General features: G+C 43.7%; 1 protein-coding gene across 3 annotated transcripts; it reads left to right on the forward strand.

Annotated features, from left to right (window-relative positions):
• Window positions 1–3,341: 3,341 nt before the first annotated feature.
• TAGAP (T cell activation RhoGTPase activating protein) lies at window positions 3,342–198,614 on the forward strand. 3 transcript variants are annotated; one of them, XM_077486722.1, is made up of 14 exons: window positions 3,342–3,486; window positions 79,274–79,363; window positions 123,225–123,395; window positions 161,128–161,295; window positions 186,120–186,161; window positions 188,448–188,532; window positions 188,711–188,764; window positions 189,132–189,198; window positions 189,775–189,935; window positions 190,033–190,194; window positions 192,126–192,235; window positions 193,997–194,192; window positions 195,386–195,500; window positions 196,602–198,614. In XM_077486722.1, the coding sequence occupies exons 1-14, from the start codon at window positions 3,458–3,460 to the stop codon at window positions 197,831–197,833; spliced, it is 2,682 nt and encodes an 893-aa protein (XP_077342848.1). In that variant the 5' UTR covers window positions 3,342–3,457; the 3' UTR covers window positions 197,834–198,614. The 3 variants fall into 3 exon arrangements, with proteins under 3 accessions (XP_077342848.1, XP_077342847.1, XP_077342849.1); XM_077486721.1 differs by having other exon boundaries at window positions 79,274–79,359; XM_077486723.1 differs by having other exon boundaries at window positions 79,274–79,359; window positions 123,225–123,350.
• Window positions 198,615–235,259: the final 36,645 nt, after the last annotated feature.

Raw genomic sequence — 235,259 nt, forward strand, 5'->3', positions numbered from 1 at the left:
CAAGACGATCCCTTAAACATGGAGCTTTCTTATAAATAAATTGTGGGCAAGCAGGTAACACAGGTCCCAAAATTTTATCCTACTTTAAAATGGACCAATGTTTTGACACTATTTTTTCAAATTCTTTGTGCGGAGCATTATATTCTAATATCATCCTGAAATTGTGGTCATCATTTTTGGTTTCTCTGGTATGGCTAGAAATGAGAGTGTGTCAGGTCACCTTGAGGCGAGGTGACAGGTGCACACCGAAGGATCAGGAGTGCACCGCAAGATTGTGGACCCTACGGCTGACTGCTGCAGACGGGGGACAGATCCCACTGAGGTTAGAGCATAGGATTCCCTGGGGCCCGGAGTCTAAGAGCCAGCAGGTGTTCACCAGAGCCTCGAGTGGTGAGGATGGACTTGGCTGCAACTGGCTCCAGGTCGCGACCCCCAGGGTCCCCCAGCTCACACCCACAGTAGGCAACAGGAGGATAGGGATGGTGAGGGACAAAGCCAAGGTCGGGGCCACAAGCAGACAAGAATAGTCAGGTACACGCCAAAAGGTCAGGATCACAGGCAAACAAGGATAGTCAAGACACGCCAAAGTCGGTAACGGAAAACAGTAGCAGAGCACACGGCAGGAAACAGGAAGCTAACACACAAAGGAATACACAATGGTTGATCAGCCCTGATGGCCTGCAGTGCACAGGTTAATATAGGTCTCCCTGATAGGGCCTGGGGTGGAGCCATGCTTAGAGGAGAGGTTATAAAAACCACCAGGTGGAAGTGGCTGGCTTCTTAGTCTGAAGACATGGGGGAGGTAAGCAAACACAGGAAGATCACTGCATAACCATGACAGAGTGGTTCTATCAATCTGTTTGACTTTCCAATTCTACATCCAAAATGGACCTATCGTATCCTTTTTGTTTGAATCTGGAAACCAAGATCTCAGATTGAGCAAAAAAATCTTCTTCCATCTTACAGTTGTGATGCAACCCTAATAAATTGTCCTCTGGGGATGTTGCTACTCCCCAGGGGGATGTAGGCATTGCGATCAGTAGGTTTGAAATGGTTGCACAACTTAAAGTGATCCACGTCTTTATTGATCTCCAGATCATGATTAATATTCCATGTGAGAGAAATATTTTTATCATTGGTATCCAACGATTGAATAAAACTCTCAAGTGACGATCTTTCACCATTCCAAATCATAATAAGATCGTCTATAAATCTAAGATAGCAAACTAATTCAGGGGGGCGATGTTTAAAAACAGCCTCTTCCTCCCAGTGGGCCATAAACAAATTGGCCACACTGGGAGCAAAATGGGCTCCTATCGGTACCCCTCTGGTCTGTAAATAAAATTCCCTGCCATACCAAAAATAATTTCAACTAAGGCAGAAATTGAGGCTAGTCAACAGAAATTCTTGATGTCTACCCGACAAAGACGATGCAGATAGAGCCGATTCGACTGAGATCATGGCGTCATTATGGCTACTGGCCTGTTTATAGTCCCGTTGTACGTGTTCTATATCACCGCGTTCAGAGCGATCGGATTTTCCAACAATTTTGTGCGGCCATGTGTATGCTAGACAAGTTTGGGCCAAAATCCAACCGTGTGTACAGGACATTAAACTCACTGGCCTGTAGTTGCCAGCTTCAGCCACACTACCATTCTTGCAGATAGGTACAATACTAGCAATCTACAAGTCATATATAACTTCAGTAAGAAGATGACTAATTATAAAAGTCAGTTACTGGTCCAACAACTATACCTCAATGTTCTCTTAGAACTCCGGAATGAATACCATTAGGACTCATTGCTTTAAGCTTTAAGCAAGCCCATTCTTCTGCCTCCAGAAACGTAGACCTAAGACTGAAGGCTTTACAAAGCAAAAAAACAACTTGGTGGTATTGGTTCTAGTAGTAAAGGTTCATTTTCAAGTTTTCATTTTTAATCATTATTAATTAATTGATGGGTTGAATGTGTAAAGCTCCTCACATCTTTAGCAGTCTTGGTGTACATTAAGGGCCCAATCAGCTTTCTATGTTACAGTTACTTGTTTTACTAGGCAAACCATAGTACAGTGCATTGATGTGCTACTCATTGTGAATGACACCCCAATGCACAATACAGTAGCAGGAAATACACATGGCATACATTGCAGGGCTCTGTGTTAAAGGAAAGGTGCATGTGTTATTTTCATAGGTTAAGGTGCGCTGCCTGCTTATTCAAAATAAATGGGCTGCCCTGTACTGTACAAATAAGGCAATGCATAATTTGAAAGGGGGGCCTAAGAGTTTTAGGATTCAATATACAAAAATATGCTGGATGAATGCAATCATCCTAAACTTGATAGTACACATTTATTGGGACATGAACAATTGCTGATCCTTAATGACAGAATGAAGGATTAAAATATATTTTATTTCAACACAATTAATTCTGCTGTGAATGTAAAACCATTTATTACATTTTGATAAGTCTAATGCCCCATACACATGGTCGGACATTCTGACCACAAAATCCGTCTGATTTTTTACGACAGATTTTGGCCCAAGCTTGTCTTCCATACACACGGTCGCACAAAGTTGTCCGAATTTCTGATCTTTCTGAACGAGATGACGTCAAACACGTACGTCAGGACTATAAACGGGCCAGTAGCCAATAGCTTTCCTCTCTTAGTTTATTCTGAGCATGTGTGGCACTTTGTCCGTCGGAATTGTCTACACACGATCGAAATTTATGTGATCGGATTTTGTTGTTGGAAAATTTTAGATCCTGCTCTCAAACTTTGTGTGTCGGAAAATCCGACTGAAAAAGTCCAATGGAGTCCACACATGGTCAGATTTTCCGACATGATCTGATCATACATTTTCCGGTGGAAAATCTGACCGTGTGTATGGGGCATTAGATGATCTGAATGTTATATAAAAGCATTCAACAGAACCAGAAGAAATCAAAAACATAGACATTGATTGACCAATGCTTTGTAAGGTAACATTTGGACAGATGCTGCTTTTATTTTTACAGTTTTTTTGGCTGTTTTACAGGCTTTAATCATTTTTAGATAATTAAATAATATGTTATACAATTTCATACATTTGGTTTATCATACGTTGTGCTAAAGTATTTAGATCTTGTTAGATTTTATTTTATAATAACTTAAACATAATATGCTATATATGATATCCATTTTTTTATTAGTAATACATTTTAATATTGCTTTTAAAATCATAAAAAAAGTTCATGCAAAAAATTTTGTGCATCACACTTCTCTCAGCTGCATAGTTGCACTGGCTGTCAATCCAGAGGAGAGCTCCTCCTTTCTGTGTATATATGAATGGTTAGTCCAGAGCTCAGCTGTTCAGAGTCTGCTTAGGCATGCGTTTGTAAAGCAAGCTCTTTTTTCCTAACTTGGATCATTTCTGCCATGTCTTCTCCATACCCAAGGAACAAAGCACGCCGAGGCAGCTATGATGGAATTTTACCCAACAAAAACACAGTGAGTTCAGTTAGTTTCTGTTATTTCTATGTAGCACACAACTATTGTGTTACAGAGAATACATAATTTGCTCTGCTTTTTCAGCTGCTTTTCCCTCTCAGCCTTGCGTCTGCTGAGATATCAGGTGATTCTTCATATGCTTAAAGTGAATTCTGTGCCTGATATGTTGCACCAGCAACTGGCAAATGTATCACTGTAGCCAACTTTGGTATTTTTATCAATGTCAGTCACTTTAATCTGGCACTGCACTGTGTTTTCCATGTCCTCAGGCAGTCACTGCTCCACATTTGTACAATAAGTGCTTTGATATAAGACATATTGCTTGGATGTTAGATTTAATATTGCTTTCATATTAGCTGTGATTAATAAAAAAGGTTTACATAATTTAGAATTTGCAATCATATGAATACATTTTTCGTTTGTCTTTGCAGTGCTGAGGAAATAAGAAATAAGAAAGTCTTAAGAACAAAAAAAAACATTACAATTGAATTTTATTTTTATTATGCACTTCCTGAAAAATTCTTAAAAAGCTTCCAGCTGTATACAATGAATGCATGGGGGGGGGGGGGGGAGGGGGTCGTGGTATGGTATTGCTTATCAATTTAATTTCTCAGTCTATATATTGTGGTTGATTTACGTAAATCAAATAGGCTATTCACTTTGCAAGAGAAGTTGCACTTTGCAAGGGAATTTCCCCCAGAGTTTAGTGGATGTGGTTTTTTTAGAGGCTTCTACTTAGGTCATGTTATTATTTGTACTGCGGTATGAGCTCTGAGGCCATTTATAAGCGGATGTAAGACACTGGGCAAAAGAATAAACAAAAAATGTACCCTTCATGTCACAAAGTGCAACCTTTTTTTTCAATACATGGATAAGACTTATCCTATTAGTAAATTGTGGTTGATTTAATTAAATCAGATAGGCTATTCACTTTGAAAGAAAAGTTGCACTTTGCAAGGGAATTTCCCCCAGAGTTTAGTGGATGCAGTGAAGTTTCACTGCAAAGAATACCCAATCATGGGGAAGGAAAATAAAAAGGAAAGCATTTTTGCTTGCATATAATTGGATTATGAAAGTCAGCAAAGCTTCCGATCATTCACTAAGCTCTGTGGCAAATTCCCTTGCTAAGTGCAACTTCCCTTGCAAAGTGAACAGCCTATTTGTGTTTAGTAAATCAACCCCATTACTTTCCATATACATCCATCAGGCATTCAGGACTAGCTTCCACCAGTAATTTGTTTTTTTAGAGGCTTCTACTTAGGTCATGTTATTATTTGTACTGCTGTATGAGCTCTGAGGCCGTTTATAAGCAGATGTAAGACACTGGACAAAAAAATAAACAAAAAATGTACCCTTCATGTCACAAAGTGCAACCTTTTTTTTTTCAATACATGGATAAGACTTTTCCTATTAGTAAATTGCCTACTAAATATGCGTGTCTTACTAGAATTATACTAGTTGGGGTTGATTTACTAAAGCAAAATAGGTTGTTAATTTGACATGAGAACTTGCACTTTGCAAGGGAATTTTCCTTTAGTTTAGTTAGTGTGGTGTAAATTCATTTTAGAAAAAAAAATACCCAATCACGTGCAAACAGTAATTTGCTTGCACCTAAAAGGAGGATGGAAGTCAGCAGAGCATATTTAAGGCCAGTATATGTTTGTACAGGCATACCCCACTTTTAAGTACACAATGGGGTTTATTTACTAAAGCTGGAAAGTGCAAAATCAGGCTCACTTCTGCATAGAAACCAATGAGCTTTTAACCTCCCTGGCAGTATGATTATTTCGTATTTTAGGTGCTAAAAGCGGTACAATTATTTTGCATGAAAATTTGGCGTTTTATATTGTAGTCCTGTAATTCTTAGGAGTAACTCACTTAAATCTGTCCAAACCAGAGTCTAGCAGACATCCCGGGTATGATAAAGTTTGAAAAATGAAATCATAAATTATAATATAATAAATAACTATAAATAATTATACCAAATAATAATATAACAATAATAAAAATTATTCAATAATGTAATCAAATCAAAAACACTGAAATTTGCTCAGTTGCAGAATTGTCACTGTCATTACTTTTCAATATTTGATGACGGATCTCCGCACAAATCGCTATCCCTCAATTCTGCGAGTAATTCTAATTTATTATCGCTGTTTTCTAGCTGGTCTAAAACCATTTTTGATGTAAAGGGACAGTTTTGGTTGCTATGGACAATCTCCAGTTTGCAGGCATAAAGAACAGTTTTTATAATATAAAACTGCATGCAGGACACTGGACAGACCAATAGGGACAAAGGGGATGTGAAATTATTACATACAGCAATGCAATCTGTAAGATTACATTATACTGTATGTATACTGTGTGTTTTTACTTTTTGAATTTGGCGCCGATCTCCGTCCCCATGCGTCGCAGGGAACGGAGATCGGCTCCGTGATGAATCGAGCGGAGGATGAGCCGCTCGTACAGCGGGGGGATATCGCTGGATCCGAGGGAGAAGGTAAGTAACCTCCTCCTGCATACAGCGATGCGGCCCCGAGTCTGGCTCGGGGTTACCGCTTTTGGTGTAAAACATCCACCCCGAGGAATACCACCAGGGGGGTTAACCCCAGTTTGTTCAATTAAGCTTTGATAATAAAACTTGGAAGTGCGTTGGTTTCTATGCAGAAGTGAGCCTGATTTTGCACTTTCTAGCTTTAGTAAATAAACCCCATTGTGTACTTAAAAGTGGGGTATGTCTGTACTGGCTATTGATATGTTTCTACCTTGTCATATGGTCTTTATTTGTTTTTCCTGTTCCAATGCTATCAATACATTATTATTTAATAGAGAGTATATTGACGGTTGGCAGTACTGCCCTCTACTCCATGACACAGTTTGATCCCATTTGGGGTGTCTGGAAGTGGAGGATGATACCCCTGCCACATCACCGGAATTGATCCTATATCCACTGATTGAAGGCTTGTGTGACTCATGCTTTACCACTGTACTGATGATATATGACCCTCCGTTTTAGGTTATATGTTTCAATGTACAACAGACTGTACCAATGATTCTTATTTCTTTTTGAAAAATTCAATAAAAAAGAACTATTGAAAGAAAGTCAGCATAGCTTCCACACATTCAATAGACTAAGGCCGCGTACACACGGGCGGACTGTTCGCCCAACTTTGTTCGTCAAACAATCCGACAAACAGTCCGCTCAAAATTTGCATGAACGGACTTGACCACACACGATGAACGAACAGTCCGCTGAAAGCGTGCGCGATGACGTGAACGGCACGTACGACGGGACGAAAAATACGACGTCCAATACACTGCAATGCAACCTTCGCCGTGTAAATCCTTTCTGAGCATGCACGAAACTTCGTTTTTTCGAACAAGCCTACACACGAGCGGATTGTCCGCTCAAACCAAGTTTCAGCGGACTGTCTTACGGGAATTCCGAAAAACTTCGTTCGTCAGACTGTCCGCTGAAACTGTCCGCTGAAGCCCACACACGAGCGGACTGTCCGCTGAAACACTGTTCAGCGGACAAAGTTGGGCGAACAGTCCGCCCGTGTGTACGCGGCCTCAGGAAACATCTCTTGCCAAATACAAATTCTCTTACAGAATGAACAACCTTTTTACCTTTGGCAAATCGACCCCCTTATGTGTCTTGGTATAGTAAAATTGCACTTCCATTAGCAAAAGTTATAGAGTGACGTTGTGGTTTGTATCATCATATAAGAAACCTTGTTTTCTTCTAAAATACATTAATCTGCTAGATATTATACACAAGTGCATTTTTCTAAATTTAGCAACAGTAACAATAATAGTTTTACAAGGTATTAGGGTTCAGTGCATCACAAAACTAATACTTTGGTTATGCTGGTAAACTATTGCATCTCTTGGAGATTCCAGTGCAAATATTTCAACATTGGAGTGTCCTGCTTTGCATTCCCTGCCCCCTCTTTATTCTGCAGTAGGAGGCGTCCTACTGAAATCCCCTACAGATGTAATAGACTGGGTACAGACCATTAGGTCCTATAAAGGACATGTATACAACCTGTGGCTTGTTATGCAAGGCTGGTGGAGCATCCCTAGTCTTTTATTTCCTTGATGTACGCAGAGCCACAGGTTCTTTTATAATGTTATTCTAATGATAAAGATATGTTTTTATTCTTCCTAGGCAACCCCTTTTTTGTTCTGTGCTTTCTTTCTCTAGTGCTTGATGGCAATATATATCCAGTAATTTGTGACAGACATAATGTCCCTAAAGGCTGTATGGATACTAAAGGGCTCTTTCTTGGCTCATATTAAAATACAACAGTTACTTGTGCAACAGCATATGCATTTATACAAGTCATAGCTTCCCAAAAGAGCTGTTTCCCTTTGTGCATATCCAACATGGAATGTCTTGTTTTTTTTAAATTTTAATAATAATCATAGTAATACTGTGAAATAGTAAATGCATGAAAGGGTGATTACTTGGTAGTGGATTTTCAAACAAACACATTGTTATTTTATAGTAAAAAAGTTTTCAACACTTTTTAGAAGGCAAGAAAATGCAGGTTTAGTAATGGGGATATATTATGATGCACAATTTGTAGGGGATACTGTTACACGTGTGGTTTATATCAGGACGTTTTGGTCATTTTTTTTAGTATCATTAGAGTTTATGTTGACTAAACCTCTGATCTTAGTAAACCAGACCCCATAATATTCCTTAGTCACATTAACTTTCTAAATTAAATTATACTTAAGCAAGCTTGTCAAGTTTACAAAAAAAACTTGCAATAGACAAGTATTTCACTTACCTCTCTAGTAGGCCATGTCTCATACCCTCCCTCTGTTCCCACTGCATATATCCCCTGCCGATTGCTGTGGTTCCTTCGTCCCTTATGTCCCTACAGGACACAAAGGGGTTTATTTACTAAAGGCAAATCCACTTTGCACTGCAAGTGCACTTAGAAGTGCAGTTGCTGTAGATCTGAGGGGAAGATCTGAAATGAGGGGAAGCTCTGCTGATTTTATCATCCAATCATGTGCAAGCAAATTTTTGCAGTGCAAAGTGGATTTGCCTTTAGTAAATAAACCCTGTAGTGATGTAGGATTAGGGATACAGATTCAAAATTTAGAATGTAAAGAGATTGATGGAGACTGCAGAGCTAAAACAGAGGGGAGGTAGGAGAAGCTGGCCACCAGGGAGGTGAGTATAATGCTTTTTCTAATACAGAGGACTAACTTTAAAAAACTTGACTTCATTTTAAAGTGATGCTGTCAGCAAGAATTTATTTTTTTTCTAAAAAAAAAAAAAAAAAGACCCCTTAAGACGGTGGGTAGTGACTCAAATGATCACTTTGCTGAAGAGCTACAGCCTCTAGGAGAGTCTTCACATCCAACACTTCTTGGAGTGTCGGATACCTGCTTCACCGGCTATAGGCTGATAGGTAAAATTTAAAATGGCAGTATGTACTATTCTATAGATAATTACCCTGGTTTCTGATGTGTCTCCAGTTACCTAAATGGCAACAATCAGATACTGAACAGCCGAGAAAAACATATTTTCTCATTTGATTTGGATTTAGAAGTGCCAAACAGCCAGGTCTTTCAAGATTATATATAGCCAAATCTAAGGAAGATCTTACTGAATAACGATAAAGAAACAAAAACATTAAATAATATATGTTTGGTCATTAATTGGTTTGAATGATGGAATCTGCCGATTTATTGTTTGTAAATGAGTTGTGCATTTTTGTGGCATAAATTATATCAACATTAAAAGTACAATAGGACAATGGCTAAAACATTTTCTTTTCAGAGGTAAATAGTTTAGTATGGATAATAGAAGCAATGAAGTAGAAAATATGAGGTATTATTGTAATGCAGTTTCAAGGAAAAAACATTTAAATGGTGCATCCTCATAACAAATAAGCAAAAGAAACAGGTTAGATGAACATTCCACTTTACAAATATTGTGGCATTGTCAAACATTCATTTGCAGACTGTATATACTGTTTCAGTGCTAGTGAGGCCCATTGTAACTGCATCACCTAGGGCTGTTGCTCCCCTTTCTTTATCATGTCATGAGGATGCATTAAAACCAAAAGAGCAACTCCTTTTCAGTTCTTTACCAGAACAGTCATTGATCTAGTTAATTAATATGAACTCCATTTTAGGATCTAGCAAGGATTTATATGCCACAAATGCTCATCTAAATTTAGTCAAGCACTTTATGAAGATACTATGCTGAATAAAAAATTTACACATTTGGGTATTTGGGTAACACCATCACTATCACAATTCATTTTTAGCTTTATTTAGAAAAAAAAGTAAAAAAAATTCCACTTTCAGCTATATACTGTAAGTTTTTTTTTTTATAAATGTTATTTCAGATTCCTTCTTCTACCTATATCAGTTGTACAAATATTAAAAAAGGCAGTAGGTGGAAACTATGGAACCTATGGGTTAACAAACACTAACACTAACTCTACTCCCTCCCATATATAAACAAATATATACAAACAAATATATACAATTGTTCCGTGCCTGGAAAACCTATTTATGATACTGACAACCCAACCCAATGTCTATTTTGTCCTATCTTATTTTATTTTATGTTATTTTATTTTACTTTATTCTATTTTATTTTATTTTACCTTATTTTATTCACTCTGTTAATCCCACAAAGTTCTCTGTTCACCCAACCGTTCTTTACTGTTTTCTTTCAATATCTTGATTGACATACTACCTGATGGAGACATGTCTGGTCTGTTTTGTGTCCTGGTTATTACACAACGTTTGATGTTGCATGTTTACATGCAGGTTTTATGTATAATGTATTGTATATGTTGGACACCCAAATACCACGACTTTGTCTATTTGTCCTCCCCTTGCTGGACTTTTCACAGACTATCTCCCTTCAGGTCCCAATCATTCAATCATTTGTTATCCTTTTGATGTATGTTGTTAAAATATATTTCTTCAATAAAAATTAATGAAAAAAAAAGGCAGGTCATGGCAGTGTAACTCCTATATTTTTGCAAAATTATAGGCAAAGGGGGAAACATATCATGACCCCCTGCTAGATTTCAACATATTTCACTGGGAACCTTTGTAAACCTGCTAATGAGCTCAGCATTCCAAATCTGATATAACAGATATCTTTATGTAATAGGACCTCCAACTTACATATTCACAAAAGGTATGCCAAGGATGCCATAACTCACACAATGAGCTGAATTCAATTTGATCTTCAGATTTGTGCATAGTTCTGTGAGAGAGGAAGTGAACCAGTTACAGGTGCAGGGGGGATGAAGACTATGGGAAATCTGCAATGAGAGCTAAAGTTGGTTGCAGTGGGCAGAGAAAATAAAATTGAATCTTCTTTTGTAGTTATAGATAGATAAACATGGGAGCAAACTGGAAAGGAAAGGCATTTTTTAGTAAATGGGGAAAATGACTGTATGTGACATTTATGGAGAAAGGTCATTTTAATAAATCTGTTGTTGCGCATGTTGATTTCATTTATGCATGTAAAATCTGAGACGAGACAGTAAAGCTGTAGAAAAAGTTTTTTTTGCACATACTGAATAGCATGTAACTTGCCAACATGCAGTCAAATGCATTTGGTAGCAGGCACACCACACAAAAAGATGCTGCAAAAAGGGGCTTATCTTCACATACCAAATCCCCATTGCAAGATATAAGCCAGGGCACTTGAGATTCAGTTCTGGAGTCACTGCTTAATATCCTCAACCCTATAAGCCCACCTTACTATTTCCTGTACTTTCAACTATTTTAAACATTAAAAACTTTCAAAGTCATTTTTTTAATTATCAAAAGTACAAGAAGTGGTCATGTCACCTAGCTTCTTCTTGGAGACATTCTTAGAGATTACTTTGACCATCAACATATATTGTAAATTCATTCTTCATTAGCTGAAGAAAGCACTTTTTTTTATTTGTCAGCAGATAAAGTTAGACATGTATTATAATATTAATGTGGACTCTAAAGATTATTTTTCTTAATCAAGAGTCTGTAAGCAGAACTGTTGTAATATTATTTAATAGCGAGCTGTATCCCCGCAGGTGGCTGTAGACATTTCATTGCCTATTCAGCCATGAAGACAGGTCAAGCGTCAGTGCTCGCTGCAGAATTTTTCTTGACTCCTATGTAGTAGTCAGATAGTCATTATTTTTTGCAATGAAATGCCTAGACAAACACCTTCTTGCACTGTACCATTAACACCAGTGCTACTTATTAAATATAAGCTACATGTAAAAACAAAAAAACAAAAAACATACTATTTATATAACATTAATATAATTATAATTTAATTGATAAAAGTAATTCATCCACAAAGTAATTCATTCTTATATAATATTAGTTTTATTAAGATTATTATTATTATTTATTGTTGATCATTTGTGACATAAAAGTATAATTGAAGCAAACTTACTAAGTAGGTTTGACAAATTTAAAGTTATACTAAATGTGACCATTTTGAGTAATTATGGGTTCTAGGCTGCATGCTAGGAATTTTCCGCAGTCCCATTTCTCATGATAACCTGTGAATTCATAGCCTCGTGAATATTTAGAAATCCAATTTGTTTAACCACTTGCTGACCAGCCGCTGTCATTATACTGTGGCAGGTTGGCTCGTTCCCGCGAATTGCTCGTAGATGTACGTCGGTCCTTTTAATAGCTATACTAGGAGAGCACGCCCACTGCACAGTGGGGGAGCTGATCCGCCGCCAATCTGTGATCGCTCCAAAGAGAGCCAGAATGGGGATCTGTCAATGTAAACAAACAGATCCCCGTTCTGACAGGGAAGTACTAGTGATTAGGAACAGTGATCTCTCTGTACTCCCAGTCAGTCCCCTCACCCCACAGTTAGAAACACCTCCCAGGGAACACATTTAACCCCTTGATCAACCCTAGTGTTAACCGTTTCCCTGCCAGTGTCATTTACACAGTAATCAGTGCATTTTTATAGCACTGATCACTGTATAAATGTCACTGGTGTCTGATTGGCCTGCTGCAATGTTGCAGTCCTGCTAAAAATCACTGATCACCGACATTACTAGTAAAAAAAAAAAAAAAAAAGAGAATAATAAAAATGCCATAACTCTATCCCCTATTTTGTAGATGCTATAACTTATTGTTATAACTTAATGCTTATTGTGTGTGTTTTTTTTTTTTAACAAAAATATGTAGAAGAATACATATTGGCCTAAACTGATGAGGAATTATTGTTTTTTTATATTTATTATAGCAAAAACTAAAAAAAATTATATTTTTTCAAAATTGTCTGCCTGTTTTTGTTTTATAGCGCAAAAAATAAAAAATGCAGAGGTGATCAATTAACACCAAAAGAAAGCTCTATTTATGGGGAAAAAATGTACATCAGCTTTGTTTGGGTACAGTGTCGCACGTTCGCGATATTTTCAGTTAAAGTTACGCAGTGCTGAATCACAAAAAATGGCTGTCATTAAGGGGGTAAATCCTTCCAGTCCTTAAGTGGTTAATGTGAGAACTTTAAAAACAGGGGAAGGGTAAATATGGAAGAAACAATACACGTATAGCTCCCTAAACATTTGATATTTTTATGATATAGGTCAAGCTAAAACAGAAGTTTTGGATAGGATGAGGAAGGCTTAGAACCCCTGTCTTGTTTTTTACAGCTATCTGGGTTTCCTTTTCTTAAAGTCAGAAGCGGTCTGTTGTATATTATACTATAAAAAAATGTAAAAAAGCTGTATACAGAGAGAAAGCGCACACACAATGGTGATTGGAAGCTTATTGTAAGATCATAAAGACTCTTGCTCCAGTGGCGGCCCATCCATAAGAGGCGCACAGGCATTGCCCCTGCTATCCATGCGTCCAGCCCCTAATCTACATGCAGGGAGGTAGATGCATGGATTCCAATGGGGGACTTTTTTTGAGCATGTGATGAGAGCCAGAGACTCTAATAGGCTTCAAAATAGGGTGGGCTCGGGACGCAGAGCACTGCTCCGAGCCCACCCAGTTGTGTGACATTAGCGAATGAATATTCCCTATTGTAACACTAACTCTCCTCCCAGAGACCCATCTGAGACCCGTTTCCCGATTGGCCGAAAGGAGATGCTAAGCTGGCCACAGGGAGGAGGAGGGAGGAGATGCAAGGAAAGGAGAAGCAGGGGACACTATAAGACATAAGAGTAGATTACATGTCAGTTGCCTGAAACCATACAGTTCTATGCCTAACAAGGTCATAGCTGCGTTTGCACTTAAAAATAATGTTTTTCTCATGAGAACGCAACTGAAGAAAATAAAACTTTCAGGGAGAACCCTACATGTATACCAAATATATAAACGGATGCTCTAAAGCAGTGATGGCGAACCTTGACACCCCAGATGTTTTGGAACTACATTTCCCATGATGCTCACACACTCTGTAGTGTAGTTGAGCATCATGGGAAATATAGTTCCAAAACATCTGGGGTGCCAAGGTTCGCCATCACTGCTCTAAAGCATAACTCTGGGCGAGGTCAACTTGCTCCCTTTAGAGAGATCTTCCTCACTTTCTGTATCAGTGACAATAGTTTCACTGAACAGGAAGTGAGGGAAAATCTGTAACGGGGACCGCTTCCCCTTATTCTACTAAAAATAAAGCCTTTTTATTTCTGTCTTTTCTGTCTGTGTTGTTGCTGCAGATTTTCTTGTCTAGGTAAAATGTTTAACATGTCAGAAGGTCAGAGGAACTCTCTCTAACAGGCCCCCATATAGCAGTAAAAGCACAACAGTGGATCTAATCTTTTCACAATCTGGATATACTGGGGTTGATTTTCTAAAAAGACAAATAGGCTGTTCACTTTGTAAAGGAAGTTTTACTTTGTGTGGGAATTTTCCCCAGAACTTAGTAAATGAGGTGAAGCTCTGTTATCTCTTTGTTTTACTGGAAAGTGATTGGGTATTCTTTGCAAAGTGCAATATCACCACAATCTAGTGAAAGTTATCTTGCAGAGTGAGCAGTGTATTTGCCTTAAGTAAATCAACCTCACAGCTTATTTCGACACAGGAACATAATGCTCTATTGGGTTGATACAGTGTCGGGTCTTTAAAGTAAATACTAACCCATTGTTATCATTATGGAAATTTGGACACAGTTATGATAAGCAGCCATCCATTACCACTGATAATATGGAAAGGGGAATATTACAAGATGGAACTTATGCTTCTGTATCTAGTACATTATCTTCAACTGAACCTGTACAAGAGCAATGAAGCAAAGTTAAGCAGCTATTTGCAAGCATTTAGGTTGGCTTCACCCTAATGCTTTGAGCACAGTTTTGTGCAGTGCATCATGGGGCCAGTCATTTAGAGTGAAAACCCAATGTACAAATGCATTAGGGGGGAATTGCCAGAAATGAAGTGCACCCAAGTACAGTAAAGTGTAACACACCTATGCTGCAATGCATCCCAACACACGTGCTTGTGCATTAAAAAGTAGCAGGTCAATTTTTTCTTTCTTTCTTTACTGTGCTTCAGTAGTCCATTCTGGATGAATGGGCTGCTTTAACATAACCGTAACTAAAAAAAGACCCCACCTACCTTATAGGTACCAGCGCTACCTATGCTTCATACACATAAACAACGTGTGTAATCATAAATCATGTGCAATCATAAACCATAAAGCATATTATGTGCAAACATAATTTTGATAAAAGTAAATGTCCAAATATAATCACATTTGCTGTAAAACAATGTAATCAATATGTGATTGAAGTGACAGTCATGCTCCTTTGCTGAAGTGCTCCAAACACCAAAACAAAAACACAAACAGCGTTCCACTGTGCGCTCTCTCCAGAGGGCCAAGACACAGACACACACCAAACTCACCAAAGAGTGTTGACTCCTTGCGTTAACAAGAGAGTCAAACCCAGCATGCATAATATACTGTATCCAAGGTGCTCCAAACAGCTCTCCCCTCTGTTCCAAATTAAACAATGTATCTGACTTATACCAGGGAAGGATTCTCTGTATACCACATCAGGAAGAAAAAATGTAGCCCAAATAGTGAATAGTAATGTTTGTTTATTTAAAAAGATAAAAGAAATACACTTACAGAGTCAGCAATTGTATTTGCCTTAAAAAGCATAAAATCCCAATACTAAAAGATGGCCACCATGCATTTTCAGTGCCAGAAGTGATGTCAAACTGGAAGTACCCACCAACGCATTTCTTAATAGGAAATCACATCATCAAGAGCTAGTAACTTCCAGCCATCATTGTTGCTTATATATTAACCAGCAAAGACTGCCCAGTACACCCAGATTGGCCATCTTGGAACTCCCTAGCCTCCCACAGTTGCTATAAGCCATAAAGTCTGCCCAGTATGCCCAAGTTAGCCATATTGTAACTCACCTATCTCCCAGACAATTATTGTAAAGCTAAGTATGAATAAAACCCCTGTTTATGTCAGCAATCATTGATGTTTGTTATGGTACGGACATTATTACCATAACATGTAACCCATATGGCTAAAAATAACTGAATAGGTAAGGTGTTATAATATAGTGAAGTAAATTAAAATAAAATGTAATAACCTGTAGTGGTCATGGCTCAAACTGTAAATATTAATCTGCTTATTACAAAACCATAAAAATAAATTTATATAATTAAAAATCCAGGTACAGCGGGAACAATAATTAGATTTGTAACAGTTCAGGTGTATATCTATGTTTAACCTTTTCGGGTCCAGGGAGTCTAATTCATAGATTAATTTAATTTTATTTTTGAAACTGCAATATTCATGTCTGTCCCCTACCAGTGTTGATCCCCCTCGATCACCATCAAAATTAAAAAATTTGGGGTCACAGTTATGGTGCACTCTGAAATTATTCGAAACACCGTTAGCAGAAACTTGTGCTCCCCTATACGTGTACTTCTTTTCTGGTTGTCCTGCAAAATATTGGCTGCCACAGGGACATTCCAACATGTATGTGACATACATACTGTCACATGAAATTTATTGAGATGTTTGCCACACTGGGAGTGAATTTAGCTCCCATGGCCAAGCCTCTTTTTTGTCTGTAATATTTGCCGTTATGCAGAAATGAGGACATTCCATAGCAAGTTCTAATACCTCCATTGCACAGCAGTCCCTCAGATTTATGTTTGTATATGTCCGCTGTGACATAATCATTTCATCCTCTATGGGTAATTACCTATCATTTGTATTAGATGCTTGCTATCCATCAGATAGGAGGGTTTAGCTTGATCAAGGGGCTTTCTCTTAACACAACACATGTTAACACATGTTAATATGTAGAATTAACAGTTGTGTCATGCATTAACATGCATTGCATTAATTATACAGCCCCTTTCATTTGACTGGGCTGCCAACACTCAAGAATGGACAAACACGACGGCCAAGTGGCATTTTCTCTAAAGCAGGGTCTCCAAAGTTTCTAAGCAAAGGGCCAGTTTTCTGTCCTTCAGCCTTTAGGGGGGCTGGACTCCAGTGGGAGTTGAAAATGGCTCAGCATTAGTGCCCCATTATTAGTTTTAATGGGAGGAATAGTGCCCCATTGTTTATTTCAATGAGAAGAATAGTGCCCCATTGATGGTGTCAGTTGGTGGAATAGTGCCCCAAGGGCCAAATAAAGGCAAGCAAAGGGTCACATCTAGCCCCCAGGCCACAGTTTGGAGACCACTGCTCTAAAGCATCTCGCTGCAGCACACCACAATGTATGTGCATTGCCATAGTGCATTGGAGTGCCATTCAAAATGAATGACAAAACAACATGCTAATTTTGATGATGCTGGTTCTGGATTACATTTATATGCAGTTCTTCATACAAATTCAAGCTCATTTTTAACATATTTGCTTTGTTATTGAACTAATTAGCTGTTTTAGTAAACTTGAACTCATGCTGATCTGCTTGCAGGTGCCTAATTACATAAAGAGTCAAAACTCAAAGGCCAAAAAAACTGTTGTTGCGTGAATACTTATCCGAAGGGTTATGTTTGTAAAGATAACATTTGACACAAAAGAAAAGTAAGGTAGTTCCTTCCTGTAAGCTGGGCCAAGATCCACCAATTGATTACAGTCTTAGAAATTCAATTTAACCACACTAAACTAGAGATTGCAGCTAATGTAAATTAATCCTTAGGGGGACATTTGTGCTGCAACACATTTTATGATGGGTTCATTGACAAATCTGTTAATTAAATTACATTCTGCATAAACGTTAAGTATTTTCATAACAACAATATTAAATCCAAAAGAAAATGTTTTATATGTTGCAGTTTACCAATCATTTAATGTGGTAGCTGCATTTGTTTTTTTAGAGGCTTTTATTGCTTTTTTCTAACCTGGTGATGCTGCCAGGAATACACTTGGCGTCGCCACTCTGGATGGAATTGGATAAAGGTTTTACATAAATGAATAAAAGCTAACCATCATAAGCACCCCTTTCAGTGTTAAATGGGTTGTCTCAACCCTCTAACTGTCACTTTGCTGGACAGCTTGCTCTGCTAAAGAGGTTGAAAAATAACAGGCATATTGGCTGGACCACTAGGTGAATATAACGGAAGAAACCTAAAAAACATCTAATGCCTTGTACACACGGTCGGACAATCCGACCACAAAATCCGTCGTATTTTTTCCAACGGATTTTGTCCAAAACTGGTGTTGCATACACATGGTCAGACGAAGTTGTCGGCAAATCTGATTGTTCGGAACGTGGTGATGTTCATTGCGTACGACGGGACTACGTAGAGGCTAGTAGCCAATAGCTTCTGGTTTTGATTTGATTTTTTTGTCGGAAAACTTTAGATCATGCTCTCAAATTTTTTCCATTGGAATTTCTTACAGAAAAAGTCCGATAGAGCCCACACACGATCGATTTTTCTGACAATATAATCCGATCTGACCTTTTCCGTGTACAGGGCATTAGAATCGTTAAGCTGCAATATAATACATTTTTGGTTTTGGCTTTAATACTGCTTGAAATCAAATATAAATAGGTAACTGTACCCATTCTTGGTTATTTATAAGAGGTATATGCAATACTCTGAATGCCCTTATGTCATAGAGTACTTTAGATTAGGTGACCTACTCTTTGGTGTGGCTTTTATAACATGATACATACATTTAGGCCTCAGTTACACATGTGGTTGAGGGACAGTAAGAACGAGCCGCTCCCCTTTAAGCTGCAAAGGTCCATGCAGACCTAACATAATCCATTCAACTACATAGAAGCACCCCCAACCACCCACAATGTACACAGTTGCAGCACGCTGGTCTGGGGTTATAAGGGGTTAAAACAGGAAGCGAGACAGCAATATAACTCTTCACTGCCTGTCAAAGGCTTTCTGTAGAGCTATCCGGAGGGCAACCAAAAAGGTAAACAAGGCCTTCTAAAGCTGGAAAGAGTCAATCTACCTTACTTTCGGGAACCGATTTTAACCATTAAAACCCATTCTCATGTTTGCATTGCACTTAAAGCACGTGGAGAATTCTTTCCACTTGTCAGTACTCATTACTGTGCTGTCATGTTGTTTGCTTTAAAAAAAAAAAACCTTTGTGGTGCAGATCAGCTGCAGTTTCCTGCTGGAACAGAAGTGATTTTTTTTAGGTACTTTCTTGGTGTTGGAAACATGTGATCATGCCCCTTGATTCTCCTTCTGTGTCTTATTTTGACTTAAGTCTGTTATTTTTCAGAAGTCTCATGACAGGTCAGTTTGCACTCATCCACAGCTTCACCCAAGTAGAAGTAATTCAGTCAGGTGGTTCAAAATTCCTCCGGCTTAATAGAATCTTCAACCTTGTTCATGTGTTAACCCAAAATAGCTCAGAGGCTTGGACTTTTATTTTCATGTTATCTCTGCACACTTTTCATGCATACATTTTATTCATTTATATATTTTAAAAACGGTAATTCAAAATCCTAAAATTCATGACATTTACTCTATGCGACAGCTGTAATAGGGTCAAATTCAGATATATTTTAAGAAGGATACAAGTATTTGGACAGAACATTAAGCGTAGAGCAATTAAATATTGATTATATTTTATAGTTAAATATTGTTTATAGCATGGCTCTTTCTTTGATTTATACGGTTTATTATAAGCCTTGAGGTGTTTGCTAGATTAGCAATTTTCTTTTGTTTGTATTACAGCATAGCTTGGCCCAACCTTCTCCCTTCTCACTGAATTTGAATTTCACAGAAGCAGGAGCCAATGCCTCCCGCTGCTGCCTCAATGTCCAATGAGGAGAGAGAGCAGTGGCGCTGTATCGAGGGGGGGGGGGGGCTGATCACAGAAGGTTTTTTTAACCTTATTGCAGAAGAAAAACCTAAGGTAATCAAACCTTTTTTTAAACACTCACATTTAGGGGAGAAGCTACGCCCAGGTGAGGTACAGATCATTCTAAAAAAAAAAAAAAATGCAAGCCACTCATGAAGGCAGTTTGATTGGTGTTTTTCATTTATACATGTTGAATGGGCAGAAATGTTCAATTTTATTGCCAATAGCCATGGAGGTGACTTTTTCTTTGGATACAACCGTTTTACTGCTCAAAAATACTTTTAGCATGTTCAGCAGAAAAGACAGGTTAAAGGAAACCTGTCATGAGTATAACATAGAACTTTCCATTGCTGACCACACCTTCTCAAGATGCTAATGTCCTAACTAATCATCTTGTTTTAAAACATCCCAATCTCCTTATCTTTTACAGCCAAGGAAGCTGTCATCTTAGTCTTTGTTTGATCTGAAGTTGCCATGGTGATGCACATGTAGGCAGCTTGAACTGTAATTAGTTATAGTAAGTCTGAGGTATAGGGTGAAATGTTGCAAGCTCTGTTCTCAGGCTTTTGGTCCTAGCCAGCCCACTGGTGCTATAAAAAAGGGGGGTGGCTGAGGTCCAGGGCTCCAGTGGGTTCCAGTATTAACTGTCAGTGGAATCATTTGGAGCTGCTGAAGGCATCAGGGTTTTCAGAAGACTTCCAGCCATGGAAAATGCCTTAAAGGACTCTCTCCTCACCGAGTTATGCTTGGGCCACTACACTACTATAGTTAGGATTAGAGGAAAGACATTGTCCATATTGAAATGTTCTGCCACGTGTCTTCAGTAAAAGTTATAATAACTGTTATAAGCCTGGTCTGAAGTTACTCAAAGGGGTGCATGTGGGTCCTAGCGTTTTAAAATAACTTGGGTCTGCAAAGCACAGAGGGGTATGAAATAACACAACTACAAAGGGTTAACGGCATCATTTTCATTAAATCAATAAAATCCACCATTAGGGCCCATATACACCAGCAGCCTTGTTTTAGAACATTGCCATTGGTGGGCACTGTGAATAAAACAGTACAGATGTTTACTTTGCATAACTCTTTTGGAGTGTCAAAATTATATTTCATTCACTTTTATGCACTGCAGCATTGTGATGTGGTGTAATGCATTACATTGTTTTTGTTCATTATATTCAATTGAGCATATCTCAGTGCTCTACTGAGAAAAACTGCAATGTCCCAGTTTTATTATTTATTTATTAGATAAGCCTTAGGCTTAGTTTACATTTGCGGTTGGGGGGTGATAAAAATTTGAAGTCTAGCCCAACTGATCCTGCTAAGCTCCAAAGGCAGCTGTACAGGGGTAAGCACAGCCACAATGTTGGCATCTTGGCAAAAATCTGTTTTGATCAGCAGGTAGTTAATGGCGCTGCTTCACAACCGTGCGCAGGATTGAAACAGGTGGTGGGGAGACAAATTATTATTATAATTAGAATAATTGCATTTGTGTTATTTTAAGTGTTTTAGCCCCAAACTTCCCAGCCCTATTATCAAGTAGTGATTGAGTTTCCTTCTCTTTAACTTTTTTTAACATTGGGCAAGCAACAAGATTGTGAGTTCAAGTAAAAGGTGGGTTAGTTCAACTGATAATGTGGTCTTGTGCCTTATTTTGAGCTTCAACAATATTCATTTTAGCCAAAGGTTGGTCAAGCTTTTGAGACCACTGCCTTTTATCCCCCACATGCATATTGTGTAGGTGGTCCATAAAGTAAATGGATCAAATACATATAGCTGTAGTCTTTGTGTAGAACCATCTTCAGGGGAATTCATGCAGGTTGTTGCTCCACAGAGAAGTAGGATTAAGCCTTGTACACATGATCAGATTTTCCACAGACAAAGCATCAGACTTTTGTACGAAGTGCGTGTGCCATGAACTTGTCTTGCATACAAACGGTACACAATTGTCGGCCAACAAAAATGAACATAGTGACATACTACAAGGAATTTCAGCTCTTGAGCACCACCCTTTGGGCACCTCCTGCTAGTGTTGTATTTCTAATCCTGCCATCCAACATTAGTCGGCAGAAGTCTGACAACAATTGTCTGATGGATCGTACAAACAGTCGGATTTTCAGCCAACAGTCTTTCATCACACAATTCCCGGTGGAAAATCTGATTGTGTATATGAGGCTTTAGACTATTATTGCCTTGTGAAAGAAATAGAAATGGAGGCTTTATCCAACCAGGAAATGATACTGATTTTGAAGTCAATAAATTTCTGTAAAATCCATTTGGCATTAACGAAAAAGTCTATTCTGGAGTAGGAGTTATGTGTGTTAGAGAGAAAAAAAGTAAAGTCCTTTACAGTGTTAGCAATGCCAGACTTCAAACAGATCCTTCCATTTATAAGGGTTTGCAAAGTTGCTGAAACTCTGTTATGGGAAATAGAGGTGTTCAACTGGTTATCAGGGATATTAAAACCTAAAGATGTCCAATTGCTTATAAAGGACAAGCTTGTAGCCCAGGCAAAGGATAATGCCCTGTACACACAGTTGGACATTCCGACAACAAAATCCATCAGATTTTTTCAGGCGGATTTTGTGCCAAACTTGTCTTGCATACACACGGTCAGACAAAGTTATCGGAAAATCAGATGGTTCTTAATGAGGTGATGTAAAACACATACATCGGGACTATAAACAGGCCAGTAGTCAATAGCTGTGGTCTCTTAATTTATTCTGAGCATGCGTGGCACTTTGTCCATCGGAATTGTCTACACACGATCAGAATTTAAATGATCGGATTCTGTTGTCGGAAAACTTTAGATCATGCTCTCAAATTTTGTTTGTCGGAAATTCAGACGGAAAAAGTCAGATGGAACCCACATACGATTGGATTTTCTGACAACACGATCCGATCGCACATCCCTCGGAAATTCCAACCATGTGTACAGGGCATAAGGGAGCCTTGGCATACTTTAGTCATGGAATGTGGAATCACAATATAAATATGTGGGTAAGTCCTTGTGTATGCACTTGGTGTGATTTCTGTGGAAATGCTAATTCTGTTTAGGGAGACAATGAATTTTACCAATAGTCATTTCAGAGGAATAAATGTCAGGAAGGCAAGATTTAACAAGATCTTGCACATATTACTGTTATCCAGTTCAGATCACCCTCTCTATCATTATATTAGACAAACAGGTTGTTAAAAGTTGAATTAAATTCTCCTTTTCTTTGTTCAATGTGCTCGAACCTGTCCCCTATCTCCTGCATAAAATATATACATTTCTGAGTAGAGAAATCATGTATGTGTGAAGATAGCTCCTTAAAGACAACAGCATGTCTTTTAAAGTGGTATCTACAACAGATTGGTAGTGTATAGGGAAGGCATTATGTGAACCAGTAAGTTTCCATGTATTCTCAACGGGGAGGTTATGGGGACTCCCCTCAGGACTTCCCTCTAATGGTCTGCCATGTGGAGTCTTGTTTTACCATGACTTCCTGAAAAATGAGTGAAGGAGAGGCTGGAGGGGCTATGACTGCCTGATCTCTTAGAGTGGTGCTGATCCTCTGTAGAGGGGTTTGTGGGCAGGGGAATGTGCTTCACTACCATTTTGACCATGCCACTGGCCTGACAGAACAAACAAACTCTGTAAACACTTAGGGTGTTTTATTCTTCCTCTGGTGGGACAGGTCACTAGAGCTAGCAGAGGTAACATGCAGCAATTGGATTTGTATCACCCAGGAGCACTGTTGTGGAGATCCAGTGCCATTAATGTAGATGAGCTTTGCAACCATTCAGCTGATACTGTAGTCACAGCCCCATGAGGTATTATTTTTAAAGACTCATAAGCCATCTGAGTTAAGTGATGAGTGATATGTTCCACTGATGTTATGATTAAAGTTGTAGGTAGTTCTATCTTGCTTAACTGTTTTGACTCCTGGGTTTGAATACAAGTGTTTACGAGTTTACTCCTGGTACCAATTACCTCCCATGACCCAAAATATACTAGTAGGTTATGAGTGAACAAGGAACATTAGACTTTGTCTTTGCCCTTGAAGTAGTTCAATCATGAATGACTATCTGTAAAAGTATGTGTACTATGTTAGTGCTGTATAAATGCTGAAAATATAAAGATTTAGTGATAATCAGGATTAACAATGAAAGGAACGTGTGGCGTTATGGTGCATGAGTGATAATGGATAAGTGCTAGTGGACAAGCAATAGATCATACAATAGTGCATTATCAGGCTACATGACTTTCCAGTTGTATCACACTTTAGATATGTACTGTATGTGTAAACAATTAGAGAACGAATGCAAAGATCCAGTAATTCCTGTATAAATTTGAGATTTCGCAAGTTCCACTAATCGGAGCTGGATTAGGACCAAATGAACCAATGCTTCACATATGGGGTTCAATACAATTGTGCATGTTTATCGGGTATTTGTTTTACAAAAAATGTACAAATTTTATGGACTACTAAATGGCAAAAAAATTTTTTTTATGCTTGCCTAGTGTAATGCTTTTTTATTGCATTTAAACTAAAGCGTGCAAGTGAGAAGTTAATATAGTTTTGCCAAATCACAAAAGAAGTCTTTCTTCATATATTTTTTCCTTGTCCAGGCCAAACATTGTTGGGGATGATTTCTCAATTATGTTTTGGGACTATCTTAGGTTTCTCTAGACTAAAGATTTGTTAGGTCTATAAGCTAACAAAAAGGCTAGTTTACAAGGAAGGTCATATACTTCTAAAATCCAGTCACCTGTAACTCCTACATCAATTCCAGGGCTGCAGTTCCCATCAGTTTCTGGGAGTGTTGGATGCCCCCCCCCCCTCCCCCAGCGCTGTTACTATTATTCAAACCTCTTCATCAATGCCTCAGAAAGTGATGGGAGCTATAGCACTACAATGAAGAGGTGGTAAGCTTGTTCAATTAAGTAAAACCTGGAAGCTGATTGGTTTCTATGTAGAGCTGCACCAGATTTTGCATTCTCCAGTTTTAGTAAATCAATCAACCTCTATCTGTGGGAAATACAAACTGTAAAAAAAGCCACACTAACTGCTTTATAGCAGATTTACACACAACTTATAAAATGTAATTTGAGCCTAAAAATCTGAATGTAATTTAAAACTTTAATCTTTTTTGAATGTGCAGCTTTTATCACTTTTTTTCTGGGGAGATTAAACGTTAAAAATTACTTTAATGCCTCCAACATTCCAGCATTCGTACAAGAAATCTTTAATCCGCCATCTCCTTGATGCCGCCAAAAACTTGTATTCCCCTTCATTGGAAGAGTCCACAGTCACCGATCATTGGTCTTTGGCTTAAAAAAGTTAAATAAATAAATAAGATGGAGGACCTCATTCTCTCATCCAAGCATCAAAATGAATGATATTCCAAAACATGGTCCTTATGGAACATGTTTGTCCTTTCTGCAGAGGGACAAGCACTGCTTAAGTATGATACTATAGATTAAACCCACTCCTGACCCCTCTCCCCTCCCTTTTCCTCCACTACTCTGCCCCTCTTCTTCCCTTTCTCTTCCACCTCTTCCCATTTACATCTTCTTTTCCTCTTTCTTTCTCTAGACCAATGCTTTGAAAAGGAAAAATGGATCTAGACAGTTCCGGGTATTTTTTCATATCTTATGTTGTGCTGCATTCTCTATGGATACCGAGACTAATTGTTGTCTTATTATCTCATTTTACAATGACTCAATCCAAGTATCTAGGATTTAGACTACATCCTTGGTCTTAGCCCTTGTACACACGGTCGGACATTCCGACAACCAAATCCGTCGGATTTTGTCCGGCGGATTTTGTCCGAAACTGTTGCATACACACAGTCGAACAAAGTTGTCAGAAAATCCGACCGTACTTAACGCAATTATGTTATTTCATTAGGACGGGACTAATAGCCAATAGCTTTGGTCTAGGAATTTGATCTGAGCATGCGTGGCACTTTGTCCGATCGGAATTTTAAACTTCCTAAATTCCCAAGTGTATTTCTAGAAATTTTTAACAACATTCAATATACTCTGCCTTATCTTTTTTTTAGGAAATTGTTCCAACCTTTAACATAAAGCGAAGCTCCACCCAAAACGGGAAACTCTGCTTATCTGTCTCCCCCCCTCTGCTGCCACATTTGCCACCTTTTGGGGGGAGGGGGGGACTGGTACCTGTTTTGACAGGTACTTGTTCCCATTTCCAACTTAGTTCGCTGCTGCAAACTGAGACAGAAGTTTAGCCCCCCTCCTTCCCGCACAGCTTTCTGGAACCTGTGAAGTGTCTAGACTACAGCTCATTCACAGCGTTCTTTGCATATGCGCAGTAGGAAAAGGGCAGTGAAGCTGCAAGGCTTCACTGCTGGTTTCCCTTAGTTAGCATGGCGGTGCCAGCACCTGATAGCTGATTGAAGAATCAGCTCGGGTGAGGACACCGCTGGATGCCTGGACAGGTAAGTGCCCTAGTATTAAAAGTCAGCACCTAAAGTATTTGTAGCTGCTGACTTTTTTATTTATTTTTTGGGGCGGGGGGGAGACGGGAGTGCCTTCAACCAGAAACTCTGTATTGCTATGCAGATGACACACAGCTCTACCAGTCCCTCAAACCTGACACTTGTGACCCTGTGACCAAGATTAACAGGTGTCCTATTGACATACAAGAGTGGGTGCAATGTAACTGGCTGAAACTGAACCCAGAAAAGAGAGAAGTGCTTGTAAATTGGAGGCCAGAGGCTAACATGGTGGCAGCAAACACTTTTAGCTGGTTTACACCTTGTGAATACAAGGGGTATGAATCTGGACACTGGCCTATTGATTAGGTAACAGCTATCAGCTGCTATCAGGTCCTCACATCCATCTCAGGAATATTAGAAAAAGCAAACATTTGATTTCTGCAGAAGAAATGCTACAATTAATCCATGTTTTTTTTCATGCATATTGGATTTTTGCAGCTCCCTCTACTACAGACTCCCTGAAAAAGTACAGTTTGAAGCTGGTACAGAACATGCCAGCCATGTTGCTCACCCACCAACCCTTCTCTGCTACATCACTCCAATTCTTTGCTACACTGGCTTTCAATCAAATGGACGATATCATTTAAAATTGACCTACTTACTATAAAGCACTAAATAACTTTGGTTTCATAAAACTTGTTCTCATGACTGTAGATGACGTTATGTTGTCCTTACCCACAAGGCTCCAATTGTCTGTGATACTTAATAAAGGACAGCAATTTCCATTTATCATCAGCCACTAGACTGTTTTCTGGTCTATAGGAGGAGTCACTTATTTTTCTTGCAGAAACTGAGTCACTCACCATAAGGTCTGGCTTTCCTTCTAATTAGTTTTTTTTTTTTTTTCAATTTTACTAACCTAATTATTATCAGTCTGTTTCTAAATATGTTTGAAAAGGTGACCAATGTGATTCATCAATTAAATCAATTAACAGCCTTGAGTCATATGTTTTTCTCTACCCTGATTAGGAAAAGGTTCAAAATTTAGACAGTTATTCAAATGTGACAACCTCAGTAAGAGTGAATACTAGTGAAACTTCCTAGTAAGAGAGCAATAAATAAATAATACATTTAAATTAAATTCAAAATTGCAATTCAAAATTGAGCTAGAGATACATTTTCTATAATTTTTCCACAAGCATTGCAGTATTCCAAGAGGGAAAATAATACAAGTATTGAAGGTTTTAATTTCACATTTAGTATTGTGTTTTCACATTATGCTTTATTTGATCTAAGATGTAGATCTGTGCATATCAAGCTGTGATGATTCTGTATGCCAGAGATGGAAACAGAATGAAACATATGTATTACAGAACAAATGCTTCTATACAGAGGCTTGATTTACTGAGTACCGCATCATGCTGCTTTTATGGTTATTAACTTTCACAGAGTAATTACTGAAAATCTCTAAAGTTGTGTGAAATGAGAGCAGAAGCTTTATTAGGTCCCGCACTCCTATTGTTTCTAACCAGGCAATGAATGGCTCTGTTGTTGTCAAACTTCATTTGTGACAAGGCAGAGGTTGTAAGATGAGAAAAGCATCATGCTCCAGCGGGCACATCAGGGGAAGGAAATTAACTTGTTGCCCCCAAATAAAAAGCTCTTTTTAAGCATGTGTTAGCCAAATCCTCTTAAAATTAGCTGTTGCCAATGCTTTTTCCCTATGTTTCAAAACTGAATTAGAGACCTCAAAGAGATGTTAAGACATTTAAACCTAGGGTTTATCTTCTTCTTAAAGCAGTCAGATTTGTTTCCTGATCCAACAGTCATGCAATGGCTTTAGTTTGTCATGCAGAGTTACAGAATATTGCATTTATTTAAAGTGCTTTCAAAGCTTTACTTTTTAATACATTTCACCTGCTAAGGTGAAGACTTGCCTTACAGGCTACCCCGTGTCCTTCAAAATGGACTGTTTCAGTGCTGTGTTTCAGGGTAGCTCCTTTCCCTTGAAGGTTCTTATGGAGTTATCCTTGCTTGTGCACTCCTACCCACGACCAGGGCTAAATGGACATGTGCAAGCCACTTCCCTGCTCCCCTGATTGGCTAGTGACTCCCTGTTTGTTCCCTGTCACATGACTGCACACTCTCACCCAAAAGGAATTTTGGGGGAACCTGCACTGAGGCATTTCTAACCAGTGATGGTGAATAAGTACTATGGTGAGTGTTTGTGTCACATACCATGCATATTAAAGTGGACCTTCAGTAATTTTTTCAACTTTCCATCGATTAAACCTGCCCTTGTTATTTTAACTTTGGATAGTAAAACATATTTTTTTTTCTGCCAGTAAATACCGTAGACAGCCCACCTCCTGTTTCTTATCTGGTCATTAGCCTAGGCTTATGACATCATGATGCACAGCTCTCTCACTCTCGTGAGAATTTGTCAGGAAGGGAGGGGGGAATGAGTCATAAGAGGGCCAATGAAATCTGCAGAGCAGGAGGTGTGCCTCTGTGTTTCTGTGTAAATCCAGGAAGTGAACAGGCAGCAGGCTCTGCTACCCACAATTAAAATGGTTGCAGCCAGACTTAGTGAAGGGAGATTTCTGCAGCATATTTGAAAAGTACACAATCACAGTATATATAAAATAATATGCAAAAGGGGTTGGAGGGAAGCTTCAGAATGGCAAAGATGTTTTTATTACAAATTATGTGAGCAGACTGCAGTTACTCTTTAAGCAGTGGGGAATGTTTACTACACTGCATGGATGGATTAAAAGAAAGTAACTTTTAATGCCATTTTAATAAGCCAAAGATTAAAACTACTATAATCAGAGTTGTAACTATAGTTCATAGAGCTTACTGCAAAATTATAATGCTGAGATTACCACCAACAATATTTTTTAATTTTTTTGTTAGCAGTTAACCAATTAACAATTGCTTTTTCAACTACTAACTCTTCGTGTGTGCCTGCCAAATGGGTTTTAGTTGAAGCTCTGCAATATTTATTGACTGCACACACCTGCACTTGTATATTCTTTTAGTTTAGTAGCATGGGGGCTGATTTACTAAAGACAAAAAGACTGTTCACTTTGCAGGGACATTTTGCCTAGGGCTTAGTGAATGAGATTAAACTTGCAGACTCCCATTATCCAATCATGTGAAAGCAACAATACTTTATTTTTATTTTTTTTCCTTGCATGTGATTAGGTACTCTTTGCAAAGTTTAATTTCACCACATTCACTACACCCTGGGGAAAATTCCCTTGCAAGGTAAAGGGTCTATTTGCCTTGAGTAAATCAACCCCAAGGTCTTTGAAATCTTATTATGTGCATATTTTCATATACTGAATATAGGGTATATTCTGACATAAACTTAACACAAGCTTTACACCAAAGCCAGTTCTTAGATGTGGTGGTTGCATTATTTTTTCCCTTTGATTATACCTGTTGGTTCAGCTAGTAAGTCTGTTTCTTTTCACACTTATTTAACAGAACAAGCGATTCAGCAAATGTGGCAGTTACAGGGTTGGGATAAATCACTTAAGACTAACAGAGGTGCTGGTGGTCAACTTTTATTTGTTTATGTAAAAACTTTATCCCAAAAGGAAATTTTTTTTTGCTATAACTGATTAAAAGTGTTAGCAGGAGTTCGGTTAGTCAAGTCCATTTCAGCTATGTTTACACTTGCATTAGGGTAGGTGGTAAAAACACATGGTTAAGCCATATAAATACAAGGTTGAGGGATCATCATCAGCATTCAAAGTTTATAAAGAATGCAGCAAGAAATGTAAGGGTGCAATAAGGGCAGCTAAGCTAGAACACAAAAGACGCAAACAAATCCCAAGAAATTCTTTAAGTATGCAAACAGTAAAAAAGGGAGGACAGACCATATTGGCCCCATAAAGAATGAAGAAGGACATCTGGTAAAAAAGGATGGGGAGATAGCAAAGATATTGAATTTATTCTTTCTCCTCAGTCTTCACGAAGGAATCGGGGGGCTTCAGTAACCAAAACTGCAGTGTTTATCCTCGTGACACATCACAGGAAGCATGGCTAATAGAGGACAGAATTAGAATTAGACTTGGGAAACTTAACATTAATAAACCACCGTGACCGGATGGCTTGCACCCGAGGGTGCTTAGGGAACTCAGTCAAGTAATTGTCTGACCATTGTTCCTAATTTTTACAGACAGTCTACTGACTGGAATGGTACCAGAGGATTGAAGAAAAGCCAATGTAGCACCAATATTTAAAAAGGGCCCAAAATGCATCCCTGGGAATTAGACCAGTCAGCCTAACATCAATATTATGCAAGCTCTTGGAGGGGATCAGAACGGACTATATACAAGATTTTAGCAATGAAAATGGTACCATTAGCAGTAATCAGCATGGATTCATGAAGAATCATTCTTGCCAAACCAATCTATTAACCTTCTATGAGGAGGTGAGTTGCCATCTAGATAAAGGAAGGCATGTAGACATGGTGTATCTGGATTTTGCAAAAGCATTTGACACAGTTCCCCATAAACGTTTACTGTCCAAAATAAGGTCCATTGGCATGGACCATAGGGTGAGTACATGGATTGAACACTGGCTACAAGGGTGAGTTCGGAGGGTGATAAATGGGGAATACTTGGAATGGTAAGGGGTGGGTAGTGGGGTCCCACAGGGTTCTGTGCTGGGACCAATCCTATTTAATTTGTTCATAAATGACCAGGAGGATGGGGTAAACAGTTCAACCTCTGTATTTGTGGATGATACTAAGCTAAGCAGGGCAATAACTTCTCTGCAGGATGTAGAAACCTTGCAGGAAGATCTGAACTAATGAATGGGGTGGGCAAATACATGGCAAATGAGGTTTAACGTAGAAAATTTTTAAATAATGCATTTGGGTGGCAAAAATATGAATGCAATCTATACACTGGGGGGAGAAACTCTGTGGAAATCTAGGATGGAAAAGGACCTGGAGGTCCTAGTAGATGATAGGCTCAGCAATGGCATGCAATGCCAAGCTGCTGCTAACAAAGCAAACATAATATTGGTATGCATTAAAAAAAGGTATTAACTCCAGGGATAAATCGATAATTCTCCCACTCTACAAGACTCTGGTCCGGCCGCACCTAGAGTATGCTGTCCAGTTCTGGGCGCCAGTCCCCAGGAAGGATGTACTGGAAATGGAGCAAGTACAAAGAAGGGCAACAAAGATAATAAAGGGTCTGTAATACATTAGTTATGAAAAAAGTTTGCAAGCACTGAACTTATTGTCTCTGGATAGTATAGGGGGGTATAGTGGTAGGTCTGGGTAGTATAGGGAGATATAGTGGTAGGTATGGATAGTAAAGGGAGGTATAGCGGTAGGTCTGGGTAGTATAGGGAGATATAGTGGTAGGTATGAATAGTATAAGAATGTATATTTGTAGGTCTGGGTAGTATAGGGAGGTATAGTGGTGGGTCTGGATAGTATAGGGTGAAATAATGGAAGGTTTGTGCAGTATGCAGTGACATGTGCTCAGTCACTTATAGCATTGCTGGATGCAAAGACTCCTGGGCTGCTGTGCAGCTTGTGTGAATGAGTCTTTGGGAGGAGTGGAGGAGGCAGCCACACCCCTGGCTCTGCCCACGAACTCTGGCTGCCTCTGGAGATATGGAAGATCTCAGAGGAACAGCCTAAATTTATTAAATGAGAGTACAGTGTTACAGGCAGCCTCCCCCACACCGCTGATGCTCCTGCTGACCCAATTGACTTGACAAAGCAGTACTTTTTACAAACTAAGTTGCAAAGGGACAGGGGAAGTGCAGGGGCCCCCCATGCAGCTGGGGCCCCTGGGCAGTGTCCAGGTGTGCCCACTCATTAAGATGGCCCAGGACGGCCCCCCCCCCCCGCCAGAACACTCCAATCAGCACTCTCTGCCATTGGCTGAAAGCACTGACCGGGAGACGGTCAGCGGCACACTTAAGTAAACCTTACAAGTCAACTGTCAGCTGTATAGCCACTGGATCACTTCCATGGACCACCATGGTGCATCTACCCTGCCATGTTTCCTAGGTTTTGCTGTCCCACCTGTGGAATCCAGGACCCCCATGGTGGGGGACACTGGGTAGAGAGAGGGGAGACCAGCAAACATCCATTTAATGATCACCCTTAGGTAGACTGAACATGGAAACAATGTGTCACTTCCAGGTTTGGCATGTTCTGCATTCCATGACATCCTTCCAGAACTGTGCCTCCGGTACACCCCCCTGGGGCAGGCATTGGGCATGCTCTGTGACCGCTGTGTCTTTTGGACACAGTTGATCAGAGATCTCGGTAAAGAGCCAATCACAGAGGTCCTTTACCATATGATCTGATGTGTCTAATCACAGCTGGTCACCTGCAAATAGGCATTCCTTTCCTCACACCCTGCCTCTGTGTGAAAAAGGAGTGACCATAACCGACAAGCTTGACAGTACATTGTTTACACTGATAATCAGTACTCTAATTATCAGTGCATGTCCAACAGTGTAGATCAGTGCAGGTTATCAGTGCCTACCAGTGCAGCTCTTCATTGCCTATCAGTGCCACCTATCAGTGCAGCCTCATCAGTGCCTCATTAGTGCCCACCAGTGCAGCGTAATAGTGCTCATCAGTGCAGCCTCATTAGTGCACATCAGTGCAGCCTTGTCAGTGTAAATCAGTACAGATCAGTGCAGCCTCATCAGTGCCCATTAGTGCCACCTTATCAGTTCCGCCACATCAGTGCTGCCACATCAGTGCCCATCAGTGCAGCCTCATTAGTGCACATCAGTGCAGCCTCATCAGTGCAGATCAGTGCAGCCTCACCAGTGCCCATCAATGCCACCTATTGGTGCATGCATCGGGCATGCTCTGTGACCGCTGTGTCTTTTGGACACAGCTGATCAGAGATCTCGGTAAAAATCCAATCACAGTGGACCTTTATCATGTGATCCGATATGTCTAATCACAGCTGATCACATGCAAACAGACTTGCCGGTTATTGGCATTCCTTTCCTCACACCCTGCCTCTGTGTGAATAAAGGAGTGACAATAACTGACAAGCTTGACAGTACATCATTTACACTGATAATCAGTGCTCTAATTATCAGTGCATGTCCGAGAGTGTAAATCAGTGCAGCTTATCAGAGCCTACCAGTGCAGCTCTTCAGTGCCTATCAGTGCCACCTATCAGTGCAGCCTCATCAGTGCCTCATTAGTGCCCACCAGTGCAGCTTAATAGTGCCCATCAGTGCCATCCCATCAGCTCCCATCAGTGCAGCCTCATTAGTGCACATCAGTGCAGCCTCGTCAGTGTAAATCAGTACAGATCAGTGCAACCTCATCAGTACTGCCACATCAGTGCCCATCAGTGCCGCCTCATCAGGGTGGCTACATCAGTGTCCATCAGTGCAGCCTCATTAGTGCACATCAGTGCAGCCTCATCAGTGCAGATGAGTGCAGCCTCACCAGTGCCCATCAATGCCGCCTATTGGTGTCCATCAGTGCAGTCTCATTAGCACACAACAGTGAAGAAGTAAAATTACTTATTTGCAACATTTTATAACAGAAACTAAGAAAAACATTTTGCTTTTTTTTTTTTTTTTTTAAAAAATTTGCATTGTTTTGCAGCTTTTTTAGTTTGTTAAGCAACAAATAAAAAAAACCCAGTGGTGATTAAATACCACCAAAAGAAGGCTCTATCTGTCTCAAATAATGATAAAAATGTCATATGGGTACAGTGTTGCATGACCACTCAATTGTCATTAAAAATGCGATAGCACTGAAAGATGAAAATTGGCTACAAAAATTGAAAATGAAAAAAAAAATGTGTTAAATTAACTAACCCTGGAAACCCTCCATACCTCATTCCCAGCCCCTGCTGCACTTAGCTGCCCCATGGCAACCTTATGCTGCCCCATCAGTGGTCATATTGACCCGCATACAGAAAATCTGCATGGACAATGGCAAGTGAGTAGGTCATGGTCAACACAGTCACGTGACCGAACTGACTAATGAAAATCTCTGTTTTTTTTAGCTTTTTCTTACAGGACCTGGTTCCTAAAGAAAAGAAGAAATTCTCATTAGTCAGATTGGTAACGTGACCATGTTCATGAGTGGCCACATTGACTATTCACCGCTTGCCATTGCACGCGTTATGATGCTACACAGCCGCCGGGTCTGTGTAGTGATAATTTTGAATGGTCAGCACATTATAGTGAATAGAGAGGGAATAGCAGGTGAGTGGCATAGGACAAGCTAAGTGCAAAGGGTTCTAGATGGGTGAGGAAGGTTTTTGGGTTAAGTTCACCTTTGTATTATCTATGGTGAGCTTGTATGCAATACTATGGAACAGTGTGATTCTCACAGATAGCATTATATTCTTACATATTTTGCGTGTGTAATTGATTTTTAAATTCAAGCCCCATACACACTATCAGATTTTCTGATGAGTTTTGTCTTCAGATTTACCAAAACCATGTAGTACAAGGGCCTGCCTGATTGCATACACATTGAAACTCCTAAGGTTTGACCTTATGGTTGACCTCATATTATATGGTTTTGGTAAATCTGAAGGAAAAAATCTGCAGAAAATCTGATAGTGTGTATGGGGCTTTAGCCTGACCTGAAGTCCATTTTTCTGGATGTGTTTAATGTTGCACGCATATTTATGGTGTAACCTCAAACATAGTTACAGTCTTCAGACTGTTCCCACACTGTTCCCCACCCCTGTGAATCTGGGGGATATTCTACCTGCAGGATCCTGTCATTATTGGAACTTAGTGGGGATGTGCATTTCTCAGCATCTATGAATAAAAAAATACAAGTACAAAAAAACAACAGCAGCTGGGAAAACACCTGACCAGGCAAGGATGCTGCTGGAGATGAAAGGGTTAGAAGATTTGCAGTGATGTTTAAGACTGCGCTTGGCCTTACTCCACTTGATGTGCCATAAGGTAAGCTAAGGAGGTCAGACTTCCATCCTTATAGCAGGTGTCACTGCAGATGGAGTCTCTTGTAGAGTGGAGGAAAAAGGTGCAAAGGAAGGAGTGAGTAAAAGGAGGAGTGTACACCTTTTGATGTCAACCAGTATTACTCTTGTCAATAAAAAATGAATAAATTAGGATGCAAATACCTCCTATATGAAGACCTAATATATGCTCAAATAGCTGCTCATATGCTCAGATAAGTTCAATAAGCCCATAGACAATAAATAAAATAATACACTTCACTCCAGTGGGTGGCGTGGCTTTCAGAATATGTTACCCCAACATTTCATATTCCTGATATGTGTCTGTTGTACCATGTACTTCATGTCCTTCAATGGCCAAGTCTTGTGCTGACACAACTCCCTGCACAGCCATTTACTAGGAAAATCATTGTACTGCTCTTTTTTCACCCCTACTGCTCAAAGCAGTGTTCACTTAAAAAAATTGAAAAAAATGAGTTGTATTTAAAAAAAATTAAATTTATACTGTGTATACACAAATGTTTTACCTTTCATTTCTATTTTAAACATAATGGGTTGACATACACTTTAATGAATAAATGACAAATCCCATGCACAACACTGGGCTTTAAAGCAGGGATTAAAAACAGTACAAAGCACAGATGTAGTACAAAGCAATGATGCTTTTATTGGAGAATAGCGATGGACGAACTTCCGACGGGACGTTTCACGAATGCGGCCGATAGTTCGCGAACCGGAACGTTCGCGGCGGGCCCCATCGGCTTCAATGGGAGGCGAACTTTGCAAACCTACAGGTCAAATTTGCAGCCACAAAATAATTAATAGCTGTGCAAACATAGTCCCACCACATGGCCAATGACATAACACATTTATTAGGTGAATCTGGGATCGACAACTACAAGCATTCTTTTTTTATATGGGAAATTGTTGTGACAATTCAGGACTGTGGAGCGCATAAAGGCAATGAATGAGAGGGAAGGTCAGGGACCAGGGTAGGCAAAGAAGAGGGTGCAGGAGATGATCACCAGCAGTGTGACATACAGCAATGACACCTGCACCGTGATAGAGTCATCTGACACCAGCACCGTGATAGAGAGCACTGACATCAGTAGCGTGACATAAAGCACTAACACCAGCACTGTGATATACAGCACTGACAGCAGCACCGTGATAGAGAGCACTGACATCAGCAGCGTGACATAAAGCACTAACACCAGCACCGTGATATACAGCACTGACAGCAGCACCGTGATAGAGAGCACTGACATCAGCAGCGTGACATACAGCAATGACACCTGCACCGTGATAGAGTGATCTGACACCAGCACCGTGATAGAGAGCACTGACATCAGCAGCGTGACATAAAGCACTAACACCAGCACCGTGATATACAGCACTGACAGCAGCACCGTGATAGAGAGTACTGACATCAGCACCGTGATATACAGCACTGACACCTGCACCGTAAGCAGCCCCAGGAGGAAGTCAGCATAGCACAGGGATGGTGGGAGCCCCTCATAATGAGCATATCACAGGGATGGTGGGAGCCCCTCATAATGAGCATAGCACAGTGATGGTGGGAGCCCCTCATAATGAGCATAGCACAGGGATGGTGGGAGCCCCTCATAATATGCACAGCAGAGGTACAGCCCCAGGAGGAAGTCAGCACAGCACAGGGATGGTGGGAGCCCCTCATAATAAGCAGCCCCAGGAGGATGTCAGCATAGCACAGGGATGGTGAGAGCCCCTCATAATAAGCAGCCCCAGGAGGATGTTAGCATAGCACAGGGATGGTGGGAGCCCCTCATAATAAGCAGCCCCAGGAGGAAGTCAGCACAGCACAGGGATGGTGGGAGCCCCTCATAATAAGCAGCCCCAGGAGGATGTTAGCGTAGCACAGGGATGTGGGAGCCCCTCATACTAAGCAGCCCCAGGAGGAAGTCAGCGCAGCACAGGGATGATGGGAGCCCCTCATAATAAGCAGCCCCAGGAGGAAGTCAGCACAGCACAGGGATGGTGGGAGCCCCTCATAATAAGCATAGCACAGGGATGGTGGGAGCCCCTCATAATAAGCAGCCCCAGGAGGATGTTAGCATAGCACAGGGATGGTGGGAGCCCCTCATAATAAGCAGCCCCAGGAGGAAGTCAGCACAGCACAGGGATGGTGGGAGACCCTCATAATAGGCAGCCCCAGGAGGGAGTCAGCACAGCACAGGGATGGTGGGAGCCCCTCATAATAAGCATAGCACAGGGATGGTGGGAGCCCCTCATAATAAGCAGCCCCAGGAGGAAGTCAGCACAGCACAGGGATGGTGGGAGCCCCTCATAATAAGCAGCCCCAGGAGGAAGTCAGCACAGCACAGGGATGGTGGGAGCCCCTTATAATAAGCAGCCCCAGTAGAAATATGACACCGTTCAACCTCTTCAAAGAGGAGGGTACGGGCATATAGTACGGTGTGCTTTTTTTGGACAAGGAAGTGAGCCAAATGAAGAAAGAAGGTCTGTGTGCTCGATTAAAAAAATTGTTTATAGACATATACATGGTCTACTGGTCACATGTGTTGAATTGCTCCGAGATCCATGCCTCATTCATTTTTAGAAATGTGAGGTAGTTAACACTGTCGTGAGCTAGGCGAGTACGCTTATCGGTCACGATCCCCCCTGCTGCGCTGAACGTCCTTTCGGACAGGACACTGGACAAGGGGCAAGCCAACAGTTCGATTGCAAATTGGGCAAGCTCTGGCCAGAGGTCAAGCCTGCCCACCCAGTAGTCCAGGGGTTCATCACTCCTCAGAGCTTCCACATCGGCCGTTAACCTAATGTAGTCGGACACCTGATGGTCTAGGCGTTCCCTGATGCTGGATCCGGATGACACCTGTCGATGGGTCGGCTGAAAGAAGGACCTCATATCTGAAGTCACCAACACATCTTCAAACCGGCCTCTTCTTGCAGGCGCTGTTGGATTGGTACCCGCAACTCCTTCTCTGGGAGTGGGAATTGCTCCTCTGCCAGCGCACGCAAAAGCAGAATGCAGCATTTCTTGAAGCAAGGCCTGGAAGTGCTGCATTCTGACAGCCCTCTGTGACGGCGGTAGCATTTCCGCCATTTTGTGTTTGTACAGGGGGTCTAAGTACGTTGCCACCCAGTACTGGTCCTTGACCCTTATGCTTTTTATACGGGGGTCCCTATTAAAACACTGGAGCATGAAGGCCCCCATTTGCACTAAACTGGAAGCGGTGTGGTGGCCTGGCTCCTGCTCATCATCCAGGATAATGTCGTCCTCTTCATTCTTCTCTCCCCATCCACGCACAACAACAGGGGTCCCAGAAAGGTTTAAAGCATGCTCTTCTTGCTCCTCCTCATCTGCCCCGGCACCATCCTCCTCTGACTCCTCTTCAGACTCCCGTTGTTGACTTGTCTCAGATAGAGTAGCCCCCCCCTGGGAATTCATCCAGCATTGCGACTTCCTCATCTTCCTGCTCCTGCTCCTCCACAGCTTGATCAATGACACGACGCAATGCACACTCCATAAAGAAGGCATAAGGTACCATGTCACTGATGGCGCCATGGCTACGACTGACCAGTTTGGTGATCTCCTCAAATGCGCGCAGAAGTCTGCATGCGTCGCGCATGAGCAACCACTGGCGCGGTGGAAAAAAACCCAGCTCCCCAGAACCTGTTCTGCCGCAGAGTTCATACAGGTAGACGTTAACTGCACGTTTCTGCTGGAGCAGCCTATCAAGCATATAGAAGGTTGAGTTCCATCACGTCGGGCAATCGCAAATAAGACGACTGACCGGCAGATTGTGTCGCCGCTGAATGTCAGCAAGGCGAGCCATGGCCGTGTAAGATCTTCTGAAATGGGCCGAGATTTTCCTTGCCTGCCGCAAGATGTCCTGGACCCCAGGGTACAGGGGAGGGCTGGCAGCCTTAGGCCTGGGGGGCAAGTCCAGTCAAGTGGCCCATTGAACCACTGAATCAGCTCACCACCCATCTACACCACATTCCCCGTACAGAGAGAGAGGGAGACTGCTCCACATTGCCCCAAAGAGAGAGAGAGACTGCTTGACACTGCCTGCACAGAGAGAGACTGCTTCACACTGCCTGCACAGAGAGAGACCCTGCTTCACACTGCCTCCACAGAGAGAGACCACTTCACACTGCCTGCACAGAGAGAGACCCCGCTTCACACTGCCTCCACAGAGAGAGACCTCGCTTCACATTGCCTGCACAGACCCCGCTGTACACTGCCTGCACAGAGAGAGCAGTCACTTTCTGTGCAGGCACTGTGAAGCAGTTAGTCTCTGTACAGGCAGTGTGAAGTGGAGCAGTCTCTCAGAGAATGGAGCAGTCTCTCAGAAAGAGACTGCACGATTGCCCCCAGAGAGACTGAGAAAAAGAGCTTGCCCCTTCCCCACACCCAGTACACAGACCAATGAGACTGCAGGAAGATGAAGACTAAAGACTGTGCTGTCACTGCCACCACACTAAGCACTACCTGTGGAGTCCGGAGCTTCTCTGGTGAGTGAGAACCACACCACTGGGCAAGCCAAGCAAGCAGAGTAGCTGAGAGTCACAGTGAGCGCAGCAGGCTAAACACGCAAGTCCTGCTGTCTCCATGGCATGAACACCAGATTCACCAGGGTGCAGGTTCCTCCTGTCTCAATTGCGGATAGTAAGAAATGCACATGCAGGCACATGCCGGAGCACCAGCCAGATTAAGGGCATTGTGGGCCTGGTGCTGCAGCGGAGCAGGTTTAGAAGTGGCAGGGATATGAGGTAAGTAATGTCATATCCCAGCTCTTGCCCAGACTTGGTCACAGCCCCACAGGGCTGTAATGTTAGGGAAGCCCAGAACTTGAATTACCAAGCTTCCGTAAGAGCCGTGTGTCGGTGTGTGCTCTGAGGTGAAAGTTTCCAAGCCATCAGAATACAGTGATCACTGCTGGCAGCTATAGCAGCCAGCACTGATCGCTAAAAAACATAAAGACACGCTGGTTGTACTGTCAGTTGATGGAGTCAAATTCTGTACAACCAGTCTGCACAGAGATAGATTGAAATGTCTGCTGAACCGGCAGAATTTCAATCTGTCTATTGTGGCCTAAGTCCACCAGTCTCTGGGTTTAATAATATCCTCAAATCTTCTGAAAGGGGGGCTCCACTTAGGTGTAGAAATTCACTTTGAACGCCACCTTATTTCCAGAACTCTCTTTAGGGTCCTTTAACACTGAAGGCGCTGTACAGGCGTTTTAGTGCTAAAAAATAGCACCTGTAAAGCACTTCTTATGCCACCCCAGGTTTCCCACTGGGGCGGTGCGCTTGAAGGACATTCTGAAAAGTCCAGCAAGCAGCATTATTGGGGCGGTTTGGGAGAGGTGCCCAGCCCATTGAAATGAATGCAACACGGCCGTTTTTAACACTTTCTTTGGCCACTAGTGGGGGTTAAAAGTGCCCCACTAACGCCACTAAAACAATGATAAAGCGCCACTAAAACGAGCAGCGCTGTACCACTACCGCCCACATTGCCCCAGTGTGAAAGTACCCTTTGGTATTAGATGTGCAAACAAAAAGGTGAGACCACATCTAATACCTACAGAGAGTAATGGAAATAAGGTGGAGTTCAGAGTGAACTGTGTCATTACCTGCAGGGATTTTAGGGGGGTTAAAGCAGGCAGGGATGAAATGTGATATCAACTATTCACTGCCTGTCAAATGCCTCTGAAAAGTGACCTGAGCATGGATCACTTTTCAGAGGAGTGGCAGTGGCTGCTGCAAGTGAATACAAGCATTTAGGCTCACACTGGTGTGCTGCGGTTTGGCTGCAGTGCGGGTGTACTGGCGGGTGTCACACCCCCTCAGACTTCTTTTAGGTTACTCATTGTTGCTGCATGTTCTGAAAGTGCACCAAACATGCAGCATGCAGGACGTTTTGTGCACTTTCAGCACATACAGTAAAAATGTGCATCCTCTATGTCCCAGGGGCAACATGCAGGATGACTGCCAGTACACCAGCACTGCAGCCAAACTGCAGCATGTCAGTGAGAGCCCACATCATACCACCTAGCCCTAGGAGGGCAAGGTACTGGCACAGGCTGCTAGAAAAAAACTCTTTGGCTGCAGAGAGGAGGAGAGAGGAGGAGCTCACTTACTTGGATGGTCCCAGGCTCCCAGGAGCCTCACTGGATTCCAGCCAACTGCTCAGATTGAGCAGAGAGCAGGTCCAGCCTCTGCCAGCCAATGGTGTGGAGTAGGAAGGGGCTGGGCGGGGGCTGTGCTGTGTAACACAGACTGTCAGCCCTGACATGAAGACATCGCTGGCTCACAGTACTGGACTCAGCCAGCTCAAGAACTGTGCATATTGCGGTTTTGAGCTGACGACACAGCAGCCTTTGCCAACGCATATCAGAGCAGCCCAGGGGGCAATTGCATCCCTGCCCCCTGGCCCAGCCCTCCCCTGCCAGGGTATTTGACAACGAATCGCTGCACGACCAAGTTTAAGACGTGTGCCATGCATGGCACGTGCGTGATTTTGCCCTGTTTCAATGCGCTAAGCAGATTGGCACCGTTGTCACACACCACTTTACAAACTGTCAAATTGAGCGGTGTTAGCCACTGATCTGCCTGTGAACGCAAAGCTGAAAGGAGTGCCGGGCCAGTGTGGCTCTTGGCTTCCAGGCACAACAGACGCAGCACGGCATAGCAACGTCTCACCTGGCATGTCGAATAGGTTCTGGGGAGCTTGGGTGGCGCAGCGGAAGAGACGCTAGAAGCGGAAAAGGAGGAGTCAGCCAAGGAGGAGAGGGAGGAGGATGGAGTAGGAGGAGGAGGAGGAGAAGAAGAGCCAGTCCTACATGCAATCCGTGGCGGTAAAACCAAATCTACACGGGTGCCACGGGTTACATGCTTGACGGCCGTCAGAAGGTTCACCCAGTGGGCAGTAAAAGTGATATACCTTCCCTGCCCGTGTTTGCTAGACCACGTGTCTGTGGTCAGATGTATCTTGGCACCGACACTGTGTGCCAGAGATACATTCACTTGCCGCTGAACATGGCCATATAGCTCTGGGATGCCCTTCTCTGAGAAATACTTCCTTCCTGGGACCTTCCATTGTGGTGTTCCAATGGCCACAAATTTACGAAAGGCCTCCGAGTCCACAAGTTTATATGGCAGTAGTTGGCGGGCTATCAGTTCTGACAAGCCAGCCGTCAACCGTTGGGCAAGAGGGTTATCCGGCGTCAACATTTTTTTACGCTCGAACATTACGCCCACAGAAGCCTGCCTTTTTGCAAAACGTGAGCTTGGCGTGATGGAAGGTGGAGTGGAGGACAATTGTGAGGAGAGAGGAGAAGGAGAAGTAGAAGACGAGGCTGGATGGTGAGAGCCTGGAGTGTGGCTTTGTGTGTTCCGTTGCTCCCACTGGGCTCGGTGATGGCTGCTCATGGGCCTTCTTAAGGCGGTCGTCCCTAGGTGAGTGTTGGGCTTACCGCGACTAATGCGTTGACTGCAAAGATTGCAGATGGCAACGCTATTGTCAGCAGCGGACACGTTAAAAAAAGCCCACACTGCGGAGCCATGTGCCGGCATCCTGAGAGCGCCAGATGTGACCGTACATGGTTGATGCCTTGCTCCTGATACATTAGCAGTCTGCTTTGTCCCTCCTGTGCAATCTATGTTCCGCCTGCTTCTCCTCCCTATCTGCTGGTCCATATCTCCCTCTGAACTCCCCTCCTCTTCCTCTCTTGTGGGCACCCACGTGACATCACTAGACACGTCATCATCGATGTCACCTTCCCCACCGCTATAAGTAGAGATCTCGGAGTAGGCAGCAACTCCGGGGACCAACCTCCTCCTTGGGCTGATCTGGGTACTGTCGTCAGACTGCTGAGTAGCGGTTGTTGCTACCTCCTCTTCCTGATCCAATACCAAGAGTGGCTGCGCATCAGAAATGTCTTGATATGGATCGGAAAATAATTCCTGTGACTCAAGCGGAAGGTATGGGGTGGTGGTGGTGTTGGTGGTAGTGTCTTTGGGGGTGCACATAGCAGAGAGTGAAGAAGAGGGTGCAGATCGAGAGGATGAGGAGGGTGCAGAAGAGTAAGGCTGAGTGAGCCACTCAACCAAGTCTGGTGCGTCCTTTAAAGTAATTGAACGCACCTTCTGCAACTTCCCACTTTGGCTCAAGCCTGTTGCTCCTGCCCTATCCCTACCACCCCTGCGGAAGGGCCTGCCTCTTCCTCTGCCTGTCATTTTTTAAATGACCATGTGACAAAACTCTCAGTCCCTATACTGATGAAGGACTGCTGCAGTATAGGGCAGCGGTCAGCAGTAGTGCACCTCAACCCTATGTATTGTGGACCTATACCAGTCCTTATAGAATAGCAGACTGTACCTCACTCAACCCTATGTACTATAGTACCCTATACCTTACCAGTCCTTATAAGGACCTTTGTGGAACAAGTAGGTTGTGAATGATTAGCAGACTGTACGTCAGTCCCTATACTGATAAAGGACTGCTGCAGTATAGGGCAGCGGTCAGCAGTAGTGCACCTCAACCCTATGTATTGTGGACCTATAGCAGTCCTTATAGAATAGCAGACTGTACCTCACTCAACCCTATGTACTGTAGCACGCTACACCAGGTTACCAGTCCTTATAAGGACCTTTGTGGAACAAGTAGGTTGTGTGTGACTGATTAGCAGACTGTACATCAGTCCCTATACTGATGAAGGACTGCTGCAGTATAGGGCAGCGGTCAGCAGTAGTGCACCTCAACCCTATGTATTGTGGACCTATACCAGTCCTTATAGAATAGCAGACTGTACCTCACTCAACCCTATGTACTGTAGCACCCTAGACCTTACCAGTCCTTATAAGGACCTTTGTGGAACAAGTAGGTTGTGACTGATTAGCAGACTGCAGCAGAAGGGCAGCAGTCAAGTATAATATTCTTTCTATATTTGGGAGAAAGAATATACGTGTACAAGCCTATTACCATACCACTGATACCAGTCCTGAAAAGAACCTTTGTGGTCCTAATATAGTAACAGCTACTGATTAAACTGACCCTCACTGCCTCACACACTGCTTCCTGTCTGTCCCTATATAAACTGACAAAACAGAGGCTGCTGGAAAAATAACTGGTTACTGGAATAGCACTTTTGTGGACCTGATAGTAACAGCTAATGATTAAACTGACCCTCACTGCCTCACACACTGCTTCCTGCCTGTCCCTATATAAACTGACAAAACAGAGGCTGCTGGAACAATAACTGGTTACTGGAATAGCACTTTTGTGGACCTGATAGTAACAGCTAATGATTAAACTGACTCTCCCTGCAGCACACACCGTCCTGTCCCTTTCTCTAAACTGACAAAAGACACTCAGGCTGCTGCAACAATCAGTAGCACAGCAAACCTATATACACCTAACACCTATACCAGTCCTGAAAAGAACTTTTGTGTACCAAATAGCTAGCGATTTGGGTCACTGCAATCTCTCCCTGCTCCACACAGCAACCTCTCCCTATAGTGACAGAAGAAAGAATGTAAAATGGCTGCCGGATCGGGTCTATTTATAAGTTAGGGGGAATGTCCAAGTGTCCATGTGCTGTAACGTCTCAATTGGCTGTCCTGTAACCCATGATGGATGTGTCATCATAGGTCAAAGTTCTTTTTCCCAGAAAACACGGAAGTCCGCCGGGCAAACGGCGGCAATAGTCCGCCGATCGGGCGAATCGCGAACAGCCGAAATTCACCGCGAAACGACCGCCGGGCGAACCGTTCGCCCATCACTATTGGAGAACAATATCCACTTACATAAAAACATAGGGAATAGCATAGAAAGCTAGCCCAGATGATAGAAAAGCTGTAAAAATGTTAAATATATTAAAATTGGTGCAAATTCTTTTTTTTACATTTTGTAGAGTAACCTATAAACACTGCTGCATTTTTTTTCTAATAATTACTTTTTACTTTATACATCAGATTTTTACATGAATTAGAAAAGGTATCCGAATTGTTATAACACATTGGAGGTTATTTACTAAAGGAAAACCAACTTTGCACTGCAAGTGCACTTGGACGTAAAGTCGCTGTAGATCTGAAGGGGACATGCAAGGAAAATATAAACAGCAAATATAAACAGCATTTTAGCTTGCACATGATGATTTTAGCTTGCACATGCTGATAAAACCAGCAGAGCTTCCACTCATTTCAGATATACCCCTTAGATTTAGAGCTACTGCACTTCCAAGTGCACTTTCAGTGCAAAGTGGAGTTCCCTTTCGTAAATAACCCCCATTGTATACATCTAGTTCCTCGTTAAGATCATTGGGTACCAGCGTATTTAGCTTATAGATCTAGTAAATTCCTTGGTTACACAGTTAACAAAGTAGAAGATTAGAAGGAATAGGCACTATAGCCAAAGTATTTGCTATAGGGCTTATTCCTGCTAATCTTTTTGGGCCTGTCATTTATTTATTTAGCTACTGGTCAGCCATTGGAGTGAAACATTTTACTATATGTAAAAAGAAATATCTGCGCAGGTAAGAAAATAAAATATGCAAAAAAAATAAAAAATTGCTAGCAATAACACAACAGAACAAATTGTGTAACAATGTATAAAACCTGGATTGCTGTGCTAGTTGAGCAAAAAAAATAGTGAAACAAATAAAATATCAAACAACAGTCCATGATGTGTTGTCATGTGAGAATGAACAGTAAATGCAATGTATGGAAATAAAGTCTTTAAGAACGTGTCCAAGAAGAATGATCTTTCACCGAGTGCACCTTCACCGTAATTGATAAAATTGTGCGCTTACCAGAACTCTAGACTCCACAGTAAAAGAGTCTAGATAAGCATGGGCTTGTTTGATCTCTGTACCAGTGGATCATTGCCAAGAAATCTTTACATTCACTGCTTAATTTTTACTGGATCTGTGTAAGTTTTTTTCAATGCTTATTTTTAACAAACCATCATACAGTTTTACACTATGTGTATACTCTTATTATCTTTATGGGACATCCATGAGAGTAATTAGTAACCAGCATTGTCTCCACTTCTTTCAAATGGATGGATTTGCCATGATTTGTGATCCCATACTTATCTAGACTTATAATGCGGAGTTTAGAGTTCTGGTAAGAGCACATTTTTATCAAGTACGGTGAAAGTGTACTCAGTTAAAGATCATTCATTTATTCTCGGATATGTTCTTACAGGCTTTATTTCCATACATTGCATTAATGCCGCGTACACATGACCGGACTTATCCGGCAGACTAGGTCTGACGGAATCAGTCCGTCGTACAATCCGTTTGTGTGTGGGCTAATCCGATCATTTTTCACATAAAAAATCAGATGAACCTATCGGGAAACCATTCGTCTGTATGCTGGTCCGACGGACCAAATACGACGCAAGGGAAGCTATTGGCTACTGGCTATTGAACTTCCTTTTTTAGTCCCGTCTTACGTCATCACGTTCAAAACTAACAGACTTTCAAACAGACGTAGTCCGTTCGAGTGTGGCCAAGTCGTGGCCAAGTCGTAGTCCGTTGAAGGTCCATCGGAACTCCACCAAAAGTCCATCGGTAAAACTGTCAGACCTAGTCTGCCGGAAAATGCAGTTGTGTGTACACGGCATTACTGTTCATTACCACATGACAACACGTCATGGACTGTTGTTTGATATTTTATTTGTTTTTCACCTTTGTTTTGCTCAACTTGCGTGGCAATCCAGGTGTTATATGCATATTACTATGCCTATGTTCTATGGAGTCATTAAACTTGAACTCCCAGAACTCTTTTCATGCTATCTGAGCATATGCTAGGCCCTCATACAGGAGGAATTTTTTATACATTCTTTCTTTGGTTTCCTCTGGGGGATCTGAAATGCAATAACTCTGGACTGATTCATTCAATTATTTGTATTCTTAGGATGTATTATTTTTATCTTTTATTCATGTGGTGCTCCCATTAAGTTTTGCAGGGAACAAAACCATGTCTCCTCATTTATGTTGTACTCAAATAACTGGTACATTTACCATGTTCTGTTGGCTGCAGTTATGCTAAAAACAAAAAGGCCAGAGTTCTGAGTTCTGTAGAGAGGCCTGGGGGATAGCAGTGGCCTGCACACGCGGAGCTGTGTTATTTGGTGGAATGATACAGCTGTGCCTTCCCCTGGACGAAGTCCTGCCCCACTAATGCTGTTCCTCTTATATTCCTCCTCTACAATATTAACCCTGTCATACCCACCCTTCTTATTGCTGGTGTCCACCTGGCAAAAGGTTGCAGGAACATCAATGTCTATTGTTGCTGTCTGTAGTTAACTCTTTAGGGTGTGTATATATCTCTTTATTTTTTATTTTTTCTCTTGATTCAGTACTAAAAATGATTACACCCCCCGATATACAATCGGTGAGTACTACTATTGAATAATTTATAAAAAAAAAAAAAAAAAACTGGGCATAAAGTTTAGAACAACTAAGAAGGAAACTCGAAAAAGAGAATTTCCTAACAGTTCAGTGGGAACAGGGACTATTGCGGTATCATATGTTAGTCAAAGAGATCAATAAAATTCAATCATATTTTATTATAAATTAATCCACATAGAAAAATAACAAACAAACATTTACATAACAAAACCAAGATATATTCAATCCAATAAAAGGACGGAATAGGTTCAAAAATAATTTTAACATTTTTATTTTTTTACGGGAGTGCAGAGTTGACGTATAAATCCGACCGGTTTCGCGGCACTAGAAACGCTGCTTCCTCAGGGAACGTCACTTTACAAATCTAATATATGCAAAGAAATATAATTTTTAATAAATACAATAGATAAAGGATTTTGTAGCCATAAACACAAAAAAACCAAACAGTACAATAAAGAAACAAAATTGATAATCATAATCCAGGCATAATAGTTCATTAATAAAAACAATGAGAGATCATGACTCACCCCTGGAGCTCCCAACCCCTCAACAACCAAGCGACCAACTTCGAGACACCCTCAAATCAGGGTGCCCCCCCTGGGGGCGGACACGGGGGGTATGTAATAGGTAGAGAGACTCTAGACAGCAAATAAGGGGACTAGAAAAAAATGGATAAAATAGTCCATTTAAAAAATATACAATATGTGAAAAATATGTCAAAGACCATGGGCTGAAGAGAAAGAGTTAAACTTATTAATAGATAGATAGATAGATAGATAGATGGAATCTATCACACCAAAGAAAGCACCCAGTGGTCCATGGTCTGTACAGCTAAGTGCAACTCAAAAAGGTATGGCCATTAAGCAAAACCTACCCCCACTCTGTCTGGTTGCTAGACAATGAATTGTATAGTATGGGCCCCGGCAAGTCTTCAATAAGAAGTACCAACAAGTTCAGTAGTAGATTTACTCTGATTAAAAGTTTAAAAAATATAAAGACAGTCAGCAAGGGACCTAACTCTATAGTTGGAAAATGACAAAAAGCAACACAGGGATGTAGTGGGAGCTTTACCTTTAAGTCAGTAGCCATGCGCGTATGTCCCATCAATGCCGGCGTTGCTCTAAGAATCAAAATTCCAAGCGCGCCTTTTATACCCCCAACTCGGAAGTAGTCAGAGCTCAGATGTGCGCTCCTTATCCATGTCCCTCCATCACAGCGCAGGCACGAGATCGCTCGTGCGCGGAGAAAAAGGGTCCCCCATAAAAGATAGAGCAGGGGGAGTGCTTGAGGGCGTGACTGGGCGGGGATTTACACAATAGGCAATCCCCGCCCGCTGTCAGTCTAGTCCATGCAGGGATGATTCCAGGTCAGGCAACCGGCGCATTACATATAGTATATGCGCTCCTCTCATTGCTGCATATAATGTCTGCAGCGAAATGAGAGGGGCATAGATGGTAAAAAGCCTCAATGGGTTGCCACATGTCCGCCCATGGGGGGGGAGAATGAACTCCTCAGGTCTCTCTGGCTGCCGGGGGAAAGCCGAAGGGGGGAAAAATCACAATCTAAACATTGTGTACAGCATAGACTTATAAGTTGACAAGTGTCGTGTGGCTGCAGGCTCCAGGCACAAAGCAGGGCGATTCAAACTAATAGCCCTACCTTAATAGCCAGAGCCACCAGCCAACGACAATCGCCAAAAATAAAACAAATTAGATTAAAACCAACCCTCAGGGTAATGCCAAGAACACATAAATTCAAAACTCCACATTGAAAAGGGAAAGAATTAGGAAGTAATATAATATGCTAAAGTATTGGGTATAACCATAAGGGTATTAGCACCAGGTGAGTAAGAAATAAAAAAAATAAAGAAAATAAAACAGGGGGGGGGGGGGGGAAGGGAAAGGGGAAGGGGAAGGGATCTTCGCCTCAAAAGTCCCTTTAACCAATTAACCCTCTAAGAAGTGCAAATACATGTACACGCATCAAAATAGCCTCAAAATTGCTACAGATATTTTAAAGATATATAAACATGCGTGTACACATATGGCACCTTCAGAGGAAACACTTATAGGAGTGAGCTTCATTTAAGCCAGGAGGAGTGAGAGCATTTAACCGCTCTATCCATAATGCTTCTCGTCTCAAAATAGCCTGGTCCCAGTTCCCCCCTCTGGGGTCCTGTGGGATGACTTCGAGAACAAGAAATTTTACCATATCAAATTGAAATTTGTGATGTATGCCAACATGACGGCCTACCGTGGTCATTTTCCCATTAGTCGAGTAATATAGGTGGTCACCCAGGCGCTGGCGTAGTTCCCTGATGGTCTTCCCTACATAAAAGGCTTGGCAGGCGCAGACCATCAGGTAAACCAGCCCTCTGGTGCCACAGTCAGCATGATGTGGAGGTAGAAACGTCTCTCCATTCGGCAAAATAAAGGTCCCTCCTTCTTGAATCCATGGACATTTAGAGCAATGTCCACATTTATAAGTGCCTTTTGGTCCCTCCAGGGGTCCAGAATGCACTCGATAGTGACTACTTGTTAGTCTGTCTCGGAGAGAGACAGCTTTTTTAAAGACTAATTCTGGAGTAGGTTTGACATAATTTCCCAGCACATGATGTTCAGTCAAAAGATGCCAATGTTGGGATATCTTGAATTGATATATATTATATAGAATAATTTAGTTGGGAATCACATTTCTCTCTTTGTGTGTAAGTTCAGCTACTGCCCCCCCCCCCCCAACAAAAAAAATAAAAGCACACGCAACTAAATTAAAAGCAAAACACTCCACAGAAACTGCTCTCCTAAAACTAACAAGTTATCTACTAACGGCCAAAACCAATGGACACTATTCTGTACTCCTACTCCTGGACCTCTCTGCTGCCTTTGATACAGTTGACCACCCCCTCCTCCTCAAAAAACTTCAAGCCTTTGGTCTCTGTGACTGTACTCTTCGCTGGTTCTCTTCCTACTTATCCAACCGCATCTTTAGCGTTTCCTACAAATATACTGCCTCCTCTCCTCTTCCTTTCTCATTTGGGGTCCCTCAAGGTTCTGTTCTTGGACCACTCTGATTTTCAATCTACACCTCCTGCCTGGGTCAGCTGATAGCCTCCCATGGCTTCCAATACCACCTCTACGCTGACGACACCGAAATCTATCTCTCTACCCCTCAGCTCGCTCCCTCTGTCTCCTCACGTATCACTAATTTACTATCACATATATCAGTCTGGATGTCACACCACTTCCTCAAACTCCATCTATCCAAAACCGAACTTATACATTTTCCTCCCCCATATGCCCCTTCCCCTGATCTCTCTGTCAAAATCGATGGCACAACTATAAGCCCATCCGAACATGCCAAAGTTCTGGGTGTAGTCCTGGACGATGAACTCTCCTTTAAGAACCACGTTCAATCACTGTCCAAATCCTGCCGCCTTAACCTCCACAACATCTCCAAAATACGCCCCTTTCTAACCAATGACACAACTAAGCTCTTAATTCACTCGCTGGTCATCTCTCGCCTTGACTACTGCAACTCCCTTCTCATTGGCTTAACTCTACATAGTCTATCACTTCTTCAATCCATCATGAATGCTGCTGCCAGACTCATCCACCTTACCAATCGCTCTGTCTCTGCTACCCTTCTCTGTCAATCCTTCCACTGGCTTCCGGTCGGCCAAAGAATTAAATTCAAAATGCTAACAACTACGAACAAAGCTATCCACAATTTAGCCCCCAGCTACATCACTAGTCTAGTCTCTAAATACCAACCTAATCATTCTCTTCGTTCCTCTCAAGACCTTCTGCTCTCTAGCTCCCTCATCACCTCCTTCCATGCTCACCTCCAGGACTTTGCCAAAGCCAATCCTATGGAATGGCCTATGCCAATCTGTCCGCTTATCTCCTACTCTATTAGCCTTTAGACGATCCCTGAAAACCCTTCTCTTCAGAGAACCCTACCCTACCCACACCTAACAACAACAGTTTTTTTATTTTCTCCATCAGTTCCCCCCCCACAGTCATTACCTTTTGATTCCATTTGACCTTCCCTTCTAGATTGTAAGCTCTAATGAGCAGGGCCCTCTGATTCCTCCTGCATTGATTTGTATTGTAAATGTACTGCCTGCCCTCATGTTAAGGGCTATGTAAACTGTTGGTGCTATATAAATCCTGTATAATAATGATAATACCTCCCTAAATTTCAACAATTCTAAAACACTAAACCTCAAATACCAACCCTAAAACACAATACCTATGTACTGTATATATTTATTAATCGTACATCATGGGACATAGAGTCATAGTAATTACTATGTGGGTTATAGGCCACCTTCAGGTGATGGACACTGGCACACTCTAAGACAGAAAGTCCACTTCCTATATAACCCCTCCCACTACTGGCAGTACCTCAGTTTTTTCGCCAGTGTCTAAGGTGTTGGTCACGTGTAAAAATGTACTGTGCTGAGCTCCTCTGGAGCAATCCTTGCTGGGGTTAGCTATGCAGCTGGATCCATCCAAAGTGTCTTTTTAGGCTGAATTGAATGGTACCCGGGCCTCGTGGTGGAAGAAACAAGATTTAGCCCATAACGCTTATCTTTCTAGAGATCTGGATCCCAGGATCCAGTGCTTTTGGTTTTTTCAGCCATACGTTTTTTCTGGCGGGTTGCTATTACGGGTCCAGGAGTGCGGATCCCCCGATTAAAAAGGGACCCAGTTCCTGAAGGTTTTTTAAACCCACCGTGAGGGGTGAAGATTGGGACTGTTGGTTTTACCACAGAAAACCCTACGGCAGGAAAGGTAAGTGGAGATTTCTAAGGAATTTTTACGTTTCTTATGAATTGTCTCTTTTAAAAAGTAAATGTTGTTATGCCGAAAAGTCACCACTGGGGGCTGTATGGAGCACATATCTTGTCATGCTACCCCAAAGATCACACTGTCTCAGCAGGACTCCGGTAAGATTGGGGGGGATTTTCTTACAAAAAAACACCCCCCCTGGACAAAGCGCTCCCCCTCTCCCTGGAGAGGGGGAGACCAGAATGATCAGCGATGCTGCTCCGTTTTTAACTGCCCCTGCATGCACGGCCGGTTGATTACCGGGTCTCCTCCCTCACCACCCCCCCCCCCCCCCCGCACGATCTTGTCGGATCGGAGGTCCACGCCCGCATGGGAAAGACACTCTTTTGAAAAGAGAGGGGGCGCGATGTGATGGAGGAGGCGGGGCTTAGTGCAGCGTTGGCATGCGGCTACGTCCAGCGTGGGAGAATGTTTTAAAAACTAAATTTTTTGCTGGCTGCAGCTGTCGGGGGGACACAAGTGCAAAAAGGGGCATGTAAGAGGTTTGGTGACACAGGCATTCCTTTGGCACATTTACTAAAAGCATCAGGCTGAGCGTTAAATAGCAGCAGCAGTTGCTGGACTATTTTTTCAAGCAGTGGATGCGATTTCCTCTGGTAGTGCCTCTGCATTTGGGCATCGGGCTATGGTCAGAAGGGGGGTAGAGACACCCCAAAAAAAGGACTCTAAAAAGCCTAAACTCATCTCTAAGATGGCATCCTCCCCTGAGAGATCTGAGATGGCTGGTCAGAGTGAGCCACCAGGGACATCAGGTGTTGCAACTGTTTCCAACACTGCAGCCCCTGTCTACATTACTGAAGAAGTTTTTTCCTCAATCCTATTAGGATTGGAGCAGAGGTTAGTGGCTTTAATCACATCCCAGAGTGGGACTAAGCATGATAGGTCCTTTCTGTTACCCAGGACCCTCAAACTGAGGAACCAGGGGCGAGTGATGATGAATTTTTCTCAGGGGACTGGGAAGAGGCTGATGACTCCTCTTCTGAGGGGTCAAATGTGGAAGGATCAGGTTCACAATCTGAAAGATTGATGGTACAATCTCTTACTGAATTGGTCCACTCCACATTAATGCTACCCTTAACTGAGTCAGTTGACAAGCCTACTTCTTGTTTGGGTTTGCTAAAGCCTCCCCAAGCTGCGCATGCCTTTCCTATGCATTAATTGCTGGAAGAGCATTTTTATCCTCCTAAAAAGTTTTCAAAACTTTATCCTATAGATGAAATGTTTAATAAAAAATGGGAGATACCAGCAATTGATGCTGCTATCCTCTGTGAATAAAAGTTTGACTTGTCCGGTAGACAATACTCAAATCCTTAGGGATCCAACGGATAAGAATTTGGAATTCCTATTGAAAAACACTTTTTCTCAGGCAGGTTCAGTAACTCAGCCTGCACTGGCAGAAATTGGTGTATGTCAATCCTTGAGAGACCAGTTTAAACAGGTGCTCAAGATTATTCCTGATCAGCAGGCCCAAGATTTGGCCAAGCTACCACCAGCATTATGTTTTGCAATAGATGCTATGAGAGATTCTATTCTTCAGGCTTCATGGCTTACGCTGGGGCTGGTGCACATGCGTAGAATAATATGGTTGAAAAATTGGTCAGCCGAAGCGCCCTGCAAAAAGCTCCTGGCTAGTTTTCCTTTTTGCAGTGAACGGCTGTTTGGGGTTGATCTGGATAAGTACATACAAAGAATTTCTAATAGGAAAAGTACCCGTTGGCAGTTAGGAAAAGGAGTAAGCCTATTTAATTTAAATGGGCTGCTTCTCCAGTGCCAGGAGCATTGGCCTCCAGGCAGTATCGACGGCCTCCATTGTCAAATTCAAGAGGTAAACCTCAGGGTCAACCCCAGGGACAAAAGAAGTCCTGGGGAAGGAAACCTACAAAACAGAATACTAAAGCCTCCTTATGAAGGGGCACCCCTGCTTGCTCGAGTGGGGGGAAGACTTCTGCAGTTCTCAAGGGTCTGGCAGCAAGATTGTCAAGACAAATGGGTGGCTTCCTCAATTACTCTAGGGTACAAACTAGCGTTCCGAGACTCCCTGTCTCTTTGTTTTCTCAGATCAAACGTTCCCAGGGATCCAGAGAAAAATAAGTCTCTCTTTCAAGCATTGGACCATCTTTTGTCTCAAAAGGTGATATCAGTGGTCCCCATGGAAGAGCAAGGATTGGGGTTTTATTCAAACCTTTTCACGGTACCCAAACCAAATGGAGATGTCAGACCTATTCTAGATCCCAAAGATCTAAACCAGTTTTTGAATATCCGCTCTTTTTGCATGGAGTCAATCTGATCAGTAGTCTCCATCCTACAAGGTGGAGAACTTCTGGAGTCAATCGACATCAAGGATGCATACCTCCATGTGCCGATTTTCCCCACAAATATCCCCACAATATTCCCCAGAAATATCTACGGTTCAAGATAGAAAATCTTAATTTTCAGTTTGTAGCTCTGCCTTTCGGACTAGCCACTGCTATTTGAGTATTTACAAAGATTCTGGCCCCTCCTTTAGCCAGATTAAGGGCCCAAGGTATAACAATTTTAGTGTACCTAGACGATCTGCTCTTGATAGACCAGTCAGTAGCCCGCTTAGACCAAAGTATGGTCACCACAGTCAACTACCTGGAATACCTAGGTTGGATTCTCAACCTAGAGAAATCTTCCTTAAAACCATCAAGGAGATTGGAATACTTGGGTCTGATCATAGATACAGCCCAGAAGAGGGTATTCTTACCCCAGGCGAAGATCAGTGCCATAAGGGAGCTGATTCAGGTAGTCAAGGCAAAAAAGAATCTTTCTATTTGAATTTGCATGAGGTTGTTGGGAAAGATGGTGGCTTTAGTCGAGGCCATTCCTTAGTTTCATTTGAGACTGTTGCAAAACAGTATCCTATCAGTTTGGAACAAGAAGGTCCAAGCTCTAGATTTCCCAATGTGCTTGTCTCCAAAGGTGCGCCAGAGCCTCAGTTGGTGGTTGATAACCAAGAATCTGCAGAAAGGAAAATCCTTCCTACCAGTTATCTGGAAGGTGGTAACAATAAGGTGGTAACAGAAGATGCCAGTCTTTTGGGTTGGGGAGCAGTCCTGGAGAGGCGACTGTCCAAGGGAAATGGTACAGGTCAGAAATTACCTTGGCCATCAATATTCTAGAGATTTGGGCAGCGCACTTGGCCCTGAGGGCCTGGAAGTTCTGATTACAGAATTGTCCTGTTTGGATCCAATCTAACAATGCCACAGCAGTGGCCTATATCAATCACCAAGGGGGCACGAGAAGTTGTTCGGCCAAGAGAGAGGTGAATCATATCCTAACTTTGGCAGAAAAGAATGTACCTTGCCTATCGGCAGTCTTTATTCCAGGAATAGAAAATTGGCAGGCGGACTACTTGAGTCACCAGCAGTTGTTCCCGGGAGAGTGTTCTATTCACCTCAATATCTTCAATAAAAAGAAGGATCCACCGCTCCAGGCTAATCCACCAAGAAACTGGCCACTCCAAACAGATAGGGGTCCCAGGTGCAGGCTGATTGCACTAGCCAAATGAAGGAACCGAAAAAAAAACTCTGGATAGCGGCACTCCGGATCAGGTAAAATAAGTTGTGCCTTTATTATTTCCACTAAAAAACCTTCACATCATATGAGTCACAACAGCAAAGGGAATGTAGAACTTAGCATTCCCTGTTCTACATTCCCTTTGCTGTTGTGACTCGTATGATGTAAAGGGTTTTTAGTGGAAATAATAAAGGCACAAATTATTTTACCTGATCCGGAGTGCGGCTATCCAGAGTTTTTTCGGTTCCTTCACCTCAATATCTTCCTGACAATATGTCAAAGATAGGGGATTCCGGATGTAGATTTGTTTGAGACCAGGTTACACAAAAAGATCGACAACTTTGTGTCAAGAACAAAAGATCCGCTAGCTTGCGTACAGGTTCTGTGTCCTGTGATGTACTTTTAATTTTACAGGTAAGCTATTATAAAAATATTTTTTTTTATAAATTGGAAACTAAAAACAATAAAAATATATATATATATATAAAACATGAAATAAAATTAAATGAACCCCTTAAGGATAAAGGTGCAAGCAAACCAACCAAAGGTTCATCCATTGAAGTGACAATGGGGTGGTGGAATTTTCACTAAATTTCATAATTAAATCATCAATTGAAAGGTAGATTGTTTTACATGCCATGCACTTTTATATGGACATTGATTTAATATTCATACATTTTTAGTAGTGCAATAACTTTTGGGGTCCTTTATAAATAATGTATTTCTCGCTTTGATATACAACTGTTCTATTTGAATTTTCACTTGAATGCACCATTGCAAAATTGTAAATATAGTGGTTTCACATATGTAGATAATCACAGCACAATCTTATTTTTTTATATTGCCAAGAGGTGGTGTTTATCATTTAAAGTGCTAGCAGTTGGTTAGTTGGAGGCACACAATACATTTTGTGGGTGTAGCACTAACCCCCGAAGGAGCTGCTGATTAGATTGGGCCTGAACTCTTCTTAGAAACCCCACTAACTTGACTCAATCCCCTTGGCACAGCCGTGGTGCAATGTAATACAGTTCAATATAAAACAATGCAAAGTACCTGTATTGTACCCTCAGGATCCACTGGCTTCACCTGGTGGGAAGAAACAGTACGCCACACAACTGGATACTTAACCAGAAATATCTTTACTGCAAAATATTTACACAGGTGATTACAGGAATTGTGCTGTCATCCCAAAGTAGGACGACAGTACAATATATTTCAGTAAAACACAGTACAAAATGTATATATATGTATAACCTGGGAGCTCCCTCTGTTTTAAATGCTATACGTGAGGCCTCACTTAAAGTGGTTGTAAACCCTTACAACACACTTTGACCTACAGGTAAGCCTAGATTAAGGCTTACCTGTAGGTCCAAGAAATATCTCCTAAACCTATACGGTTTAGGAGATATTTGCCCGAAGACAGGCACCACTGTCTACGGCGCATGCGCCGTAGACAGCGGCGTGCAGGCGCACTGAGCGCGGCATCTTCAACGGCGGAGATGCCGCACGTGTCGGCTCCCGTGCGCATGCACGGGAGTGACATCATCGCGGCTTCGCCGAATGACAGCGGCGGAGCTGCGAGACCCCACGAGAAGATGGATGCGCCGGACTACAGGGGACAGCGGTGACTTCGCTGGCTCCTGTGTCAGGTAAGTGACACATAATGAACTACTATGCGACGCATACTAGTCCATTATGCTTTGCCTTTGCAGGTAATGAAAGAGGAAGTAAACCCATCAGGGTTTACTTCCTCTTTAAAGTACATTTATTCGGGGTCTTCTTTTCTTTACTAGCTAAAGTCACTCCTTTGTATTTGTAATCCAAAGTTCATGGAGGATTAAGCTGAAATGCTCCTGGTGTAACTCCAGTAACTTATTTACAAACGCTTGAGGCGCCAAGGTAGATAGGCCTCAAGCCTGCTCAGTGTCAGTTGCTCTGCTGTACCTCCGTGGAACTACAGGTTTCACTGAGGCCTGTATGTGAGTCTAACTGCATGCAAAAGTTAACAAATGGTGGGCCGCAACCCGCTCACCAACTGGATCAGAGTTCCGCGTGATCACTTTGGTCCGGTGACTGTAGCTTGCCTTCCCGTCAGCTGGGCCAGACACTCTGTATCACTCCAATCTGGTTCTCCAATTCTCTGCTGAGTGTCTTTGGACCTTCTCAATCCTGCTACCGTCTTTCAGGCTCCATCAGGTCACCTCACAAAAAAAGCAGGCGGGCGTTCTGCCATGGCTGTCAGCCGCTGTCTCCGAGAAACCTCTCCACAGATCCGCACAGGCAGGCAGCGTGGTCCCATGAGACCTAAAATGGCCGCCCTGGTCAATTTTATCTCCTACCCAGCATGCAGCATGCGTAAAGGAGTGTTTATGGGTAGGTCACACGGACTCCTGGGTAACAAGGTCAACCTTCAGAATCCAAACAGCCACTTCCTGTACAAGTCTTTAGGTTGTTCTGAGGTGATAATAAACAGGTGCGTTACCCATATTTTGTCACTAGAGGGCTCTGGTACGAAACCACAGTAATATCCATAAACAATACATTAAGCATACATAACCACATCAATAGGCAAGGATGTCAGCGCTACATGGGTTTAAAACCCCAACTTCCTAAGGTACTGTGAAAACATTAGGAAATTTCCAGTAATATCCCATATAATAAAGTAAAAGAAAAGAGATGTCAGCTGTCAGGACCATGTGGAGATCGCTAATAGAATGGACCAATCCCCAAAAGAGGGGAAGTCTGGAGTTCCATTTGGAGAACCTTGAAATTTATAACGATAGGTTATAATTGTGGGTCAAAACGTGGTCACTGCACGCACTTCATTCCTGATATCTGTTTTCTTTTAATTATATTGGATATTATTGGGAATTTCAAGACTTTGGGAAATTTTCTTACATAAAGAAATAAATATGTGCGTAATATGCTGAGGGGTGTTGGCGAGAATGTCAGACTGTGAAATAACAATTTTGTCTGTTGTAAAATTGTATTGTATTGTTTTGTGATATTGCATTGGCCATTTGTGGCCTGAGTGTCATGCACTTTTTGGATCTAATGCTCACTTTTTCGGAGAATAGCAAGAAAAATATAAAATACTTTAATGATAGTGAATGTCCTATATATGTGAGGGCACATTAAAAGTCCCATTGGTTTTCTGGTCTTTTATTCCTTGTGTTGTACGTTACATACTCCTGGCTAATGCACTGTATACATTGTGATTTATTCTATATAGTTTTGACTGCTGTACTCTGTAAGGTGTGCAGTACATTACATCCTCCTGACCATAGAGTTACTGGTTGCTGTGTAGTTCCCAACTATTATAATAACATTTTATTTTATAGGTGGGATCAAACAAAGTGATAGCTGTCTGTCTATATTCTGTGTAAAGCATGTATGATAAAGGAGTGTGAATTAAAAAAAAAAATATCCTTTTGTGCTGAGGTTTGTGTGTCTGTAAGACTCTTATTTGTGTCACTATGGTTAGGGAGTATCTTGTGATTGTAAGGACTGTGGCATACATGTAATTTGTAAACGTGAGTAGGTTTGGACTCTTAGACCACAGCCAATATTCAGCATGCTTTAACTATGTCCACTTGTCAGCATGGGGTAACTGCAGGTCCATATTTCCCTGAGGTGTCCCTCATTCTAGAGTTCTAAAGTTGAGAGGTTTTATTTAGCTAAATGTGAAGTTCAGCAGGCTAAGTCAGCCAATGACTCATCATGCCTTGCAAATGCTATCCCTCCCCCTGGAGGCCCCAGAGGGCTTTGAATGTTTTGGCTACTCCAACAGTGATTTCTCCCCGCTATCAACTCTTTCCATTTGATCGTTTTGGATGTCCCTACTAAGGATGAGCCGAACACCCCCCTGTTCGGTTCGTACCAGAACCTGTGAACAGACCTAAACTTCGTGTGAACTTTAGAACCCTATTAAAGTCTATGGGACTCGAACGTTCAAAATCTTAAGTGCTAATTTTAAAGGCTAATATGCAAGTTACTGTCCTAAAAAGTGTTTGGGGACCTGGGTCCTGCCCCAGGGGACATGGATCAATGCAAATAAAAGTTTTAAAAACGTCCATTTTTTCAGGAGCAGTGATTTTAATAATGATTAAAGAGAAACAATAAAAGTGTAATATTCCTTTAAATTTCGTACCTGGGGGGTGTCTATGGTATGCCTGTGAAGAGGCGCATATTTCCCGTGCTTAGAACTTTCCCTGCACAAAGTGTCATTTCGCAAGGAAAAAGTCTTTTAAAATCACTTTGAATTGTCGGCTCCCGTAATACAGAGAACACTCAATGAGTGTTCTCTGTATTACGGGAGCCGACAATTCATTCATTGATAAAAAAAAAAAAGTGTGGGGTTCCCCTAAATTCAATTACCAGGCGCTTCAGGTCTGGTATGGGTATTAAGGGGAACCCCGCGTCGAGTTAAAAAAATAAAAATTGACGTAGGGGTCCCCCTAAAAATCCATACCAGACCCTTTATCCGAGCACATAACCTGGCAGGCCGCAGGAAAAGAGGGGGGGACAAGAGAGCGCCCCCCCCTCCTGAACCATACCAGGCCACATGCCCTCAACATTGGGAGGATGCTTTGGGGGTCTGTGACCCCCTCAAAGCACCATGTCCCCAATGTGGATGGGGACAAGGGCCTCATCCCCACAACCCTGGCCGGTGGTTGTGGGGGTCTGCGGGCGGGGGGCTTATCAGAATCTGTAAGCCCTCTTTAACAAGGGGACCCCCAGATTCCAGCTGTACCCCCTGTTTGAAATGGTAAGGGGGTACAAAAGTACCCCTACCATTTCACAAAGAAAGTGTAAAAAATGGTTAAATAAGACAAACACACTTTTGAAAAATTCCTTTATTAAAAATAAAAAAAAAGATTCCAGCGGTGGTAATCCACTCTTGCTATCCAGCGATGGATGATCATCTCTCCGGGGTCCAGCGATGGCTGATCTGATCCAGCGACGGGTGATTTTCAGTCCAACGCAGTCCATCCATGCATCCGTCTTCTGTCTCCACTGAGGAGACACTGCGGGGATCCCAGCGCCTGACGTTTCTTATATTAGGAGGGCGGGGCCACCCATCACCTGGCCCCGCCCCCTCTGACACTGGTGAGGGAAGCCAAGGGTTCCCCAATGACGTATGGGTGATCCCGCCCCCCTCTGATGTAACGGAAACCTGCGGGATTGATCATCATCGCTGGATAGCAAGAGTGGATTAGCACCGCTGGAATCTTTTTTTATTTTTTTTTATTTTTAATAAACGAATTTTTCGAAAGTGTGTTTGTCTTATTTAAACATTTTTTACACTTTCTTTGTGAAATGGTAGGGGTAATTTTGTACCCCCTTACCATTTCAAACAGGGGGGGCTGGGATCTGTGGGTCCCCTTGTTAAAGGGGGCTTCCAGATTCTGATAAACTCCCCGCCTGCAGACCCCCACAACCACTGGCCAGGGTTGTGGGGATGAGGCCCTTGTCCCCATCAACATGGGGACATGGTGCTTTGAGGGGTCACAGACCCCCAAAGCATCCTCCCAATGTTGAGGGCATGTGGCCTGGTACGGTTCAGGAGGGGGGGCGCTCTCTCGTCCCCCCCTCTTTTCCTGCGGCCTGCCAGGTTGCATGCTCAGATAAAGGTTCTGGTATGGATTTTTAGGGGGACCTCCACGTCAATTTTTTTTTAATTTGACACGGGGTTCCCCTTAATATCCATACCAGACCTAAAGGGTCTGGTATGGATATTTAGGGGGACCCCCACGTCAATTTTTTTTAAAATTTGAAGCGGGGCTCCCCTTAATATCCATACCAGACCTGAAGGGCCTGGTAATTGAATTTAGAGTCGTTTTTTTTTTTTTATCAATGAATGAATTGTCGGCTCCGTAATACAGAGAAAACTCATTGTGTTGCGGGAGCTGACAATTCAAAGCGATTTTAAAAGACTTTTTTTCCTTGCAAAAAGTTCTAAGCACGGGAAACATACGCCCCTTCACAGGCATATTATAGACACCCCCCAGGTACGAAATTTAAAGGAATATTACACTTTTATTGTTTCTCTTTAATCATTATTAAAATCACTGCTCCTGAAAAAATGGACGTTTTTAAAACTTTTATTTGCATTGATCCATGTCCCCTGGGGCAGGACCCAGGTCCCCAAACACTTTTTAGGACAGTAACTTGCCTATTAGCCTTTAAAATTTAGCACTTTAGATTTCTCCCATAGACTTTAACAGGGTGTTCCGGCTTTTCGAATTTGCCACGAACAGCCCAAATTGTTCACTGTTTGCTGAACAGGTGAACATTCAATATTCGAGTCGAACATGAGTTCGATTCGAACTCGAAGCTCATCCCTAGTCCCTACCCACCACAGAATAAAAAAAAAAAAAAGAAGTGTAAATTTCATGGATATAGAGGCCCCCTAAGAATGTCCACAGCAGGTGTTTAGACCTAGTAACTCAAGCCCTAAATTGCATGTGTGTGTATATATATATATATATATATATATATATATATATATATATTCTTAAGGGAAAAAAACACAGAAATGGAACAAAAAAGTATGATTTGTCTTAGAAATATATGCAAACTTGAGCAATCCAATCTTGTGTGTTGTCAGCAATGATACTGTTCCAGTCACCTTTTTCCTCTGTGCTGTTGAGGCACACACCAACTTGAATGGGTCTCTTACCAGTGAAAAAAAAAAAAAAACCTTTTAGCAATGAAATCTAACAGCCCTTGTTTGTAATAAACACCAACGCCTTGCTCTCTCACTTCTATCTTCCAGTTCAAACTATGTCCAGCCATTTCAAAAGGGTAAAATCACATTTATTGAAACATAAAACCTAAATACACGCACTGTTTCATTAAGTTCACAGAGGCTACGGGCTGTGCTGCACTATGCACAGAATTGTATCCCAGTCTTCGTAGACTGTGCAGATATGTACTCAAATGTGTCCAGTACTGTATGAAGCACATGAAAAAGTGAGTTTATTTGGGCTTTACTGTCCCTCACAAAGTATATAGAGGTTTGCAATATTAGACTCTAGAAGCCACCTTTATAGTAAGGAGGCCCCCCAGGGGAATGAGCATGGCGTACCATAGTCATTACTCATATTGTCATATGGTTATATTGTTCCCAGAACAATGTAAAATGTAAAAACACACATACGCACCTATTACCTTCAGTGAGGCGACTAATATCTGGGGGCCCCCATATTATAAAGGGGGCTTCAAGATTTTGATAAGTCCTCCTCACAAATCCCCACGTCCCTTTTAGGGGACAAGATGTGGGAATGAGGCCCTTCTCCCTCAGCATAGGGACAAGGTACCTTGCAAGGGGGGAGCCTTTTCAACACGGGGACAAGGGCCACATACCTACATCCTATTCCCCAAAGGGGATGTGAGGGTTTTTAGTTAAAAAAAAAGGGGGCACCCAGATATATAACTGTAACCCCCCGAAGGAGCTGCTGGTTTCATTGGGCTTACCGTTACCTTCTTCTCCTTGATTTATGTCTAGGGGTGTCCCGTGGTAGATGGCCCAGTAACTTTAGAGACTGACGACAGATCCGTATAAAGGGATTTTTATTTGCAAAAAACTTAGTTAACGAACAGTCTCTTAAAATAGGATCAGAGGGTTAGGAAGAAAGTTCAGGTACTCTTAGTGTCATAGTCAATAATGAAGAACTCTCTTACTTTCACTAAATCCAAGAGAATAGCCACTCACAGCTGGATGTTCTCTCAAGTTGGATAGTCCCTCTCTCATAAGGCCTAGCAGTCAACAAGGTGCTTAAATCAGGAACAAGTCTCTGCCACAGACGTTGTTATAGAACATGTGGGAATAAGTCTCTACCACAGACGTTGTAGAACATGTAGGAAACTAGAATTTGTAGAACACTCATGTGATACCTGGATCTTTCAGCCAGTTTGGCGATACCTACAAGACTGGATTCACTTAGGTACTTCAGCCCTACCAGGCTCTTGCTAAGAAGCCAACCCGTACGTGGCCTTCTTCTGAAGAGTCCTCCCCTGGATAGCTACGAAGTTGCTGGGCCTCTCCACGACCAGAGATGGCACCGGACCACCTCGGAATCCCTTCTTTAGTTTCCTTGCCTCGGGCTAGCCAGCCCCGATACATAAAGTCGGGTGGATCCGCACCCCAGGCCATAGCCTTCCTGGGGGCTGGTCAGGAGGACCAGGACCATTGAGTCAGAACATACTTTCTGGACCGGAATCCAGAACCACGTGACATCCGCATCTTAAGTACCCTCTCCCAGAAAGCACAGCAAGAGTGACACTTCCACGGGACGGGCTCCAAGAGAAAGTAACATTAAAACACTCAACCAAACTGTGGTTCCAAGCCTGCCAGAAGAGACAGTGCCCCGGTGGCCAGGCTGAACACCCTATAGTCCAGTCAGACTGATGCTGAGGTCAAAATTTGGAATAATTATACCCAAACCAAACTGCAGTTCAGGTTTAACCTTAAATTTCAAAAACATAGCGCATGCTCTTCAGGACCCGGCGCTGCATAACACCTAGGGGAATGAATACAGGATACAGCATATTTGTTCACTGAACACACCCATGCTCCCCTGCTGCTGTTTGCACTCTAGCAGCTGGGGATTTCAGCAGGCAAACTGGCCAAATATGAATATTTTGTTCAGACTAGGTTTCGGTTGAAAATCATCCCTATTGCTGAGCTGTTTAGAGGTAATGATGTCAGTGTTTATGCTGTGAAATTTTAGAATGAATGTCTTCACAGTGCTTGCAGCTACAGAGGTCACTGGAGGCTTGTTTTAAGCTGTACTTTTGATTTTATTAAGAATATACAAATATTTAAATGCTGATAGTCTGGTCATTTTCAGAAAGTGGTCTCCAGGCGGTAACTAGAAGAATGCAGAACTCTCTGGGTAACATGTATATGGAAGTTTCAATTTCCACAGCAACCACATCAGATATTAGGGAATTACGAACCTAGAAAAAAACAGTTTGGGCCAGGTACTTTCAAGTTCTGTTTTCAGACAGATACAGTTTGGTGCTGTGAGCTATAACAAGCCATGTGCACTGCTAGTATAAAGTAAATGTTTGGAAACTCTACAGAAAAATATCTTGGCAAGGTTACTTGAGAAATGCATGTGAGGACTTTCCAGGAATAATTGGACTACCAGTATATGGCTTCCTATTCTTACTGCTTCACGCATTTGCATATTCTTACTTTTTCAAGGCCTTTGCCTTTCAATATTTGTCGGAATGTTGTTGTATTATAAATGGCAATAATAGCTAAGCCTGGAACTTGCCCACTTTCAGTACTGAAATAGCAGTTATTATTACACAGCAGCTTACAATACTGTAAATGTAAATAATATAACCTTTTATTTTTTTCAAAACATGGTTTCTTCCGTGTAACAAAGTTTCATTCAACAGCATCACCATGTATGACTACCATGATATTTACTTTTGATAGCCCTGTCTACACTGCTGTGAGAAATGTGTAGGTGATGGAACAAATTCACTGACTTAAAAAGGTAGCTTACTCACACTCTGGTAATTTCCTAATTTGAAGTGCTGGAAAGCTACAGGTTGTTTTCTACATTTACAGTAATGTTAATATTTGTTCAATACTAAATTTAGTATTTTGTATATCTTATACAAATATTTTATGGTAGTTTTACATTTTTTATTCAATTTCAGATTCTTTTGATATGCATTGTTATCTTATACTGCATATGGGAACATTGTTTGCATGTAACATTTTCTTCAATGAAATATTATGTTAAAAGAGGTGGGAGTACATTTTGCCTAGAGGTCACACCCAAAACAGAGCATACAAAAAATGTGCAGGACCAGCTAACCAGAACTCGCCTTAAAGCGGAGGTCCACCCTAAAATACACTCCCAGGGCTATGTGATCCCCCCTTCCCTAAACGCTTGGTAACCCCCTTACCTTCCAGCTGTCTTCTTTAGTTTTTTTTCTATTTCAAATTTCCTTCCACAGTGAATTCCGGAACGGGGAGGAGCCGATGCGGAACGGGGGCGGGGCTTAATCAGCAGGTCACTCGTTCCGGTCTGCCGCATGGGCTCCTGGGACCTTTTTTTTTCTTCCCAGGAGCTCGATATTGACGCCGCTCGATATTGCGCTTACTGCGCATGCGCGAGATCTTTTATAGATCGGGCGGTGCATGCTGGTATTTGAGCATCACACACTCCCGGAAGAGGATGCCTGTGGGCTTCACATGCCCACAGGCAAAATGGAAACCGTCAGGAGACGGTTTTATAAAGTCATTTAGGAGGAGACAAAGGCATGCTGCTGATGCCAGAAACAACAGAAGTAAGTGTTAGCCTTCTTCATAATATTGATTTTCACTATGCCTTAAAAAAAAAAACGTTAGAAACGGTGGAATCCCGCTTTAATAACCGGACTTTAAAGACTCCGGACACACAACAGAATTCCTAAAAATAATATCTTTTTTTTTATACAATTTAAGAACTTTATAAAAACAGAGGCATTTCAGCCTATAAATTATCCACAGCTAAATGTTGCAAAGAAACTCTACTTAGGTACCAGATAGGGAAATGCAGTCAGGGCTGGCAGGTGAGGCAGAGCCATGAACATAAAAAAAAATCCTGACCTGAAGACATAGAGACCCCAAATTGAGGGGTAGGTAGTCCAAGTCCTACCCCACCACTGGTAAAAATTTGGGGCCCCTACAACCTATGGTTTCCAGAGATACGGAGGGTCCTTGTACAGCCTGTCAGACTCTACATACACAGCGGCCAGTTTAAATACAAATTGGCACACTCTGTTTGCAGCAAACTTGAGCACACAGTAATTCTTGTCAGAGTCACTGAGCTCAATGGACTGCTTGGAGTCTTTGACCATTAGCCCCAGCTGTCCAATAAGAATACTGCAATGGAGGCATGTGAACTGAAGTGTCATAGACGGGGCATGTGTTTAAAAGACACACGCTTCCTTCCAGCCCAGCTCTTAACTACAAGGAAAAAACATAAAGATGAGTTTATGGGTATAAGATTTACCCACAATACCATGTTTTTCTCACATAGTTAAGAGGGAGGATGAGAATCTGCTGCTGTTGAAGAGGTACTGTTATAATCAAGCTAAATAATATATTATCATGCTATATGTTATAAGATAATAATTTATTATTTACAGCATCTCAAAAATGTGAGTACACTCCTCACATTTTTGTAAATATTTTATTATATATTTTCATGTGACAACACTGAAGAAATGACACTTTGCTACAATGTAAAGTAGTGACTATACAGCTTGTATAACAGTGTAAATTTGCTGTCCCCTCAAAATAACTCAGCACACAGCCATTAATGTTTAAACTGCTGGCAACAAAAGTGAGTACACCCCTAAGTGAAAATGTCCAAATTTGGCCCAAAGTGTCAATATTTTGTGTGACTACTATTATTTTAGAGCACTGCCTTAACCCTCTTGGGCATGGAGTTCACCAGAGCTTCAAATGTTGCCAATCCTCTTCCACTTCTCCATGACGACATCTTGGAGCTGGTGGATGTTAGAGACCTTGCGCTGCTCCACCTTTCGTTTGAGGATGCCCCACAGATGCTCAATAGGGTTTAGGTCTGGAGACATGCTTGGCCAGTCCATCACCTTTACTCTCAGCTTCTTTAGCAAGACATTGATCATCTTCGAGGTGTGTTTGGGGTCGTTATCATGTTGGAATACTGCCCTGCTGCCCAGTCTCCAAAGGGAGGGGATCATGCTCTGCTTCAGTATGTCATAGCAAATGTTGGCATTCATGGTTCCCTCAATGAACTGTATCTCCCCAGTACCAGCAGCCCTCATGCAGCCCCAGACCATGACACTCCCACCACCATTATTGACTTTAGGCACACAATTGTCTTTTTAGTCCTCACCTGGTTGCCACCACACACGCTTGAAACCATCTGAACCAAATAAGCTTATCTTGGTCTCATCAGACCACAGGACATGGTTCCAGTAATCCATGTCCTTAGTCTGCTTGTCTTCAGCAAACTTTTTGCGGGCTTTCTTGTGCATTATCTTTAGAAGAGGCTTCCGCCTGGGATGACAGCCATGCAGACCAATTTGATGCAGTGTGTGGCGTATGCTCTGAGCACTGACAGGCTGACCCCACCCCTTCAACCTCTGCAGCAATGCTGGCAGTACTTATATGTCTATTTCCCAACCTCTGGCTATGATGCTGAGCACGTGCACTCAACTTCTTTGATCGATCATGGTGAGGCCTGGTCTGATTGCAACCTGTCCTATTAAACTGCTGAATGGTCTTGGCCGCCATGCTGTCTTGGCAATCTTCTTATAGCCTAGGCCATCTTTACGTAGAGCAACAATTCTTTTTTCAGATCCTCAGGGGGTTATTTGCCACGAGGTGCCATGTTGAAATTCCAGTGACCAGTATGAGAGAGTGAGTGTGATAACACCAATTTTAACACAAGTCACATGACACTGGTTAGGGAAAATGGCTAATTGGGGCCAATTTGGACATTTTTACTTAGGGGTGTACTCACTTTTATTGCCAGTGGTTTAGACATTAATGGCTGTGTGTTGAGTAATTTTGAGGGGACAGCAAATTTACAATGTTATTGTTATACAAGCTGTACATTCACTACTTTACATTGTAGCAAAGTGTCATTTCCTCAGTATTGTCATATGAAAAGGTATAATAAAATATTTACAAAAATGTGAGGGGTGTAATCACTTTTGTGAGATAATGGGGGTTATTTACTAAAGGAAAATCCACTTTGCACTGCAAGTGCACTTGGAAGTGCAGTCACTCTAAATCTAAAAGGAAGATCTAAAATGAGTGGAAGCTCTGCTGATTTTATCATCCAATCATGTGCAAGCCAAAATTCTGTTGTTTATTTTCCTCGCATTTCCCCCTCGGATCTACAGCGACTTTACTTCCAAGTGTACTTTCAGTGCACTTTCAAGTGTACTTGCAGTACAAAGTGGATTTTCCTTTAGTAAATAACCCCCAATGCATCTATTTACTGTGAAATTACTGGTTTGAAGTTATAACTTCAAACTTCAGTAATTTGTCTGTAAAGCCACCTACTTGAGTACAGTTTTTGAAAATATAGTAAATGACCATAAAAACAATATATAATAATTATTTGTATATTACTTATGGTAAATAACCACTTTCCACCCAGGCCAATTCTGACACTTCTCTCTTACATGTAAAAAACATAATTTTTTTGACAGAAAATTACTCAGAACCCCCAAACATTATATATATTGTTTTAGCAGACACCCTGGGGCAGCCTTTCTCAACCTTTCCACACAGAGGAACCCTTGAAATAATTCTCCGGTCTCGAGGAACCCCTGCTAATAAGGAGAAATCTACAACTCATGATACATCAGCGTGATGGTCAGTGGGAAGAATGGTCCTTCCACTTGTGGTCATTGGGAAGAATTACTTCCTTACAGATAGCTAAAAAGATCAATGGTGTCAGTGGGAACTTATCTGAGAGGCAGAAATGGCCCAATGCTGAAGGAACCCCTAGCAACCTCTGGAGGAACCCTGGTCTGCGAATCACTGCCCTAGGGAATAAAATGGTGGTCGTTGCAACTTTTTATGTTACACAATATTTGCGCAGCAATTTTTCAAACACATTTTTTGGGGAAAAAAAACAGTTTCATGAATATAAAAAAAACCCCACTAAAGATAACCCGATTTTTCTGTATAATGTGAAAGATGATGTTTTGCCAAGTAAATATATACCTAACATGTGACGTTTTAAGTTTGCACACACTTGTGGAATGGCACCAAACTTCAGTACTTAAAGATTTCCATAGGCGATGTGTTACGTTTTTTTACAGATTACATGTTTAGAGTTATAGAGGAGGAATTATTATTGCTAGAATTATTGTTCTCGCTCCATTGATCACAGTGTATGTAACCTGTGTGTATCTGGCTCTAATACTAGCCAGTGCCTCATCAGCCACTGACCTCACCGCACGTCCCTAGTGCCGAAAGACTATAAGTATGTGAATAAGTACGGGGTTGCATGACAGCAATATAAAACTGTATGCTTTCGGTGACCAGATCTGGCAGGTCAACGTTTCGCCAATTACACGGCTTCTTCAGGACCTAATATGACAAGGTAGCGCAACCCTAAGTATATTATGTGAATGGAAAGAAAAAAGTATGTAGCACTAACCCCCGAAGGAGCTGCTGGTTTAATTGGGCTTATTGTTACCTTCTGATCAGGGGAAGTAGAATAAGTGCTGCAGGCTTCATTCTCTTTATGTGAGTTGTAATGGAAATTTGTAAGTTCTGTATATAGTTGTATTCTATTTTGTATGTATTGCACAATGCTCACACTGTGTACTTGGCACTAATAATGTTTTCAGTACATGTTTGCATTTTTTTGAGTCCTGATTACAATTAGCCTGTCTACGATACGCCCCTTGTTACCATAAACGTACAATTGTAATATTAATGTGATACCTACGTAATCATGTGTATAAAAACCTTCAATTGCATCATAATAAAGCAGAACAGTTATTTGGAAAGATGCTGTTCATATCTTTTGTGTCTGTTCCCTACTGCAGTAGTTATTATTAAATTTATAGTTTTTGATGAGGCTGGGAGCTTTCTGGTCCATCATATACAGATTGTTGGTCCTTTTGTTTTTATTTATTTTTAATTTTGAAATCCAAAGCAGAATTTGTGGATTGTGAAATGAAATGCCCCTTTTCCTCGTAAGTGCAGTGGTATAAGCAGAAGAATATTTTGGATTTATGGACATCTTTGCATGACTGCAGGGTATTTTTATCATTTATTATAATATTGCCAGGAAAAAGTTGTCTTTTAAAAACATGAAGCTGGAGTTCTTACACAAACAGCATGATAGAAAACAAGCCATTGTAATATATTTATGCCAGCTGCACCCAGTAATGAAGGGTTCACCCAGATATATAAGAGCTGTAGCTTTATGCAAAGGTGCTATTAGACAAAGTTACTGACATTATTTTGGCCAATATTTAATTATTAATGGTCCCACATTCTGTGCAGCAAATATACAGCTAACTAAATGTTTGTCTAATGAAAGGCTCAAAATATGAATTTGTTTATGTACAAATCTAACAATGAAAAATGCGTACATTTGAATCCAGCCACCTTATTGTCTCTATTGGAGGAGGCCAGAGACAAAGAAAAAACACATGTTAAATTGATGATGTAGGAATCAGCTGCTGTGAGTCCAGTGCAGGACACACTCCCTGAAGACCCAGATATTTCATTTTTTGTAGATTTGATCCCGGTTTTATACTGAGGATGGCAATACCCATACTTAGTATGCAGTTTATCACCCAGAAGGATACTCTGTATTTTAGTGTCATTGGATCTTTTTTCCCCAGCTCAAGAAGCAAAGCTCCATGTTTTAGCAAAGAGCATATATTTATATAGATAGTAGAGATATAGAGAGCTTTTGCTTCCATTTGAAGGGCCAGAAGTTTGTTTTTACTTCGCCGGGTAAACCAATCAAGCATGCCAAGTTAATTTGATTGGCTGTTTTCAGCCTTCCAGGTTCTTGCAGAGGTAGCCATACTAAAATTAAAACTCGCACATGGAAGCAGACCAGGCGACTAAGGATGCTTCATTTACAGCCCCGGACACTTGCTGGGTCTGGGCAACTCACAGATTTCACCCTAGTTCTGGCCCAGTATAGCTGGGATTAATAATTCAACTTTAAGGACCCCAGAACGAGAAGAACAAGTGGTCCACAGAGGGCAACTTCTTATGAAACAGGACTTTGGAAAAGGTTATCATTTATGTCTCCAATCACTCTTTTCCTTCCAGCTTGACACATGGACCGTGTCATCAATCACAAGCAGTTATGGCTGCCTTAGTAAATGAGCATGGGATAGAGCCAGGGATTTCCACAGTTGTTTTTTTTTATAGCATACCACTTCTTGTTTTACCTGTTACCAAAGGTGTTACCAAAAGCAGAACATCCCTTCCAGAGATAACAAAACAATATATCCAGATGGCCAAGTCAGGATCTTATGAGCATGCATTTTGTCTGTATGGACATGTTTTCTGGATGTCTACAGAATTTACAGAGAGTAATAGAGGAAATCATTTCTATAGGAAAGTCCTTACTAGAGGTTTTGAGGTTGTATTTTTACACTCCCTACTGTCTACAATGTAGCGGAAAAAGTAGAATAAGAAACTAGAAAACCTTTGCCTGAATGTTTTCTTATATTTTATCAAGCCCCTAAAGGGATGTTGGACTCTCTCTCCCTATGGGAATTGTTTGGGAGTGTGTTACTCATTTTCTATATTTTGTCTCAGCAGCTGAAGTCCTCCATTCGGATCTCACAGAGAATGTTGCTGATCTTTTAAGGTTTTTGACAAACTAATTTATATGTTCTCCACAATACAAGATACTAAAAGCTTGGAAAGATTTAAAACTAAAGCCACGTGACTTGTGGATTGTTAAGAGGCATATATATATATATATATATATATATATATATATATATATATATATATATATGGGAATTTTTGGAGACTGAATATATTAAAGTCTATGGGACTCGAACGTTAAAAATCTAAAGTGCTAATTTTAAAGGCTAATATGCAAGTTATTGTCCTAAAAAGTGTTTGGGGACCTGGGTCCTGCCCCAGGGTACATGTATCAATGCAAAAAAAAGTTTTAAAAATTGATGTTTTTTTCGGGAGCAGTGATTTTAATAATGCTTAAAGTGAAACAATAAAAGTGTAATATTCCTTTATATTTCATACCTGGAGGGTGTCTATAGTATGCCTGTAAAGGGGCGCATGTCTCCCATGCTTAGAACTGTCTCTGCACAAAGTGCAATTTCTGCAGGAAAAAAGTAATTTAAAATCACTCGCGGCTATAATGAATTGTTGGCTCCCCTTAATACAGAGAACAGTCATTGAAAGTCATTGATAAAAAAAAAAAGCAAGCGTAGAGTATGCCCCAAATTCAATTACCAGGCCCTTCAGGTCTGGTATGGATATTAAGGGGAACTCCGCTTCAAATAAAAAAAAAATGACGTGGGGTTCCCCCTAAATATCCATAACAGACCCTGGTAGGTTTCCGTTACATCAGAGGGGGGCGGGGTCACCCACACGTCATTGGGGAAGCCAGGCTTCCCCACTTGCGTCAGAGGGGGGCAGGCTCAGGTGACGGGTGGCCCCGCCCTCCTCATATAAGAAATGTAAGGCTGCCGGGATCCCCGCAATGTCTCCGCCAGTGGAAACAGAGGACGGGTGGACTGCGCTGCACTGGACAGAGAGATCACCCGTCGCTGGATCAGTTCAGCCATCGTTGGACCCTGGAGAGATGATCATCCGTCGCTGGATAGCAAGAGTGGATTACCACCGCTGGAATCTTTTTTTAATTTTTTTTATTTTTAATAAAGGACTTTTTCAAAAGTGTGTTTGTCTTTTTTAACATTCTTTTACACTTTCTTTGTGAAATGGTAGGGGTACTTTTGTACCCCCTTACCATTTTGAACGGGGGGGCCGGGATCTGGGGGGTCCCCTTGTTAAAGGGGGCTTCCAGATTCTTATAAGCCCCCTGCCCGCAGACCCCCACAACCACCGGCCAGGGTTATGGGGATGAGGCCCTTGTCCTCATCAACATGGGGAGAAGGTGCTTTGAGGGGTCTGTGACTCCCAAAGCATCCTCCCAATGTTGAGGGCATGTGGCCTGGTATAGTTTAGGAGGGGGGGGCGCTCTCTCCTCCCCCCCTTTTCCTGCGGCCTGCCAGGTTGCGTGCTTGGATAAAGGGGAACTCCACGCCTTTTAAAAAATTGGGGAGGAGTTCCCCTTAATATCCATACCAGACCTGAAGGGCCTGGTAATTGAATTTGGGGGAACCCCACGCTTTTTTTTTTTTATCAATGACTTTCAATGACTGTTCTCTGTATTACGAGGAGCCGACAATTCATTATAGACGCGAGTGATTTTAAATTACTTTTTTTCCTGCAGAAATGACACTTTGTGCAGGGACAGTTCTAAGCACGGGAAACATGCGCCCCTTTACAGGCATACTATAGACACCCCCCCCGGTACGAAATTTAAAGGAATATTACACTTTTATTGTTTCACTTTAAGCATTATTAAAATCACTGCTCCCGAAAAATCTGATGTTTTTAAAACTTTTTTTGCATTGATACATGTCCCCTGGGGCAGGACCCAGGTCCCCAAACACTTTTTAGGACAGTAACTTGCATATTAGCCTTTAAAATTAGCACTTTAGATTTCTCCCATAGACTTGTACAGGGTGTTCCGTGGCTTTTCGAGTTTGCTGCGAACACCCCAAATTGTTCACTGTTCGGCGAACAGGTGAACAGGCAACCTTCGAGTCGAACATGAGTTTGACTCGAACTCGAAGCTCATCCCTATTTAAGAAGATGGTGAGGGTCTACCTTTAGGAGCATCAGATGGGGAGGAGAGTACCTGCTGTGGGGGAGTGAGGAATAAAGTAAAGCCAGCCATAGATGGAGCATTTGTCTTTCCTGCAGCAACAAAATAGCTCAATTCCCTCATCAACAAAGTCAGTGTTGATGAGGGAATCCCTCTTGTGGAGCTATTGTGTTCGTGGGGGGCGAAGGGAGGCAACCCTGCCGGGAGAACACAGTGATTGCTATTGGCTATAATAGCTGTAAGCAACAATTGCATGTGAAATGCAACAGGCTGGTTGTACCCAAGCTGATCAATCGATCGATTTGGGTACATTTAGCTTGCCCATACATGGTTTGTATCTCTGCCGATTCCTGCTGAACTATTCCAGATTTACCAGCTTTAGTATTTGTACTTATTCATTCCTCCTCCTAGCCAAATAAGCAGATAACTCAAGCAGTGAAGGGAAACCCAAGTGCATGTGTACATTTAAAGGGGACTGGAGTTGGGCTTTGAAGAAGAATAACCACATACATGTTGATGGCTTTAGCAGTTGGAGTAGTTTGCATATTGGCAAACTTCCCATGTTAAAAAAAAGAAAGTGAAATTGGAGTATGGAGATGAATGAATAAAATGAAGTGAATAGGAATGTTCCTATCACTTCTCCTGTACATGTAATGCCTTATAACTGCCACTGTGTGGCATTTTGCTACTACTAAAAGGGTTTATTATTTTTTTAATATAATTTTTAAACATGAAAGCTTGAGTACCTTAGAGCAGCAGTGGCAAACTCAATTTCATTGCAGGCCGCATTGGCATTATGGTTCAAAGGGCTGTTGTATCTGTAAGAGTATACAAATGTATCTACTCTTTATCATAGTAAATAATTGCTTCTGTATTCAATTACTGGTTTTAGTAATAACTTAAAATGATTGTAAATGATCACCTTCTAAAACAACCCATTCAGTTTAAAATAGAAATGAAATGCTAAACATTTTTGTATAGATATAGAAAAAAAACCATTAGAAATACCTTTTTCCCCTTTTTTATCTACTTAAAGACTGCCCGCCGCAGTTGTACGTAGGCTATATGGCTATTTGAAGTGGAATACCATTGTTATGGCAGCAGCTAGCTGCCACAACCCCGGAATCTTCTTTAACAGCGGGCGGTCTGCTTTCAGATAAAAGTGGTCTCACCGATGGATTTGCTGTGAAATCACTTTTATCGGGGGCGGGAGAAGACCCCCCTACCGGTGCTCCCCGGTGCTCCCTGCTGCTTACCAAAGCTGTCGGTAGCGGCAGAGACGATCAAGTCCTCTCCCCTCACAGGTTGGATGCTGAGTGAGGGAAAGATGGCCCCTGCTCGGCTCCACATCACTGGATGGCGGAAACGACGCCAAACATCACTTCCACCCAATGGTCTTAAAGGGGAAATATTTTTTTTTGCAAAAAAAAAAAAGACATTTATTTTTTATTGCATTTTAGTGTAAACGTCACATTTAAGAGGTCTTTTCATGCTTTTTTCTATTACTAGGGATGTTTATATTCCTTGTAATAGGAATAAAAGTGACCCAATTTTTTTTTTAAAAGGACAGTGTAAAAAAAAAAGAAAAAGTAAAATAAGTAAGAAAAAATAAATAAAACATTTAAAACGTCCTGTCCCGCCGAGCTCACGCGCAGAAGTGAATACATGCGTAAGTCGCGCCCGCATATAAAAACGGTGTTCAAACCACACATGTGAGGTATCACCATGGTCGTTACAGCGAGAGCAATAATTCTAGCACTAGAGCTCCTCTGTAACCCACAACTGGTACCTGTAGACCACCTTCCTTTCCTATCTCTCAATAGCATGGGGGGCATATTCTGTTGTACTGTAGTACACAGAGGAGCACTGAACAGGGCTAATAATCATGCTTGGAATAAGATTGCAGAGTGCAGAAGACAGCAATGCATTTCTGGCAGATCAACAGAAAAAAAGGGGGGTTTTGGGACCTTAAATGAGGCGTGTGATATCTAGTGGTTAAGGGTAAGTATATTAAGTTACTTTTATGTATTACATGTATGTGTACACAGATGGAGTACACTATAAAAATAAATGGAAATGTTAGGTGCAAGTTTATTGGAAAAACTCATGAACGGGTGATGGAAAAATACACCTTATAAACATCAATAGCCATCATACATATGTTCATATATATATTTTTTGTAGATACGCATGCATATACTCCTGAGGAAGTGGAATGAATCCACAAAAAGTGTCGAGCCTATAGATGTTTATTGATTTTACAACTATGCGTTTTATATTTTGTTGTACATATACAGTATATGTAATTCTATTATGTACTTATTGTTTACTCGCATTAATGACATACACATGTCCAGTATGCCGTGACTAGACATGTGCAATTTGTTTTGTTTCCAATTCGTTTTTAATCTAAGTTTGACATCTCTGTTAATTCTGAAATACCTGAAGTACAGGACTTTTGTAGACTTAACCTTCTTCCTATCCTGCAAATTACTCAAAATAGGCTGAAAGTGTGGGCTAACCTCCCCCTCACACTGATTAGATGAATCAACTTAATAAAAATGAAATTGCTTCCCCCCCTTCTATACGTGGTGCGCCATTCTCCAATGTGGATACCCAAAGCACTTTTTAAGCGGCCAAATTCTCACATATCCAGTTTTATGTGGGGCTCTGTCCCTCCCCGTTTCCGATTGTCTATACTCCAAAGACCTTGGACGCGAGGGGGCCTGGCCTGTCCAGATTTTTTCCTTTATTTTATTGTGGTGATGCTTACCCGTGCCCACAACTGGCTTACATTGGATGCTACTAATGCAGCTCCCCAAATACTCCACTATGGATTAATCCTGAATTCTATTCCATCCTGGACCCGGTCATATGGGCATCGCGGGGTATTCGATATCTACATCATATCTGTGAGAATGGTGCACTACTGACATTTGACCAACTCAAATCTAAATTTGACTTACCCAATGTGTACTTCTTCCGGTTCCTGCAGCTCTGCCACACTTATGGGGCTCAGTCCGGGAGCTCTCCCCTGACCCTTTACCAGTCAAACACAGAATCGCTCCTATGTCAAGAAAGACTGATTAAACCATTATCCACAATCTACAAGGCCCTGCAGCCTAATGTTCATCGCAGTTTGGAGAGACTTTGTGAATTCTGGGCATCGGAGCTGGATGGGGAGGACTGGGAGGATGTCTGGGACTCCCCCTTTAGACACTTGGTCTCCTCTAGAGATCGGTTGATCCAGTTTAAAATATTACACAAGTTTTATTACAGTCCATACAGGCTTCATAAAATATACCCAGACTGCAAGTCGCAGTGTTGGCGCTGTCAAGCTGATCTGGTCATGCCACAAAGTGCAGCATTACTGGTCATTAATTACAACCTTCATCACTAAACTGACCACATTTCCTATACCCCGAAACATAGAGATTTGCCTGCTTGGCTTGGTGGATGCTCTTACCCCTTTAAGGGCAGTCCATACATTACTGGGATTGCTTCTCTTCTATGCCAGGAAACTCATTGTACTCAAGTGGAGAGCTCCCACGTCTGCTTTTACCCTGAATGCATGGAAATCATTAGTTAACCTTGCAGAACCCTTATATAAGAAAACATACTCCAGCAGAGGATGTCCCCTAAAGTTTCAAAAAGTTTGGAACATATGGCTAGAGTCTGAAACGACAACTGTGGAGTGGGGGGACCCTGTGGGACTACCGGTCTGATCTGATGTGCATATGAGAGGATGGTTCCTCTGACTGCCCCCCAGTGGTGCATTCCGACTAACCACTTACCTATAGCCATCCACTTGTTGTAGACTTTTTCAAGGATGCCTGTCGTATATCACATATTTATGTACATTTCTGAGCATTACAATTATCCTGTTAATTTTAGCAGCAAGCTACAGGGTTGTTTTGTTGTTTGTTTACAAGGTTAGGCTAGTAGTTAAGATATGATAAGCCTTGCCTAATGTTTTATTTACTTTGAGCCAGGTTATGCCCAGAGGCTCTGATATGTAACTTTTCTTTTTCTGAAATAAATAAAAAGAATTTATAAAAAAAATAAAAATAAAAAATGTACATGCAAAAGTAACTTTACATACTTACCCTTACCTACTAGATGTCACACGCTTCATTTAAAGTCCCCAAAAAAGCTATTTAGGGATGGAGGCAACGTAGCCTTAGTGCACCGGGTGCCTTTTTCTAGTGCAGTGTCATTCTGGAAAATCAATGGGTATTTTCTGCACTTCTCAAACAGAACTCTTAAGCCCCGTACACACGTTAGGAAATCCCACCAGCAAAGATCCGATGAGAGCTTTTGGTCGGATATTCTGAATTTCCACCAGCAAAAGATTGAGAGCAGGCTCTCTATTTTTCAGACAGAAAAAGTTCCGTTCGGAAATTCCGATCGTCTGTAGCGAAAAATTCCTACCCATGCTCGGAAACAATTTGACGCATGCTTGGAAGAATTGAACTTCATTTTCTCGACTCGTCGTAGTGTTGTACATCACTACATTCTTGACGGTCAAAAGTTCAGAGAACTTTTGTGTGACCGTGTGTATGCAAGCCAAGCTTGAGCGGAATTCCGCCGGAAAAACCATCCTAGATTTTTTGCGACGGAAACTGCGATCATGTGTACGGGGCATTAAACTTAAAAGGTCAAAAGAGAATAAACAAGAACAGAAAAGTTAATTGTTAGGAATTACATATACTTTAGGCAGTGATGAAAAGAACAAAATACTGCATCTTTCTCTCCACTGATTTTCTATTTGATTATATTATTTATTGCATACAGATTCTAGAAAGAAAAAATATGAACTGTTTTTTGTTCTTAAATTATTTGTTTACAGCTCCATAAGGCTTTGGCTCAGAGGAGATGTTCAGCACCTTCCCTTGTGTTTCCTAAATCTCTCAGCAAACCATGGTCTACAGGAAGGTATGTAAGTACAGTCCTTAGCAATCATTTATCCATTTTAAATCTTCCCACAGAAAGGAGCAAACCTGCATATACAGCCTGCTACATAAAACTAAACTCCTAGCACAATAGGACATACATTATAGTAACTGCAAGCTTCATTCATTAGTCTATTGTCTATTTCTTTAGAGATTATCCCAGTCTCTTCCAAACTATCTTCAAAAGTTACTTTTCCTTCACAAACAGGAAAATTTTGCTGTGGAGATGGGTCAACTCTGCCTGTTGTTTAATTCAGCACCCACCTGTGGCTCTAAGCAGGCAGCCACCCCAGCAGTGCTTGCAGTAAAATTTTATGTCGGTAATGCTTACTCTCTCCCCAGCTCTACAATCTACTGTATGGCGTCCCACACCACTGATCAGCATTGCATCAGTGAACTGACTTGCACTCCACCCTGATTTGCCTTTTTCCACTCTTCTCTACTCCATTCAACAATGAGAATGGATTTTTCTGCTCTTTTAATAACTCTCCCCAGCACGCTCTTCAGCTAATAAGTGTAGAAAACCTACAGTAATTATAAACTGTTTCTAACATTGTCCCATCTTTATGCACCTTTCCCTTGCTTGCACGTTATACATTAATCTGAGTACCTATCTATTTTTGTTTATTGGACTGATGCAAATACACACTGGAGGTCTTCAGCTTCCATGAGTGGATCTGCACATCTAGTGTAGAGCTGTATATTCAAAATTGAACACTATGTAGTCTTTTCTGTGCTAACAAGCTAGATTGAGTGCTGGGGAATTTTTGTACTTGAGTGGTAAGATACATAGGGTACACTGTAGATCTGTGAAAGTGCATTTACTCTTGCACCGCCTACACTGTTTAGGTGTTAAATGTATTTGATAGCCAATTAAGTATGAGTATGCAAATCAAATGCGTTTGTGACAGGGGGAAAATAGAAAATAAAGTCACTGCAAATATATCATGATCTTTTGTTAAATGCTAACAGGATATACCTTGGTGACATCTGAAACAATAAAAAAAATAGGTGCATCCCACCGAAAAACTATCCACCTACTTAAAGTTAAAGGACCAAGTTAATGCAGGGTACATGTTTCCATACAAGCACCACATATTTAAATAAATATGAACCATGGGGCACCTGCCAATATGGTAATTTTTTTCTTTCCTTACAGAAAGTAGAAGGTATGCAACGCGTCAACAGAGTAGAAAAAATGTTTTTAATCAAATACAACTTATGTTTTTTTTATAATAAAGATTGAATAACTTGTTGTTAAACAGGCTAGTGTACATGTTAGATTAGAATGTAAAGATTCACAGCGCTCCCCCTTATTCTCCAGTGCAACAATGCATATCGTGCAATTGTGTACTATTAAGCAATACAAATAGTGCACATAGTAACATGAACAGTTCTCCCTCCTTTCAATACTATTCAAAGATTTCTATTTCATTCAGACCATTTAAATTGTTATCCAATGTAAATTCAAGTTCAGTCTCTTGTGGTGGGTTTAATTACTCCTATGCATATGTGAATACACTCTGTTCTCCTCTCTTGTGTCCCTACTCATCATATAGATGTGAAATTAATACACTATCATTTCCAAGTAGTCAGGTGTCTCTGTCTTCCCTCTGATGGTCTATCCTCCACTCCTTTTACTGTGTGCCTCCAATGACTCATAGGTGAAACGATAAGCAAGGGAATGCTCCCATAGTGTAAAACTGTTTTACACTAGGGTTAGATTGCACTCACTCGTTTGCAAAGTTATACAAGCATGGATCAGTGTGTTTCATGGACACTAAGTCGGCGTGCGGCCCTCAGGTCATGTGTGACGTCAACTTATTCACATGTTAGATTGAAGATGTGGCCTCCAAGAGGAACTAATAAACATTCTACACTGCTAAGAGATGACAACTATTAATCCTGCCAGGATGAACTCACAAACTTATATAAATGGCAACACAGACATTCTTCAGCACCCACAATAAAACAGAAACTATTATTACTACTAACAACATATCTCACCATAGCATACCACATTAAATAATAGGCTAAATAAAAAAAACATTAAGAAATATGCTCAGTAAAGTCATGTTGCTGTGCCCAACAATTATGTTGACATTTTCCTCTGTCCTGTAGATCCTGACATTGCAATGCAGTTAGATGTTTGCCATTATGTCTCCATTAGTTGGCAAGAAGACTTGTCATTCTCATTGGCTTGTTACGGGCATACCACCTTGGTGTGTCAGCCAATGGTCAAAGAGCAAAGGAATCCTGCATCACAACCATGATTACACCTGGGAGATTCTTATCTTAATTAAAGGGGCTGCCAGCTAGGGCTACGTCAGCATGATTTGTGCCCATTCTTATAAATATAATTCACTAGTAGAAAATAAGCTCTCCAATGGCTCCTGTATGGAGAGGCAATTATGTCACTTGTTCTTTAGTCTTTCCTGTTCATTTCAGAAGTCTGAGTGGCTAATATTCTGCACATTGCAATACACATAGTAAATTGCAGCTGAACCACCAATTATTTTAGAATGTTTATTTCACCAGCCTTACTGTTCCATCTGCACGTACCCTTCTTTCCTCTGGTATGGGGTAGAATCTAGTAGTTTGCCCCTGTTACATCTCTTAAGGATTAATGCATTATACTGTAAGTTCCAGAAAGGACGCTCAAATATTTTCCTGTATTGATGTAACAAAACGCCTGCATTTTGAAAATGCATGTCAAGTAGAAACCCCATTCTTTTTTATGTGACTAGTTCACATCAATACACTGCAGTTTTAGTGTGAAAGGCAAAGAGATAACTAAATGGATCCATTCATACCTACACATGGAACAGTGTACTCTAGCCTTAGAGAGATCACATCAAGGCTTATGGATGAATCTACTTTCTTATTCATTAAAGTTTTATATATGCCCTTAATTTTGCTTTTGGTTAGATAAATCCTCTACTGTACCTATCGAGCGAACCCTGGTTGCCACTCTGGGCTGCTCTCCTGATGTGGACTACACACATGTCCATATCTTATCATCTCCATTACATGGGGGACAGGACAATTGGTAGTTTACAGAAAGTAGCTAGGAAAAAAGATCAACAAGTATTTTCTTTTTTTGCTTTAAAATGTTCTTAGCTGAAAATAAATAAATAAAATAAAACAAATACAGTAACCACATTCAACGACTGCAATATGTTCAGTTCTTCAGTTTAGTTATCCTTTAAGTATGATAAAGACAAAAAAGGGTGCACCAGCCTTATGCATTTCCTAAGATATAAATTATTAAATAAAACACAAGTAGATATACTTACAAACCAAGGTGAGTGACAAGCAATCAAACACAAAGCAGAAACCAGCCAGTTGCCATCTACAACTGCCTAGGGTACTATGAAGGCGGTTCTTGAAGCTGGTTTATGACTCTTGTTTAATTGCTTTTCACTCAGCTTAGTTTGTGAGTATCTCCATTTGTATTTTAAATAAGAAATGGTATCTTATGTAGTACATATGTAGCACTGACCCCCGAAGGAGCTGCTGGATTTGTTTGGGCCTGTACTCTGCTAGTGAACCCCCACTGAATTGGCTCAGTCCCCCTTGACACAGCTGTGGTGCAATTTTGGTGTGACGCTAATGGTAAAGGATAACAATATGCAATATAATAACAGTATACCTTATACCTTGTTATTACCTGGGTATCCGATGTTCCACCTGCAGGAAAAGGAACAACACTCCACACCAATTGTACTTAACCAAAAACATATATTTACTGAGGTTAGTGTAAAGTAGTAATTACAGCAATTGCACTGTCAAATAAACATAATGTAACATTACAGTAGGAACACACAAAAGTATGCACCTATACAGTTGTCTTAAGTGATCCCTGAGAATGTGTCTCCAATTGGGACAGTGCCCAGAGTGACTATGCCTTACTCTGGGCACCTTCCCACTTCCAGCACACTCTGGTGAATACAGTAATGAAAATGACAAATAAGGTACAACACAACTACAAGGGAGCTCCCCCTACTTTAAATTCTAGGTGCAAGGCCTTGCAGTAAAGGATGCAGTCCTTTATCTTCTTTCTTCTGCTAGCTATAGTTGTTGTAACAATTGTAATCCAACAGTAATCCGACAGTGGAACAACAAGGGTTAACGTGAGATGAATATCAGAACTGTTCCTGTAGTGTGATACACCTGTAATTGTTTTGGAATTACACTGTATTAAAGTCTAGGTGTATGCAAGTGCAACAGGAAACTGTGGGCAACTGCCCTCTCACCAAACTGGGTCTGAAGAATGCAACAGCTCCACTCCGTTAGTCTCAATCTATTTTCTGCTGCCACGCCGTCACGCTGTTCTGCTTTACCAGGTCACCAGGAGCTCTCCGTTACCTCTGTCAGGGTGCCTCTGGAACCCTCCTGATCCGACCACACTGCTGTCCCAGCACGCTGTGGTGTGAAGTCCTCCTCTGGCTTCAGAGAACTGCGGCCTGCTCGGTACGGAGCAGCAATCTACAGACCTCCTCACAGGTCCTCACAGGCAGGCCATGTGTCCAGAAGAGAAAGAAAATGGCCATGCGGGCCCTTTTATAGCCTACTCAGCATGCAGTTCAGTACAGAGTGATCATGGGTAAGTCACCTGGCCTTCTGGGTAGGTAGGTCAAAAATAAAAAGTAAACAACAGTCACTTCCTGTCCCTTGTTCAGTGCTATAGAAAAAGAAAATAATTGAAGTCCATTTCCCGTTTTTGGTCACTAGATGGTGCCAAATACTAAAGAATAACACTGTCCATAAGCTTACATTGTATTAACATTAACATTGCATTAGTAGGCAAAAATGTCAGCACTACATACTCCCCCTGCTTTGACTTTTTGGTCCCCAAAGATATTCACAATCTTAGCTATTCTGTATTTTTGCCTTTATGCAGTTGCATAACACAGACAGAGGAGCTTCCCACCAATTGTCATGTGATGGGGAGCTGTCCTGTGCACTCACAGCTGACACTACAGTGTCTGGTACAGATGTGTCAAAGGATGAGCTGGGGTTATGCTTCAAATCGGTGGTGAGAAGATCAGGCTCTTTTGACAACCCTTGAGGGGTGAGAATAACTTCTGTGGAACTCTCATCCAGTACATCACAAGTTGGTCTCTTGAATCTGGAAATGACTCTTCGTTTCCTCTGATTCACTGACTTAAACATTGTAGGCTCACTAGCCCTCTCTTCCAGTTCAACTACTTTTACCTCTTGCAGGTCCGTTTCTTCCACTTCTGTTTTGGTCTTTCCTCCACCCATTGTGGGAAAAGTAGACACTTCCAACCCTTCTTCCGGCAGTAAAAATAGAGAGTCACATCTGGGGACAGCAGGGGCTAATGGCCACTTCATCAGATCTGTGTTGGTCCCAACTAGGGATGAGCTTCGTGTTCGAGTCGAACATACGTTCGACTCGAACATCGGCTGTTCGTCTGTTCGGCGAAGTCCGAACATTTTGGTCCATTCGCGCCAAATTCGTGTGGCGCTCACGGCCCACAATGCACTGCGATGGCGCAGTGCATTGCTGGCTCATGATTGGCCAAGCATGCACTGTGACCCCGCATGCTTGGCCAATCGCAGCGCCAGCAGCGAGGAGAGCCATGATTGGCCACAGGCAGGATGCCTGTGGCCAATCATAGCTCATGCTCTGTAGTGCACGCCCCACACTATATAAGGCCGCCAGCGCGGCGGCCTTGTGTAGTGTGTTGGCGTCTGAAGCAGTGGGTGTTCTGTGTACCTTCAACACAGTACACACCAATCGTTTTCGGCCGATTTTCGATCTTGCTGTTGTGTAGTGGTTGTTGTCTGCGTGCCCTGACCGCAGTATACACCGCTATATTCACCTCACCTATATAGCTAGTGATCTATCTTTTATAATAGAGCTTGCAGTCAGTAGTGTTAGGAGCTTGTGCGTGCTGTCTGCGTGCTCTGTACCCAGTACATACCGCTATATCCACCTACATAGCTGTTCTCTATTTGAGCCCACTTGCCATCTGCAGGAGTTATTGGAAGTTGTGTGTGTCTCCAGCACAGCACAGTATACATCTGTATATACCCCTTTATCTCTGGTGTTCTATAATAAAGGCATCTGCAGGAGTTAGTGGGTGTTCTGTGTACCTTCAACACAGTACACACCGATCGTTTTCGGACGATTTTCGATCTTGCTGTTGTGTAGTGGTTGTTGTCTGCGTGCCCTGACCGCAGTATACACCGCTATATTCACCTCACCTATATAGCTAGTGATCTATCTTTTATAATAGAGCTTGCAGTCAGTAGTGTTAGGAGCTTGTGCGTGCTGTCTGTGTGCTCTGTACCGAGTACATACCGCTATATCCACCTACATAGCTGTTCTCTATTTGAGCCCACTTGCCATCTGCAGGAGTTATTGGAAGTTGTGTGTGCCTCCAGCACAGCACAGTATACATCTGTTTATACCCCTTTATCTCTGGTGTTCTATAATAAAGGCATCTGCAGGAGTTAGTGGGTGTTGTGTGCCTCTAGCACAATATACACTACCCAACTGCTTTTTTTCAGGCCTTTACCATGTCTGGAAGGCCAGCAAGGAGAGGCAGACAGGCGCAAGCCGATAAAAGAGGGCAAGCAGGCTCTGTGTCTAGAGACAACAGTGCTGGTCGTGGACGCGGTGCATTGTCATCAGCACGTGGCCATGGGACACGCTTGTCCTTCTTTTCGGCAGCTGGACATGTTGAGCCGCAACATGCCAACGACTTGGTAGAGTGGATGACCAAGCCCTCTTCATCCTCCTCATCCTCTCTCACCCAGTCTCAGGGTCTCAGGGTACTAGCAAAGCAGCTGCCAACGCATCGTCTTCCCTCCTCTCAATGTCATCATCAGTGACTCCTTCCCTAGACCCACCACGTCCTCCTGAGGAGTCTCCTGAACTCTTTGAGCACAGTGTTGGGTACATGCTCCAGGAGGATGCCCAGTGTTTTGTGGGCTCTGATGATGACACTCAGCTAGAGGAAGGCAGTAGCGTGAGCGCAGAGAGAGGGGATGCTCAAGAAGGACAGCAATCTGGCAGTCATGTTCCACAAGCTGCAGCATACTGCCAGGTTTGCTACAGCGATGAAGAGGGAGGGGATGATGAGGGCACTGACTCCACGTGGGTGCCTGGAAGGAGAGAGGAGGAGGAGGAGGAGGAGGCACATGTCCAACGAGGCAGGATGCCCTCCGGGGACCAGCTTAGGGGCAGCACACCGACTGAATCACACCGCAGAGCTCCGCCTGTGCAGGGCGCTGCCTCTGCGCGTTATTCTAAAAGTTATTTGGTGTGGGCCTTTTTTGAGACGAGTGCATCAGATCGCACCGCTGCTATTTGCAACATATGTCTCAAGCGTATCTCGCGTGGCCAAAACATCAGCCGCTTGGGCACCACATGCTTGACCAGACATATGTTGACCTGCCATGCAGCTCGTTGGCAAGCGTACCTCAAAGACCCACACCAAAGAACAAAGCAGACCTCTCCTTGCTCCTCATCAGCTGGCATCTCCAACCCCGCTAGACCTTCAGTCCTCTCTGAAACCTGCTCTGAGAGGAATGAAGGTGTAGAATTAGGTGTGTCACAGCCAAGTGCTTCCGGGAACTCTGCTAGCGGTACACCCACGTCCGATTATAGCAGGCAAATGTCCCTGCCCCAGCTGCTGGACCGGCGAAAGAAGTTCACTCCCAGCCATCCACATGCCCAGCGGTTGAATGCTAGCTTGGCTAAATTGCTAGCACTTCAACTGCTGCCTTTTCAGTTGGTAGACTCGGCCCCCTTCCGTGAGTTTGTACAATGTGCGGTTCCTCAGTGGCAGGTCCCCAAACGCGCGATTCCGGCTCTCTACCGGCATGTGGAAGGCAATGTCCTTGCCTCGCTGGACAGGGCGGTCAGCGGTAAGGTGCATATTACCGCTGACTCATGGTCCAGCAGGCATGGACAGGGACGTTACCTGTCTTTCATGGCCCATTGGGTCACTCTTCTGGCAGCTGGGAAGGATGCAGGACAAGGTGCAGTAGTGTTGGAGGTTGTTCCGCCACCACGCCTCCAAAATGCTACTATTGGTTGTGACACACCTCTCTCCTCCACCCCCTCCTCTTCTTCTTCCTCCATGGCCTCTTCCAGTGCTCTGTCCTCAGAACCAGCAGTGCTTCGTAGGCGTTCCAGGGGCTACGCAAGTACGCAGGCAAAACGATGCCATGCCGTGCTTGCGCTGGTTTGTTTGGGGGACAGGAGCCACACTGGGGCGGATGTTTTGTCAGCTCTGCAGGGGCAGGCCGAGAGGTGGTTGACGCCACGCCAGCTTAAGCCAGGAATGGTGGTTTATGACAATGGCACCAACCTCCTCTCCGCCCTCCGACAGGGACAACTGACCCATGTGCCCTGTGTAGCTCACGTCCTTAACCTGGTGGTGCAGCGGTTCTTGGGCAGGTACCCCGGCTTACAGGATGTCCTGAAGCAGGCCAGGAAAGTCTGTGTGCATTTCCGCCGATCATTTAATGCCTGTGCTCGGCTGGCTGAGCTCCAAAAGGAGTTGAACCTACCCAAGAACCGCCTTATATGTGACATGCCCACCAGATGGAACTCAACGTTGGCCATGCTGCAGCGGCTGTACACGCAGCAGAGGGCCATCAATGAGTACCTGTGCGACTACGGCACCAGGACAGGGTCAGGGGAGCTCGGTTTATTCTCACCACGCCAGTGGGGCATGATCAGGGATGCATGCACTGTCCTGTCACCGTTTGAGGAGGCCACAAGGATGGTGAGCAGTGACAGTGCATGCATCAGTGACACTGTACCTCTTGTCCACCTCTTGGAGCATACGCTGCGTGGAATAATGGACAGGGCACTTGAGGCAGAACAGAGGCAGGAAGAGGAGGACTTCCTTTCCTCTCAAGGCCCCCTTTATCCAGACAGTGTTCCTGCTGTGCCACCCATCACACAGGAAGAGGATGAGGAGGAGGAAGAGGAGGAGGAGGATGATTGTGTCAGCATGGAGGTGGAGGCTGGCACTCAGCATCAGCAGCAGCAGCAGTCTTGTAGGGATGATTTACAGTCCCAAGAAACACGTGGACTTGTACGTGGCTGGGAGGAGGTAGCTGCGGATCATGTTGTCCTTAGTGACCCAGAGGACTCCGGACCGAATGCCTCAGCTAACCTACGCTGCATGGCCTCCCTGATCCTGCAAAGCCTGCGGAAGGATCCTCGTATTCTTCGGATCAAGGAGAGGGACCATTACTGGCTGGCCACTCTCCTTGATCCACGGTACAAGGGTAAGGTTGCCGACCTTATCTTGCCATCGCAGAGGGAGCAGAGGATGAGACATCTCCGGGAGGCCTTGCAGAAAGGTCTGTGCAACGCGTTCCCAGAGAATGGGAGGTTACAAACTCCTGGTCCTGGACAACGTGTTGCTGAGGCATCGGTCAGAAGGAGTGGTGGAGAAGGTGGCCGTCTGACTGATGCTTTCAGACAATTTTTTAGTCCGCAGCCCCAAGGTATGATCGGTTCCAGCACCCATCGCCAGCGTCTGATTTACATGGTGCAGGAATACCTAGGGGCAAGGTCAGACTTGGACACCTTTCCCACCGAAAATCCTCTGGCTTACTGGGTCTTGAGGATGGATCACTGGCCAGAGCTTGCACAGTATGCAATTGAGCTACTGGCCTGTCCTGCATCCAGCGTTCTTTCGGAACGCACCTTCAGTGCTGCTGGTGGCTTTGTTACCGATCACAGGGTGCGCCTGTCCACCGAATCAGTTGATCGACTGACCTTCATCAAGATGAATCAGTCTTGGATCACCCACAGCTACCAAGCACCTGAAGCTGATGTAACAGAATAATTTTTTTTTGAAATATCACATCCCTTCAAGACTGCCTATGCTGATGCTGAGTGACTGTCCTGTTATGTTGATTGTCTATCCTCTTCCTCCTCCGCTGATATGTTGGAAGAACACTTCTGGTTCTGGTTGATGCCATCGGCCCAATTTTTCTGCCCCTGTTTAACAGGGGCGTTTAAGTACAATTTTTGATGCAATGCTTTGCAGCAGGGCTAATTCCTGCACTAAAACTAGAGTATATGGAAGAGGTTGCAGTGTGGTGGCACCAGCACCAGTGCCTAAGGCCCAATTTTTATGCCCCTGTTTAACAGGGGCGTTTAAATACAATTTTTGATGCAATGCTTTGCAGCAGGGCTAATTCCTGCAATCAAAGTAGAGTATATGGGAGAGGTTGCAGTGTGGTGGCACCAGCACCAGTGCCTAAGGCCCAATTTTTCTGCCCCTGTTTAACAGGGGCGTTTAATTACAATTTTTGATGCAATGTCTTGCAGCAGGGCTAATTCCTGCAATAAAACTAGAGTATATGGCAGAGGTTGCAGTGTGGTGGCACCAGCACCAGTGCCTAAGGCCCAATTTTTCTGCCCCTGTTTAACAGGGGCGTTTAATTAAAATTTTTGATGCAATGCTTTGCAGCAGGGCTAATTCCTGCAATAAAACTAGAGTATATGGGAGAGGTTGCAGTGTGGTGGCACCAGCAGCAGTGCCTAAGGCCAAATTTTTCTGCCCCTGTTTAACAGGGGCGTTTAAGTACAATTTTTGATGCAATGCTTTGCAGCAGGGCTAATTCCTGCAATAAAACTAGAGTATATGGGAGAGGATGCAGTGTGGTGGCACCAGCAGCAGTGCCTAAGGCCAAATTTTTCTGCCCCTGTTTAACAGGGACATGTAATTACAATTCTTGATATAATATTTCACAGGAGGGCCCCTTCCTGTGCCCACCCAGAGTAACGGTCAGGACTTATAGTGTTGTGGCACCAGCACCACAACCACCAAAGGTGAATTTTTCTACCACTGTTCAACAATGGCATGTAATTACAATTCTTGCTATAATCGTTCACAGCAGGGCGCTCCAGCGCCCACCAAGAGTCACTTTGAGGGCTTACAATGTTGTGGCAAAACCAACACCTTGTTCCGCCATTTCTGCAGAGCATATAGGGCAGGCCCCTACTTTCAAACATCCAATTTACAAACATCTCCTACTTGCAAACGGAAGGAGACAACAGCAAGTGAGATGAAAAAAGATGGACGACAAAACAAATTATACAGGGGTGATAACCTTTCCCTATGTTTTCCAAAAAGCTTAAAAATATTTTTTTTGACTGGAGCTACACTTTAAAAATGTACCAGTTGAAAATTACAAACAGATTCAACTTAACACAACAAACCTACACAGTCCCTGTCTTGTTTGCACCGCCTGTATACTGCTGTTCTGAGTATATAGGGCCTGGGGGCCACATGCATTTCCTTTTTTTAATATGGGTACAGGGTTCCCCTTAATATGCGTACAAGACCCAAATAGGCTGGTAATGGGCAGGGAGGGCTACCCATGCCATTTTTCTCAATGATTTTCAACCATATTGCAGGAACCAGATATAACATTAAAACCGCAAGCAGTTTTAAATGGCGTTATTTCCGTTTAATGTCATTTTGTGCAGGGACTGTTCTAAACACGGGAAACACATGGCACTTCACAGGCATACTACGGACACCCCCCAGGCACCATATTTAACCAGTTGCCGACCGCCGCACGCCGATGTACGTCGGTAGAATGGCACGGGCAGGCATAAGGACATACATGTACGTCCCTTGCCTCCCGCGGGTCGGGGGCCCGATCGGGCCCCCGCCCGGTGCCTGCGGCGGTCGGTTTTCGTCCGGGAGCGATCCGGGACGAGGGGGCGGCCATTCATTCATGGCCACCCCCTCGCGATCGCTCCCGACGAATAGAAATCCCCGGTGACATCACTTCCTCTCCTGTAATGTAAACACAGGATAGGAAGTGATGTATTCTCTCCTCCGTGTCGGTGTTTTTTGTTCCGACACGGAGGAGAGCGGATCGGTGAGTTGCACCAACACTCTACACACACAGTAGAACATGCCAGGCACACTCACACCCCCCCTTTACCCCCCCAATTACCCCTGCCCCCCAGTCACAGTGACACCAATGTCATTTTTTTATTTTTTTTTATTTTTTTTTGCATTGGTGTCATTTGTGACTGTAATAACTGTTAGGGCAGTTAGAGTTAGCCCCCTTTAGTTCTAATGTACCCCCCTAACCCCCCCAATAAAGGTTTAACCCCGTGATCACCCCCCGTCGCCAGTGTCACTAAGGCTGGGTTCACATTGCAGCGGTTTATGAGAACGAATGTGATTCGCACCGCACTGCAGTGCAAATCACATCCGATCTCTGTGCGATTCGAGTTCAGCCATTCGCCGCACCCGCCGCACCCGCCACACCCGCCGCACCCGCCGCAAATTCGCACGGGACCCTTTTTTTGGCCCGCAGCAGAATCGGATCGCATGGGTGTTCACACCATGCGATCCAAGTTTGCAGATCGCACTGCGATATGCGAACTGATCTGGGGGTGTCAGTAACATTTCACTGACACTCCCAGCAGTTCGCATAGGGCAGTGTGAACTGCCGCCGGGAGGCATGCGATGCGGGAACCCGCCGCGGATTCGCGGCGTTTCCGCATCGCTCCAGTGTGAACCCAGCCTAATAAGCGATCATTTTTCTGATCGCCGTATTAGTGTCACAGGTGACGCTAGTTAGGCAGGTAGGTATTTAGGTTCGCCGCAGCTTTTTATAGCGCCAGGGACCCCCATATACTACCGCATAAAGCCCCCTGATTGCCCCCTAGTTAACCCTTTCACCAGTGATCACCATATAACTGTTACAGGTGACGCTGGTTGGTTAGTTATTTTTTTATAGTTTTAGGGCACCCGCCATTTATTACCTAATAAAGGTTTAACCCCCTGATCACCCGGCGGGTGTCATTTGTGACTAATAACTGTTAGGGCAGTTAGGGTTAGCCCCCTTTAGTTCTAAGGTACCCCCCTAACCCCCCCAATAAAGGTTTAGCCCCGTGATCACCCCCCATCGCCAGTGTCACTAAGGCTGGGTTCACATTGCAGCGGTTTATGAGAACGGATGTGATTCGCACCGCACTGCAGTGCAAATCACATCCGATCTCTGTGCGATTCGAGTTCAGCCATTCGCCGCACCCGCCGCAAATTCGCACGGGACCCTTTTTTTGGCCCGCAGCAGAATCGGATCGCATGGGTGTTCACACCATGCGATCCGAGTTTGCAGATCGCACTGTGATATGCGAACTGATCTGGGGGTGTCAGTAACATTTCACTGACACTCCCAGCAGTTCGCATAGGGCAGTGTGAACTGCCGCCGGGAGGCATGCGATGCGGGAACCCGCCGCGCATTTGTGGCGTTCCCGCATCGCTCCAGTGTGAACCCAGCCTAATAAGCGATCGTTTTTCTGATCGCTGTATTAGTGTCACAGGTGACGCTAGTTAGGCAGGTAGGTATTTAGGTTCGCTGCAGCTTTTTATAGCGCCAGGGACCCCCATATACTACCGCATAAAGCCCCCTAATTGCCCCCTAGTTAACCCTTTCACCAGTGATCACCATATAACTGTTACAGGTGACGCTGGTTGGTTAGTTATTTTTTTATAGTTTCAGGGCACCCGCCATTTATTACCTAGTCTCACTAGTGTACCCCTAAATTTAGGGGTGTCTACTTTCCAAAATGGGGTCATTTGGGGGGGGTTTGTGCCATCTTGGCATTTTATGGCCTTCAAAACTGTAACGCCCTTAGAAAGCCTGAAGGCGGTGCTTGGTTTTCGGGGCCCCGTACGCGGCTAGGCTCCCAAAAAGTCCCACATATGTGGTATCCCCGTACTCAGGAGAAGCAGCAGAATTTATTTTGGGGTGTCATTTCACATATGCCCATGGCATGCGTGAGCAATATATCATTTAGTGACAACTTTGTGAAAAAAAAAAAAAAAAAAAAAGTTTGTAATTTTCCCGCAACTTGTGGCAAAATATAAAATATTCCATGGACTCAACATGCCTCTCAGCAAATAGCTTGGGGTGTCTACTTTCTAAAATGGGGTCATTTGTGGGGGTTTTGTGCCATCTTGGCATTTTATGGCCTTCAAAACTGTAATAGGTAGTGAGAAGTGAACTCAAAAATTTACGCCCTTAGAAAGCCTGAAGGCGGTGCTTGGTTTTCGGGGCCCCGTACGCGGCTAGGCTCCCAAAAAGTCCCACATATGTGGTATCCCCGTACTCAGGAGAAGCAGCAGAATTTATTTTGGGGTGTCATTTCACATATGCCCATGGCATGCATGAGCAATATATCATTTAGTGACAACTTTGTTAAAAAAAAAATAAAAAAAAAGTTTGTAATTTTCCCGCAACTTGTGGCAAAATATAAAATATTCCATGAACTCAACATGCCTCTCAGCAAATAGCTTGGGGTGTCTACTTTCTAAAATGGGGTCATTTGTGGGGGTTTTGTGCCATCTTGGCATTTTATGGCCTTCAAAACTGTAATAGGTAGTGAGAAGTGAACTCAAAAATTTACGCCCTTAGAAAGCCTGAAGGCGGTGCTTGGTTTTCGGGGCCCCGTACGCGGCTAGGCTCCCAAAAAGTCCCACATATGTGGTATCCCCATACTCAGGAGAAGCAGCAGAATTTATTTTGGGGTGTCATTTCACATACGCCCATAGCATGTGTGAGCAATATATCATTTAGTGACAACTTTGTGTAAAAAAAAAAAAAAAAATTTTTTTTTTGTCATTATTCAATCGCTTGAGGCAAAAAAATAAAATATTCAATGGGCTCAACATGCCTCTTATCAATTTCCTTAGGGGGTCTACTTTCCAAAATGGGGTCATTTGGGGGGGTTTTGTACTGCCCTGCCATTTTAGCACCTCAAGAAATGAGATAGGCAGTCGTAAACTAAAAGCTGCGTAAATTCCAGAAAACGTACCTTAGTTTGTAGATGTGACAACTTTTGCGCAAACCAATAAATATACAATTATTGACTTTTTTTTTACCAAAGACATGTGGCTGAATACATTTTGGCCTAAATGTATGACTAAAATTGAGTTTATTGGATTTTTCTAATAACAAAAAGTAGAAAATATCATTTTTTTTCAAAATTTGCGGTCTTTTTACGTTTATATCGCAAAAAATAAAAATCGCAGAGGCAATCAAATACCATCAAAAGAAAGCTCTATTTGTGGGAAGAAAAGGACGCAAATTTTGTTTGGGTACAACATTGCATGACCGCGCAATTACCAGTTAAAGCAGCGCAGTGCCAAAGTGTAAAAAGACCTCTGGTCATTTACCAGCAAAATGGTCCGGTCTGAAAGTGGTTAAAGGAATATTTCACTTTTTTTTTTCACTTTAATCGTCATTAAAATCAGTGCTCCCGCCAAAACGGCCATTTTTAAAAACATTTTAGGCATTGACCCATGTCCCCTGGGGCAGGAGCCAGGTCCCCAAACCCTTTTTTAGGACAGTATCTTGCATATTAGCCGTTAAAATTAGCACTTTTAATTTCGAACGTTCGAGTCCCATAGACTTCAATGGGGTTCTAAAGTTAGTTCGAATTTGGGGTCCGTTTCGAAAGTTCTGATGCGAACCGAACCGGGGGGTGTTCGGCTCATCCCTAGTCCCAACGATCAATGAACTTCTTGAGGAGCCTGGCATCCAGAGGCAAACAATGGCCAGGGTTTCAAAGTCCTGGGGCTCCCCAGCCCTCAACGGATCACATGACAACTTGACCCACAGATATCCATCACAAGGGTAGTCCTCTGCTTGGATACCCTGGATCTCTATGTCTCCCGGTCGCTTCAAGGGCAGGTATGACAGGTACCTCTGGTAAAAGTCTCTTGTCAGCAGGGTAACCTGGGCGCCTGAATCAAGGATGGCTTTGGTGTAGATCCCTTCAAACAGAATGGGCACAATAGATTGGGGACATACCAACTTGGTAGGAAGCCTGTTAGAAACACCTGGACCAGGAGGCTTGCGTGACTGGACTCGTGTTTCCTTCAGTTTTTGTCATTGAGAATGCTGTTTCTGTCGCCATTTTAGAGGCTGATGAGCACTTCTCACTGAGACAGTATAAACTGCCGAATTCCCCCATTGTCCTCTTGCAGATTCAGATCTTCTCCCCACCCTTGGGTCACTTCTCTGGGATGCATGCCTCTCTTCTTTCTCCTTTCTTGGGCTAGGACATACTCGCTGGTAGTGACTAGGGATGAGCCGAACACCCCCCGGTTCGGTTCGCACCAGAACTTTCGAACGGACCCCAAATTCGCACGAACGTTAGAACCCCATTGAAGTCTATGGGACTCGAACATTCGAAATTAAAAGTGCTAATTTTAACGGCTAATATGCAAGATACTGTCCTAAAAAGGGTTTGGAGACCTGGCTCCTGCCCCAGGGGACATGGGTCTATGCAAAAAAAAGTTTTAAAAATGCCCATTTTGGCGGGAGCACTGATTTTAATGACGATTAAAGTGAAAAAAAAAGTGAAATATTCCTTTAAATATCGTGCCTGGGGGGTGTCTATAGTATGCCTGTAAAGTGCCACGTGTTTCCCGTGTTTAGAACAGTCCCTGCACAAAATGACATTTAACGGAAATAACGTGATTTAAAACTGCTTGCGGTTTTAATGTTATATCTGGTTCCTGCAATATGGTTGAAAATCATTGAGAAAAATGGCATGGGTAGCCCTCCCTGCCCATTACCAGCCCCTTTGGGTCTTGTACAGATATTAAGGGGCCCCCCATACCCATATTAAAAAAAGGAAATACGTGTGGCCCCCAGGCCCAGCAGTATACAGGCGGTGCAAACAAGACAGGGACTGTGGAGATTTGTTATGTTAAGTTGAATCCGTTTGTAATTTTCAACTGGTAGATTTTTAAAGTGTAGCTCCAGTCAAAAAAACTATTTTTAAGCTTTTTGGAAAACATAGGGAAGGGTTATCACCCCTGTATAATTTGTTTTGCCGTCTGTCTTTTTTCATCTCACTTGCTGTTGTCTCCTTCCGTTTGCAGTAGGAGATGTTTGTAAGTTGGATGTTTGAAAGTAACAAGGTGTTGGTTTTGCCACAACATTGTAAGCCCTCAAAGTGACTCTTGGTGGGCGCTGGAGCGCCCTGCTGTGAACGATTATATCAAGAATTGTAACTACATGCCATTGTTGAACAGTGGTAGAAAAATTTACCTTTGGTGGTTGTGGTGCTGGTGCCACAACACTATAAGTCCTCACAGTTACTCTGGGTGGGCACAGGAACGGGCCCTCCTGTGAAATACTATATCAAGAATTGTGATTACATGTCCCTGTTAAACAGGGGCAGAAAAATTGTGCCTTAGGCACTGGTGCTGGTGCCACCACACTGCAACCTCTCCCATATACTCTAGTTTTAGTGCAGGAATTAGCCTTGCCGCAAAGCATTGCATCAAAAATTGTAATTAAACGCCCCTGTTAAACAGGGGCAGAAAAATTGGGCCTTAGGCACTGGTGCTGGTGCCACGACACTGCAACCTCGTGGCACTGGTGCTGGTGCCACGACACTGCCACGACACTGCAACTGGTGCTGGTGCCACGACACTGCAACCACGACACTGCCACGACACTGCAACCATATACTCTAGTTTTAGTGCAGGAATTAGCCCTGCTGCAAAGCATTGGATCAAAAATTGTAATTAAACGCCCCGTTAAACAGGGACAGAAAAATTGGGCTGATGGCATCACCCAGAACCAAAAATGTTCTTCCAACATATCAGCGGAGGAGGAAGAGGATAGACAATCAACATAATAGGACAGTCACTCAGCATCAGCATAGGCAGTCTTGAAGGGATGTGATATTTCAAAAAAAATTATTCGGTTACATCAGCTTCAGGTGCTTGGTAGCTGTGGGTGATCCAAGACTGATTCATTTTGATGAAGGCCAGTCGATCAACTGATTCAGTGGACAGGCGCACCCTGTGATCGGTAACAAAGCCACCAGCAGCACTGAAGGTGCGTTCCGAAAGAACGCTGGATGCAGGACAGGCCAGTAGCTCAATTGCATACTGTGCAAGCTCTGGCCAGTGATCCATCCTCAAGACCCAGTAAGTCAGAGGATTTTCGGTGGGAAAGGTGTCCAAGTCTGACCTTGCTCCTAGGTATTCCTGCACCATGTAAATCAGACGCTGGCGATGGTGCTGGAACCGATCATACCTTGGGGCTGCGGACTAAAAAACTGTCTGAAAGCATCTGTCAGACGGCCACCTTCTCCACCGTTCCTTCTGACCAATGCCTCAGCAACACGTGGTCCAGGACCAGGAGTTTGTAACCACCCAGTCTCTGGAAACGCATTGCACAGACCTTTCTGCAAGGCCTCCCGGAGATGTCTCATCCTCTGCTCCCTCTGCGACGGCAAGATAAGGTCGGCAACCTTACCCTTGTACCATGGATCAAGGAGAGTGGCCAGCCAGTAATGGTCCCTCTCCTTGATCCGAAGAATACGAGGATCCTTCCACAGGCTTTGCAGGATCAGGGAGGCCATGCAGCGTAGGTTAGCTGAGGCATTCGGTCCGGAGTCCTCTGGGTCACTAAGGACAACATGATCCGCAGCTACCTCCTCTCAGCCACGTACAAGTCCACGGGCTTCTTGGGACTGTAAATAATCCCTACAAGACTGCTGCTGCTGCTGATGCTGAGTGCCAGCCTCCACCTCCATGCTGACACAATCATCCTCCTCCTCCTCCTCCTCCTCCTCCTCCTCATCCTCATCCTCTTCCTGTGTGATGGGTGGCACAGCAGGAACACTGTCTGGATAAAGGGGGCCTTGAGAGGCAAGGAAGTCCTCCTCTTCCTGCCTCTGTTCTGCCTCAAGTGCCCTGTCCATTATTCCACGCAGCGTATGCTCCAAGAGGTGGACAAGAGGTACAGTGTCACTGATGCATGCACTGTCACTGCTCACCATCCTTGTGGCCTCCTCAAACGGTGACAGGACAGTGCATGCATCCCTGATCATGCCCTACTGGCGTGGTGAGAAAAAACCGAGCTCCCCTGACCCTGTCCTGGTGCTGTAGTCGCACAGGTACTCATTGATGGCCCTCTGCTGCGTGTGCAGCCGCTGCAGCATGGCCAACGTTGAGTTCCACCTGGTGGGCATGTCACATATAAGGCGGTTCTTGGGCAGGTTCAACTCCTTTTGGAGCTCAGCCAGCCGAGCACAGGCATTAAATGATCGGCGGAAATGCACACAGACTTTCCTGGCCTGCTTCAGGACATCCTGTAAGCCCGGGTACCTGCCCAAGAACCGCTGCACCACCAGGTTAAGGACGTGAGCCACACAGGGCACATGGGTCAGTTGTCCCTGTCGGAGGGGCGGAGAGGAGGTTGGTGCCATTGTCGCAATCCACCATTCCTGGCTTAAGCTGGCGTGGCGTCAACCACCTCTCGGCCTGCCCCTGCAGAGCTGACAAAACATCCGCCCCAGTGTGGCTCCTGTCCCCCAAACAAACCAGCTCAAGCACGGCATGGCATCATTTTGCCTGCGTACTTTTGTAGCCCCTGGAAAGCCTACGGAGCACCGCTGGTTCTGAGGACAGAGCACTGGAAGAGGCCATGAAGGAAGAAGAAGAGGAGGGGGTGGAGGAGAGAGGTGTGTCACAACCAATAGTAGCATTTTGGAGGCGTGGTGGCGGAACAACCTCCAACACTACTGAACCTTGTCCTGCATCCTTCCCAGCAGCCAGAAGAGTGACCCAATGGGCCGTAAAAGATAGGTAACGTCCCTGTCCATGCCTGCTGGACCATGAGTCAGCGGTAATATGCACCTTACCGCTGACCACCCTGTCCAGCGAGGCAAGGACATTGCCTTCCACATGCTGGTAGAGACCTGGAATCGCCTTCCGTGAGAAAAAGTGGCGTTTGGGGACCTGTCACTGAGGAACCGCACATTGTACAAACTCACGGAAGGGGGCTGAGTCTACGAACTGAAAAGGCAGCAGTTGAAGTGCTAGCAATTTAGCCAAGCTAGCATTCAACCGCTGGGCATGTGGATGGCTGGGAGTGAACTTCTTTCGCCGGTCCAGCAGCTGGGGCAGGGACATTTGCCTGCTATAACCGGACGTGGGTGTACTGCTAGCAGAGTTCCCGGAAGCACTTGGCTGTGACACACCTAATTCTACACCTTCATTCCTCTCAGAGCAGGTTTCAGAGAGGACTGAAGGTCTAGTGGGGTTGGAGATCCCAGCTGATGAGGAGCAAGGAGACGTCTGCTTTGTTCTTTGGTGTGGGTCTTTGAGGTACGCTTGCCAACGAGCTGCATGGCAGGTCAACATATGTCTGGTCAAGCATATGGTGCCCAAGCGGCTGATGTTTTGGCCACGCGAGATACGCTTGAGACATATGTTGCAAATAGCAGCGGTGCGATCTGATGCACTCGTCTCAAAAAAGGCCCACACCAAAGAACTTTTAGAATAACGCGCAGAGGCAGCGCCCTGCACAGGCGGAGCTCTGCGGTGTGATTCAGTCGGTTTACTGCCCCTAAGCTGGCCCCCGGAGGGCATCCTGCCTCGTTGGACATGTGCCTCCTCCTCCTCCTCTCTCCTACCAGGCACCCACGTGGAGTCAGTGCCCTCATCACCCCCTCCCTCTTCATCGCTTGAGCAAACCTGGCAGTATGCTGCAGCTTGTGGAACATGACTGCCAGATTGCTGTCCTTCTTGAGCATCCCCTCTCTCTGCATTCACGCTACTGCCTTCATCTAGCTGAGTATCATCATCAGAGCCTACAAAACACTAGTCATCCTCCTGGAGCATGTACCCAACACTGTGCTCAAAGAGTTCCGGAGACTCCTCAGGAGGATGTGGTGGGTCTAGGGAAGGAGTCACTGATGATGACATTGAGAGGAGGGAAGACGATGCGTTGGCAGCTGCTTTGCTAGTACCCTGAGCCTGGGTGAGAGAGGATGAGGAGGATGAAGAGGGCTTGGTCATCCACTCTACCAAGTCGTTGGCATGTTGCGGCTCAACATGTCCAGCTGCCGAAAAGAAGGACAAGCGTGTCCCATGGCCACGTGCTGATGATGACGATGCACCGCATCCACGACCAGCACTGTTGTCTCTAGACACAGAGCCTGCTTGCCCTCTTTTATCGGCTCATGCCTGTCTGCCTCTCCTTGCTGGCCTTCCAGACATGGTAATGGCCTGAAGGGAGTTGGGAAAACCAGCAATTGGGTAGTGTATATTGTGCTGGAGGCACACACAACTTCCACTAACTCCTGCAGATGGCAGATGGCTCAAATAGAGAAGAGCTATATAGGTGGATATAGCGGTGTATACTGGGTTCAGAGCACGCAGACAGCACGCACAATCTCCTGACGCTGACTGCAAGCTCTATTTAAAATGAGCAAAATAGTTAGCTATATAGGTGGATATAGTGGTGTATACTGGGTTCAGAGCACGCAGACAGCACGCACAATCTCCTAACGCTGACTGCAAGCTCTATTTAAAACGAGCAAGATAGTTAGCTATATAGGTGGATATAGCGGTGTATACTGGGTTCAGAGCACGCAGACAGCACGCACAATCTCCTAACGCTGACTGCAAGCTCTATTTAAAACGAGCAAGATAGTTAGCTATATAGGTGGATATAGTGGTGTATACTGTGGTCAGGGCACGCAGACAGCACGCACAATCTCCTAACGCTAACTGCAAGCTCTATTTAAAACGAGCAAGATAGTTAGCTATATAGGTGGATATAGCGGTGTATACTAGGTTCAGAGCACGCAGACAGCACGCACAATCTCCTAACGCTGACTGCAAGCTCTATTTAAAACGAGCAAGATAGTTAGCCATATAGGTTGATATAGCGGTGGTCAGGGCATGCAGACAACAATTACTACAGAAGGACAAGAACGAAAAATCGGCCGATAACGATCGGTGTATACTGTGTTGAAGGTACACAGAACACCCACTAACTGCTACAGACGCCAACACACTACACAAGGCCGCCGCGCTGGCGGCATTATATAGTGTGGGGCATGTACTACACAGTCTGAGCTATGATTGGCCACAGGCATCCTGCCTGTGGCGAATCATGGCTCTCCTCGCTGCTGGCGCTGTGATTGGCCAAGCATGCGGGGTCACAGTGCATGCTTGGCCAATCATGAGCCAGCAATGCACTGCGATGAATTTGAATTCGAATTTGGCGCGAACGGCCCATAACGTTTGGAATTCGCCAAACGGGGGAACAGCCGATGTTCGACTCGAACACGAAGCTCGTCCCTAATGGCAAGCCCCCCCAAGTCCATTACCAGGCTTTTTGGGTCTGGCATGGTCCCCAAAGCACCTTTCCCCATGGGGTCAAGGGCCTCATCAACACAACCCTTGCCCGGTGGTTATGGGGGTAGGCTGGCGGGAGGCTTATCCCCTCGCCCACCCCTTAGTCCCCAGTGAGCGCCACACGAATTTGGCGCGAACGGCCCATAACGTTCGGAATTCGCCGAACGGGCGAACAGCCGATGTTCGAGTCGAACGTATGTTCGAGTCGAACACGAAGCTCATCCCTAGTAGTGACCTACACCTCCGCAGTTTCGGCAGACGTCTTGATTTGGGGACTTCTGGCCAGACATCCCAGTATGTTCTGTCCTCAATTTGTCCATCATCTGGGCCATCTGGGCTATCTCTATCAGCTGTGCTGGCCACTCTGACTCCAACAACAGATTCAGACTTTTGATTCTTCTTCTTTTCCATTTCCATGTTGGCTGCCCCATTAGTTTCTTCTATGAGCACCTCATCAGGGATAAAGGGATCATCCAAATACTGCTGTAATTGGAACTTGATGTAATCACTCCTCAGACCTGTAGCCACGGACCTCAGAAATTTCTTCTGAATCAGTTCAGCCCCGAAGTGTTCGTCCGAGTCTTTTCCTTCTGAGGCAAACAGCAGTCTGTCCTTCAACTTGATAGCTCTGAACAAGAAATTCTGGGAAGTTTCTTTACTGTTTTGAGCAATGTTTATCAATTGGTGGTACATTTCAGAAGCATTCTCCTCCTTGTAATGGCTTTTTAATATTCTCGTGAGTTGTGCAAGGGTCAGGCGATTCTTCATTTCCAGCATACTTCTGAGACTTAAGCCAGGACAGATTGCTTTGACCACAGCTTCCACAATTTCGGACTCAAGATACCCTTTGTGGAGTCCCACATTGATTTTATACAAAAGGTTTGTGTAGGACAGCTTGTCTCTCTGTTCCCTCTCACCTATCTGACCTTCAATCTTGAAGTCCTTTCTGATCATCACCTCTGGCAAGTTACTATGGGAAAGTCTCTGTTTGACTGAGACAGGTCTTGGCTGTGAATACTTGTCACTTGAGTCCTTGCATGTAGCACTTAGCTTTCTGATCTGTTCTTCAATCACTCTAGAGGTTTCCTGGAGCTTCTCCTGTATATGGTGAGATTTTTGCTTCAGATCAGCTAGTTGTTGTCCCGGTTGGGAACCTCTCTTGGGGTTGCTGAGTACTTCAACAAGCATTTCCGACTCTGCTTGCCTAGAACTGATAGGGCTCTCATCTGGTCCCCCAGGGTGTGTCAGGTAAAACTTAGCCTGGTCAGCTAATTGTACACTTGTGCCTTTTAAATTTTCAGGGACTCCCTTATTCCACTCCAACAGCGCATAAGTACGGGAGGTCCCATGATCTGGTCTGACTGCGATCACATAGGCCTTCCTATCCAGGGACAATTCCTGGACAATGTCTTTAACCTGTTTCTCTTCCCAGTACTCCACTGGGAGTTCAATTGCCACGCTCGCTTCTGAGCGAGCGCCTTCCACTTTGCACCACTGGAACACTGTGATGGGGTCCATATTGGCACCAAGGGGGCGGGCTTGTTTGCTGAGTGACAGGATCCCAGACAAGCCCCCACGTGTAGCACTGACCCCTGAAGGAGCTGCTGGATTTGTTTGGGCCTGTACTCTGCTAGTGACCCCCCACTGAATTGGCTCAGTCCCCTTGACACAGCTGTGGTGCAATTTTGGTGTGGAAGGATAACCCCACAATATGCAATATAATAACAATATACCTTTGTTATTACCTGGGTATCCGATGTTCCACCTGCAGGAAAAAGAACAGCACTCCACACCAATTGTACTTAACCAAAAATGTATATTTACGGAGGTTAGTGTAAAGTAGTAATTACAGCAATTGCACTGTCACATAAACATAATGTAACAGTACAGTAGGAACACACAACAGTATGCACCTGTACAGTTGTCTTAAGTGATCCCTGAGAATGTGTCTCCAATTGGGACTTGGGGCCAGAGTGACTACGCCTTACTCTGGACACCTTCCCCCTACTTTAAATTCTAGGTGCAGGGCCTTGCAGTAAAGCATGCAGTCCTTTATCTTCTTTCTTCTGCTAGCTATAGTTGTTGTAGCAATTGTAATCCAACAGTAATCCAACAGTGGAAAAACAAGGGTTAACGTGAAATGAATATAAGAACTGTTCCTGTAGTGTGATACACCTGTAATTGTTTTGGAATAACACAGTGCTAATAGTATTGTGATGAATAAGCTTGAGGCCCCCTTAACTCAGTCTGTCTATTAGATTCCCCTCCATGGGACTACAGGTCCCAGTAACACTGTGTTAAAGTCTAGGTGTATGCAAGTGCGTTAGAAAAACTGTGGGCAACTGCCCTCTCACCAAACTGGGTCTGAAGAATGCAACAGCTCCACTCCGCTGGTCTCAGTCTATTTGCTGCAGCCACGCCATCATGCTGTTCCCCTTCACCAGGAACTCTCAGTTACCTCTATCAGGGTGCCTCTGGATCCTTCCAGATCCGACCACATTGCTGTCCCAGAACGCTGTGGTGTGAAGTCCTCCTCTGGCTTTAGATTGCTGCAGTTCTCTGGAGACCTCCTCACAGGTCCTCACAGGCAGGCCATGTGTCCAGAAGAGAAAGAAAATATCCACGCAGGCCCTTTTATAGCCTACCCAGCATGCAGTTCAGTATAGGGTGATCATGGGTAGGTCATCTGGCCTTCTGGGTAGGTAGGTCAAAAATAAAAAGTAAGCAACAGTCACTTCCTGTCCCTTGTTCAGTGCTATAGATAGAAAAAGAAAATAATTGAAGTCCATTTCCTGTTTTTGGTCACTAGAATGCGCCAAATACTAAAGAATAACACTGTCCATAAGCTTACATTGTATTAACATTAACATTGCATTAGTAGGCAAAAATGCCAGCGCTACACACAAGTTTGGTGCGCCCACTTTTTTGTCTTTGTAGTGTAGCTAATAGGATCCTCCATGTCTGGAGTTGGCAGCAAGGCCTGGAGCAAACCTGGATACCTGTGGAAGGCCAAGTCCTATTAACGAGACCGCTGTTATATTTATCTGTCACTGACCCCCAGACTTGAGCACTAAATAGGTCTTTTTTGTTTATATCCTTCAAGCGTCAAGCATTATAGGCCATCTAACATTTTACAGTTGCTGCCAACTGTGATTGCTCTTACACGGTCTCCCAACAAATTAGTAAGCATTACCAGGTCAGACAGTAGAACCTAAACTTAAACTGTTATTTGATACAATAATGCTCACTTAGGAGTTGGGTACATTTTGAAAGTCATGCAGCTTCATTTGACCTCTGGTGCCTGACATTCAAAATTAAGTGTCAGGCTTAGACAAAGTAAATAAAGCCCAATAACATAGCAGATAGGTACATACAGTAGGTAATTCTGCAGATCTGTAATAATTTGAGAATAAGTATTTAAATTCTTACATAAGCCCCAGTTGTGACTTTCTTTAAACTGGAAGCCACATGAAGACTTATTAACCAAGTGTTTCTCTAATGAACTGTACCTTGCAGGTTTCAATTTGCATGTTCCATTTTATTATACTAAGGTGGGCATTTACTATATATTGTGGTGTTATTGCTTTACACATTAACCAGAAGATTTTACCACCTTCATGATCAGGTAATTTTTTGCTATTCGGCACTGTGCTACTTTAACTGCCAATTGTGCAGTCATGCAATGCTGTACCCAAACTTAATTTATAATTTTTTTTTCACATAAAAAAAATCAGTGGTGATCAAATACTACCAAAAGAAAGCAGTATTTTTTTTTTATATATATATACACGAAAAAAGGCAAACATTTGAAAAAAAAAAATTACTTTCTGCGATAAAACATATAAAAAAAAAAATGAAGAAACAAAATTAAATGTCTTCATAAATTTAGGCCAAATGTATTCTGCTACATGTCTTTGGTAAAAAAAAATACCAATAAGTGTATATTGATTGGTTTGTGTGCAAGTATATAGTATAGTATCTACAAACAATGGTACAGGTATATACTGTGTAGCAGGCATTTTGTCATGAAGCAATGAAAGACTATTGGTCATGCAATTTCTCCTTTTGGCCACAAGCTGGAGATAGGGAGATGTTGACCTGTACTTCTAGAAAACTCGGAGACAGAGAGGACACTGGGAAAAGGGGGAGTTTCAGGAAGGGCTGGGGCTGAGGTGATTTCAGAGGAAGTGAGCAAGAGAGTTTAGGAGCCCAGGAAAAGAAAAGGCTCTGACATGACAGTGCAGAGACAGTGAGGAAAGAACAACTGTGCCCAAGATTGTCAGCCAGAGAAAGCGAGAGCCTGAGTTGGCAGAAATCCACAGCCATTTGGGGACTCTACTAAGTCTGCAACGAGTTATCGGGTCCAGTGTGGAGAGAGGACGAGGCACCATTGGAAGCTACTACAGTGTGGGGAAGCAGTTATGGGACAGAATTGTGGAGATACTGAGCAACTCCCGGGATGCTGTCTTTGCCATACTGCCTGCCAGAGTCACCCTAAGCAACCTAAGCTAGTTGGCACCTGATCGGGGGGGCAACTAAATCAGGGTTACCACTGCTAGGGAATAAAGTCACTAGGAGCCTTATACTTTAACCAGGGGTATACACCCCATGCTGAGACAAGCAGACCAGTGCCTAGTCCAAGAACAGAAATCCCCATCTGAAGGGGTGGGAAAGATATGCAGTTTAGACCGATGCAAAAAAGTACTACAACCTGGAGAGGTGGCATATCTTCAAGCTTCAGTCAAGCTCAATTGGGAACAACTGGGCCACTTTGTTGTCCTTAAAGCTGACTGTCAGGGAGAAGATATGGGAGTGGAGGTAATCTCAGAAGTGATATCAGCTAGGACTCTGTAACAGAGTCATATGAAGATCCCTGTCAGCATCTGGGATGTTACGACCTCACCGTTGAAACAGAATGTTGTTAGGACAAGTGAATCCAGCCACCCTAGTCTCACCATCTGATTTGGGGAAGGGAGAGAAGGACAGAATCTCCATAGAATAATTTTTCCCACAAAACACTCCACTCTCACCTGAGTGGAAAGAAAGAGTCATTGTCCAGCTCCTGACATTGCAGAATATGTTTTTCGAAAAATTTGTTTGATGTGGGTTGTGCAAAAAGTGCTCAACACCAGATTAGCCTTCAGGAAGACAAACCATTCAGAGAAAGAGTGTAATGGATCCCTTTGGGGGACCTAGAAGATTTACACAAGCAGCTGACAGAATTGAAGAGATCAGGCATCATTAGAGAGTCTAGCCCTTATGCCTCCCCCATAGTGGTGGTGCAGAAGAAGAACGGGTCCTTGAGACTGTGCATTGATTATCGGATTCTCAACAGGAGGACCATACCTGATCAGTACACCACTCCAAGGATAGAAGATGCCCTGCAGAGCCTGTCAGGGACAAAGTGGTTCAGCGTGCTGGATCTGAAGAGTGGGTACTATCAAATTCCCATGCACCCTGAAGATAGGGAGAAGAGAGCGTTTATCACCCCAATAGGGTTCTTCAAGTTCGACAGGATGCCTCAGGGTCTATCTGGCGCTCTGGCAACATTTCAGAGACTGATGGAGAAGACAGTAGGAGACATGAACCTGATCGAAGTGCTGGTATACCTGGATGATATCATCATCTTCAGCAAAAACCTTGACGAACATGAAGAGTGTCTGGAGAAAGTCCTGAAGAGACTCCATGAAGAGGGGTTGAACCTGTCCCTAGAGAAATGTCAGTTTTACCAGCCTTCAGTTAATTACCTCGGCCATGTTGTCTCCACTGAAGGAATGACCCCCAGCATTTGGAAGCTGTCACCTCTTGGCCAAGGGCTACCAATGTAACTGAGCTTAGACCATTCCTGGGATTTTGCTCATACTATAGAAGGTTCGTCAAAGGATTTGCTAAAGTAGCTCGGTCTCTTAATGAATTATTGAAGAATGAGAATAGTGACAAGGATCCAAACCTAATAAAGACAATCCAGGGGGCCCGGGAAGCCTTGGGAGTCAATCCAAGACCAGTGCACCAACCAGTGTGAGCAAGCCTTTTGGCAGTTGAAGTGGAGTCTAACGACTGCTCTTGTTCTGGCTTATGCTGATCCAACCAAGCCGTATGGTCTGCATGTTGATGCCAGTCAAGAAGGACTAGGCAGGGGACTGTATTGGGAGCACAATGGACACCTACAGCCTGTTGCTTATGTGAGTGAAAGTCTTTCACCTGCTGAGAAGAACTACCCTACTCATAAGCTGGAATTCTTGGCTCTGAAGTGGACAGTGGTGGACAAGTTGAAAGACTACTTGTATGGTGCAGACTTTGTAGTCAGGTGTGATAACAACCCACTCATATATACTCTTACCACCGCCAAGCTGGATGTCACTGGACACAGGTGGTTGGCAGCCCTATCAGGATTCTATTTCAGTTTAAAGTACCGTCCAGGAGTCGGGAACCAGGATGTTGATGCCCTGTCGAGGAGACCCTGTGACGCAGGGGCTTGCTCTGAGGAGTGGACTCAACTAACACGAGAAGGGATACAAGCCTCGTGTCAGGGGGGGGGGGAACATCAGGCCAGAGGAACAACTGGAGCCAAAACCATCGGAAATCTCAGTGGTTGGTGTCCCCAAATACTACTGCGATTCGTCCCAAGTCAGGGATAATGGCCTACCTAAGCTTTCAAACAGGCACTTAAGAAAGGGCCAGATGGAGGGTCTCCTCTGTAGTTTAGCTATGAAGGCCCTGGAAGGTCAATCTCCAGCTCTACTGCTGACAGACTCTGCAAAAGAAGCACTTATGGTACACAGATGATCCTGAATATAAGTGGAAGCTATTTTTACAGCGAAAGCATAGAGAGACTGTGCTGATTGCATTGCATGACAATCATGGCCACTTAGGGCCTAAGAGGACATTCAAACTGGTGCGAAACTGGTTCTGTTGGCCCTGTGTGCGGGCGGGCTGAAGTTGAGAGACATTGTCACTCCTGCATACGGTGTATACAGAGGAAGACTTTACCCCACAGAGCTGCCCCAATGGGCCATTGTCAAAGTCAAGCCACTGGAATTGGTGTGTATTGATTTTCTGTGTCTGGAGCCTGACTTGACTGGACAAGGAAATGTTCTGATGGTAACTGACCACTTCAATTGGTATGTCCAGGCATTCCCAACTAAAGACCAGCAAGCATCTACAGTGGGCAAAATTCTTGTAGAGTAGTTATTTGTCCACTATGGCCTTCACACTGACCAGGGGAGAGACTTTGAGAGTAGACTCATCTGAAAACTTAAGAGGTCTAACAATCTTTTGAAGTCAAGAGCCACCCCCTACCAACCTCAAGGGGATCCCCAGCCTCCTGGATATGCTTGGGACTCTTACTGCTGAAAAGAAGCAACATTGGAGCAGGCACTTTGCAGCTATCGTACATGCCTATAATAGCACTGAAAACTATGCCACGGCTTATCACCGTACAGGCTGATGTTCAGAAGGGAAGCTCGTCTGCCAGTTGAATTAGCATTCAGGCACCTCTCTGGATCATAGAAGGGTAAAAAAAACTGCGCTAAGGAGAATTATACAAAAAATATGGCTGTAGAACTTATTCCCAACCATTAATTTGGAAGCCGCCATTCTCACATATCACATAAATACCGAAACAAAAATTGGAAAAAATTTGAATCGTGCTACCCACAGAGTCCTGAAATCAAAAATTGACATACATTAACATTCAAATCATGTGATGAAATACTGTGCATATCATACCAGCAAGTGAAAAATTTGTCAAGATCAACAATTGAACTAAAAAAATCTAGAACATTGTGTCCATGAATTACAAAAATAAACATATAAAATGCTGAAAACTAAATTGCAAAATATAAATACGCCGTCCATAAAGTGTGCAAAGTGAACTGAATTGAAAATCAAAAAAAGTGTGAATAAATCAATATACACCAGTGCACTGTGAAAAATGTCCATAAATATGTGAAAGAATTATCTTAAAACTCTATGAGCCGGAAACTGTGTTGAATCCACCATCAAATCAGCAGAATTGGACTCTTACCAAATCACCATGATCCCCCTACCAGAGGATCAAAGTGTACATGAAATGGATCACAGCTTGGCTCCAAAGGACAGCAGACGCATATAGCGATGCTTGTCAACCACCTTCCAGACAGTCAGACCTGCCACATCGCCCTTCTCAAGCAATGCGAGGGTCTCCTGCGTCACTCTGTTACCTCCACCAGGAACTTAGTTCTGCTTCAACATCTTCAGCCAACTGCTCCCCTGATTGGTGATGAGATGTTGGGGATTCCCCGGGCCAATCTGTTCACAACGCCGCTCGCCCTGCTATCCAGTGGCTGCACACAGCCCGCACCGGTTTCACAGTGCCCAGGGAGAGAGGCAGACAGAGAGGTGACACCGGCACCGCTCAGATCCCACACAGGGAGGGTGGAGGAGAGCTCCTCGCTTGGCAATTGCTTGCTTTCTCAATTAACTAACCTGTTTTTGCCTCCCGTTGTATCTTGAAAGCATGTAACAGGATGTGGACATTACAGTGCCTTGCGAAAGTATTCGGCCCCCTTGAACTTTTCAACCTTTTGCCACATTTCAGGCTTCAAACATAAAGATATACAATTTTTATTTTTTGTGAAGAATCACCAACAAGTGGGACACAATTGTGAAGTGGAACGAAATCTATTGGATTTTTGAAACTTTTTTAACTAATAAAAAAATGAAAAGTGGGGCGTGCAAAATTATTCGGCCCCCTTGCATTAATACTTTGTAGAGCCACCTTTTGCTGCGATTACAGCTGCAAGTCGCTTGGGGTATGTCTCTATCAGTTTTGCACATCAAGAGACTGAAATTGTTGCCCATTCTTCCTTGCAAAACAGCTCGAGCTCAGTGAGGTTGGATGGAGAGCGTTTGTGAACAGCAGTTTTCAGCTCTTTCCACAGATTCTCAATTGGATTCAGGGCTGGACTTTGACTTGGCCATTCTAACACCTGGATACGTTTATTTGTGAATCATTCCTTTGTAGATTTTGCTGTATGTTTGGGATCATTGTCTTGTTGGAAGATAAATCTCTGTCCCAGTTTCAGGTCTTTTGCAGACTCCAACAGGTTTTCATCCAGAATGGTCCTGTATTTGGCTGCAGGAAAAGAGAAGAAGAAGGGGGCGCCTCTGGGTGTAGATTTTTAAAAGGCAATTTATTCACAGGTAAAACAAACAGATGATGCACTCACATTTTCCAAGGCATAAAAAGGCATGTAGAATACAAGGGGGGCGTTTTTTTCATCTGATTCGTCCGTCACATAGGATCCGGTCCGTGGGTGTCATGTTGTCCTCTCCTGGCGTTACCACGAGTTTGTTGTTAAAAAATGCCAGCATGGTGGACGCAGAGGACCGGATCCTATGTGACGGACGAATCAGATGAAAAAACCACCCCCCTTGTATTCTACATGCCTTTTTATGCCTTAGAAAATGTGAGTGCATCATCTGTTTGTTTCACCTGTGAATAAATTGCCTTTTAAAAATCTACACCCAGAGGCGCCCCCTTCTTCTTCTCTTTTCCTGCAACAGTTTAGGAGCCTGGTTTCAGCTCCCTGTGGTGGCAGCCCTGCATTCCAAAGTCCCACTCAAAGAACGAAAGACACTTTCACGGGACTTGAGAACTAAAAGTTCTCATTCATATTATCGTCCAATATAACTTTATACAGACAGCCCTCTGGAGTATATTATTTTCTGATCTTTTGCGCCTCTACTTGTCGTGTACTGTATTTGGCTGCATCCATCTTCCCCTCAATTTTAACCATCTTCCCTGTCCCTGCTGAAGAATAGCAGGCCAAAACCATGATGCTGCCCCCACCATGTTTGACAGTGGGGATGGTGTGTTGAGGATGATGAGATGTGTTGCTTTTACCCCAAACATATCGTTTTGCATTGTGGGCAAAAAGTTAGATTTTGGTTTCATCTGACCAGAGCACCTTCTTCCACATGTTTGGTGTGTCTCCCAGGTGGCTTGTGGCAAACATTAGACGAGACTTTTTATGGATATCTTTGAGAAATGGCTTTCTTCTTGCCACTCTTCCATAAAGGCCAGATTTGTGCAGTGTACAACTGATTGTTGTCCTATGGACAGACTCTCCCACCTCAGCTGTAGTTCTCTGCAGTTCATCCAGAGTGATCATGGGCCTCTTGGCTGCATCTCTGATCAGTCTTCTCCTTGTCTGAGCTGAAAGTTTAGAGGGACGGCCAGGTCTTGGTAGATTTGCAGTGGTCAGATACTCCTTCCATTTCAAAATGATCGCTTGCACAGTGCTCCTTGGGATGTTTAAAGCTTAGGAAATCTTTTTGTATCCAAATCCGGCTTTAAACTTCTCCACAACAGTATTACGGACCTGCCTGGTGTGTTCCTTGGTCTTCATGATGCTCTCTGCGCTTTCAACAGAACCCTGAGACTATCACAGAGCAGGTGCATTTATACAGAGACTTGATTACACACAGGTGGATTCTGTTTTCACCATCAATCATTTAGGACTACATTGGATCATTCAGAGATCCTCGCTGAACTTCTGGAGTGAGTTTGCTGCGCTGAAAGTAAAGGGGCCGAATAATTTTGCACGCACCACTTTTCAGTTTTTTATTTGCTAAAAAAGTTTAAATTATCCAATAGATTTCGTTCCACTTCACAATTGTGTCCCACTTGTTGGTGATTCTTCACAAAAAAATTAAATTTTATATCTTCATGTTTGAAGCCTGAAATGTGGCAAAAGGCTGAAAAGGGGGCCGAATACTTTCGCAAGACACTGTATATGTTGATAGACTCTGTTCTTCCTATGGGGACCAAAGGTTCTTTGGTGGGGAAGTGTGTAGCAGGCATGTTGTCATGAAGCAATGAAAGACTATTGGTCATGCAATTTCTCCTTTTGGCCACAAGATGGAGATAGGAAAATGTTGACTTGTCCTTCCAGAAAACTAAAAGAAAGAGAGGACACTGGGAGAAATGGGAGTTTCAGGAAGGGCTGGGGGGCTAAGGTGATTTCAGAGGAAGAGAGCAAGAGAGTCTAGGAGCCCCAGGAAAAGAAAAGGCTCTGACATGAGAGTGCATAGAAAGTGAGGAGAGAACAGCTGTGCCCAAGATTATCAGCCAGAGAAAGAGAGAGCCTGAGTTGGCAGAAATCTACAGCCATTTGGGGAATCCCCTAAGTCTGCAGCGAGTTATCGGGGGCCAGTGTGGAGAGCAGATGAGGTGCCAGTGGAAGCTACTACAGTGTGGGGAAGCAGTTCTGGGACCAGATCGGGGAGAGACTGAGCCACTCCAGAGATGCTGTCTTTGCTGTGCTGCCTGCCAGAGTCATCCTAAGTATGATCAGAGGGGCAACTAAATCATTGTTACCGGGACTGATGAGCAGGCCTTGCGACCAATACTTACTACCACTGCTAGAGAATAAAGTCATTAGTAGATATTTAACCAGTGACCCCATAGCTCTAATACAGCCAGCGGGCCTTACTGATGGCTGCAACACGTGCCAACAAGCTCCAACTAAAATTAAGACTAAGGACTGCCCCTAGTTGTAACTACCTGGAAGCTCTATCTGCTGGCCTGTTTAAAGGGGTAACACACCTCTGTCTATTCATTTGAGAGCACTCAAAACCTAGTGTGGATTTATAGTACCCTTGTTGCATTTAAAGCTTATATGCATTTGTAACAAAGTCCGGACACTCTGTTGGGTATTTCTGCCAAGAAGCTGCTTCCCAAGTCTTGGAACACGAGACTAATGGATCTGGCTATATAAACCACAAGGACCAGACAACATCAGTCTTGGAGTACACCGGAAAATGAACTGCTTTATTTTTAGAAACACACTGAATTTATACAGCAAACCATCAAATAAGGGCTACTCCAATTATCTCAGACAAAGGTCACCTTGCACAGTAGAGCTAGTCCAATTATTGTAAAAATGACCTCCTTAGACAGTCTGGCTCCCCCTCATAGGACTAACTTGCATAAGAAACCACAAGCGTGAACAGTGAATTAGTGAACAGCTCTGGATAACTTAAGAACACATTATAACACAGAGTTCTCCAGGCCATAATTCTCCTGCAGCCCAAAGTCTGTGACAGAATTGTTTATTGCTAACCTGTCTGCTGAGTGTGTTCAATTCGGTTTAACTGTTACTTACGCTATAATAGTCAATCAATAGGTTAAGCGTATTTACCACTAAACAGGTTTGTGTGTATTTATTGCCATATCCCACAGCCAGGCAAAAGGTATTTCTCACTTTTGTTGTAACTTGTGCTTGCAGTAATTTTATTCAATCAGGTGTACTGTTGCTCTTGGAGTCGAGGCTCAGAACAGAGAACCCAAAATTTAACCAGCGGCTCTTTTGGGGGTGGCGCTAGAGATGTATACTGGAATTTTTCATCTTTTCATCAAAAAGTGTTTTCCAGTGCTAAGCCTTTCATCCAATGTCTAAATTGCTGTATTTGTAAATTCCGTAGCCCAGTATAATTCTGCTTTAAGGGGTGTGGCAAGGGGTGTGTCCTATACCTACATACTTTAGCTAATAGGTGTCCCTCTATCCCATTTCAGAAAGTTGGGAAGTATGCACCAATACAGTGATAATAATATACATTGTCACTGTACTAATGACACTGGCTGGGAGGGGTTACGGTGCAATCAAGGGGTTAATTGCGTGCCTAATAATGTGTGTATAATGTGCTGCTTTTTATTACAGCTTTGTAGGGAAAAGAACCAAAGCGACCATTCCCTCTTTATAGAGCCCTGTGTTGTTTGTCAACATAGAGCTCTGGGCTGTGATTTGACACAGCTGATCAGCAGGTCCCAGCCATGAATATTTGGCTGGGATCTGCTGACAAACCCCCGCTGTGTCAAATCACAGGGGAGCAGATGGGCGGGGCAGACGTGTGCCCAAAACAGGCAGCGATGTACGGGTATGTCGCTGTGACTATAGGAACTTCCCTGTTGCAGTATATGTACTGTGGTGGGTCGGCAAGTTGTTAAAACACATTTACTAAACATAACTCTTTGCTTTATGAAGGTGCTTGGTACTTCGCTAATACAGTGCTATTAAAATGAACAGATAGTTAGTTAAAAAATTAAAAGCCTATCTGGTTATTTGACCTGTCAATCTTGTGACTGACTTTCCTCCTATCACAGACCTTTCTTTGTGCTGAGCAGAAAGAAGTCTGTAGGGTAGCACAGGCTCCATACTTTTTATAAAAAGGCAGTTTTTTTTTTAATCCGGCCCATAATTAGTGGGTGTCGTACTGGAATAATCAATTGTTTCTGAATTGCACTGTGCCATGGTTATCTCCTCCTGTATGAAGGTCCTTTGAAGACCAGCTACAGCAGCCAGGCACCAGTAAAATAAGGGATAGTTCAGCATACCGCTATCTAATCATATGCATTGCACACTAAAGCCCCATACACACGATCAGATTTTCTGCTGATTTTTGTCTTCAGATTTACCAAAACCATGTAGTAGAAGGGCCTGCCTGATTGCATACTCATTGAAACTCCTAAGGTTTGACCTCATATTACATGGTTTTGGTAAATCTGAAGGAAAAAGTCAGCAGAAAATCTGATAGTGTGTATGGGGCTTTACACTAACCTGTTTCTCCATTCCTTGGGTTAACTTGTGTCATTAAAAGGCTTTTTTCTTATTTTTAACGCTTTAATGAGTCCCTTGAAATACACGACTATATAAACTAGCAATACGCACTATAAATATGTGGTGTGTTTTTTTTTTAGGTTTTTTTTACTGTAAAAACAATAATGCTAGTTATGCTTAGTTTTGCATATTTTTTTTTTAAAATATATTTTATATACAGCATCTCTTTATAGTAAAAACTTTTTTTTTTTTTATACTTGTTTGTTTATTGTTGAGAAAAAATAGAGAAAGGTGGGGAAAGTCACACAGTTTCAGTTACGTGGAACAAGCAAAATATAGAAGGCCAAGGTGAAAAGCACAAGATTCTGCAATCTGTCACATGGGTTATACCACAAACAAACCACAAAGCATACTTCTGCTTGTCTTGTGAAAGATTAGATATCAAAGAAAACAACTTCAATGTAATATCATTAATCAATAGTACATCAGTTTTGCATACTATGAACAGAATATTAACATGAAAAGTGTCATTACCCCAAAAAATACACAGAATAATTTGACCCCTTAGCTGCCATAGCCGTTTTTGCTTAACTTGTTTAACCACTTGAGATCCGCGCTATAGCCAAATGACGGCTACAGCGCGGATCTCCTTTTCCGGGACGACGTCAATAGACGTAGTCCCGTGCACGAGCGCCCTGCGCGCCCCCTGAGGGGCACGCGCGGCGCGCTCTGTGATCGGCGAGTCTACGAGACTCGCCTGATCACCGATCCGTGCAAGGGGTCGATCCCGACCCCTTATCACGTGATCAGCTGTCAGCCAATGACAGCTGATCATGTGATATAACGGAGCCGGTAATCGGTTATTATTCCTCCTCGCGCTGACAGCGCGAGGAGAAAAAAAAAAGCCGATCACCGGCGGCCGTGATCGGGACATCAGTCCAGATCACGGCCAGCCCTGCCAGTGCCCACCTGCCCCCTGCCAGTGCCCACCTGCCCCCTGCTTTGCCTGCCTAAATAAACAATGTGTCCCCCCTGTCAGTTCCACCCAGCAGTGCCTATAGTGCCACCCAGCAGTGCCCACAGTGCCACCCAGCAGTGCCCACAGTGCCACCCAGCAGTGCCCACAGTCTGCCTAAACAAAGGTGCTGCACCCCAGTGCCACATATCCGTGCCCAGCAGTGCCGCCCATCAGTGCCCAGCAGTGCCGCCCATCAGTGCCCAGCAGTGCCACCTATCAGAGCCACCTATCAGTGCCACCTATCAGTGCCCAGCAGTCCCATCTATCAGTGGTACCTATCAGTGCCCCTTAGTGCCACCCATCCGTGCCACCCATCTGTGCCACCCATCCGTGCCATCTTATCTGTGCCCATCTTTGCCCATCAGTGCCGCCTTATCTGTGCCCATCGGTGCCGCCTTATCTGTGCCTATTAGTGCCACCTTAACTATGCCTATCAGTGCCCACCAGTGCAGCCTATCAGTGCCCACCAATGCAGCCTATCAGTGCCCACCAGTGCAGCCTATCAGTGCCCACCAGTGCAGCCTATCAGTGCCGCCTCATCAGCGCACTTCAATGAAGGAGAAAAATGACCTGTTTGCAAAATTTTATAACAAACTATTAAACATGATTTTTTTTTTTTTGCATCTTTTTTTGTTTGTTTAGCAAAAAATAAAACTCCCAGCTGTGATTAAATACCACCAAAAGAAAGCTCTATTTGTGGGAAAAAAATGATAAAAATTTCATTTGGGTACAGTGTTGTATGCCCGCGCAATTGTCATTCAAAGTGCATCAGCGCTGAAAGCTGAAAATTGGTCTGGGACTGAGGGGGGTATAAGTGCCCAGTAAGCAAGTGGTTAAACACAATTTAAAAAGAAAATAGGTCTGAAGATTATGTAAATCCCCTTAAAAATTATATATTTTCTGAAAGTAGACACCCTAGATTAGTGGCCTTCAAACTGCGGTTCGGAGCCACATGCGGCCCTTCGCTTGCTTTTATTTGTCCCTCGGGGCATTACTCCCCCTACTCTCAGCAACAGTGGGGCATAGTTCCTCCCACTGACACGGACAACGGGGTGCTATTCCTCCCACTGACACCGAAAATGGGGCACTATTCCTCCCACTGACACTGAAACCTGGGTGCTATTCCTCCCACTGACCCCGACAATGGGACATTAATCCTTCCACTGACACCAATGATAGGGCACTATTCCTCCCACTGACACAGGCAAAGGGGCACTATTCCTCCAACTGGCACTGACAACGGGGTACTATTCCTACCACTGACATATTATCTACTTCTCTGGTCACAGTCTGGCCCTCGTAAACTTTGAAGGACAGTAAACTGGCTCTTTGTTTAGAAAGTTTGGCGACTCCTGCCCTAGAGAATAAAATAGTGGTAGTTCCAAGCTAATTTAAGGGCAAAAAAAACGAATTACCCATAATTTCTTTTGTTAAAATATAAAGAATGAGGTTACCCCATGTAAACAGATACCCAACATGTCAAGTCTTAAAATTGCGTGCACCCAGAAATAGACAAACTTCAATACCCCATATTTTCCAGGCTATGCTTTAAAAGCCCCTACAGGTCATTTGTTTAGATTTAACTGTGAATAATGGGCCTAGAATTATTGTTCTCTGGCAATAAGCATGAAATCAGTAGGCACCCCCAACAGGTGCTTTTACATTTGTACATTAATGTATGTGGGTTTGGGGGGCTTAAGTGTTTGGGTGTAGCTTTTTTTTATGAACTTTTTTTCTTCACGTAGTGATGCATGTGATGCATTTTTTTGGTAATAGGTTATCTAAAAGACCCCTGATGTCTTATCTGTCCTGCAATGAAGCTAAAGGAGTGCAGATCGTATCATATTAGTGACACCTGGATCCAGAAGTGACACTTTATATGCTGCCTCTGGGTCAGTAAAGGGGAGATCAGCAAATGGATGTTCACTAATCTCTTTCCCCTATACCCAGCAGCGACCTGCCATGCCGGTCTCAGGTCCACTAATGAGCATGCTGAGCCCAGTAAACATGGCATTGGTGTGTGGGGAGCAGATGACACATTCAGGGGTGTATGGAAGTAATCCGGCAGCTGTATCATAGACACCAGATTGTTTTCATCTGACAGCCCACAGCGTGTTAAATTTATATACACTATGCCTGACAGTAGCAGTAAAAAAGTTAAATAATATGCTGCAAGGATGCCTTTAAGCTGTACGTTGTATTACAGAACAGTATGGATTTAATGGACCATCTTCAGCAAAAGTGTGCACTGGGAGCACATACAGACTGCAGATGATACAGCAGTATACAAAGGTCCAGCAGTAGGACATGTTTAATGAGGGAGCATTGGCCAAAGAGAACAGACAATTGTTTACTACAAGAATTAAAGTGGTTGTAAACCCTTACAAACCACTTTGACCTACAGGTAAGCCTAGATTAAGGCTTACCTATAGGTCCAAGAAATATCTCCTAAACCTATACGGTTTAGGAGATATTTACCCAAAGACAGCCACCGCTGTCTACAGCGCATGCGTGGCACGGTGCCATTGGCTCCTTCTGCTGTCAATCAAAGTCAGTCAGCCAATGAGGAGAGAAAGAGGGTGTGGCCGGGTCGTGGCTCCGTGTCTGAATGGACACACGGAGCTGTGGCTTGGTTTGGGTGCCCCCATAGCAAGCTGCTTGCTGTGGGGGCACTTAACAGGAGGGAGGAGCCAGGAGCACCGAAGAGGGACCTGAGAAGAGGAGGATCTGGGCTGCTCTGTGCAAAACCACTGCACAGAGGAGGTATGTATAACATATTTGTTATTTTTAATGAAAAAAAAGAAAAAAAGACGGTACAATAAATTTAAAGCGGAGTTCCACCCAAAAGTGGGACTTCCACTAATTTGTCTCCTCTCCCCCTCCGGGGCCACAATTGGCACCTTTCGGGGGGGGGGGGGGGGACAGGATGCCTGTCTTTGACAAGTGACAAGTATCCTGTTTCCACTTCCGGGTTGTCCGGGATGCGCCGTAAGGCTACACTGTCAGGTACCCTTACTCGCAATAGTGACGGCAGCAACCGACAGCTGATGGAAACATCAGCTGTGATGCTGACATCGCTGGACTCCAGAACAGGTAAGTGTCCTATTGTTAAAAGCCAACAGCTGCAGTATGTGTAGCTGCTGGCTTTAACCACTTGCCGACCGCCTCACGCCGATGTACGTCGGCAGAATGGCACGGGCAGGCATAAGCACGTACATGTACGTGCTTTGCCTCCCGCGGGTCGGGGGCCCGATCGGGCCCCCGCCCGGTGCCTGCGGCGGTCGGTTTTCGTTCGGTAGCGATCCCGGACGAGGGGACGGCCATTCATTCATGGCCACCCCCTCGCGATCGCTCCCGACGAATGGAAATCCCCGGTGACATCACTTCCTCTCCTGTAATGTAAACACAGGAGAGGAAGTGATGTATTCTCTCCTCCGTGTCGGTATTTTTCGTTCCGACACGGAGGAGAGCGGATCAGTGAGTTGCACCAACACATCCCACACACAGTAGAACATGCCAGGCACACTCACACCCCCCCTTTACCCCCCGATCACCCCCCCAATTACCCCTGCCCCCCAGTCACAGTGACACCAATGTCATTTTTTTTTTTTTTTTTTTTTTTTTTTGCATTGGTGTCATTTGTGACTGTAATAACTGTTAGGGCAGTTAGGGTTAGCCCCCTTTAGTTCTAATGTACCCCCCTAACCCCCCCAATAAAGGTTTAACCCCGTGATCACCCCCCGTCGCCAGTGTCACTAAGGCTGGGTTCACATTGCAGCGGTTTATGAGAACGAATGTGATTCGCACCGCACTGCAGTGCAAATCACATCCGATCTCTGTGCGATTCGAGTTCAGCCATTCGCCGCACCCGCCGCACCCGCCACACCCGCCGCACCCGCCGCAAATTCGCACGGGACCCTTTTTTTGGCCCGCAGCAGAATCGGATCGCATGGGTGTTCACACCATGCGATCCGAGTTTGCAGATCGCACTGCGATATGCGAACTGATCTGGGGGTGTCAGTAACATTTCACTGACACTCCCAGCAGTTCGCATAGGGCAGTGTGAACTGCCGCCGGGAGGCATGCGATGCGGGAACCCGCCGCGGATTCGCGGCGTTTCCGCATCGCTCCAGTGTGAACCCAGCCTAATAAGCGATCATTTTTCTGATCGCCGTATTAGTGTCACAGGTGACGCTAGTTAGGCAGGTAGGTATTTAGGTTCGCCGCAGCTTTTTATAGCGCTAGGGACCCCCATATACTACCGCATAAAGCCCCCTGATTGCCCCCTAGTTAACCCTTTCACCAGTGATCACCATATAACTGTTACAGGTGACGCTGGTTGGTTAGTTATTTTTTTATAGTTTCAGGGCACCCGCCATTTATTACCTAATAAAGGTTTAACCCCCTGATCACCCGGCAGGTGTCATTTGTGACTAATAACTGTTAGGGCAGTTAGGGTTAGCCCCCTTTAGTTCTAAGGTACCCCCCTAACCCCCCCAATAAAGGTTTAACCCCGTGATCACCCCCCGTCGCCAGTGTCACTAAGGCTGGGTTCACATTGCAGCGGTTTATGAGAACGGATGTGATTCGCACCGCACTGCAGTGCAAATCACATCCGATCTCTGTGCGATTCGAGTTCAGCTATACAGATAGTATGGCTGAATTCGTGTCGCACCCGCCGCACCCGCCGCAAACTCGCACGGGACCCTTTTTTTGGTCCGCAGCAGAATCGGATCGCATGGGTGTTCACACCATGCGATCCAAGTTTGCAGATCGCACTGCGATATGCGAACTGATCTGGGGGTGTCATTAACATTTCACTGACACTCCCAGCAGTTCGCATAGGGCAGTGTGAACTGCCGCCGGGAGGCATGCGATGCGGGAACCCGCCGCGCATTCGTGGCGTTCCCGCATCGCTCCAGTGTGAACCCAGCCTAATAAGCGATCGTTTTTCTGATCGCTGTATTAGTGTCACAGGTGACGCTAGTTAGGCAGGTAGGTATTTAGGTTCGCCGCAGCTTTTTATAGCGCCAGGGACCCCCATATACTACCGCATAAAGCCCCCTGATTGCCCCCTAGTTAACCCTTTCACCAGTGATCACCATATAACTGTTACAGGTGACGCTGGTTGGTTAGTTATTTTTTTATAGTTTCAGGGCACCCGCCATTTATTACCTAGTCTCACTAGTGTACCCCTAAATTTAGGGGTGTCTACTTTCTAAAATGGGGTCATTTGGGGGGGGGGGTTTGTGCCATCTTGGCATTTTATGGCCTTCAAAACTGTAACGCCCTTAGAAAGCCTGAAGGCGGTGCTTGGTTTTTGGGGCCCCGTACGCGGCTAGGCTCCCAAAAAGTCCCACATATGTGGTATCCCCGTACTCAGGAGAAGCAGCAGAATTTATTTTGGGGTGTCATTTCACATATGCCCATGGCATGCGTGAGCAATATATCATTTAGTGACAACTTTGTGAAAAAAAAAAAAAGTTTGTAATTTTCCCGCAACTTGTGGCAAAATATAAAATATTCCATGGACTCAACATGCCTCTCAGCAAATAGCTTGGGGTGTCTACTTTCTAAAATGGGGTCATTTGTGGGGGTTTTGTGCCATCTTGGCATTTTATGGCCTTCAAAACTGTAATAGGTAGTGAGAAGTGAACTCAAAAAATTACGCCCTTAGAAAGCCTGAAGGCGGTGCTTGGTTTTCGGGGCCCCGTACGCGGCTAGGCTCCCAAAAAGTCCCACATATGTGGTATCCCCGTACTCAGGAGAAGCAGCAGAATTTATTTTGGGGTGTCATTTCACATATGCCCATGGCATGCATGAGCAATATATCATTTAGTGACAACTTTGTGAAAAAAAAAAAAAAAAAAAAAAAGTTTGTAATTTTCCCGCAACTTGTGGCAAAATATAAAATATTCCATGGACTCAACATGCCTCTCAGCAAATAGCTTGGGGTGTCTACTTTCTAAAATGGGGTCATTTGTGGGGGTTTTGTGCCATCTTGGCATTTTATGGCCTTCAAAACTGTAATAGGTAGTGAGGCGTGAAATCAAAAATTTACGCCCTTAGAAAGCCTGAAGGCGGTGCTTGGTTTTCGGGGCCCTGTACGCGGCTAGGCTCCCAAAAAGTCCCACATATGTGGTATCCCCGTACTCAGGAGAAGCAGCAGAATTTATTTTGGGGTGTCATTTCACATACGCCCATAGCATGTGTGAGCAATATATCATTTAGTGACAACTTTGTGTAAAAAAAAAAAAAAAATTTTTTTTTTGTCATTATTCAATCGCTTGAGGCAAAAAAATAAAATATTCAATGGGCTCAACATGCCTCTTATCAATTTCCTTAGGGGGTCTACTTTCCAAAATGGGGTCATTTGGGGGGGTTTTGTACTGCCCTGTCATTTTAGCACCTCAAGAAATGAGATAGACAGTCGTAAACTAAAAGCTGCGTAAATTCCAGAAAACGTACCTTAGTTTGTAGATGTGACAACTTTTGCGCAAACCAATAAATATACAATTATTGACTTTTTTTTTACCAAAGACATGTGGCTGAATACATTTTGGCCTAAATGTATGACTAAAATTGAGTTTATTGGATTTTTCTAATAACAAAAAGTAGAAAATATCATTTTTTTTCAAAATTTGCGGTCTTTTTACGTTTATATCGCAAAAAATAAAAATCGCAGAGGCAATCAAATACCATCAAAAGAAAGCTCTATTTGTGGGAAGAAAAGGACGCAAATTTTGTTTGGGTACAACATTGCATGACCGCGCAATTACCAGTTAAAGCAGCGCAGTGCCAAAGTGTAAAAAGACCTCTGGTCATTTACCAGCAAAATGGTCCGGTCTGAAAGTGGTTAAAAAACGTTTTTGGGGGCGGAACACCACTTTAACTACAAGAATAAAAATATCCAGAGGACACAACAGTGTAAAGTTAACTAGTAGCAGGTTTCAACTGTAAATACAACTGTAAATCTCAATTTGTCATATATAATATGAATGTGTCTGTTCTTTAGGGAGAACACTGGATGTTCCATATCCATTGAGCAATGCCCCTTTGTTCTGGGTTTATCCAATGAAGATTCAGAGCTGATTTTACATGAATGTGTACAGCTTACTCAGGATTTGAAGACAAAGGAGAGGTACCTCTTCCTCTTCAGTGATATGATTATAATTGCCAAACTGAAGTAAGAATTGCATGTTTTCCTTATTTTTTATTTATTTTACCTGAACTTCAATATCAGGCGTTTGCTTTATTTTTTCTTCCTGTGTTTTCTTAATTTATTTCTCACTATTAAATCCTGACTCAGAAGCTCAGAAATCAAATGTTATGGAGTCTATATGGTAAATAACTGAAAGACAAAACCAAAAAGTAAAAACAACTATATGGACTCAGACAACCCTTTATTAATTTAAAACACATAGAAAGAATTATGCAAAAAAATGATTAAACCATGAACCGCAATTAACAAAAATATCAAAATATAAATGTTGTAACACATGAAGTCAAACACAATTTAAAAACCATGGTATAATGAAATACCCAATAATACAAAAATACATTGATCATAGATAGATCAATTATCTCTTTACAAAATCAGTTTAGATATAGTACAATCATTGTTATCAATATGGATATTGCTTCATCAAAATGGCTTATGCTGATTTACGATGTATGCATCAATGATTTAAAAAAGTCACCCTCGAAAATGGGCATCTGTCAAGGGTAATGTCAAGACATATAAGGCCCCTTTCATACTGTCGGACCGTTCAGGTCCGCCAGTCAGTTTTGACGGCGGACCTAAACGGGTGCTCCATGCTAGTCTATGGAGCGACAAATGTCAGTGGTGACATGTCTGCTGACAACCGACCCAGTCCGATCCGCCAAAAGCAGATGGATGGCCCTACGTCCAGATCCGTCGCTGGTGGATCGGATGGGGTGAGACATGCTGTCTGTTTTCATCCGATCTCTCCATAGAATCCTGCGGCACTCGACAATCCCTCCCCGCTCAGTGAGCAGAGAGGGACCTGCCATCCGCCGGCTCGGTGGAGATCAACAGAGAGAACTCCTGCTGAGCCGGCGGACAGAGGCGGACTCCGAGCAAGTGGATCCGCTTCGTCTGAATGAGGCCTAAGTATTATACAATGGGACATGGCAGTTGTGTCTGCAAAGTACCAAGAAGCGTCCCTATGTGTGGAATTGTAAAACAACGAATTGCTTATACCAATTCCACATATATGAACACTTCTTCGCAGGTATGTCTGCCATGTCCCAGTCTATAACACATACACATGGACATTATTGTTTGCAGAGGCTCACATTTTGGGGGTGATTTATTTGACTTCCTATAATTGTTTGTGATTTTGAAGGAATCCTAGTTTGTTTGGCCTAATATCTTTTTTTCTTTCACTTTCTTCAAAAATTGGGATGTTGATACCATGTCTCTGAGGAACTAAGCTTCATCCAATTCTTTCAAATATAATATCTTTTTTGAATTGGTTGATGCATTCATCCATAACCAGCATAAACCTTTGTGATGATGCAATAGCCACATGATAACAATGATTGTACTGTTAATGCGTTAGGCCCCTTTCACACTGAGGCATTTTTCAGGCGCTACAGAGCTAAAAATAGCGCCGGTATAGCACCTGAAAAAAGTGTCTCCTTTCACTCCTTTCAATGTGCTGGCAGGACAGTAAAAAAAAGTCCTGCTAGCAGCATCTTTGGAGCAGCGAAGGAGCAGTGTATTCACCACTCCTACGCCGCTCCTACCCATTGAAATCAATGGGGCAGCGCGGCTATAAAGGTTAAAACCGCCCGCAAAGCACTGCTGCAGGGGCGCTTTGCCGGCGGTTTTAACCTTTTTTCGGGTGCTAGCGAGGCATTTTTAACCCGAATACTGCTGCTAAAACAACGGTAAAGCAGCGCTATTCTTAGCGCCAACGCCCCTTACCACCCCAGTTTAAAGGGACTTTAGTGTTAACTGATTTTGTGAAGAGATGCTTGGACTATTTATGAATTATGTATTTCCATTATTAATGGATATTTTATATAAAATTATAAAATTCTGTTTGATTTCATATGTAACAACATTAATATGTTGATATTTTTGCTGATTGTGGTTCATTGTTTAATAATATTTTTTTTGTATATTTCTTGTTATGGTTTTTGAGTTTATCTAGGGTTGTTTAAGTCCATATAGTTGGTTTTTCTTTTTGGTTTTGCCTATTTATTATTTACATCAGTACTTTTTGTTTATGTAAATAATTATTTAAAAAGGATAAGTTCACCTTTGGTAACATGTTACATGCTCCACCCTGTTTTTAGGGTGGAATATTTAACATGTTCCTGCTACTGCAGCCGTTCCCCAAACGACCACCTCTGGTGACAGTGAGGGGGGATCTTCTCTTCAAGCTCACTGTCACAATTATTTTCAAAAACGCGGCTGTACGGGGCTCCGCCCACCCTGCCGCATCATTAATTCTCAGAGTTATGTTGATTGTGGGTGCAATTCTTTGCAGACTTAGTAAAAAAATTATAAATGCAATTTTTGTTTTACCTGCAAAAAAGATGTGCATTTATGATTTTTTTTTTTCCTTTCCTGGCACACATTACAGATTGGGCAGACAGTATGGCCACTTTTTGACTTGGCAGAGTCCACAGGCAGCTTAAGGACCCTTTCACATGGGTTGTCTGATCAGGTCCGCCTGTCAGTTTTTCAGGTGGACCTGATCGGACACTCCATTCACCCCTATGGGGCAGCAGATGTTAGCTGTGACATGTCCACTGACACACGCTGCTATCCGATCCTGTTCACCAAATCCAGACAGATGGTGCTCCTCTTTTCCATTCGTCTGGCGGATGGGTTTGGATGGGATCCAGTGAAAATGGACAGAAGGTCTGTTTTCATCTGATCTCCTCATAGAGGAGAGCCTGACAGGTCTGTCTCTGCACAGAGAGCGGGGGCAGACACGTCATTTACCTGCTCAGCGGGGGGGTCAGCAGTCTGATCCCCGTCAAGCAAGCAGAGTCTATAAAATGGATCTGTCCCATGTCAAAGGGGCCTTACTCTTCAATAAAAAACAGATTTGGAATCCAACATGTTTTTACATAAAACAGAAAATGTTATGGCTATGGCCTGGGAACATGAGAAAATAAGTGGTGTAGTGGATAGCACTTTCACCTAGCAGTAAGAAGGGTCGCTGGTTTGAATCCCAACCACGACACCACCTGCCTGGAGTTTGCATGTTCTCCCTGTGCCTGCGTGGGTTTCCTCCGGGTACTCTGGTTTCCTCCCACACTCCAAAGACATGCTGGTAGGTTAATTGGATCCTGTCTAAATTGTCCCTAGTATGTATAAATGTGAGTTAGGGACCTAGATTGTAAGCTCCTTGAGGGTAGGGACTGATGTGAATGTACAATGTATATGTAAAGCACTGCGTAAATTGACAGCGTTATATAAGTGCCTGAAATAAATAATAAAATAAAAAACTTGGACTGTACTAACTAGCACAAAAAAGAAAGGGAAACAGAAGAAACACATCAAATGCAGATGATAAACTAATTGTAGAGACACTAAACTACAATTAGATGTTTGTATATACCAGAACATATGAATGATAGGTGCAGGAGAAGAAATGCATAAGTAGAAATACATATAAGTGAGACACAACAATTTCATAATATGAAATATGCCTATAACTGAGCATAAAAACATATTTTTACCCCTCAAAATGTGATACAAAATGTCTTTGCAGAATTGTATGCATAGCTTCAAAGGCTACCATTCCAGGAGTGCTGCTAGGCTGCTGAGATACAGGACAGGTGTTTTTTTTTTTGGTGTTTGCATCATGCTGTGTACATATATGCCCACTTCTTGTGAGTATAAGTTCACAAGTTTATTATACTTACTTTAGCAAAACTTTTAAATAAAAAAAGCTGGAACGCACTTGTTAGCAATTGTGTACGAAGACAGTGAATAAAATGGCTGCATAATTATTGCAAAGCATATGGACTGTCTTGCCATTTCTGACCGATTCATGCTATAATTATTCTGAAATGCTGCGCTGCATCGCCTACTGTCTAGACAGCATATAAAAATGCAGATAAATTAAGGCTGTCCAAAAAATAAAGAATAAAATAAAGAATAAAAAAAGAATCCATGTTTACAAAAAAATTATTGAAACATTGTTTCCGCCTTCAGCTGGTTAAAATATCTATAATGTTTATATCTACTCTAGAGATACAAATGAAATTACAATATATTTGGTGGTACACTGTCATAAGAAAATCTTACAGCTCTGTAGAATGATATTTTGATCTACCCAAACACTCATTGCATGATACATTATGATTACTAAAGCATTAATCGTAAACAGATCACATCAGTGTTGCTGTACAACTGGCCCCCTAAAGCTGCTAAAATAAATAAAATTGGATAAAAATGAAAAAACAAAGAGACAGTAAATCCCATGTGATGAGCAGTCCGTTTATGACATCCCATAAAAAGTTCCAAATGTGAAAACTCCACTGTATATAGACTTCCAATATGTGCATCAAATATGGATGTAAGTAACGAGCCAACAGGTAAGTCGCCTAGGTGTGCCTCCACCAAAACCCCAAAAATGCCTTCTTACCAGAAATAATGGACTCTTAATAATAAGAGTCAAAAGTGCTGTGTGCATAAATATCTCTTAAGATGGAAATCATATACTTATTTTCCTCCTTTCTGGTTAGAGCGATCTCGCAACTGCTGGTGGGAATTGCTCCATCGTGATACACATAAAAGATGAATCAAAGGTATCCACGTAGTGTAAAACCGTATTATATATTTATTAAAAGCAAAGAAACAATAGTAATTCACAAAAGTAATGATAAAATCACGCAAACAAGGGGCAGTGCCGTGCCAAAGAAAAAAGCCCATACAATGATCAGATATAAAGAATATAAAGCAAATATACCGAGCTGTCTGCAATCAATGTAAAAAAGCAGCTAGCACAGCAATAGATCAATTGCAAAGAATGAAAACATGTGAACAGTAAGTGCAGCGCTCAGAATAAATCCCAGAATAAACTGAAAAATATATATATATATACATACAACAATCAGCCTCCTGGAAAAAAATCCCACCTACTCAGACAGGACAGTTCCTTAAAATATAAATTAATTTCATTTAAAAATATAATTTTAAGGACGTTTATGAAGCCCATGAGATTTAGAGGCAGAGTTTACCATACAGTACACTATTCCTTCAATTGCCGCAGAACAGGGTAGAGATTAAGACTATAGAATTGTCTAAGGTCTTTAGTAACCCTGACTCCTAAATATTTTAAGTCAGTGGCCCATAACAGCTGGGGGTTAATCGCAGATTCCCGGGCACCAGAGTCAAGTGGAAAAAGCACTGACTTACCCCAATTGATCTGGATACCTGAGAACCTTCCAAAATCATAAAGGTTGGCAAGAGCAGCGCGCAAGGAGGAATGGGCATCATGCACAAAATACAGCAACGTATCATTTGCATAAAGGGACATTTTTTCCTTTGAACCAACCCGCCGCCCCTCTTTGAGCTTGGATTCCCAGATCATAATGGCCAGTGGCTCAAGAGCCAGGGCGAAAAGACTCTGAGATAACAGGCACCCCTGTCAAGTCTCCCTCTACAAAAGAAACTAGTCAGATATTCTATTATTTGTACGTACATTTGCTTAATACCTAGCTATTGAATATATTGGGGCCCGAAACCAAATCTGTGCAGCACCTTCCAGAGAAAGATCCACTCAACTGAGTTAAAGACCTTCTCAGCATCCAAGCAGGCCACAACTCTTGTACCGGAGTTAGCATACCCGGTAGCCAAGTTAAAAAACAGGCGTGTATAAGATCTTCAATTACTGTAGAAAGAGGTAAAGCCAGTATTTTTGCCAGAAATTTTGTGTAGACATTGAGTAAAGATATAGTTCTGTAATGCCTCGTACACACGATCAAACAAGTTTGCCAGACAATCCACCCGTGTGTAGGCTCCGGCGGACTTTTTTTACCCAAAAGTCCGGCGGACTAAGAAAGTATTTTTGCACTCCAATCTGTCCGCCGGACTCACATTTCGGCGGACAATACGGACGTGTGTGGGCCAGTCTGCCGTACTTTTGAAATGAACAGACTTTTCCCACCCGGAGAAAAGTCCGCTCATTTTGAGCGTGTTTCCAGGTAGCCGGGGCCAGCAAAGGAGGCGTCGCTGGCCCCATCACCTGGTACGGACTTAAAGGGGAATCCCTACACCGAAAATTCGGCGTGGGGGTCCCCCCCTAGGTCCATATCAGACCCTTATCCGAGCACGCTGCATGGCCGGCCAGGAAAGAGGGTGGGGACGAGTGAGCGCCCCCCTCCTGAGCCATACCAGACCGCGTGCCCTCAACATGGGGGGGTGCCTTGGTGAAGGGGGGCCGCGCGGCCCCCCACCCCAAAGCACATTGTCCCCATGTTGATGAGGACAAGGGCCTCTTCCCGACAACCCTGGCCGTTGGTTGTCGGGGTCTGCGGGCGGGGGGCTTATCGGAATCCAGGAGCCCCCTTTAAAAAGGGGGCCCGGATCCCGGCCCCCCACCCTATGTGAATGAGTATGGGGTACAATGTACCCCTACCCACAATGATTAAAATAGTTTATTGCACAGCTCCGGGGGTCTTCTTCCATCTTCGGGGGTCTTCTCGCTGGACTCCTCCGCAATCTTCTGCTAGCTCTTTTACTAGCGGAGGAGCCCGGCTTTCTTCTTCGCCGCCGCCGCCCTCTTCTTCCTACTTCAGGGGTCTTGTCTCTCTCTTCGGTTCTTTTTGCCAGGCCACCGCGCCTTCTTCTACCTCTTTTACAAGCGGTGGCCCGGTCTTCTGTCGCCGCTGCCGCTGTCGCCGCCTTCTGTTTTTCTCTTATTCTCTTCAGGAGATGTTGCCTCATCCCTGTCTCCGGTCACAATGACAGAGGCGTGGCATGCTGTCCCACCCATTATGATGTCACAGTCCCAGCATCCTCTGGCCCTTGTCCTCATCAACATGGGGACAAGGTGCTTTGGGGTGTGCGGCCCCCCCTTCCCCAAGGCACCCCCCCATGTTGAGGGCACGTGGCCTGGTACGGCTCAGGAGGGGGGGCGCTCGCTCGTCCCCACCCCCTTTCCTGGCTGGCCAGGTAGCATGCTCAGATAAGGGTCTGATATGGACCTGGGGGGGACCCCCACACCGATTTTTCGGCGTAGGGATTCCCCTTTAAGTCCATACCAGGTGACGGGGCCAGCGACGCCTCCTTCGCTGGTCCTGGCTACCTGGAGACGCGCTGAAAATGAGCGGACTTTCCTCCGCGTGTGTGGGCAAGTCCGTTCATTTCAAAAGTACGGCAGATAGTCCGGCGGACTTAGTACGCCATATTAGTCCGCTGCAAAAGTACCATGTGTGGGCAAGTAGCTCGTTCGGAAAGTCCGGCGGACAGTATGGCGGAAAGTCCGCCAGACTAAGTCCGCCGGATAGTCTGCTACGTGTGTACGCGGCATAAGAGGCACATTCTTCAGGATCCTTGCCAGGTTTGGGCACTTACACAATTAGGCTTAATGTGCACGGGACGTTTTAAAACCTCCCCTGAACGATTTAACTTGACAGATAGTAAACATTTAAAAATTTCCATTTTGCCATGTTTACATGTCGCTTTACTTTTTCTTTTTTTCAAATAGTCAAAAATGTATCTCCATTAAAAACTCCTGTAAATAAGTCTGTGTTCTAGGACCATCCAGAATCAACCAGGGAAAGGGAATACAATTCAACAGGGACTCTATCTGGGCCTGGGGCCCTGCCAGACTGTATATGGCAAAAGGCTATCTGAACCTCTTCCAAGGTGATGTCTCTATCTAACTGTTTACGCTTAGCAAGGGTAAGGAAGGGAAAAACCCAGTCTAGATAAGTATTGAGCTCAAGAGTAGTATAGTCAACCCCTAGTGGAATACAAGGTAGCGTAAAAATACAAAAACTGGCGGTTGAGGTTATCTTGAGATTAGGGATGAGCTTCGTGTTCGAGTCGAATGCATGTTCGACTCGAACATCGGTCGTTCGTGCGTTCGCCGAATTCCGAACGTTTGGGCCGTTCGCGGCAAAATTCGTGTGGCCCACAATGCACTGCGATGGCGCAATGCATTGCTGTCTCACGATTGGCCAAGCATGCACTGTGACCCCGCATGCTTGGCCAATCACAGCGCCAGCAGCGAGGAGAGCCATGGTTGGCCACAGGCATCCTGCCTGTGGCCAATCATAGCTCAGGCTGTGTAGTGCACGCCTCACACTATATAAGGCCGCCATTAAGGCGGCCTCGTGCAGTGTGTTGGCGTCTGAAGCAGTGGGTGTTCTGTGTACCTTCAACACAGTTACACACCAATCGTTTTTGGCTGATTTACTATCTTGCTCTTGTGTAGTGGTTACTGTCTGTGCCCTGACCGCAGTATACACCACTATATTCACCTCACCTATATAGCTAGTGATCTAGCTTTAATAATAGAGCTTGCAGTCAGTAGTGTTAGTGCGTGCTGTCTGCGTGCTCTGTACCCAGTACATACCACTATATACACTTACATAGCTGTTCTCTATTTGAGCCCGATTGTCATCTGCAGGAGTTATTGGAAGTTGTGTGTGCTTCCAGCACAGCACAGTATACATCTGTATATACCCCTTTAACTCTGCTGTTTTCTGGTTATTGTCTGCGTGCCCTGACCGCAGTATACACCGTGATATTCACCTCACCTATATAGCTAGTGGTCCATCTTTAACAATAGAGCTTGCAGTCAGTAGTGTCACTCAGGAGATAGTGCGTGCTGTGTGCGTGCTCTGTACCCAGTACATACCGCTATAATCTACCTACATAGCTGTTCTCTATTTGGGCCCGATTGTCATCTGCAGGAGTTATTGGAAGTTGTGTGTGCTTCCAGCACAGCACAGTATACATCTGTATATACCCCTTTAACTCTGCTGTTTTCTGGTTATTGTCTGCGTGCCCTGACCGCAGTATACACCGTGATATTCACCTCACCTATATAGCTAGTGGTCCATCTTTAATAATAGAGCTTGCAGTCAGTAGTGTCAGGAGATAGTGCGTGCTGTCTGCGTGCTCTGTACCCAGTACATACCGCTATAATCCACCTACATAGCTGTTCTCTATTTGGGCCCGATTGTCATCTGCAGGAGTTATTGGAAGTTGTGTGTGCTTCCAGCACAGCACAGTATACATCTGTATATACCCCTTTAACTCTGCTGTTCTATAAAAAAGGCATCTGCAGGAGTTAGTGGGTGTTGTGTGCCTCCAGCACAATATAAACTACCCAACTACTGTTTTACCCAACTCCCTTCAGGCCATTACCATGTCTGGAAGGCCAGCAAGGAGAGGCAGACAGGCGCGAGCCGATAAAAGAGGGCAAGCAGGCTCTGTGTCTAGAGACAACAGTGCTGGTCGTGGACGCGGTGCATTGTCATCAGCACGTGGCCATGGGACATGCTTGTCCTTCTTTTCTGCAGCTGGACATGTTGAACCGCAACATGCCAACGACTTGGTAGAGTGGATGACCAAGCCCTCTTCATCCTCCTCATCCTCTCTCACCCAGTCTCAGGGTAGTAGAAAAGCAGCTGCCAACACATCGTCGTCCCTCCTCTCAATGTCATCATCAGTGACTCCTTCCCTAGACCCACCACGTCCTCCTGAGGAGTCTCCTGAACTCTTTGAGCACAGTGTTGGGTACATGCTCCAGGAGGATGCCCAGTGTTTGGTGGGCTCTGATGATGACACTCAGCTAGAGGAAGGCAGTAGCGTGAGCGCAGAGAGAGAGGATGCTCAAGAAGCACAGCAATCTGGCAGTCATGTTCCACAAGCTGCAGCATACTGCCAGGTTTGCTACAGCGATGAAGAGGGAGGGGATGATGAGGGCACTGACTCCACGTGGGTGCCTGGAAGGAGGGAGGAGGAGGAGGAGGAGGCACATGTCCAACGAGGCAGGATGCCCTCCGGGGGCCAGCTTAGGGGCAGCACACCGACTGAATCACTTCGCTTCCTCTGCGCGTTATTCTAAAAGTTCTTTGGTGTGGGCCTTTTTTGAGACGAGTGCATCAGATCGCACCGCTGCTATTTGCAACATATGTCTCAAGCGTATCTCACGTGGCCAAAACATCAGCCGCTTGGGCACCACATGCTTGACCAGACATATGTTGACCTGCCATGCAGCTCGTTGGCAAGCATACCTCAAAGACCCACACCAAAGAACAAAGCGGACCTCTCCTTGCTCCTCATCAGCTGGCATCTCCAACCCCACTAGACCTTCAGTCCTCTCTGAAACCTGCTCTGAGAGGAATGAAGGTGTAGAATTAGGTGTGTCACAGCCAAGTGCTTCCGGGAACTCTGCTAGTGGTACATCCACGTCCGATTATAGCAGGCAAATGTCCCTGCCCCAGCTGCTGGACCGGCGGAAGAAATTTACTCCCAGCCATCCACATGCCCAGCGGTTGAATGCTAGCTTGGCTAAATTGCTAGCACTTCAACTGCTGCCTTTTCAGTTGGTAGACTCGGCCCCCTTCCGTGAGTTTGTACAATGTGCGGTTCCTCAGTGGCAGGTCCCCAAACGCCACTTTTTCTCACGGAAGGCGATTCCGGCTCTCTACCGGCATGTGGAAGGCAATGTCCTTGCCTCGCTGGACAGGGCGGTCAGCGGTAAGGTGCATATTACCGCTGACTCATGGTCCAGCAGGCATGGACAGGGACGTTACCTGTCTTTCACGGCCCATTGGGTCACTCTTCTGGCTGCTGGGAAGGATGCAGGACAAGGTGCAGTAGTGTTGGAGGTTGTTCCGCCACCACGCCTCCAAAATGCTACTATTGGTTGTGACACACCTCTCTCCTCCACCCCCTCCTCTTCTTCTTCCTCCATGGCCTCTTCCAGTGCTCTGTCCTCAGAACCAGCGGTGCTCCGTAGGCGTTGCAGGGGCTACGCAAGTACGCAGGCAAAACGATGCCATGCCATGCTTGCGCTGGTTTGTTTGGGGGACAGGAGCCACACTGGGGCGGATGTTTTGTCAGCTCTGCAGGGGCAGGCCAAGAGGTGGTTGATGCCACGCCAGCTTAAGCCAGGAATGATGGTTTGCGACAATGGCACCAACCTCCTCTCCGCCCTCCGACAGGGACAACTGACCCATGTGCCCTGTGTAGCTCACGTCCTTAACCTGGTGGTGCAGCGGTTCTTGGGCAGGTACCCCGGCTTACAGGATGTCCTGAAACAGGCCAGGAGAGTCTGTGTGCATTTCCGCCGATCATTTAATGCCTGTGCTCGGCTGGCTGAGCTCCAAAAGGAGTTGAACCTGCCCAAGAACCGCCTTATATGTGACATGCCCACCAGATGGAACTCAACATTGGCCATGCTGCAGCGGCTGCACACGCAGCAGAGGGCCATCAATGAGTACCTGTGCGACTACGGCACCAGGACAGGGTCAGGGGAGCTTGGTTTTTTCTCACCACGCCAGTGGGGCATGATCAGGGATGCATGCACTGTCCTGTCACCGTTTGAGGAGGCCACAAGGATGGTGAGCAGTGACAGTGCATGCATCAGTGACACTGTACCTCTTGTCCACCTCTTGGAGCATACGCTGCGTGGAATAATGGACAGGGCACTTGAGGCAGAACAGAGGCAGGAAGAGGAGGACTTCCTTGCCTCTCAAGGCCCCCTTTATCCAGACAGTGTTCCTGCTGTGCCACCCATCACACAGGAAGAGGGTGAGGAGGAGGAAGAGGAGGAGGAGGATGATTGTGTCAGCATGGAGGTGGAGGCTGGCACTCAGCATCAGCAGCAGCAGCAGCAGCAGCAGTCTTATAGGGATGATTTAAAGTCCCAAGAAACACGTGGACTTGTACGTGGCTGGGAGGAGGTAGCTGCGGATCATGTTGTCCTTAGTGACCCAGAGGACTCCGGACCGAATGCCTCAGCTAACCTACGCTGCATGGCCTCCCTGATCCTGCAAAGCCTGCGGAAGGATCCTCGTATTCTTCGGATCAAGGAGAGGGACCATTACTGGCTGGCCACTCTCCTTGATCCACGGTACAAGGGTAAGGTTGCCGACCTTATCTTGCCATCGCAGAGGGAGCAGAGGATGAGACATCTCCGGGAGGCTTGCAGAAAGCTCTGTGCAATGCGTTCCCAGAGACTGGGAGGTCACAAACTCCTGGTCCTGGACAACGTGTTGCTGAGGCATCAGTCAGAAGGAGCGGTGGAGAAGGTGGCCGTCTGACTGATGCTTTCAGACAATTTTTTAGTCCGCAGCCCCAAGGTATGATTGGTTCCAGCACCCATCGCCAGCGTCTAATTTACATGGTGCAGGAATACCTAGGGGCAAGGTCAGACTTGGACACCTTTCCCACTGAAAATCCTCTGGCTTACTGGGTCTTGAGGATGGATCACTGGCCAGAGCTTGCACAGTATGCAATTGAGCTACTGGCCTGTCCTGCATCCAGCGTTCTTTCAGAACGCACCTTCAGTGCTGCTGGTGGCTTCGTTACCGATCACAGGGTGCGCCTGTCCACCGAATCAGTTGATCGACTGACCTTCATCAAGATGAATCAGTCTTGGATCACCCACAGCTACCAAGCACCTGAAGCTGATGTAACCGAATAATTTTTTTTGAAATACCACATCCCTTCAAGACTGCCTATGCTGATGCTGAGTGACTGTCCTGTTATGTTGATTGTCTATCCTCTTCCTCCTCCGCTGATATGTTGGAAGAACATTTTTGGTTCTGGGTCATGCCAGCAGCCCAATTTTTCTGCCCCTGTTTAACAGGGGCGTTTAAGTACAATTTTTGATGCAATGCTTTGCAGCAGGGCTAATTCCTGCAATAAAACTAGAGTATATGGCAGAGGTTGCAGTGTGATGGCACCAGTGCCTAAGGCCCAATTTTTCTGCCCCTGTTTAACAGGGGCGTTTAAGTACAATTTTTGATGCAATGCTTTGCAGCAGGGCTAATTCCTGCAATAAAACTAGAGTATATGGCAGAGGTTGCAGTGTGATGGCACCAGTGCCTAAGGCCCAATTTTTCTGCCCCTGTTTAACAGGGGCGTTTAAGTACAATTTTTGATGCAATGCTTTGCAGCAGGGCTAATTCCTGCAATAAAACTACAGTATATGGCAGAGGTTGCAGTGTGATGGCACCAGTGCCTAAGGCCCAATTTTTCTGCCCCTGTTTAACAGGGGCGTTTAAGTACAATTTTTGATGCAATGCTTTGCAGCAGGGCTAATTCCTGCAATAAAACTAGAGTATATGGCAGAGGTTGCAGTGTGATGGCACCAGTGCCTAAGGCCCAATTTTTCTGCCCCTGTTTAACAGGGGCGTTTAAGTACAATTTTTGATGCAATGCTTTGCAGCAGGGCTAATTCCTGCAATAAAACTACAGTATATGGCAGAGGTTGCAGTGTGATGGCACCAGTGCCTAAGGCCCAATTTTTCTGCCCCTGTTTAACAGGGGCGTTTAAGTACAATTTTTGATGCAATGCTTTGCAGCAGGGCTAATTCCTGCAATAAAACTACAGTATATGGCAGAGGTTGCAGTGTGATGGCACCAGTGCCTAAGGCCCAATTTTTCTGCCCCTGTTTAACAGGGGCGTTTAAGTACAATTTTTGATGCAATGCTTTGCAGCAGGGCTAATTCCTGCAATAAAACTAGAGTATATGGCAGAGGTTGCAGTGTGATGGCACCAGTGCCTAAGGCCCAATTTTTCTGCCCCTGTTTAACAGGGGCGTTTAAGTACAATTTTTGATGCAATGCTTTGCAGCAGGGCTAATTCCTGCAATAAAACTAGAGTATATGGCAGAGGTTGCAGTGTGATGGCACCAGTGCCTAAGGCCCAATTTTTCTGCCCCTGTTTAACAGGGACATGTAATTACAATTCTTGATATAATATTTCACAGGAGGGCCCCTTCCTTTGCCCACCCAGAGTAACGGTGAGGACTTATAGTGTTGTGGCACCAGCACCACAACCACCAAAGGTCAATTTTTCTACCACTGTTCAACAATGGCATGTAATTACAATTCTTGATATAATCGTTGACAGCAGGGCGCTCCAGCGCCCACCAAGAGTCACTTTGAGGGCTTACAATGTTGTGGCAAAACCAACACCTTGTTCCGCCATTTCTGCAGAGCATATAGGGCAGGCCCCTACTTTCAAACATCCAATTTACAAACATCTCCTACTTGCAAATGGAAGGAGACAACAGCAAGTGAGATGAAAAAAGATGGACGACAAAACAAATTATACAGGGGTGATAACCCTTCCCTATATTCTCCAAAAAGCTTAAAAATATTTTTTTTGACTGGAGCTACACTTTAAAAATGTACCAGTTGAAAATTACAAACAGATTCAACTTATCACAACAAACCTACACAGTCCCTGTCTTGTTTGCACCACCTGTATATTGCTGTTCTGAGTATATAGGGCCTGGGGGCCACACACATTTCCTTTTTTTAATATGGGTACGGGGTTCCCCTTAATATGCGTACAAGACCCAAATAGGCTGGTAATGGGCAGGGAGGGCTACCCATGCCATTTTTCTGAATGATTTTCAACCATATTGCAGGAACCAGATATAACATTAAAACCGCAAGCAGTTTTAAATGGTGTTATTTCCGTTTAATGTCATTTTGTGCAGGGACTGTTCTAAACACGGGAAACACGTGGCACTTCACAGGCATACTACAGACACCCCCCAGGCACCATATTTAAAGGAATATTTCATTTTTTTTTTTCACTTTAATCGTCATTAAAATCAGTGTTCCCGCCAAAACGGCCGCTTTTAAAACTTTTTATTGCATTGACCCATGTCCCCTGAGGCAGGAGTCAGGTCCCCAAACCCTTTTTAGGACAGTATCTTGCATATCAGCCGTTAAAATTAGCACTTTCCATTTCGAACGTTCGAGTCCCATAGACTTCAATGGGGTTCTAACGTTCGTTACGAACGCGGGGTCCGTTCGAAAGTTCTGGTGCGAACCGAACCGGGGGGTGTTCGGCTCATCCCTACTGGAGATATAAGCAAACCCCTAGAAGAATCTTTTAGCCATGCTTAACTGCAGTAATATAGGAAATATATTTCTCCTGGAGCCAGACCTTAAAAGTATCCCAAACCACTAGGGGGCTAACAGTCTCCTAATTAGATAACCAAAATCTACATAATACTTAAGGGATTCCCTCCTGAACTTCAGAATCTGAGAGCCAGTACCCAGACAGTCTCGAGAGTCCAGAACAACCAGAATCACCTGACCGCAAGGACAGCAGGAGTGGGGCATGATCTGAGATGCCTCTAGCCAGAAAATCAACCGCCTGCACCCGCTGCATCACAGAGGAAGAGGCATAAGCCAGGTCAATGCATTGTTGTATGCAGAGGTCAGGTTGTATGCAGAGGTCAGAGCTGAAGAGGGGTGAAAGTGAGATGTGGATGAGGGGTGCAGAGATAAACAGCTGTGGAAAAAGCCTTAACTCTCCACTTTGTGTGTAGCACACACCTGAACTCTGCACTCTGTATGCAACACACCCACAAACTCTGCACATAGCACACCCCTGAAGTCTGCACTGTTCGCAATGCACTGGTATATATTGCCCCTTTAAGACCCTCCCACTGTTAGTGACCACATCCAGTATTTAATGCAGTTTGGAGGGTGTGTATGGTCCCAGGGGGGTTTCGGGGGGGGGGGCACGCGGTTGAGTTCCTGCACCTATTTTCTGAGAAAAAAAGCCCTCTATCTATCTATCTATCTATATAATTATCACAGAGATTTCCTTGGAATCATGATAGAAATCCATAGGTGAGAGGTAACAAAGAAGAAAAAAGTCTTTAATGTTGCAAAAGAAATGAAAGTTCCGCTTCATAACCGTTTTATTTCGTAATGGCTATTTAGGGGAATATCCTCTGCTAGAGTGCTAGTTGGAAAGTGAAACTACAAGAAAGCCATCTACACAGAATATATGCAACTTTGTGACTCAACACATCTGATTTGCAATCCAGAATACAGAAGACACAGTAACTGTAGGGGAGCTTTAGATATGCCGATATGGCCATCTCCACTTTTACATGATTATCACAGGGCTGTCCAAGGGTACCTTTGTATTGGGTTATTATACTAAGCAAAATTATAAACGCAACACTTTTTGTGTTTGCCCCTATTTATCATGAGCTGAACTGAAAGATTTACAACTTTTTGTACACAAAAGTCTAAATCTGTGTTAGTGAGCACTTCTTTGCCGGGATAATCCATCAACCTCACAGGTGTGGCATATCAAGATGGTGATTAGCGGGCTTTTTTCTCAGACAATAGGTGCAGGAACTCCCCCTTTCCAAATCGCTCTTTGTCTCCACCCCGTACCCACCTCCTGCATCATTCCTTGGTTCCACTCCTTACCCACCTCCCAGTTCTCCCCCTTTTATAGAATACAGAACTAAGTAACAATTGAGGTACTAAGTCATTTGTATAGAATGTGTTAATGATAACAAGAAAAGCAGTAGAATAGGCCCCATGCAGCCAGCAACAATAGATCCCCCAGCAACAATGGACAACCTGCAACAAAATACCCCCTTCCCAAGCAAAAAATATCCCCCGCAGCAATAACAGATCTCCCTGCAGCAAGCTCCAATAGACTCCCCAGCAGCCAACAACAATGGATTACCTGCAACAAAATACCCCCTCCCCCTGCAACAATAGACTCGCAGCAGCAACAACAGATTTCCCTGAAGCCAGCATCACTAGATCCCTTCCAGCAACAACTGATCCCCAGCAGCATAAGACCCACTCCCAACAACATAATAGACCTCTTTAGCAACAATAGACCCCCCCACCCCACAAACATAGATCAATAGACCCTGAATTACATACATTCAGTGCTGGAGGTGCCGGAACTGCGTTCCGCCGCGTTCCCGCTGAAAAAAAGCCCTGGTGATTAGACAGTATGATTATTGCACAGGTGTGCATCAGGCTGGCCACAATAAAAGGCCACTCTAAAATGTGCAGTTTTACTGTATTGGGGGGGGGGGGGGGGGTTCGAAAACCAGTCTGTATCTAATGTGACCACCATTTGCCTCACGTAGTGCAGCACATCTCCTTTGAATTGAGTTGATCAGGTTGTTGATTGTGGCCTGAGGAATGTTGGTCCATTCCTCCTCAATGGCTGTGCGAAGATGCTGGATATTGGCGGGAACTGTAACACGCTGTCGTATGTGCCAATCTAGAGCATCCCAAACATGTTCAGTGGGTGACTTGTCCGGTGAGTATGCTGGCTATGAAAGAACTTGGATGTTTTCAGCTTCCAGGAATTGTGTACAGATCCTTCCAACATGGGGCTGTGCATTATCATGCTGCAAAATGAGGTTATGGTCATGGATGAAGGGCACAACAATTGGCCTCAGGATCTCGTCACGGTATCTCTGTGCATTCAAAATGCCATCAATAAAATGCACCTGTGTTCGTTGTCCATAGCACATGCCTGTCCATACCATAACCCCACCGCCACCATGGGCCAAACGATCCACAATGTTGATATCAGCAAACCGCTCACCCACATGATGCCATACAAGCCGATGACGAACTGCAGTCAGGTTGAGACCCCGATTAGGACAACGAGCATACAGATGAGCTTCCCTGAGACTGTTTTTGACAGTTTGTGCAGAAATTCTTTGGTTATGCAAACCGATTGTTGCAGCAGCTGTCCGGGTGGCTGGTCTCAGACAATCTTATGCCCTGTACACACGGTCGGAGAATCCGTCGGAATGCGTCTTATCGGACCGTGTCGTCAGATAATCCGACTGTGTGTGGTAGGCATCGGACTGATTCCGTCCGAATCTCAGTCGGACCCAATTTTCCAACATGTTGGAAATATTTCCCGACCAACTGGGCCGGTCGGACCTAATCCGATCATGTGTAGAGCATTTTGATCGGACCAAGTGCCACGCATGCTCAGATCAAATTCCTACATCAAAAAGCTATTGGCTACTAGCCTGAATGTAGTCCCATCGTAACACAATGATGTCATCACGTTCTGAAAGATCGGATTTTTCGCTAACTTGGCCCGACTGTGTGTATGCAACAGTTTCGGACACAATCCGTCGGACTAAATCCGACGGACAAAATCTGACGGATTTGGTTGGCAAAATCTCCGACCGTGTGTACGTGGGCTTAGAGGTGAAGATGCTGGATGCAGTTGTGAGGCTGGTTGTATGTACTGCCAAATTCTCTGAAATGCCTTTGGAGACAGCTTATGGTAGAGAAATGAACATTTAATTTAAGGGCAGCAGCTCTGGTGGACATTCCTGCAGTCAGCATGCCAATTGCAGGCTCCCTCAAAACTTACGATACGTGTGGCATTGTGCTGTGTGATAAACTGCACAGAGTTCGCCGGACAATTCAATCGTGTGTGGGCTCCAGCAGACTTTTCCTTCCCAAAAGTCCGGCGGACTTAGAAATAAGACTTGCTTCAAAATTGTCAGCTGGACTCGGCTTTAATCCGTCCGTCTATGTGCTAGTCCGGCAGACTAAAACCGACACTAGGGCAGCTATTGGCTACTGGCTAATAATTTCCTTATTCTACGTCATAATGTTAGAATACGCCGGACTTTTGGAGTGATCGTGTGTGGCCAAGTCCGTTCACGCGAAAGTCCGGCGGACCTCAGTTACAAAGTCTAAGTCTGCCGGATAGTCCGATCGTGTGTACGTGGCATTAGGCACTCCTGTGCAATAATCATGCTGTCTAATCAGAATCTTGATATGCCACCCCTGTGAGGTAGATGGATTATCTCAGCAAAGGAGAAGTGCTCACTAACACGGATTTAGACAGATTTGTGAACAATATTTGAAAGAAATCTGCCTTTTGTGTACATAGAAAAAGTCGTAGATCTTTCAGTTCACCTCATGATAAATAGGGGCTAACACAAAAGTATTGCGTTTATAATTTTGCTCAGTGTTTGTTACATTCACGGTGTGGTGTAGGCTCAGTGTTAAAGGTAGGTGCTCTTTCTGGATTGCTGAACGAGCGTAACCTTGTAATTAGCTAAACCTTTAGATTTGTCTTATACAATTATTACACGTAAGAGACAATACATATAAGGGAAAATAGCAAACTGTTACAGAACAGATTGCACTTTTTTTTTTTTAACTCTTTTTATTGACAAGATGCATAAAAAGAAAGTTAGTACAACATGAGCACAAGTAGTTAATGTTTGGGGGTTCTGACTAATTTTAGAGCAAAAAAATTATGATTTTTGCAGGTAGGAGAGAAGTGTCAGAATTGGCCCGGGTGTCAAGGGGTTATTTATCATAAGTAAGTAATATACAAATAATTATTATATATTATTCTTAAGGTAATTCACTGTATTTACAAAAACTGTACTCAAGCAGGTGGTTTAACGGACAAATTACTGAAGTTTGAAATTATAACTTCAAACCAGTAATTTCACAGTAAATAGATAAATAATAAATGATTATCTTATAACATATAGCATAATAATATATGATTTAGCTTGTACCTTTTCAGCAGCAGTAGATTCCCATTCTCCCTCTTAACTGTGTGAGAAAAACATGGGACTATTGGAAATCTTATACACATAAACCCATGTTTTTCTAATAGTTAAGAGGGCTGGGCTGGAAGGGAGCATGTGTCTTTTAGATACATGCCCCCTTCTATGACACTGCAGCAAAATGGCAGCCTCCACTGCAGCATTTTTATTGGAAAGCTTGGGCCAATGATGCTTTAATTGAATTTCAAGTAATGTATCTAAATTGATGGCATTAAGTCTTCTGTTTTTTTTTTTTTTTTTTATTTCTAGCAAAATGGCAAGGGGCCTTCCCAAGCACACCAGCCATCATATTAGGCATGTCCTCAATATCTAAGGGACAGTAAGTATGGGGCCCATTGCCGTGCCATGTCGATACCATTCAATAAGTGGGTGATTCAACAAATGAGCATTAACAATTGGACCCCATTTTGAACCTGGCCCTTCCACACCATTGGAGTCTGGGAGGTGGTAAAGAAACTGGGGTGGGGGATATGTTTCATATTTACTTTCAGGTAAAATGAGTGTAGCACCCTGATGTTTAGGCAGGGTTGCTAGTAAATGTATTTGCCACGTGATAGTTGCCTTGACCAATTGATAGGAGGTTACATAGTTACATAGTAGGTGAGGTTGAAGAAAGACACAAGTCCATCAAGCCCAACCCATGTATGTGATTATATGTCAGTATTACATTGTATATCCCTGTGGGTTGCAGTCGTTCAAGTGCTTATCTAATAGTTTCTTGAAACTATTGATGCTCCCCGCTGAGACCACCGCCTGTGGAAGGGAATTCCACATCCTTGCCACTCTTGCAGTAAAGAACCCTCTATGTAGTTTAATGTTAAACCTCTTTTCTTCTAATTTTAATAAATGGACCATGAGTCTTGTTAAACTCCCATCTGCGAAAAAGTTTTATTGCTATTGTGGGGTCACCAATATGGTATTTGTATATTGACATCATATCCCCTCTCAAGCATCTCTTTTCCAAAGAAAATAAGTTCAGTGCTTGCAACTTTTCCTCATAACTAATATCCTTCAGATCCTTTATTAGCTTTGTTGCTCTTTGCACTCGTCCATTTCCAATACATCCTTCCTGAGGACTGGTGCCCAGAACTGGACAGCATAGGTGCGGCCGGACCAGAGTCTTGTAGAGCAGGAGAATTATTGTTTTATCTCTGGAATTAATCCCTTTTTTAATGCATGCCAATATTCTGTTTGTTTTGTTAGAAGCAGCTTGGCATTGCATGCCATTGCTGAGCCTATCATCTACTAGGACCCCAGGTCCTTTTCCATCCTAGATTCCCCCAGAGGTTCTTTCCCCAGTGTATAGATTGCCTTCATATTTTTGCCACCCAAATGCATTATTTTACATTTTTCTACATTGAACCTCATTTGCCATGTAGTTGCCCACCCATTAATTTGTTCAGATCTTTTTGCAAGGTTTCCACATCCTGCAGGGAAGTTGTTGCCCTGCTTAGCTTAGTATGGTCCACAAATACAGAGGTTGAACTGTTTACCCCATCCTCACAGGTTGTAGGATTGGTCCTAGCACAGAACCCTGGGGCACCCCACTACCCACCCCTGACCATTCCAAGTACTCTCCATTTATCACCACCCTCTGAACTCGCCCTTGTAGCCAGTTTTCAATCCATGTATTCACCCTATGGTCCATGCGAACGGACCTTATTTTGTACAGTAAACGTTTATGGGGAACTGTGTCGAATGCTTTTGCAAAATCCAGATACACCACGTCCACGGGCCTTCCTTTATTTAGATGGCAACTCACCTCCTCATAGAAGGTCAATTGATTTCACCACAATTCTGGAATTGCTGCACTTCTCTCTTCTGTCACTAGATGGCTGGGTATCTGGTGGCATTAGATAAGATAAGGGCATTGCAAGGACAGATTAGGAATGAATGGGGTGTCTCAGCCAATGGGCAAAGATTTTCTTGGGTCCCTCAGCCTGCTGGGAGAGCCTATTTATTTGGCTGGAGTCAAGTAATTAGGGTTCTGCGCCACCTGGATGGCTGTCTAAGTGGACGTGTGTTATGCTGCCCTGGGCTCCTAGGCCATAAGCCTTGGGCCTATCTCAGGGACATCTGGCTACTAGGCTGTCTGAGGGCCTATCCAAAAGCAACAGAGCAGTGTAGGGTTGGGACAACCAGAAGCAACGGTTCTGCTGGCCAGAGAACCAGCTGTGTTCGGAGGTAAAGGAGAAGCTAAGTGACCATCCACCTTACTACTGGAGACCCTTGTGAGTAGCTGAAACACGTACCTGAGCAGTGTTCTCACCAGCCAGGGACAGTGAAGAATTGAGAAAATTTCAGCAAGTGCCAAGCCAGGGACCCAGCCAGTGGAGGTGACGCTTGCAGGGTATTATTGTGTGCCAAGCTAGGGACCAAACAGGCCAGCTGGCGATGCTTGAGTAGTATCTGTGAGTGCCAAGCTAGGGATCCAGCATGGACCCATGACACTAGAGGAAGATACTGAGTGAGAAGATTGGAAGAGCTCAGGAGACCCAGTGGTGAATGGAACTGTTAGTCTAGTGAAAAACTGAGAGCTCAGCGGAGTGAAGTTCTACAATAGGAGATTGTAGAAGAAGTGAAGGAGTTCATTGCAACCTGTGTTAGAAACTAATTGTTGCCATTGGCGACAGCGGTCCTACTCATGCAGATGTGGTGTCTAGCTGGATGCCTTTCCCCTGCATTGCTGTCTTCCTATAGAAGTCTCGGAGTCTGAAAATTAACATCACATCTACTAAAGGGTGTCCTGGCCCTAACCCTCTCTCCCACAGTTATGTTTAAGAGACAATAAATCTCTTTGCATTCAAGAAGTGTCTAGTGCCTGTGCCCATCAATCTACCTTGCATTGCACCTGCCATGCCTTTTAACCCACTCCACACAGAAGGATGTCAGCTGTCCCTTACTCTGGAGGTCACCATTAGTGATAGACGAACTTCCGACGGGATGTTTTCACGAATTCGATCCACGAACGTGCCCAAATGTTCACGAACCGTGGGTTCACGGCGGATCCCATTCACTTTAATGGCAGGCAAACCTTAAAAACCTCCAGGTCATATTTTCAGCCACAAAATACTTACTAGCTGTGCACACATAGTCCCACAGCATGGACACTGACATACCAGAAGTATTAATTGAATCTGGGATCGACAACGACAAGCATTCTTTTTTTATCTGTGAAATTTTGTCAATTCAGGAGCGCATGAAGGCCATGGAGGAGAGGCAAGGTCAGGCCAAGGGGGTGCAGGAGATGATCAGTGCCACAGTCAGGGCAGCGCAGTCTTGTGCCAGTGTCTTAGTGTGCCAACCTGTGCTTGAGCCCCTGACCCCTCCCTCTGCCCGGCCCTTACCCCCACCTATGCAGGGCTCCACTGCGGTGGTCTGGAGGTGCCAGTCCAGTACTGATCCTCAGCCATGGTGCTGGCACTGCCTGCTGATTGGCTTCTCCGCTGCTATCTCCCTCACTGACACCAGAACTGGGATAGAACACTGACACCAGCACCGCGATAGAGACTGCGCACTGACACCAGCACGGAGATAGAGAGCACTGACACCAGCGCCGAGATAGAGAGCACTGACACCAGCACGGAGATAGAGAGCATGACACCAGCACCGAGATAGAGAGCACTGACACCAGCACCGAGATAGAGAGCACTGACACCAGCACAGTGATAGAGAGCACTGACACCAGTGCCGAGATAGAGAGCACTGACACCAGCACGGAGATAGAGAGCATGACACCAGCACCGAGATAGAGAGCACTGACACCAGTGCCGAGATAGAGAGCACTGACACCAGCACAGTGATAGAGGGCACTGACACCAGCACCGAGATAGAGAGCACTGACACCACACCAGCACCATGATAGAGAGCACTGACACCACACCAGCACCGAGATAGAGAGCACTGACACCACACCAGCACCGAGATAGAGAGCACTGACACCACACCAGCACGGAGATAGAGAGCACTGACACCAGCGCCGAGATAGAGAGCACTGACACCAGCACGGAGATATAGAGCATGACACCAGCACCGAGATAGAGAGCACTGACACCAGCACCGAGATAGAGAGCACTGACACCAGCACAGTGATAGAGAGCACTGACACCAGCATGGAGATAGAGAGCATGACACCAGCACCGAGATAGAGAGCACTGACACCAGCACCGAGATAGAGAGCACTGACACCAGCACAGTGATAGAGAGCACTGACACCAGCACCGAGATAGAGAGCACTGACACCACACCAGCACCATGATAGAGAGCACTGACACCACACCAGCACCGAGATAGAGAGTACTGACACCACACCAGCACCGAGATAGAGAGCACTGACACCACACCAGCACCGAGATAGAGAGCACTGACACCAGCACCGTGATAGAGGGCACTGACACCAGCACAGTGATAGAGATCACTGACACCAGCACTGAGATAGAGAGCACTGACACCAGCACCGAGATAGAGAGCACTGACACCAGCACCGTGATAGAGAGCACTGACACCAGCACAGAGATAGAGAGCACTGACAGCAGCACTGAGATAGAGAGAACTGACACCAGCACCGAGATAGAGAGCGCTGACACCAGCAACTCGCTGCAGGACCCAAAAATATGACACTGCTCAACCTCTTCAAGCAGGAGGGTACAGGCATATAGTACGGTGTGCTTTTTTTGTACAAGTGAGCCAAAGGTAGAAAAAAGGTCTGCGTGCTAGATTATATAAATCGTTTATAGAGTTATGCATATACATGGTCTACTGGTCACATGTGTTGAATTCCTCCAAGATCCATGCCTCATTTATTTTTATAAATGTGAGGTAGTCAACACTGTCGTGAGCTAGGCGAGTATGCTTATCAGTCACGATCCCCCCCTGCTGAGCTGAACGTCCTTTCGGACAGGACACTGGACGAGGGGCAAGCCAACAGTTCCATTGCAAATTTTGCAAGCTCTGGCCAGAGGTCAAGCCTGCCCACCCAGTAGTCCAGGGGTTCATAATTTCTCAGATCGTCCACATCGGCTGTTAACCCGATGTAGTCGGACACCTGTCGGTCTAGGCGTTCCCTGATGCTGGATCCGGATCATACCTGTCGATGGGTCGGCTGAAAGAATGATCTCATATCAGAAGTGACCAACACATCTTTTTCAAACCACCCTCTTCTTGCAGGCACTGTTGGATTGGTACCCGCAACTCTTTCTCTGGGAGTGGGAATTCCTCTGCCAGCGCACGCAAAAGCAGAATGCAGCATTTCTCGAAGCAAGGCCTGGAAGTGCTCCATTCTGACAGCCCTCTGTGATGGTGGTAACATTTCCACCATTTTGTGTTTGTACCGGGGGTCTAAGTACATTGCCACCCAGTACTGGTCCTTGACCTTTATGCTTTTTATACGGGGGTCCCAGTTAAAACACTGGAGCATGAAGGCCCCCATTTGCACTAAACTGGAAGTGGTGTGGTGGCCTGGCTCCTGCTCATCATCCAGCATAATGTCGTCCTCCTCGTTCTCCTCCCCCCATCCATGGACAACAATAGGGATCCCAGAAAGGATCCTCTTCTTGCTCCTCCTCATCCGTCCCGGCACCATCCTCCTCTGACTCCTCTTCAGACTCCTGTAGTTGACTTGTCTAAGATAGAGTAGCCCCCCTGGGAATTCATCCAGCATTGTGACTTCCTCATCTTCCTGCTCCTGCTCCTCCATGGCTTGATCAATGACACGACGCAATGTACACTCCATAAAGAAGGCGTTACAATGTCACTGATGGTGCCATGGCTGCGACTGACCAGTTTGGTGATCTCATCAAATGGCTGCAGAAGTCTGCATGCGTCGCTCATGAGCAGCCACTGGCGCAGTGAAAAAAAACCAAGCTCCCCAGAACCTGTTCTGCCGCAGAGTTCGTACAGGTAGTCGTTAACTGCACGTTTCTGCTGGAGCAGCCTATCAAGCATATAGATGGTTAAGTTCCATCGCGTCGGGCAATCACAAATAAGACGTCTGACCGGCTGATTGTGTCACCGCTGAATGTCAGCAAGGCGAGCCATGGCCGTGTAAGATCTTCTGAAATGAGCCGAGATTTTCCTTGCCTGCCGCAAGATGTCCTGGACCCCAGGGTATTTGACAATGAATTGCTGCACGACCAAGTTTAAGACGTGTGCCATGCATGGCACGTGTATAATTTTGCCCTGTTTCAATGCGCTAAGCAGATTGGCACAATTGTCGCACACCACTTTACCAACTGTCAAATTGAGCGGTGTTAGACACTGATCTGCCTGTGAACGCAAAGCTGAAAGAAGTGCAGGGCCAGTGTGGCTCTTGGCTTCCAGGCACAACAGACGCAGCACACCATGGCAACGTCTCACCTGGCATGTCGAATAGGTTCTGGGGATCTTGGGCGGCGCAGCAGAAGAGACACTTGCAGCGGAAAAGGAGCAGTCAGCCGAGGAGGAAAGGGAGGATGGAGTAGGAGGAGGAGAAGAAGAGCCAGGCCTGCATGCAATCCGTGGCGGTAAAACCAAATCTACACGGGTGCCACGGGTTACATGCTTGACGGCCGTCAGAAGGTTCACCCAGTGGGAAGTAAAAGTTATATACTTTCCCTGCCCGTGTTTGCTAGACCACATGTCTGTGGTCAGATGTATCTTGGCACCAACACTGTTTGCCAGAGATACATTCACTTGCCGCTGAACATGGCCATATAGCTCTGGGATGTCCTTCTGTGAGAAATACTTCCTTCCTGGGACCTTCCATTGTGGTGTTCCAATGGCCACAAATTTTCAAAAGGCCTCCAAGTCCACCAGTTTATATGGCAGTAGTTGGCGGGCTATCAGTTCTGACAAGCCAGCGGTCAACCGTTGGGCAAGAGGGTTATCCAACATCATCATTTTTTTACGCTCGAACATTTGGCCCACAGAAGCCTGCCTTTTTCCAGAAAAACGTGAGGATGGCATGATGGAAGGTGGAGTGGAGGACAATTCTGAGGAGAGAGGAGAAGAAGAAGTAGAAGAGGCTGGACGGTGAGAGTCTGGAGTGTGGTTTTGTGGGCTCCGTTGCTCCCACTGGCCTTGGTGATGGCAGCTCACGTGCCTTCTTAAGGCGGTCGTCCCTAGGTGAGTGTTGGGCGTACCGCGACTTATGTGTTGACTGCAAAGACTGCAGATGGCAACACTATTGTCAGCAGCGGACATGTTAAAAAAAGCCCACACTGCGGAGCCATGTGCTGGTGTCCTGGGAGCGCCAGATGTGACCATATATGGTTGATGCCTCGCTCCTGATACATTAGCACTCTGGTTTGTCCCTCCTGTGCAATGTAAGTTCCGCCTGCTTCTCCTCCCTATCTGCTGGTCCATATCTCCCTCTGAACTCCTCTCCTCTTCCTCTCTTGTGGGCACCCACGTGACATCCCTAGACACGTCATCATCGACGTCACCTTCCCCACTGCTCTAATTAGAGATCTTGGAGTAGGCAGCAACAGCGGGAACCAACCTCCTTGGGTTGATCTGGGTACTGTCGTCAGACTGCTGAGTGGGGGTTGTTGCTACCTCCTCTTTCTGACCCAATGCCAATAATGGCTGCGCATCAGAATTGTCTTGTGATGGATCGGAAAATAATTCCTGTGACTCAAGAGGAGGGTATATGTTGGTGGTGGTGTTGGTGGTAGTGTCTTTGGGGGTGCACACAGCAGAGAGTGAAGAGGGTGCAGATCGAGAGGATGAGGAGGGTGCAGAAGAGTAAGGCTGAGTGAGCCACTCAACCAAGTCTGGTGCGTCCTTTGACGTAATCGAACGCATCTTCTGCAATTTCCAACTTTGGCTCAAGCCTGTTGCTCCTGGTCTACCCCTACCACCCCTGCGGAAGGGCCTGTCTCTTCCTCTGCCTGTCATTTTTTAAATGACCATGTGACAAAAGTCTCTAGAGAAGTGCAGTATATGTGGAAGAAGGTATATAACACCCCGCTTCAATCTGTCGTTTTGGGGGCCACTGGTCTATCACACCAGTTATAATACTTTTTTCTAATTGCGTTTGTCACTCTTTGTAGTATCGCTGCAGAACCGCTCAGCAGTCACAATGCTGCACAGTAGAAATGCATTATACTATGCTTTCTATATTTGAAAGTATTTTATAAGTATATTACACCCCTATATACTGCACACCAAATAGTACACCTATACCAGTTCTTAAAAGGACGTTTGTGGACCTAATAGTAGCTAGCTAGTGAATTACAGACTGTCCCTCCTCCAGACAGCAAACTCTATCCCTACACTGAGAAAAGACAGCTGCAGAATCGGTCAGCAGTGCAGTGCACTATAATATGCTTTCTATATTTGAAAGAAAGTATATTATAAGTGTATTACAACCCTATATACTGTACACCTATACCAGTCCTTAAAAGGACGTTTGTGGACCTAATAGTAGCTAGCTAGTGAATTACAGACTGTCCCTGCTCCAAACACCAAACTCTATCCCTACACTGAGAAAAGACAGCTGCAGAATCGGTCAGCACTATAATATGCTTTCTATAGTTGAAAGAAAGTATATTATAAGTGTATTACAATTACAACCCTATATACTGTACACCTATACCAGTCCTTAAAAGGACTTTTGTGGACCTAATAGTAATAGCTAGTGATTACAGACTGACTGTCCCTGCTCCACACAGCGTCCTTTCCCTACACTGACAAAAGACAGAATGTAAAATGGCCGCCAGATCAGGTCTATTTAAAAGGTAGCGGATATGTCCATGTGCTGAAATGTCTCAATTGGCTGTCCTGTACCCCATGATGAATGTGTCATGGGTCAAAGTTCTTCACAATGTAAATGAATATGACCGCCGCGAACAGCGCCATTAGTCCGCCGGTTTGGCGAATCGCGAACGAGCAATGTTCGCCGTGAAACGCAAGGCCATCTCTAGTCACCATTGGGCCTCAAAGGGTCCTGGACTTGGTTACATGAGTAATACATGTTCAAGGGACAGTGAGTTACTACTTTTCCCAGTTCCTAATTCCAGCCACAGTGTGTGACTGCATTCATAAGTACTGAGCTGTAATAGGTGGATACTGTACAAAAAATAAACACATCACTGTGTACATCAAGGCAGTCTCATTTGATCCCCTTTGTTCATGTTAGGATGTTGATGTCTCAGAGTACGCAGAAGTTTTCACTTCTGGGAATTTGTATGTTTGTAAGGTAAGGTGGGCCATATAACCAGTGCTAGGACAAGGTCATCCAGTGCCCAGGGCAAAGATGCCAAATTGAACCCCCCAGTCCCTTAGGGTTAGAGTCAGGGCACCCCCATCCTTGCAATAAACCATTGTCCCTCCTTCCTACCTCTTGTCTCAGCCCTGCATACAACTGACTACTCTATGTGTCAGTGCCAATACAGCAGAATGCATTGTACTGGTGGATTGGTAGTGCACCTGATTTGATTGGCTGGATCATTCTTCTTCAAGGTGGAGTGAGCGTGAAGTCATGTATGTTTGAAAAGTACAGCAAGCTACATTTTTTCGCAACACAAACACGCATAAATGCAATGCACATAAACACAACTCTGGGAAAAAATCATATTTGGCTCCTTTTTAAGACTTGCACTTCCCCATTTTACTTTCTGGTTGTACATGTGGTGTGTAGAGATCATTGCACACTATAAGCATCATAATGGTAGCCAAGGCATGGGTGGATATTGAAACATTTATTACAATGATACAGGAGCACCCAGAGCTGTATAACCAGGGCCGCTTTTAAGGCAGGGCAAAAGGGGCAGCTGCCCTGGGCCCTGTCATTGTTGTGGGGCCCAAAGCAGCTGCCACATACTTGCCAACTATCCTGGTTTAAATTCCCTTGTTCCTTGATGTTTTAGTCCCGTGCTATGTCCCAATATCTAATTGTGAAGTGCTGCTACTAATGCTGCCCAGCTCTGCCCTATTGTTGTGTACAGATGACTTGCCTGCAGACCCTGTGTTTACATGTAAATAGTGGCGCCATTCATATGTATATCATGCCCCCCAGGTCAAATCCACCATCACCTATACTGAATGCTGCCCACTGGGGAGGTAAAGGGGCATGCTTGAAAGTCCTGCCTACAACTGTGGTCATTAAGCCTAACATCTGCCTGTTCTGCAAAGGCAAGCGAATAGGTGGGTCCTAAGATGAGCAGAGTAGGCAGGTAGAGTTAAAGGGGGTGGAGGGTTGGTGTGGAGAGGTTGGGGGAGGTTTGGGGTGCAGAGGTTAGAAGGGGTTTTATGATGCAAAGGTGTACTGACAGGGTGGATAAAGATGTAGGTCACGTGTGGGGCAGCCCATTCATTTCAATGGGCTGCTCTATGTGCTAGAAATGCGGAAGAAGGTCCCTAACCCTTTTTCAAAATCACATGGTGCCGAGGCACATGTCAGCAGATGTGTGAGGGTGTCATTAACAATTGATGGCATTACTGTGTATCTGCTTAAGGGCAGCTGCAGATTTTGCATGCGTTCCTGACACACAAATGTGAACACAGGCTAAATGTCTCAGTTACATTGGTAGTCAGTGTAAATCTTCTCATTACATTTGGGCTTGGTGTAGAATCCTTTCATTCATGCCTGATCTGATACAGTAAACCGATTTTGAGTCTAGCTGCTATTTATTGTATATCTCAGAACAGGCAGAGAGCGAAATTGCATGGGGTCTTTGGCGTTGGGGGCCCCATGAGAATTTTTGCCCAGGGCCCAATCAATATTAAAGACAGCTATAGCTTTCACACAGATCTATTAATATACACTGATTTTCGTTATTTTTACCAAAGAAATGTAGCAGACTACATGAAAAAACAAAACTGCTAATTTTAAAGGCTTGTATGCAAGTTATTGTCATAAAAAGTGTTTGGGGACCCGGGTCCTGCCCCAGGGGACATGTATCGGTGAAACAAAAAGTTTTAAAAACTGAATTTTTTTTCAGGAGCAGTGATTTTAATAATGCTTAAAGTGAAACAATAAAAATGAAATATTTCTTTAAATATTGTGCATGTGGGACGTCTATGGGGCACCATCATAATGGCGGCTGTAATGTATTGTCGGGTCACGGCAATATAGATAAAACTCATTGAAAAAAGATGGCAAGTCCCCCCAAGTCCATTACCAGGCTTTTTGGGTCTGGTATGGTCCCCAAAGCACCTTTCCCCGTGGGGTCAAGGGCCTCATCAACACAACCCTTGCCCGGTGTGGGGGTATGCTGGCAGGAGGCTTATCCCCTCACCCACCCCTTAATCCTCAGATCCCGCCCCCCATGCGAATTGGTAACAGGTACATTGTACCCCTACCATTTCACAAAAAAGTGTCAAAAATAGTAAAAAAGACACAGGAGACACTTTGGGACAAGACCTTTATTAAGTGACCCTTCTTCTTGATGACAACTATTATATAGCTGAGGGCAGGGCCACCCGGTGACATAAACGGGCGACCCTGCCTTCCTCTGACATCACATGGCGTCAGCAAGGGTGGGGTCACCTGTTTACATCACCGGGTGGCCCAGACCTTTAGCTGTCACCGCAAAGAAGCGTCACTCAGCAGAATCCTCCCATGGAGGCGGAGCTGTTTTTTTTCTTTTTTGAGTCCGTCTGGCGGCGTGAGATGGATATACATTACGGGACATTTTTTTTTTTTTAATAAAGGACTTGTCCCAAAGTGTCTCCTGTCTTTTTTACTATTTTTGACTTTTTTGTGAAATGCTAGGGGCGTAATGTACCCTTTACCAATTCACATAGGGGAGGGGCCGGGATCTGGGGATCCCCTTGTTAAAGGGGGCTTCCAGATTCCAATAAGCCCTCTGCCTGCAGACCCCCACAACCACCAGGCAAGGGTTGTGGGGATGAGGCCCTTGCCCCATCAACATGGGGGCAGGGTGCTTTGGGGACCCCAAAGCATCCTCCCCATGTTGAGGGCATGTGGCCTGGTACGGTTCAGGAGGAGGGGGGCACTCTCTCGCCCCTCCTCTTTTCCTGCGGCCTGCCTGGTTACGTGCTCGGATAAGGGTCTGGTATGGAATATGGGGGGACCCCTACGCAATGTTTTTAAAATTTTGCCGCAGGGTTCCCCTTAATATCCATACCAGACGTTAATGGCCTGGTATGGATTTTGGGGACACCCCCACACAATTTGTTTTACATTTTGCTTTGGGGTTACCCTTAATATTCATACCAGTCCCAAAGGGCATGGTAATGGACTGGGGGGGAACCCATGGAATTTTTTCGAATGAGTTTTACCTATTTCGCGGGGACTCGACAATTCATTACAACTGCGAGCAGTTTTAAATTATTTTTCTTTTCCTTTAGAAATGTAATTTTGCTGTGGTATTGTTCTAAACGCGGAAAAACTGCTGTACCCTACCAGGGGGTCTTTTTTCCCTGCCTTGCTGCATTGTCTGTGTTGTCACTCACATTGAAAGGATCATTATACTGTGTAGTTATGTTGTAAGTTCTTTATTGCACATAAATATAATTGGTATATTTGTTGTATATGTATATATATGATGCTGTTGCATTGTTATTTCTTTTCTTTCTTTTTTTTGTAATGTATTTGTAATTTCACCCATGTTGTGGTCCGAATGCGTTTCACTGGGTGAGCTTCTTCAGGGATTCACAAGGGGTACAGCTGATGAAAAGCAACACAACATGTGTGAAATTACAAATACATTACAAAAAAAGAAAAAAGAAAAGAAATTGCACACATGTTCCTTTTCATCAGTTGTACCCCTCATGAACCCCTTGAAGAAGCTCAACGAGCGAAACGCAGCGGAACATTGCACCTTCCATTGTCATCTTTATTACTGTTATAAAATGACTATTGGTTTTATTGTGACAACTAATATTGGATCTAACTAGGAAGGTATATGGGGTAGAGGTCACTATGTATACTTCTATATGCATCTAATGTTTTCATGAGGACTTACAAGTCCATTTTTTTTTACATTTTGCTAATTCATAATAAAGATCTGTTTTTAGAATATTGGTATATTATGCTATTTTTCTGAGATTAAAAGGATTAGCACCTTAAAGCGGGATTCCGCTGCCGTTTTTTTTTTTTTTTACCTGTGTCACTGGTGGGCGATTCCTACGGTGTCTTTGCAGTCACGATCGGCGTCTTTTTAACCCCCGGCGTGACGATTTCATTGCTAAGGAGAACTTTTAAAAAAAGCAGTCCGGCGGTTTCCATTTTCACTGTGGGCGTTTGAAGCCCACAGGCATTTACTTCCTGGATGCGATGATGCTGAGCTCCCAGCATCCACCGCTCCATCTCGCACATGCTCATTGAGTGTCCTCTTTGTTTTCCTTCCTCTTGCCTCCTGTGCTATAGTGGTAATGGCAGATAGAGCTGCCTGCCCACTTTCAAAATGGCAATTTCGGACATGCCCTCGTCACGTGACCGGCGTCCTCCTTCCGAAATCTCACGAGATTTCGGCATGACTGTGTCCCCCACTGATTCCTGGGAAATAGCTAAAAAAGTTCCCAGGGACCATTGCGAAGCCGATAAACACGCCTACTCCCACGGGAGGAGAGCCCGGAAGTCGGCATAAACATTAAAAATAAAAGGTAAATACTGCATATTATTTTATTTCAATGGTCATAACTGCATCTATGTTCCAAAGCCATTTGAATAAGATGAACTTGCAATTTTCTGTACAAAACCGCTTTAAATGTCCCGTATACCCACATTTTTTGACAATCTTTAACTTTAGGGACATGATGCTGAGGTTATCAAATATATCCTTTAATCTTGTTTAATCACACCAAACAACACTTATCACTTACTGTTAAAGCCTACAATACCTGCATATTGTTAGTGATAGTAAAAAATTTTACACCACAAGAAAAACTTTATTGCTCTATGTATGTCAAACGTATGTAGTCAGCAATGTTTTATTAAAGATGGTCATTAATGATAAATATGCCTAACACTAGTAAACCACAACACCACTGAGGAACCAGAGAAATTAAATGTCAAATAAGCAGCCTTTCTCCCACCTCACTCTGCAGCTGAGGTTTGACTTTCACACTTTCCACCTACAATATATATTTGCGCTGTGGGTGGTCCTCTCCAGGACCACTGTTCCCCCTGATTAGTCACAAATGAGTATCACAATTACATTGTGGAAAGTACATGGGGGACAAAAGTCGTAAAAGAAAATCAGAGTGACATCTAATAAGATATATTGCCATTTAATATCAGAAGATTATGATATCATAATAATTTTGTTCTGGGACAGCAAGTGGTTCTTCTTTCTGCAAATAAGACATCACCGTACTGTACATTACTGTCATTGTATGTAAAAATGAGTAAGTTCTTAAGAGTGAGAAAAGTTGTAGGAGGTGATAAATAAACTCTTTAATTTACGACTTGCATTTTATTCTCCCCTGGCAAAATGCTGGTAAGTGTATTTAAATATTTGGGAATATTTATTCAAAGAACAGTTTTTGGTATCCTTTCTAAAAAAAAAACTTTACCAAGACTGTATTGTTATGTTTGTTAATCTTTTTTTTTAGAGCTGAGGGGTCTGTTTGTTGACCACTGGGCTGTTTGCACAGAGGTGGCTGGGGTTGCTCCCAGTCTATGTGGTTATAGCAGCTCTTTCCAGTGTATGAGGGGACACCAGACATATGGGGAGGGGCTGTCCCAACTCTTTACCTAGTCCAGTCAGAGAACTCATTGCATTTATTCTGAAAATGGCATCTGAATTGCACCTGTGCTGAGCAGCCACCCTCCTGTATTCACAATGCATCAGACCAGCAACTCAGCATCAGACCTGGAAGCAAGTGGGGATCTCTGGAGTAGCAGTGTCTAATTCCGTGACTTCCAGCTTCCATGGGCATCGGCTAGGTATGGCATATACTGTACATAGTAACCTTGGACCAAACTGGACCGAGGTAACTATGTAAAAAATATCCATACCTGGAATTCCCCTTTAAAGTTTGCAGGGAGAAGCTGTGGGGGAAGGGGGAGGCTGTCAGGTAGGCTGTGTGAGGTCCCATGATTTCTTATAGTAGCCCTGGGTCTGCATTTTATATCCTATCCATAAAATACATGCTAGGATGTACAGTCTGTGATGTCCCACAGAGTTCCCTCTGCTAAGCTCTGTAGAGAGAACTTCATGATTGGAGGAGAGCTTAGTTACATGACTTTGATAGGTCACAAAGCAAGTTAGTCCTGTCCCAAAATAAGCTGAGTATAATGCACATTTGTGTGACACAAGTTACTAAATGTGGGTAAATTATATTTTTAATTACACGTCACATCTTTTTTTTTTATGGGGCTTGTCAATTGTGTGTGCAGTTTGTAGCAACAGGGTTTATTTACTAAAGCTGGAAAGTGTAAAATCCGGAAAAATTCTGCATAGAAACCAATGACCTTCCAGGTTTGATTGCCAAAGCTTAAAGCGGAGTTCCACCCAAAAGTGGAAGATTTGCCTATCAGCCACCTCCCCCCCTCCAGTGGTACATTTTGATCCTTTCGGGGGGGGGGGGGGGGAATCACTTGGAATTTCAGCCCTCCTCCTACTTAGCCATTCAGAAAGTGAAGAACGTAGGAAACCGGCTGTGAAGCCGAAACGCTTCACTGCCTGGTTCCCTTACTACGAATGGTGGCCGCAGCACCAGAGAGCCGATGGAATTATCTGGGATACCGACATCACTGGATTCCAGGATAGGCAAGTGGACTAATATTAAAAGTCAGCAGCTACAGTATGTGTAGCTGCTGACTTTACATTTTTTGCTGGGGGGTGGAACTCCTCTTTAATTGAACAAGCTGAAGTTAGAAGCTGATTGGTTTCTATGCAGAAATGTGCCTGATTTTGCACTCTCAAGCTTAAATAAACCTCAATGTGTAGAAATAACTTCATATGTACTGCACATCTGTACACATCTTTTAGGCAAAAAATATTTAAATGGTAGTGCTTGGTTTTTGTAGTTTAGAAAGTGATACATTAATATTATTTTGCATTTATTATTCATAGCTAAAGAAATAACATATGACTTGTGGAATCGTGTGGTTCTGGGATTAGATGTTGACTGAACTACTTACTGCCTACAGTATACTGACTGGTTGCATTGTATGCCTATAAATATACAGTATCTCACAAAAGTGAGTACACCCCTCGCATTTTTGTAAATATTTTAGTATATCTTTTCATGTGACAACACTGAAAAAATGACACTTTGCTATAATGTAAAGTAGTGATTGTTCAGCTCGTGTAACAGTGTAAATTTGCTGTCCCCTCAAAATAACTCAACACACAGCCATTAATGTCTAAACCACTGGCAATTTTTCAAATTGGGCCCAAAGTTTCAATATTTTGTGTGGCCACCATTATATTCCTGCACTGCCTTAACCCTCTTGGGCGTGGAGTTCACCGGAGCTTCACAGGTTGCCACTGGAGTCCTGTTCCACTTCTCCATGAAGACATCACAGAGCTGGTGGATGTTAGAGACCTTGCACTCCTCCACCTTCCGTTTGAGGGTGCCCCGCAGATGCTAAATAGGGTTTAGGTCAGGAGAAATGCTTGGCCAGTCCATCACCTTTACCCTCAGCTTCTTTAGCATGGCAGTGGTTGTCTTGGAGGTGTGTTTGGGGTCGTTATCATGTCATGTTGGAATACTGCTCTGCGTGCGTCCCAGTCTTCAAAGGGAGGGAATCATGCTCTGATTTAGTATGTCACAGTACATGTTGGCATTCATGGTTCCCTCAATGAACTGTAGCTCTCCAATGCCGGCAGCCCTCATGCAGCCCCAGACCATGACACTTCCACCACCATGCTTGACTGTAGACAAGACACACTTGTCTTTGTATTCCTCACCTGGTTGCCGCCACACACGCTTGACACCATCTGAACCAAATAAGTTTATTTTGGTCTCATCAAACCACAGGACATGGTTCCAATAATCCTTGTCCTTAGTCTGCTTGTCTTTAGCAAACTGTTTGTGGGCTTTCTTGTGCATCATCTTTAGAAGAGGCTTCCTTGTGGGACAACAGCCATGAAGACCAATTTGATGCAGTATGCAGTGTTTGGTCTAAGCACTGACAGGCTGATTCCCAACCCCTTCAACCTCTGCAGCAATGCTGGCAGTATCCATACATCTATTTCTCAAAGACAACCTCTGGATATGACGCTGAGCATGTGCACTCAACTTCTTTGGTTAACCATGGCGAGGCATGTTCTGAGTGGAACCTGTCCTGTTAAACCACTGTATGATCCTGGCCACCATGCTGCAGCTCAGTTTCAGGGTCTTGGCAATCTTCTTATAGCCTAGGCCATCTTTATGTAGAACAACAATTCTTTTTTTCAGATTCTCAGAGAGTTCTTAGCCATGAGGTGTCATATTGAACTTCCAGTGACCAGTATGAGATAGTGAGAGCGATAACATCAAATTTAACACACCTGCTCCCCATTCACACCTGAGACCTTGTAACACCAACGAGTCACATGACACCGGGGAGGGAAAATGGCTAATTGGGGCCAATTGTACATTTTCACTTAGGGGTGTATTCACTTTTGTTGCCAGCACTTTAGACATTAATGGCTGTGTGTTGAGTTATTTCGAGGGGACAGCAAATTTACACTGTTATACAAACTGTACACTCACTACTTTACATTGTAGCAAAGTGTCATTTCTTCAGTGTTATTTTATGAAAAGATAGAATAAGATATTTTTAAAAATGTCAGACAAAACAAGACATTCATATAATTCCTAATATATTGGTCTCAATTGATTACATCAGTAAATAGACACAATCACTATATTCAGGTCAAAATAATTATTTTAACAGTTGTATATTTATTTGTGTTGTAATTAATAAATGTGGAAACAGTTTTAAATATACTGTACATGTTTCATTTATGTTAATTCCTGGTTGCTCTCTGTAAGGGCTCAATTACATGGGTAGCTGCGATGTGGTAAAAGTAGGTGAACAAGGAGGTGCAGCTACTCAGTGCTTTACACAAATGCAGCAGAAAAAAAATTAAACAGCATGTAGCAGTAGCATCGCTGAACATGGCCTATTCAAGTGAATGCTGCAACTATCCTGCCTACCTTGAGGGTTAAAACAGGGGGTAAAGAGGCAATATATCCCCTTTTCTCTGCCTGTCATATGCCGTTTGAAAGGCAATCCACCGTGGCTTGCTTTTTAGGTTGGGGGGCAAAGGCTACCACCCATGTGAATGAGCCCTAAAAGTCCCCCTTTTTGGGTGAAATATATACTGATCAATTTGGTATGATGGCACTGTAGGATTCGCATTGATGTCAACCTTTCTTCCTCTATTTTGTGTTTGAGATTACAATGAATTACCTATGGTGTCTCTGTCTATTAGGTCTGGCACCAGTTTCAGATTAAAGCACCGAGTACACCTGTCTGAGATGATGGTTCTGTCATGTGATGAAGAAGAAGAGTGTGAGGAACATGCATGTGCTTTCCACAGTTCTCCTAAGAATGCTCTCATCTTTATCTGGCCTTGTAATGGTTGTATTGCATCTTTCCGGTAGGTGAGACAAAGATGATCACTTGTCAGAGGAAATATATTTCCCCTCTATAACCAGTGTTGCAAACCTACCAGATTGAAATTTACTGGTATGACACCAAAAATTTACTGGCGTTTTACAAAAGTTACAAAATTACAGTTTTAACTTCAAATTTCAGTATTTAGGCTACAAACAAGTACACTATATGAATAGCAATGCAATTTAAGGTAGATATTAAAGGTAAAAAAAACATATTTCTGTTATTTTCAATATAAAAATAGTCCATCAGATTTTGTTCACCATCACCTCCTGCCCCCTCATTACCAGCCACTACCTGCTCCTCCTGTCACCTCCTGCCCCAAGCAGCTCCTGTCACCACCGTCACCTCCTGCCACAATCACCACCTCCTTCTGCCACCACCAGCCACTACCAGCTCCTCCTGTCACCTCCTGCCCCAACCAGCTCATGCCCCAACCACCTCCTGCCACCACCAGCTCCTGCCACAAGCTCCTCCTGCCACCACCAGCTCCTCCTGCCACCACCAGCTCCCCCTGTCACCTCCTGCCCCAAGCAGCTCCTGCCACCACCATCACCTCCTGTCACCTCCTGTCACCACCAGCTCCTGCCACATGCTCCTCCTGCCACCACCAGCTCCTCCTGCCACCGTCACACCCTGCCACTACCAGCTCCTGCCCCCATCACCTCCTGCCCCAAGCAGCTGCTACAACCAGCCCCCTCCAGCTCCTACCACCATCACCAGCTCCTACCACCATCACCAGCTCCTGCCACAAGCTCCTCCTGCCACCATCAGCTCCTCCTGCCACCACCAGCTCCAGCCACGAGCTCCTCCTGCCCCCACCAGCTCCTGCCACAAGCTCCTCCTGCCCTCACCAGCTCCTGCCACAAGCTCCTCCTGCCCCCGCCAGCTCCTACCACAAGCTCCTCCTGTCCCCACCAGCTCCTGCCACTGTCATCCAGCTCCTCCTGCCACCGCCAGCTCCTCCTGCCCCCACCAACTCCTCCTGTCACCTCCTGCCCCAACCAGCTCATGCCCCAACCAGCTCCTGTCACCACCGTCACCTCCTGCCACCACCAGCTCCTGCCACAAGCTCCTCCTGCCACCAGCTACTGCCACCTCCTGCCCCCACCAGCTCCTGCCATCATCACCAGCTCCTACCACAAGCTCCTTCTGCCCCCACCAGCTTCTGCAACCATCACCAGCTCCTGCCACTGCCAGCTCCTCCTGCCACTGCCAGCTCCTCCTGCCACCACCAGCTCCTGCCACCAGCTCCTCTTGCCCCCACCAGCTCCTGCCACAAGCTCCTCCTGCCCCCACCAGCTCCTGCCACTTCCTGCCCCCACCAGCTTCTGCCACTTCTGCCCCCTCCAGCTCCTACCACCATCACCAGCTCCTGCCACAAGCTCCTGCTGCCCTCACCAGCTCCTGCCACCTCCTGCCCCCACCAACTCCTGCCACCATCACCAGTTCCTGCCACTGCCAGTTCCTCCTGTCACCGCCAGCTCCTTCTGTCACCGTCAGCTCCTGCCACCTCCTGCCCCCACCATCATCAGCAGCTCCTGTCCCCACCAGCTTTTCCTGTCACCACCAGCTTCTCCTGTCACTGCCAGCTCCTGCCAGCTCCTGCCACCGCCTGCTCCTCCTGTCACCATCAGCTCCTCCTGTCACTTCCTCCCCACCAGCTCCTGCCACCTCCTGCCACATCACCAGCTCCTGCCACAAGCTCCTCCTGCCACCGCCAGATCCTCCTGCCACTGCCAGCTTCTCCTGTCACCTTCAGCTCCTGGCACCTCCTGCCCCCACCACCATCACCAGCTCCTGCCACAAGCTCCTCCTGCCCCCATCACCTCCTTTATTTATTACCTTAATGCAAGGAAGTCTGAGAATTCAGGCTTGCCCTGAGCTGGTTCAGTTGTGCTGTGGATGCCGTGGATGCCTGGGTAGCTGCAGGGCTGGGCTGTTACTGAATTGTCTAGACAGACCACCGCTGGCACCACAAAGGCAAGACTCCTCCATTCCACCTGCTCAGATACTGTATTTTTAAAGAATGGCGCGCCTGGTGGGATGCGCCATGATATCACTCACATCGCCGCCAGTAGCGTGCCACGCAGCTTCTGTCAAATCCGTCCCCCTGGGCCTGGGCGGAATACAGGATCGGATTGGCTCAGCTCGGGAGTCGGGCAGCTCGCTGGAACTGCGCATGTGCACTTCAAAGCCGACCCGATCACAACTATTTTTTACGGGCACATTTGTCCTATCACGGACATTTATGGACAGGGACAAAGTGCCTTGTTTTACGGGCTGCCTGTAAAAATACGGGCGGTTGGCAACACTGTCTATAACACAAGCAGCCTAACCCCATTGCGATTTGATCATGCCCAATTCATATTGTAAAGCGCTGTGTTAACTGTTGGTGCTATATAAATCCTGTATAATAATAATAATCTTTGTTCACCTGCCTGACGAAGTTCACTTTCCCCATATTAATATGGGGGGGGGGGGACAAATAAGTCCCTCTTACCATACATTACACATGGCATAAAAATGTGTATTTTTTCTGTCTGTAAGCCAACAAGAACCCACTAACCTTACTAGCTGCTAAGCATAAATGCCAGATTATGCTAGAGGAAGAGGAGCTGCATTTAGACAATATACTGTAGCAGGGTCCAAGAGAAACACCTAAACATCTAGTTTACTTATACAGTATATTCTAGTAAAGTTAGGGGGAACTCTTCTTGAAATACTATCCAGGCATCTCCTAGAACAATGTTATTAAATATAACAATTTCAGAGAATATACTGTTCCACTACACAGGAAAAGATTGCAGCAATGATCAGTCATCAAGAGAGACAAAAGCAGAGCTAAGAATACCAGGCCTGAGACTCAATTCACAATGCATCAATGCAAGGATAAGTATCAGTATTGTAGCACATGATTGTCATTTTCAAATATTTTTGGACTGGGCTGAAAATGTCACTTTTGAAAATAAGTATCCATAGGCTGGTATGCCAAGCTTTAACAATTTGGGCATTTGGCCAGGTTTTATCATCTCGGTTGAGGAAAGAAACAGCACAGAAGTAGGAATTTTCAGAGTAAAGTAGATGCTTTTACTCAAAGTCCAACTTCAGGAATGAAAAAAGTCTATCCTTGCAATGGGAGCCCCCCTCCAACCCCCAACACTGCAAAAGATAAATGCCCTTCATGTCTAGGGAGCTGGAATAAAGAGAAATACTTAACATTTTCTGCACTCCAGCAGGGTTCGTGCAGCAATAAGGCAGTAGGACCCGGGGGACTGGTCAAAGGAGCTCCTGGACATGGTTGCTTACCCACACCCAACAATTACAATAGAGTGTTAATAGTCCAGAATTGTATGTGATGAGGCCGAGAGGCTGCCCACAGACCAGACCTTTGGGGAAAAGAGGACAGTGTGGGGTAAGAGAAGTAATTATGCTTGCTCATGTACCTTCTAAACATAATGAGCATTTACCCTTTGCATTGCGGTAGTACATGGCCCATGGCGCACTGCAAGGGTAGATTTTTTTTTCTAATTTGTGGAGTTAGGCTTTAATGATTTTTTTAATTGTAAATAGAAATATTACCTGTTCTGAAACAAATAATTTGCTATTTCTAATACACTACAACTGCCTTTATTGTAAATTTACATGTGTGCACATAACCATAGTTACCGTACTGCTACATAAACAACTGAATTGGCGAATGTTAGTTGCCTTAGTCATCCACATGTTGGTACTTTATGCTTTTTTTTTTTCCTATAACACAGCAATAGATATGACTATAAAGCATCACATGTCCTCTGAAACTAGACCAAGTTCCTGGTGAATAATGCACACGTGTTTACTGAATGCATATGATACCAGGCTTTGTTCACTTTTCCTCTTTCACCTTCTTTTGAAAGCATTTGATATTAGCTCATCTTCCTCCTAAGTTGTTAAGTTGTTAATTTCCACATCATATTTCACTGCAGCAATGAATACATTATTTTAACATCATTGCATCTATTTTGTGTTTTACATTATAACTACCTAACTTGTCTATTTACAGTTCCCCTAAATTGTTGTTTATTAGGAGTGAGGATTTCTTAAAATCCATACATTTTGTTTGATATATGGGCAAAACTATGTCCTCAGTATATGCTTTTATTGCGTTATATCTGGTGTGGAGAAAAAAAAAAAGTGTGAAATGGTCACTATTCAGTTACCACAGTCACTTTTTTTTTTTACTTGCACACCTCTAGAAAGGTACTGAAAATAAAAATACTAAAGTGAAAATCTGTACTTGTTCTAGAAAATTGAAGGAAATTACTGTTTTCTGGGTATGCCTAGCATCATTTAGAGAAATGCAAATGTGCTTTCTTTGTTTGTCAAGATTGCAGAACAGGTACACCTCCCTTAGAACACAAAAAAAGATAAGAACAAATGTTTACGGGTTAATTTATTTTTATGGAGTAGATTAATGGTTAAACAATGGTCAAGGATTAGTGGGTTACTTTAGGAGTTAAAGCGAAGTTCTGCTAAAAGTTAAAAGTCAGCAGCTACAAATACTGCAGCTGCTGACTTTTAATAATTGGACACTTACCTGTCCCAGGGTCCAGCGATGCGGGGCAGTGAAGCCCCGCTTGTCTCCCCCTCCTCTCTGTGGCGCCAGCATTGTAAGTGTGGGCTCCTGGCTGTGGCTTCACAGCCGGGCACCCACTGCGCATCTGGAAAGAAGGTACTGCCCCCCCCCCCAAAAAAAAATGACATGCCAAATGTGGCAGGTCAGGGGGTCACCTCCCTTGAAACGGAAGTTCCATTTTTAGGTGGAACTCTGCTTTAAGTTGAAGCTTTCTGCCTGCTCTACAGTTTTTTGAAGGAAAGACAGAAAGCATTGTCAGAACCTGCCATGGAACCCTGCTTAAGATGTGCAGTTAATGGACTTGCAGCCCCCCCCCCCCCCCCCCCCCCCGAGTCATGCAAAAACATTAGAAATGCTTTGAGTTATTTCTGGCCCCAAGGGACAAACCTCTTGGTAGAATGACTATAAATACTTTAGATTGCCTTTGTAACTCTGTAAAATACTCCTTTTTAAGCCCTTCATTTCTCATGCTGTATTGTGAATTGCTTGAAAATTTTGCTCCATGATGCTTTTCAAACTGCAAGAATTGCCATTACATCTTTGAAGTGAACTTCTAACCCCTCTTGGCTACGCTACATCTCGACCTTCAGAAATGGAAGACTCTGAACCTGACCTGGTTTGGATGCTGTAATGCCTTTAAAAGGACTATGTTACCTCAGATTTTGTATGTGATCCAGTTGCTCCTTATTTGTCTACCTGCCTTCTTTGCCCAACTTTTTTTGGGGGGATAAATTACCTCGGGTCCATATCTTTTGTTCTAACCCTTCTGAAAGTAAAAGGCAAAGTGAATTTGTTAGATGTCTTATCATATTTTAGGGCCCTCCACCTACCTATATCTCCAGTGATAAGTAGGTGCACGCAGGCAAAACTTAAAATGTGGGTCACAATCGAACAGGAATTTTTTCCAATTCCAATGTCTTGCCTTCCATTGCTTCCCCTATTATGTTCTTCACCCCTTCTAGCCCACCCGACCAATGGAGCCAAACTTAAGGTAATCTCTTCCACATTTCAGCTTTCAGCCATCTCACCGAGTCCATCTCCATTTATTCCTGTATTAAGGGACTTGGACTTCACAGCAGGTAAAACGAATAAGTAAAATAATGTGAATATCCCTACACTGAAGTGTAGTAATATAGTGGTTAGTGATTAAACTGCTGCTAGGTATAAAGGTGAAAATTAATACATGAAATCCATGTGCAGACTATATTCATTACAGTGAATGTTACAAAAATCAAACAATATTAATATTAACAACAACATATTAAGTCAACAATAAATAAATTCATACTAAAAAAATTGCAACATTGTGAAATAAAAATAAATAAAGTGCTGTGAATTCTCTGTTCCATGATAGGCATAATAAAGTGCTTTCCATGGAGTAAAATGACAAGGTGATGAAGGTGCTGTGCTCTGCTTCCTCTCATGCCATCACTCACCAACTTTCCATGGAAATATCATCTTTGGTAAAAGATAAAGGATCCTATTTGGCTCTATGTATAGTTAGGCCGCGTACACACGCGCGGACTGTTCGCCCAACTTTGTCCGCTGAACAGTGTTTGGGCGGACAGTCCGCTCGTGTGTGGGCTTTCAGCGGACAGTTTCAGCGGACAGTTTGACGAACAAGGTTTTTCGGAAATTCCGTAAAACTGTCCGCTGAAACCTTGTTTGAGCGAACAGTCCGCCCGTGTGTAGGCTTGTTCGTCAAACTAAGTTCCGCGCATGCTCAGAAAGGATTTACACGCCGAAAGTTATAATGCAGTGTATAGGACGTCGTATTTTTCGTCCCGTCGTACGTGCCGTTCACGTCATCGCGCACGGTTTCAGCAAACTGTTCGTTCGTCGTGTGTGGGCATGTCCGTCCATGCTAATTTTGAGCGGACTGTTTGCTGAAACTGTTTGACGGACAAAGTTGGGCGAACAGTCCCCGCGTGTGTACGCGGCCTTACTCAACTCTTTCTCCCATTTCTGCCAACTTTCCATGAAAATATCGCCTATAGTGAAAGGTTATGGATCCTATATGGCTCTATGGATAGTTCCTCCACTCTTCCTCCCATTTCCACCAATTACACGTTATCATGGAAGGAAAAGTAGACATTCATAGCATCATACCATATGGATAAAAAAGATTTTATTTAAATAAAAAGGTTTACACCCACATTGTGCATTCTTGTAACAAAGCATGTAAAATGACCACACTACTCACGGTTTGTGTTCCAAACATAGGAAATTACGTCACTGGAAGTCCACGTCACCTAATGCATATCGCTCTGCCTAGGAAGCGTCATCAAAAGTTAGAGCCTTTGGGTGTCATGTAGATCTTTTATGTTGGTGACCACTCCCAGTAGACCCTCCAACCCATCCTACTACACCCAAAATTAATTTCCACCAGCCCCCAGCGTGACCACCAGTACACAATTGGAAAAGAATACCCGCGGATAGATTCTACTTGGCAAGAAATGTTTAAAAATATTATTAAATAATGTACAAATAATTAAGGTAGAGACATTTACAAATATAGTGCATATTACAACAATCCATTCCAAGAAATAATGGAAAAAATATATAAAAATATATGAAATAAATAAAAGATAAACTAAAACAATAAATAAAAATGAAAAAATAATAAAAATGTAAAAAATGTATTGTTGCTTAATGTGACATTTTTGTCACATTCACTGTTTTGCATATAGTCTGCACTGGAATTTCAGGGACATTCAGTATTTCCTGGACCCACCTATAGACCCTTGGTCTGCATACCAGATTTATCACTTTCTGAAGTCCTCTCTCCCAAAATCTGGGGCATTGTGCAAACTCACTCCTTTCAAGGATTTGTGCCTAGACGCCTCATATATTTCCCACCTCTTGTCTCAATTGTATAAACTATTGGTCGTTGGCGCTGTTCCATCCCTATTCGAGAGGGTTTAGTCAGCACTCTCCGATGGCATAATTTGCATCCGGAAGGACGGTTTCGGTAGGGGCCACGTCGTGCCGCCCGACAGTAAACTGGGGGCCGATGCATGGTCGAGTCTGAGCTGTCTGGAAGGGTGCTCCTGTTGAGGATGGGTGCTGCTATTGGTCCAATCCAGAGGTTCGAGTACCTGGCCTTCTGGCCTGGATTGGGGTAGCTCTAGCCCTGGACAGTCTTTCAGGAATTGGAACGCTTGCTCCTCCTTGATGGGTGGGGAGGAGCGGTCAGTACTTCCCAAATGTAATTAGGTAGGAGTGAGGGGAGCGATGGTGGAGCCGGATGGTCAAGGGCTCTCACCAAGCTTCCTGATCTCCATGCCTTCCTGCCTGGGGTGGGGGCTGCTGTGGTCCGGACCGTGGGTCAGGGCGGTCTTGAAAGCCTTTGGAGTATGTGCCCCTGGAGTGGCAGTCCAGGGGTGCCTAAGAATCATTGTGAGTGAGGGTCACATTGATTTTGGGCACCAAGGTCACTGCACTAATAGCACGCTTTTTTAGCACCTGCCTCTTGGGCCGGGCCTTTTAGCTGGGACCAGAGCAATTTTTTATTCCTGGCCGGAGGGCCTTCTCATTGTTTTACACAATGGCCACCTTTTCACTGTCCTCTCCACTATCTCTTCCCCACTTTTTATTTATTTTATTGTGTGTCACATCTTTGTCACTTTCACTGTTTGCTGTGATTAGTAGGGTCACAGGTCCAAGAGCAAAAGACCACTTGTGGAGAGCTTCAGAAAATTCAAAGGGGGACCAACATCGATAAAATTCGAGGAATTTATTAAAAAACAATCAAAATATAAAACATACCAAGACTAAAAACATTCAAAATGTAGCCGGCCAGCTCAAAAGTCAGTTTGCCCGTGCAGTACGGAGCGAGACCACACGTGGTGACGTCAGGACGTCATCCCCCTACGCGTTTCATCATACAATGAACGTCATCTCGGGTGCCTTTTGTTTTTGAATAAATCCCTCCGATTTTACCGATGTTGGCCCCCTTTGAATTTTTTCTATATGGCTATGGAGTGCTGACTGCCTCATACATCTAATCATTCCTGCCGTTGAGGGCCACCTCGATCTGCGCAGAGGGAGATCTGTTTAGTGTAAACCATATCCCTGGAGTGGATGGACGCCTGAGGATCTCAGATCGGGGGAGATATATCCCACCCCACTTTCAGTGAGGTGAGGAGACAAGCCGTTTGTGATTGGGAATCCGGTAAGCCTAATACATATAGGTGGTGGATGCACAACATGGTGAAGCATGGTGAAGCATATGAGGACCTAACACTGGGTGTCTTCCTTGTGGTGGTTTCGTCTTTCACGGATTGGACTTTTGTGCTCATTCCCAGTGTGGATTCATGAACTTTAGCTGTGCTTGAATTTGTGCACTTTGTGACACTTTTGTGTTTTACTTATACATTTTACTTGTGTGTAATTATTCATGTTGGTTTATTAGTAAAATTTTTTACATTTCATATATTCATAAGTGGCCACAATATCACTTTCTTTATTGAGTTTTTATCACTTTTGCAGCGCAGCTTAATTTTTTCTACAGCAAGATAATGATCCCAAACACAAAGCCAAGGAAACTCTCAATAGGTTTCAAAGAAAGAAAATAAAGCTGCTAGAATGGCCCAGCCAATCACCTGACTTGAATCCAATAGGAAATCTATGGAAAGAAGTAAAGATCATAGTTCATAGAAGAGGCCCAAGGAAACCTTCAAGATTTGAAGACCACACCTGAGCATGCATTCATGCATGCGACTAGTTTCTCCATACAGGAGGCATCTTGAAGCTGTCATTACCAACAAAGGATTTTGTATGAAGTATTAAATACATTTCAGTTAGCGTGTTCAATACTTTTTCCCTGTGTCATTCCATTTTATTACATATAACCTCATTTCTGAACTTATTTGTTTTGGCTTCTTTGAATGTATGGATTGCATGGATTGTTACTGACATGTGGTGAAAAATTCATGTCAATAGCACCTTTAGAAATATATATATTTATCTAGAAAAATGGTGACATGATCAATACTTATTTTACCCGCTGTAAATGGGAAGAGGATCCGCAGATGACTTTCTCTCCTGCCCAGGTGGAGTGGGTAACTTTGTTTGTATACTAGTCTTCCATTGCAAATAAGTTCCAGGAGCAGGGCTACAAGATTCTATGCTGTTGGAATAGGGTTTGGACTACTCTACACAAGATCTTGCCGCACTCATTCAACTTTGCTGGAGATGTGGGCGGGAGGGAGGTTCTTATATATCTTCTGGCGCTGACAAAAAAACTGCCCTTTCTAGTACTAAAGCTTACATTAGTAGATCTGGGGACTCACCCTATGTGTTATTTATTTACTTCACCTCAATAGCGTACCAATCCTTGCTTATGGTACTTTTTGCTGAATGCAGTTGGGCTTGCATTCCTGTCCTGTGGAAACAACCCGGCAAGAAGAACCGAAGAGGGGGACAAGATCCCCGAAGTCGGAAGAAGAGGGCGGCGACGAAGAAGAAAGCCGGGCTCCTCCGCTAGTAAAAGAGCTAGCAGAAGATAGCGGAGGAGTCCGGCGAGAAGACCCCCGAAGATGGAAGAAGACCCCCGGAGCTGTGCAATAAAATATTTTTAACCCTTGTGTGTTGTGTTTTATTTACATTTTTTCACAGGTGAATGGGTAGGGGTACATTGTACCCCATACAAATTCACATAGGGTGGGGGGCCGGGATCCGGGGGCCCCCTTATAAAGGGGCTCCCAGATTCCGATAAGGCCCCCGCCCGCAGACCCCGACAACCAATGGCCAGGGTTGTTAGGAAGAGGCCCTTGTCCTCATCAACATGGGGACAAGGTGCTTTGGGGTGGGGGGGACGTGCGGCCCCCCTTCCCCAAAGCACCCCCCCATGTTGAGGGCACGTGGCCTGGTACGGCTCAGCAGGGGGGCACTTGCTCGTCCCCACCCCCTTTCCTGACTGGCTGAGTTGTGTGCTCAGATAAGGGTATGATATGGGCCTAGGGGGGACCCCCACGCCGTCTTTTCAGCGTAGGGCTTCCCCTTTAAGTCCATACCAGGTGACGGGCCAGCAACGCCTCCTTCGCTAGTCCCGGCTACCTGGAGCTGCGCTCAAAATGAATGGAAAAGTCAGTTCATTTCAAAAGTACGGCAGACTAGTACACACACGGCCGTATTTTCAACCGGACTGCGAGTCCGGCGGACATATTTTGGTGCAAAACTATTTTCTTAGTCCACCGGACTTTTTGGTAAAAAAAGTCCGCCGGAGCCCACACGGTGGGACTTTTCCACTGGATTGTTTGATCGTGTGAAAGCGGCATAAGAATAACTTCATGCAAGTGCGCATGTAAACTTTATCGCAAATGCTTACATGCATGATTTAAAAAAAAAAAATGTATACTAACCCGAGACACAGGATTTTCTTTTTTTGGCTTATGCAGCTCAGTTCAATGAAAGATTACAGGGCACAAAGCATATGTGTGCAGATCTGAATCCATACACTCTAAATTCTTATCATGTGCAATTTTTTTTTTCTTTATACCAAATACTTCAATAGCACTTACTGGGCTTCATGTACAGTTCCAGTGTTTCAGATTTTTTTTTATAAGAGCTGTAAATCTGCTTATCTTAAATTGACCCTACATTGACCTTGGTAATTTTTTTTTTTTGGAAGACTGATAAGAGTAAACACTTTTTCCTCAATTGTAAAATGTCTTTGTCATTGTGTTATACAGTACCCAGTCAGTCACGTGCTTTCACTGAAAATAAGACTACAAAAATAGGGAAGTATCTGTTTGTTGTATTCCTGAATACTATAATGAATTGGATGTTTATAGAACACTGATTCCAAGTATTGGAGAAACGTAATAAATGTATGTCATTAAAAAATGTATATCTTGACCTGTTTTACATTTCCTTGCTAAGTTTTTATGTGTATTTGGTGCCATTTGTTGGCAAGTGGGTTTTGTCTTCAGATGGTAGGTAGAAGGATTCAACGTGGCCAGTTGGTGTCTAGTGAAAATGTGCACATACAGCTCAGTCTGCAGCTTATTTACTATACCTGGGAGACGTCTTCTTTTTTTTTTAATGACATGCATCTCCAGCCCCATCTATAACAGAGTAGACCATCTGGCAAATTGCCCGATATCCCTGTTATTGCTGGGCTGCCAGCCTAGTGGCCAATCAATTTGCTGATACTAAAATATATGTCCTTCAGCACTGGAGAATGCATCAGTATGGGACAGCCTAAAAACAAGGACCCCCAACCATCTGCCCAAAATAATAATGCATTTTATGTTTCTAGAACATTGGAAATACATAGTAAATGAGCCACATCTTCCATGCCCCAATTGTTCACCCAGGCAAATGTTGGCAAGTATATCAGTTGGGGCATTCTATAGTGGAATACACTTTTTCTCTGGCTCAGGGCTTTGTTTTGTTCCTTAATTAATTATTAAAATAATAAAAAAATAGATAAAGTCATTAATTTCCCCTTGATGCTACCCGCCTAATACACCAGGCACCTGAGCTAAGTCTATTCCAAGATGGCAGTAAGTGTGGGGAGCCAGTGTTGAAGGGAGAGCTTTTGCTCCACTATTTGGAATCCTGGCTTTAATAATTTCTATTCGTGTTCATACTGGTTCACAAGGGAGGGTGTGGAATCTTCCCATGAGAGGTGGCAGACAGGTTAAATAGACAATCTGACTCATGCCACCACTCTTTTCTGTGCTTCATTGGTGTTAGGAGTTCACTGCCTGTCAGCATCCAGTACTGGATCTCAGTGAGGCGTATCTTTGTTTTCTCCCCCAATGCCTTCCATACCAATGCTGAATTGCATACAGACTAGTATTAAAAAGGGTAAGAAAAAATAACAAAACATAAAATAACAAAACATAAAATGGGGCTTCCCCAAAAAAAAAAAAAAGCAAGCTCAGCACTAGGCACGAAATGGGACTCCACAGGACAGCTTTACTCAAACTTTTAAAAGTTTATAAAACTATAATAAATAAAAGATAAACTAAAACAATAAATAAAAATGAAAAAATAATAAAAATGTAAAAAATGTATTGTTGCTTAATGTGACATTTTTGTCACATTCACTGTTTTGCATATAGTCTGCACTGGAATTTCAGGGACATTCAGTATTTCCTGGACCCACCTATAGACCCTTGGTCTGCATACCAGATTTATCACTTTCTGAAGTCCTCTCTCCCAAAATCTGGGGCATTGTGCAAACTCACTCCTTTCAAGGATTTGTGCCTAGACGCCTCATATGTTTTCCACCTCTTGTCTCAATTGTATAAACTATTGGTCGTTGGCGCTGTTCCATCCCTATTCGAGAGGGTTTAGTCAGCACTCTCCGATGGCGTAATTTGCATCCGGAAGGACGGTTTCGGTAGGGGCCACGTCGTGCCGCTCGACAGTAAACTGGGGGCCGATGCATGGTCGAGTCTGAGCCGTCTGGAAGGGTGCTCCTGTTGAGAATGGGTGCTGCTATTGGTCCAATCCAGAGGTTCGAGTACCTGGCCTTCTGGCCTGGATTGGGGTAGCTCTAGCCCTGGACAGTCTTTCAGGAATTGGAACGCTTGCTCCTCCTTGATGGGTGGGGAGGAGCGGTCAGTACTTCCCAAATGTAATTAGGTAGGAGTGAGGGGAGCGACGGTGGAGCCGGATGGTCAAGGGCTCTCACCAAGCTTCCTGATCTCCATGCCTTCCTGCCTGGGGTGGGGGCTGCTGTGGTCCGGACCGTGGGTCAGGGCGGTCTTGAAAGCCTTTGGAGTATGTGCCCCTGGGGTGGCAGTCCAGGGGTGCCTAAGAATCACTGTGAGTGAGGGTCACATTGATTTTGGGCACCAAGGTCACTGCACCAATAGCACGCTTTTTTAGCACCTGCCTCTTGGGCCGGGCCTTTTAGCTGGGACCAGAGCAATTTTTTATTCCTGGCCGGAGGGCCTTCGCATTGTTTTACACAATGGCCACCTTTTCACTGTCCTCTCCACTATCTCTTCCCCACTTTTTATTTATTTTATTGTGTGTCACGTCTTTGTCACTTTCACTGTTTGCTGTGATTAGTAGGGTCACAGGTCCAAGAGCAAAAGACCACTTGTGGAGAGCTTCAGAAAATTCAAAGGGGGACCAACATCGATAAAATTCGAGGAATTTATTAAAAAACAATCAAAATATAAAACATACCAAGACTAAAAACATTCAAAATGTAGCCGGCCAGCTCAAAAGTCAGTTTGCCCGTGCAGTACGGAGCGAGACCACACGTGGTGACGTCAGGACGTCATCCCCCTACGCGTTTCATCATACAATGAACGTCATCTCGGGTGCCTTTTGTTTTTGAATAAATCCCTCCGATTTTACCGATGTTGGCCCCCTTTGAATTTTTTCTATATGGCTATGGAGTGCTGACTGCCTCATACATCTAATCATTCCTGCCGTTGAGGGCCACCTCGATCTGCGCAGAGGGAGATCTGTTTTGTGTAAACCATATCCCTGGAGTGGATGGACGCCTGAGGATCTCAGATCGGGGGAGATATATCCCACCCCACTTTCAGTGTGGTGAGGAGACAAGCCATTTGTGATTGGGAATCCGGTAAGCCTAATACATATAGGTGGTGGATGCACAACATGGTGAAGCATATGAGGACCTAACACTGGGTGTCTTCCTTGTGGTGGTTTCGTCTTTCATGGATTGGACTTTTGTGCTCATTCCCAGTGTGGATTCATGAACTTTAGCTGTGCTTGAATTTGTGCACTTTGTGACACTTTTGCATTTTACTTGTGTGTAATTATTCATGTTGGTTTATTAGTAAAATTTTTTACATTTCATATATTCATAAGTGGCCACAATATCACTTTCTTTATTGAGTTTTTATCACTTTTGCAGCGCAGCTTAATTTTTTCTACAGCAAGATAATGATCCCAAACACAAAGCCAAGGAAACTCTCAATAGGTTTCAAAGAAAGAAAATAAAGCTGCTAGAATGGCCCAGCCAATCACCTGACTTGAATCCAATAGAAAATCTATGGAAAGAAATAAAGATCATAGTTCATAGAAGAAGCCCAAGGAAACCTTCAAGATTTGAAGACCACACCTGAGCATGCATTCATGCATGCGACTAGTTTCTCCATACAGGAGGCATCTTGAAGCTGTCATTACCAACAAAGGATTTTGTATGAAGTATTAAATACATTTCAGTTAGCGTGTTCGATACTTTTTCCCTGTGTCATTCCATTTTATTACATATAACCTCATTTCTGAACTTATTTGTTTTGGCTTCTTTGAATGTATGGATTGCATGGATTGTTACTGACATGTGGTGAAAAATTCATGTCAATAGCACCTTTAGAAATATATATATATTTATCTAGAAAAATGGTGACATGATCAATACTTATTTTACCCGCTGTAAATGGGAAGAGGATCCGCAGATGACTTTCTCTCCTGCCCAGGTGGAGTGGGTAACTTTGTTTGTATACTAGTCTTCCATTGCAAATAAGTTCCAGGAGCAGGGCTACAAGATTCTATGCTGTTGGAATAGGGTTTGGACTACTCTACACAAGATCTTGCCGCACTCATTCAACTTTGCTGGAGATGTGGGCGGGAGGGAGGTTCTTACATATCTTCTGGCGCTGACGAAAAAGCTGCCCTTTCTAGTACTAAAGCTTACATTAGTAGATCTGAGGACTCACCCTATGTGTTATTTATTTACTTCACCTCAATAGCATACAAATCCTTGCTTATGGTACTTTTTGCTGAATGCAGTTGGGCTTGCATTCCTGTCCTGTGGAAACAACCTGGCAAGAAGAACCGAAGAGGGGGACAAGATCCCCGAAGTCGGAAGAAGAGGGCAGCGACGAAGAAGAAAGCCGGGCTCCTCCGCTAGTAAAAGAGCTAGCAGAAGATAGCGGAGGAGTCCGGCGAGAAGACCCCCGAAGACGGAAGAAGACCCCTGGCGCTGTGCAATAAAATATTTTTAACCCTTGTGTGTTGTGTTTTATTTACATTTTTTCACAGGTGAATGGGTAGGGGTACATTGTACCCCATACAAATTCACATAGGGTGGGGGGCCGGGATCCGGGGGCCCCCTTATAAAGGGGCTCCCAGATTCCGATAAGGCCCCCGCCCGCAGACCCCGACAACCAATGGCCAGGGTTGTCAGGAAGAGGCCCTTGTCCTCATCAACATGGGGACAAGGTGCTTTGGGGTGGGGGGGCAGTGCGGCCCCCCTTCCCCAAAGCACCCCCCCATGTTAAGGGCACGCGGCCTGGTACGGCTCAGGAGGGGGGGCACTTGCTCGTCCCCACCCCCTTTCCTGACTGGCTGAGTTGTGTGCTCAGATAAGGGTATGATATGGACCTAGGGGGGACCCCCACGCCGTCTTTTCAGCGTAGGGCTTCCCCTTTAAGTCCATACCAGGTGACGGGCCAGCGACGCCTCCTTCGCTAGTCCCGGCTATCTGGAGCTGCGCTCAAAATGAATGGACTTTTCTCCGTGTGGGAAAAGTCCGTTCATTTCAAAAGTACGGCGGACTAGTACACACACGGCCGTAATGTCCACCAGACTGCGAGTCCGGCGGACATATTTTGGTGCAAAACTATTTTCTTAGTCCACCGGACTTTTTGGTAAAAAAAGTCCGCCGGAGCCCACACAGGGGACTTTTCCACTGGATTGTTTGATCGTGTGAAAGCGGCATAAGAATAACTTCATGCAAGTACGCATGTAAACTTTATCACAAATGCTTACATGCATGATTTAAAAAAAAAAAAATGTATACTAACCCGAGACACAGGATTTTCTTTTTTTGGCTTATGCAGCTCAATTCAATGAAAGATTACAGGGCACAAAGCATATGTGTGTATAGGCCCATAGTTTACAATACTGCTGTGTTTAGATCTGAATCCATACACTCTAAATTCTTATCATGTGCAATTTTTTTTTCTTTATACCAAATACTTCAATAGCACTTACTGGGCTTCATGTACAGTTCCAGTGTTTCAGATTTTTTTTTATAAGAGCTGTAAATCTGCTTGTCTTAAATTGACCCTACATTGACCTTGGTAATTTTTTTTTGGAAGACTGATAAGAGTAAACACTTTTTCCTCAATTGTAAAATGTCATTGTGTTATACAGTACCCAGTCAGTCACGTGCTTTCACTGAAAATAAGACTTTACAAAAATAGGGAAGTATCTGTTTGTTGTATTCCTGAATACTATAATGAATTGGATGTTTATAGAACACTGATTCCAAGTATTGGAGAAACGTAATAAATGTATGTCATTAAAAAATGTATATCTTGACCTGTTTTACATTTCCTTGCTAAGTTTTTATGTGTATTTGGTGCCATTTGTTGGCAAGTGGGTTTTGTCTTCAGATGGTAGGTAGAAGGATTCAACGTGGCCAGTTGGTGTCTACTGAAAATGTGCACATACAGCTCAGTCTGCAGCTTATTTACTATACCTGGGATACGTCTTCTTTTTTTTTTAATGACATGCATCTCCAGCCCCATCTATAACAGAGTAGACCATCTGGCAAATTGCCCGATATCCCTGTTATTGCTGGGCTGCCAGCCTAGTGGCCAATCAACTTGCTGATACTAAAATATATGTCCTTCAGCACTGGAGAATGCATCAGAATGGGACAGCCTAAAAACAAGGACCCCCAACCATCTGCCCAAAATAATAATGTATTTTATGTTTCTAGAACATTGGAAATACATAGTAAATGAGCCACATCTTCCATGCCCCAATTGTTCACCCAGGCAAATGTTGGCAAGTATATCAGTTGGGGCATTCTATAGTGGAATACACTTTTTCTCTGGCTCAGGGCTTTGTTTTGTTCCTTAATTAATTATTAAAATAATAAAAAAAATAGATAAAGTCATTAATTTCCCCTTGATGCTACCCGCCTAATACACCAGGCACCTGAGCTAAGTCTATTCCAAGATGGCAGTAAGTGTGGGGAGCCAGTGTTGAAGGGAGAGCTTTTTCTCCACTATTTGGAATCCTGGCTTTAATAATTTCTATTCGTGTTCATACTGGTTCACAAGGGAGGGTGTGGAATCTTCCCATGAGAGGTGGCAGACAGGTTAAATAGACAATCTCACTCATGCCACCACTCTTTTCTGTGCTTCATTGGTGTTAGGAGTTCACTGCATACAGACTAGTATTAAAAAGGGTAAGAAAAAATAACAAAACATAAAATAACAAAACATAAAATGGGGCTTCCCCAAAAAAAAAAAAAAGCAAGCTCAGCACTAGGCACGAAATGGGACTCCACAGGACAGCTTTTCTCAAACTTTTAACACAGAGGAAACATTTATGTACTTAGTACTTACAATTCAAAGAAGGTAACTCCGCTCCAGGTGAGCAATCACTGCAGTCCAAATAGTGCTGGGTGCAATACCATGGCTCGCCACCAAAGATCAATGAACTGAAGAAATTGGCTGCACACCAAAAAATGTATCCTACGTGTTTATTTCCAAAACATGACACTTGACAGCCACAAGGACAAGGTACAGGACCTCCTGGGTCCTGTCTGTGCCTTGTCCTTGTGGCTGTCACGTGTCATTGCAGCTTGGCCCTGTAAGGCAGAGCTTGACTCCAGAAAGCTAAAGCCAAGCACTTAGTATCCAAAGCATTTTGTCATGTTACAACCAAAAACGTAAATGTATTTTATTGGAATTTTATATGATAGACCAACACAATGTGGCACATAATTGTGAAGTGGAAGGAAAATGATAAATGATTTTCACATTTTTTTTACAAATAAATATCTGAAAAGTGTGATGTGCATTTGTACTCAGCCCCCTTTACTCTGATACCCCCTAACCAAAAGTGGAACCAATTGCCTTTAGACGTCACCTAATTATAAAATCAAGTTAATTTTAAAGTAATTTCATCTCAGTGTAAATTCAGCTGTTCTGTGAAGCCCTCAGAGGTTTGTTAGAGAAACTTACTGAACAAACAACATCGTGAAGGCTAAAGAACAAACTAGACAGATCAGGGATAAAGTTGTGGAGAAGTTTAAAGCAGGGTTAGGTTATAAAAAAATATTCCAAGCTTTTAACATCTCATGGAGCATTGTTAAATCCATCATCCGAAAATGGAAAGAGTATGGCACAATTGCAAGACATGACCGTCCACCTAAACTGACAGGCAGGGCAAAGAGAGCATTATTCAGAGAAGCAGCCAAGTGGCCCATGGTAACTCTGGAGGAGCTGCAGAGATCCACAGCTCAGGTGGGAGAATCTGCCAACGGGACAACTTTGTGCAGTCCACAAAGCTGGTTCTTATAGAAGATGCCAAAAAGAAAACCATAGTTGAAAGAAAGCCAAAGGAAGCCCTGTTTGTAGTTTGTGAGAAGCCATTTGAGGGACATAGCATGTGGAAGAAGGTGCTCTGGTCAGATGAGACTAAAATTTAACTTTTTGGCCTAAAAGCAAAACACTATGTGTGGAGGAAAACTAACAATGCACATCATCCTGAAACCACCATCCCCACCGTGAAACATGGTGGTGTCAGCATCATGTTGTGGGGATGCTTTTCTTCAGTAGGGACAGGGAAGCTGGTCAGAGTTGATGGGAAGATGGATGGAGCCAAATACAGGGCAATCTTAGAAGAAAACTAGTTAGAGCTGAAAAAGACTTGAGACTGGGGCAGAGGTTCACCTTCCAGCAGGACAACGACCCTAAACATACAGCCAGAGCTACAATGGAATGGCTTAGATCAAAGCATATTCATGTGTTAGAATGGCCCAGTCAAAGTCCAGACCTAAATTCAATTGAGAATATGTGGCAAGAGTTGAAAATTGTGAAGTTGAAAAGAAGAATGGGCACTAATGTCCCTCTCTAGATATGCAAAGCTGGCAGTGGCATAACCAAAAAGACTTGCAGCTTTGATTGCAGCAGAAGGTGGTTCTACAAAGACTCAGGGGGGATGAATACAAGCACATGCCACACTTTTCACATATTTATTTGTAAAAAATTTGGAAACCATTTATCATTTTCCTTCCACTTTACAATTATGTGCCACTTTGTGTTGGTCTATCACATAAAAGCCCAATAAAATACATTTATGTTTTTGGTTGTAACATGACAAAATGTGGAAAATTTCAAGGGGTATGAATACCAGTGGCGGCCCGTCAATAGGGGACACTTGGGCACTGCCCCCCCCCCCCCCCCAAAGCTGGACATGAAAAAAAAAGTGGTCCACTGAGCTGTCCACTAGAAGCTTGACTGCTGCAATCAGGTGATTGCAGCTGAAAAGCTTCATTGGGCGGTGTTTGGAGTGTAAACAGGGTGCAGGCCATGCATCCTGAACACTCCCAGGCCCATTCTCTACATCCATTCATTCATTCCAGATTCCACCCTGTTGCACCTGATTGGCGGGTCTTGAGGATGGTAGGCAGGGCTTAACGAGTAACCATCACTTCAGGTTTCCCCACCACACGGGGAGCATGGCCTGAAGGAATGGGTGGGTAAGCTAAGTTACTTAGCTAAGCAGCACCGATTGTCCTTCTCTGGGGTCCACGGCCAGGAGCATGTGTAGTGATGATGAGGCGATCACTGCGATCTGTCCTTGCTAGCTTGGGATGAACTTGTAGATGATTCAACAGGAGCTGACATCTCATGATTTCCTCCAGGTAAAGCCGATTACTGACATTTCACCTGTCTAGTCCATACACACATCTGATGGGCCACACACATCTTCATCTTATCTGTCAGTGTCTGGGGATGGTGTGCAATCTGGATGTCCTGACATCTCTATATTATTATTATTATTCAGGATTTATATAGCGCCAACAGTTTGCGCAGCGCTTTACAATATGAGGGCAGACAGTACACTACAATACAAATCAATACAGGAGGGATCAGAGGGCCCTGCTCGTTAGAGCTTATCTCTATAGACCTCATCTGTATCTACTTCCACTGCACTGATCATGTATGACTTGGATCTAGCTGCTGGGCTTGCTGTCAGTGCCGGAATGCGGATCAGCAGTTGCCCACTGCATCTATGGATATTGGCTGCTAGGGAAGGAGACCCGCCCACCACTCACTTGAGCTGTGTACCCTGATCTGTGATGCTGAGCTGTATACCCTGAGCTGTATACCCTGATCTGTGATCCTGAGCTGTATACCCTGATCTGTAAGGCTGAGCTGTATACCCTGAGTTGTGATGCTGAGCAGTATACCCAGAGCTGTATACCCTGAGCTGTGTGCTGAGCTCTATACCCTGAGCTGTGATGCTGAGCTGTATACCCTGAAATGTATATCCTGATCTGGGATGCTGAGCTGTATACCATGAGCAGTATACCCTGAGTTGTGATGCTGAGCATTATACCCTGATCTGTGTACCCTAAACTGTGATGCTGAGCTGAATACCCTGGGCTGTATACCCTGATCTGTGAGGCTGAGCTGTATACCCTGAGCTGTGATGCTGTGCTGTATACCCTGAGCTGTATACCCTGAGCTGTAAACCCTGAGCTATAAATCCTGATCTTTGAGGCTGAGCTGTATACCCTGATCCGTGATGCTGAGCTGTATACCCCGATCTGTGATCCTGAGCTGCATACCCTGGGCTGTATACCTTGATCTGTGATGCTGAGCTGAATGCCCTGAGCTGTATACCCTGATATGTGAGGCTGAGCTGTATACCCTGAGGTGTGATGCTGTGCTGTATATCCTGAGCTGTATATCCTGATCTGTGAGGCTGAGCTGTATACCCTGATCTGTGATGTTGAGCTGTATACCCTGATCTGTGATCCTGAGCTGTATACCTTGGGCTGTATACCTTGATCTGTGAGGCTGAGCTGTGATGCTGAGCTGTATACCCTGAGCTGCATACTGAGCTGCATATCCTTAGATGTATACCATGATCTGGGATCCTGAGCTGTATACCCTGATCTGTAAGGCTGAGCTGTATACCCTGAGTTGTGATGCTGAGCAGTATACCCAGAGCTGTATACCCTGAGCTGTGTGCTGAGCTCTATACCCTGATCTGTGATGCTGAGCTGTATACCCTGAAATGTATATCCTGATCTGGGATGCTGAGCTGTATACCATGAGCAGTATACCCTGAGTTGTGATGCTTAGCATTATACCCTGATCTGTATACCCTAAACTGTGATGCTGAGCTGAATACCCTGGGCTGTATACCCTGATCTGTGAGGCTGAGCTGTATACCCTGAGCTGTGATGCTGTGCTGTATACCCTGAGCTGTAAACCCTGAGCTAAAAATCCTGATCTTTGAGGCTGAGCTGTATACCCTGATCTGTGATGCTGAGCTGTATACCCCGATCTGTGATCCTGAGCTGCATACCCTGGGCTGTATACCTTGATCTGTGATCCTGAGCTGCATACCCTGGGCTGTATACCCTGATCTGTGAGGCTGAGCTGTATACCCTGAGCTGTGATGCTGTGCTGTATATCCTGAGCTGTATATCCTGATCTGTGAGGCTGAGCTGTATACCCTGATCTGTGATGTTGAGCTGTATACCCTGATCTGTGATCCTGAGCTGTATACCTTGGGCTGTATACCTTGATCTGTGAGGCTGAGCTGTATACCCTCCCTGAGCTGTATACCCTGAGCTGTGATGCTGAGCTGTATACCCTGAGCTGCATACTGAGCTGCATATCCTTAGATGTATACCATGATCTGGGATCCTGAGCTGTATACCCTGATCTGTAAGGCTGAGCTGTATACCCTGTGTTGTGATGCTGAGCAGTATACCCAGAGCTGTATACCCTGAGCTGTGTGCTGAGCTCTATACCCTGATCTGTGATGCTGAGCTGTATACCCTGAAATGTATATCCTGATCTGGGATGCTGAGCTGTATACCATGAGCAGTATACCCTGAGTTGTGATGCTGAGCATTATACCCTGATCTGTATACCCTAAACTGTGATGCTGAGCTGAATACCCTGGGCTGTATACCCTGATCTGTGAGGCTGAGCTGTATACCCTGAGCTGTGATGCTGTGCTGTATACCCTGAGCTGTAAACCCTGAGCTAAAAATCCTGATCTTTGAGGCTGAGCTGTATACCCTGATCTGTGATGCTGAGCTGTATACCCCGATCTGTGATCCTGAGCTGCATACCCTGGGCTGTATACCTTGATCTGTGATCCTGAGCTGCATACCCTGGGCTGTATACCCTGATCTGTGAGGCTGAGCTGTATACCCTGAGCTGTGATGCTGTGCTGTATATCCTGAGCTGTATATCCAGATCTGTGAGGCTGAGCTGTATACCCTGATCTGTGATGTTGAGCTGTATACCCTGATCTGTGATCCTGAGCTGTATACCTTGGGCTGTATACCTTGATCTGTGAGGCTGAGCTGTATACCCTCCCTGAGCTGTATACCCTGAGCTGTGATGCTGAGCTGTATACCCTGAGCTGCATACTGAGCTGCATATCCTTAGATGTATACCATGATCTGGGATCCTGAGCTGTATAGCCTGAGCTGTGATGCTGAGCTGTATACACTGAGATATATACCCTGATCTGTGATGCTGAGCTGTATAGCCTGAGCTGTATACCCTGAGCTGTATACCCTGATCTGTAATGCTGTGCCGTATACCCTGAGCTGTATACCCTGGGCTGTATACCCTAATCTATGATGTTGAGCTGTATACCCTGATCTGTGATGCTTAGCTGTATACCCTGTGCTGTATACCCTGATCTGTGAGGCTGAGCTGTATACCCTGAGCTGTGAGGCTGAGTTTTATACCCTGGGCTGTATTCCTGTATACTGTATGTATTGTATAGGTTCATGTTTTATTAGCGCAGCAATATTTTAAGTTGATATCATTTGCACATTTATATTGGGAATGTGTTTCTTGCTACTTGCTTAATATAGTGAAACAGACATTTTGGTTACTTGCAATATTTTATCTGATTTAATGTCTTTTGATGCATGTCATACCTTTCTTTGTATTTTATTTGCGCAAAAAAAAATGCGATAAAACATAATTATAAAAATAAAGTCCCATGTATGCTGGTGGTTCATGTAAGAGCCCTTGCAACATTTAGTGTAAAAACACCACTGATAAAGAAGTGCAGAATTCCTTCTTAAATCTCTGGTTGGTGAAAATATCTTGGAACATTGGTGTCCCCAGAATGTAACCTTAAAATGTATGTAAATGTAAAGTATCTAAAAACAAACCAAACAAACCAAAATCATTTAGTCATGTTTTAAAGAATAGAAAGGGTATGCCAACAACATTTTTGGTAGTCTTTTAGCGGCATTCATGTTGCCACTCAATCCCCCACTTCTTCCCAGAGCTTGGAGGGCTAGAGGCGGAGACTGCAAAAGGTGCTTGGCAGCTTTTTATGATGTCATGGGTCTCAGATGCTTTTTCGCTCCATGGTCTTGGCAGCTATTTTATGACTTTGGAATTATAATGGTGCTGTGTGATAGCAAAATGCACTTTATCTTTAAGACAGAAAAAGATACACAAATGGTTCACCCTACACCTGATCTTCTCTCATGTCTATCATTATCAGTAACAAACAGTAAGGGTTTCCTTTGTAAGAGGACAGGCAGGATTGCCAGATATTTTAAGATTTTCCAACATCTCTTAGACAGTGTAGAGAGTGATCTGAGCATACAGAGGGACAAAGCAAATTAGTATCCTATTTGTTTATTTAAAGAAGACTTTCTGCCTCAGTGGCCAAGTCTCTTATTTAATGTGCTCTTTCCTTACCCTAAAACACTGCAAAAAAGTACCCTTATGGGATAATTTTGATAATATACTCACCTCAAAATGACCTTACTTATATATTTAAAACTGCAGTAATTTAGTTGAAAGCCTTTAAATCTATGTTTATCTAGAACCTGAAATGTGAATAAAATTTACTTCAAGAGTCAATGTTGTAAAGCTGTGTACGTACACAATGTTTTTAAAACCTATCGGTTTAGGTTACTGAATAAAATCTGACGTAACGGGTATTAATACCTATAAGGTGTCATGATTTCCATTAGAATACCCACAAAGTCACAAAGCTCCCCTGTATAAGGCAAAAGGAAACAGGCGTGTTTTCATAGCACTAAATTTTACAGAGTAACCCATGATGACGCTCCTTCCTGTTTCTGTGACTTGTGAATTTCCACCTGCCCGCGACAACAAAATAGGAAAGCGTGGAGGAGTCTAGTTTTAGTCATTGCCTGACCCCGACTTGGTAGCACTGGATTGTTATGCACACTTGTCTTATTTCCATTGCAGTTCCTGTGAAGTGAAGGAACTCTGGCTGGATACACTTGTGTGGTAAGTGTGATTATTTTTGTCTTTTATTGTTAATAATACTATTACTTTTTTTTTTTTTTTTTTGCCGTGTTTTGGTGGCAGGGAGCCTCACTAAAAAATACACAATAAAATGTGCATTCGTTTCAAACAATTCAAAGAACAATGCATCTCTAAACACACAGGCAGAGCAGTATGTTTTTAGATGAAAATGTACTGAGTCCCTGTTAAGAAATTGGTGAAAACGACATTAGTAGTGAACCACATGTAATGAACATAGTTAAGAGTTCTGTGGTTAAACTATCAGGCAGGAAAGCAAAAATAACATTATGTTAAGGGAGGCACATGCAATCATCTTTCACTGTAGCAAAAATGAGAATGGGAAAAATGTTTATTTCAAATTATTTTTTATCCTCCCCAGTTTTTTAAGTAGGTGTGAAAATTGTGTTAAGAATATGGCTATCCTGTTGCTAACTTCTTGGTCACTGAATTAAATTATTTAAATGTATTTATTTAAGTTATTTCATATTTATTTATTCATTATGTATTTATTTAAAATTAAATATTTAAATGCATTTATTCATTTATTTAAATCTAATTCATTGGTCACTAAAATTCATTTAATCAGCATATTAGTTGGTGGTGTTGTCACTTATGTATTTTGGTACACATTACCACTACAGTTATGCATATAACTGGGCATTATGGCCTAATTTCTTCATATTCCTATTGTTTTAAAACGACAGTGTGTTTTGAAGAAATATCGAATGTAGTGGACTAGAACCATCACAGTATATTGGGACTTTCAGTTTAGAGTACAGGCTGTTTTTTGTCGGTTCAATATATCTGTTTATCTGCTATTATACTTGTGGTTGTTTTTTATGGGAGTTCACTTGTGGTTCAATGTATTTACAATAGCGCTTTGCAATTGCGGATACTCTGTTGAACGGAAACCTTTTGAAAAATAAGTTGTTTCAGATTGTGGTGATATGTTTTTATTATTGTGATACATGTGAGCCTGGAAGTGCCACTGAGCCACAGAAACTAAAACACCCCATTAATTATGAATAGTTAAAAAATATACACACCTTGTGAACAGACACAATATGCAGTCAAAAAAGTCAAACTATTTATTTTTATGCTTGCTTCCTACTATGCACACCCGTAGACTAAATAAACATACAGTATATTGCAGCATGCACTTACTAAAAGTATATTAGGGACCAGTCAGTGTTACAATTGAAGTTCTATTGCATATTTCAAACAAATTGTGCAAAGTAAGGAAGATCAGCAAAGAAACAGCTATCATCTCATTCATGAAATTGCTGGGTCCTCCATTATGGACATTCTGTACATTGACCTTGTACAGAGACTGGCCCATCAATGAAGCTGTTATTTTGCAGCTATGACCCTAAGCAAACATTTCATTAATGAGTTGTGGTGATATGAAAGTCCGCCCTTTTTGCCTGCAGTGTCAACTGTTACAGAGCTGGGGAGAAAGTGTATAAACCGTCATTCCTGCCCACAGCAGATAGAAGCAACAGTTCATTTGTCTGTTTGTAACTTAATATTCTTTTTGTTCCCTGTTCACTGATTACTTTAATACTCATTAAAATTTTATTTTAATTGATGTTATATTGTTGTAATGAAACGTGCCCTGAAACTGCTGTGCTACACATTGTAAAGTATGATGTCCATTCATACCTCCATTGAAGCTTCAATCGAAACACTTTCTTGTTTTGGATAAACTTCTTCTGGGTTTTATTGCTGCTTGTGTCTCAAATGAGGGATTCACTAAAATAGAAAATGAGGGGAAATCCAAAAGTAAAGATTTGTCTCAAGGACGGTAGTAGAGCAAATATCTGTCAGAGGTGGGAGTTTCCCTCACTTTGGGGGGATTTCCACTCACTTCCTATTGTCTCCAGGAAAGAAACCAGGAGAAATCTCACAGCGGGGACACAGACATCAATAGAAAGCTGGCAAATATTCTAATTTTTCTTCATTGAATCATAAATTGCAAAAGGTATTTTTGATGAAGTTATTCTTTTGATATTATTAGTGATCATAATGCAAGAAGCTGAAATATAGTTGGATTCAGTTGATTGTGGGTAACTGTGACCAGTCATGTGTTACATTGTACTTTCAGATGCATAGCTAAAATGACTGATATCGATTAACTGTTTTGTGCTTTACTTTTTATAGTTATAGATACATACATTCAAGACATTAAATGGTTTTACTATAAAAGCTTGACTGTTATGCAGATAGCAGAAGCCCTAAAATTCTAACTAGCTCCATGTCTGTTTTCAGGCAAATACGAGAAGTTGGTGGCATTGAGGGCACCACTGTACCCTGTGCACGATTACTAATGAAGGTTCTCACAGGCTGCAATGCTGTAAGTATGCAACAAACATTTCATTAGGCTAGGAAGATTATACATGACCTATGTCTTATGATTATGCAAACTTTCCCATTAATGCTACTGTGAGGCAGCCAAAGAATATGGCTAACCATTTTACCACAAAATGATTAGGGCATAAGTAATTAGGATATATTTTTTTCTTCTGTTACAGTCTAAAGTTCTGGTTGCCAACAACATGGAGAACCTAATTGAATGCCATACAGAGGTGAGTAATCAGAGTTCTGTTTGAATGTGTTTTGAATGAGGCATAGGAAGCAATCTTTGCATCAGTGACAACTTCTTCTCCTTTATGCAGTTAGATGCATAAAGAGATAGAAATGTGAGAGTCTTACTGTAGCAATAGACGTATATAGTTGTAACCACTAAATATCCCAGTGGTCATTTTAATAGTACATAAATGCAATGAAATGTTTGATGTATTTACTATTTTATTATTATACTGGTTCAGACGTTGCCCATTTAATGCTTCTGCTGATTAATTCATATATGAAAAATGCTCTGTTGCAAATTATTTGGTCATCCATGTTAATTGAAGACTCAAAAATTAATATGTACTTCCTTTTGATTAACAGGCAGATGCAAAGAAGTACCAGATGCTGGCAGCTATGATCAGTGAGGACCCCAACTGTCATGTGATTGGTGAGTAGTAAAAAACATGTTTTAATTTTACATTTAAGTAAGTATTTAGAAAAAATAGTCTATATAATTGGCCTGCATTAGATAATGATATTCTTTAATGTTTTGGCTTACCTGTTTAAAAAATAGCAGATAAATCATACATGTAATATACTGTATGTGTAGTCAAAAGAAGGCAAATCTATAATGGAAAAGGATAACATAGCATATCTAATAGAAATGTCCTTTACCAAACTTTATAGTGTTTGGTTGGAAACCAAATAGTTGTTGGGAAAGTACCGTTGTGTCCTACGCCCACAAAGTGTGACCTATTTCTGGACTAAATTCTCATGTTTTAAAAATGACTGTGCCACAAGAAAGAGATAAAAAAAAGTCAAGAGATGAAACTATCTAAAAAAAATTGTGCCTTAGAAGGCTGAGCAATGAAAAAATTATCAATATATTTACTGTATGTGTTAAATAATATACCGAAAACAAACACAAGAAAGGCTATATTAAGGGACATCCCCTTGATAAGAAATGTTGTAAATCTGTAGTTTGTCATATATAACTTCTTATTGTTTCTATTTTTCTGTCCAGGGAGTGATAAGAAGAGAAAAACAGTACTTTCCTGGCCCTTTACTTTGAAGCGAAATGCCACAGTGTCAGAACCCTCAAGTCCCCCAGAGTTAAAGGCAACTTTATTTAACCAACCATTGTCCATTGTGTGTGACGAGGACAACCTTCCTAAAGCAATCCTTGTAAGTAAACAGTTAATGCAATGCATCCTTAATTTCCATTTTAGACTCAGGCATATACATGTTAATTCGGAGTATAAATTGCATTTCATCTTTACAGGACATATTAACAATACTACGTATACAAGGTCCCTTGACTGAAGGGGTTTTTCGTAAAGCTGCCAATGAAAAATCTCGCAAGGAGTTGAAAGAAGACCTAAACTATGGAAGAGACTTGGACTTAAAAAGCAAATCTGTGCATTTACTGGCAGTTGTGTTTAAGGTAATGTATGAAAACTACCTGTTTAGCAACTGGATGTTGAATTTCAGTTTCTGTGCAAAACCCCCATATGCTTCTGATATCTCCATGCCTTAACAGATTAGACCCATTGAGCTACAGCATGACCCCTTACTGACTGTTATTTATATTGCTTGGGTTAATAATGTCCAACCAGATACAGTGGCGCCAATATAGCACTATGGTTTATCAATGATGATAGTATTGCAATACTGGATTTCAGCAGCAGGTGGCTATCAAAAGCTAAGACCCCTATATGTTACTTTAGAGGACTAATCATCATATTAGAAACTATGATTTAAAGTTACAAAAAAAGCAAATGTTATCTACTACTATACAGTATCTCACAAAGTGAATGCACCCCTCACATTTTTGTAAATATTTTATTATATCTTTTCACGTGACAACGCTGAAGAAATGACACTTTGCTGCAATGTAAAGTAGTGAGTGTACAGCTTGTATAACAGTGTAAATTTACTGTGCCCTCAAAATAACTCAACACACAGCCATTAACGTCTAAACCGCTGGCAGCAAAAGTGAGCATACCCCTAAGGGAAAATGGCCAAATTGGGCCCAAAGTGTCATATTTTGTTTGGCCACCATTATTTTCAAGTACTGCCTTATCCCCCTTGGGCATGGAGTTCACTAGAGCTTCACAGGTTGCCACAGGAGTCCTCTTCCACTCCTCCATGATGACATCATGGAACTGGTGGATGTTAGAGACCTTGCGCTCCTCCACCTTCCATTGGTGGTCATCTTGGAGGTGTGTTTGGGGTTGTTATTATGTTGGAATACTGCCCTGAGGTCCAGTCCCTGAAGGGGCAGGATCATGCTCTGCTTCAGTATGTCACGGTACATGTTGGCATTCATGGTTCCCTCAATAAACTGTAGCTCCCCACTGCCGGCAGCACTCATGCAGCCCCAGACCATGACACTCCCACTACCATGCTTGACTATAGGCAAGACACACTTGTCTTTGTACTTCTCACCTGGTTGCCACCACACACACTTGACACCATCTGAACCAAAAAAGTTTATCTTGGTCTCATCAGACCACAGGACATGGTTCCAGTAACCCATGTCCTTAGTCTGCTTGTCTTCAGCAAACTGTTTGTGGGCTTTCTTGTGCATCATCTTTAGAAGAGGCTTCCTTCTCGGATGACAGCCATGCAGACCAATTTGATGCAGTGTGCAGCGTACGGTCTAAGCACTGACAGGCTGATCCCCCCACCTCTTCAACCTCTACAGCAATGCTGGCAGCACTCAGACATTAATTTCCCAAATACAATCTCTGGATATGACATTGAGCACATGCACTCAACTTCTTTGGTTGACCATGGCAAAGCCTGTTCTGAGTGGAACCTGTCCTGTTAACCCATTGTATGGTCTTGGTCACTGTGCTGCAGCTCAGTTTCAGGGTCTTGGCAGCCTTCCTATAGCCTAGGGCATATTTATGTAGAGCAACATTTTTTTTTCAGATCCTCTGTGTTTTTTGCCATGAGGTGCCATGTTGAACTTCCAGTGACCAATATGAGAAAGTGAGAGCGATAACACCAAATGTAACAGACCTGCTCCCCATTCACACCTGAGACCTTGTAACACTAATGAGGCACATGACACTGGGGAAGGAAAATTTTCACTTAGGGGTGTACTCACTTTTGTTGCCAGTGGTTTAGACATGAATGGCTGTGTGTTGAGTTATTTTGAGGGGACAGCAAATTTACACTGTTATACAAGCTGTACACTCACTACTTTACATTGTAGCAAAGTGTCATTTCTTCAGTGTTGTCACATGAAAAGGTATAATAAAATATTTAGAAAAATGTGAGGGGTGTACTCACTTTTGTGAGATAATGTATATTTATTTAGTAAATAAGGCTCTTTTAATGCTAAATACAATATTTTTCTACTAACAGGACTTCCTGCGTGGTATTCCTCACCAGCTGCTATCATCAGAACTTTATAATGAATGGATGTATGCTATGGAACAGCCAACCTTAGAAGGAAGAATTAAGCAGATGCAATGGTAAGCATAAATTAATTATAAATTAAGTATTTATTGACATAGTATATTTCTTAGTAATTATTTCACTATAAACATGGAAATGTGTACAATATTATCATAAATGTAAACCACAAAAAGGAAATATATAAATAGGTGCAGGGCCTGTATTTTAACTTCAGTTACAGTCATGTGATCTGGACAATCTCAGATACTTTGGGTTATAATGTCTTTCTTGTGTGCCAAGAAATCCTTAGGGAATTAGCAATTATTCCTGATGGAAAATTCCTAATTATTTCCCCTTGATAAGTCACTCAGCACCAGGAATGTTTAGCAGTTGCTCCCCTCTCCATAGTAACATGCGCAGTCATCTGCTTATTTATGTATTTGATGGCAAATAAACATTTCAAAAGTCCTGTGCTGGTTTTAATGAGAAACCAGATATGCAGACCCCATCCTCTTGCAAAGTACCTAGTGAAGGGTACCGTCTTATCGCCTAGAGGCGATTCAGTTCGCATTGTGCGCTATACAAGTATTTAATTCATTCATTCATCTCAAAGTAAGCCATAGCATTCAGACAAGGTATTCCAACCTGTGAAATCATCACATTGCCTCGTAAATGCCATAGTCTATCAAGCATAGCCCTCCAGCTTTTAAACCTGATTCTGTATCTTGTACTGCTAATAGTGGATATAAATGTAAAAAATAAACTCTGTTGCCGCGTACACACGAGCGGACTGTATGGCCTACTTAGTCCGTCATACAATCCGACGGACAGTCCGTCATACTTTCGACTGAACGGACTTGACCACACACGGATGCACAAACAGTCCGTCGAAAGCTTGCGCGATGACGTGTACAGCACGTACGACGGGACTAGAAATAGGAAGTCCAATACACAGCAAAGCACCCTTCCGCCGTGTAAATCCTTTCTGAGCATGCGCCATTCTTAGTCCGTCGAACTAGCCTACTGACGAGCGGATTGTCCGCTGAAACCAAAGTACGACGAACAGAATTTCGAAAAATCCGAAATACTTAGTACGCCAGACTGCACGCTGAAAAAGTCCGCTGAAGCCCACACACGAGCGGACTGTCCGCTGAAATGTGTTTCGACGGACTAAGTACGCCATACAGTCCGCCCGTGTGTAAGCGGCATGTGATGTGATGTGTGTAGATCTGACCTAGAAATTAAAGATAAAATAACATAAATATTTGAAAACATTGTGAATTATTTAGAAAGTAAATGTAATGTAGTTCTAATTTGAAGAGAGAGCTGGAGTCCGATTATAGTCCTTCACAATACTTTGTAGACGATAAGCGATCTGGGACATCCAAACAAATACGGAGGAATGTTAGCACGTTTCAGCCAAAGTCTTAGTAATAGCGTAATAATATACATAGTAATGTGTTTCTAACCTTAAAATGTCAGCATAGCTTTAGCATTAGCATTGGCTATGCTGTGTGAATGACTGTGACTGGACAAAAAAGCATCAGGAACAACTCATTTAATATATTGTGAGTTAAGATCCAAACTTATGGTTTGGAAAACTTTTCATCTCTTTGTGTTTTTTTAGCACAAAGATGTATTTTGTTCCCTACTTTTGTTACCAGGCTTAAATGCTCTGTCTATAGGGTATTTCTGAATGGGACTTTTTTTATAAAAAAAAAAGAAGTCTGGTTCCTCTTTCAGAAGGAAGTCTCTGTTTCTGTGCCTGTTAAAGTTTTCAAATGGTTTCAACTGAGATTGCAAAAATTCTCATCCCTTTCTGTGTTTTTTCCCTTCAGTGTTGCAGACAAACTGCCAAAACCAAACCTGATCTTATTACAACATTTGATGTGTGTTCTTCATCACATTAGCAATGCTTCAGATATTAACAAGATGGATTCCAGAAATTTGGCTGTTTGCATTGCTCCAAACATGCTTGTATCACAGGTTGATCAGGATCTTGCCCTAGAAACTCAGAAAGAGTTAAACGAAAAGGTAAACCATTTTCAAAGCCTTTTGTTAAAATTTAAATCATAAAAGCAAATATATACATGTTAACATGAACATTCTCATGATTATAGTAAATCTAGTCTGTTTCGTTTGTGGTCTAAATCATTGAGCCTAAACCATTTTTTTTTCACTCTATTATTGACAATAACTTTCAAAGAGGCACCATCTCAGCACTCCAGCTATTTTGGCCAAAGGGCCATTAACATGGAGGCACAATGGAATGTTTATACCAGCCCATTTATGCTTCAGCTCTAGGTAGGCATTGTTCTAAGAGTGAGATTCTTAAAAGGATGAATTTCAAGTAATGTGAGAGGAAGGATATACTACTTACTTAACTCCCATGGGGGTGATTTAGGGTTTGCCTCACTACCTGGAAAATAACTTATTCTAAAAAAAAAATCCATTAAGATTCTCCTTTGTATTACTGGATCATGGTACATTCCTTTGCTCCAGTTCCAATGCTCAGATTACATTGCTGCATCAATATTCCAATAGAATGCGAAAACCACTTAACTAGTCAGATCAAACTTGGCAGTGGTAATCTACCATACTGTAGAGGGCCTATCATATCAACACGAGGGTGGTGCTTTTCTGAGTGGATCAATTTTTACGAACCTATCTTAAGCAACCACCAGGTACCAAAGGTAGTCCTCCAGCCATCAGGTCCCCACATAGTCTTCCTGGTGGACTATTCTAATATCTCTTGGGAAGAGTTTTTTTTTATTATTTACATGGAAAAAAAATCGAATTTAATAACCTGCACTGCTCCCATTTAATTTTATCAGCTGTGTTGATATCTGATGTAATTAATTACAGCTAAAGACACGACTTTTTTGTTACAATCGGGCGAACAATTTTTCCTACTAATTTAAAATCTGGTTCATGTTTCAAAAACAGATTAGGAAAATGAATTCTGCAGTGATAATGATGCTGTAATGAAAAGCAGTATAAATCAATTAAATGACAGGCAAAACAAATAAAGCAGGGACATTTCAGATTTAGCCCTTTACATATACTGTAGATCGTAAAATATCAAGCAGCAGTGTACTATTGCCCTTAGTACTCAAATGACTTTTTTTATTTAGCAATTTTTGTCTGTTTTTTCTTTACAACAGATCCACTTTTGCTCAATTTTTGTTTTTCAGCCGTTATACTTCTATGTGCTTTTATTTTAACAGGTTACAACACTAGTTGAGTTCTTCATAAATAATTGCTTGGAAATGTTTGGGGACCACATATCACAATTACTTTCTACTTCTGAAGAGGATTCCTTAGAAAATATTGATACTACAGGTGAGCAAGACAATGCCAATTTACAGCTTGCATTATGCAGGACACAGAATATATTCTGAAATGAAGCTTCCTTAGAAATTGTGCAAGAGTATATCCTACGAACTGTGAGGTACCAGCCATGCTGATTTTCTAGCACTGCCTTTATTATGTTAATAAAAGTATTAATGGCTTTAACCAAGCAAAAAAATAGTAATTGTAATTGACACATTTAATGTACACAAGTTCTCTAGTTGGACTTCAGTAATTCCCAAATTTATTCAGTACCTGATCATGTGTAATTCACTAGTTAAATACCTGCCCTAGCAATTCTTCTGTGTACAACCAATGCTGTTTATTTATATACTCAGATTTTCTGCAGGGTAAAATACAGTCACGTAATCAGTTAAATTGAAGTTCCACCCAAAAGTGGAACTTCCTCTTTAAGCACTCCTCGCCCCCTTACATGCCACATTTGGCATGTAATTCTTTTGAGGGGGTGGGTACTTTCTTTTTAGAGGGACTTCCTGTCTCACTTCCTCCTTACGCTTCTTGGCCACCTAGGCAACTCCTCCTCTCCCCCTAAGCAGCCCCTCCCTCCCTGAAATCTCCTGTAACACGTCACAGGTCCCAGAAGATTGCCTGGCCAATAGCAGAGCACAGTGCGACTCATACATGCGCAGTGCTTGCCCTGACGTGAAGTGGTAAACTGTCATGGCCGGGTGCCCACAGTTGCTATGAAGGGGGAGAGGAGCGAGGCTCCAGGCGGCCGCATCGCTTGACTGCGGGACAGGCAAGTGTCTGTTTATTAAAAGTCAGCAGCTATACTTTTTGTAGTTGCTGACTTTTAATAAACTAAAAAACGGGTGGATCTCTGCCTTAAGAGTAAATGTTGGTGCCTGCAACATCTAAAATACTTTTTAGCAATCTCTCTGTATTCATATACAAGCCACACTTTTTATAAAACAGAAATTATATTCGGATTATTAATTCACTAAATTAGGTTCAACATACAGTCTAAGTACAACTTTCACTCCATCTTTTACTAACAACGTTGTATTTGTATATGAAAATGTGAATATGTTTGTATTTAATTTAAACTCTCTTATATTATGTCCTTTTCAGAACTTTCATCTCATCAGAATGACTCTGCCTATGACAGCACTGATCCGGATCATGACTGCCATGCCAGTATACTAACAAGATACCACAATAAGCAGTGGGGCCTAAACAGGGCTATTGGTGAAAAGTGCACAGAAGAAGGAGTTCTAAATCTACTGGATTCTACTTTAGACCAGATTAAATGTGAAGCTGGCAGCATGGACCGAAGATGTTCAGAACCACACATTTTTCCCTCCCAGAATGACATAAAAATAGCAGGGAAGAAGCTCACAAGAAGTCATGATGATGTTGCAGTTATAAAACAAAGACTTAGTGATGTGGAACTGTACACTCATACTCATGAAAAATATTGTGATAGAGCTTTATATAGGAAGAATATGCCAAAAGGTCTAAAGATTAATACCACCTATACTTCAGATACTGCAGACCAACTTTTATCAGCTGCATCCTCCAACTGTTCAATTGACAGCTCTTATTCAGACTGCTCTGTTTTCACCAGCTCTCCATTGGTATCTCCTCTAAGCCCAAAGAAAAATGACTTGGTGAGGCACAAATCATGCTGTATGAAAAATAAAGATTTAAGCGACACTATTAAAGCCAGTAAAGAAATAAAAAAACATTCAAATTCTTTCTGTTATGTAAATCACAAAAGACTGTTAACCAAGACACAGAGCTGGGGTCCTGATGGTAATAATGGAGAAATGCCACAGAATGAGTTAATCAGGAGTGTCACTAATAAAAGTCAACAAGAGTTAGAAGGTACACGGGACACTGCTTTCCATCAGCCACAAGTGGTAAAACTAAGACCACCATCCACACGAAGAATATCTGTTGATGAGGTTTTCCGAATGGTAGACCAAAAAAACCCTGGTAAACCCCCATCCTATGAAGAGGCTATCAATAAAAGTGTATCCTCTCATAAGAGCATGACGGTTCACACCATGAGAGCCAGTGTGCCAAACAATACCTGTTCTACACCTCCATCAGCGAGTGACTCTTCAGTACAGTCTTGTAGTGCTCAACACGAACCCAGCTCATTCAGTGACAAGAAATTGCCAAACTCCAGTGGGTTAACACAACCAAACTACCAGTCTTACAGAACAAAATCAGACCTTGTCAGGACCAAGTCAGAGTCCTGTCACAGAAACAGACATGAATGTATAAGTCGGCGATGTAGTCAACCTATCGTTGAGATCTATGATCAGATACAGTATGCTAAAGAGTCCTATGTTTAAAATGTCTTTGCAATTATATTGTATACAATAAAATAATAATGTACTGTAAAAAATCATATCCAATACACTTTACTAGATGGTTTGCAAGGGTAACAACTGGACTTCCTCCTCCCTAACTAGCATCCTGGATCATTCCAAGGTGTTCTACATTACTTGTAACATAATAACTCCACATTCTGCATCAACCCAAAGGTTCCTCCTTTCCCCAGTTGAAACAACTAGGAAAACATCTTTAATGGGAACCTAGAAGGGTTTATTCATATAATATGCCAAGATTTGGACATGTAAATATACAATATTTAAAATACTAAGTGCAGATACTGTAAAAAAAGGACTTATGTTTATGTGGTTTATGTGTGAGATGATCTTTTAATAAATTTACTTTCTAGAAGAGTTCTAGTTCTCTCATATATTTGAGAACAATTAGTAGACACTTTTATTAGAACACATGTTTCACAAGATGATGTTTCCTCATGGTAGCTTTAACACTGGTATGCTAATATTAGTCTTCAGTGTATGTCACTGTCTGATATATAACTGTAGTAGTGTCAATTCTGTGTTAATCTAAACACTGTATTCATATTTATGTGGTTCATTTGTAATGTCACTTTGTAGTCAATTCACTGTTCTAAGACAAGCTGTAATATGAAGCTTTTTTGTTTTTTAATGAAAAATCAAACACAATGGTTGAACCTACACTACAGTAAAGCACTTTCTTAGTTATCTAGTTTTTATATTTTGTAATAAATTCATTAAAAAATAAACATTTATAACAACATAATACATTGGGCTTTGTCTTTGCATTTAGCATAGCATATGCACTGGTTCAGCAAGCTGTAAAAGCTGAATTCAAATATGAAAAGCTTATGAGCAGGCAGGCTATTTCTTTCAGAAGAGGCATTCAATTTCTTTTTGTCAATAAAATAAATTTACCTGCCTGCTCGCAGGTCAATCAAGATGGCCGAACACCAGCATCCAGAAGAGGATGGCGCCGAAGAGGGATCCAGTGGATGTTAAATAGTTAGAGAGGAGGTAAGTATTGTAGACTTTAATTCTGCTTTATGGAACCTGTGTTTGTTTTTTACTAAAACATGTACATTGCTATGAACCTATCCTAACAGTAATCCAATGGGGTCTGATCTGCTCAGTATTAGATGACTACCAATGGCAATCCTTACCAGAAATCATTTCTGACATAGAAAGACAAAGGTGTATTTAAATTACAGTCTTGTCTTTTTTCTATTTTCTATTTCTTGTCTGATTTTGGAGTTCTTAAGTCCTTAACAAATTCTGTAACATTATCCATACAGGTGCACACATATGCTATATCATGTGACTGTAATTCTTCTGTATAGTTCTGCCCTCAACAAGATTGTCCATACATAGCACAATTTAGAAGTTTTAAAGCCAATTCCATAAACTATATAAGGATCCCAACATTCTAGGTAAAAATAATTGCCTTATTAATCTACTGAAAATGCTAATTATCTTAGCTGTCATACAAACCCTTTTATTTAGTAATATCACTGACCTGGAACAAGCATGCACATAAGCAGTTCTGACTTTATTTTTACTTTACTGGTTTTGTTTGAATTAGAAGACCCAGGATGAGTCTCGTATTCTTCCATATGCTGCAACCACAGCAGGGATAAGTGGAGAAGTGGTGCTACAAGTAACTTCTGTTATTTGAGTTGTGGCTTTCTTGGCTTGCTGACAGGAATTTACACCTCAGTCTTTTTGATATCTGTGCAAAGAATCTCAGTGTAATTCTTAGAATTAGGGTTAACAGTTTTGAAGCATAGAGCAAAACTGTTGTATACACTGGCACTCTGTTAAAAGAGTAAAAGTATAATTATTTATTTTGCCGTGTATACAATACAGTATGTCAAAATACAACCAACTGAATATTAATTGGACTGTTTGCAGCAATTAGCTGGATGTTTTCAAAATGTAAGTAAACCCTAAATTAAAAAATAGAGACATGGCTCCTCATATGGTAATGAGACTTCTTATAGCGGGAGATTTTAATGGTATTCTGGATAGGACTCTGGATACTTCCAATCCAACCAGACTTCCGGATACGGATTTGGAGCAATGGGCCACGGCCCTGCAGCTCACGGAGGTCTGGAGATGGAAGAATCCACAGGAGAAGCGCTTCTCCCACCTGTCTGCGGTCCACCGCTCGGGCTCCAGAATAGACCTGGCCTTTTGCTCTCCGCCTATGCTTCCATTTGTAGCCTCGGCAACATACTTGCCGGCGGGAATTTCAGATCATTCCCCTCTGGAGGTCATTCTGCAGCTTGTGGGGGGGGGGGGAAGGGCAGGGGTGGCTGGAGACTAGCGACTCGCTGGCTGCGGGATGAGTGGGTGGAGGAGAATATGCGAGGGAAGATTGCTCAATATTGGGACTGTAATGATAATGTGTCCACCCCACAGATCACCTGGGATGCCTTCAAGGCAACTATAAGAGGGGATTACATATCGACAATAAAGGCTGCCAGGGTGGACTGTGCCTCAGAGACTAAGGACCTGGAGTCCAATGTGTGTATGGCAGAAGGGGAGTTTGCGTTGGGACCTTCTCCTGGGGCATATTCCTCCCTGGCACGGGCTCGGAGGGAGCTGTCTCTACACCTATCTAATAAGACGACCTCCTCGGAGTGGTCACTCAGAGCCAGGATATTTGAGTCGGGGGACAAGAATGGGAGGCTTTTCAATAACTGAAATAGAAGCAGCAATCCGCTCCCTACCTCCTAATAAGACGCCGGGCCCTAATGGGCTTCCAGGTGACTGGTACAAAATGTACATGGCTGATCTAGTCCCACTAATCCATAAGTTATATGCCCTTTGTTTGGAGACCGGATCTCTGCCTGACTCGATGACACAGGCCCACATAGTTCTGGTACATAAGCCGGGGAAGGATGCCTCCTATTGTTCGGCATACCGTCCTATACCCCTTCTCAATTATGATTTGAAGATACTAACGAAAGTGTTAGCCACCAGGCTGATGGGGATCCTCCCGTTTTTGATAAACATAGATCAGACTGGTTTCATGCCAGGGAAGTCAACGGATGTCAATATCCGTAGAGTCTTCACTCATTTGCAAATCCCTTCTATGGACCAGGACACCAGGGTTCTCGTGGCCTTAGACCTTGAAAAGGCATTTGACTCAGTGTCCTGGGCCTACATGGAGGAGGTACTCAGATTGTATGGCTTTGGCCCCATTTATAGGAAGTGGATTCAACTGTTATACCAGAAACCAAATGAACAAATTAAACTGGGAGGTGTGCTGTCCTCTCCGTTTCCGGTGGAGAGGGGCACTCGACAGGGGTGTCCTCTATCCCCGGCCCTCTTTTCCTTAATGGTAGAACCCTTGGCGGTTGCGCTGCGATCCTCGGACGACGTTCGGGGGGTGCGGGTGGGATCCTTGGAGGAAAAGATTGCACTGTACGCTGATTATTCTCTTCCTCCGGGATCCCGGCCCGTCCCTCCGGGCGGCGTTGGAGCTTTTGTCGCGCTTTGCGGATGTGTCGGGCCTGAGGGTAAACTGGGACAAGTCCCAAATCCTACCAGTGGACCCAGATGCTGGGAGGCTGGCTGACCCATCACTTCCGCTGCAGTGGGCGGAACAAATTAAGTATCTTGGTATCATCATTTCTCCCAGGGTACAGGATTTTTGTAAACTTAATCTTCTTCCCATCCTACAAACCACACAGAATAGGCTTAAAGTATGGGCCAACCTCCCCCTTACGCTAATAGGTCGAATTAATTTAATTAAAATGAAATTGCTTCCCCCTCTCCTATACGTAATGCGCTATTCTCCAACGTGGATACCCAAAATTCTTTTTCGGCGACTAGACTCTCACATCTCCAGTTTCTTGTGGGGCACCACGCCTCCCCGATTCCGCTTATCTATACTACAGAGACCTTGGACGCAGGGGGGCCTGGCATGCCCTAATTTTTTTCTCTACTTCATAGCGGCGATGCTCACGCACGCCCACGGCTGGCTTACCTCGGATGCCACCAACGCAGCTGTTGCCTTGGAGGCCTCCATTGTGGGCTCATTCGAAGCACTGCGGAACGTTTTATTTAGGGGCCCTCGAGCTCCGCATCCTCTCACCGCCTCGATGAGGACAGTGCTGAGGGCGTGGTCTGGGGTGTGTGGCCACCGGCCGGCTGGGCCCCGAGTGCTCTCTCCTAATACTCCATTGTGGCTCAATCCCTCCCTACCTGAATTCTACTCTATTCCAGATCCGATTGTGTGGGCGTCGAAGGGCGTTCGGTGTCTACACCACGTTTGTGAGAATGGTGCATTGCTGACATTTGACCAGCTTAAATCTAGGTTTGACTTGCCCAATGTGTACTTCTTCCGGTTCCTGCAGCTTCGCCATGCGTTTGGGACTCAGTTTGGTAGTTCGCCCCTGACCTTATACCAGTCTAGTATAGAGTCGCTTCTGCGTCAGGAGTCGCTGCTTAAACCATTGTCCACGATATACAAGGCTTTGCAGCCCTCAGTTCATAGTGGATTGGAAAAACGTAGGGAATTTTGGGTGGCGGAGCTGCCGGGACTGGATGGAGAGGACTGGGAGGACATTTGGGACTCCCCCTTTAGACATTTGATTTCCTCAAGAGATCGGCTAATTCAATTTAAAATACTACATAAATTTTATTACACCCCATGTAGACTTCATAGGATTTACCCTGACTCTTCGTCACAGTGCTGGCGCTGTGGAGCGGATTTGGCGGGGTACATTCATATGATTTGGGCTTGCCCCATGGTACAACGTTATTGGTCACAAATACTCTCTTTTATTACTGAGCTGACAACGATCCCTATACCTCAGACGGTGGAGATGTGTCTGTTTGGGTTGGTGGACGCTTTGGTTCCCTCGCGGGCAGTCCGCACATTGCTGGGGCTGCTGCTCTTCTATGCGAGGAAACTTGTTGTGCTCCGGTGGAGGGCCCCTACAGCGGCCCTCACCCTGAGTGCATGGAAATTATTAGTTAACCTTGCAGTACCACTGTACAAAGAAGCATATTTCATCCGGGGATGCCCTCAGAAGTTTCAGAAGGTTTGGAATATCTGGTTGGAGTCTGAGACAACGGTTGGGGAGCAGGACAGCCCTGTTGGGTTATCAACCTAATCTATCCAGTAGACAACTCCTCTAGTAAGCTTTCTCTAGGGTAGCGTTTGAGATGCCTGAGTATCCGGTTGACGCCCACTTGTAGACCTCTGTTGGTAGACTGCCTGTAGTGCATCACTAAGCTTAATGTTAATTACTGGGAATTACATTACTCCTGTCAATTTTAGCAGCAAGCTATGGGGTTTGGCTGTTGTATGTTCTTTGGGTTTGGCTGATAGTTTTTAGGTGTTCTGCCTTACCTGTTGTGTTGTATTGTTCGAGCCGGGGAATGCCCCAAGGCTATGTTCTGTACTTTTCTCTTTTAAAACAAATAAAAAGAATAAAAAAAATAAAAAATAGAGACATTATAGTTTACCTCCTGTTAGGTCTAGTGGATGTCATTGTTTTATACAATTTTTCCTTCTATCTAGACCCAGAGATCCTTTACACTTCCTGTCCTAGGGCGACAATGCAGCCTTTCTTTAAGTTTATGGATACATATCAATGTGAGCAAAGTGCAGCGTGGTGGGGGGCGTGGCAAGATGGCGACCTGAGCGGACGTGTGTGACGGGAGCTCCGCACTGCATTGGCCAAATTATCCGGCTAGAGAGACTTTTAACCACCCTTATACTCCCGTACAGGTGCCACTTGGCTCCGGGATTGCGAAGAGGCAACCCCGGCTCACAGAGGAAGCGGCAGCAGAACCCAAAGACCCCGCTGACTGACCGGGACGCACGTGCATCCTCCTCTAACATGGCATCCCAGACTGATAACCCGGAGGCGACGGCCGCGCTGGGGAGTGAGCAATTTACTGCTCTTATGCAGGCCATTGCGGAGTGCCAGACCACGCTGACGGCCAAGATTGATCAGATGCAGATGGAGATGGGTCTAATTCGAAGGGATATGGATAAATACAGGGATAGGCTGACTGAAGCTGAACGGCGTGTGGGCGACACGGAGGATACCGTTCATGGGCATGGTGAATCTATCCGGACCCTGCAGGTGAAGATGAAGGTGTTGGAGTCCCGTGCAGAGGACCAGGAGAACAGGAACCGGAGGAATAATCTCCGCCTGGTGGGCCTCCCGGAGGGGCCAGAGGGCCGTGACCTGGCTACTTTTGCTGAACAACTCCTGCGTACCCTCCTATCCCAAACAACCTTCTCCCCGCACTTTGCGGTTGAGCGGGCGCATAGGATGCCATCGGTGAAGGGACCGCCCGGGACCTTTATCTTCAGGCTTCTGAACTTTCGTGATCGGGACCTCGTGTTGCGGGAGGCGAGGAAGATCGAAGAGCTGCGGTATGAGAACGTCAGGATTATGATCTTCCCAGACTACTCAACCGAGACCCAACGCCTTCGTCGCACGTTCGTCCATGTGAAGGGGCAACTTCGTGCAAGAGGTCTGAAGTACAATATGATGTTCCCGGTTAAACTGCGAGTTGTGGACGGAGAGTCAACGAAATTCTTTACAGCCCCGGAGGATGTGTCCCGCTGGATGGGGTCGCTGCCCCGGGATCGTTAGACCACTTTTTCTCCCCTGAGGTCAGTGTTGTTCCCGCCCGCCTGTCCCCTGTGTGTCCCTGCCATTTGCTCTGTGCTCTGACATCCTGTGCCTACCTCTCCATGTGTGTCTCCGGTTGCTGCCCGCTCAGTGGACCCCCCTTGTTTCCCCCCCCCCCCGGAGCGGAGCCTCCTGCGCCTAGGCTACTGGCTGCGGCGGGGCTGTACAGGGCGCTGAGCTCTGGCGGGTCGCTGCCTTTGGAACACATCGGCCCCGGGGCTGAGACATGTTGGAGTCACGGTTGCCTATCTATGGACCGGTGCAGAGCAGCTATCTGACTTCTCCTTGTTTTCCACTCTGGCGGGGCACGTCTCTGCTCCCTGCCCCCCGTATGACTTCTCCTGTTGAGGTTGGTGGAGCTGGGGGCCGGCGGTGGGGACACAAGTTAGGAGCCTTGGTAACTGTCGGAGGATGGTAGCTGCACATGTTCTCCTGAATGTACGGGACTGCTACGTTCTATTCATGCAGACACTTTGTTCATGTGATGCGGTGTGGAGCTCCCTGATTCCCACCCCCCATTTGGTTCTCCTTTTTTTTCCTTTGTTTTCTTCTTTTTTTCTTTCCCGGTGGGAGTTGTGTCCATGGTGTGCTGTCTGTGCCACATTCCCCCACTAGGAGACATTCCTAATTAAGACTTTTGGTTGGTTTGGGTATGCAAACACCCTATGCTTTGTTAGGCGGGGTGTGGGGAGGGAGGGGTTGGGTGTTTAAGTTTCCATTTTGTTCTGTTCTTATTTTGCAGATTTTTTTTGTTGTTATATTATATGCCAGACAGTTATGTGGTAACAAATACATGTGGTTAATACGATTGGGGGTTGCCCCGGGGCTGCACCCCTACTATGGTAGCTGGGCAGGAGCTGCTATTGTCTTGGGTGGGGGGCCGCTTCCCCGGGTCCCGCCTACTCTACCATTCCCAGTGAATTATCCCATTCCCTACAGGCTATGGCCCAGCTAAAAGTTCTCTCGTGGAACGTTAGGGGGCTTAATAGCAAAATTAAACGTTCCCTTGTATTTGAGTTCCTTAAAAAGTACAGCCCCCATATTTGTATCTTGCAGGAAACGCACTTGGTGGGTAGCAAAATTCTCAGTCTCAAACGGCCGTGGGTGGGGAGGCACTTCCATGCTACCCACACGGCGTACTCCCGGGGGGTCAGCATCTTAATACATAAACAACTTAATTTTGAATTGCTGGATGTTAAGCTGGACCCCGGGGGTCGCTATGTCATACTTCATGCTCTCATTGACGCGGTGGAGATGGTGGTGGTGGGCCTGTACCTGCCCCCCCCGGCGGACCTGTCCCTGCTCTATAATATGGTACCCATCCTGGCTCAATACACCACGGATAATATCCTTTTGGCGGGGGACTTCAACATTGCCCCGAATCCCTCCCTGGACAGAGCTGCCCCGGGTTCCTCAACCGAGTCTAACTTATCTAAATGGGCGGGTTTGTTTGGCCTGGAGGATGTGTGGCGATGGAAAAACCCCTCGGAGCGTTCCTACACTTGCCACTCCCTACCTCATAATTCACTGTCACGCATTGATCTTGCCTATGCTAGTGCTGCCCTGCTTCATAGGATTGGGGATGTTACCACTCTCCCTAGGGGTATCTCGGACTACTCCCCCTTGCTCTGTAGTATACAAACATCTACCGCCCCATCAAATAGAATCTGGCATCTCTCTAGGTTTTGGGTTACGCATCCCACTATAGAATTTGAAATGGCTGCGCTGATACAGCAGTACTGGCGGTTGAACGCAGGTACAGCTTCGATAGGTAGTGTATGGGACGCTTTCAAATCGTACGTACGGGGGTGCTATCTCTCGGCTATAGCAAGGGAACACAGGAACGATCAGGTCACCCTTGAGGAAGCCGAGGCCAGAGCCCAGTCCTTGGAATCTAGGTTTGCCACTACGGCCAATCCGGTTACGGGACAGGACATGAAGGTGGCTTACAGGGAGGTAATGCTCCTGAGGGTAGCTAAGGTGCACAAGAGGCAACTGGCCCAGACACAAAGAATTTTTGAGCAGGGGGAAAAGACTGGGAGAATGCTGGCCTGGATAGCTCGGGAACAGTCCCCACTCTCCACTATACCTAGGATACAGTCTGAAGATGGGACCGTTACTACAGGCCCAGCAGGCATTAATAAGTGCTTTGAGGACTTTTACACTAAGCTGTACTCCTCTAGGGTGGCCTACTCCACTGAACAGCTGCACAATTTTTTAGATGGCGTACAGTTTCCAACCCTGACCCCTGAGGCTAAGCAGGCCCTGGATAGCCCAATTATGATTGAAGAGGTGCGGGTGGTGCTGGGCTCTCTTCAGTCGGGTAAGACCCCGGGTACTGATGGGCTTCCACCTGAATTCTTTAAACAATATGTAGAGGATTTGGCGCCCAGAATTCATGACACGTTTACAAAGACGTTGTCTGACGGTGAGCTTCCCCACTCTATGGCTCAAGCTATTATTGTGGTAATACCTAAACCAGGGAAAGACCCCCAGCTCTGCTCCTCCTATAGGCCTATCTCCCTTCTTAACTCTGACGCAAAGGTATTGACTAAAATCCTGGCCAGGTGTCTCAACGAGGTGCTACTTACCCTAATCCATGAAGATCAGTCGGGCTTTATGCCTGGGAAGGGGACGGACATCAATCTTCGGAGACTATATGCGGTCTTGTTCTCGGGGGTCGGAGACGTTGACGAAGCGGTGGTGGCCTCCCTTGATGCGGAAAAGGCCTTTTTGATTCAGTGGAGTGGATCTATCTATGGGAGGTCCTCCGCAGATCTGGCTTTGGTCCCCTCTTCCTCTCCTGGGTTGAGGCCGTGTACAGATCTCCGACTGCTAGGGTGCGCACGGGGACCGTTCTCTCTCCACCCTTCCCCCTGCGAAGGGGGACGAGACAGGATTGCCCTCTGTCGCCGGGGTTGTTCGCCTTGGCGATAGAACCTAAGGCTATCCTTCTCAGATCTGAGACTCTAATGAAGGGTATAGATATAGGTCTCCTGCAGGAAAAAGTGTCGCTCTATGCAGACGACACTCTGTTGTATCTTAGAGACGATGGTTCCTCCTTACAACGGGCCCTTGAAGTTATTGATGGATTTGGGAGATACTCAGGGGTCTGTATAAATTGGGGCAAGTCAGTATTATTTCCTCTTCATTCAAAGGTGGGCCCTGTAGATTCAGATGGGCAGCTCAAGCGGGTATCCCAGTTTAGATACCTGGGAGTGGAGATTGGTGGTGATCTTGGGAACTTCGTTGTTCTTAACCTCGCCCCAGTGGTGTCTCGGGTTGCCCAGCGATGTGCGGTGTGGAGATCTCTCCCCCTCTCCCCGGTAGGTAGAGTCAATTTAATTAAAATGTCCATCCTACCTCGTCTCCTCTATCTCTTTAGGCAGACCCCCGTCAACATACCCATGTCCTTCTTTAGGAGACTGGAGAGTGTGATGGTGTCCTTTATTTGGAATGGGAGAGCACCTAGGATAGCGAAATCTATGTTACAACTACTGGTCACGCTGGAGGGTCTTGCCCTCCCGTGCTTCCTAAAATATTACTGGGTGGCGGTTCTAGTGACACTCAAGTGGTGGTTGGCCCGGGAATGTGCGAACCCGGCATCGGCGGTGGAGGCTGCGTTACTTGGGTCGGGCGCGGCACTGCGGAATCTAATATTTACTGGGCAGAGAGCCAATCCGGGGGTGACACCACCTATGAGGACAACTATTCAGGTATGGGACACGGTGGCCAGGAAGTTGGGGAAACCTAACACATGGTCCCCGGAGACGCCGTTATGGGGTAACCCGAGACTCCCCCACTTTCACTCGATCCCGGACCCGGTAGTATGGACTGGGTATGGGATTGCCACTCTGGGGGATATAGTGTCCCAGGGACAGCTCATTACGTTTGTGCCCCTCTCTCCCCCCCCCCCCCCTCTGATGGTGCATTTTATTTTTTATATATTTTTTTGCACGCTAGATGCTCACATGTTGCAAGGGTTGTGAGTGGGCTGTGCCCCACAGTATTACTCCGGTCGGTTACATATGTATTTGATAAGGAACAGGGTTACAGATTGTACTACATTGTCTGGCTAAACTGTACTGATTCTGGATTGTATTAATTGTGTTCTTATGGTTAAATAAAAATTTTATGTTTAAAAAAAAAAAAAAAAAGAAAAAGTGCAGCGTGGTGTGGCGGACAGTAAACAAACAGAGTTTGAGTTAGGCAATAGCAATATATTGTTTAAAGGTCCAACACAATCCAAATAAAAAAAAAGGCTTCCCCCTGAGTGGGTGGGATTTTAAATGACCATCAACTCCGGACACAAATGGACACAATAATATACAATTTTTATTCATAAATTACACAATGTAAATAATATTACCAGGAAGTGCAAATGGGCTAAACAATGTCCTCCTGGTATATTAATAAATAAACAAACATATATACAGAACAAAATATGATTAAAACAATGCTTGTCCTATATCACCCACACCCTGAAGGGTTTGGTGGAACAGTCCCCACTCAGGACACAGGATCTCAGCAGACTGCGATGGAACCGTCATTCAATGTACTCCACAAACATTTCCTTGATGGCCCACAGCAGAGCTAATAATTCCAGTTTAACAGAGTTGTAATTGTAGGGGTTTCACCCTCTGGGCCGTAGATTGTGACTTGTGTAGGTGATTACTCTTTCGCATCCATTCTGCTCTTGGGCCAGGATGGCCCCCAGGCCCTTCAAACTCCCGTCTGTGTACACTCAGAAGGGTTGTGAGTAATTTGCTTAGCTTTTGTTTGGGGGCTACTCCCACCTATTCTGTCTGCTGCCTAGCTGCTCGCTGGTAGGCCTCGAAGGCCCAGATCACATTGAGCCAAACAGCTCACAGGCCACAGCCCCATGCATGCCTTCCTGATTGTGGGGGTCACCATGACCTCGACCCGCTCCACTACCTGGTCATGTATCTAAATCCACACCCAGGAGTTCTGAGTCCAGAACCATTGGGTGTAGAACTCATACTCCATGATAGTGACTTTGGACCCAGTGTCAAACAAACACCGTATCACCTGGTCATTTACTAGATGTTAACGACTGGACTTGGGGCAACCATAGCCTGTGGCCTTTTGGAACCTTGTGCTGCTTTTCCTGGAGTGGTTGTCCCTGGGAGCCTCTAGTTTAATGGTGGCCTCTGGGTGCTCTTGTTTTTGGACCGACCACAGTTTCTGGCTAGATCCCAAAGCACCCACACCACCAGCATTTCCAGTCTTCATCCGGTTCCCTCAGAAGTGGATTCTTGCCCTTGGAGAGGTGGGCCACATTTTGCTTGAATGTGTACATCACATCTCTTGCCTCATGGATGCCATGTTCTGGGTTAATTCTCTATTGGTGGTCTGCATCGCCGCTTCCTTTATGTGTAATGGTTAATATCTTTTTGTCACAGCCACGGTTGCTTCAGAATCCTCCTGCTACCATGCAGCTGCATCCACTACTGTGTCGTTGACAGTGAGGGAGGTTTGAGACTTTATTTGTTCTTGCAGGGCTTGCCTAACACGGTCAACCTTCATCTCTCAAGGCCAGCCTTCACAAACTGACCCCGTAGTAACTCATTTGAAGTGCTTATCTGAGGTACTTATGTCGGCACAGCTATGCACAACCTTGTTCTCTAGGCAATTCCATAGATTTTGGAGGGCTAACGCAAAGTTTCATCCTCCTGCTGGACAAAGAATCTACATCTCATTTCCAGGACCTTTTATGTTTTCCTCAAACAGGCCCTCTAAGCGCATCACAAGTTGTTCTAGGATGGCCCGGGAATCCTCCGGTAACAGCATCAGCTCTTGGTGAGAGTCATCCTCTAAGGCAGAGGTCTCAAACCGGGGGACCTCCAACTGTTGCGGAACTACAATTCCCATGAAGCATTGCAAGGCTGACAGTTGCAAGCATGACTCCCATAGGCATACGCTCCTCCTTCCACACCAGCTGAAAAGAGGGGCATATTCTGCCAACTACTGCTAAGTGTGGGCAAGGTGCAGCATGGTGGTGTGGTGGACAGTAAACACTCAGGAGAAGATTTACTAAAACTGGAGCATGCAGAATCTGCTGTAACTATACATGGTAGTCAATCAGCTTCTAACTTCAGCTTGTTCAATTAATCTTTGACAATAAAACCCGGAAGATAGCAATGCAATAGCAACATATTGTTGAAAGGTCCATCACAATAATTCTGGCTCTGCGGGTAGGAACGGCTGTCCAGAGCCACTTACAAACTGTAACAGAGGTCTGCTGACTTGAAAGATGACGACAGCATCTGCCACAAGGAGCGGAATGTGGCCTAGCCAGTCTACATCCAAAGGGGAGGCTTCCTGAAGAGAGGTAGATGTAGACCCTGCACTGTTTCCACTCCTCTGGAACCTTTCCCTACCTCTAAGCATGGCCCCTCCCAGACGGAGAACCTGTCCTAACACTAGCCACTCACATAAAGTGTGCCAAACCCGGGAGCCAGAGTCGTAAATAGACTTTACCTCACCCAAGATGGCTCCTTGTGATCACAGGAAGTCAAAGGGGAACCAAATTCCTCACAACTTCCCTTACCCTTCTGCATTGCCGCTTCAGTCAAACGCCACCTGCAGAGGGGAGTTCAGACTGCACCTGCCTACAGTGTTGTCATCCTAGGCCATGCAGTCTTGCTGGAGTGCAAGTTGATGTGTCGACACACAATGTACAAGTGTATTCAGCTTAACTGCTACAACTGAAAATTACATCTTTCCTCTGCAGCCTGAGCATTTCTAACAAATAAGCTGATGTGTAAACCATGACAAGCTGGCCACATCACTGCTGTCCAACAAGCCACCACAGCGCTGCACACACTGCGGCCAGAAGTGCTGCGTCACCCTGTACTATGTATAGGATTAGGGCTGGGTTCACATCTATGCATTGCATTGATGTTTGCTATGATCATTGGTGTGCCAGAGTCGTAAATAGACTTTACCTCACCCAAGATGGCTCCTTGTGATCACAGGAAGTCAAAGGGGAACCAAATTCCTCACAACTTCCCTTACCCTTCTGTATTGCCGCTTCAGTCAAACGCCACCTGCAGAGGGGAGTTCAGACTGCACCTGCCTACAGTGTTGTCATCCTAGGCCATGCAGTCTTGCTGGAGTGCAAGTTGATGTGTCGACACACAATGTACAAGTGTATTCAGCTTAACTGCTACAACTGAAAATTACATCTTTCCTCTGCAGCCTGAGCATTTCTAACAAATAAGCTGATGTGTAAACCATGTGTAAACCATGACAAGCTGGCCACATCACTGCTGTCCAACAAGCCACCACAGCGCTGCACACACTGCGGCCAGAAGTGCTGCGTCACCCTGTACTATGTATAGGATTAGGGCTGGGTTCACATCTATGCATTGCATTGATGTTTGCTATGATCATTGGTGTGCTTTTTAGTGCCATTCATTTTTAAATGGTATCTCACTGCACCTGTGTTGTAGTGCACCACAATGTGTAGTAAGGCTGCATTCACACCTGAGTGTTTTTGAGTGTTTTTTTTCAGGCATTTTGTTACGTGATTGTACGTACATTTTTGATAATTTCTGTACAGCATTTTTAAAGTGTTTTGAGCTTTGGCGCTTTCTTATTACCCAATAGAGAAATGTATCATCTGTTTCATAATTTGTTGCTATGTTTTTCATCTTTTTCATCTGCTTTTGTTTTATATGTATTTATTAACTACTTGCCGACCAGGCGCCATCACTATGTGGTGGCAGGTTGGGTCCCCTGCATGAATTGCCGTAGCTATATGGCAGCTGCTTCAAGGGCTATAGGGGGAGCGAGCGCGCCCGCAGCGTGACCCTGGAACTGATGCGCATGGCTGGTGCCTGTGATGTCTGCCAGCTACCCGCAATCACTCCACAGAGAGCCAGAACGAAGATCTGTGTATGTAAACAGACAGATCCCCATTCTGACAGGGGAGTAGAGAGAGGTCTACTGTTCCTAGTGATCAGGAACAGCGATCTCTCTCCTCCTCCAGTCAGTACACTCCCCCCAAAGTTAGAAACACCTCCCTAGGGAACACTTAACCTCTTGATCGCCCCCTAGTGTTAACCTGTTCCTTGCCAGTGACATATATACAGTAATCAGGGGCTATTTTAAGCTGTGATCGCTGTATAAATGTCAATGATCCCAAAAAAGTGTCAAAAGTTACCGATCTATCTGATACAATGTCGCAATCCCGCTAAAAATCGCAGTTCTCTGCCATTACTAGTAAAAAAATAATAATAATAATAAAAATGCCATAAATTTAGCCTCTATTTTGTAGACACTATAACTCAAACCAATCAATATACAATTACTGTGATTTTTTTTTTACAAAAATATGTAGAAGAATACATATTGGCCTAAACCGATGAAGACATTTTTTTGGGATATTTATTATAGCAAAAACTAAAAAAAAAAATTTTTTTTCAAAATTGTTGCTCATTTTTGTTTATAGCACAAAAAGAATCACAGGGGTGATCAAATACCATCAAAATAAAGCTCTATTTGCAGGGAAAAAAGACATACATTTTATTTGGGTACAACGTCGCATTACAGCGCAAATATCAGTTAAGGGGACACAGTGCTGTATTGCAAAAAATGGCCTGGTCATTAACCACCTTGCGCCCGCCCTATAGCCGAATGACGGCCGTAGAGCAGGCGCTTTCGTCCGGGAGGCCGTCCCTGGACGTCCTGTTGTTTACTTCCACAATGGGCGCCGCCGCGGGCGCGCATCGGGGAAGTTCTGTGTTTGCCGTGTCCCCCGGAGACAGGCAAACACAGATCGCTGTAACCGGCCAATCACAGCAGCCGTTTACAGCGCGATCGGCGTGTCCAATGTGAGATGATCTCATATGTAAACATATGAGATCATCTCTCAGCGCCGCTCTCCCTCCTCACACAGACAGCGTGTGAGAGGGGATAGATGAACGGCTGCAGCGGCCGTAAGTGTAAAAAAAAAAAAAAGTTAAAAAAAGTGCCATCCTGCCCCAGTGCGATCCTGCCCCAGTGCCATCCTGCCCCAGTGCCATCCACCCCAGTGCCATCCACCCCAGTGTCATCCTGCCCCAGTGCCATCCACCCCAGTGCCATCCACCCCAGTGCTACCTGCCCACAGTGCCACCTGTTAGTGCTATCTGTCCCCAGTGCCACTTGTTGTCAGTGCCATTTGTCCCCAGTGCCATCTGTCATCAGTGCCACGTATAAGTGCCATCTGTCATCAGTAATATGTGTCATCAGTGCCACATATTAGTGCCATCTGTCATCAGTGCCACATATTAGTGCCATCTGTCATCAGTGCCACGTATCAGTGCCATTTGTCATCAGTGCCACCTGTCAGTGTCACGTGCCCTCTGTTGTCAGTGTCACGTGTCATCAATGCCACTTATCAGTGCCATCTGTCATCAGTGTCACGCGTCATCGGTGCCACGTATTAGTGCCATCTGTCATTGGTGGCACGTATTAGTGCCTTGTATTAGTGCCACGTGTCATCAGTGCCACGTATAAGTGCCACGTGTCATCAGTGCCACGTATAAGTGCCATCTGTCATCAGTGCCACATATTAGTGCCATCTGTCATCAGTGCCACGTGTCATCAGTGCCACGTATAAGTGTCATCATTGCCACGTATCAGTGCCATCTGTCATCAGTGTCACGTGTCATTGTCCTGGTGCTCCAGGGCCTTCAAAAGTGTAATAAGTAGTCAACAAGTTAGATGTGTAATTTATGCTCCTAGAACACATGATGACGCTCCCTGCATGTTGGGCCTCTCTATGTGGCCAGGCTGTGAAAAAGTTCGACACATGTGGTATTGTAATACTCAGGAGGAGTAGCAGAATTTTTTTGTGTGATTTGTGGTATACACATGCAATGTGAGAGAAATAACCTATTACAATGACAATTTTGTGGAAAAAAATTAAAAAAATTAAAAATCTTAATTTTGCAAAGAATTGTGGGAAAAAAATGACAACATCAAAAAGCTCACCATGCCTCTTACTAAATACCTTGGAATGTCTACTTTCCAAAAAGGGGTCATTTGGGGGGTATTTGTACTTTCCTGACTTGTTCGGGTCACAAGAATTGAGATCGCCCACCAGTACATCAGATGTGATCAATTTTGTGCGATTCGCACCACAGCTTGTAGACTCTCTAACTTTCACAAAGACCAAATAATATCCACTAATTTGGGTCATTTTTATCAAAGATATGTAGCAGTATAAATTGTGGCCAAAATTTATGAAGAAAAATGAATAATTTGCATAATTCTGTTACAGAAACAAAGAAATATGCGTTTTTTTTTAAATTTTCGGTCTTTTTTCATTTATAGCGCAAAAAATAAAAACCCCAGAGGTGATCAAATACCACCAAAAGAAAGCTCTATTTGTGGGAAAAAAAGAACAAAAAAAATTCATTTGGGTACAGTGTTGCATGACTGAGTAATTGTCATTCAAAGTGTGAGAGCACCGAAAGCTGAAAATTGGTCTGGGCAGAAAAAGGTGTTTAAGTGCCAAGTAAGCAAGTGGTTAAGGGGGCAAATCCTTCCTCCTTCCGGTCCTTAAGTGGTTAATATTTGTTTATTATTATTTTTTCTTTTGTTAGGGGTTAGGATTAGGGTTTGGTGTTAGGATTAATTGTATTTATTTATTTTTTATTATTACTCTTTTTTTTATTAATTGATTTATTTATTATTGCAATTGAGCAGAAAAACATTCAAAAACGTGTGACAAAACATGCAAAAGGCGCTCAAAAAAGTGCATTTCTATGGGAAAAAAACGTTTAAAAAAATGCACTAATCTCTCCGATTCGAGCTTAAAAAAAAAATTTTTTTGCGCTTCAGGCGTTTGGCTTCAGGTACCTTGTGTGAATCATCTCCATGAAGAATAATTGTTTTTTTCTCCTCCAGCAATTTGAAGCTTTGAGCTACAAAATGCGGGTCTACAAACGACGGCCCTTCAGTTGTTCAGGAATTACATTTCCCATCTTGCCTAGTCATGTCTGTAAATGTCAGAGTTTTACAACGTCTCATGGGACATGTAGTTCCGCAACAGATGTCGAGCCGTAGTTTGGAGATCCCTGCGCTAAAGTGTGAAAGGGGCCTTGTACTCTAATGTGCATTGCGATGTGCTGCATTGCTAAAAAAATTTCAGTTTTTCCTCTAACCTGGTACATTGGCAGCCCATTCATTTGAAAGAACTGCCTTAACCGATGCAAACTACAGCAGGTGTGAATTCAGCTTAAAATAAAATTGTTCCATGATGTATATACGATTTTATTATATAAAGTTAAATAGTGAGGTTTAATCATACTTTAGAGGACAGGATTACCTTTGTATAAACTAACACTAAACCACGTCTTCATGAGTCCTCCATCTCTTCTAGGCTAATCTGCTTTCCCCTTTCCCTATGACACTACAACAAGCCGAGGAAAATGCTTTCCCCTTCCCCTGCTTCCAGTTGTTTACTTCTCTCCATGTCATAGCAGCAACCTGCTCCAGTATTTACCTCCTCTCTGCAGAAATTTACTTGAACAGTGGCAATGAGTCCTTATAGACCCAAATGGGTTTTTATAGTGAGAATCTTCAGTCTCAAGATGTGGCCCTATTTAAATCTATGGAGTGTAAAGGCGGTCGGCGCTCAAAAGAAGTTGAGCATAGAAAAAGGTACAGGTGGGATCAGGCTTCTGCTGTAGTATGGCAATAAGTAGGCAGCTGGAGAGGTTGAGTTGCAGTAAGTTTTTTAGAAATGTTAACCCATTCTTTAAGAAGTCCTATTAAATGACAGACACATTTTTGTGTTGCCACGTGCTCTATTTTTGTCTAGAGAGATGTTGCAAATTATTACAGCGCCAGTCAAGAAGTTTGAACAAGGCTTGGTTTTCCTTCACAACAACCACTTCCTGAAGGCTAGTGTGTTACAATGATGTATAACAAAAAATAAAGAAGCTGCTTGCTGATCATTGTCAGCAGTCGCTGTGCAAGTTATTGCTGCACACACTATGAAGTTGCTGCACACAGATTTCCCAAGGGGTTTAGAAAGAAAAATAAAGAGACATAGAAAAAGGATGATGCTGTAATTCGTCGACCAAGAAAACAAGAGCTGTCACAGTTCCATAAGATTTCCTGACCATCAAATTATCATTAAAATGCAAGATGATTGTGACTAAGCATTCTACACTTAATCAGTGGCCAGGCTATATAGAAATAATTATTGTTGCTCACTACATTAAATTACCTGTAAGATCTCCTGGATTATGGCGCAGGAGAAGATGGTTAGCACACTGTCCCATACACACAGTCGGAAATTCCGACGTAAAAAGTCAGATCGGATCATGTTGTCGGAAAATCCGATTGTGTGTGGGCTCTATCGGACTTTTTCTGTCGGAATTTCCGACGGAAAAAGTTTGAGAGCTGGATCTAAAATTTTCCGATAAAAAAATCAGATCAGCCTTTTTCCGATCGTGTGTACAGAATTCTGATGCACAAAGTGGCACGCATGCTCAGAAAAAATTTGGAGACGAAAGATATTGGCTACTGGCCTCTACGTAGATCGTTTTGTTTTGTACGTCACCTCGTTCCGAACTATCGGATTTTCTGACAACTTTGTGCGACCGTGTGTATGCAAGACAAATTTCGGCCAAAATCCATCTGAAAAAATCAGACGGATTTTGTGGTCAGAATGTCCGACCGTGTGTATGGGGCATTAGACACAACATGTAAATTTGAGCAACTTGGGAGAATTTGGCGAATTATATGCAGATATCTCTTGTTCCCTGAGTTTTTTCCATAAGCCTTTTAGATTCAGGGCGCTTTCGATATGTCACTGGTCTCTTCTCTTTCTCCCCCTTTTGTCTGTCCTCATCTCTTGTCTTTTCCCCTTCTACTTTCTTCTCTTCTATACTACAAATGCCAGTATGGGGAGATATTACCATGAGCCCCCTCACACCTGGCTTGTTATGTTACATTAACCACTTATGCCGCGTATGCACGAGCAGATCTTCCATCGGAAAAAATTTGGATGTTTTTTCCGACGGAGTTCCGCTCAAGCTTGGCTTGCATACACATGGTGACACAAAAGTTCTTGGAACTTTCGACCGCCAAGAACGCGGTGACGTACAACACTATGACGAGCCGAGAAAATGAAGTTCAATGCTTCGGAGCATGCGTTGAATTGTTTCAGAGCATGCGTAGGAATTTTGTGCGTCGGAATTTGTACAGACGATCTGAACTTTTTCCGACCGAAAAATAAAGAACATGCCCTCAATCTTTTGCTGGCTGGAATTCCACCAGCAAAAGACCAATGGAGCATACACACGGTCGCATTTTCCAACAAAAAGCTCTCATCTGAGTTTTGTAGCTGAATTTCCATAGTTACATAGTAAGGTTGAATAAAGACACCAGTCCATCCAGTTCAACCTGAGGGAGTGTCTACAATTGTCCCTATCCCTTTACATTGCACACTGACATTGGACGCTACCCTCAAGAGCCCACAATCCAAGGTTCATATACTCAGTATAGGTTAGGCAAGGTTAGTATACCCATTCATATACCAGGGCCAATTTTGGAAAGAAGCCAATTAACCTACCTGCATGTCTTTGGAGTGTGGGAGGAAACCGGAGTAGCCAGAGGAAACCCACGCAGGCACAGGGAGAACATGCAAACTCCAGGCAGGTAGTGTCGTGGTCAGGATTCGAGCCAGTGACCCTTTTTGCTGCTAGGTGAGAGTGCTAACCACTACACCACTGTGCCGCCCTTTCTGATCGTGTGTACGCGGCATAAAGGACCGAGCCTCTTTGTGAAATTTGTTAAAAGTTAAAAACTGTTTTTTTTTGCTATAGAATTACCCCAAACATTATAACCTTTTTTGCCTAACAGCCTAGAGCAGGCATGTCCAAAGTCCGGCCCGCGGGCCAATCGCGGCCCGGTTTTGAACGGCCCGCCTGGTGTGCTGCAGGATCAGGGCTGTCAGATGAGCCAGATCCCCGGCACTGTGTGAAGCTCCGTCGGCTTAAAAAATGAAAGTAAAGTGCAGGGAAGTGTGCTGTGCTCTCTGCTTCCCCCTACAGTGCAGTACCTGGCTGAATGAGGAAGCTGGAAAGGTACTGTACTGTGCTACAAGCTAGATTTGTTTTAAAAAGGCTTTATGTGTCTGTATGTGTGTGTGTGTGTGTGTGTGTGTGTGTGCATGTGTGTCTGTATGTATGTATGTGTGTGCATGTGTTTCTGTATGTATGTATGTGTGTGCATGTCTGTCTGTATGTATGTATGTGTGTGCATGTGTGTCTGTATGTATGTGTGCATGTGTGTCTGTATGCATGTGTATCTGTATGTATGTATGTGTGTGCATGTCTGTCTGTATGTATGTATGTGTGTGCATGTGTGTCTATATGTGTGTGTGTGTGCGCATGTGTGTCTGTATGTATGTGTGTGCATGTCTGCCTGTATGTATGTATGTGTGGGTGTGCATATGTGTCTGTATGTGTGTCTGTATGTGTGTCTGTGCATGTATGTCTGTATGTGTGTGTTTCCATGTATGTCTATATGTATGTGTGTGTGTGTGTGTGTGTGTGTGCCTGTGTGTCTGTATGTATGTGTGTGCGTGTATGTCTGTATGTATGTGTGTGCATGTATGTCTGTATGTATGTGTGTGTATGTCTGTCTGTATGTGCATGTATGTCTGTCTGTATGTGTGTGCATGTATGTGTGTCTGTATGTGTGTGCATGTGTGTCTGTATGTATGTGTATGTATGTATGTATGTATATGTGCATGTGTGTGTGTGTGTGTGTGTGTGTGTGTGTGTGTGTGTGTGTGCATGTATGTCTGTATGTATGTGTGTGTGTGTGTGTGTTTGTGTGCATGTATGTCTGTATGTATGTGCGTGTATGTCTGTATGTATGTGCGTATATGTCTGTATTTATGTGCCTGTATGTATGTATGTGTGTGCATGTGTCTGTATGTACGTGTATGCATGTGTCTGTATGTATATGTATGCATGTGTCTGTATGTATGTCTGTATGTATGTGCGTGCATGTGTCTGTATGTATGTGTGTGCATGTGTCTGTATGTATGTGTGTGCATGTGTCTGTTTGTGTATGCATGTGTCTGTATATGTGTGTGTGTTTTGTGTGTGTGTGTGTGTGTGTGTATGTGTCTGTATGTATGTGTGTGCATGTGTCTGTATGTATGTATGTGCATGTCTCTGTGTATGCATGTGTCTGCATATATGTGTGTGTGCGTGTGCGTGTGTATGTGTCTGTATGTATGTAAGTATATGCATGTGTCTGTATGTATGTAAGTATATGCATGTGTCTGTATGTATGTATGTGTCTGTATGTGTATGCATATGTCTGTATGTGTGTATGTCTGTGTGTATGTATGTCTGTATGTATGTGTATGCATGTGTCTGTGTGTGTGTGCATTTGTCTGTATGTGTGTGCATGTGTGTATGTGTCTGTGGGTTACTTTTAATCCAGACTCTCCCCCCCCATTCTTGTACCATCAGAACTGCTTTTGTGGGGCTTGTGTTTGTGATAGCAGCCAGGACTGCTGCTCCTCTGAAAAGCAATGCATACACAGATTGCTTTTCAGAGGCATTTGAAAGGTGGTAAAGAGGCATTATGTTGCCTCCTCACCACCTGTTTTAAGCCCGTAAATGCAGCATCACTATACCACAACTGTGCAGTCCACACAGTTGCGGGGTAGTTGCAGTGCAGGCCTATTCACCCTGGGTATACCTCTAGCTGCAGCCACAGCATGTGTAGACCCCCAGCTGCTCCCTCTGCAGCTAAAGGGGGAGAAGTTGAGGGTGGTAAAAACAGCTTAACCATGTAGTTTTACTGCCCCTCCAATAAGCCCTTGGTTCACATCTGCATGGCTGCATGCTACGTGTAGGGCAGCCCATGCATTTCAATGGGCTTCCCTACCCACAAAAATGCAGGGAATGAAGTCCCAGAGCTTTTTTTTTTTTTATTGCACTGCACCAAAAGCACCCCACGTTTCCAATGTGTGGGGTACCATTAAGAATTAACGGTACCCCTAAAGAGCAGAGCATTTGTCTGTGTGTCGGGAACGAGTGCGGCAAAGGCAAGAGAATTCTTGTTGGGCAGTGTATGAGTGCTCGAATGACCGAATTTTAATGGTTCAAAGAACGTCAGGCAAAATGGTCGGCCCTCACACATGTTCACTTTATCAAATCTGGCCCTCTATGAAAAAAGTTTGGACACCCCTGCCCTAGTAAATAAAATGGCCTTTAAAAATCTCCATAGGCGATGTTTAAATATACAGTTATACAGTTTGCATGTTTTGAGTTACAGAGAAGGTCTAGAATTAGGGAATTAGGGCTAGAATTATTGCTCTTGCACTACTGATTGCGGCGATACCTCACATGTGTGGTTGAACACTGTTTTCATTTGCGGTAGCTGCTCATGTGTGCGTTCGTTTCTGCACACAAGCTCAGCGGGATGGGGAGCATTTATAAAAAAAAAATTCTTATTTATTTGACCTTTTTTTTTTTTTACACTGTTCTTTTTTAAAAAAATGGTGCCGCTTTTGTTCCGGCGTTCCAGAAATGGTTAACTGGTTCTCGACTGGCTCATGTAGATTTACTGTGGTACAATGGCACAGCTGTGCGAAACCCCGTACAGGTATGGCGTCCCCTTTAAGAGCTGGCTGAGGGTGCGCATGTGCACCCACTGCACGGCGAGGGTACCGATGCGCTTGGCCAGTGGGCGCGACCGCTGCCGGCCACGCGCGATTGCGTGCATGAGAGCCAGCATGGGGATTTTTGTGTGTAAACACACAAATCCCTGTTCTGTCAGGGGAGAACTGCACCCCCCCCCCCCCATCCCTAAGCACCTTATCCCCATGTTGATGAGGACAAGAGCCTCTTCCCGACAACCCTGGCCGTTGGTTGTCAGGGTCTGTGGGCGAGGGCCTTATTGGAATCTGGAAGCCCCCTTTTACAAAGGTTCTTTGCCCCTCTCCGGTTCTTCTCCCTCTGTCTGCTGTCTTCTGCTGGGTCTCCTCCGCTGTCTTCTCGCTCTTTTGCCCGGTCTTCTCCGCTAGCCCCACATCCTGGCCCCCCCACCCTATGTGAATGAGTATAGGGTGCATTGTACCCCTACTCATTCACCTAAAAAAAGTGTCAAAAATAAAACACATTACACATGTTTTTAGAGTAATTTATAAAGGCAGCTCCGTCGTCTCTTCCGATCTCTTCTCCCCTCTCCAGCTCTCCTGTGTCCTCCACTGACGTCATCTGCCTCTGTCGATTTTCTCCCCTCACCGGTTGTTCTCCACTCTCTCTCCGCTGCCTTCTCCCTCTGTTCTTCTTCCGATGTTGACTCGACACTCTCTCCCGCTCTAATGCCGGGTGCGTGGTGTGCCAATACTTATATTGGCATGGGGTGGGGTCACCGGAGGCACGCTTCTTATGACGTCACTGCCCCAGGCGGCACATGCCCGCTTCTTATGACGTCACTGCCACATGCCCCAGGTGGCATGTCATAAGGGGCGGGGCCTATTGATGATGTCACATGGGGACCCCGCCCCAATATAAGTAGTGGCACAACACGCACCCAGCATTAGAGCGGGTGAGAGTATTGAGTCAAAATTGGGGACAAGATAGCGGAGAAGATTGGGCAAAAGAGCAGGAAAAGAGGGAGCAAAAGAGTGAGAAGACATTTGAGGAGACCTGATAGAAGACAGCGGACAGAGGGAGAAGAACATGTTGAGGGGGGTTCAGAAAGGGGGGCGCTCGCTCATCCACATCCCCTTTCCTCACCTCCTGGGCTGTGTGCTCGGATAAGGGTCTGGTGTGGATTTTGGGGGGACCTTCCCCTTAAAATCCATATCAGACCGAAAGGCCTGGTATGCACTTGGAGGGGGAAACCATGCCGGTTTTTAAAGAAAAATTGGCGTGGAGTTCCCCTTTAAGATCAACAAAGCACAAGTCGCATGCCAAAGTCGGATCAATCAAGACAGCGATCTGACTTTGATCTGACCTCAGTGATATTCAATGGGCTGAAGACATTTTCGGACGGACTTGTGTCGGACCAGTTAAGACGGCTCCCATAGTGAAACATTGATTTTCACATGTCATGCGACATGAGCTCCCAATGTTAGAGTGCTTGTTGTACCAGTATGAACCCAGCCTTAGGCCTGGTATGCTCTTGGAGGGGAACCCATTATTTGGCATGGAGTTCCCCCTAAAGATTAATACCAATCACAGTGCCTGGTCGGGGATCAAAGTTCATTGAAGTCGGATGGATGTAGGACGAATGTAGGACCGATGTCGCAGAGCAAAGTAGGATTATAGTCATATGACTGTCATGTAGTATCAGTGTGAACCCAGACTTTTTGTCTATTCTGACATGGTTGCTGTCTTATCTTTATTTCCATGATAATAAAAACTGATGGTAAGGTAAATTACTTGTAAGATTGGTTTCCCCCCATCCCCGATTCCAATTACTGCAGCCATTGTGGAGCAATCTGTGATGAAACATTAAGGTGAGAGTAAAGAGATTTACTGGAGTGACTTTCAGTCCTGCTAACCCCACTTCTTGCCTCATTAATCATCTGTGCCTCGTGCAAGGTTGTGGCACAGTTTCCATTTACTCATGCTCAGATACAGGTGCAGGATCCTTTAACTAATTTCCCCACAACTCCCAGGGATCCTCAACACACCAAGTGTAGCGGTACCCTCATGAGGATTGCTGAGTTTTGTAGTCCACCTTTCACCCCACCCAGCCAGGCACATGATTTCCAGTCACTTTTAAGCCTCGTACACACGGTACGATTGTTGGACAACCGAGGTGTCTGATTTTTGTCAAAAGGCCGTGTGCCAGGATCTTGGCTTGCATACTAACGTTACACAAATTGTTGTGCCACAAACACAAACGTAGTGACGTACTACAAGGAATTTCAGCTCTTGAGAGACACCCTTTGGGGCCCCTTCTGCTAATTTCGCATTTCGTGAGCAGTGATTCCGAGCATGCATGTTTGTACTTTCGACTTTTGTGTGATGGATTTGTGTACTGACCATCCAAAAATCTGACATGGAGCTGTCGTTTGGCAAAAAATTTACTAGCCTGTCATCCCACATTTTTTGGCCGAAAATTGGAAAACCTTTAGTATAGCAGTGGGTGACTGACATGTACTTCAGCTCTTGGGTGCCACCTCTGTTTCCCCCTTTCTTGGGGGGGGGGGTGTACCTCAGGCGGGGAGCTCGGGAGCTGGGAGGGAGCCTCTACTTAAATTCTCAGGAAGAGGTGTCCTGGAACAGGAGCTGGAGGAGACAGTTAGTCCACACGTCTGGAAGAAAAGTAATTCAGGAAGGATCCAGGGCAGGTGTCGGTGAGTGGAAAGCACAGTGGAAGAGTGGAAAGTGGAAAAAGTCATTCAGGAAGGATCCAGGGCAGGTGTCAGTGAGTGGAAAGCACACTGGAAGAGGCATGCCAGGGGAGCTGGATGTAGAGCCAGAGGGAGAGACTGTGGGAGTTTTGTGTCAAGTCGCTGCAGCCAGGAGGGCAGACAGGATTTGCAAGTCTGACTTGCTGTAATCAGTAGTCCATCAAGTACATTTATTCTTCTCAAGTAAATCGGTTGCTACCAAAAAGGGGTACTGCAGACCCGGCCTACAAAAGGCCATCAAGTAAATTCACTGAGACTTATTGAAAGTGAGACCTAGTTATGTTATGATGGTGTGACAGGATTACTAAAATCGGACAGTGATGTAGTGTGCTGGAGGAAGTGAGCTGGAAGAAGTGTTCTGAGGTAAAAGTCTGTCAAGTTTAATGAGTGTATTATTAATCCATGTTTCTTTATATTTAACACATCCAGTGTGGTTTATCAGTAGCCATTTGCACAGGAGCATTGACTTTTTAAAAAAAAATGCTTAAAGTTGAAAATTAAAAATGCCCAATTCCTTTAAATACCATGCCTGGGGGTGTCCTAATCCTGTTTGTAAGGGGGTGCATTTCTGTGAAAGGTAATTAAAGTTGCCTGCAACTGCCATGTCATTGGCAGCTTCTTTTTTTTTTTTTTAAAAGAACAGCACACAGATCTCCTCCAAAGATCTGCTATGAATTTTGGGGCACTTTTGGGGGTGTCTGCATGCTTTTTTTTTAAGAAGCCATCAATGAGATGTGACGGCAATGTAAACTGTATCATATTGGCTTAATTCCACACATTGGAAACTTGGCTTAATTCCACACATGACTGGGCTATTAATATTCCTGGCTATGCACTCTTTCGGAAAGACAGAGTAAAAAGGAAAGGTGGAGGGGTCTGTCTGTATGTGAGAAATGATCTCAAAGCGAGTGAGAAAGAGGACCTGGTGGACGGAGAGTGTGATGAGTCTGAGGCATTATGGGTGGAACTGCAAACAGATGCGCGTAGTTCAAAGTTAATCATTGGAGTTTGTTATAGACCACTCAATGTTAATGAGGAGGTGGAGACTCAGCTCCTTGCACAGATAGAAAGGGCTGCAAGGGCTGGGGCAGTGATAATAATGGGGGATTTTAACTACCCAGAAATTGACTGGGGTAATGGCACTGCTGGGACAGTTAAAGGGCAAAAATTTGTAAACCTATTACAGGACAATTTTATGGTACAGTTTATTGAGGCCCCAACTAGGAATGATGCTCTGTTGGACCTGGTAATCTCAAACCATGCAGAACGTATTACTAATGTTCAGATAAAGGAACATCTGGGTAGCAGTGACCATAACATGATTTCATTTGATGTTAGCTGTAAGCAAAAAATCACATACGGGAAAGATAAAAACACTTAATTTCAAGAGAGCAAATTTTCAAAGGATGAGGGCTGCTCTCCAGGACTTAGACTGGGAGAGAATATTGGCACCAATGGGCACAGAACAGAAATGGGAATTCTTCAAAAAGCTTGTTTGTGATCTCACGGCAAAGTATATTCCCATGGGCAATACGTTTAAAAGGTTAAAAATGAAGCCGATGTGGCTCACGGCCAAAGTTAAAAAAGCTATAAACTATAAAAAAAGAGCTTTCAAAAAATATAAAAATGAAGGAACGCTAGTGTCATTGAAATGTTACAAGGAATATAACAGAATATGTAAAAAGGAAATAAAGGATGCAAAAATTCAAAATGAAAGACAGATTGCAAAAGACAGTAGGACAAACCCCAAAAAATTCTTCAAATATATTAATAGTAAAAAGGTTAAGTCTGAGCATGTAGGCCCTTTGCAAAATAATCTGGAGTGGGTGACTGGGGACAAAGAGAAGGCTAACTTATTAAATACTTTCTTCAGCTCTGTGTATACAAAGGAGCAAGGGGGAGCTCATGTCCATAATGGGGGTGGTACTGACGCAGCCCCAAATCCACAATGGCTCATAAGTGATATGGTCCAGAAATATTTGGACAGAATAAAGGTGGATAAAGCACCTGGACCTGATGGCATCCACCCACGGATCCTAAAAGAATTGAGCTCTGTAATTTCAAAGCCATTGTATCTAATTTTTAGGGACTCATTAATGACAGGAATAGTACCACAGGATTGACGCAGGGCCAATGTGGTGCCTATATTTAAAAAGGGAACAAAGTCTTTACCAAGTAATTATAGACCCGTTAGTTTAACTTCTATAGTTGGGAAGATACTGGAGGGATTAATAAAAGACCACATAGATGAGTTCTTGCAGGAAAAAAATATTTTGAGCAACAGACAGCATGGATTCATGAAAGACAGGAGTTGTCAGACAAACCTGATTTCTTTTTATGAGGTGGTAAGTAAAACCTTGGACAGAGGGGTGGCGGTGGACGTGATATATTTGGATTTTGCAAAAGCGTTCGATACAGTTCCGCACACACGGCTCATGTGTAAGGTAAAGTCTACAGGTTTGGAAACATCAGTTTGTAGATGGATAGAAAACTGGCTAAAAGACAGAATTCAGAGAGTAGTGGTTAATGATTCTTACTCTGAATGGTCTAAGGTTATCAGTGGTGTACCCCAAGGTTCAGTGCTGGGACCCTTGCTTTTTAATATCTTTATAAATGATATTGGGTCTGGGATCAAAAGTAACATTTCCGTCTTTGCAGATGACACCAAGCTATGCAGTGCAATAACGTCCTTACAGGATGTCTCCAATTTACAAGCTGACCTCAATGCTCTGTCTAATTGGGCGACTATGTGGCAGATGAGGTTTAATGTTGAGAAATGTAAAGTTATGCACTTGGGGGCTAAGAATATGCATGCATCATACACTCTAGGGGGAGTACAACTGGGGGAATCCATAGTGGAGAAGGATCTGGGGGTTTTGGTAGATCATAAGCTCAATAATAGCATGCAATGCCAAGCTGCGGTTTACTAAGCGAGCAAAGTCCTTTCCTGTATTAAGAGAGGTATGTACTCCAGAGATAGAGATATCATTTTGCCCCTGTTCAAATCATTAGTAAGACCTCATCTGGAATATGCCGTTCAGTTTTGGGCACCAGTTCTCAAAAAGGATATTGGGGAACTGGAGAAAGTGCAGAGAAGGGCAACCAAACTAATAAGAGGCATGGAGGAACTCAGCTATGAGGAAAGATTAGAGGAACTGAATTTATTCACTCTTGATAAGAGGAGATTAAGGGGGGATTTGATCAACATGTACAAATATATAAGGGGTCCATATAGGGAACTTGGTGTCGAGTTATTCACTTTACAGTCAACAAAGAGGATAAGGGGGCACTCTTTACGTCTAGAGGAGAAGAGATTTCATCTCCAAATACGGAAAGGTTTCTTCACAGTAAGAGCTGTGAAAATGTGGAATAGACTCCCTGCAGAGGTGGTTATGGCCAGCTCAGTGGATTGCTTTAAGAAAGGCCTGGATTATTTCCTAAGTGTACGTAATATAACTGGGTACTAAAATTTATAGGTAAAGTTGATCCGGGGAAAATCCGATTGCCTCTCGGGGGATCAGGAAGGAATTTTTTCCCCTGCTTTAGCAAATTGGATCATGCTCTGCTGGGGTTTTTTGCCTTCCTCCGGATCAACTGTGGGTATAGAATTGGGTATATGGGCTAGTATGATATTTATATATATATATATATATATATATATATATATATATATATATATATATATATATATATATATATTTTTTTTTTTGGTTGAACTGGATGGACTTTTTTCAACCTGACTAACTATGTAACTATATATTTTTATTTGTAAATGTCACTATATGCTACAGCAAGGATAAAAAAATAGTTGCAGAGAGTCTTCCCCTCTAAACACATACCAGACTATTTAATTCTGGTATGGATTTTAAGGGTGTACCCCATGCTAAAAAATGCACGATGTCCCCCAGAAAATCAATTCCAGATTCATGGTTTTAAGGGGAACCTTGCACAAAAAAGAAAAAAAAAATACAGGGTGGTCCCCCTAAAAATCCATATCAGACCCTTATTCTGAGAATACAGCCTGAAACAGGCCACATGCCCTCAACATGGGGGGTACCTTGCCAGGGATGTCACCTTATCCCCATGTTAATGAGGACAATGAGCTCTTCCCCACAACTCTGACTGATGGTTGTGGGGATCTGAGGGCCGGGGCTTGTCAGAATCTGGAAGCTACCAATAAGGGGGCACTTAGATATGGCCCCCCATGTGAATGAGTATGTGGTACATAGTAGCCCTACTCATTCACAACAAAAAGTTGTAACCTAGAAATAAACCATGACTCTGAAGGAGGGTGGCGATTGGAGGATTGAGAAGTGTGTACAGCCTGGCTTAATTCTTTGATAAGCGAATTAACCTGTGATATCTGGTAAGGAGCCAATCTTGGCTTTTGGTGGTGGTGCACTTTGGCATGCTTCACGATTTGGAACATGAAGTAAAGAACCATTTTTCCTGAACACTGTAATTGACACGTGGTGTTTTGCATCTTTGAAAATTGATTTTATAGATGGACTCTTTCTGAGGACTGTTATATATGGACGCATCTAAATGTTTATTTATATGTATTTTTTATGTGGGTTTTTTTCACAGTTTTCTGCAATTTTTCAATTTATACACATTTTCATATATTTTTCTTCATAAATTCAACTCACGATTGAATATGTTTAATATGGGCTATTGGTAGTCACATTTGTTATGATTGCTTAATTTGGTTGCACTTTACATTTTTTTGTATACACAGCTTCCCGGCTGGGACATTGGTCTCAGGTGGGAGGTGTATGCTCATGTATTAAGTTCTTTGAAAAGAGCGCGGTTCTTTTGCTTTTATGATACTCATATTACATCATGTACAATGCAGGACCAGAATGTGATAATAATGCACATAATAGTGCACATAATTTCAAACTCAATAAAAAATATGTTCCAAGTGAATTTTTACATAAAGTCCTGTGTCCAAAGGAAAATTTCCCAGTGTAAAAGTTCATAAAAATACTCCAGCTCTTCAGCACAGTGCACCTAAAAGAAGATCTGGAGTATTTTTATGAACTTTTACACGTGGAAATTTTCTTTGGACATAGTACTTTACAGTATTTAAAAATGCTTGCATGATTTTTATTTTTATGAAATTCCAAATTTTTCGAGTTATTTGGAATTCTGTGCACTATTATCATATTTGCATAGACTTCGTTTTGTGGTAGTATTAGGATCAGTAACTTTATTTATTTTATTTTAGTGTATTTTATTTATACACTTCACTACATTAATTTATTGAGTTACAATTTTGTATTGGGGGTTTAACAGAGGTTTGAGCAGGTTTTTAATCAAGAGATCTAGAGAGGGTAGAGAAGCACTGGGGTTCTTATTTTAGGAAGAGAAGGTGGACTGAGAAGACGAAATTGTTTGATATTTTAACTATGCACAAGAAGTTACAAGGACTTTGGATTTTTGCCATGGGTCAAGCAGTATATTTCTGTACCTGCAGGCAGTGTACTTAGCCTGAAACAAAAGAAAAAAAATAGGTATATGTTACATGTTAGATAAATGGTTAAGTTTAAGATGTAATAGAGATTCTTATGTAATGTATTATGCTATTTATACAACAGAAAAATATTTGAAATGACCAAGATAATACTTCCTCAATACGAACAGAACGTTCTATCTGCAGGAAGAGCAAAAACCCACATAGATGACAAAATGTGATGGCTGCTTTTTGGAAAAAATTTTTTTATGAAAACATCCTCTCAATTTACTTTTCTCGCTTTATGGTCTAGTCTGAGGCTTTCTAGTTGTTTTATTATACAATGGGAGTTACTTACTAAAGGAAAATCCACTTTGCACTGCAAGTGCACTTGAACGTGCACTAAAAGTGCACTTGGAAGTGCAGTTGCTGTAGATCCGAGGGGGACATGCAAGGAAAATAATAGACAGAATTTTAGCTTGCACATGATTGGATGATAAAATCAACAGAGCTTCCACTCATTTCAGATCTACCCCTCAGAACTACAGCGACTGCACTCCCACGTGCACTTTCAGTGCAAAGTGGATTTGCCTTTCATAAATAACCCCCTCTGTCTTCTGGGTTAAAAGTTCCAATTTTAGCTAAGCAGTTCTAAACTCTACCTTGCGCCTCTTAGGATTGCTGCATATGTTCTTGAACTATAGACATGACTGCTAGTGATGGACGAATGGCCAAAAGTTCGCGAACCACTAAGTTTGCCGCGGACCCCATTGACTTTAATGGCAGGCGAACCTTAAAAACCTCCAGGTCATATTTTCAGCCACAAAATACCTACTAGCTGTGCACACATAGTCCCACAACATGGACACTGACATAAAAAAAAGTATTAAGTGAATCTGGGATCAACAACGACATGCATTCTTTTTTTATCTGTGAATTTTTGACAATTCAGGACTCAGGAGCGCATGAAGGCCATGGAGGAGAGGCAAGGTCAGGCCAGGCTATGAAGGGGGTGCAGGAGATGATCAGTGCCACAGTCAGGGCAGCGCAGTCTTGTGCCAGTGTCCCAGTGTGCCAACCTGTGCTTGAGCCCCTCCCTCTGCCCGACCCTTACCCCCACCTATGCAGGGCTCCACTGCGGTGGTCCGGAGGTGCTAGTCCAGTGCTGATCATCAGCCATGGTGCTGGCACTGCCTACTGATTGGCTTCTCCGCTGCTATCTCCCCCACTGACACCAGCACTGAGATAGAACACTGACACCAGCACCGTGATAGAGACTGAGCACTGACACCAGCACCGAGATAGAGAGCACTGACACCAGCACAGAGATAAAGAGCACTGACACCAGCACAGAGATAGAGAACACTGACACCAGCATCGTGATAGAGACCACTGACACCAGCACCGTGATAGAGACCACTGACACCAGCACAGAGATAAAGAGCACTGACACCAGCACAGAGATAGAGAACACTGACACCAGCATCGTGATAGAGACCACTGACACCAGCACCGTGATAGAGACCACTGACACCAGCACCGTGATAGAGAGCACTGACACCAGCACCGTGATAGAGAGCACTGACATCAGCACCGAGATAGAGAGCACTGACACCAGCACCGAGATAGAGAGCACTGACACCAGCACTGTGATAGAGAGCACTGACACCAGCACCAAGATAGAGAGCACTGACACCAGCACCGTGATATATAATATGATTTCTATATTTGAAAGAAAGTATATTATACGTGTACGACCCTATATACTGTACACCTATAAAAGGACCTTTGTGGACCTTGTAGCTAGTGATTTGCAGACTGTCCCTGCTCCAAACACCAAACTGTTCCTCAGTCCCTACACTGATAAAAGACAGCTGCAGAATCGGGCAGCAATCAGCTCAGCAGCACAGCAGTCAAGTATAATATGCTTTCTATATTTGAAAGAAAGTATATTATACGTGTACAACCCTATTTACTGTACACCTATACCAGTCCTTAAAAGGACCTAGTAGCTAGTGATTTGCAGACTGTCCCTGCTCCAAACACCAAACTGTGCCTCCCTACACTGATAAAAGACAGCTGCAGAATCGGTCAGCAAGCACTCAGCAGCACAGCAGTCAGCAGTCAGCAGTGCACCATAATATACTTGAAAGAAAGTATATTCTAAGTGTATTACAACCCTATATACTGCACACCTATACCCATCCTTAAAAGGACTTTTGTGGACCTAATAGTAATAGCTAGTGATTAAACTGACTGTCCCTGCTCCACACAGTGTCCTGTCCCTACACTGACAAAAGACAGAATGTAAAATGGCTGCCAGATCAGGTCTATTTATAAGGTAGGGGGTATGTCCAATTGTCCATGTGCTGAAATGTCTCAATTGCCTGTCCTGTACCCCATGATGGATGTGTCATCATGGGTCAAAGTTCTTCACAATGTAAACGCATATGTCCGCCGCGCGAACAGTGCCAGAAGTCCGCCGGTTTCGCGAACAAGCAAAATTTGCCACGAACCGACCGCCGGGCGAACCGCAAGGCCATCTCTAATGACTGCTGCTACCCTATCCGGCAACTAAGCAATGTAATTGGTTACATTTTTATGAGATGTGGCTTCTTGTTCCCATGTTTCCCACACCTAATCCAGGAGTCCCTTGGAATGTCTAGCATTCAAAAGTTCAAACTTTGGAAAACCCTATGGAAGACTATGCCACTTTTCTTCGGAAAAAAATTGAGCTTAACTCCAGCCTTACTTTTAGTCTTGCAGAATTGTACAGGTTCATCTCCTGTACTTAAATTACTTACTCTGATGATTTTACAGAAAACTGAAAAGTGGTATTGGAACACAGTACCACACTCATGTCTACAAACTATGCATATCAATGGCACACTTCATAGCAGCTATAGCTGTTTTTGACATAGGAAGTGCTAAGGATACTAGAAGAATAATTTATGAAAGCCACTGACTTTGCTAAATATCTTTCCCTTGTAATCCAATTCATTTTTTTATTGTTTTTATTTTGCTGTTATTGTTTGTTTTGTAATATTCTTTTTTTGTAAATAATTTATTGCACATTTTTTTATTTTCTTTCATTAAAACAACACTGTATTAAAACAGGACACTGCATGCAAACACCATTGCCCTATTCACTTTACCAAGTTTGTCCGTCCGTCCAAACTTGGTTTTGTCCGTCCAAACTTGGTTTCAGCGGACAGTCCGCTCGTGTGTAGGCAAGTTGGACGGACTAAGTATGGCGCATGCTCAGAAAGGATTTACACGGCCAAAGGTTGCATTGCAGTGTATTGGACGTCGTATTTCTAGTCCCGTCATACGTGCTGTACACGTCATCGCGCAAGCTTTCAGCGGACTGTCTGTTCATCGTGTGTGGTCAAGTCCGTTCATTCAAAAGTTGAACGGACTGTCTGTCGGATTGTCTGACGAACTTAGTTGGGCAGACAATCCGCCCGTGTGTACGTGGCCTTACAACCATTTTGTTTCTACATTGATTGAATCAAAAATAAATAGTGATCAACCGGCACAAACAAATATCCTAAACTAAAAAGCAGCTATAACACTAGGTCAAAATACAAATCCTCAGTAAACTTTTAAAAACATAAACATAAATAGTGCAGCGCTAAATAAAACTAGAATAAATCACTAAGGATTAATAAATGTATGAACTTAAAACCTTTAGAGAGATAGTCCATGCATAAAATGGGTAAATAGGAAGTGAGGCAGATGAAGTCCTCAGCTGTGAACACTTGTGCTGGTAAAGATGCTTTTTCATCTGGTGCAGATTCGAGCACCCCTGACCATTCTGAGTACTCCCCATTTATTACCACCCTCTGAAATCGTCCTTGTAGACAATATTCAATCCATGTACTCACCCTATGGTCCATGCCAACGGACCTTATTTTATACAGTAAACATTTATGGGGAACTGTGTCAAATGCTTTTGCAAAATCCAGATACACCACGTCTACAGCTCTTCCTTTAACTAGCTGGCAACTTACCTCATCGCAGAAGGTTAATAGATTGGTTTGGCAAGAACGATTCTTCATGAATCCATGCTGATTACTGCTAATGATACTGTTCTCATTACTAAAATCTTGTATATAGTCCCTATTGATGATAGGCTAACTGGTCTGTAATTCCCAGGGATGTATTTTGGGCCCTTTTTAAATATCGGTGCTACATTGGCTTTTCTCCAATCAGCTGGTACCATTCCAGTCAGTAGACTGTCATTAAAAATTAGGAAAAATGGTCTGGCAATTACTTGACTGAGTTCCCTAAGTACCCTGGGGTGCAAGCCATCTGGTCCCGGTCATTTATTAATGTTAACTTTCCTAAGTCTAGTTTTAATTCCGTCCTCTGTTAACCATGGAGGTGCTTCCTTTGATGTGTCATGAGGATAAACGCTGCAGTTTTGGTTACTGAAACCCCCCGATTTCCCTTGTGAAGACTGAGGAGAAGAAGAAATTCAATACCTTCGCCATCTCTCCATCCTTTGTAACCGGATGTCCTTCCTCATTCTTTATGGGGCCAATATAATTTGTACTCGATTTTTTACTGTTTACATACTTAAAGTATTTCTTGGGATTTTTTCAGCTCTCCTCCACTATGTGTCTTTCATGTTCTATCTCAGCCGTCCTTATTGTACCCTTACATTCCTTCACTGGAACTAAGGAGCCAAGCCCAACCCCTGAAAAATAACCCGCACCATAATCCCCCCTCCACCAAATGATTTGGAGCAGTGCACAGCAAGGTCCATAAAGACATGGATGATCAGTTTGGGGAGGAGGAACTTGACTGGCCTGCACAGAGTCCTGATCTCAACCCGATAGAACACCTTTGGGATGAATTGTAGCAGAGACTGGGAGCCAGGCCTTCTCGTCCAACATCAGTGCCTGACCTCACAAATGGTAAAATGGTCAAACATTCCCATAGACATACTCCTAAACCTTGTGGACAGCCTCCCTGTATATATATATATATATATATATATATATATATATATATCATAGTTTGTGTACTCCATAACATTCCTACAGACTAAATAATATGCACTGATTTGGGTTATTTTTACCAAAGAAATTCAGCAGAATACATTTTGGCCTAAATTTATAAAGAAAGATTATTGATTTACAAAGTATTATAACAGAAACGAAAAAATTCTAGTAAGCGGTCAAGCTGACCAGGATTTACATCCTCTTCAACCACTTGTGGAACACGCGTCGTCATTATATGGTGGCTGTTTTAAGTGGAATACCATTGTTACAGCAGCAGATAGCAGCCATAACTCCGGTATCCTCTTCAACGGCTTCCGACGTGCTCTGGTCTTCTCCGCTTTTTACCGGAGACGCTTTTTATCGGTAGTGGCAGAGACGATCGGGTCCTTTCCCCTGTGAGGCTGGATGCAGAGTGAGGGAAAGATGGCCCCCGCTCGGCTCCATACCATTTGATGACAGAATCAACGTCAAATGTCACTTCCACCCAATGGTCTTAAAGGGAAATTTATATATTTTTTGCAAAACAAAAAAAAAGGTTATTTATTTATTTATTGCATTTAAGTGTAAATATGAGATCTGAGGTCTTTTTGACCCCAGATCTCACATTAAAGAGGTCCTGTCATGCTTTTTTTCTATTACAAGTGATGTTTACATTCCTTGTAATAGGAATAAAAGTGACCCATTTTATTTATTTTTTAAAAGGACAGCGTAAAAAAAACAACAAAAAGTAAAATGGATAAAACATTTTTTTTAAAGCTCCCGCCCCTCCGAGCTTGCATGAGTAAGTCGTGCCCGCATATGAAAACAGTGTTCAAACTACACATGTGAGGTATTGCTGCAATCTTTGTCGCCATTCCAG

Source organism: Lithobates pipiens, unplaced genomic scaffold (genome assembly GCF_037356315.1).
Source record: "Lithobates pipiens isolate NorthernLeopardFrog02 unplaced genomic scaffold, aLitPip1_a1.2 Scaffold_18, whole genome shotgun sequence".
NCBI lineage: Eukaryota > Metazoa > Chordata > Amphibia > Anura > Ranidae > Lithobates > Lithobates pipiens.

Excerpts from the sequence above, each read along its gene's own strand:
- TAGAP (XM_077486721.1), top strand. The coding sequence starts at position 3,415 with ATGTCTTCTCCATACCCAAGGAACAAAGCACGCCGAGGCAGCTATGAT. Across the intron at positions 3,487-79,273 it reads TTTTACCCAACAAAAACACA|CTCCATAAGGCTTTGGCTCA; the intron begins GTGAGTTCAGTT and ends ATTTGTTTACAG. Across the intron at positions 194,193-195,385 it reads AGAAAGAGTTAAACGAAAAG|GTTACAACACTAGTTGAGTT; the intron begins GTAAACCATTTT and ends TTATTTTAACAG.